This window comes from Loxodonta africana, chromosome 2, assembly GCF_030014295.1.
Source record: "Loxodonta africana isolate mLoxAfr1 chromosome 2, mLoxAfr1.hap2, whole genome shotgun sequence".
NCBI lineage: Eukaryota > Metazoa > Chordata > Mammalia > Proboscidea > Elephantidae > Loxodonta > Loxodonta africana.
The window spans coordinates 124,731,381-125,019,738 of record NC_087343.1 but is presented as its reverse complement, the minus strand read 5'-3'; the positions used below and the strand labels follow the sequence as shown (position 1 = coordinate 125,019,738).

Sequence of the window (288,358 nt, the reverse complement as noted above, 5' to 3'; positions counted from 1 at the left end):
AATGCAGAAAAGGCATCTGATAAAGTCTAACACCCATTCCTGATAAAAACTCTCAGTAAGGCAGGAATAGAAGGGAACTCCCTCAACATAACAAAGGGCATCTATACAAAACCAACAGCCAACATCATTCTCCACAAAGAGAGACTGAAAGCATTCCCCCCTGAGAACGGGAACAAGACAAAGGATGCCCTTTATCACCACTCCTATTTAACACTGTGCTGGAAGTCCATTCACTTATGGTCAGTTGATCTTTGACAAAGGACCAAAGTCTATTAAATGGGGAAAAGACAGTCTTTTTAACAAATGGTGCTGGCATAACTGGACGTTCATCTGTAAAACAATGAAACAGGACCCATACCACACACCATACACAAAAACTAATTCAAAAGAGATCAAAGACCTAAATGAGAAACCTAAAATGATAAAAATCACGGGATGAAAAATAGGGACAACACTAGGGGCCCTAATACATGGCATACTTACAATACATACCATAACTAACAATGCACAAACTCCAGAAGACAAACTAGATTACTGAGAACTAAAAATTAAACACTTATGTTCATCAAAAGACTTCACCAAAAGAGTAAAAATAGAACCTACAGACTGGGAAAAAAAAATTGGCTATGACATATCTGATAAGGGTCTAAGCTCTAAAATCTATAGAATGCTTCAATGCCTTAACAACAAAAAGACAACCCAATTAAAAAATCGGCAAAGGATATGAACAGACACTTCACCTAAGAAGACATTCAGGCTGCTAATAGACACATGAGGAAATGCTAAAGACCATTACAGAAATGCAAATTGAAACTACAATGAGATACCATCTCACCCTGACATTACTGACACTTATCAAAACAAACAAACAGAAAATAACAAATGTTGAAGAGGTTCCAGGGAGACTGGAACTCTTATGCACTGCTGGTGGGAATGTAAAATGGTACAACCACTGTGGAAAATGATTTGACACCTCCTTAAAAAGCTAGAAATAGAAATACCATACGATCCAGCAATCCCACTCCTAGGAATATATCCTAGAGAAGTAAGAGCCGTCACACAAATATACATATGCAAACCCATGTTCACTGCAGCATTATTCACAATAGCAGAAAGATGGAAAAGCCTAAGTGCCCACCAACAGATGAATGGATAAACAAATTATGGTACATACACACAATGGAATACTACACAACAATAAAGAACAATGACAAATCCGAGAAACATCTCACAACATGGCATTATGCTAAGTGAAGCAAGTCAATCACAACAGGACAAATATTGTAAGAGACCACTATTTGAAAAACCCAAGAAAAGGTTTACACTCAGAAAAAAACAATCTTTTATGGTTACGAGGGAGGGGACAGGTGGGAGGGTAAATCACTAACTAGATAGTAGACAAGCGTTAACTTTGTTAGAGGGGAAGACAACACACAATATAGGGGAAGTCAGCAGAACCTGATCAAGCCAAAGTCACAGAAGCTTCCTAAACACATCCAGAGACCTTGAGGGACTGAGTTATTGGGGCTGAGGGCTCAGGATCATGGTCTTGGGAGATATCTAGGTCAATTGGCATAATATAGTTCATATAGAAAATGTTGTACATCCTACTTTGGTGAGTAGCGTCTGGGGTCTTAAAAGCTTACCGGCGGCCATCTATTGTTCCCAGCACCTTCAGAGCAGAGGAGAATGAAGCAAACCAAAGACACAAGGAAAATATTAGTCCCAAGGACTAACAGACCTCATGAACCACAGCCTCCACCAGCCTGAGCCCACAAGAACTAGGTGGAGCCCAGCTACCACCTCCAACAGCACTGACAGGGGTCACAATAGAAGGTCCCAGGCAGAGTAGGGGAAAAATGTAGAACAAAATTCAAGTTTACAAAAAAAAACCAGACTTAATGGTCTGACAGAGACTGGAGGAACCTCCCTCCGACACTATGGCCCCCAGACACCCTGCTTACTCAGAACTGAAGCCACTCCCGAAGTCTGCCTTTCAGCCAAAGATTAAACAGGCCTATAAAACAAACAATAACATACCTGAGGAATGTTCAAATATATGAGACCAAATGGGCAACACTGGCCCAAAAGCAAAGACGAGAAGGCAGGAAGGGACAGGAAAACTCAATGAATGGACTCTGAGAACCCAGGGTGGAAAGGGTAAGGGGGAGAGTACTGACATATTCTGGAGATTGTAACTAATATTACAAAACAATTTGTGTATAAAAATTTTTTAATGAAAAACTAATTTGCATTGTAAACTTTCACCTAAAAGACAATAATTAAAAAAAAATCTGTATCTTGTCCTTGGTGGTCCTTGTTCCTATTAAAGTAACTTTTTATTTTACCAGAAATTGAGAGCCACAATGGAGGATTATTAAAATTTATGTCAAATGACATCTTAGTGTCTTGATCACCTGTATGTTCACTAGTTTCTGAAATTTCTGACATTTCCCTATCATTTTTTCTTCACACTTTGAAGAAAATTATTTAGTTAACTCTGAATTTTCTGGTCATTCTGCTCTACTAATGGCAACTTTAGAGATTTAATCATTTTCGGTAACTGGAAAAAAAGGTTTTCTTCCCAAACTTTTATCTGTCCCCTATAATACTTATCTATTCCTGCACGCATTTTTCTTCTTTCCTGAGCATTACACCACATGGGTTTTTAGATATCACATTTGCCTAAAATTTTTTAGTATAAATTTAAAATAGTTATTTTTAATTAATATGCTATCTAAATCATAATATGTAATAATGAATATTGAATTAATGTATATTAACTTAGTTAATATACATCATAATATGTAACAATCAAATAGGTGTACATAAAAACTTGTATAAAAATATAATACTCAATTACAAACAGCAGAAAATTACATACCAGATTTCCAGATAAATTTGGTGAAAAATTGGTGAAAAATAACTTTTATATACAGAAATGAATAACAGTAAACAACTTATCACTGTTTTAAGTGAATAAAGCATAAAAGTTTCTTGGTAATTTTATTATTTTTCTGGTTAAAACTAGTTTTTCTTTTCCAGCAAATGTTTGATCGAATTTCATTTGTGAAAAGTCAAATATATTAATAAAATTTTTATTACTGAAGCGCTCTTAAAAATATTTTTAAAATCACACAAACATATATTTGTAAATAAATAAATAAACCTCTCCTTTTTACGTTGCAGTTCTTTGGATTGCAGCTACAATAGAAAGGACTTGTCAACTTCCTCAAAGCTGAAAAAAGGTCATCAGAAGAAATTGCAAGTGAGGGTTTTTTTCATTTCGTTGCACCTGCTCCCTCCATTTGCAATGACATGCAAGGTTGTGCAAATGCAGGGTCAGATCCTGTATTTATTTAAAATTTTGGGATTCTGTTCATCGTAGATGTTTGCAGTAATTTTGATATTTTAAAACATTACATTAAAATATATTTTATCTTGATTACCAAAGTTTTTGGTACCCCTTTAAATTTTGTGCCCAAAGGGAGTATATCACTTACCTCACTCTAATCTCAGCCCTATGTGTATTTAAAAAAAATTGTATTCGGTTATTATATTTTGAATTTCATCAATTGAAAACTTGTAGAAATTTGTTTGGTGAGCCCTGGTGGCGCAGTGGTTAAGTACTCCTCTACTAACCAAAAGGCTGGCAGTGTGAATCCACCATGCGCTCTGTGGGAAAAAGATATGGCAGTCTGCTTCCATAAAGATCACAGCCTTGGAAACCCTATGAGACAGTTCTACTCTGTCTTATAGGGTCATTATAAGTCGGAATTGATTCAGTGTCAATGGGTTTTAGAAATTTGTTTTCTTCCTTGTTATATAAGTACCGTACACTATCCTCAATTTTTCCCTTGCTGACAAAACCTAAAATCTTTACTGTCTGGCTGTATATAGAAAAAGTTTGCCAACCCCTAGACTGTCTTTGTAAACTGAGGCCATCATTTTCTTCAATGCCACTGTCATGTTCTTGGTCCTCAAGGTACGAAATCTATTGTTTGTTCATTCATTCATTCATTCATCCTCTTTCTCCCTCTCCCCTTCTTGCCCCTCTTCTACCATGCCTTAATTACTATTGATTATAACTCTATCTCCCAATTCAGTTTCTTCTGTCCATCCCCAATGCCACCACCACTTTAACTGACACTACCTTATTCAGAACTTTACAAAATAAACCCTTTGTTTATACACCGAGCCTGGATATGGCTCTTGGCATCAATCTTAACAGTGTTTCTGTTAGCTTAGGCATAGGTCATCTTGGAGCTTATGGCTCCAACACCCATTGCTGCTAATAGCAGCTCAAAATGCACTTCTCAATGTGGTAGAAGATAACAGAGTCACCTGTGGGAAAGAACCATTCATGGTACAGCTTAAGATAAAAAGAATAGCCATGAAGAAAATTAAAAGAAAAAGAAATTACTGGGTTTCAGATAGAAAAGGCTTAGTTTACAGAAGATTCCACATCCTGGTCTATATGAAAAAAAGGAGCTGGATCATCATTCTCAGAGAAAAGGAACCACCTGCTATGTCACATTTAAGAAATCTGTGGGAATGTATTTTTGGTTGTCACAATGAGGGTCAGGGTAATGATGGCATTTAGTGAGTAGAAGCCAGAAATGTTAGAAGTCGTTCTCCATGTGGGACTGTCCTAAACAATAATTGTCTCCTGTCCCATACAACTTTCCAATAATCCACCAGACACTTGAAACTATGATTATCTGAGCCTATAACCTAATTTAGTTTTACTATAAAAACTGTCTTTTTTTCCCCCAAATTTTAATATACACTGAGTTTTCTAGAAATTCACCTACCATCTAAAACAAGGATAGAGTGTCTTTTGTCTTGTCTAGAACTTAAACAAGAGTTATCTACCAGTTTGGAAAATGACATCACTGACAGTAATTTTACTCACAGTATTTGACTCAATATTACTAGTCATTTTTGATTTTAGCATTCACATGATTCTATAAATAAATTCAAATATGACTACTTCATTAAGTCTGCTAGTATAGTTTTGTCTGAACATTTTTAAACTCATTAGTGTGGAAGTCAATGAATAGAACAAAAATATTAGAGCATAGTCAACGAAACTAAAAGTTGATTCTTTGAGAAGATTGGTAAAATCAATAAACCACTAGCCGGCTAAGTAAACACGAAAAAGAGCGAAAAGACACAAATTGCCACCATCAGAAATGAGAGAGCAGACATCACTAGATTCTACAGATATTAAACAAATAATATGAGAATATTATGAACAACTTTATGCCAATACATTTGACAAATGAAACAAATTCCTTGAAAAACACAAACTACCAAAGATCACTCAATAAGAAATAGGTAACTTGAATCCTGTATTTCTATTAAATCTATCAAATTTGTAGTTGAAAACCTTCCCACAAAGAAAATGCCAGATCCAGATAGCTCTGCTAGTGAATTCTATTAAACATTTAAAGAAAAAGTAATACCAATTCTAATGCAAATCATTCCAGAAAATTGAAGAGCAGGGAATTATTCCTAACTCATTCTATGAGGCCGTCATTACTCTGATATCAAAACCAGACAGACATCACACACAAAGAAAGCTACAGGCCAATCTCTCTCATGATCATAGATGAATAATATATTATGATCAAGTAAAGTTTTTCCTAGGAATGAAAGTTTAACATTAAAAAAATCAATCAACCCATACCTCATACCATACAAAAAACTAATTCAAAATAGATCAAAGATCTAAATGTTAAAGCTAAAACTATGAAGTTCTTGGAAGAAAACATAGGACCAAAATTACAGGACCTAGTTTAAAAAAAAAATAAATCATCAAACACAACTATTAATGCACAAACAGCAGAATTCAAATTAGATAACTGGGACCTTGTAAAAATTGAATACTTAAGCTCATCAAAAGACTTTTTCAAAAGAGTAAAAAGACAACCTACAGACTGGGAAAAAAATCTTTGGGAACAACATATCTGATAAGGGTTTAATCTCTAAAATATACAGAAAACTTCAAAAACTCAACAACAAAAAGACAAACAACCCAATTAAAAAATGAGCAAGGGACATGAACAGATAGTTCACCAAAGAGGACATTCAAGTGGCCAACAAACACATGAAAAGATGCTCATGATCATTAGTTATTAGAGAAATGCAAATCAAAGCTACAACGGGATACTATCTCACTCCTGCTAAAATGGCACTAATCAAAAAAAAAAAAAATGCTGGTGAGGATGTGGGGAATTTGGAATCCTTATCAACTGCTGATAAGATTGTAAAATGGTACAACCACTATGAAAAACGGTATTGCTCTTCCTAAAAAAACTAGAACTAGAACTACCTTATGGCCCAACATCCCATTTCTAAGTATATACTAAAAGACACAATCAGACATATGCACACCTATGTTCATACACCTATGTTCGTTGCAGCACGATGCACAATAGCAAAAAATGGAAATAACCCAAGTCAACGGATGAAAAGATAAACAAAATGTGATACGTACATACAGTGGAATAGTATGCAGCCACAAAGAATAATGATGAGTTCTCAAAATATAGTATAATGTGGATTAATCTGGAAGACATTATGTTGAGTTAAATCAGTCAATCACAAAAGGACAAATGCTGATCTCACTATTATAAAAAGACAAGAATAAGTATACATATTGAAACCAACGATCACTGGTGGTTACCAGGGATGGGGGGGAGGGAGAAGATCGCTGTCTAGATAGTAGACACTTGTTATTTCTGGTGATGAGAAATATAACACCAAAATTTGAGTGCACAGCTTGACCAAGGTAGATGACCAAGAAGTACACAAGAAAAAGCACGATTTTGGTAAATGCTATGACACACAACTGTGCGACAACAACTAAAAACAGAAGAGTGGTTACATGTGTATACACGCATGCATACAAGTGTATAGGTATGCATATGTGTGTATATATGTGGGCATATATAGATGGATCCATATGCAGGTCAGTGAAAGAGGAAGACCGTCAATGAGATGGATTGACACAGTGGCTGCAACAATGGGCTCAAGCATAACAATGATCATGAGGATGGTGCAGGACCAGGCAGTGTTTCATCCTGTTGTATATAGGGTTGCTATGAGTTGGCACCTAACATATATGTGTGTGTGTGTATACATACATATGTAAATGTATGCATCCATATATAGTCATATATACAATAAAGCATCCAAGGGGCACAAGCACAGATACTTCTTAGACTTAACCAAATACCTCATGGGATTGATTTACGGGGTCTGAAAGCTTAGGATTACAGTCTAGTGGAACAATTCAGTCAGCTGGCATAATGTAATATATAAAATAAAATTTTTCTATACCCTAGCTTGCTAAGTAGTATCTGGGGTCTTAAAATTTTGTGAACGGCCATCTAAGATAAAACTATCAGTCTCTATGCATCTAGAATAAAAGAGAAAGAAGGAAACCAAAGACTCAGAGAAGAAACTAGTCCACAGGACTAATAGTCTACATGAACCATGACCTCATCTACCTGGAAACCAGAAGAACTAGATGGTGCCTGGCTACCACTACTGACCATTCTGATAAGGAACACAATAAATGGATTCTGATAGACTGGAAGCAAAATATAGAACAGAACTCGAATTCTTAAAAAATCTAGACTTACTGGACCAGTTGAGACTAGCCCCCACCCCTCACCCCCAAGACTATTGCCCTGAGATATTCTTTAAACCTTGAACCAAAACTATTCCATGAGGTCATCTTTTAGCTAAATAACAGATTGGCTCATAAAATAAACAATATTATCCACGAGTACTGTGTTCCTTTAAAAAATCATCTATATGAGATGAAACAGCCAATATTTACTCAAAAGCAAAGATGAGAAGGCAAGAGGGCAGGGAAACTAGATTACTGGAAAATGAATGACCAGAACAGAAATAATGAGAAAGGTAACACACTGTGGAAAATGTAACCAATGTCACTGGACAACTTATGCAGAAATTGTTAAACAGGAAAATAATTTGCTGTGTAAACTTTCACTGAAAACACAATAAAACACTTTAATTATATATAAAAAATCAATCAATGTAATTCACCATATCAGCAAAGTGTATTTAAAAAACTATACCATCATCTCAATAGGTACAGAAAAAGCATTTGATAAAAACCAATAATTGTTCCTGATTAAAAATTCTCAGCAAACTTGGAATAGAAAATAACTTCCACAACTTGTTAAAGGACATCTACAAAAAAAAATCTATAGCTAACATCATACCTAATGGTGAGACCAATACTTCCTCTCTTACCACTTCTCTTCAGCACTGTAGTGCAGATTCTGATCAGTGGAACAAGGCAAGAAAAATAAACAAAAGGCATCAATATTGTAAAGGATGAAGTAAAACTGTCTTTTATCACAGATGACATGATTATATATGTAAAAAACTCTATGCAATACTTTTTTTTAAAGCTACTAACAACAACAAAATAAATAAAATAAAAATTTTTAAGCTACTTAAACCAATTAGTGGGTTTAGCAAGATTGGGAGCTACAAGAACAATACATAAAAATTGTATTTGTATATGCTAGCAACAATTGGAAACTGAAATTAAAAAAAAAAATGTAAACCAATATCAAGAATATAAGATACTTAGGAATAAATCAGAAAAAATATGCACAAGATCTGTTCAATAAAAGCCACAAAACACTGTTAAGAGAAATCAAAGACCTGAGCAAATAGACAAATATACTGTATTCATGGACCAGAAGATTGAATATTTTTAAAATGCCAATCCTCCCTCAAATTTATCTGTATATTCAAAATAATCCCAACCAAATCCCCAGCAAGATTTCTTAAAGAAATTGACAAGCTGATTCTAAAATCCATGTAAAACTGCAAAAGGACCTCATATAGCTAAATGAATTTTGAAAAATAAGAACAAAATTGGAAGACTTACACTACCAGATTTCAAGACTTATTATAAAGCTATAATAATTAAGATAGTGTGATATTGTGAAAGTATAGATACATAGATTGATGGAACACAACAGTCTAGAAATAGACCCACATATGTATGGTGAATTGATTTTCAACAAAGACAAATCTTCCCAAACAATGGAATATCAAATCTTCTGTGCAAATGCTGCTGGAACTATTTGCCAAAAATAAATAAACTTCAATGTGTACCTCAAATCATATATAAAAAGTAATTCAAAATGAATGCAGACCTAAATGTAAACTCTAAGACTATAATACATCTGGAAGAAAAAGTAAGAGAAAATCTTTGTGACCTAGGTTAAGGCTAATATTTCCTAGGTTCAACACAGAAAGTATGATGCATGAAAGAAAAAACTGATAAATTGGACTTCCTCAACAGTAAGAACTTCTGCTCTTCTAAAGACATTGTTAAGAGAATGAAAATAGAAGCTACAGACTAGGAGAAAATATTTGCAAACCGCGTATCTGATATTGGACTTTTACGCAGAACATATAAGAACTTTCAAAGCACCATAATGATAAACAAAGAACACTATTTTAATAGGCAAACATTTCAACAGACACTTCACCAAAGAAGTTTTATACATGCCAAACAAGCACACAAACAGGTATTCAACATCTCTAGTCATTAAGGAAATGAAAATGAGATAACCACTACACACCCATTTCAGTGTGTAGAACTAAAACCCTGACCATAACAACGGCTGGAATAGGGAAGAACTAGAACTCTCAGGTGGGAATATAAAATGGTGAAAGCCCTTGGAAAACAGTTTGGTAGTTTCTTAAAAAGTAAAGTACACACAGGAAACCTGGGGTGTAAAGGGAAAGGGGGAGAGTGTTGACACATTGCAGGGTTACAACAAATGTCACAAAAAAAAATTGTGTATAAATTTTTGAATGAGAAACTAATTTGTGCTGTAAGGTTTTACCTAAAACACAATAAAATTTAAAGAAAAAAAAAAAGTACACTTACCATATGACCCAGCCATTCCACTCCTGGGTAGTTACCGAAGAGAAATGAACATATATTCTTGTCTATACAAAAATTTGTACATGAATGTTCATAGCAGTTTATTTGTAATAGTGAAAAACTGGAAATCACCCAAGTATCCATCAGTGGGTAAATGGATGAACAAAATATGGTATATCCATACAATGGGATACTGGTGAGCAATAAATGAGAATAAACTATGGATGCATACAACATGAGTAAATCTCAAAATAATTTATGCTTAATGAAAGCCAGAATTTCATCTCTCCAAAGAATATATATACTGTATGAGTCCACTAACATAATATTCTAGAAAAGGCCTAACTTTCATGGCAGGAGGAAGATCAATGCTTACCAGGAATAGAGGAAAAATGACTACAAAGAAGCATGAAAGAACTTTTTGGGTGACGGAAATGCTGTGTATCTTGATTGTGGTGCTGGTTACATGAACGTATTTGTCAAATCTCATCAAACAGTATACTTAAACAAATTTTAATGTGAATTTATTTTATCCCTCAGTAAAGCAGATTTTAAAAACTGAACAGGATTGGAACAATAAGACTAAGTGTCTTAAATACCACAAATTGGGTGACTTTAAAGGACAGAAATTTATCGTTTCACAGTTCTGGAGACTCCAGGTCCAAATCAGGGAATCAACCATGTCCATTCCTTCTGAGTATTCTAAGAGAGGAATTGTCCCATGCCTCACTCCTAGCTTCTAGTGGTAGCCAGCAATCCCTGGCATTCTTGTACTGCTTGTAGATATATCTTCACAAGACAATTCCCTGCTTTGTGTCACTGTCTGTCTGTTCTCTTTTATAAGACACCACTCAGAAGAACTTAGAACCAACCCTACTCTAATATTACCTCATTAGCTGAGAATAAAAGAAAAACCCTGTTTCCAAGCGAGATCACTATCTTAGTTATCTAGTGCTGCCATAACAGAAATACCACAAGTGGATAGCTTTAACAAACAGAAATTTACTCTCTCCCAGTCTAGGTGGCTAGAAGTCCTAATTCAGGGTGTCAGCGCCAGAGGAAGGCTTTCTTTCTCTGCTGGTTTTCTGGGGGAAGGTCCTTGTCCATCAATCTTCCCCTGGTCTAGGTGCTTCTCAGCACAGGAACTCTGCATCCAAAGGACACACTCTGCTCCCAGTACTTCTTTCTTGGTGGCATGAGGTCTCTTTCTTCTCTCTTTTATATCTCAAAAGAGACTGACTCAAGATACAACCTAATCCTGTAGATTGAGTCATGCCTCATTAATATAACTAATCTCTAATCCTGCCTCATTAACATCACAGAGGTTAGGATTTGCAACATAGGATAATCACTTTAGATCACAAAATGATGGGCAACCACACAACACTGGGAATCATGGCCTAGCCAAGTTGATACACATTTTTGGGGGACACAATCCAATCCATGACACAGTCTTAGAAGATCTTAGAATCAGGCCACCATATTTTTAAACACTACATGAGAATAACAAAAGAAGAAGCCCTGTGAAGTACATATGAACCACTTGAACCATTTGAGTCACTTAAGGAAGGAAAACGCAGGTCAAAGGTTTTATATCCACACAGTCCCTGGGTGGTGCAAGTAGTTAAGTGTTTGGCTACTAACCAAAAGGTTGATGGTTTGAATCCACCCAGGCCTGGCAATCTACTTCCAAAACATCACACCCATTGAATACCCTAAAAAAAAAAAAAAAAAAAACTATATCCAGCAAAACTGACCTTCAAGTATAAAGGGCACAAACTATTGTCATCATACAAGAAATCACTCAGGGAACAATATTCCTATGAGCCCTTTCTGAGGACTCTACTAATAGAATGAGTTTCAGACAACCAAACTGACTAGAAACATCAACACAGGAACTGATGACAAACATTAAATACAGTCACTTACAGAACTAAGGCTAAATGGAGATTAAAAGGAAGAGAATATCGTATGTAATTGCTTATGAGATGCTCTTTTTGACAATGACTGCAATGCCATGCCTCTTCAAGTTATCGTTCCCAGCATAGTAGACCATATGACTGTCTGATTCAAAATGGCCCATACCTGTCTATTTCAGCTTACTTGTTTATGTGTTCCATTTCATTTTTGATGACTTCCAGTCTTCCTAGATTCATACTTCACACATTCCATGCTCCAATTATTAATGGATATTTGCAGCTGTTACTTCTCATTTTGAAAGCCCCCACATCTCTGTCAGTTTGTCCTACTGTGGTGGCTTGCATGTTGCTGTGATGCTGGAAGCTATGCTACCAGTATTTAAGTATCAGGCAGGGCCAGCCATGGTGGACAGGTTTCAGCTGAGCTTCCAGACTAAGACAGACTAGGAAGAAGGACCTGGCAGTCTACTTCTGAACAGCAGTGGAACATTGTTGGATATAGTGCTGGAAGATGAGCCCCTCAGGTTGGAAGGTACTTAAAAGATGTCTGGGGAAGAGCTGGGTCATCAAAGTCGGGTCAGGCTTAACGATGTGGATAGAGTCAAGCTTTTGGGACCTTCATTTGCTGATGTGGCACAGCTCAAAATGAGAAGAAACAGCTGCAAACATCCATTAATAATCGGAATGTAGAATGTACGAAGTATGAATCTGTATTTTGGGGTACACAATTTAATTCACAACAGCAGGATTCTTGGTGAAGGACAAAGGAAATAATTCTATTATACAAGAGGTAAAGTTAAAACACTGTAATTCTGAATTTAAATTGGATGTATTCATATGAGCACATGAGATATTCTACCTTAAGAAAAAAAAAATGTATGTATTTATTTCCTAGTTTTCTACTGAAAAGGTCTAGAAATCCAAAAGCAATGAAAATCTTTAGCACCCAGGTATGAATCTTGAAATAGCAACTCCCAGGATTTCTTAGAAAAATATCTGATTCAATGTTTGATACAGGAAATGTTGAAGAATTACGTGGAGCTTCTCGTTATACCAGATAACAAAGGAAGATATCAAAAACAAGGTTTGCTGTATCTGTATTTTATTTTACACAAAAAATTAATTAGAAAAACTCAATGGACGGGAGACTTCCACTTCTAACAAAAATGTAGTAGCTTATGGTAGACCAACTTTCATACCAAAAACAACCTGAAATGCTGGATAAAATTTCCTAAAAATCTGTCTGAAGGCATTAATGAACTACTGAAGCAAAAAGGACTTGATGATCAAGATCCTGGGAAAAAAATGTACAAGTGAAAAATACTGAATTGGCAAATGTTATCTATATTTTTACAACAATATTAAAAAAAAAAGAAAAGATACTGGGCAAAGATAAATCTCAGCGTTTGGTGAGGCAAAATTGTCAAGCCTCTTTTATCTTCAGAACACTTGCTCATTCTAGGCATGGGGCAACAGACTGAGGATATAGATAAAGGATCCAAGCAGTGGGCAACTACTAGGAGAAGGTAAACCAGTAGAGGTTTTGGCAGTCTCAAGGGGTATTGCAAAACAAAAATTAGACTGTTGGTTTGTCAAAATATTAAGAGGGAGGGGTAGAGAGCTTACCCCACAGTCAGCCTGTTTACCCATTAAGGTATTTGCTGAATTCTGAAACTGTGCAGAATGGAAGGCTAAGAAGCTACACAGAAAATTTCTAAACAGAAGAATGGATTTTTAGGCATATCAAGTTATTCAGGATACAAGAATTAAAGTTCAGAAACTGTCAAGGGGAATAACCTCAGTGACCACCCACGGCTCTAAATTAGAAAACCCCTGGAGGATGACATCCTGTGAGGGAAAGAGGAGGAGTAAACCAGAGGTAGAGCCTTACTAAAATCGAAACCCAGCCTCAAATTGGCTCAAACTCAGACTGAATTAAGGCAATCAACCCTCATCCTGCCTAGTAAAGGGTCAGCCCTTTGTGTGAGAGGATATCAACATCCAGAATCTCTACAATTTGTCATATACGATGCCCAGCATTCAATCAAAAATGACCAAGCAAGGTCAGAGAGTTAACCAAATGACTAGAAATCAAGAGCAAAAAAAAAAAGACAACAGAAACAAGCCCACAGAAAATCTAGACCCTGAAGTTATCAGATGAGAACTTTCAAATAACTGATTCATTAGTTCATTAAAAACGTGAAGAAAACAAAACATAAATTATCCAGAGAATTAGAATCCATAAAAAGAATTGAATGGATATTCTAAAGCTGAAAAACATAAGAACTGAAGTTAAGAACTCAACAATGGGTTTAGCAGCAGAAGAGATAAATGAATTCAAAGACAGATCAGTAGAAAATATCCAGTTTGAAGCACAAGGGGAAAAAAAGGATGGAAGACAAAAAAGAAATTAGGAGAAATATGGAACAGTGAAAAGCTCTAACATCCAGATTATTGGACTCCCCAGAAAATGAGAAAATAGAACAGAAGCAGAACTGAAAGACATAACGTCTTGAGACATTTTCAAAACCGATCAAAGACATCCACCCACAAATTCAAAAAGCTCTGTGAACCCCAAGTAGAAAAACAACAACAACAACAAAGCACGCTACTGAAAACCAAAGCAAAGAGAAATATCTTAGAAGCAGCCAGCAGGGAGGAGTTGGGGAGAGATTTTTTTCAAAAGAGCAACAAAGACAAGTTGACTTTTCAAAAGAAATGGTGCAATCCAGAAAACAATGGAATTACATCTTTAAAATGCTTAAAGAAAAACCCTTAGATACATTTAATAGTGGAAGACAGAATTAGTAAACTAGAAGACAGCTGTAAAAATTATCCAAAATTACAGCATAGATACCATATTTTCATAGAAATAATGTACACATTTTGTTTTTTGCAAAGCACACAACCACTTTGCACATTCTTCTCCTAAGCACTACGCATGTTGTATGTGTGTGTTCTCTGTACACAGGTGTGATATTTCTGAAAAAAATATGAAAGACAGGTTAGAGAAACACAGATGGAATGGTAAGGTCAAATTTACATTTAATTAGAGTTCCAGAAGGAACATAGAAAATACTGAAAAAGAAAACAGCTTCATAATTTTCCAAAACTGATGACACCATTGTACAGATTTAAGAAGCCCAATGAATCTCAAACCAAAAAAAAAAAAAAAAAAACTACCTATGTGCCAATAATTTTCCTGTTTTCTCAAACCAATTCTTCTATACTCTTCTGTTATGCTGGAGCTATGACTCTGCAAGCTGTATTTCCCAGATTCCCTTGTCAGTGGCTTCTTGTTAATGGGAGGCACTAAGGGGAGGTTAGGTGGCTATAAGTAGGGAGAGAAGTCTTCCAGCAGTTTCCCCAGACCCAGTGGATATTTAATTGAGAGACGATTCAATGTATTAAGCCACTGAAATCTAGAGGCTATTTATTGTTGTAGCATAAGCCTATCTTATCCTATTAAAAAATGCAAAAAAAAAAAAATATGCTGAGTGAAATTAGTCAGTTGCAAAAGAATATTATATGAGACCACTATTATAAGAACTCAAGAAAAGGTTTAAACACAGAGGAAAACATTCTTTGATGGTTACAAGGGTGGGGAGGGTGGGAGAGCAGTATTCACTAACTAGATAGTAGACAAGAATTATTTTAGGTGAAAGGAAGGACAACACACAATACTGGGGAAGTCAGCAGAACTGGACCAAGGCAAAAGCTAAGAAGTTTCCTGAATGCAACCAAAGGCTCCAACGGACAGAGTAGCAGGGGCAGGGGTCTCCGGGCCATGGTTTCAGGAGGCATTTAGGTCAACTGGCATAACAAAGTATATTTAGAAAATACTCTGCATCCTACTTTGTTGAGTGGCGTCTGGGGTCTTAATAGCTTGCCAGTGGCCATCTAAGAGGCATCAGTTGGTCCCAACCCACCTGGAGCAAAAGAAAATGAAGAACACCAAAGACACAAGGAAAATATTAGCTCAAGAGACAGAAAGGGCCACATAAACCAGAGACTCCATCAGCCTGAGACCAGAAGAACTAGATGGTGCCTGGCTACCAACGACCACCCTAACAGGGAACACAACAGAGGGTTCCTGATGGAATAGGAGAAAAGTGAGGTGAAGAACTCAAATTCTAGTAAAAAGACCAGACTTAATGGTCTGACTGAGACTACAGGGACCTCGGAAGACATGGCCGTCAGACTGTTAGCCCAGAACCGACACTCTTCGTGATTAGACAGGACTATAAGACATAAAATACCCATGAAGAGAGTGCTTCTTAGCTCAAGTAGATACATGAGACTAAGTGGGCAGCTGGTTGAACGGACAGGGGAAATCCGGGGTGGAAAGGCAGAGTGTGTGCCATATTACAGGAAGAACAAACAGGGTCACCTAACAACGTGTGTATAAATTTTTGTATGAGAAACTGACTTGAACTGTAAACATTCACTTACAGCACAATTTAAAAAAGATTACATAGGTTAAAAAAAAAATGATAAAAACTCAGACTGGGCTTACAGTGGTGGAAATACAAAGAGAATCAATACAATTTTTTTTTTTTTTAGGAAAGAAAATGTAAAAAAAAATATTTTTTAAGTGGACCTGTACACCTTATACCACATGCAAAAATAAAACCTAGGTGGATTAAAGATCTAAACGTAAAAGAGAAAACTATGAAGCTTACAGAAGAGAATAAAGGGGATATCTCATTATCTTGGTATACAGAAGAATTTCTTAAACAAGACATAAAAAACATAAATCAAAAAGAAAAAGCCTGATAAGTTTGACACCAAAATTAAAAATTTCTGATCATCAAAAGACACAGCTAGAGGCAGAGCCAAGATGGCGGAATAGACAGACTCTCCCGTCGAGCCCTCTTTACAACAAAGACCCGAAAAAACAAGTGAAACGAGTATATTTGTGACAAGCTGGGAGCCCTGAGCATCAAAGGCAAGCTTAGACAATGAACTGAGGGGCAGGGGAAGGAAGAGACTGTTCAGAAGCGGAGAGGAGTTACCAGACCTGAAACGCGGGGAGCCCTCAACCACCATTCCCAGAGCGACAGCAGCGGCAGTGGCCGGCTGGTCCTAGCGTTTGGCTGCAGTTTCCTCAGGGAGAAGCAGCCAGCCACACAGCCCACTCACACCTCTGGAACCTGAGCAGAAGGGCGCTCTCGGCAAAAGCTAAGTACTTGCGTATATTTTACCGCGCCCCCCTCCCACCCCCAAGCCAGCTTCAGCGGCTGAATCCCTGGGCCTGAGATAGACCCTGGTGAGCACCTGGAGCCGTCCTCCCAGCCTTGGGGAAGGAAAAAATTTGCAACTGGGGGGAAAAGATAATTTGCAAGCTCCATTAACTGGGGGAGCTCAGGACAGAAGCGGCTCCTGTCCAGGCATAAACCGTCCGTGAACCTTGAGTACCTTTCCCTTCTGCATGGACCTGTGTGGGCCTATTTTGGGAAAATAGGCCCTTGTTGGCAAACTCCAACCATTTCAGTGGTGAGGTGGAGAGGTGGGTGTTTGATGCTTGACATCGCTTTGCCTATTAAACAAGGTCCTCACCTACCCACAACAGGGACCTAAGGACTGGTGGCTCCACTTGGGTTGCCCAGCCACCCACAACAGGGGTCCAGGGATAACTGGTACCTCCCAATCCTTACAACAAAAACTTTGGATGCCCATGGTCCCTCTGCAGAGCCCACCCACTAGCATGCTCTAGGGAACAGAGATGCGTTTTCCTAGAGACACCTGGGGGTTGGTTCTCAGCCCCCTGCCTTGTCCACAGCATGACCCCCTGCTGCAATCAGATACTGGTACATATGCCAATCACCCCTGCCCGTCTAAGACTGTAGGACAGAGCCTGTACCACACACTTGATATCAAAACAATACCCACACACTTTTGATATCAGCTACCTGGAAACCTGAGCTGAATTCATACAAGAAAACTGAGTGGACTCCTAGACTGATATACCTGACGAATAGCTCTAGCCAGCTGGGGACAGGACACCAGAGCTCCAAAGGCAAAAATAATCAAACTGGTTCACTCAAGCAACCCATAGGGGTATACCAAAACAAAACAAAGCAAGCAGCTACGACACAGTAAGCAAGCATAAACTAATACAATAACTTAATAGATGGCTCGGAGACAACAGTCAATATCAAGTCACATAAACAAACAGGCCATGATCACCTCAATAGGCTCTCAAAACAAAGAATCCAGGGATCTTTTAGATGAAAGTGCATTCCTGGAATTACCAGATGCAGAATACAAAAGTTTAATATACAGGACCCTTCAAGACATCAGGAAAGAAATGAGGTGATATGCAGGACAAGCCAAGGAACACACAGGTAAAGCAACTGAAGAAATCAGAAAGATTATTCAGGAACATAATGAAAAGTTTAATAAGCTGGAAAAGTCCATAGACAGACAGCAATCAGAAATTCAGAAGATTAACAATAAAATTACAGAATTAGATAACTCAATAGAAAGCCAGAAGAGCTGAATTGAGGAAGTAGAAGCCAGAATTTCTGAACTCGAAGATAAATCAGTTGGCACTAATATATTTGAAGAAAAATCAGATAAAAGAATTTTAAAAAATGAAGAAACCTTAAGAATCATGTGGGACTCTATCAAGAGAAATAACCTACAAGTGATTGGAGTACCAGAACAGGGAGGGATATCAGAAAATACAGAGAAAATTGTTGAGGATTTGTTGGCAGAAAACTTCCCTGATATTGTGAAAGATGAGAAGATATCTATCCAAGATGCTCATCAAACCCCACATACGGTAGATCTTAAAAGAAAGTCACCAAGACATATTATAATCAAGCTTGCCAAAACCAAAGATAAAGAGACAATTATAAGAGCAGCGACGGATAAAAGAAAGTCACCTACAATGCAGAGCCAATAAGAATAAGCTCAGACTACTCGGCAGAAACCATGCAGGCAAGAAGGCAATGGGATGACATATTTAAAAAATTGAAGGAAAAAAATTGCCTGCCAAGAATCATATATCCATCAAAACTGTCTCTTAAACATGAAGATGAAATTAAGACATTTCCAGATAAACACAAGTTTAGGGAATTCATAAAAACCAGACCAAAACTATAAGAAATACTAAAGGGAGCTCTTTGGTTAGAAAATCAATATCAGGTATCGACCCAAGACTAGAACACTGGGCAGAGCAACCAGAAGCCAACCCAGACAGGGAAATCCAAAAAAAAAAAAAGAAGCCCAACACAAGGTAACAGTGATGTTATTATATAAAAGAAGACAACATTAAAATAATAAAGAGGGACTAGGAAATGTAATCATACACCTTCCATGTGGAGAGGAAGATACGGAGATGCAAAGAAATAAAAGTTAGTTATAAATTTAGAAAAATAGGGGTAAATAATAAGGTAACCACAAAGGACACAAACTACCCTACTCATCAAAATAAAATACAAGGGAAAAAAAACAGACTCAGCAGAAACAAAATCAACAGGAACAAACATGAGGAAAGGACAATATACAAAGAAAATCTACTCAGCACATAAAATCAAGTGGGAAAAAGAAGCTGTCAACACACAAAAAAAGACATCAAAATGATAGCACTAAATTCATACCTATCCATAATTACCCTGAATGTAAATGGACTAAATGCACCAATAAAGAGACAGAGAGTGGCAGAATGGATTAAAAAACAAGATCCATCTATATGCTGCCTACAAGAGACACACCTTAGACTTAGAGACACAAACAAACTAAAACTCAAACGATGGAAAAAAATATGTCAAGCTAACAACAATCAAAAAAAGAGCAGGAGTGGCAATATTAATTTCTGACAAAATAAATTTTAAAGTTAAATCCATCAGAAAGGATAAGGAAGGACACTATATAATGATTAAAGGGACAATACACCAAGAAGATATAACCATATTAAATATTAATGTACCCAATGACAGGGCTGCAAGATACATAAAACAAACTCTATCAGCATTGAAAAGTGAGATAAACAGCTTCACAATAATAGTAGGAGACTTCAACACTCCACTTTCGGTGAAGGACAGGATATCCAGAAAGAAGCTCAATAAAGACACGGAAGATCTAAATGCCACAATAAACCAACTTGACCTCGTAGACATATACAGAACACTCCACCCAACAGCAACCATCTATACTTTCTTTTCTAGTGCACATGGATCATTCTCTAGAATAGACCACATATTAGGTCATAAAGCAAGCCTTAGCAGAATCTAAAACACTGAAATATTACAAAGCATCCTCTCTGACCATAAGGCCATAAAAGTGGAAATCAATAACAGGAAAAGCAGGGAAACAAAATCAAACACTTGGAAACTGAACAATACCCTGCTCAAAAAAGACTGGATTATAGAAGACATTAAGGATGGAATAAAGAAATTCATAGAATCCAAAGAGAATGAAAACACTTCGTATCAGAGCCTTTGGGACACAGCAAAAGCAGTGCTCAGAGGCCAATTTATATCAATAAATGCACACATCCAAAAAGAAGAAAGGGCCAAAATCAAAGAACTATCCCTACAACTTGAACAAATAGAAAGAGAGCAACAAAAGAAACCCACAGGCACCAGAAGAAAACAAATAATAAAAATTAGAGCTGAACTAAACGAAATAGAAAACAGAAAAACAACTGAAAGAATTAACAAGACCAAAAGCTGGTTTTTTGAAAAACTCAACAAAATTGATAAACCATTGGCCAAACTGACAAAAGAAAACCAGGAGAGGAAGCAAATAACCCAAATAAGAAATGAGATAGGCAATATTACAAAAGACACAGCTAAAGTTTTTTAAAAACCACAAGACAGAAGGTACTTGCAAAACACACAGCCAACAAACAGCTTGTGTCCAAAATATATTTAAAATTTCTATGAATCAGTAAGCAAATTACTTGAATGAACACTTAAGAAGCCTAAAGACTAAGAAACATATGAAAAACTGTTCAATGTCATTAGTAATCATGTCGCAATACTACTATATGTGCACCAAGCTAGCTAAAATGCAAAAAGTATGACAATACCAGATACTGGAGATGGCTGGAGTAACAACAACTCTCATTTATTCTTGTTAATAAAGTGTATAACCACCTTGGAAGGCATTATATGGTAAAGCTGAAGATCCATTCCCACATATATACTACGGACTGCCAAAAGAACAAACGTGTCTTGGAAGAAGTATAACCAGAATGCTCCTTAGAAACAAGGATGGCGAGACTACGTCTCACATACTTTGAACATGTTATCAGGAGGGATCAGTTCCTGGAGAAGGACATCATGCTTGGTAAGGTAGAGGGTTAGCAAAAAAGAGGAAGACCCTCAACGAGATGTAGTGATGCAGTGGCTACAACAAAATGGGCTCAAGCATAATGATTGTGAGGATGGAGCAGACTGGGCAGTGTTTTGTTCTGTTGTACATAGGGTCCGAGTCAGAACTGACTCAACGGCACTTAACAACATATATACCCTACAAAATGTGTGCTTATGTGCACTATGAATCACATAAAAATGCAGTTATGGATTGTGTCCCCCAAAAATATGTGGTGTAAATCCTACCTTCTGTGCCTGTGATTATAAACCATTTGGGAATGGGTTGTCTTTGTTAGGTTAATGAGACAGGATTAATGTAGGGTGTGTCTTAAATCAATGTCTTTTGGGATATAAAGAGATGAAATAAGCAAGCAGAGGAACAGACATGGGAGAAGAGAGATGCTGAGCCACAAGAAGATTGCCCAGGAACAAAAGCTCGAGAAACATGGACCTTCCTCCAGAGCTGACAGACAGTGAGCCTTCCCAGAGTTCCCCTAGTGCACCCTGAATTCAGACTTCTGGCCTCCTAAACTGTGAGAAAATAAGTTTGTATGTTAAAGTCACCCACTTGTGGTATTTCTATTATAGCAGCACTAGATAACTAAGATAAATGTTAATCACAGCATAATCTGTAATATACGAAACCTAAAACCAATCCAAATTTCTAACAGTATATTTAGCTGTATTATGGTATAGTTCTAAATTATATAGCAACAAAAACAAACAACTATAAAAATGAAAATGAACTACAGCAAAAAGAAGCCAAACACCGAAAAATACATACTGACTCTATACATAAAAAGTTCAAAATCAGGACAACAAAATAACTACTTATTTAGGGATCTTTTTTACACAGATGGTAAAACTATAAAGAAAAGAAATTGTGTATCACAAATCACTAGGCAATGGTTACCACCAAGGTACTGGGGGTGGAAAGGAAACGTGATCCAGGAGGGGCTCCAAAGGGGCTCCTAAGGTACTGACTTGACGATGTTCTCTGCTTTAACCTGGGTGGAAGCAACGTGTGCTTGCACTCACGTTCTTATTTTTTACACTGCACCTCTGTGTATCATGAGCAATTGTGTATATATCTCACAATTTAAAAATAAGAAATTTCATGAGGTCTTAAAAGTTTGCAAGCGGCCATCCAAGGCATGCTAGTTGGTCTCTATTCACCTGCAGTAACAGAGGAAGGAAGACAGTCACGAACAGGAGGAGGATACAGAATGTGTGGCTAATTGCCTCCATGAACAACTGCCTCCTTAATCATGAGATCAAAAGAACTGAATGGTGCTTGGCTACCATTACTGAACATTTTGGTCAATGACTGTATAGAAGAATCCTAATCAAAAGGTGGGAAATGCAGAAAAGAATTTCAAATTCTCATGGACTCCAGACTTTCTGGAGCCATGGAGGCTGGATTAAGCCCTGAAACTACTGCCCTGAGGTAATCTTTAAACCTTAAACCAAAAACATCCCCTGTAAAGTCTTCTTAAAACCAAACAATAGTTCAGCTTACCTAGTAATAAATATCTGTCTTGAGCATTAAGCTCTTTTAAGAACTATCTAAACTAAAAGCCAAACCCATTGCCATCAAGTCAATTTGGACACATAGTGACCCCACAGGACAGAGGAGAACCATCCCACAGGGTTTCCAAGGCTGTAATCTTTATAGATGCAGACTGCCCCATTTTTCTCCTGCAGAGTGGCTGGCGGGTTCAAGCTGCTAACCTTTCAGTTAGCAGGCAAGCACAACTCAAAAGATTAGAGAGGAACCTTAGGGGCAGTGAGTTTGTGTTAGTGGGGGAGGAACAACGCCAAAAAGGAGGGTGAGAATGGTTTCACAATCCAAACAATGTAATCAATGTCACTGACTTGTACATGTGGAAATGGTTGAATTGGTGTATGTTTTGCTGTGTATAGTCTCAACAACAAAGCTAACTTTTTAAAAAAGAAATTTCAAATTATTACAGTATCCCAACAATGAACATATATGCTTTCTATGTTCTCTGGGACATAGGGCTATTTTCTTCACTTTCCAGAAAAGGACACTCAAGCTTAGAGGAAATAGAGAGTGTTGAATGAGGTCTAGAACCCAAAGTTCTTTTCCACTAAAGCATTCATTATTCAGGCTCTGCCTAAACAGAGGTGATGCACAGGAAATAAAGAACTTGGTAAAAGTTCCCCAGGCTTAAAAAAATACTCCAAATAAGGCTCTTTAAGGCTTTTGGCAGGGACATTTTATTTTTTGGTTAAAGCCACAATTGATAAAAATGTCATAAAGACAAACATGTAAACAAGGTATCAGAACTTTGGTACACTGAAATATCTCACAACTAAAACATCTGAGGTACGAAGGCACCTTGCTAGGTGCTGGACAGCCTGACTCTGCTGCAGCCACACTGACCTTGCCTTTGGGGACCAGAGATGGCACAGGCTGACCAGAGGGGATGGCTGGGTTGGCACAGACCCATGTCACCTGGATCCTCCCCAGTCCACTCTCCCTCTGTGCCAGACAAACATTTACTCCTCCAAAGACCCGCCTGACTGTGGCTGGAACATACAAAGGTATCTGTCGCGCTGAACTTGAAGACAACATGGGCTGTGGCGCCAGGAAGGGGAAGAGCAGAAAAGGATGTCAATCAACTTCTGTTGATCCACAAGGCCTCAAGAACTCCTGTCCTCGTTCATGGAACCACTTATTAGAAACTGTGAACAGAAAGAAGGTATGTTACAATCCTATTGGGGTCAGCCAAAATGATCACCCCTTCATGATGACCCCCATACTGAGCCCTGCAAATCAAACACGAGGAGAACATAGTCTTGGGCATCTACTTGCTCATCATCTGGTGGGCAAGACAGACACAAAAGCGGATAGTTGTACACAATTCTGCCAGTGACACTAGATACATGTGTACAGGCTGCCGTGGGGGCAGAGCAAAGGGGTATCTAACCATGTTAGGGAGAAGGAGAACCCAGGGCTAGGAGGTGAAGCTAAACCAAAGTTAATCTGGGGAGATGGCCATATCAAGATGGTTCCCACACCAAGGGGGTCCCAGGAAGTAAGAACGGATAAGAAAGACATTGATGTAGCAGCCACCAGGGATAGTGCCCAGGACCTCAAGGAGCTTGATACTGCTAAATGTGGCAGGTGGGAACTGAGAGGCAGGATATGAGGATGAGGAAGCCTTTTGGGACTATAGAGGGCTTGGAACATCAACATCAGGTGCTGCAGGCCAGCAGATCCCAATCTCCGTGCTGTGGGTACCAGAGTAGTAGAGCCGTCACCTAAGCATGTGTGTCTCAAAAATACATGAACTGCTATTTCATTCCTCGAACGCTTTCCTCGGACACTTTCATAATGAATAAAACCAAATATATTTTAATGCATTATTGAAGTCATGTTGTTAGTGCCGTCGAGTCAGTTCCAACTCAGAGCAACCCCGTGACAACAAAACGAAACACTGCCCTGTCATGTGCCATCCTCACAATCATTGCTATGTTTGAGCCCACTGTTGTAGCCGCTGTCTCAATCCATCTCATTGAGGGTCTTCCTCTCTTTTGCTGACCCTCTACTTTACCAAGCAGGATATCCTCCTCCAATGACTGGTCCCTCCTGATAACATTTCCAAAGTACATCAACGTCTCACCATTCTTGCTTCTAAGAACATTCTGGTTGCAATTCTTCCAAGACAAATTTGTTCATTCTTTTGGCAGTCTGTGGTATATTTGACATTCTTCGCCAACACCATAATTCAAAGATATCTATTCTTCTTCAGTCTTCTTTATTCACTGTCCACCTTTCCCATGGATACGAGGCAGCTGAAAATACTATGGCTTGGGTCAGATGCACCTTAGTCCTCAAAGTGACATCTTTATTTTTTAACGCTCTAAAGAAGTCTTTTGCAGCACATTTGCCCAACGCAATACATTGTTTGATTTCTTGACTGTTGCTTCCGTGGGCATCGATTGTGGATCCAAGTAAAAAATCCTTGACAACTTTGATCTTTTCTCCGTTTATCATGATGTCGCTTATTGGTCCAGTTGTGAGGACTTTTGTTTTCTTTATGTTGAGATACAATCCATACCGAAGGTTGTGGTCTTTGATCTTCATCAGTAAGTGCTTAAAGTCCTCTTCACTTTCAGCAAGGAAGGTTGTGTCACCTGCATACAGCGTGTTGTTAATGGGTCTTTCTCCAATCCTGATGCTGAGTTCTTCTTCATATACTCCAGTTTCATGGATTATTTGCCCAGCATACAGACTGAATTAAGTATGGTGAAAGGATACAACCTAGAAACACACATTTCCTGATTTTAAACCATGCAGTATCCCCTTGTTCTGCTTGAATGACTGCCTCTTGGTCTATATACAGGTTCCTCATGAGCACAATTAAGTGTTCTGGAATTCTCATTCTTCACAATGTCACCCATAATTTATTATGATCCACATTCAAATACCTTTGCCTAGTCAATAAAACACAGGTAAACATCTTTCTGGTATTCTCTGCTTTCAGCCAAGATCCATCTGGCATCAGCGATGATGTTCCTCGTTCCACATGGTCTTCTGAATTTGGCTTGAATTCCTGGCAATTTCCTGTCTATGTACTGCTGCAACCACTTTTGAATGATCTTCAGCAAAATTTTACTTGCATGTGGTATGCATAATATTGTTCAGTAATTTCCACACTCTGTTGGATCACCTTTGTTTGGTATGGGCACAAATATGGATTTCTTCCAGTCAGCTGATGTAGCTATCTTCCAAATTTCTTGGCATAGATGAGTGAGCACCTCAGGGCTACATCTGTTTGTTGAAACATCTCAATTGGTATTCCGTCAACCCCTGGAGCCTTGTTTTCCACCAATGCCTTCAATGCAGCTTAGACTTCTTCCTTCAATAACATCGTTTCTTGATCATATGCTACTTCCTGAAATGGCTGAACGTTGATCAATTCTTTTTGGTACAGTGACTCTGTGTCTTCCTTTCATCTTCTTTTGATGTTTTCTGTATCCTTCAATATTTTGACCATACAGTCCTTCAATATTGCAACTCAAGGCTTGAATTTTTCCTTCAGTTCTTTCAGCATGAGAAATGACAAGTGTGTTCTTCCCTTCTGGTTTTCTAACTTCAGGTCTTTGCACATTTCATCGTAATACTTTGTCTTCTTAAGCCATCCTTTGAAAATCTTCTATTCAGCTCATTTACTTCAACATTTCTTCCATTCGCTTTAGCTGCTCTACGTTCAAGAGTAAGTTTCGGAGTCTCTTCTGACATCCATTTTTTTTTTTTTTTTTTTAATAATAACTTTTATTAAGCTTCAAGTGAACGTTTACAAATCCAATCAGTCTGTCACATATAAGTTTACATACATCTCACTCCCTACTCCCACTTACTCTCCCCGTCTTGAGTCAGCCCTTTCAGTCTCTCCTTTCTTGACAATTTTGCCGGCTTCCCTCTCTCTCTATCCTCCCATCCCCCCTCCAGACAAGAGTTGCCAACACAATCTCAAGTGTCCACCTGATATAATTAGCTCACTCTTCATCAGCGTCTCTCTCCCACCCGCTGACCAGTCCCTTTCATTTCTGATGAGTTGTCTTCGGGGATGGTTCCTGTCCTGTGCCAACAGAAGGTCTGGGGAGCATGGCCGCCGGGATTCCTCCAGTCTCAGTCAGACCATTAAGTTTGGTCTTCTTATGAGAATTTGGGGTCTGCATCCCACTGATCTCCTGCTCCCTCAGGGGTCCTCTGCTGAGCTCCCTGTCAGGGCAGTCATCAATTGTGGCCGGGCACCAACTAGTTCTTCTGGTCTCAGGATGATGTAGGTCTCTGGTTCATGTGGCCCTTTCTGTCTCTTGGGCTCTTAGTTGTCATGTGGGCTTGGTGTTCTTCATTTTCCTTTGCTCCAGGTGGGTTGAGACGAATTGCTGCATCTTAGATGGCTGCTTGTTAGCATTTAAGACCCCAGACGCCACATTTCAAAGTGGGATGCAGAATGATTTCATAATAGAATTATTTTGCCAATTGACTTAGAAGTCCCCGCAAACCATGCTCCCCAGACCCCCGCGCTTGCTCCGCTGATCTTTGAAGCATTCATTTTATCCCGGAAACTTCTTTGCTTTTGGTCCAGTCCAATTGAGCTGACCTTCCATGTATTGAGTGTTGTCTTTCCCTTCACCTAAAGCAGTTCTTATCTACTGATTAATCAATAAAAAAAACCCTCTCCCACCCTTCCTCCCTCCCCCCCTCGTAACCACAAAAGTATGTGTTCTTTTCAGGTTTACTATTTCTCAAGATCTTATAATAGTGGTCTTATACAATATTTGTCCTTTTGCCTCTGACTAATTTCGCTCAGCATAATGCCTTCCAGGTTCCTCCATGTTATGAAATGTTTCAGAGATTCGTCACTGTTCTTTATCGATGCGTAGTATTCCATTGTGTGAATATACCACTATTTATTTAACCCTTCATCCGTTGATGGACACCTTGGTTGCTTCCAACTTTTTGCTATTGTAAACAGAGCTGCAATAAACATGGGTGTGCATATATCTGTTTGTATGAAGGCTCTTGTATCTCTAGGGTATATTCCTAGGAGTGGGATTTCTGGCTTGTATGGTAGTTCTATTTCTAACTGTTTAAGATAACGCCAGATAGATTTCCAAAGTGGTTGTACCATTTTACATTCCCACCAGCAGTGTGTGAGAGTTCCAATCTCTCCGCAGCCTCTCCAACATTTATTATTTTGTGTTTTTTGGATTAATGCCAGCCTTGCTGGTGTGAGATGGAATCTCATCGTAGTTTTAATTTGCATTTCTCTAATGGCTAATGATCGAGAGCATTTTCTCATGTATCTGTTGGCTGCCTGAATATCTTCTTTAGAGAAATGTGTGTTCATATCCTTTGCCCACTTCTTGATTGGGTTGTTTGTCTTTTTGTGGTTGAGTTTTGACAGAATCATGTAGATTTTAGAGATCAGGCGCTGGTCGGAGATGTCATAGCTGAAAATTCTTTCCCAATCTGTAGGTGGTCTTTTTACTCTTTTGGTGAAGTCTTTAGATGAGCATAGGTGTTTGATTTTTAGGAGCTCCCAGTTATCGGGTTTCTCTTCATCATTTTTGGTAATGTTTTGTATTCTGTTTATACCTTGTATTAGGGCTCCTAGGGTTGTCCCAATTTTTTCTTCCATGATCTTTATCGTTTTAGTCTTTATGTTTAGGTCTTTGATCCACTTGGAGTTAGTTTTTGTGCATGGTGTGAGGTATGGGTCCTGTTTCATTTTTTTGCAAATGGATATCCAGTTATGCCAGCACCATTTGTTAAAAAGGCTGTCTTTTCCCCAGTTAATTGACACTGGTCCTTTGTCAAATATCAGCTGCTCATACGTGGATGGATCTATGTCTGGGTTCTCAATTCTGTTCCATTGGTCTATGTGTCTGTTGTTGTACCAATACCAGGCTGTTTTGACTACTGTGGCTGTATAATAGGTTCTGAAGTCAGGTAAGGTGAGGCCTCCCACTTTCTTCTTCTTTTTCAGTAGTGCTTTGCTTATCCGGGGCTTCTTTCCCTTCCATATGAAATTGGTGATTTGTTTCTCTATCCCCTTAAAATATGACATTGGAATTTGGATCGGAAGTGCGTTAAATGTATAGATGGCTTTTGGTAGAATAGACATTTTTACTATGTTAAGTCTTCCTATCCATGAGCAAGGTATGTTTTTCCACTTAAGTATGTCCTTTTGAATTTCTTGTAGTAGAGCTTTGTAGTTTTCTTTGTATAGGTCTTTTACATCCTTGGTAAGATTTATTCCTAAGTATCTTATCTTCTTGGGGGCTACTGTGAATGGTATTGATTTGGTTATTTCCTCTTCGGTGTTCTTTTTGTTGATGTAGAGGAATCCAAGTGATTTTTGTATGTTTATTTTATACCCTGAGACTCTGCCAAACTCTTCTATTAGTTTCAGTAGTTTTCTGGAGGATTCCTTAGGGTTTTCTGTGTATATAATCATGTCATCTGCAAATAGTGATAACTTTACTTCTTCCTTGCCAATCCGGATACCTTTTATTTCTTTGTCTAGCCTGATTGCCCTGGCTAAGACTTCCAACACGATGTTGAATAAGAGTGGTGATAAAGGGCATCCTTGTCTGGTTCCCGTTCTCAAGGGAAATGCTTTCAGGTTCTCTCCATTTAGAGTGATATTGGCTGTTGGCTTTGCATAGATGCCCTTTATTATGTTGAGGAATTTTCCTTCAATTCCTATTTTGGTAAGAGTTTTTATCATGAATGGGTGTTGGACTTTGTCAAATGCCTTTTCTGCATCAATTGATAAGATCATGTGGTTTTTGTCTTTTGTTTTATTTATGTGATGGATTACATTAATGGTTTTTCTGATATTAAACCAGCCTTGCATACCTGGTATAAATCCCACTTGATCAGGGTGAATTATTTTTTTGATGTGTCGTTGGATTCTATTGGCTAGAATTTTGTTGAGGATTTTTGCATCAATGTTCATGAGGGATATAGGTCTATAATTTTCTTTTTTTGTAATGTCTTTACCTGGTTTTGGTATCAGGGAGATGGTGGCTTCATAGAATGAGTTGGGTAGTATTCCGTCATTTTCTATGCTTTGGAATACCTTTAGTAGTAGTGGTGTTAACTCTTCTCTGAAAATTTGGTAGAACTCTGCAGTGAAGCCGTCCGGGCCAGGACTTTTTTTTGTTGGGAGTTTTTTGATTACCGTTTCAATCTCTTTTTTTGTTATGGGTCTATTTAGTTGTTCTACTTCTGAATGTGTTAGTTTAGGTAGGTAGTGTTTTTCCAGGAATTCATCCATTTCTTCTAGGTTTTCAAATTTGTTAGAGTACAATTTTTCATAATAATCTGAAATGATTCTTTTAATTTCATTTGGTTCTGTTGTGATGTGGTCCTTCTCATTTCTTATTCGGGTTATTTGTTTCCTTTCCTGTATTTCTTTAGTCAGTCTAGCCAATGGTTTATCAATTTTGTTAATTTTTTCAAAGAACCAGCTTTTGGCTTTGTTAATTCTTTCGATTGTTTTTCTGTTCTCTAATTCATTTAGTTCAGCTCTAATTTTTATTATTTGTTTTCTTCTGGTGCCTGATGGATTCTTTTGTTGCTCACTTTCTATTTGTTCAAGTTGTAGGGACAGTTCTCTGATTTTGGCTCTTTCTTCTTTTTGTATGTGTGCATTTATTGATATAAATTGGCCTCTGAGCACTGCTTTTGCTGTGTCCCAGAGGTTTTGATAGGAAGTATTTTCATTCTCGTTGCTTTCTATGAATTTCCTTATTCCCTCCTTGATGTCTTCTATAACCCAGTCTTTTTTCAGGAGGGCATTGTTCATTTTCCAAGTATTTGATTTCTTTTCCCTAGTTTTTCTGTTATTGATCTCTAGTTTTATTGCCTTGTGGTCTGAGAAGATGCTTTGTAATATTTCGATGTTTTGGACTCTGCAAAGGTTTGTTTTATGACCTAATATGTGGTCTATTCTAGAGAATGTTCCATGTGCGCTGGAAAAAAAAGTATATTTTGCAGCAGTTGGGTGGAGAGTTCTGTATAAGTCAATGAGGTCAAGTTGGTTGATTGTTGTAATTAGATCTTCCGTGTCTCTGTTGAGCTTCTTACTGGATGTCCTGTCCTTCTCCGAAAGTGGTGTGTTGAAGTCTCCTACTATAAATGTGGAGGTATCTATCTCGCTTTTCAGTTCTGTTAAAATTTGATTTATGTATCTTGCAGCCCTGTCATTGGGTGCGTAAATATTTAATATGGTTATGTCTTCCTGATCAATTGTCCCTTTTATCATTATATAGTGTCCTTCTTTATCCTTTGTGGTGGATTTAAGTCTAAAGTCTATTTTGTCAGAAATTAATATTGCTACTCCTCTTCTTTTTTGCTTATTGTTTGCTTGATATACTTTTTTCCATCCTTTGAGTTTTAGTTTGTTTGTGTCTCTAAGTCTAAGGTGTGTCTCTTGTAGGCAGCATATAGATGGATCGTGTTTCTTTATCCAGTCTGTGACTCTCTGTCTCTTTATTGGTGCATTTAGTCCATTTACATTCAGGGTAATTATAGATAAATAAGTTTTTAGTGCTGTCATTTTGATGCCTTTTTATGTGTGTTGTTGACAATTTCATTTTTCCACACACTTTTTTGTGCTGAGGCGTTTTTCTTAGTAAATTGTGAGACCCTCATTTTCATAGTGTTTGACTTTATGTTAGTTGAGTCGTTACGTTTTTCTTGGTTTTTGTCTTGAGTTATAGAGTTGTTATGCCTTTTTGTGGTTACCTCATTATATACCCCTATTTTTCTAAGTAAAAACCTAACTTGTGTTGTTCTATATCGCCTTGTATCACTCTCCATATGGCAGTTCAATGCCTCCTGTATTTAGTCCCTCTTTTTGATTATTGTGATCTTTTACCTATTGACTTCCATGATTCCCTGTTATGTGTATTTTTTTTTTAATTAATCTTAATTTGTTTGTTTTTGTGATTTCCCTATTTGAGTTGATATCAGGACGTTCTGTTTTGTGACCTTGTGTTGTGCTGATATCTGATATTATTGGTTCTGTGACCAAACAATATCCTTTAGTATTTCTTGTAGCTTTGGTTTGGTTTTTGCAAATTCTCTAAACTTGTGTTTGTCTGTAAATATCTTAATTTCACCTTCATATTTCAGAGAGAGTTTTGCTGGATATATGATCCTTGGTTGGCAGTTTTTCTCCTTCAGTGTTCTGTATATGTCGTCCCACTCCCTTCTTGCCTGCATGGTTTCTGCTGAGTAGTCAGAACATATTCTTATTGATTCTCCCTTGAAGGAAACCTTTCTTTTCTCCCTGGCTGCTTTTAAAATTTTCTGTTTATCTTTGGTTTTGGTGAGTTTGATGATAATATGTCTTGGTGTTTTTCTTTTTGGATCAATCTTAAATGGGGTTCGATGAGCATCTTGGATAGATATCCTTTCGTCTTTCATGATGTCAGGGAAGTTTTCTGTCAGAAGTTCTTCAACTATTTTCTCTGTGTTTTCTGTCCCCCCTCCCTGTTCTGGGACTCCAATCACCCGCAGGTTATCCTTCTTGATAGAGTCCCACATAATTCTTAGGGTTTCTTCATTTTTTTTAATTCTTTTATCTGATTTTTTTCCAGCTATGTTGGTGTTGATTCCCTGGTCCTCCAGATGTCCCAGTCTGCATTCTAATTGCTCGAGTCTGCTCCTCTGACTTCCTAGTGTGTTGTCTAATTCTGTTATTTTATTGTTAATCTTTTGGATTTCTACATGTTGTCTCTCTATGGATTCTTGCAACTTATTAATTTTTCCAGTATGTTCTTAAATAATCTTTTTGAGTTCTTCAACAGTTTTATCAGTGTGTTCCTTGGCTTTTTCTGCAGATATCCTAATTTCATTTGTGATATCATTAAGCATTCTGTAAATTAGTTTTTTATATTCTGTATCTGATAATTCCAAAATTGTATCTTCATTTGGGAAAGATTTTGATTCTTTTGTTTGGGGGGTTGGAGAAGCTGTCATGGTCTGCTTCTTTAAGTGGTTTGATATGGATTGTTGTCTCCGAGCCATCACTGGGAAACTAGTTTTTCCAGAAAATCCGCTAAAAAAAAACTGCAGTCAGATCCCTATCAGAGTTCTCCCTCTGGCTCAGGCTATTCAGATGTTAATGAAGCCGCCTGGGGAGGGTGGGGGAGGGAACAGAGAGATAGGAGAGTAGCACCTCAGAATATAGCCAGAGTTGCTTGTCTTGCTTGGAATGACTGTTATATCTGAGATTCCCGCAGGCGCGTCGCCTATGTGTGCTGGCTGTGTGGAGATTGCCCCCAGGGGGTCTGGCCCGCTGGAGTCACGGTCAGATCCTCCGCTTCCAGCCCCACGCCCAGCGTCAAGGCTCCCCTACTGGGACGGTGCACTCTCAACTCCAAAATCAGTCGCTGCCTCCCGGGGACTTCTCGTCCCTCCAGCCGCGTGGCCGTGCCGCCCCCGTGAACCAGGTGGGCCCCCTCCCGGGGTTAGTTCAGATGGGTGGAGTAGCTCCCCGTGCTTGTGCCGCGACCAAGTGTCCCGGCTGGAACGCTGTTCTCCCCACTCCAATACCAGTCGCTGCCTCCCGGGGACTTCTCCTACCGGCTGCGTCCCATGCCGCCCACGCGACCCGGCTGGTCCCCTTCCCGGGGTTAGTTCAGGGGGTGGAGCAACTCTCCGTGTTTATGGCGTACCTGCGAGCAGTCCAAATCTCTGCGGGACGGTTCCCCGGCTCGGATGCTGCTCTTTCTGCTCCAAGATCAGTCACTGCCTCCCGGGGACTTCTCCTACCGGCTGCGTCCCACGCCGCCCGTGGAACCGGCTGGTCCCCCTCCCGGGGTTAGTTCAGGGGGATGGAGCAGGTCTCTGTGCTTGTGCCGTACCTGACTGGTACGCTGGCTCCAGGCTCTGGAAACTATCGCTGCTTCCCTGTATTAATTCGTTCTCCGTCTCTAAATCTGTGTTTGTTGTTCAGGGTTCGTAGATTGTTATGTATGTGATCGATTCACTTGTTTTTCCGTGTCTTTGTTGTAAGAGGGATCCGAGGTAACGTCTGCCTAGTCCGCCATCTTGGCTCCGCCTCCTGACATCCATTTTTGTCTTTTTTTCCTTTCTTGTCTTTTTAATAAACTTTGTCTTTCTTCATGTATGATATCCTTGGTATCATCCCACAGCTCTTCTGGTCTTCAGTCATTAGTGTTCAATGGATCAAATTTATTCTTGAGATGGTCTCTAAATTCAGGTGAGATATACTCAAGGTCATATTTTGGCTCTTCTGGACTTGTTCTAATTTTCTCCAGCTTCAACTTGAACTTGCATATGGGCAATTGATGGTCTGTTCCACAGTCAGACCCTGTCCTTGTTCTGACTGATGATATTGAGCTTTTCCATTATCTCTTTCTACAAGTGTAGTCGATTTGATTCCTGTGTATTCCATCCGGTAAGGTCCATGTTTATAGTCGCCGTTTATATTGTTGAAAAAGGTGTTTCCAATGAACAGGTCATTGGTCTTGCAAAATTCTATCATGTGATTTCCCATGTCATTTGTATCACCAAGGCCATATTTTCCAACTACTGATACTTCTTGTTTCCAACTTTTACATTCCAATCACCGGTAACCATCAATGCAGCTTGATTGCAGAAATTGGTAAAAATCTTCAATTGCTTCATCTCTGGCATTAGTGGTTGATACATAAATTTGAATAGTGATCTTAGTAACTGGTCTTCCTTGTAGTTGTTTGGATATTATAGTGTTATGGACAGCACTGTACTTGAGGACAGATCTTGACATGTTCTTTTTTGACGAATTTGATGCTATTCCTCTTCAATTTGTCATTCCCAGCATAGTATCCCATAAGATTGTCCAACTCAAAATGGCAAATACCAGTCCATTTCAGCTAATGCCTAGGGTATCAATCTTTATACATTCCATTTTATTTTTGACAACTTCCAATTTTCCTAGATCCATACTTCATACATTCTACATTCCAATTATTAATCGATCTTTGCAGCTGTTTCTTCTCATCTGAGTTGTGTTGCATCAGCAAATGAAGGTCCTGAAGGCTTTACTCCATCCACATCAGTAAGGTCAACTCTACTTTGAGGAGGCAACTCTTCCCCAGTTGTATTTTGAGTGCCTTCCAACTGGAGGAACTCATCTTCTGGCATCGTATCAGACAAGGTTCTCCTGCTGTTCATAAGGTTTTCACTGGCCAATTTTTTTTCATAACTAGACCACCAGGTCTGTCTTGGTCTGGAAGCTCCACTGAAACCTGTCCACCATGGATGACCCTGCTGGTATTTGAAATACCGGTAGCATAGCTTCCAGCATCGCAGCAACATGCAAGCCACCGCAGTACAACAAACTGACAGATGAATGGTAAACTGAAATCATAAAGCTTTCAAAATACAAATTAACATTTAATTTTTAAAAGTAATATACGTGCTTAGTTTAAAAAATCAAATTGTTCTACAAGGTTTATAAGGCAAACAGCAATCTCCTCCCTGACCCCTCCCCACCCCTAGTCCCCATTCCCAGGCAGAGACCACCAAGGCCAGCACCACCGGTAAGCTACTTACCCCACTTGCAGCCCACAAGCACCGGGCAGGCAGCATGCCTTGTTCGGTAGTCACCTTCCCCGCTCCGCAGGAGGTTGTACCAGAACACAGCTGTGCCCTAGGAAAGAAAAGCCTGTCAGACCACGTCCTCAGAGATTGGGCTTGAGGGAACAAGATGGGAAGGAGTCCCTAGACGGTACCACTGACAGAAACAAAGGGATTTATCCCCTTAAGACATATTCTCTGAACTCCAAGAAAGATGCCATGTGTGATAAGCATGGAATTTGGCTTTTTTTGCTCAATGTTCTGCCACACACACGTGGCTCAACATGGGCTCTGAGACTTGACCCCAAAGCACCACAGAGCCCTCTCCCTGAGCAGAAACAGCCTCAATTCCCTGTGTATGGGGGGACAGGGCTCTAGAATTTCAGTGGTAGAGGATCTTCCCAGACAGCACCTACCCTTCATGGTAGGTGGACATTTCCAAACCCACCTGCCCCTGAGGGAACATTCCTCCCCTGTCCCTTCTCTGCAGTTGGAAGCTGAGGCCACAAGGTCAGAGTCCAGGTGGGAAGGGGCTTAGGCCCATCACAGTGACAGTCAAGCAGGACAAGGACCAGGGTATGGGGAAGGTCTAAGCTCTGCTTCAACCTCTGACCTGTAAGGACCAGAACTTACCTTCTTAGGCCAAATTGCAGCACCCAGATCAGGGAAGACGGTGGCACCACCAGCTTCTACATCACTCATCTGGGAATATAAGACATAAAGCTTGGCCATTCTACCCAAGACACTCAGACGAAATGAGCCACAAATGACATGAAAAGGTGCACAGATCACCCTCCTCTCTGTCAAACAGCATAAATGGCACTGCTCAATGGTCAGCCCTTATGCCACAAAAGGCTCTTCCCATACCCTGCACCTCCTCATGCCCTGCTTAATCTGTGTAGCTCACAGGCACCCAAAAGTCAGTGTAAGAGACCCATATCCTGGCTGCCCTTGATGGGAACTATCTGAGTCTATACTCAGAAAAATGCCTGTCCCAATCCTTGCCCCTTGAGTCACCATCCAGCCTGGCCTTGCCTAAGCCACTGTGCCCAGTGAAGTGCCCTGACCAGGAGCCTCCTGCTGATTCCCTCACCAAATGTGGCCCTCACTGTGGGCTGTCTCCTTGGCTCTAGTAACCTGCTGCTCTAAACCACTTTCCAGCACAGCTGCCTTCCCAAGGGCCACCTGGGCAGGCAGATAGGGCACTGTATCTGCAGAGAATCTGCCTCTCCCACAGCGAGACAAACAAAAAAGAACTCAAGTCCTACACGCTCACAGAGCATGCCTCAACTCATGCCCAAAGCATCACTTCATTCTCATCTGGCTCTTACTTCAAGTTTTTTGCATATAATGTAATAGAATCTGGAGCTAAAAATTATTTCCACAGGACACATACCAGACAGATTGAAGGGCACTTGACGGACATATGCTAAATGAATAAGATGAACCCCCCTCCCCAGTGGTTTCCAATGGCCCTCGGGATTAAACCCAGACTCTTTTCTGGAACCCCAAGGCCCTGTCAGTCTCACCAGCCTCTCCCTCCAACCACTCTAGGCTCATTTGTGGCTTCTGAGCCATACCAGCCTTTCTCTAGTTTTTCAACATCCCAATATCCTTCGCTCTTCCAGCCCTCCACACATTCTCCCCTCTGCCAAAAACCATGTTCCACCAGCTAATTTCCATTTAACCGTCAAGTCTGAAATGACGTAGGCCTTTCCTGAACTCCAACACTGGGCTCCAAAAGCTCCTTATGCTACTTCTTCATGGCACTTATCAACATGGTAACTAAGTAATTATCTCTAGGGAGCCCTGGTGGCATAGTAGTTAACAGCCTGGCTGCTAACTAAAAAGTCAGCAGTTCGAATCCACCAGCCACTCCTTGGAAACCCAATGGGGCAGTTTTACTCTGTCCTATAGGGTCGCTATGAGTTGGAATCGACAACGGCAATGGGCAGAGTACAGGTTATGTTTAAAGTTTAAGTCCCCTGTATTAGACCTTAAGCTCCACAAGAGAGGCCACACATGTGCTCCCCAGCATGTTCAGAGCACATCCCAGCACTTAACAACCACACAATAAAAGCTTAAATGAAAAACCAAAGGAAGAAATGGACATGGGCTTCTTTCTCCAAATCACTTGACAGCCTCTATGCCTGTTTAGAGGTGACTCTCTCAGGAGAGAGGAGGGAAATTATTCCTCATGTGAAAGGCAAACCCAAGGCCCTCAGGATGGAGCAGAGGCAGCAGGTGGGAGGCAAACCACAGAGCCTTTGGGGAAACAAGGGCAGCTTTCATCTAAGAGCACCTCACAGCTATCTCCTCACTCTGCTGGCAAGCAGAGAGCCCTCCAGGGCACCCATACCAAAAATCCAGACTAGCACTGGACCCATCAAAAAAAGAGTCAGGGATGTGAGAAGGTTGCTGGTGTGGCACGGGGAAGGGAGCGCACAGATGGGAACAGAGACCAACTGTCTCTACTGCAGCCAAGAAGGATGGTGAGGCCCAGAAGGGCCAGCCCAGCCATTAGCCAGCAGCTGGGGTATCAGCCCAGATAGTGACAGAATATAAGACAGCACTTTGGACCCAAGGTCCTCTTAGGGCCCATACCCTGCACACATCATACTCACGTAGTTTAAGAATGTGGCCACACGATTCCCCGTCCCTAAACGCTTGAAAGCATCTTGCTCATGGCTCTATAAAATTAAGTGAGAGTGAACAGGTGGGCCTGGACCCAGTACTTACATAGTTAAGAAACGTCGCTAACCTATTCCCCTCCGTTTTGAGGCCGCTGTCAAAAGGTCGCTGCAACAGACAACAACTTTCACCCAAGTTTGCAACTGACTTCACCCACCACCCACAGGACCATGGCCAAAAGGGTCAGGGGGAGGTAATAAGTGTGTTTCATGAGTCAGCCTGGAACATGGGCCCAGGCTGCAAAGGAAACCCAGCCAGGTGGGGAGAGGGGAGGCAGGAACTCTTTTCACAAAGACCTAGTGAGGCCTTTTGCTTTACAGTCTGCACAAAGAGTGACACAGAGTTGAGGCAGGGGAAACACTCCCCACATCTACAGAGGAAACAGCCACTGAGCTCCTCAGGCCCCAAGGTTCCGGATTTGGGCTTCACCCGCAATAAGGGTTCTCCCCTGGTGAGGTAGGGGGCCTGATCTAGAGGCTGAAATATTCCTAGGAGCTCCAGTCTTCTCAAACCAGCTGGAGCAGAGACTTCCGAAAGCACCCATGATTTGGACCTTACCCTAGAGAAGTCAAAGTGTGGCTCGTACTGTCCTCCCATGCCATAATTAGCAACCTGGTGGGAAATAACTACAATTAGACCTTGTTAGCAGCAGGAACAGTCGTGAAGCAGCTCATCTCCCCAGGGATACCATTTTCCCATGCCTGCAAACAATGAGAACCCCCAAGAGCAGCCACTCTAAGGTGGAGGAGAGCCATGCCTTGCCAGCACAGGCACAGCAAATGTTGCAAACATGACTAGAGCTGTGTCCTAGAGCAAAGCTGCAGCACAAATGTGGATTCCCAAACAGAACAAGACAGGTGACCTGCAGATGGCCACTGTGGAGAAGCTCCCAGCCCTGCAGGAACACTCGGGCAGTATTGCAAGGGGCCCTTCATGAGGGAGGCCCTGGCTTGGGCCATTTGTTTGGGAGATAACGAGAACATGACCCAGAGGAAAGTCAACAACTAACTCGAGATACAGGTGCCTTTTTTTTTTTTTTTTTTTTTAAACATTAGCTTGGGAGCTGTTCGGTGCCTGGCACTGCTGCTGCCACTTCAGCCACTGTGCCCCAGGAGCTGTTCCTGGCTAGGCTGGGTGCAACAAAACCTACCCCACCCCCTTCCACAGTGGTCCACTGCATGGAGTACTTCTGTATCCAAGTACGGTAGAGGGACATGGGTGGCCGGGTGCATCCCAGCCTAAGCCCAGACCTCGAGTAAGACTTGGGCTACCTCAGCTTCAGGAATTACCAGGTATCATTAATTGGACTGGGAATTTTAAATGCCTTTGTGAACTGCTCACCACCCAGCACAACGTAAGCAGTAAATCACAACAGTTAGTGTAGCTTTAGTAGACAGAATGAGAGACAAGGCTCAAGCTGAAGTGCAGAATCTGATAAGGGAGCTGATGGATCAAGTGGCACCATCTGGCAGCAGTTGGCTACTGTGGCTTACTGAAATGCTAAAAATCTCTGTGGCTCGGCCATTAATCCTCAGAAAGTTGGTATTTTTTGTATATCCTTTTTGGAGATTCCAGCAGTCAGGTGAGAGATTTGACAATAATGGAGAATACGGTCACATGGGAGACAAAGGGAGGGTAGACTTTACAAGAGAGGAAATCCTGCTATTGGAGCACAAACAATATTTGCCAAGTGTGAGAAAGTACAAAATTGGGGCAGTGATTTCCAGTGTCTACAAAAGTAAAACACTCTGACATGAAAAATCAGTGGATGAAACACACTGTCATCTGCTGCTTCAGCCTCTAAGAGTCCCACACCTAAAATACCTGGAAAGCCGGTCAACAGGATGTCAGTTCAGCAAGCAGCCCTACTGCTGGAGATGCATCTAAGAACGGAGCACCATAGCAACCGGCCAAGTGATTTCATAAAAGCTTTTTACAAATGTTATTTTTTCCTTGGATCCATTCTAGTCGAGAACTTGGGGAAATTTTTAAACATAACCGTGATTAGCATGCCAATGGACTTAGGAAAATTCAATCCCTGCTTGTTGCTGGAGCTGCAGAGTGCGACTGCGTTTTTCCAAAACTTACACTTGTTGGCTGGTCTGCTTAAATGTTCGGATGCCAGGTAGTAAAACAACCCTGCATTGTTCATGCTGGTTCATTTTTCAACAGTTTCGGGAAACACATTTGATCATGGTGATGATGCCACTGTCTCTTCACTATTTAATACCGTCCCCAATAGTAAAAAAGTAACGGGAACATCTAGATTTGTAACAATCAGATTTATCACCAGGGTATAATCAAGTCCCCAGAACTCACACCTTCAATAACAAGTAATTACAACACATCCTAGTGAGAAAGTGTTCATTTGAATCTTTAGCCTTGTTATTACACCAGTCGAGAGCCAGTAACTTGGAAGGTACGGGCATTTATGACGCTGATGTGGAGGCCACACTGAAGGCAAGACAGAAGCTTAAAAATCACTTTCCTGGTGAGGCTGAGACATTATTGAGCCAGAGTCTTCAATCTTAGAGAATTCTGTCTAGAAAACTCTAGACACGTCCTCATCTAATTCACAGGAAGTCTGAATTGCCCTTTTTCTTCCAACTGGTCTGTAGCAAACACATCAACTACAGCTGGAAGGGTGTCAACAGGTAGAACCACCAGAAGCCTGTGGCATTCCCAAAGGGCCCTGGTGTGAAGGCTGTTGCTGGTGCCTAGGCATTTATGACACTGTAAGCAGTCCATGTGGAGTGAACACTTAGAGACAGGTGCTGAAATCCAAGTTCCTGTTCTCCAGATCATGCAACGTAAAAGCTTTTAACACTGCTGACTGGCATGAGAAATGCCAACACAGATCCTAGAGGAGGAATGCACACATAAATGTTGCCTCGGCCACCTAGCAGCTGTGGTTGCAACTCCCAGAACAGCCCTGACTCTAAGAGTCCCTCCGCTGAGAGCACTGGCATTCAAACCCAGTCAACTGCGCTACAACACAAAAGGCAGGCCCGATGAAGCCAGGGTTGCAGCAGAGAAGCTAGTCCACAGCACAAAACTGCTGTCTTCCACAGCTGAATGTGAGGCAGGGGTGCATCCAGGAGAGCAATAGGGGCACGAGTCCCGTCCACTCTTCTCAGACCCGTGGTCAAGGGTGTGGGATCAGTCAATCAAGGAGATTCATCCTGTCAAGGCTATGAGAGTCCTGAACACCAACTCCGACACGGAGGAAGCAGTGGCAGATGTCTTAAAAAAAATATCTGCTCCAAGGAGATATGAATCACAATAATGTCAACAGGGACACGTCTCTAGTGCATGCTGCGCTCCTACCGCTCTTGAAATGGTGGTTTTCTCGTATATGTGAAGACACGGTAGAAGTCTTCTATCAATACGCTTGTCTGCGGAACTTATTTAAACATTAGAGAATGCTAAGTTGAGTTGAACTGAAAAGATTATATGAACTTTTCAAAAGACCATTTGCAAGGTAATCAGCATATTTGTGAAAGCTCTGGCCAACTGTATACAAATTCATAAAGATGATCTTCAAAATTGGTTTTGTGGCCGCTCATGCAGCTGCTGAAAAAAGAACGAGTGCTGATTTGCTTGGCTGTGTCCAGGCAAAAGTTCAGAAAATTCAATGATCTTCATTTCAACATTCGATTGAGATCTATGATTGGTCAGGCCCAAATGCAAGCCTAAAGGTGAAGGCTGCTATCCTTAAATACACAGAAACTCTAGCCACACAGAAGGATCCAGGGGACTCTAGAGAGGTGCCAGTGAAATTCGCCTGGTGGTATCTCAGGTCATTGCTTTTACACAGAACTCAGAAGTTCAGCTGTTCAGAAGGGAGCAAAGTTAGGGAGGATTTGAACTCAATACCCTCGAGCATACACTGGGTGCTTTACCCAAAACTTTTCAGCATGGTGCTGCCATGTTTCTTCATAATCACACAAAGGCAGAAAGCCAGAGTTCACAGGGAGTACTTAAACCACAGCACTCTACCTTCACCACCAAACTGGTCCAGGCCTCTCACTTCTCCTAGTAACATATCACAGAACACTTTGTCTCCAAATGCATTTGACTGTGACTCAGAATCACAACCTCTGAAAATATTTATAGCTCTCTTAGAGGTGTCCCTGGAACAATTCAGGAGTTCAACTTCAGCAGTCAAGAAAACATGAATGAGCCCGCCATGCCCACCACTAGCATGGCACACAGGAGATGCTCAATCAATATTTATTGAATACCAACTGTCGAATGCCAGCAGGCATGCTTAATTCTGGCTTCCCAATGTGACACCACTCCATATTCATAGCATTGTGTAGTCATACAGGTTATTAGTCATTTTCCTCCCTGGGGAGCTTTGGAGGACATGCGACTCGCCCAGGGAGTGAAAAGGGGGTCCTGGTCCCTACTCTCCATACATGCTGGCTATACCCTCCCTTGGCTACACCAGTGATGCTAATGTGGCTCCCTGGGAGACCACCTAGACAGAAATACCCCCTTCCTAAGCCTACAGGCTACAAGGGACCAGCTGTACCTGCAACAATTCTGCAGTCTTTACTGTTAGCCCTGTGATGTGCTGCATGCGACGATTCACTTGTGCCACAACGGGGTCATCGTCCTCCTCTAGCCAGGAGCTGAGCCAAAAGAAAAGGGCAGAGAAAGGAAGGTGTGGAGGATAGGCTTAGGTCCTGTACTCTCTCCCCATTGTCAGGGCCAGCACTGACAGACAGCACAGGATGAGTGCTGCACAAGGGTGAAGAATGGCCAGTAGGCAGAACACGCCCAGCCACCCTCCCGCAGTAGAGACTGGGAGGCATTGAAGTTGCAGCTTGAGCCAGCTACCACCAGCCCCAAACACCACCACCATCTTTGCTTACCTTTTGGAAACCCTATAGCTGGCAACAGTGAGGACACCTGTCTTGGGATCTCTAACAGTGGCTCGTGCAAGCTGGAAGGCAGGAAAAGAATGCAGATTTATTCTTCTTTGCCTTGAGAACACCAGGACCAGATCTGCCAGCCAGACCAGTGGGGGAAGCAGCTTTGGATACAGTGGTTCTAACACAGGCCCCATGAGGCTGTAAGTCAGGCCAGGGCAGGGGTCTGAGGCCTCCACATTCCTGCTGTGTGTCAGACACTGGCTACCACCCTGCTTGTTCACTGCCCACTCCTGCTCCTACCCAGGTCCATGCTGCCTGCAGAATTATGCCTATGGAACATGCTTTGCACATCCACCCATCTGCCTGGACAACCTCATTCTCAACAGGCCCACATACCAGCCCTGCCTGAACTTGGCTGCTCCACCACATTCAGACTGTGCCGCCATCCCTGAGCCTATACACCCTGCATGTTCTCCGTACTTGGTCAAGTCCTACCATCCTTCTGAACCTTGGTGGCCTTCTCTGCCAAGAAGCCTACCCAGATTCTCCCAAACATTCTGCTGCTGCACTACCTCACACTGGGCTCCTGACAACTCCCCTTCCTGACACCCTCTTGGAGGCTATCACATCCTGCTTTATAAAGTTAGGCTGGATACTGTTCTCCCCTCTAAACACAAGGGGCCCTAAGGTATCTCTAAGCAGCTCAGGAGAAGGAAGACCCACATTCCAACCAAGTAGAAAGAGGGTAGGCAAATTGAGGGTGTGAATGGAGTTAATAGCTATACCTAATTTCCTTATTTATCAGCCAACCCCAAGTTCACTGTTAATTGCCACTGCTGCAAGGAGTAAAGACAGAAGGCACAGTTCTCATTCCCTTCGGAGCCTCATGAAATCAGATGATGGAATCAGGAAAGGACTCTATAAGTTGACATAAGCGAAATGCTGCCTGAAGTCGGCTGCTCTCACATACACACACCCTCACCTACCTCATTTCCCTCTAGTCTTTACAGACAGGCTTAGTGATACTCCCAGAGGAGCCTGCTGCCCAGAGCCAGCCAGGCCCGTGCTTCAGCTATGGACTACGCTAATGACCTCATGTGGGTGGGGCCATAGATCCAGTTACGCACCCTATCAGTATTTCTCCTTAATTCCATAACATTTCATGAGTGTTTACTCTGTGCCTGGCACTACGCTGGGTGACCAAACAGAAGTGGTCCCTGCCTTCATACACTCAGTCAAGCGGGGAAGGCAGAAAATTAGCCAGGTAATTGCAGCACAGCATGATCAGAGCAAAGATGGGGGTAAGCTTAATGTCCTGTGGGATCACAGCACAAAGAATCAAGAATGGCTTCCTATAAGAGGGGCTGAGACTTGAAAGATAAATAGGAGTTAGCCAGGTGGAGAAATGTTACAGGAAGAGGGAGCAGCAACACAGAGGCCCAGGGATGAAAACGGGTATGGCATTACAACTATGCATCAGAGCTTAGGGAAAGCTGCAAAGACAGAGAGGGGAGTGGTGGGGGGGAGCTCTAGTGTCTGGATGCAACCTTGAGGCCAACGAGGAAAAGGGAAGGCTTTATGTGGGGGAGGGCACTCACAATCTGAAAGTCCTAAGGATCACTGTGGACACTTCATGGGGAGCTGACTAAGAAGGGGCCAGAGTAGGAAAAAGGAGGCCAATGAGGAAGTCAAAGCAGAGATTAGGGCAACAGAGGATGGTGGCCTGGGTCAGGGGGTGGCAGGAGGGATGAAGAGGAGCAGATGGACTCGAGGCAGGTCAGGAGGTGAGATCAGCTACCGCAACACTGTGCTGCCGCAGCATGTTCTGGTGAGATGGTCAGTGCACCCAGGACAGACGGCTTCCCTGAGCTACTTTATCCATGGGCCCTTTCTGAGTGCCAGTTCATGGTGGTCCCTCCCTGATGACAACTGCAGCCCCAGCTCGGCCTCATCCAAACGCATGAGCTTCTACACTGGCCTGTCGCCCACAAGGAGGCTCTTGGCAACTGTGCTCTGCCCCTGGGGACTGACAGGGCTATTCTGAAAGCAGGTCGGGCACCCAGAGGCAGCTGCCAGGCATTCCCCACAGGCCAAGTTAAGCTCGTAAGTCCCACTTTAAAGCCAAAATAGCATCTGTCCCTCACAGGATCCAGAAGGTCAGCTTGTGACAGCCAACACGTTTGGCTCTTAAGATGGCCTCTGATCAAAGACAAGTTTTCCTAATATCTCTACACATGCACACACGCACACACACACACACCGCACCCACGCTCCCCACCGCACAAAAATGTTCTGTGTCTGGGGTTGAGGGGCAGGAAAGGAACCTCTCAGGAGATTCTGGCACAACAGTGCCTCCCTCACCTGGCAAATAGAAAGTAGTTTTCCTCCCAGGAGGGCTTTGGGAGACATGCGGGTGACAGAGTGGAAAGGAGGTCCTGATCCCCATTCTCCATGCACATGAGCTAGACCTTCCCTCAGCCCCACGAAGGATGCCAACAGCTAACTCTAAGCCCTAGCTCTCCTACAGCCTCGTGCCAAGGTTGTTCCAAGATGAGGTCCAGAAGCCAGCCCCATACCCGCCCAACCATGGTATGGGAACCTATTTCGGATCTCTCTGTGAGAAATGTTGGGCCCACCTTGGCCACTACAATCCTATTAGGAACAAAGCAGTACAGAATCCAGCTAAATCCTCCCGCCCAATCATCGGTGATGGGGAAGGGGGAAAGGGGACATGGCAGCAAGTAGCTCTCTTTGAAAGATGTTCGAATGGGAGAAATTCTTTTTGAACTAGAAACAGAAGAATAATTTTGTAACAGGATGATATATATACAAAACCAACATCCAACTTCATATCTAACAGTGAAATACCAGGGGAATTTCCAGGAAGTTCAAGAATAAGACAAGGATGCCTATTATAAACAGCTCTCAAAGTTCTAGGCAGTTCAATAAGACAAAACAAAAAAATTAATTGTAAGTATTGGGAAGGGGAAAACAAAATTTTCCTTATTTGCAAACAAAAATACTATCTGTAAAAAAGAGAATCAACTAAAAACCTAAAAAGGAATAAACGAGTTCAATAACTAGTGACCTGCCCAAGTCCTGGTTTCCTCATGTGTAAGATGCAAATAATGACAGGGCCTACTTAATACAGTTAACAGTTAATACACATGAAGGACTTAGAACACTGCCTGTCACACTCTAAGTTCTCAGTAAACACTACCTTATACTCTGAAATATATCAAATACTAAAAAGCAAGAGTTTAGCATATAATAGTAAACTAGAAGCACAAGGGGTTTGTGATCGGCTAACTTAAAGGCTGGTGGTTCGAACCCACCCAGTGGCTCCACAGAAGAAAGGCCTGGCAAACTATTTACATAAAGATTACAGCCAAGAAAACCCTATGGAGCAGTTCTACTCTGTAATACGTGGGGTTGCCATGAGTTGGGGGCCAACTTGATGGCAGCTAACAGCAACAATATTCTAGTAGAACCAGTTAAAATATAATGATGAAGAAATAAAGTACAATTACAGTAAGAGACTAAAGAAACTACCTAGAAATAAACTTTTAACAAGAAATGAGCAAAACTCAAATTTTAAAAAGATATGGATAAATGGAGAGATACAGCATGCTCCTGGATGAGAAGACCCAATACTGTAAAGATATACATTCTCCTCCAAGTTAATCTCTTCCTTTGCAATCTCAATCAGGAGCTCCAGGTGAAACTGACTTGTCTCACTGTGGGCCCACCCTGTTTGCCCTTCTGTCATCGTACCAGTTACTCTGGGCTGTCCACATCGGGTCCCTTCTCTTTCTTCCTCACTGGACCATGAACTCACAAACGCAGACTGCGTCTGAAGCATCTCAGTACCCCATGACAGATTCATGCTAGACACTGGCAAAGGCAGGCAGGGTGGGCAAATGAGCATCCCCGTGGTACCAGGGCTGAGAGAGAGGACGTGCCATTCAGCAACCTGAGAAGGACCTGCAGAGACACCTACTTTGGGCTTCGCAATCTGCTTGATCCTCTCGATTTCCTCATCAGACATGACATCGTAGTACCTGACGATGTGTGGGCTGTCCCACTCATCCTCCTCTTTGAAAGGGGCGATGAGCAGCTGTGGGGTCCTGTTGCCATGATGGTACCTACAGAAAAGCCTCTTCTGCCTCCGGGGTGTCTGGGGAGCACAGAGCGACAGGCACTGAGCTGAGTGATCCAGATCCCCAGCCCCAGCCTCCTCCAGCAGCAGACAATGGTCTCACCCGCTGTGTCCAGCAGCCGCCCCCACCACCACCCAGCCCTGCCCCAAAAGGGAACAAAAGCCCCTCAGTTTGACTGGCAAGAAATGTTACCTCGCAAACCATGCGATTTCTCTTCCCCCACAAGAATACCTCATGTCTACAAGCCCTGTGGCAAAGGCTAATTCCTGGGCCCTTTCATAGAGATTTAAAGGGCTGGGGCTGGTAGAAAAGCCTTTCCAGGTGGAGAAGCCACTGGGAGCCAGACAGACTCGGGCACGGAAAGGCCGAGAGCCTTCCCCACACCTCAGCCTCCCTGAGGAAGCTCTGGAATCCCAGGGCTCTCAGAGGCCAGTGATACCCTATACTAAGCTCTAACACAAGCTTTGTCTTTGCTATAGAGACTTTACTCTCTACTCATAACATGACTTCCTGCGGGCCCTGGGACACATCCACACCCATGGTTTTCTACTTCACAACAGGGAGTCAGGCAAAATCTGGGCATATTGGGGCGGGGAGTGGAGCTCAGTAATAACTAAGAGGACAGAAACTCTGCTGGCATCAGGGGAGACAGTCTCAGAGAACACCCACACTTCAGCCTCAGCAGATGCTACAAAGAATTGGGGGAGATGCTGAGAAAAGTACATTCAGACAAAGGAGCATCTCCCCAAATCTGCCTGCCCAGAACCAAAGTCCAGGCCCACAGCCTGGGCCCCCGGTTCACCTCACACATCTCACCAGTTTGACACCCTCCCCACGACAGAGGCTCTCGTAGACATCCCTCTCGGGCAGGTAGTCCACAGGCCTCTCGTAGATGCCTTCCCGGGTTGCCGGCTCAGCGTCCATCGTCTGGTTTGATAATGTTTTTTTTCTTTCTTCCTCCAACAAATGTTCAAAGTACCGCAGATTCCCTCCAGCTCGTTCATGGCTCGGGTCTAGAAAAAGCAAAGAACAAGAAAGAAAAGGAAACCACAAACATCTGTTAGGTCATTCAGAGAAATTATTCTGCAAGCGGTTTTCTCTCCCAGGAGCTCACTTGCACGCAGCATCCTGCCTTCCACAGCACTCTAACCACGGTTTGCTGGTCAGATCCAAAAAGCCACCAAAGGTTCTCCCCACCACGGTCAGAGATGACAGAGCAGCAAAAAAGGGGAGACGCTTAGCCAGCTACTGAGTACATGGGGGCTGTCCTCTCAGGCCTCTCCAGACATCCCAGGGACCCAGGTCCAGAGAAGCAGCCCAGAGTCCTGCTTCCCGCTCATGACATGCGTGTGTGTCAGTCACACCCGTTCCCTAGTATACGCACAATTGGTGGCCACATCAGATGCTAATCATAGCCAGAAGGCAGACTGAAATGCCAACAAAAAGAAGAGCCACACGATGCTGCGCTGCTTTGTCTTGTGGACCTCTCAACACCCAAAGCAGCAGGCTTGGCAGGGTTACTATCCCACTCTTCAGGTACGGAAATTAAGGCCCAAAGATGTCAAGACACTAAGGTTTTACAGAACAAGAATTCAGGCATTCTGACTCCCTGTCCAAGGCTCCAACTCACTTGACAGAATCTACAATGCCCTCCTCCTACATCAGTCTTCCGGGACACGCATATGCTAGCTGACATCAGACTCAGGACCCTGTGAAAAGTGGCAGCATAAAAAAGCCTTTGTCGGTCTGTGAAATTCCAGACTACGATGATCCCATGTACTAGTTAAAGGTGGAAAAGGTGGATTTTAAAGATGCAGTGCTATCTGCCTCCCTCAGTGCAACACCACAAGACACGTAAAGCACCAATGCCATGGCAGGTCCTCACAGACCTCAGGTCCCTAAATGATGGCTCGAGTCACTATTCACTAGCGACCGTGAAGTACAGCTTACCTCCTGAGTTGCCCTGACACAGTGAAGGCCCCACCCTGCATAGTGGCAGATGTACCTACCACAGCACCAGGCCCCTCTTAAAAAAGGGAGCATGTGGGGCCACAGGTGTCAGAGACCAGAGTGTACCGATCAGCAAGGGCTAAGGCCAGGACTGAGGTGGGCAAGGAGCTGGCTGGCAGTTGGACTGGGCCTAGAATCAGTAAGGCATTAGTCAGGTGACAGGTCAGACTAACACAGTCGCAGGAGAAGATCAGGCAGCAATCAGCAGAGCCCAGCTCCTCTGCCAGGTCCCCACCCCTGTCTTACCCTTCTGAATCTCCTTACCAAGGGAGAGCAGGCGGCGGGTGAGCTCCAGGGCCCGGTGCAGGTCACCCAACTGGAAGACAGTGTAGCTGAGGTAGTCCAGCACTTGAGTCTTGGGCGTGGTGGCCTCCTCCCCAGCATCCAGCTGCTTCAGCACTTGCTCCATCCACAGCACTGTATGATAATAGTCCCCTTCGTTGTAGGCCAAACGGCCCAGCCCAAAGCAATCATCCACGCTCAAGGTTGCCTGGTATTTGGTTCCTGTGGTACAGAGACAAACAGTCAGAACCTAAAGAGCCTCTGAGGGGGATTCCTCAATTGAGGAAAAGCCTGGGCCATTGGAGTGGGGCATCACCCCAGCAGAGCCACACCAGGGCTTCAGACTACACCCCCCAAAAGGGCAACTAATGCAGGGAGCACAGCCAGGCTGGCCCCGCCCATGTCTGGAGTTCACAGCCAATCTCCTAGCCTCAGTCACCCTGTCTCCCAAGTGGGAAGGGATCTTTGTTATGGGGGAGCCCAGCAAGCCCACCGAGAAGTAGTGCTGAGGAGAGTGTGAAAGTCCTGTAAGCACACAGAAGATGTGTGGTTGGAAGCTGGCCAGTGAGTCTGGGGGGCAGGAAAATGTTCTGATTGAACATGTAAAACAGAACATAGGTGGAAACTAAAGTCATGGATGAAGACAATCACTTCCAGAAGAATCTAAGAAAACAGCAGAGAAGGTGGTCAAGGCTATCCAGCACCCTAACCAAGAGGGGAGAAGAGATTAATTGGCAGCAGAGACTCACAAGAGCTTTGGCTCTTGAGGAACGGTGTTTGTAAGATGAGCGAGAACAGAGCCAATGTTGAGCTCAGAGGCAAGAGTCCAGAGAGCAGGAAACAGAACAAACAGGTGCAGAGAATGTAACTGAGGTGGGCACAGGACAGGGGGCAATGGGTTTGGGTATCAGCCTTGGACATGAAGAAACAGGAGGGAAGGGAATGAAGGAGGATCTGGACGCAGATCTCTGTGGTGCTGTGGGGGCAGAGCCTGACCAATAGCCCTGGCTTTCTCAGAGACGCAGGAGAGGGTCTCTGCTAAGCATAGGAGGGAAGCGGCCAGGCGGGGTTGGGAATGGGAGACTGGCACCGACTGCGAAGCAAAAGAGAGTTACCCAGAGGTGATAGTGCACCGGAGGGTAGAGATTACCAGTCTGTGGTGGCTCCAACCCTGTCCAGCCACCAACAAGACACACATAGGACAGGCATAGCCTAGATAAGTGGATAGCCTGGATAAGTTACCTGGAAGTTCCCCTCTGGAAATCTTGTCTGTGTCCAGTTTGTACGTGTCCTGAAGCCTCATCAGGGCCTTGGCAGCTCCTGTTTCATCCTCATCAGTGGGGAAGAACTGCCGCTGCACTGACAGGTTGGCAATAAAACCTTCCAAATGAAAGACCACACTTGATCCAGGGACAAATTCCACCAGGGACCAGAGAAACACCCATTAAAGAGATTCTGGCTAGTTGAATCCTCCCTCAAAGGCTGCTACCCCTTCTACCAGGAAGCCCTCCCTGATGGCTCCAGTCCATGGGGACCTCTCCTTAGTCCTCACTGTACCTACTGTCTGTGAAACTGAACAGAAATGGCCCCATACACTGGTTAACATTTGGGAGTCTTGGAGTCTTCACTCCAAAGCACTCAGTCAGACTCAGCAGACAGAGAATGGTCAGAAAGGGTAATTAAGAGGGACACAGGAGAGAACTTGGGAGGTTGGTTTATCGACTCCCCAGTGGAAAATGAATCACTTGGGAAACTTTGATCCCTGTTTACTGGGCTGTCCAGGTAACCACGGATTCCAGCCCACATCTCAGGGTGAAGAGCTCAAAGGACAGGGGAGGTCAACTCAGAGAGCCCAGCTATCCACTCACTACTGACCACTGGCCCTTAGCATCCAGAAAGGGGATGACAGTCCTGGGGGCACTTGGTACTGTCTCACCCCACCCCCAATTACCAGCTTAGGGACTATCTGGCCAGGCCGAGCACCAAGGTGTGTGAGCAACTCAGAGAGGCCACACTGGGCCGTGCTTTGCTCTCTATGGTATTCCTACTCCTCAGATCTACAACGAGCTTGGTGCAAGAGTTCCCCAAATGTGGTGCTCAAGACCATAGCCTGGAGCCTGGGAGAGGCGCTGCCCACAGAACTACTCCAAGGAGGCTGTTTTGGGACCCCAAGCCCTAGCTGTAAAGCAAGATATGTGCCTCCTATAAGCCTAGCACTCCAGGGAGGAGCCAGGCCCTGCCATGCTGACTCAGGGGCTTCGATTCTGCCTGTAGCTGAGAACTGGGAGGGGAACTCCTAGGCTGTTCCTTCCCTGAGTTCCTCCCAAAAGCAGCAGTACCCACTGCCACTCACTCGCATGACCTCAGGCTCAAACACTCACTTCTAGCTGTGCCTGGGGACCCAGGGACCAAGATGCAACCCTGTCTTCCTCATGGCTGCAATGCCAGGAACTCTAAGAGTTTAGAATCCAGGAAGAGAAAAACAACACGTTCCCAGAAACTACATTGCCAGCGTGGCCCCCTCATTTCATGGGCAAGAACTCTGAGAGAGATGAAAATATCCTACTGCTTGCTCTCTGGGCCTATCCTGCCTCCCTCCAGTAATTATAAGGGTTTCTAAAGGAACCGGATGTTGGTGGTGGGGGTTGGGAGTGTGGAGAGTAAGACTGGAGGGCAGAAGGTCATCTCAGACAGGCTTAGGGCTTAGTCTCCTACCGCAAAAGCAGAATAGACTGTTCTGAGCCACAGGCCCAGGCTGGGAGGCAGGGCTCTGGGAAAGGCAGCTGTGGCTTCTGGAGCAGTGAGCTCACTGGGCACATCTCCATAGCGGCTGAGTTCACCAGTCCCTCCCTGGAGGCACCTCTGTCCCCAGCCAAGCCCAGCCCAGTCTGGCCACAAGGACTGAAAGGCCTCAGCCACAGAGACAACTAGTCTGAAGTTAATCAGCACTCCCAGCTTGGGGAGGGTGTCTAGGGGAGGCCAGGGGCAGAGCCTGGGCCTGGGGTCGGGGGCCCACCATCACTTCCTGCTGAGAGGACAGTGTTAGACATGGGAAGTACTACCACAATAAAAGTGCCATGCACAGTTAAGAGCTTTAAAAAGTTCACACTCTCATCTGTAAGTAATACTACGCCTAGGAATTGTTCCTAAGAAAATAACCAGGAATGGGCATGCAAGATTGCTGATAATTTGGAAACAATCCCACATCCAATGACTTGACATGTTTTGTTTGTAAAAGGTATCAACGGGAATGAATTTAGATAAGGCCGGGCTCTGCAGCTTGCTTTGGCCCCGCAGCCAGTCCATTTTCCCTCATTTTTATTAACACTTTGGTCCCTGACAGCAAGTGAGCTTGCATCCCCTAGTATATACCAGACTCCATTTTTTAAAAAATGTATATGCATATGTCGAAAGACTGAGGTTCTAATAGTGCTTATCACTAGGTAATTGGATTAAGAATTGTAATTTATCACAAAAACACGTATTGTTGTGTGCTGTCGAGTCACTTAGCAGTTAAGCACTTAACCACTGTGCCACGAGATCTCCTTGGGGATGGAATAATGAGGAGTTATTGTTTAATGGGGGTCCCTGGGTGGCACAAATGGTTTGTGCTCAACTATTAACCCAAAAGTTGGCAGTTCGAACGCACCCAGCAGCACCACAGAAAAAAAGGCGATCTGCTTCTGTAAGATTAAAAACAAAAACAAAAAACAAACCTGTTGCCATCAAGTAGATTCCAGCTCATAGCAACCCTATAATTCATGGCAGAACTGCCCCATAGGGTTTCCAAGGCTGTAAATCTTTACAGAAGCAGACTGCCACAGGCTTCTCCCACGGAGAGGCTGGTAGGTTTGAACTGCTGGCCTTTCAGTTAGTAGCCAAGCACTTAACCACTGCACTGTCAGGCTTCGTTCTGTAAAGATTACAACCAAGAAAACCCTATGGAGCAGTACTACCCTGTTAATACATGGGGTTGCCTTGAGTCAGAACCAACTCAACAGCAGCAGGTTTTGGTTTCTTTATTGCTTAACGGGTATAGCATTGGATGTGGGACTATATTCATAAAAACCAAACAAATAAATAAACTAGGACAGCCAATTGCTAAGTCCCACAGAAAAAGGAGAGAGCCATGGGACTAGAAGGGTCCATGTTCACATACTACACATGTCCACCACACCAAGACCCAAGACAGGTGCAGGCATGCATACACCCAGGAGTAAGCACACAAACATACCAGCTCACCTAAACACCTGCTCACCGCTCCTCACCTGCTGCCGAGTCTTGCAGGACAAGGTCCTCCAGTGCAGGCCAGTCTGTGTTCAGCCGCTTCACCAGTTTGTAGGCATTTACAGGGTGAGCCAGGTAGCCCTCAGGGTCAGCTGCCGACTTGCTGGTCAGCGCTTCCATTTTGTTGGCCCAACTGTGGAACCAGAGGAAAAGGAAGATTAGCATGCCCACCCACACAGTTCTTAACCTGTGGTAATTTCCATGGTGAGATCCAGGGCCCTTTTCATCTACAGGTAATAATAAACACGGTAACTACCCACTGATACTTCAAGCCCTTTAATCTAGATAAGATGTGAGAGCCCAATGTAAGCAAAAAGGCTCTTAGAAAAGAAAAACAAAAACAGTGACTCCTTAACCCATGTACTACACTCTGGAGGACTGGCATGAAGTAACCCTCAATCCAGCCCTGCTTCTCTCTCTCAAGGGCTCCCTCTTATGGGCACCCTGGATGGGCTCCTGGGGGGGCAGAGGGGCTGACTCGAGGTAGATGTAAAACACCTCTTAATCTTGGAGAGCTTGGCTTCCTCCACAAGGATATACTCCTTCAGAGACTTCACCAGGTCTTTCTCTGCATAAATCAGGTCTGTCATGTGCCCTGCAAGAGAGAGAAGGGGCCAGTGAGAAACGGATGTCTGGCTGTTTCCTCGGGGCAGAGGACACCAACCAGGGGAGTGTCACTGTCTTGTGATGGTGGGGACCTAGAGTTACAGGGGCCCTAGGCACTCATAGGATCCTGGCCCCCAGTTTCAGGCAGAGAGGCAGAAGTGCCCAAAGGAGTGTCTGGGAGAAGTGCATTGGGCCGCAGAGTGTTCTCTGCTCAGAATCACTCTCTGATCCAGGAGAAGGGTGGTTAGAAAGGCCAGGCAGTCCAGGAGCAGCCTGCACTTCCCAGGGAGCAAGGCCCAATGCAGACAGCTGGCTCCCAGGACATCCAGCTCATCAGGACCTCAGAAGGAAAAACAGCAATTCTGCAAGCTCTGCTCTCCCTAGAACTGGTGGAAACCAGCAGATGAGGCCATCTTGCCCTGAGTGAGAACAGGTTTCTGGTAACGTTATCCCCTGGCATTTGAGCCAAGGGTAGCTCAGATAGGTGATAACCCTATTGGCCCATACCGATGGAGGTGAAGAATTCGGCCCCCACACAGCGCAGGACACCAAACCAGGCCATCAGCAGCATGGACACCTGGGGTCTCATGGTCACAGAGGTCAGTGTCTGTAAGGCATTTAGTAACATTCATTAGATCAACTAGAGAAAGAGCAACTTATGTGAAAAGACACATACACGTGTATAAATATACGCATCTATTCAAACATGCCAAAATCCTGGCCCAGCTCACAGAAGCTAAGGAGCATATTCAGGATCACCACTGGAAAGAGTGTGGGGTGTGGAACCAGTGACTTGTGCTCAATTTTGGCCCCTCCTCTGGCAGATGACCTGCCCTCAGGAGAGGTCCCACCCCTCTCAGTTCCACTTGAGAAGGCTAAGCCATGGCAGGAGTAGGGTCACTCTGGTTCTAACAGTCTGTCAGTTCCTGATTCTGACCCACCCATTCTCATTTCACCGACTGCTTGTCTGGTTCGATCCTTCCTTCCAACACATGTGCCGGGAGAGTGTCAGATGCCAGGGACCCAGATATAACACACAGCCCCTGCCCATGACAGTAAGGAGCTACAGTGACAGAAAGAGAACTTGACACAATGTGGTATATGACCCAGGGGACCCACCCCCAAGGTGAGGCATTCAGCAAATGGCCAGCCAGAAGAGGAATAAATCTGAGCCCTGCCAGTCTGCACCTGTCAACACAGGAGAACGGTCGGGGGGTGGGCAATCTCAGGCAGACACTGCTTTTTCTGTAGTGAGGCTCCTCTGCAGACACTGTCCTCCCTGGCCAGCCACAAATATTGACTAAAGGCACTCAGCTAGGCACTCAGGATACAAAGATGAATAAGCCACTGTCAGCCAAAACCTCAGCCTGGGCTGGACTGGTAACATGGGGAAGAGACCAGCTTCTGTCTTCTCGTCAACCTACAAAGAGCCAGAGACACTTTCCAGTGCAGCAGGCACAACCTGGGGCAAGCCCCACTGGCAACTGATCTGTACTCACAATGGAAACTTTAGACATCAGCTCCCAGCTCGGCCATGCAGCCCACAGCATGCCCAGGAGATAAGCTGGTCCCACCTGAGGTACCCGGCTAGAGGATCAGCACCCATCTGGGCCTGGTTCTGCCAGCCCTTCCTCTTCCCACTTCCATTTCAGCCAAACCCAGTGGAGTGTACAAATGGAAATGTACTAAAACAAAAGAAATACAGATGCTTCCCCCAAAATGTAAGCCTTATCTGAGCTGACTAACGCCCATCCATCAATTCTTTGCCTGCCACAGTCAATTAGACACACAGTCACACCCACCATTACTCACCTCATCCTTTCAGAAGAAATCCCAACCTGTTAACGGTTCCAGGTTAGGGTGAGAGAAGCCCAACCACAACTCCCACCCCTAGACAGGTGCCTATACCAATAAAACAAGGGAATAAGTGTTTGGCCCCATTAGTCTTGCCACTGCCAAAGGTCTGCAGAACTGGCAGCAAGCCTGTCACTACACTAGGAGTTGGGGGCACAGAGACACATAGGACAAGGCCTTTCAACCCAGAACCTGCTGCAGGGTAGGGAGTACTAGGCTAAGGGCTCTGTCATGTAGTTAGGAGTCAGAGAAAGGCAAGTAATTGAGGGAAGGTAAAATCTGGATGTTTTCCCTGTTCTAGCCACAGGCCTGCTCCCGGAAGCCTGACCATACCACCCTCTCAGCCCCAGGATTCTAGAAGGCCTCTGCTCTTGCTTACATAAGCCACTTCCACTTAAAGGGGTAGGTGTCTGTTCCTTGCACCTACATAGGCTTGAGCAGCTCAGGAGAGCATCTCCTGTATGTGTGTGTACGGAGGCGACAGGCAGAAAGAACCCAGGGCCAGAAGAAAGTATCTGTGAGTAGTGAGGGACCAGCCAGCTGTCCCTCAGAGATGGGGCAGTGGAAAAGCAGGCTCCAGGCAGGAGACCAGACTACACATGGTTGGGACTTGGGGGCCCTTGTTGTGTCACTAGTTGCAGTTACATACCTCTTCAGAGAGCAGGTAACAAATCCAGGGGAAGGAGAAGCCTCTCCATTCCTTTCAAATCACCCTGGTGATACGGTCCATGGTTTGTGGCTTACAGCACTCAGGAAAAAACAGCCAGGTTTCTTCATTACATGAATACCAGCTGTCAGTTCTCTGGAATGTGCTGTGTGGCTTAGACTGAGCCCATCCATGAATCCTGGCCTGGAGGCAGAGCCCCAAAGAATCACAGATGGGATTTTGAAAAATGATTTACCAAGAGCCTGAAAAGTCCTGCTCTGGCCAGGGAGAGGGGATGATGACTCTGTTGGCCCAGAGAGCTGGGCACCCCAGCAGCTCCCAGCCTGCTACAGCCACATTGCCACCCCAGGAAGGGGTACCCTGGAACCCTACCCCTTTGCTCCTGATCCTGGGCCCCTGGATACAAAAGGCATTGTACAGAAAAGCATCTAATCAGGGCTAGGTTGGGATGGGGCAGCATCCAGGGAGGACTATGCCCCACGGTGTGGGAAAGGCCAGGCACCTACATGCCCCCCATCCCATCTCATACGTAACACCCAGCGCTCACTTAGGACAGAGTAGGTAGAAGTATGTGTGCCTGCCCAAACCGAAAAAAAACAAACCCGTTGCCGTCAAGTCAATTCTGAATCATAGCAACCCTATAGGACAGCACAGAACTGCCCCACAGGGTTTCCAAGGAGCAGCCAAGCTCTTAACCACTGCACCACCAGCACTAGTGCTGCCAAAAGCCCTCCTGGCAACCCTCAGAAAGAAATGCTTCCTAGTACTTAGTCACAGATTTGTTTAAGACAGAAAAATATAAATTTTAGAAATTACACTTCTTCCACATAATGGATTGTTATGTCGCCATTATAAACGAATGATGCTCGTATACTGACACAGAGGGAAGATCCAAATACGCTGATAAGGGAGAAAAGCAGGCTCCTACACAATACGGGTCCTATGATTCCATTTTTGTAAGATAGTCATAAACCTAGTTGGACCTTGGTGAAGTGATTTTATTTTACCCTTTATTTGTATTTCCTAATCTTTAGAAAAAGGAATTATATACAAACATTGAAAATATTTTATGATATGCTTCAAATGAAAAGGAACCAAAGTAGGCCCTTCTCAAATGGACTCCAACAGGATGTGGCAGCCCCAGAGTTTGTACCCCCATAGGTAGGTCACCCAGAGTCTGCCAACACCCCAGCAGCAGTGATTCACCCACCAGACGACTGACCCTGTTTCTAAGTGCTGGGCAATTCCAAGACACATAACCAGAGGCCCCTCCAAGCCTGCTCTTTGGAAAGGATGTTTAAAAGCTGGCCAAATGGCCATGAAAAGATGTTTCCAGCTGCAAGCTATGTCCTTAGCTTCTCCCCTTACCTCACTGGGCAGGACCTTCTGCCAAGCTCCCAGCTGCAATCCAAACACAGCAGCTCGAGTTTTAACAATGTATTTAGCAGCCTAGAAACAGAACATGGGTTTGCTGAGAACAAACAGGTCTTGCTGGGCACTGAACAAGAGCCTGCCTGCCTTCTGTGAAGGGGCAAAACTTGCCTGAACAGGGCTCCCCCCAGTGGCCCTGACTCACAACGGTGCTGCCAATTCCAGAAGGCAGAGCAGAGGACCTTGCGTGCTCGGTGGACTTGACACAAGCCGCATCTGAAGGAGCTGTGCAGAGGTCCCAGGATGCCCGACCACCAAAGCACACAGATGTCCATCAGGCCCACAAGCCACAGGCACCAGCACCCCTGGAAAGGAGATAGGAGGCACTCTATTCTCCTCTCCTAAAGCCAAGCCTCAACCATTATCCTGGTCTAAGCCTCCCCTACCTCCCCCTGGCAGCCGCCTCGTCCCCACCTGCACTGGCTGTCCACATCTCATCCAGGACCACCCCCCACCTCTGCTGTACACAGTAGCCTGAGTGGGTTTACTGAAGCTCCTCATTTACTCCCTCTGCCCCCTGACCAGACACCCTCCAAAAGCTCTCCACGGCCCTCAGGATAAAGTCCAAATGCCTTAGCTCAAAGGACTTTTCTGACTCTGACTCTTTCAGCCCCATCTCATGACTCCAGGTTTCATACTTTAAACTACTATTTCATGCAGAAAATATTCTCCTTCGCCGAGAACCTACTGATGATGACTGGATGGTCATCTGTTTCTTTACACTTTCTCTATCAGGTACAGAAACACATTGATTTCCCCCTTTCCATCACAAAGTCTGCTGCTTCAGTAACCGGGCATTGAAGTAGAAGAGAGAGCTGATAAAACTGACATACAACGTCAAGCTGGGTTTGGTAGAGACTCAGCAAACTGGGTATGATTAGCTCACAAGAAGGGACTACACACAAACACAAAATTCATACACCACTGTATCAGATATTCCTTACCTACTGCCTCATACTGTTTTAGCCTCACCTGTATTTTTTTATCTCCCTCAGCCACCGGCTCTGCCTCAGGCCCATGCCAGAGTGCCTGGCTCCTCCCAGTACTTCCAGACTCAGATGAAGTGCTGCACTACACTACAGGGTGCAGCATCTGGCCCCTCCAGTGGCTACCAAAGGCTCTGGTGGTGCAACCAAGGAGTAAGGAGGCATTAACCCCTCTTGAGGCAACTCTGACCAATCAAGAACAGAAGACGAGAGGAGATAAACTCCTCCCTCTGGGCCTCCCCCATGACTAACTGTTCTGAGGTACTAAAATTTCAGTAGAACTCAGCCAGATAAGTCCTGAATAACTGAACAACTAGTATGACTCTGAGCAGCAGTGACCAGCGTGCTAAAGCACAGCCCTGTATTTGCTTCCCAGCCTTCCCTATCTCACTCTTCTTTTCCCTCACCCTTGCTGTCCTGCAGCTGCACCTTCCGACAAAGCATTAAACACACTCTGCCTCAAGCTCTGTTTTCTGAGAACCTAGGCTAAAAGAGCCACTATCTGTGTTTCCAAAAATCTTTCATATCTACCATCTAATCCTCACCAAAGCCTTATACATTAGATAATCACCTCCATTTCACAAATAAAATAGTTAACTGGGGCTGAGAGAGGGATTTCTCCACATGTGACATCCGAAATCAAATCAATGGTAGAACCAAGACTCAAACCTAGTAATGGGACTCCCAAAACATACTTTCTACTAGATATTGCTGCCACCCAATCCTACTCAATATCTGTTGCCTAACTGCACAAGGGCCTCCCAAATGGAGGAGCCGCACTTTGCCCTGGCCAAGGACTTTATCCTGGGTCACCCCACAGGTTTACAAAGCAGCTTCATGACATCCTTGCCTAAATCCCACCAGAGAAAGGACAGCAACATGGTTCCCTGAGTTCAGGTGAGCAGTCACTCCTGCCCCACACATCACAGCCCTCACAGATGACCAACCAGCTCAGCTGAGGACAAGGCAGTACAGTACAGTGGGCAGGCACACCTGCCCTGGGGTCAGACAGACACAGATTTAAATCCCCACTCTACCACCACTTCCTGGCTTTGTGACTTTGGACAGGTTGCAGGTCTCTCTGGACCTCAGTGTCCACATAATAGAGGTAAAATTAGGACCACACCTCATAGGGCTGTTGTAAGAACTGAATAAGCAGACACACATCAGTGGGCATCATCAGCACCAAGGGCACCAGAGGAACATCAGTGGACCTGAAGCAGACAGCTTCCAGCACAAGTCAGCCAATCCCTGGGAGAGGGGGAAGGCCTAGCCTAGAGAACAGTGATGACGCAAACAAGGCAAAAATTAGGCAAACCCCATGTCCCAGGAGTGCCAGAAGAGTTGTAACAGACTTAATTCAGGAGAGATTAGAGCCAAACGTAATGCGGCACAATGATCATCAAGGGACAGGCCCTGGAACTGGTCGATCACTGGCTCTAAAGCTCACCAAGGAAGGAAAGTTCTGCTGGCAAACAGCAGGGGACTGGGCCAATATGCCAGGATTTCATTTACTTTTGCGCCTTTGACCTGCTCGCTCCAAGCTGAGACAAGCACTAGGTTACAGGATCTCAGCCACACCCTGGCCCTCAAAAGCACCAGGTCTAGCAAGCACGCCCTGAATGGTCTAGAGCAGACACTGGTCTGGGACCAAGCTCCAGACAGATCCCATCTGAGCTGCAGAACCCATTATGCCAGCATAAAACCCCAGAGATTGCAGGGCCCACCAGCCCTCCCTACTCCAGGACAAGATGATGTTCCATCCTGGAACACTTCAAAGTCCAAATTGCTAGATTCAAGCAGCTCTTTCAAATTTTAACTCTTGCTCCAGCACTCTGTCTGGGCTTGCACGTGCCTGCATCACAGTATTTCCTGCCAACCTCCATCTGCGTAAAATTAAACTCTTGACAGATCCCAGAAGCCAGGGACACACCCAATAGCCCTCTGCACACTATCAGCCAGCGTGGCCACAAATCAGCCAAGGTCTTGCACTCTGCCTCAGACCCTCCCAAGGATGTAGGAGGGCAGAGCAAACAGTGAGGCTCTCTCAGGAAATAAGAAGACCCCAGATTCCCTGCCCCCACTCATTCCTCAGGGCTGCTCCCACACAGTCCCTCCCTCTGATGAGCACTCACTCACCCAGCCCCTCCCTTGCCAGCACTACGCAGCAACCTCAGAGAGCTTATGGGCTGGCTACCCACGGGCAAGAATAGCACCACCGCTGCCGCCGCTGTTTCTTTCTCTTCCTCCCTCATGTCTCGTCCTAGGTACACTCCAGGCAGAAGCCAGGCACACAGGAGGTCCTCAAGGAATGAACGGAGATCAGCTATGACCAAGCTAATTCAGTGGCAAAGCAAATGCTCTTCCAGGCAGTCAATTTCAAAGGCTGTCACAGGGCAGGAGGGCTTATCAGAAGCCACAGCCAATGCCTCAGCTCAGTCGTCACCATGTCTGCCTGCCAGGCTCTCCAAGAGCTAGGGTGGCAGCATCTCTGGGATGAGGCCCCAGCCAACTCGCTCCATCCTTGCTACGTGGCTTCCTTAGCTGGGCCACACAGTGGACAGGCTTGGCCATATGAGAACACAAAGACCCCGGAAGAAAAGAATTCAAAGCCCAAACATCTTGTGACTGGGGAGAAGTGAGCAGAGGCTGGCTGGACCCTGAGACTCAGAAACCGCAGTGAGAGACTGAACCCTGGACATTTCAGGGCAGTTGAAGTACAAGCCAAAGGAAATCCTGGGTCTTACAACAGAGAACTAAATCATGGAACCTATTGTCCCAGAGGAAACCCTGGTGGCATAGTGGTTAAGTACTATGGCTGCTAACCAAAAGGTCAGCAGTTCCAATCCGCCAGGCGCTCCTTGGAAACTCTACGGGCCAGTTCTACTCTGTCCTATAGGGTCACTATCAGTCAGAATCGACTCGACGGCACTGGGTTTGGTTTTTTTGGTTATTGTCCCAGATATGATACAGGCTGAGAACAAGCAGCAGCTTGTGAAAACATTTTGTAAAATCTTAGGTGGACAGTGGATCTCTGCAGAGTCTGGGACATTTAAGAATACCCTGAGCTACAAAGCGATGCCCCCCAACCCTGACTCTCAGGGCCAGGATCTCCTGCAAGAAGGCTGGGTCTGTTGGGTCCATGATGGCCTACACTGAGAAGCATAGGCCTTAGGTGTCACTCTACAGCAAAAGACACCAGCCTAAGTCCTGGGAGGGACCCCAGTGCTTTCCTACACCATATTAAAGGTGCTAGATCAGAACACAGAGGCCAGAGGCCCACCTCTGCTGCCCAGCAATGTCTGGGGCAGGAAGTGCCCTAATGCACTCAGGCTGCAAGGGCATGATCCACGTGCAGGGCACAGTGCCAGGCACTGTCCTCCCACTTCAGGTTCTTGCAGATAGGGTTCATGGGCAGCTTTCCCATAAAGTGCCCCTTCTCCATCACTTTGCTTCCACTAGAGTGCCACAAAGGATGATGCTGGCCCAGGTCTGCCCACACACAGGCTGTTCCTCTGTCCAGGTTACTTTTTCTCCAGCCTTCATCTGACCAACCCAATTCATGGGTCACCTCCTCCAGGAAGTCTTCTGGCTCGAGACACCCACCCATCCCTCTGCCAAGTATTTACAGTACCTACTCCATCCCGGCACAGCACTCACCACACTTTCCCCCTCTTCCAGTCTGTCTGCCTCACTGGGCTAGCTCCCTGCGGTGTCTGGCACACGGAAGGGTCCGTTTGTTGAATTAGTTAACTAATCACCACAAGTGTCCGCAGCTGCTGAGGAAAAACAACACAGGCTTCCACAGGGATGTCTACAGAGGAAAAAAGGCTTTCTGATATAATCAGCCAGTCTAATGGGCACCTAGCTGGGCCCTGCCGGGCCAACACCACAGACTCCCAGTCCTTTTTGGGATTGGACCCCACGAACACTACACGGCCCCTTAGGGCCAGGACGACGCCCCCCCCCCACCCCGCCCAATTCCAGCTGCGACAGCACTTGGGGGCCGGGCCACCCCTTCCCGGGTAACCTGACAGGGCAGGGCGGCCAAGTTCCCCGCCCAGCCAGACTCAGGCGCCAAGAAAACCGGCAGGAAGAGCGCCGCTGACCTCCCCACCCTGAGCTCGGAGAGGGGACACAGGCGGCCAGACAGGACCCCAGAGGGTGGTGGAAACAGGGCGAGGGCGTGGGGCTGCGGCCCGGACTACGCTGCGGACCGCGGCCAAGGCGCTCCCGGACGGCAGGAGGCGCGACCCCGGCCCTAACCCCAACTCTCTGCCTGGCACGGCAGCACGCAGCGCCCTCCGAACCGGCCTGCGCCCCAGCCCACAGCGGACCGGCGGGCAGGCGCTCACCTGGACGCGCGCCGCTCCCGGCGTTTCCAGAACCTCCCGCGGCACCGCCCGGCCGGCTCAGCACCTCCTCCCCCAGCGGCTCCGCCTCCTGCCGCGGTCCGGCTCCGCCCGCTTGAGCCGCCGCCACGTCCCCACCTCTCGTCCACCCCATGCCGGCCAGGCCCTTGGCTCCGTGCCCCGAGAGCCGCGGCCAGGGGTCGCCACCGCCGGCTCCCTCCGGGAGGCCCAGGCCGTCCGACTGCGCGAGAAGAGGGCAGCGGGCCTCGGGCCAGGCTGGAGCCGGCCGCCCGCGACCTTCATGCAGCCCGCCGCTCGCCGCACGTACGTCGCGCTCGCTTCGCCTCAGCCAGCTCCCACCTGTGAGAGTCAGCACGCCCAGCACGGATGCTGTAAGGGGAGCGTCCCCGCATGCTGGCGGGCTCCCAGTCCTCGCTAGTGCCCATTTTCTCAGTGGTCCTGCTCGGTCCTTGGGGCTTCTTGTGTCCCTCCCCCACCTCTGCCACGTTACAGGAGGCTGGGGTATCACGGGAGGGGCGAACAGACCAGGTACCTGAGGTCCACCCCCTAGAAACCAAGATTGGGAGGTCCACCTCCAGGGCTGAGCTCCCCGGGGTATTCAGACTGTCCACAACCCGTGGGTCAGGCACTCGTTCTGTGTGTTGGGGGTGTGTGTAGGAAGAGGGGTGGGCTTAATGATGAGAAGGGAACTACTCAAAGACTGGAGGGGTTGGGGTGCAACAGCCTGGGGCCATTGGAGTCAGCCCTGGGTCTGCCCAGACCTTTACAACACTGGCCAGCATCAGCCAGTCCAGCTTGGGAGAGAATGAAGGCAGAGATGCAGCAAACCTTAGCCTGAGCAGGATAAAGCCCTGGTGGCCGAGCATTTTCCCACGCCTGTTCTGTGAACCTTCCTTGTCATGAATGAGGGGAAACACAGTCTGAGAATCTCATCAGGGAGCAGAGCCCAGAGCAGGAGGTGCCCAGCTTCAACTCAGGCCAAGTGTGGATATTCCCTGTGGCACGCCCGCCAGATGGACAGCCCAGACCTGGGGAAGGCACAAACACACAAAGAAATGCGTAGGACACGTTTAAAAGTCCTAACTACTGTTCCGCCCTTTGTCAGCCACCAGCAGGAGCTCTAAAACCAACCAATACCTTTTTGCATCTGCTTTTTTTATTCCCCCTGTTATGCCACAGGGGCTTCCCACTATCTGCCTAGGTCCCCCCCACCCCATCCCTTTCCGCTTCTCAGGAGCTTGCCCTGTGGATCATCCCTTCTCTCTCCTGAATGTTTGACCTTGCCATTTTAACTAGTCTATAAATATGTTCAAGCCTCTACTATGGAAACAAAACCCTCATTCGACCTCACTAACTACTGTGGTGTCTCTCTTCTCCCCAAACACAGTAAAATTCCTTGAAAGAGCATTTGTCTTCACGTTTTCACCTCCTTCCCACCCCTCAGGCCCCTGCAGTTGACTTTTTGACCCCTCACGACACCAAACCAGGTTTCAACAAATTCTCTATGACCTCCCAAACCAAACCAACCCACTGCCATCCAGTTGATTCGGACTCATAGCGACCCCATAGGGTTTCCAAGGTTATAAATCTCTGTGGAAGCAGACTGCCACATCTTTCTCCCACAGAGCTGCTGCTGGTTTTGGACCACCAACCTTTCAGTTAGCAGTTGAGTGCCTTAACCACTATACCACCAGGGCTCCTCTATAACCTTCACATCTTTAAATTCAACAGCTATTGCCTTCCAAGGCCCCAGGAGCGCTTGACACCATTAGCCACTGTCTCCCTGGAACACTCATTACCTTTGGTTTCCCCCATCCTCTCTGGACACCTCTGGCCAGTCTCTTTCCCCAGCCCATCATCCTCTACCTGCTGGTCATTAAAGGCCAAGATTCCTCCAGGGTCAGGCCTGGGCTCTCTGCTTTCCTCTTCTCTTTCTATAATTTCTCCCTGTAAGCAAACAACTCACAAATTTCTCTTGCCACCCCCTGCCCTTATTCTTGAGCTTCAGGTTCATATAACTGACCCCTCAGTCTACCTCTCCACTTGAGTGTCCACGGCCACCACATCCTCAATATGTCCAATACTGAGTTCATGCCCTCCTGCCTCCTCATATTCCCTGCCTCAGTGAAAGGTACCTTCTATCAGTCACCTAATCAGAAACCTGAAGCCACACTCAGCACTTCCCTCTTCCCTGTCCCCAGACCTTACCCATCCATATCCCAAGTTTGTTCAGTTTTACCGCTTATATCTCTCTCTGATGCATCCATTTCCCTCCATCCTCTTTCACTTGGATGATACAGCAGTCTCCAGGATGGCTATCCCCTCTTGTTCCCTCCCATCTCTCTTCCACGCAGCAGCCACAGAATACACATCTAAACCCATCTGTCTCAGCTTAGTAAATCGTACGGCTCTTAGGAAGCATCCTAAATGCGGTCTATAAGGCCCCACGTGGTTTGGCCACTGCTCACTTCTCCAGCCATGCTGACCTTCCTCCATACCCTCTAACTGGCCACTCTCTCTGTCCACTCCACCTTGGAACATGCTGTTCTTTCTGTCTAGAAAACTCTCCCACCACCACCAATTAAATTCTTCAGATCCCTGCTGAGGGATCTTTCCTACTTTCCGGACCAAGTCAAAACTTGCTGTAACATCCTTTCATGTCCCCATATGCTTTGTAACACTTGCCACAGTTGATACAGTTGAATGTTTGATTAACGTCTGTCACTCCAGAAGGATGTGAACTATATGTGTCTTTGCCCCTCATCATATCCTCAGCCTCTATCACAAAACTGGGTACATGGTAAATGCTCAAGAAATATCGGCTGACTTATTTTTTATGAGGGAAAAGTGTTCCCTCAATACCTTGCCCCACTCTGTAGGTTTTTAATAGCCAAAGGCAAAAAGAAGGCCTCCATGGGGCCTTAGCATCCTGGTAATTCAGGACTCCTGCTGGGAATCAGAGGCCCTGACGGGGGCAGGACTGGCTGATGATCAGGTCTCCTTGGCAGGGCTTCGAACCCCAGTTCGTTCCGTTTGGAACTCCTGCTGAGAATTTGCATTCCACCCCAGATATACCGAACCAGCGTCTACAGTTTAACAAGATCCCCAGGTGATTCTTATGTGTAATAAATTTTGAGAACCACTGCTCTAGTAGTGGTTCTTATAACTGGTCCCTAACCAACAACATTAGCACACCTGGGAACTTGTTAGAAATGCAAATTCTCAGCAGGGTTTTGAGCCAGAACAAACGGGTTCAAAGTCCTGCTCCTTAGTCTCCACTGCCCCTTGCCTTGCGGCAGGTGTTTATTCATTTATTCATTCGTGTATTCTTGTTCCCCCACTTCCCCCCACCCAAAAGATGCTGTGTCTGACCTCAGCCTCTTCTGTGGAAGCCCCAGACCTCAGGAGCCTCAGACTCCATCCTGAGCTGCTCTGCTGACCACTGATATCCCCTCATGCCCTCCAGGGGCTGCTGGGCCTTGTAAATCCGAGGCTTTCAGCTCTGAATCTTCAGCCAGGCCCACTCCAGACCCATAGAGCCACAGCCCTTTCTTCATGACCACTTGATAGGTGAGCTCACCATCTCCCCACACCCCACCCAAACTGCTTTTACTCCAGTGTCTCCCATATCTCAGGAAAGGAAATCACCACCTCCCAGTCACTTCTCTTTTCTCCGCTGCACCCCTCCACCCCATTGGAGATCTTACCTCGAGGATCAATCTCAATCCGTTCACTCTTCTCCAACCCTGTTGCCACATCCAACATTCAGGCCACCACAATCTCTCACCTGGATGATCCATCCTGGTCCATTGCTTTGACTCTGGCCCCCTCTATCTTTTCCCCACTCTGCAGGCAGAGTAATATTTTAGCAATGTGATTTTGATCATGTCATTTCCACATACAGATCTGCTCAACAGTGTCCTACTGTCCCAAGGATAGACACCAGCCTCCATCATCTTGTCATGTGCAGCCTCAGACTCAACGCTCCAGCCACCCCAGGTGTTTTTCAGCTCCCAGGATGAACCACACAATAGATCTCACTTCTTGGCCTTTGAACAATGTCATTCATCCTACCTGTTAACACTCCTTTCTCAAAAGATTGTTCCCTCCAAAAGCTTTCCCTGGGTCTAGCCTGAGTTGGGTCCCTGCTGCAGGCCCCATAGCCTCTCATGGATGAGTCTTATCCATACTGCCTGGCACCATTCACTGACTTCCTCCTTCACCTCTGTGCCTTCCTGGGATGGGGACTGCCTCTGTCCTGCTCAACACTGTGTGTCTAACTCTAGCAGAGGGCCTGGCACACAGGGCCTAAATGGGAAGTGGGAGACAAGAATGCATAAATGAATCAGTGGACACCCCCTCTATTGTGACCTGTAGGAGAGCTCACTGAACCCAGTGTGCCTCACTCAATGAATCAACAGCCGTCTTGAACAGCCACACATCAGAGAGATCCACACCTCCACCCCCTCCCCATTTCAACATTTCAATCCATTGTATGAACAAAGTCATACCTCCCTTCTGGTAAGGTCTCTATTATGTTCACTCATAAATTCACTCAATAAATATTTGCTCCAGCTGAGGACAGGCTGGGGATCCAGGGACCATGAATATCAAAGGGGCCTCTGCCTAATGAGGAAAATGGGCAAGTGAACAGAGTTCTACACAGCAACCTCATCCACGGAGGAAAAGACCAAAACTTCCCAGCTAGTGAAGGCTTCTTTTCGGAGGTGCTGCCTGCCTAGTGCCAGTCTTAGGGACTCCTCAGGCTCAAGATCGCACATGGACTGTTACCTCTGACCTCAGTATGGCCAAATGAGGCTCCACATGATGTCTATGCACTCATCCAGGTATTTGTGTTCCCCCACTTCTTCTTTAGGCTCTGGATGGCTCTAAGGGACATCCCTGGCCCCCTGCAGCAGTCTGATCTTATCTGCCTGCCACCCCCATCCCAAGGACAGAACCTGGTTTTTCCCAGAAGGGACAGCAAAAAAAAAATCTGTGCTGGGTGAACAGGTAACTGAAGGGATGAGCAGGTGGGTGAAGTGCAGCCGCTCTCTCTAAACAGGGGTCTCTCAGTCTGCCCTGTAGCCCCCCACCTACCTGTGTTCCCTGCTCTAGTGTAAGGGGAACAAGTTCCACAGCTTGGCGTGAGGCCTCCTTGACTACTGATGACTCTTAGAGGCTCTGGCAACCACCACAGCAGCTGGCCAGGGTTTCTGAGCACCTGGTCTCTCTAGGGAATTCCTCAGAGCTGGGAGGGGCGAGATCAATCAATGCTGTGCAGAGGGTGTTGTATATGTTGACACTCATCTGTACCCTTTGGCACAGTTGGCATGCAGCTATCTGGGCCCGGAGACTAACCCCCCAAGTTCCTCCCCTTAGAGAGTGAGGAGAGACTGGGCGTGTCCCTATTTACCAGTCCTTTGATGCAAAGCTGGAGACAGGGCAGGAGGTGCAGTTTGAGTGGGGCCACCTAGTGGTGACCTGACTGCTTTGGAAACAGGACCTACCCAGCAGTCTGGTCTACAGCTGTGGGACTCTGGGGAAGGAAAGAGAATCTGGCAGAATCCCCAGGACCCTGCAGGGTCAGCCTTGGGCAGGACCAAGTGGATCCCCAGAGAGTGCACCCCCCAAAATCCTTGAGTCCATTTAGTGAATGCAAAAGATGAAGCAGGCCCCAGAAAATAGCTATAAGTCCTCTCCCCTGTGTACCCCAACAGCCAAGAGTAGCAGAGCCAGCACGGGCTGGGCTGTCACTACAGGGTGGAGGAAGGTGCCCCAGGGCCTTCAGGAGCTATAATTACCTAGGAGGTCCAGGATAGCCCCCCTCCCAATGGTGGGGACAGTGGGCTCAGACCTCAACTTCCCTCCTCGTCCCCACTTCTAGGCAGGATACTGCTAGGCTAATGCAAACACCCAGAGGGCAGGAGTTAGCTTGGCACTGTGCTTACAAATCCTGGTATTTTGATACATAGAGCGTAAAGCCTGCTTTTTAAAGTTATTTTAATTAAAGCACAGCAGCCCCCTGTCCCTCCTGCCTCAGCCCTGAGCCCAAAGTGGGGCTGGGTGGGCATCAGGGATGGGTGAGGGTGAAGTGAGGGTTAGGGATAGCTATTGAGCATCTGACTTGGCTATTGTTTAAAAGGCCGAAAGTTCAGCGGTTTTAACATTTTTTTCAGCCCTCTCCAAAATGTCAGGGAGCCAGCAGAGCAGAGATTAGGGGAGCAACAAGAGGTGAGTCTGGGAGGTACCAAGAGCAGATGGCAGGGGGCCTAATGGATCACAGAAAAAGGCTTGGACATCATGCTGAGGGCAGGGAGCAGCCACCCGGGTGAAAGCAGGGGAGGAGCCGGATGGGATTTAGGAAGAGCACCATGGCTGCCTGTCACAGAGGGCAGGGATTGGGGGTGGTTGGGGGGAGGTGTTGTTGCAGGGTCTAGGTGACAGCTGACGGTGACCTGGACTGAGGAATGGCTGTGTTTAGAGATAAGTGAATAGACTCAAGAATTAATAAAGAGGTGAAATAGGAGGAACTATCATTCATTCACTCAACAAACATTTATTGAATGTTCTGCCCTGTATTCTGGGCTACCTCTTCAGGAGGAGGCACTACCTGTCACCCAGAATTAGCCCTTATCAACCTTGGACACCTTAGCCCCGTCACCCCAGAGCAGACCTGCTAAAGGACATCAGTGACGACCCCCAGACAATGCCAGAACAAACCCATTGCTGTTGAGACAATTCTGACTCATGGTAAGTCCATATGTGTCAGAGTAAAACTGTGTTCCTTGGGGTTTTCAACAGCTGATTTTTCAGAAGTAGATCATCAGGCCTTTCTCCCAAGGCACCTGTGCAGCCAAGTGCATTAACCCCTTGCACCACCCAGGGAAGAATGCAAGAATGGGCAGAAAGAAATTGGCTACCCCAGAAAACATGCCAGCACCCCTCAAGGTTCAGACTGACCTGGAATCTTAATCACAACGTCTGGTTTCCTTAATTAGGAGGCTCCCTCCATTGTAAGGTAACCACCCATTTAATGATGGTCTTGGCGCTAACTTGCTCATGGAGCCACCCTTCCTCTCCCTGTGCCTCATTTCCCCCCTTTATTTTTAAGTAAATGCACTTTATCTTGCTACAGTGATACGTGTTTGTTAGGTACATCATATCGTTTTTGGAGTGAGATCGGTGTCAGTCCATCCTGAGTGACCCTAGCCCTATCAGGTTTTGTGAGTTTTATACTGCACAAGCCTGCGGCTCCATTAGTATCACAGACATCATATATTTGCATATTCACTACAACAACTTTTCAGTAGACAGAAATAAAGTGAATTGAAAATTGGATATTTTTCCAATGTGAACAAAATCACTATGTGGCCCATCAGTGGCCCTTCTGGCCCTGATGCTGATCTGCCTTCACATAGTCGCAGGAGCCTGAGTCACAGGTATGGCTCAGGGCCCCAGCCCCTGCCCTGGCACTGCCCAGCCCTCCTGTGGGTTCCCTCCAGCTCTCATCTGCCCTGCTGGTATCACCCTGGTTTGGGCTCTGACTCTCTCTCAGTCCCTTGAGTAGACTCCATCATCTGAACTAGCTGGTCAGCCCTGTCCTCTGCCCCGTAAGGCACTGCACTAGGAATTTGACTCAGGCACAGAGAGGCCAGGCACTTATCCCTCCAGAGGCCCTGACTATCTCATACCACATCAGGCACATTTCAATGCACCCACATCCCACATAAATGTATTTTTTAATTGTGCCCCCCAAAAATTTATACTGAAGTTCTAAGCCCTGGTAGGAGTCCCTGGGTGACACAAACAGTTAAGCCCCCCACTACTAACTGAAAGGTTGGTGGTTTGAACCCATTCAAGGTACCTAGGAAGAAAGGCCTGGTGATCTGCTTCCAAAGAATCACAGCTTTAAAAACCCTATGGAGTGCAGTTTGGCTCTGCACACATAGGCTGCCACGAAGGGAACTGACTCAAAGGCAACTGGTTAGCTGGTTAACCCCTGGTACCTGTGAATCTGACTTTGTTTGGAAACGAGTCTTTGAAGATATTATCAGGTAAATTCACATGAGATCATAGCAGAGTACGATGGGCCCTAATTCAATCTGAGTAGTGTCCTATACAAGTGAAGACAGTTATACTGTAGCTGTAAGCCAAGGAATGCCTGGGTCTACCAGAAGCTGAGAGAGACAAGAAAGGGCCTTCCCCTAGAGCCTCTGGAGAGAACATGGTTCTGCCAATACCCTGAAATTTGAACTACTAGCTCCCATCACCTGTCTGTCAGTTTGTCATAGTGTAGTCAATTGCGAGCTGCTATGATGCTGGAAGCTGTACCACCAGTATTTCACATACCAGCAGGGTCACTCATGCTAGACAGGTTTCAGTGGAGCATCCAGGCTAAGATTAGGAAGAAAGGCCTGGCAATCTACTTCTGAAAATTAGCCAATGAAAACCCCATGCATCACAACAGAATATTGTCCAATATAGTACTGAAAGATGAGCCCCTCAAGTTCGAAAGCACTCAAAATGCATAGTGGCCACAACAATGAATTCGAGCATACCAACAATTATGAAGATGGCCCAGGACCAGGAAACAGTTCGTTCTATTGTACATGGGGTCACCATGAGTTAGAGCCAACAAGTCTCCAGAACTGTGAGACAAATGTCATGGATTGAATTGTATCCCCCAAAAATATGTCAACTTGCCACCATGTAAATAAAACAAAAGACAAAAACCACATGATCTTATCAATTGATGCAGAAAAGGCATTTGACAAAGTCCAACACCCATTTATGATAAAAACTCTCAGCAAAATAGGAATTGAAGGAAAATTCCTCAACATAATAAAGGGCATCTATACAAAGCCAACAGCCAACATCACTCTTTCCCTTGAGAACGGGAACCAGACAAGGATGCCCTTTATCACCACTCTTATTCAACATTGTGCTAGAGGTCTTAGCCAGAGCAATAAGGCTAGACAAAGAAATAAAGGGCATCTGGATTGGCAAGGAGGAAGTAAGATTATCTCTATTTGCAGGTGACATGATCTTATACACAGAAAACCCTAAGGAATCCTCCAGAAAACTACTGAAACTAATAGAAGAGTTTGGCAGAGTCTCAGGTTATAAGATAAACATACAAAAATCACTTGGATTCCTCTACATCAACAAAAAGAACATCGAAGAGGAAATCACCAAATCAATACCATTCACAGTAGCCCCCAAGAAGATAAAATACTTAGGAATAAATCTTACCAAAGGTGTCAAAGACATATATAAAGAAAACTGCAAAGTACTACTACAAGAAACTAAAAAGGACCTACTGAAGTGGAAAAACATACCTTGCTCATGGATAGGAAGACTTAACATAGTAAAAATGTCTATTCTACCAAAAGCCATCTATACATACAATGCACTTCCGATCCAAATTCCAATGTCATTTTTTAATGTGATGGAGAAACAAATCACCAACTTCATATGGAAGGGAAAGAAGCCTCTGATAAGTAAAGCATTACTGAAAAAGAAGAAGAAAGTGGGAGGCCTCACTCTACCTGATTTTAGAACCTATTATACAGCCACAGTGGTCAAAACAGCCTGGTACTGGTACAACAACAGGCACATAGACCAATGGAACAGAATTGAGAACCCAGATATAAATCCATCCACATATGAGCAGCTGATATTTGACAAAGGCCCAGTGTCAGTTAATTGGGGAAAAGATAGTCTTTTTAACAAATGGTGCTGGCATAACTGGATATCCATTTGCAAAAAAATGAAACAGGACCCATACCTCACACCATGCACAAAAACTAACTCCAAGTGGATCAAAGACCTAAACATAAAGACTAAAACGATAAAGATCATGGAAGAAAAAATAGGGACAACCTTAGGAGCCCTAATACAAGGCATAAACAGAATACAAAACATTACCAAAAATGACAAAGAGAAACCAGGTAACTGGGAGCTCCTAAAAATCAAACACCTATGCTCATGTAAAGACTTCACCAAAAGAGTGAAAAGACCACCTACAGACTGGGAAAGAATTTTCAGCTATGACATCTCCGACCAGCGCCTGATCTCTAAAATCTATATGATTCTGTTAAAGCTCAACCACAAAAAGACAAACAACCCAATCAAGAAGTGGGCAAAGGATATGAACATGCACTTCACTAAAGAAGATATTCAGGCAGCTAACAGATACATGAGAAAATGCTCTCGATCACTAGCCATTAGAGAAATGCAAATTAAAACTATGATGAGATTCCATCTCACTTGAACAAGGCTGGCATTAATCCAAAAAACACAAAATAATAAATGTTGGAGAGGCTGCGGAGAGATTGGAACTCTTATACACTGCTGGTGGGAATGTCAAATGATACAACTACTTTGGAAATCTATCTGGCATTTTCTTAAAAAGTTAGAAATAGAACTACCATACAACCCAGAAATCCCAGTCCTCGGAATATATCCTAGAGAAATAAGGGCCTTCACACGAACAGGTGTATGCACACCCATGTTTATTGCAGCTCTGTTTACAATAGCAAAAAGCTGGAAGCAACCAAGGTGTCCATCAACGGATGAATGGTTAAATAAATTGTGGTATATTCACACAATGGAATACTATGCATCGATAAAGAACAGTGACAAATCTGTGAAACATTTCATGACATGGAGGAACCTGGAAGGCATTATGCTGAGCAAAATTAGTCAGAGGCAAAAGAACAAATATTGTATAAGACACCTATTATAAGATCTGGAGAAATAGTATAAACTGAGAAGAACACATACTTTTGTGGTTACGAGGTGGGGAGGGAGGGAGAGTGGGAGACGGTTATTTACTGATTAGTTAGTAGATAAGAACTACTTTAGGTGAAGGGAAGGACAATACTCAATACACAGAAGGTCAGCTCAACTGGACTGGACCAAAAGCCAAGAAGTTTCCAGGATAAACTGAATGCTTCAAAGGTCAGTGGAGCAAGGGCGGGGGTTTGGGGACTATGGCTTAAGGGGACTTCTAAGTCAATTGGCAAAATAATTCTATTATGAAAACATTCTGCATCCCACTTTGAAATGTGGCGTCTGGGGTCTTAAATGCTAACAAGTGGCCATCTAAGATGCATCAATTGGTCTCAACCCACCTGGATCAAAGGAGAATGAAGAACACCAAGGTCACACGATAACTATGAGCCCAAGAGACAGAAAGGGCCACAAGAACCAGAGACTTACATCATCCTGAGACCAGAAGAACTAGATGGTGCCCGGCCACAACCGATGACTGCCCTGACAGGAAGCACAACAGAGAACCCCTGAGGGAGCAGGAGAACAGTGGGATGCAGACCCCAAATTCTCATAAGAAGACCAGACTTAATGGTCTGACTGAGACTAGAGGAATCCCGGCGTTCATGGTCCCCAAACCTTCTGTTGGCCCAGGACAGGAACCATTCCCGAAGACAACTCATCAGACATGGAAGGGACTGGACAATGGGTAGGAGAGAGATGCTGATGAAGAGTGAGCTACTTGTATCAGGTGGACACTTGAGACTGTGTTGGCATCTCCTGTCTGGAGGGGATATAGGAGGGTAGAGAGGGTTAGAAACTGGCAAAATTGTCACAAAAGGAGAAACTGGAAGGGCTGACTCATTAGGGGCAGAGGAAGTAGGAGTACGGAGTAAGGTGTATATAAACTTATGTGACAGACTGACTTGATTTGTAAACGTTCATTTAAAGCTCAATAAAAATTATTTAAAAATATATATATATATGTCAACTTGATTAGGCCATGATTTTTTTTGTATTGTGTGGCTGTCCTCCATTTTGTGATTGTAATTTTGTGTTAAAGAGGATTAGGGTGATCCAATGTAAAGGAAGTTTCCCTGGGGTGTGACCTACACCACTTTTTATCTCTCAAGAGATTAAAAGGAAAGGGAAGCAAGCAGAGAGTAGGGGACCTCATACCACCAAGAAAGTAGTGCTGGGAGCAGCATGTGTCCTTTGGATTCAGGGTCCCTGCAAGAAGAAGCTCCTAGTCCGGGGGAAGATTGATGAGAAGGCCGACAGAGACAGAAAGCCTTCCTCTGGAGCTGACACCCTGAATTTGGACTTCTAGCCTACTTCACTCTGAGCAAACAAACTTCTCTTTGTTAAAGCCATCCACCTGTGATGTTTTCTGTTATAGCAGCACTAGATGGCTAAGACAATAAATTTCTGTTTTTATAAGCCACCCAGTTTGTGGTACTTTGTTACGGCAGCGTAGGAAACTAATACAACCATGTAAGAACATGACTGAGCTTCAATTGACTAGTTTCCATAATGTTACATATGCTATCATTAAAAAAAAAAAAAATGCTATCATTAAATATTCATATTTTCCTTTTTTGTAGTTTTTTATATTTTTCCATGTCTCAAACATCTGCATAAATTTGTGAGAAGCTTGATGATCCTTGAGCACTGTGCCTGTAGTCCCTGAAAGAAAGAACAACTTGGCCCCAGCTTCTGGTGTGAGGACCCCCACCCACCTAACAAACATACACACACGTGCACAGGCACGCACAGGTTTGTGAAGCTTGGCCTCTTACATGATGAAGTGGAGGGTGAGCAGAATCCAGATGTGCTCTGTCCTTGCCCTTCACCTTGGCCCTGACCCAGAACCTGTTGTTGACTTTGAATCAGCATCTGACCTTATCCCTTAGCCTGAAGTGGACAGTCGAGGGTTTGGAGTTCAGAAAATATCCACCTCCATCATCTGCAGGAATCAGAGCCTTAAGAAGAGTAGGGATGTCTTGGACAGGGCATTTCCCTAGCTGAAGAGTGAATGATCCAGGTAGTGGAGGTGGAGAGATGGCTTTCCCTCACTGGCTAGGCCATCAGACATTCTCATTGGCAACAGCAGTGCACCCTTACCCAAATCACCCCAAAACTCTAGGCCAGGCTGACCCCTGTACTCATCAAGACCTGAGATTTTCTCTGCATCCCCTTCCAGGGTACCAACAGCTGGCAGTGTCCCAGGGGAAAGATGTGTGGGACTTCGGTATCCCTTGGGGAGCCTCTTCTACAGATCCCACCCCATCAGAGAGCTGCAACTGCGAAAATGATCGTGGCCACCAGAGGGCGCATGGAGCCCACCATGGGATACCCAGCTACAGCAGCAGCTGCAACCTTGCTCAAAAAGCCCCTCAGGGCCTGATCTCTGCAGCACCCCTCCAACCTGGATGAGGTTTAGCTGGGACCCTAGAGCTGTTTAAGCATAAGCTACTGGGATGGGCAGATGGAGATGCTTTACAGGCCCTAGAGAATGACTCCAATGCTGGACATGTAGTGGTGGGGAGGGCAGGGAAGATGCAGAGAGGCCCCCAAGCCATTTACTCAGCCCTGTAGGTCACCAGGGTCCTTCACAAACAGGTAAGTTGACTTGCAGCCCTAGGGGAGCCTCTGACCGTAGGAGGCAGAAGCCCTAAAGAAAAATCAAGAAGTTGAAGTTGAGAGACGTTAGGTAAGAATGCGGGGAGCCCACTGACATGGTTCTGGATATACCCAGAATGTCCTCATTTTGTTGAGATGAGTCCCTTGAAGAAGGGGGCCAAGGGGCCAGGAACCCACCAAAAGACATGCGAAAACATGTACAAACCAGTTTTATTTAAAATAACTTAAAACTGGAAACAACCCAAATCTCCATCAACAGTAGAATGGATAAGTTGTGGCATATGTGGCATATTCGAACTGTGGAATACTAAACATCGATGAAAAAGAATGACTTACTACCACAAGCAGCAAGATAGACAAATGTCACAACCATGATGTTGAGTATAATTAGCAGACACAAGAGAGTATAAGCTGTATAATTCCATCTTTATGAAGTTCATATATATAAAGTATAATTCCATCTTTGTAAAGTTCAAAACCCAATAAAACTAGTCAAAGATAAAAGAATAAAGATTACCCCTGGGAGGATTTATTCACTATGAGAGGCAAAAGGGAGTCTTCTGGTATTCTATCTCGTGATCTGGGGTGTGGTTACATGTATTTGCATGTAATTCACAATGGAAAAACACATTGAGCTTTATATTAAGATGTATACTTTACTGTTTGCTAATTATATCTTAATAAATAAGCTTTAAAATAAGTGTGGACTTGTGAGTCTGTGACGACTCAAGCAGGAAATGGGCTCATATTCCCGCCCTGAGTTTATGAAGTGGGGCACACCAGTTACAGACCACACCCTAAACCCACTCACGTGTACCTTCTTCCGTTTTCACACCACCATGTGTTCCCAGAGCAAAACAGGGCTTTGGCCCAGGGTGACCCTGTGTCAGGCCTCTGAGACCTGGAACAATAAATCAGGAGGTCACTCACTTTTTAGACTCATATCATTACGGATCATTCCACATCCCACTGATCTCAAAGCGTTTCCTGGGGGTCGCCTCAGTGTTCTCTGTGACAGCCCCCTGTCTCTTGACCCATTCTGGCTGCCCTGCCCTGCCACTCACTGCTGCTTCTGCTGTCCGTGGCCCTGGGAGGTCTCTGCTTTGCTGGATGTGGCATCTGTGCTGGCCACCAGTGGAGACAGCTGCAGCTCACTATGGATACTCCCAGCCCAGCCCCAGTGGTGGGGGGGGTGCTCTGCTCTCTCTCTTAGGTACCTTCCTCCACCTCCCCACACAGAACAAGATCTAGAAAGGAGTGAGGCCCTGCCTGGCCACCACAGATCTCCATGTGAATTAGCCATACCCTCACCCCAGCCTTCCCTCATTCTGTCATTTTTGCTGGAATCCCACAATCCACCATTCTCCCAGACACTCCACTCTTCCCTGGCTGACTACCTGGACTCCATCTCCCCCCACTCCAGCAGTGAGATGAACTGTCTGTAGACTCCCTCAGTCCCTGGGGTTCACCGTCAGTTTGGCGCCTTGAGCTCTGTGGGGGACACTATAACGAGCTGTCAATTCAAATAGAAATTCGATTTTTATGGATTGAATTGTGTCCACCAAAAGATATGTTGAAGTCCTAACCCTGTACCTGTGAACGTGACCCTGTATGAAAAATGAAAACATCTTTGAAGATGTTATCAGTTAGGTTAACATGAGAGCGTAACGGAGTAAGGTGGGTCCTAATCCTGTGTGACTACTGCCCTTATAAAAGAGGAGAAGATAGAGACAGGGAGGCAGAGGAAGGGCGCCATGAGATGCTGCAGCTGAAAGGAATGCCTGGGGCTACCAGAATCTTGGAGAGAGACGTGGAACATTTTCTCTCAGCAAAGGAATCTCTCCGAAGGAATCAATACAGCCAATACTCTGATTTGGACTGCTAGCCTCCAGAACTGTGAGACAATAAATTTCTGTTCTTATAAACTACCCAATTTTTGGTATTTTGTTACGACAGCCCTAGGAAACTATTACACCAGTCGACCCAGAACCATTTATTAAAAAGCCTACTCTTACACCACTGAAGTGCCATGGTGCCTTTGTTGTAAATCACTTAGATGTATGTGAGTTTGTTGTGCCATTTCCTCCTCCATTAGCTTTTTAGCTACAATTCTCTTTATTTTCTTAGAAGTTTCCTTAGAGATCTCAATATGTAAACTTGACTTATTGGAGTCTATATTAAATTAGAACTTTCATAATCTCCTGAAAAGTGCAAGAAATTTATAATAGTTTGTCTTAGTCATCTAGTGCTGCTATAACAGAAATACCACAAGTGGATGGCTTTAACAAAGAGAAATTTATTCTCTCACTGTTTAGTAGGCTACAAGTCCAAATTCAGGGTGTCAGCTCTAGAGGAAGGCTTTCTCTCTCTGTCAGCTCTGGGGGAAGACCCTTGTCATCCATCTTTCCTTGGTCTAGGTGCAACTCAGTGCGGGAACCTTAGGTCCAAAGGATGCACTCTGCTCCCGGTGCTGCTTTCTTGGTGGTATGAGGTCCCCAACTCTCTGTTTGCTTTCCTTTCCTTTCATCTCTTGAGACATAAAAGGTGATGGAGGCCAAACCCCAGGGAAACTTCCTGTACATTGGATCAGGGAGGTGACCTGAGTAAGGATGGTGTTACAATCCCACCCCAATCCTCTCAACATAAAATTACAATCACAAAATGGAGGACAACAGAATAGTGGGAATCATGGGCTAACCAAGTTAATACACACGTTTTGGGGGGGATGTAATTCAATCCATCACACAGTTTAACTCCATTTAACCCCCTCCTCACCCTTTATGCCAGTGTCATCACAAATTTTAATTCTCTATATGTTATAATGGGCATTAAACTCCACAATGTGTTCCTACTATTATTTTAAACAGTCGCTATGCATTTATTTTTAACCACGTGTTTACCTTTTCTGATGTTATTCATTCCTTCCTACAATTCCATGCTCCCATATGGAATTATTTTTATGCATCCTGAGAAACTTCCTTTAGTATCTCTTATAGTGCCGTTCTGCTGGTGAAAACTTCAGCTTTGGTTTGTCAGAAATGTCTTTATTTTGCCTAAATTTTTTAAGGATATTTTCATTGGGTAAAGAAGTCTATGTTGGCGTTTTTTTTGGTTTTTCTGTAACTTCAAGATGTCATTCAATTGTCTACAAGTTTCCCTCAATTCTGCTGAGACATGACTTGTCAGTCTTACAGTGACCCCTTTGAAGGTTGTGGTTGTTGTTTTCAGGTACACAACAGAACCAAACACTGCCTGGTCCTGCACCATCCTCACAATCGTTGCTATTTTTGAGCCCATTGTTGCAGCCACTGTGTCAGTTCATCTCGTCGAGGGTCTTCCTCTTTTTCGATGATCCTCTACTTTACCAAGCATGATGTGTTTCTCCAGGGACTGGTCCCTCCTAATAACATGTCCAAAGTATGTGAGATGAAGTCTTGCCATCCTCATTTCCAAAAAGCATTTTGGCTGTACGTCTTACAAGACAGATTTGTTCATTCTGGCCAATTTTTTCAGAAGTAGACCGCTAGGTCCTTCTTCCTAGTCTGGAAGCTGTGCTGAAACCTGTCCACTACGGGTGGCCCTGCTGCTATTTGAAATACTGGTGGCACAGCTTTCTGCATTACAGCAACATGCAAGCCACCACTATATGACAGACAGATGCATGGGGACTTCGAAGGTAATATGCCCTTTTTTTCCCACCTCTGACTAGTTTTAGATTTTTTTTTTTCCACCAGTTTGACTATGTGGTTCCTATTTGTTATTCTTTTGTATTCATACTACTTGGATTTTTTTTTTTTTTTTTTCAGTTTTTGAATCTGTGGGTTGATGCCTTACTGGTTTTGGAAAATTCTTGGCCCTTATCTCTTCAAATATTGCCCCATTCTTTGTCTCATCTCCTTCTGGGACTCCAATTACACATGCATTCATCTGTTTGACTGTATTTCACATGTCTCTTATTCTCTTTTCCGTTTCTTCTTTCATTTCCTCTGTGTGTTTTAGTATGGATATTTTCTGGTTTATTTATCCTATTTTCTGCAATGTCCAGTCTGTTGTTCAGCCTATATAAGGAGTTCTTTAAATAAAAAAAGAAAACTTTTGTGTGTGTGGCAACGTACATATAAAGAAATATTTGCCATTTTAACCATGTCTAAGTGTACAATTCGGTAACATTAATTACATTCACATGTTGTGCAACCACCACTACTGTCCATTTCCAAAAGCTTTTCATGAGAAACTCAGTACTCCTTCAGGAATAACTCCTATTCCTTCCACCCCATTTCTACTGTAACCACTAACAAACTTTTGTCTGTATGCATTTGCCTACTGTAGATATTTCATGTAAGTAGAATTATACAGTATTTGTCCTTTTGTGACTGACTTATTTCATCCAGCATAATGTTTTCAAATTTCATCCATGTCATAGCATGTTTCAGAACTTTAGTCTTTTTATGGCTGAACAATATTTCTTTGACTGCATACACCACAGTTTGTTTATCCATTCATGTATTGGTGGACACATGGGTTATCTCCACCTTCTGGCTATTGTGAATAATGCTGCAATGAGCATTGGCATACCAGTATCTGTTTGAACCCCTGCTTTCATACCTTTTATAAAGCTATTATAAATATGTTTAAGATTTTTAAGTTAAAAGATGGACACAATAAATGACCAGATCAGGCATCTCAACCTTGAAATGGAAACTATAAAAAAAAAACTAATGAAAATTCTAGAACTGAAAAATACAATATATAAAACGAAAATTTTACTAGATGGGCTCAACAGCAGTGTGGACACTGATGAAGAAAAGACCAGTGAAGTTGAAGCCAAGTAAATGGAAACTGCCCAAATGGAAACCCAGAAAGAAAAAGGTCTGAAAAAAAAGGAAGCACTACACTGAAGTGAATTTGAGACAATTTCAGTCTAATATACATAAAATTAGAGTCCCAGAATGATAGGTGAAAAGGTGATTGGGGGAAGATATTTTCTGAAGAAATGATGACTGAAGTTTTATACTTTATTTAAAAAAAAAATTAAATCACTGCACCAAGAAACTTGAAAGCACATATAGGTACATCATAATCAAATATCTTAAAACCAATCAGAACATCTTAAAAACAAGGAAAGAACACAGACACATTAAGTATAGGGAACAATGATAAGAATTACTACTTCTCATCAGAAGTAATACAAACAAGGAAACAATGGAATTCTATATTAAATTTGCAAGAGAAAATAAAGCAAAATCAACCTAGGATTCTATATCCAGAGAAATTAGCTTCAAAAAAGGAATGAGAAATAAAGATACTTTCGATTAAAAAAAAAAAAAAAAAGCTGAAAGAATTCATCACCAGTAGACCTGCACCACCGGAAATCTTAAAGGAAGTTCTTAAGGCTGAAGGGAAATGGTACACAATGGAAATTCAGCTGTAAACAAAGGAACAAAAACTACCAGTAAATATGACAAGTTAAAAAATTTTTTCTTACTTATTAAATTATTTAAATAATCAACTGTTTAATGCAAAAATAATAATTATTATGGAGTTTATAACACATGTAGAAGCACAAAGGAAAAAAACCCATTGCTGTTGGGTTGATTCTGACTTATAGCAACCCTATAGGACAGAGTAGAACTGCCCCACAGGGTTATCAAGGCACGCCTGGTGGATTTGAATCACTCACCTCTTGGTTAGCAGCCATAGCTCTTAACCACTACACCCCAGGGTTTCCAAGGAAGGGAGAGGTAAATGGTAGAATATTCTTGTAAGATTTTTCTTACATTATATAAGAAGCTGTATTTATCTTTTTCCACTTGTCTTCATTTCCCTTTATATTATCTTCATTTTTTCTCATTATAAACACAATGCAAATTTACATAAAATTAAAACACTATAGAAATACATAACCTGGAAAATGGAAGTGCCCCAAAATACCATCCCCCGAAATTACTATCACCACTTTACAGTGTCATTGTTAGGTGCCATCCAGTTGGTTCTGACTCATAGTGACCCTACGTACAACAGAACGAAACACTGCCCAGTCCTGCGCCACCCTCACAATTGTTATGCTTAAGCCCATTGTTGCAGCCACTGTGTGAATTCATCTCTTTGAGGATCTTCCTCTTTTTCATTGACCCTCTACTTTATCGAGCATGATGTCCTTCTCCAGGGACTGATCACTATGTGAGACATAGTCTCTCCATCCTTGCTTCTAAGGAGCACTCTGGTTGTACTTCTTCCAAGACAGATTTGTTTGTTCTTTTGGCAGTCCATGGTATATTCAGTATTCTTCACCAACATCACAATTCAAAGGCGTCAATTCTTCTTCGGTCTTCCTTATTCATCATCCAGCTTTCACATGCATAGGAGGCGACTGAAAACACCATAGCTTGCATCAGGCACATTGTGGTCTTCAAGGTGACACCTTTGCTTTTCAACACTTTAAAGAGGCCTTTTGCAGTAGATTTGCCCAAAGCAATGCATCTTCTGATTTCTTGACTGCTGCTTTCATGGACCTTGACTGTGGATCCAAGTAAAATGAAATTCTTGATGAATTCAATTTTTTCTCCATTTATCATGATGTTGTTTATTGGTTCAGCTGTGAAGATTTTTGTTTTCTTTGTGTTGGGGTGTAATCCATACTGAAGGCTGTGGTCTTCGAACTTCATCAGTAAGGGCTTCAAGTCCTCTTCACTTTCAGCAAGCAAGGTTGTGTCACCTGCATAACACAGGCTGTTGAGTCTTCCTCCCATCCTGATGTCCCATTCTTCTTCATATAGTCCAGTTTCTCGGATTATTTGCTCAACATACAGATCAAATATGTATGGTGAAAGGATACAACCCTGACGCACGCCTTCCCTGATTTTAAACCATGCGCTATCCCCTCGTTCTGTTGGAACAACTGCCTCTTGATCTATGTACAGGTTCCTCATGAGCAGAATTAAGTGTTCTGGAATTCCCATTCTTCAAAATGTTATCCACAATTTGTTACGATCCACACGGTGGAAAGCTTTTGCATAGTCAAGAAACACAGATAAACATCTTTCCGGTATTCTCTACTTTCAGCCAGAATCTGTCTGACATCAGCAATTATATCCCTAGTTCTGCATCCTGTTCTGAATCCAGCTTGAATTTCTGGCAGTTCCCTGTCGATGTACTGCTGTAGCCACTTTTGAATGATCTTCAGCAAAATTTTACTTGTGTGTGATATTAATGATATTGTTTGATAATTTCCACATTTGGTGGGATTGCCTTTCTTGGAAATAGGTGTAAATATGGATCTCTTCCAGTCAGTTGGCCAGGTAGCTGTCTTCCAAATTTCTTGGCATAGACAAGTGAGGACTTCCAGCACTGCATCTATTTGTTGAAACATCTCAATTGGTATTCCGTAAACTCCTGGAGCCTTGTTTTTCGCCAATGCCTTCAGTGCAGCTTGGGCTTCTTCCTTCAGTACCATTGGTTCCTGCTCACATGGTACCTCCTGAAGTGATTGAATATCGACCAATTCTTTTTTGTGTAGTGATTCTGTGTGTTCTTTCCACCTTCTTTTGATGCTTCCTGAGCCGTTTAATATTTTCCCCGTAGAATCCTTTGATATTACAACTCGAGACTTGAATTTTTTCTTCAGTTCTTTCATCTTCAGAAATGTAGAGTGTGTTCTTCACTTTTGGTTTTCCATCTCCAAGTCTTTGCACGTGTCATTGTAACATTTAACTTTGTCTTCTCCAGCCGCCCTTTGAAATCTTCTGTTCAACTGTTTTACTTTATCATTTCTGCCTTTCGCTTTAGCTACTTGATGTTCAAGAGCAAATTTCAGAGTCTCTTCTGACATCCATTTTGGTCTTTTCTTTCCTTACTGTCTTTTTAATGATCTCTTGCTTTCTTAACGTATGAAGTTCTTGGTGTCATTCCACAATTCCTCTGGTCTTCAGTCATTGTTGTGTGCCACATGAAATCTATTCTTGAGATGGTCTCTAAATTCAGGGGGGATATACTCAAGGTCGTGCTTTGGCTCTCATGGACTTGTTCTAATTTTCTTCAGCTTCAACTTGTACTTGCATATGAGTAATTGATGGTCAGTTCCACAGTCAGTCCCTGGCCTTGTTCTGACTGATGACATTGGGTGTTTCCATTGTCTCTCCTCACAGATGTAGTCGATTTGATTTCTGTGTATTCCATTTTTTGAGGTCCATGTGTATAGTTGCCGTTCATGCTGGTGAAAAAAGGTATTTGCAATGAATAAGTTGCTGGTCTGGCAAAACTCTACTATGTGATCTCTGGCATCATTTCTATCACCAAGGCCATATTTTCCAACTACTGATCTTTCTTCCTTTCCAACTTTTGCATTCCAATCTTCAGTAATTATCAATGCACCCTGATTGCATGTTTGATCCATTTCAGACTGCAGAAGTTGGTAGAAATCTTCAGTTTCTTCATCTTTGGCCTCAGTGGTTGGTGAGTAAATATGAATGATAGTCATATTAACTGGCCTTTCTTCTGGCGTATGGACATTATCCTATCACTGATGGGATTATAGTTCAGAATAGATCTTGAAATGTTCTTTTTGACAATGAATCCAAAGCCATTCCTCTTCAAGTTGTTGCTCCCGGCATAGTACACTATACGATTGTCTGATTCAAAATGGCCAATAGCAGTCCATTTCAGCTCACTAATGCCTGGGATGTTGATGTTTATGTGTTCCTTTTCATTTTTGACGATTTCCAATTTTCCTAGATTCATACTTTATACATTCCAGGTTCTGATTATTAACGGATGTTTGCAGTTGTTTCTTCTCACTTTGAGTTGTGCCACATCAGCAAATGAAGGTCCCAAAAGCTTGACTCTGTTCACGTCATTAAGGCAGACTCTACTCTGAGGAGGCAGCTCTTCCCCAGTCATCTTTTGAGTGCCTTCCAACCTGTGGGGCTTATCTTTTGGCACTATCAAACAATGTTCTGCTACTATTCATAAGGTTTTCAGTGGCTAAATCTTTTCAGAAGTAGACTGCCAGGCCTTTCTTCCTAGTCTGTCTTAGTCTGGAAGCTCAGCTGAAACCTGCCTGCCATGGGTGACCCTGCTGGTATTTGAATACCAGTGGCATAGCTTTCAGCGTCTCAGCAACACACAAACCCCCACAGTACGACAAACTGACAGACATGTGGGGGTAGTTTGCAATATGTTTCTCCCATATTATCTGTATTTAACAGGAAAAAACATTTCAAGTATTTATCTTGATGAAAATGGGTTTCTCATCCTGAGATTATGAAAATGTTTATATTTTCTTCAAGCCCTTTTGTGAGCTTAAGTATATGAACAGTTTATGAAAACAATCACATTGGAAAAATTGAAACATACAGATCAAAATTTATTTGTAATTCATTTCATAGTATGAAGAAGTGCATAGCATATAGGATTAGAACCTTATTCTTTTCCATACAGATAATAAAGAATCCCAACATGACTTATTGAATAAACTACTCTTTCCCCACTGAATTAAGATATTTCCTTTATCACATGCTGTAGACTCTCTTTTATTTCATTGACATAGCTGTCATTTCCTATGCTGCTCTCACACTCTTTCAATTATTTTAGCTTTATCATATAATTTGATACCTATAGGGCAAATGGAAACCTGGTGACGTAGTGGGTAAGTGCTACAGCCGCTAACTAAAAGGTCGGCAGTTTGAATCCACCAGGTGCCCCTCGGAAACTCTATTTAGGCCACTGGTATCCTGGGGCAAAGTTTATAGGCCTTCAACTTGCCCTCAGTACATTTCTAGAAATTTTTCATCTTCTATTATCATTGTGAATGGTATTTTCATGACGTTTTCTAATTCATTATGACTTAACACTTTTGAAAGCTACTGAAATCTATATACTACGTATATGAATTATCTTATATGTGCTCCATCTTATTAGATTTCCCTACTAGTTATAACAGTTTTTCACTTGCTTCTCTTGGATTTTCTGAAACGACAATTATAACACCTGCAAGTCACGATCACTGACTCTATTATTTATTCCTTATTTATCCTTTTCATCTTATTATCCTAGCTAGGATCTCCAGGGCAAAACTGCACAATAGTAGTAAAATGGACATTGTTTGGATCCTGACATTAATGTGAATTTTTGGAGTGTTAAATCCAGTATTGATTTTTGGTTTCCAATATACGTTCTTTAAGATGTTAAGAACGTTTCCTTCTGTTCACGGTTTTACAACTTTTTACTGTGAATGGCTGATGAATTTTATCAAATGCCTTTTGATATGATCACAAGGTTCTCTTTTCTTTTAATCTAATATATTAATCGATAGATTTTGTAATGTTAAGCCAACCTGTGATCCTAGAAAAATCCCCAAGTTATTAACAGTGTTTTAACATTCTATGGAAGCCAATTTGCTATATTTATAAATTAGATGGGTCCCTCATTTTCCTTACAGGGGATGGGCTGTCTTGGAGCCCCGGTGGGTGCGGTGGTTAAGACCGTGGCTGTTAACTAAAAAAAAAAAAAAGTCAGCAGTTCGAATCCACCAGCCACTTCTTGGAAACCCTATGGGGCAGTTCTACTCTGTCCTATAGGGTGGCTATGAGTCAGAATCAAATCTACAGCAACAGGTTCGGATTTTGGGTTTTTGAGCTGTCTTGGTGTTAGGATAGTAAATCTTCCCAAGAAGATTATGGAAGCTCTCTATCTCTCTCTGGCTCTGGAGCACCATGGTTCTCTGAGGGAGAATGGTTGTGCTCCTTCTCTGAGCAACAATGGTTCATGCTTGAATGCTTGATGTCAGAACTCTTTGTGGTCAGCTTGTCTTAATCTTTGACACGGCTACTTTTCAGGACATGCTGACCCCAGAGTGCTTGGTTGAGCTCATCCCAACACTCAGTAAGTTCATCTCTGGCCCAGACTTGCCATTCTCCCATCCTCTTCCCTGAGGTGAGGCAGCTTCTTGTTTAACTCTCAGTACATGGAAGTTCTTGTTATCCCTTCTCTTGAAATCCTGGCTTCTCCTGAGGGAGAGGGTGTCCCCCACTACTCCTCAGTCAAGTCTACCCTTTCGCTATTATAGTGACCTCACAGGCAGCAAACAATCTGACCAGGCATCTCTTGGTAGGGGGTCAAGCCCCACGTATGCTCATGCTGTTGTGATGTGTGGGGATTTTGCCCCCACCAGACACTGAGGGCCCTGGCCCCCGTACTCCACTAGCGAGCCTGGGCCTGAACAGTTATGGATCTAGTCTTGGGAGTGGCAGTGGGAAAGGATTTTGAAGATTCTCTGTGGCCAGTGAAATAGCCACCCAGGATATGAGGCTGACTCATGGGCCCTGCTCTAGCCCATTTTCCTCATGGGCCTTGAACAGCCTCAACGCAATTTCACCCCCACAGGCCTGGATCTGGCCCTTCCTGCTCTAATCCCCGTGGCCCCCTGCACCTGGATTCCCAGACCCCTGGGCCAGCTGGCATCTGCTCTACTCCAGTGGCACAGCTCTGCCCTACTCTTCCAGTGACACGAGCTGCCAGGCTTACACCAGGCGGCCACAGCTGGGATGTCCCATGGACAGGCCCGGAAGTGAGGTCAGCCTGAACAGTCCTAGTCAGACTGTGACTCAACCATCAAGAAACACCACAGGCACCACCGGCAATGCTGGGCACCACTAGGCAGTGCTCTTCACCAAGCCCAATCAGTGACTAAAGGAGCTGACACTTTCAGGGGAGGAAACCAGCCATAGGGATCGACAAGATAGGATAGGGCTGGGGAGTAGGCTGGAGATAAGCTTACGCTAGCAGAACTCCTGAGGGAGCCTTCACTGCTTCCACCAGTCTACCCATGGCCCCCACAACTCCTCAGGAGCAGGTGACAAAGGACAAATCTATACTCATGAGAAGAGTGTGGGGTGGAGGGCAGAGGCAGTGGGGATCTACCTTGCAAAGAAAGGCCAGGAGACCTGGAATTTTAATCTTTAAAGTTATCTCCAAATGAGGCTACACACTTTGTATGTATGTGACAAACGTTTAATTGTTCACCTCTCGGACCTAAAACAACATCTCACACACAGGAGGTACTCAAAAATATCTGTTGAGTAAGTAATAGATACCACAGTCTTGAAACACTATTTTCACACTTCTTCCATTTTTATTTTGCTGGAAGCCTAGGAATATGGAAGTGGTCCTGGATGTCAGCTCCAGAGGTCAGGAAGAAGAAGAGGGTCCTCAGTCGGGAGACCAGGCTGCCCTGGCCAGGCCATGGCACAGTACGGGTGTCTGTGAATTGGGACAGGGCTAAAGCTGTGCTGTGAGTCCATCCAGTGGCCGGAGGTTGGTGGGCAAGGTAAGCCAGGCAGTGAGTCCCAAGCTTACAGATAAGTGGGAGTGTGTGTCTGAGGAGCCCCAGTACCTGGACTCCTGTGCTGCATCCTGTGCTTGTTTCCCTGTTGCCATATCTGTGCTTCTGGTAGGGCCTTGTCTGCATCTGAGAGCCATGCCTCTCTCTCCTGGGCTGAGAGGAGATGGGTCCTGGCCCCTGCCGGCATCTGAGCATGGTGATGGTCAGGCCAGGGCCAAGACTGCCCAGGGGACAGAATGAGCACACAGTCTAGTTACTCCCCGATCCCTCTGCTGCTCTGCCTGGAGGAACTGACTTCTAAATGGAGGCATCTTCTCCTCACAGGGACCAGTGTGGTTGGGCTGAAAGAAGCCTTCAGCTGTTGGGGGAAGCTGAAAACCTGAGATCCCCTGGGCTAGGACTCTATTCTGGGGGCTGCGGATAGAACTGAGGGATATAATGCTGGGGAAGGCTGGGGGACCTTGGGCAGGCCATCTGCACCTTCTGGTCTGGGCCTCCTCACATGAATAAGGGTGGGGGCTGCAAGAATGGGGATCTCCTTGAGGCAGGGGCAGGGCTATGGTGTCTTTCTAGCTGCTTGCACAACACTGCCACACAGGCCTCACCATCACCACTGACAGCCTGTTCTGTCACTTCCCTGCCTGTGCTGGGCTGAGCCAAGTCTCTAGCTTTCCCATAGTTTGCTGCCTCCCGCCTTGTGTGAGATGCCACTCCTCCCAACGCCCTCTGCTCCCTGGCCTCAGGGCCAAGCCTTCCTGGGCCCAGCTGGGTAAACCTGCCCCCCACCCCGCCACCTGGCAGCCCCTTTGTTGGGTTGAAACCCAGAGCAGACTGGTTTTCTCTGTGAAAACAGAGACAAAGCAGGTCTGACAAGGATGACGCTGGGATTGCAGGTATGACTGAGACATGTCTATACCCTGGAACAAGGAGCATGGCACAAAGTCTCCAACACAGGGGCTAAACCCCAGCTCCACCACTTGCTTGGGGCAGTCACTCACCTCTGAGGTTCGGTTTCCTGAAGAGAATTGGTTCTGTTTTTCTTCCAGGGAAGCCGGTTGTGTCAACCCTGGAATCTGGCTCAGTGCCAGCAACAAGACTCCAGTTGGCAGGATCAGTTTTGTCCCTGTTTGGACCTTCAGAGGCTGGCTCCCTCCAAAACCCCCAGCCTTTCAGCTTCCAGAGGAGGCATGGAAATTTGGAGATTCCCCATCGTACCCCCCTCCCTCCAAGTCTAGTCAGCCAGCTCTAGGCTGAGCACACAGCAGGCACAAGACTTTTTTTTTTTTTTTTTTAGAACTGGGAAACTCCCTTTGTCACAAACATACCCTCTCTTGTGTGTTTTGCTGCACCAAACCCAGCTAAAGACCAGCTCTGTTGCCTCCTTCACTGAGTCCCAAACTCCCAACATATGCTGTGCATCAGACCCCAACCCACCTCACAGGCTGTACCCTGCCTAGGGCCTTCCTTGGTTCCCTGTCACTGAAGGGTCAAATCCCAGGTCTACAGGAGGCCCACACAGCTCCTTCCTATCCAGCTCTGCCCTTCCACAGTCTGCTGTCCCCTCTATGCTACAGACTCACAGGCTCCTGACCTTGACCAGCAGGCCTCTTGGGAGAACATACTTCAGGGTGGCCAGAGGTCACATTGAGCAGGGGATTCCTCCAGTTTTTCTCCTCTGGCTGTCCTGAGGCAGCCCCTCTGGGGCCTCAGGGTTCTCAATGCTGTGTACTGGGCCTCCCTGAAAGAGTGGATGCCCTACCAAGGATTCAGATCCCTTTGAAATACAGGCTATTGGCTGGGGTTGGGGGGAAGCTTGAAAGAGGGGATATATTGGCCCAAGAAGCTGAGTCTGAATGAGGCAGACTCCATCCAGAGACATGTGGCCACTGGGCCAGGGCGGAGCTGGTCAAGGTCTGAGCTCTGTGGCCAGCCCCCATTCTCACAGGCAGGTACTCTGAGTGTGAGCTGCACCCTGCTCCCCAGCTCCACTCTACCCCTGGAACTGCTTCTAATTCTGGGCTGTCTCCTGAGCTGTTCCTACAGTCTTAGGTTGTTCCTGCCCCACCTCCATCCTCCCCCTCATCCCAAGGCTCAGCCCCAAAGGCATCTCCCAAGGGCATCAGCTCCTGCTGGAGCCTGCCAGCCCTCTGAGGAAAGAGCACTGCAGCTTCCCCTGAACTTGGACAGGAGACCCTGGACTGGCTGCACACAGAGAGCCTTGGGCCACTTGGGACTCCTATGAAAGACATAGGGCTGCTGGGTGTGGCCTCCAAGGCAGCAGGAGCAGAAGTTTTCACCCTTCTCCATCCCTTCACACCCTCCCTGTCTCCCTCTGGGCCATGGTTGAGGGGTGAGCTAATCATTCCCATAACAGTGATAATGTTGATAGTAGTAGTTGTTTTTGAGCACCTTGTGTGTGCCAGGCTATGTGATCGGTGCTGCGGAAACACAAATAAATAAGATCAACACAGCCCCTGCCCTTATGGATGCCTTTATCCTGGCCGTGGGCAGCCACAGGCCTTGGTATATGGAGAATACTTAGTACCCACTTGTTGAATGAAGAATGTATGAAATGAGCAGCACAGACGCCTGGTGGAGTGTGCAGTGAACACGTGAAGGCCGCTAGGGCAGAGGTGAGGCATGATCTGGTCACATTCCCCCACCCCACCTTGGAGAGGGCTCACAGACCCTATGGCTTGGTGCCCCAGCAAAATAGGGACCCAACAACACAGCAATCCTCCAAGACCCTCCAAGACAAGGTAGTAAGGGGGAAAAGGAAATTCTGAGGGCTTCCTGGAGGAAGTATTTGGGAGGAGTTAGAGAAGCTGTAACGTCTGCAGCTTGTATGACCTGCAGTCCAGAACCCAGGGTACTCATGAGTGGACTCACAGTGTGGCCCATTAGAAGGGGCTGTACCCAGCCCTCAGGAGCACAGCCTGGTCCAAGCCTCTGTCCTATGGGAGGTCCCAGGCAGGAGTGTATCTCTGATGTTCCTTCCAGTCAGGGATGTCGTCAAAGGCCCACAGTAGTGGGCAATGGGATAGACCCTGAACAGCCTACATTTCCCCAACTTGCCCCAGAAATTGCACAATGAAATGGGAGAGTTTATGTACCAGACTCTAGAAGGGTGGCTCCTTCCTCCGTCCCCATCTCCAGACCAGTGAGGGAAGCCTCCAGAGATGGTTTACAATGCCCAGAGGCTAAGGTGCCAGAAAAATCACATTCAGGAGGACTATTTCTGGAAGGGGGTGGCATGGTCCCCTTAGACAGAAGTAAACAGGAAGACAATGAAGGAGTTTTAGGATGGGAGGGGGATTTTGGCAGTCCCTGGAGGTGTGTAAGCTGGGAGAAGGAAGCAATGTCTGAGGGGGTGTTTCAGGAAACCACAGTGGGATGCCCTGGGTGGAGGTTTCCACAGATCCTTGAGGACCCCTCCTCCCCAGCAAATCTCTGCACCATTTACATCCACTATGACTCTTGGAGTCCAGATGGGGTCTCTGACCACTGGCCACACTGTGTACCCACCCCAGAAACAGCCAGTGATAAGTGATAGATGCCCACCACCACCCTCACCCAGTGGAGTCCAAATTCCCAGGAATTTCTGACCAAGTCTCCTCCTGGCCATTACACGTCTGTCCACATAGGGCCCAAGTCTGCACAAGGCTGCGCAAACCTCCTCCACCACACAATGCTGAGAACCCAATGGTCCATGTTCTGTGGACCTGGACACATACCCTCCACACACAACACTGACACACACACACTATTCACGTTGTTCCCCTCTCAGCAGCACCTTGTCTCCCAGAGAGGCACCCACATTCCACCCTGAACAGCCTCCTCTTTTCTAGTCCCACTGCCCTGGGTTTGTACCCCTCCAGGTGACCCTCAACCTTGGGGAATGTTAGAGACGCTTTGGACCCATCTTTCCCACAGCCTGTAAGCATCCCCAGGGCAGGGCCCTTACCAGAGCTTGGCCAAGGGGGCACATAGAGTTGTCAAGAATGTCGACTAAATTAGTGGCCTCCTCAGGGTGTGGAGAAGTAAACAGTGTCACTGTGATGTGGACACATGAGAGGTGTCCAGAAGACTCAGAGGGTGGTAGGCAGGGCCCTGGCCAACTTGTAGCATCTATCCAGGCTGTCCATCGACCTCTCTTGGGGGGCACTGATGTGAAAGTGAAGACCAAGAAAAGGGCTGCATGGGCTTCACTTCCCTCCACTCTGGCACAGCCACCGTAGCTGCTCCTTTCCCAAGAAGCCTGGGAAAACAAATCTCCTTGCAAAGGAGAGGGACGGGCTGTGAATGACTGGCCCAGGAGAAGGGAGTGGCCAGAGAAGACCTGAGTGTCCTGGGGAGATGAGGACATCTGGAAGTGCAAAGCACCATTTATTCTAGACTCAAGTCAGAGGTCACTCCCTCCAGGCAGCCTTTCTGGCCTCCCCAAACTAGGTTTGGTGTCTTTTTGTCCCCACCTCCATACTTGGCGCTGCTTGTGTTTCCCTGGGGGTCCGGGCCTGCTCGGGCCCAGGGCTCCGCGAACGGTGCGTGCAGTTCAGAGGGCTGCTCACAATGAGGGGTGGGGCCGCAGGTTTGCCCGCTGGGAGTTTGAGGAGGTTTGTAGCAAGGCGCGGCCCCATCCCCCATCTGAGCCACCGCCCCCATACCCCTCCCCGGGCTGGGGCGCCGCCCCATAGAAGCAACTTCAAAGAGCCTGTGCCTGAGCTTCAGCAGCCGGGGTCGGGTCCGCGGCCTGCAGAGCGCAGACCCGGGCCGATCCGGGACGTCTGGCTCTCCCAGCCCGGGGCTGAGAACTAGGTCGGGGTGCGGGGTTCCGGGCAGCCAGGGCTGAGGGGCGGTTCTCAGAGCCCCCCGAAGTGGGAGTGTCTGGCCAGGCCTTGGGGCCAATCCCGGCTCGCGGGGCGCGGGGGCGGGGGCCGGCCGGCGGAGGGGGGCTGGGGCTGGAGCGGGCGGGCCGGGGGCGGGGCGCGGCGTCCAGGCGGCGGCGGCGACGGCTCCTCAGTGTCCCGCTCGGGCTCCGGCTGCGGCTCCGGCCCGCGATGCCCCACTCCGTGACCCTGCGCGGGCCTTCGCCCTGGGGCTTCCGCCTGGTGGGCGGCCGGGACTTCAGCGCGCCTCTCACCATCTCGCGGGTGAGTCCGGCGGCTGCGGGGCGGCAGGGCGGTCTCAGGTCTGAGACCCGGTTCTCGCGGTCCGCCCGGGACCCGGATCCTCGACGTCCCTGAGGCTCGAAGACCAAGGGTTGGCTGGGGTGACCCACAATCTGTAGAGTCAGCTTCTAGGCGGGGCCGTGCCACCTCAGCCCCCTACTTCCCCCTCCCGCTGGGCCTGCCCGCCCTATCCCGTGGAGGATCCCCCCAGGAGTTCACCCACCAGCTTCCCATCCGGCCTTATTTTGGGGAAGTCGCTGTGGGCTAGGGAAGGATCCGCAGACATGGGCTAGGGTCTGGACAGATCTGCAGAGGCCCAGAAACCCTCTTCCCACCCACAGAACCCAGCCTGAGGATTTGGGGCAAAATGAGTGAGGGCTCCGTTCCCCCACTCGGGTCCTTGCCAGCAAAGCCGGGTCGCCATAGGGAGATCCAGATTTGAAAAGATAAAGATCCATCCACGTCCCCACTCTGGGCTTTGGTCAGCCTCCCACCCATGACCTCAGAAGCCTCAAGGGGAAGGGACCAGGAGGAACTTTTGGCTTCCTGGGGAAGACAAGACTTGCTTGTGAGATTTCAGGCCACCGCCCCACAGAATAGACAAGACCAGGGGGCACGATCCCTTCAAGGTTCCCAGAGCCATACCCTGCTCTAGGCTTGGGACAGAGGAGGAAGAATAGGAGGCACAGCCCCAGGTGGGGGTAGTGGAGCAGAGTCTGAGAAGGACAGAGGGGCAGAAGAGGGGACTCAAGTCCTGCCCAAAGGGGTGTCCAGTCTTGGAGAGATGGGATCCTGGCTCAGCTTCAGGGTCCCCTACTCACGAGGGCAGAAGAGGGCACTAGGGCTCTGACCTTGGGGGCCCCCCTTCTAGAGGACAGAAGAAAAAAGAACTCAGGCCCTGCCCTTGGGGGCTCCCAGTCTGGAGGGGCAGAGGAGGGGACCTGGGAGCATCCCTTGCCCCCACACAAGCTACTGTGGTCTTTAGGGGCCTGTGTTGGTAGCAAAGAACCACCTCCCCGACACCGCCCCCGCCTCCCGCCATGAGGGCCGGCAGAGCTGGCTGGCCTTTCAGACACTTCTATCGAGTTCTTGGGACATGGTGGGTGCCCGCTGGAGCATGGAATCATGGAATTCTGTTTCTGGGGGCTGGGGTGACAGGCAGGCCCAGCTGTCTTGGGAGGCTTCCCACATTTGCCCTTGACCCAAGACTTCTGAGTCCTCAGGGCCAGGGAGGTGGGTCTTCAGCACTTCAGGGAGCCTTTCATCTCCCACTTCCCTGAGGGAGCCTGCTGAGGGTGTGCATGTGCACGCCCACGAGCGGCTGTGTCTGCCTGTGTGTCAGGCAAGTGTATCTGCCTCGGTGGGCTGGTGGGGTGTTAGGCCGGCCGGCCGGCCAGGCACCATAGGCGTGAGGCCGCTGACAGGCTCGGTGGCAGCGGCTGATGGCCACAGGCGGCAGGGAGCAGAGACATCTGTTGCCCACGCGGCTGCCTGCCTGCCGAGGAAAGGCCTCCACACGTCACAGTGGCATCAGCAGTGGCCTTGTTTGGAGCTGATTGCAATGCAGGCCCCTGGCAGGGAGGCAGGCAGGCTGGGAGAGGGTTTGCTGGGAAGAGCCCCCCTTGTCCCCCAAAGTCACGCGGCAGCAGCTCAGGCCTGAGGAGACAGGATGGCTGAGCCTGGCTTTGGGTGGGATCTGAGGAGATTTACAGGACTGGGGAGGCACAGGCCACAGCTTGCCCAGCAGGTATCTCAAGGACAGATCTACAGGGACTGTCGGTATGTGGGGATTTCCTTACCAAGGGGACTTAAGACCCACTCCCGCCCATGTTTCCAGCGTCTCCCCTATCCAGGATAGCCACACTCAGACAGGGAGGAGGCTGGCTGCCTCGCAGGGTTGGGGGCTCTTAACATCAGTCCACAAAGCCTCAGGGAGCCCCAAGTACGTAGTCCAGGGCTTCTTACCCATTGACTTACTGTAATGATTGCTGGCCTTGGCCGAGTATCCACAGTGTGCCAGGCCCCACCCTAATGGGTGTTGGTTCCAGCCCCTCAAGCAACCATTCCCTAGAATGACCACTGCCATCTCAGGTAGTTTCACAACAGCCCTTGGAAGTAAGGGCTCCCTCTGGGCTTATATTACAGATGGGGAAACTGAGGCTCATAGAGGCTAAGTAATGTATCCAGAGCAGCAGACCCAGGGATAAGCCTGTGTGGAGCTTGCTGTGACTGTATGGAATGATATGGCATCTGACTCTGACAGTAGCTCCCAGCCCAGCACAGGATCTGAACTGAGCAGGTAGGGGCTGGGAATGCAGGTGAGGGCTCTGGCTCATGCCACAGCTGCCCAGCTGACCTTACTGCTCCTATCTCCCTTTCTTCTGTCTATACTGTACTCAGCAGCCAGAAGAATCTGCCTAAATTCAACTCTGGCTTGCATAGAACCCTCCATGGTTCCCAACCACTCAGAAGAAGTGCTGGCTTCTCGCTGGGCCTACAAGGCCTTGCAAAGTCTGGTCCCTGTCTCTTCTAGCACTTCGTCTCTTTCCCTCACTACATTTTAGCACAGGAACCTCCTTCTACTCTCCCTCCCAGATGAGCCGTTATACATGCTGGTCCTTCTACCAGGGACACTCTCTCCCCTCACTCCCTTTTTGCAGAGAAGCGCAGCGGCTAAGAGTACAGGATTTGGAATCAGTAGCCTTGGGTTAAAATTCTGACTCTGTCATTTATCAATTCAGTGTCCTTCTATACTTCCCAGGACCTCGGTTTTCTCATCTAGGAAGTGGGCTTGTCCTGAGGATAAATGAGACAATGTACATAAAGGCATCTGGGAGAGTCATGGTTTCCTGGCCTGGTGCCCTCTCTGACCAGAACTCCCCAAGCAGAGCTGGCAGAGTCCCAGCCACCCTTGCTTTTGAGAACTTCATCCGCCCACAGGGGCCTGAATACACCCCTTGTGTTGGCTGAGTCATCCTGCAGCTAGCCACCTCCTGAGGGGAAAGATTCTTCTCCCGTGTGGGGGACTGAGACAAGGCATTCCCTCCCCCAAGCTTCTCTATCTTCATCTGTAAAATGGGGATGAGAACAGCCCTTCCTTCATCAGATGGTTGAGAAGTTGCCATGAGTTAATTATGGGTAAAGTGCTGAGCCCAAGCCCTGGCACAAAACAAGTATCCATGAAGGAGAGGGGTCCTAGAGCAGGGCCTTGAGGAGAGGGTAGAATCGTGCCAAGTAGACACCTCCCTCAGGAGGGCAGTCCTATGCAGGTGCCCAAGCCCTATGAATGAACACTAATGTTGGGCTGGTTAGCTGAGGGTGCCCTACTCCAGAAGAGGAACATTCCTTGGGACGGCCTATTTCACGTCAGCCCGGGCAGTACCCACACCAGACCTCCAGCCAAGAAATTGCTACCACTTTCAACCTCAGCTTTGCCCACTCACTACTGGGAGCTGGCTTAGCTGAGCCTGGCCAAGCTTCCAGAAGCTGGCGGCTGTTGCGCCACAGCTGGGCACCAGCTTGAGAGACTGGGTAGGATGAGGGTACCTGAAGTCTATTTCTGGAGGCTGTTCTGGGGCCAGAGCCAGGGTAAGGATACCCTGTTACCTGGATTCCCCTGGGCTGCTTACTAAGATCATCTTGTGAGCCTGTCTCCAACCCTGTATGGTCCTTATCAGGATACCAATATTGTAAGAGACTCCAGAAGTAGTAGACACTGTTTGGTTCTTTGGGATCAATGGTGGCACTGGGGTGGTCCATGCAGCTGAGACAGTGCCCATCCTGCAGAGGAAGTGGAGTGCAGTTGGCAGCTGGGACTGGACGGCCCTAGACATGCCTGGGCAGGTACTGAGACAGCTGTAGAATGAGACAATAACAATGTAGGGGGTCACACGTGATAATGGGTGCACACAGGGTATGTGGGAGCCCAGAGGAGAGGTTCCCAGAGGAAGTGGTCTCTCTGCTTAGATCTGAAAGATGAGGGGTAGTAAGCTGGGAAGTAGGGGTCAGGAGTCAAAGGAAAGAGTACTCCAGGCAGAGGGAACAGAGGTGTGGAGGTGAGAGATATCTGGTGCCTGTGAGGACCCCACTGGCAGTCAAGGGTCTGGATAGAATGTGAGTAGATAGAGGTCAATGTGGGGAGTGGGGATGAGAGGTGAGGTCAAACGAGTAGGGAGGCAAGGTCACCAAGGGTTTGAATGTCAGGTCAGGGGGCTTTATGTAGTCTGCTGGGTGGGGCCATGCCTGTGCAGGGTATTTGTGACATGTCTACACTCTGTATGTATCTGTGAGTACATGTGTCCCTTGCATGTCCTTGGGCACATGTGCAAGTTGCAAGAGTGACATCTTGCTTGTCTCAGCCCAGATGAAGCCCTGCTCTTACCCCATGAGGCCCCCAGGGACTACAGTTGGGGGTGTTTAGGGCAGAGATTTCTTCTCCTGGGCACATGGGGACCTCACCCAGCCTCTTGTCCCATCCATCCATAGGTCCAGGCTGACAGCAAGGCCATGCTGGCCAGGTTCTAGTGCTGGAGGGAGTTTAGAGCAGAGCCTGTAGCAAGGCCATATAATCACTGTGCCCAGCCATCTGACTTGTCTGCCCACAGGTCCATGCTGGCAGCAAGGCTGCACTGGCTTCCCTGTGCCCCGGAGACCTGATCCAGGCCATCAATGGTGAGAGCACAGAGCTCATGACTCACCTGGAGGCGCAGAACCGCATCAAGGGCTGCCACGATCACCTCACACTCTCTGTGAGCAGGTATGCATGTGGCAGACTGGGCTGAGGTGATGGGGCACAGAGAGGTGTGAGTATGGGCAGCCAGCATCCTAGGTGAGTCTTTCTGCCTCAGCTCCCCAAAACCCCACCCAGGCACAGTCCTAGGGAGTGGTGCTTTTATGAGAGCCTGGTAGGCACTGGTCAGAGCTGAGCGGGGATTAAGAGGGGAAGAAGCCAAGAATTTATGGCAGAGAGCAGGCAGCCCAAAAAAACCAGGGCTGAAATAAGACTTGGGTAGCCTCTAGAGGGTTGATTTCAGTCCTTGACCCTGAGTGCTTTGACTGTTTCAGAGCACTTTCTTGTCCAGCACCTCATTTAACCATCTCACCAACTTAACAAGTTAAGACCTAATATAGTTCCCACTTTACAGACAAGATAGCTGAGGCTCAGAAAGGTTAGAGGGTGTTTGAAGTAGGGAAGCAGATTTGACCTCACGTCTCTCACTTCCAGAGTCTCCACTTCCTTTACCTGTCTGCTGACCACTCCTACCAGCCCCACAGCTGCCCCTGCCTTAGCTGTCCCCCTCACAGCCCAGGCCTCTGCCTTGTTTTAATCTGGATGTGGGACAAGCTTCCTGCCATGAACTACATAATTCTGTGTCCCCCATCATGAAGGGGAGGAAAAGGGGGAACCAAGCCCCACCATGCCCTACAGATGGTTTAGGATGAAGGGTCCACCTGGCTGTCCCCCTGCCTTGCTGAGGGCCTGAGCCTTTGGTCAGCTCTGACAGGCAGTTGGCCTGGTCATGGCTGAGTGTGATCTTCCCAGTCTGCTGTCCTCCCTGGATCCAGGAGAGTCAGGCATAACTGTTCAGCTCTGCTATATTTACTGTTGACAGAGACTTTCCAAGACCCCCTTATGGAAGTGTGTGGGCAAAGCCTCCAAAAACTACAACACTGCTAACCATGCTGTAGTGCTGGTGTGGTGGAGAGGGGTGATCCCTTGGCCTAGGGCCATTGAACATGGTTAGAAGACTTCTGAGGTAGCCCCTGTCTATGCCTGGCCCATGTCTGGGTTGGAGTCAGGACCCTTGGCTGTTCCCCTGAGGCTGTGTAGGCCCAGCTACAAGCCCAGGGCCTTGTACACTCCATCTGCCACATAGCAAGGAGCTCCCAGCCTGGGAGTTCAGCAGAGCTAGTCCTTAATCAGACTCTGTGGGACCTTAAGTACAATGGATAAACCCTGTGAGCCTGGGTTTCCTCTCCCATAAAATGGGATCACATTCCTCACCCTCTCCCAGACTGAGGTACAGGCTGGATGAGGGAAATGTCAGGTCAGCACTGCTCTGCCAGTGAATAGCCTCTGAGGCCGCCCTGCTTGGCTGGGTTCCTGGGCCCTGACTCACCTCCGGCTTTGGCTATATATGAGTGAACAAGGGGAGCCCTGGTGGTATGGGTAGGGGGATTCACCGGGGGCGTGAGTCAAGAGCCTGGAATAGAGGTTCCCAGAGGCAGTGATGTCAGGGGAGGGTGAGTGGGGTGGGGGCAGAGATCTCCCTTCCTTCCTTCCTTCCCTGGTCATTTGTTCCAAGCCAGTCATAGATGCAACCAGGGGTCTATGGAGCCTTGACTTGTTCTGCTCTGGGCATTTCAGCCCTAAAATGCAGCCGGGCCATGGAGCAGGTGAGAGAACATTCTCTATACTTGAGAACTGTGCTGTCCTCCAGCAAGTGATTTAATTTCTGAGCTCTTAATTTCCTCAACTCCAAAATGGGGACACTCTTAGGATCTGGGGATTGAGTATTTTGACATACCAGTCCTGCTCAATCAGGGTGAAAACCCAGGGCCCTCCCTTCCAGCCCCCTATTTCTATCCCTCACACGTACAGACTCTGGAGGGGGGGAAGACCTGGAGCCACCTTGACCCTCTGGGCCGACACTTCTCCTGGGTTCACAGTTGGGTGCCTTCCCACCCATGAGGCCTCTGATCCTGCTTACAATCCTGCCTGCCATGCCAAGACCTATGCCCTGGGCCCCAAAGGCCCTCCAACATGGACTCTGGAAGCCTGGTGTAGTGAGCTGGTTGGAGGGAGTTACTCTACCCTAACCCCTCAAGGTCCTACCTAGACCAGCATCCCTACCTGCCGTCTTGAGTACAGAGGTCTTTAGTCTCCCACAGAATAAAAAGTGAGCTGAAGCCCCAAGCTTCCCAGCTATGTCTAAAGCCCAAAGGCAGGCATTCAAAAATCTAATGTAACCCATACTTCCCGGGTATGTTTTATAGGTTCAGGACTTTCCTGACATCAGTTCCAAATGGGGCCTCTGATGGGTTTCCTGCCACTCATCACGTGTGGTCCAAGATGCCTTTGCACAGCCCACCCTTTGGCTGTCATTTTATTTAAAGATGTCAGAAGAAGCCACCTGCCCAGCCTGAAATGGAGGCCTGGTGGTCAAGGGGTGACACGTGAATAAGCCCTGCATTCCATTCTGATACCTTGTGCCACTTTCATGGCTCTGGGCACTTTGTGTCTTCTGACCCTTAGACTTCAGGCTTGTATGCTCCTTTGGGCAGAACTTCAGGGAAGTATAAGGGCAGATAGCCACACAAAATGCCCCAGGTTTGTCCCAGTGGTGTTTCGAGCGGATAGAGGACAGAGTTGGAGCTGTGAGTTAGGGCAGTCACTTGGGAGCTTGGTTGAGGAGACTGGAGTTGGAGGTGAGGGGAGTGGTATTGCCCTGGGCAGCAGGGCCTTGGTGCTGGGCCCACTGAAGGCTGTGGAGTAAAGAGGAAGTCTGCAGGGAGCTACAGAATGGGCAGAGATGAGGAAGTGCAGGGTGAGTGTGGAATACAGACAGATTGTTAAGAACCTCGGCTGAGTCAAGGCAGAGTTGAGTTGCTGGGGGAGTGGTAAGACCTGGAGAAACCCCAGGAGGCACATTGTTTTCCTTTGGTCTAGCCAGCCTCACTTCACACCCACCTGCCACTTCTGGGAGTGGTGACAGGTAAGAGCTGGACCCTGTGGACAGTCGGACAGTTGGGGCCAAGCACCCTCCTGGCCATCTTCTCACAGGGCTACTGAGTAGCAGGCCTGAGCTCCAGGCCTGTAGTCTCTGGCCCGCCTGCCCCACTTATGGCAGGTTTACGATGTTTTTCTCCCTCCTGAGTGGTGTTTGCCGTTTGGTTTCTATGGCGAAGCAGGAATTTCCTAATGGCCTGTTTCCCATCTGGGCTGGGCAGACATCAGTGATGACTCTGCTGTTAGCAGCAGGAGGGGAGGCACACCCCTCAGGGCCTTCTTTCCACCATCGCCTGGAGCTGATGGAGGTCTGACCCCCAGGCTCGCTCCTGAAGCTATGGGTAGCAGAAGGGTGGGCAGAAGGACTCCTAGCTGGCCCTCAGGGTGAAAAGTGCGGGGAGGCCTGGGCCACCTGGGCCACTCATCAATGTGTGAGGCCTGGCTCCCCCTGCTGTGAGCTGGCCTCTTTGAGCTGTGTGTCTGTAGGCCACAGAGAGGGTGGAAGAGTGGAGAAGCTGCAGGGCTTCTGCTGCAACCTCCCCAGGAACCAGACCAGAGAAGAATGGAGCAGCTGATGGGAAAGGGAGCACACAGCCTTGCCCCAGGAGGATGGCAGAAGTGTGTCTCCTTGCCACAGTGGCCACCATTGTGGTACAGGGGAAGGAGTCTGAGTGGTATCTTCCTCCCCGCAGGGTACCAGGCCTGGTCCTTGGTGGCTCTGATTCCCAGCCATAGTGGGTAGGGTAGGCAGACATATCTGACCATTCCAATTTCTGCCACAGGCCTGAGGGTAGGAGCTGGCCCAATGCCCCTGAGGACAGCAAGGCGCAGGCACACAGGATCCAGATCGACCCTGAGGCTCAGGTATGTACAGACACCACCTGGACTGGCCTGACCTGTCTCAGTATCAGCCCAGGGCAGAGGGACCAGGCCTAGTCCACAGGTTCACCTGCACTGGGTGTCCTCACTGTGGCTCTCAGATACCTGAGCAGAAGTCCTCTCTGGGCCATACCCATGCCTATGCCTCATCCCTTGCTCCCTAGGTGGTGGGCACCTGCTGGAGGCTCTCTCTGTACCCCAGGAAGTCCTGGATTCTGGGACAAAACTACCTATAATGGGCAGGGGTTGGACTAGGCCTTGGCTCAGGGTTTACCACCCACCCAGCTGGGGTCCACTCAGGTACCCAGTGATGTTAGACCTGGAAGAAGTCACTAGACTTGGGGAGGGTGGGGGCACCATCAGGTTGTGGGACACTCCTCTGTCTCATCCTAGCCTTGGACACCCAGTTGGTCTGAGAATAGCAAACTGCAGGCTGCAAGACTGACTTTAGAGTATAGGCACTGCCTTACCCCATCCCTGACCATCCTGTGCTTGAACCTAGCAGACCTTGGGCCACAGGCCTGTCTGCCCAGTCACCTCCCTGTGTATGGCAGGAGTTAAAGCTATGATCCTGCCCTCAAGAAGAGCAAGGTGGGCCGGCTGCTCCAGCACCTTGTTTTGCCATGGACATGAAGGGTAGCCAAGTTGGCAAGACTGAAGTGCCCAGAGCCAGCTTGACATCTCTGTGCAACAGAGCCTGGACAAGGTGGGGACTGGGCTGGTCTCTGGCAGAGCCAGAACCAGGAGGCCCAGTATGTGGGATCACGGCTTCCTGGGCCTGTTTGTGTCAACTCTTGCACCATGGGGGAAAAGAGACCAGAGCAGGGAAAGATTTTGCTGAACCAGAGGGAAGGATCTGCCCTGGCCTCACCCTCACCAACTACCTCAATCCCTGACATTTGTTCCCTGTGACATTTGTTGGCATCCCTGAGACCTGGTGCTTACCAGATGCCAGCAAGTACCGATTAGGCAGGCGAAAGGCACTTAGCAGTTTTGGGATGTAGGAAGCCAGGGGTTGAAGGAGCCCAGAGTAGGTACATGAGTTAGCCAAGTGGTCAGAGAGGGCTTCCTGGAGGAGGGGATATCCACACCAAAATCTGAAGGCCAAGGAAGAATAAGGTAGGCAGAGGGGCGTGGGAAGAAGAAGTGTGCTCAGAAAGCTTATACAAAGGCCCAGAGATGAGAGTGTACCACAGGTTCAGCGAACAGAAAAGTCCCGCTGGGTTAGAGGGCAGAGGCAACGGATGAGGTACTGGGTCAGGGCCACGGAGAGGCTCTCAGGCTTCATCTGGGGCCTCAGGTATTCTTGCAGAGATTCATGGCCACACCTGTATCTCAGAAACTTGCTGTGGTGGGCCCATGGATCTGAGACCCTGGGGGTGGTAGTAGTGGGCAGCTGTCAGCTTAAATAAACCAGCCAGGCCTGAATGGCCAGGCAGACGGGAGCAGCATGGTGAGGGCCCCAAGCTCATGCTTGAGGCCCAGCTTCCCTCACAGCCCGGCAGTGCCAGGATGGATAGGACAAGGGGGCTTGAGCTTTGGAATCTGAAGCTCAGCTCTGTTCAGTCTCCCAGGAGAGGCTCAGGACCAGTGACCTGGGGAGATGGGCACTTATCCTCGATGACTCCCTCCCAGACCAGAATGCCAGTGACTCAGGCTGGAGAGGGAGGGATTTTCCACAAGCAATAGGGCAGCCCCTCAGCCACTGCTCTCCTTTTGTGTACTAAAAGGTCATCGGCTCCATGGGTGGCGACAGAAACACTCTCACCCAGCCCCTGCAGGGCCATGTCCTTGTTAACAGACACAGGGCGCATTGTCCCCACGTTGCTCCCACCCTCTGCCTGCAGGGTGGGGTCAGGGGAATGGGCCCCAGCTGGAGCCATCAGAAGAGGAGGATAACACAGTTGGCCCTAGGATCAGTACAAGGTGCCCCTGGCACACACCCCCAAGTGAGATGGGACAGGGCCAACTGTGGCTTCAGGCTTATCTTCCCGGTAGGCTCACAGGACATTCTCCTTCTCTCAGGTCTCATGTGGGAGCACCCAAGAGGCACTTTGCCCAGCCCAGAGAGTAGTAAAGGTGGTAATAAGGAAAGGTTTCCTGGAGGGGGTGACTTTTAAGCTGAGACCCAGAGGATGCATAGAAGCAAGGCAGGTGGAGCAGGCAGCCCTTGCACACTTGACCTGTCCTCTCCAGACCAATAGAGAGCTAGAGGTGCCATTGGCTCATCTGGACCCAGCTTCCATTTCCATCCAAGCTGACTGTCCCAGATTCTGACTATAATCGTGTGGGGGCTGGTAAGCAGGCAGTTACCCCCATTCTGCTGACAAATCCACAGAGTTTTCAACAACCTAACCAGCAGCAGGGCTGATATTCTCAAGAGGAGGAGCACATGGTACCAGGTGCACCACGACCGGGGGGCGAGGGAGGGGTACAAATCCAGGCATCCCCATGACAGCCATTCACCCAACAGGCATTTGCTGTGCTCCAGGCACTATGCTCGGTGCTTTCATCCCCACAAGAACCTGTGATGTAGAGAGCATCACGTTCCTCATATCACAAATTAAGAAACGAAGGCTCAGAGAGATGAAGACTTGCCCTGTTAGTGAGTGATAGAGCTGGGACTCAAAGTTCAGACCTACAGAGGCCGCTGCATGGGTGGCCTTGGAAGGGCAGTGGCTGCAGTGACCCTGCAGTAGTCTCCCACACCTGGGTGGGGGTGAGGTGGGGGGCCTCCTTCCTCCAACTCCTCCTTCCCACTGAAGCCTCCTCCACTTAGGGCTCAGCCCCACCCCCACCAACCACAGCCCATCTGGTCTCCATTAGAGGCTTGCGGGGCCAGCCCTGCCTGCCTGCCTGCAGCGCAGACACATGTGTGAGTGAGAGTGCTCAGGTTTCTCCGGGGCTTTTGTTGGGCCTGGTGGGGGCAGGGGGGCCTTCCTGCTGCTGCTACTGCTGCTGCTGCTGCTGCTGCATGGATGAGGCCCACCTGGGTAGCAAGAGACCCCTTTGTTGAGGCAGAGGAAGCAGGGGTGCCACCCCCACCGGGCTGCTGATCCACCCACTCTCAAGCTTCTATTCATCTCAGAGCCAGGAGAAAGCAGAGGGCAGTCCGGCAGAGCCCCACAGCCCTGACTGCTCCTATGCTGTAGGTTGCCTGAGTCCAAGCAGGCTCTTTCCTGCTAGGGGAGGCATCTTCTCCCCACCTAGTCTTCCTGTCCACACTGTTGTACAGAGAGGAAATTTACATGTCACCTTCCAGGCTGAGGCTGAGACCCACTTTCATGGCCTGGTCTCTGGTATACCACCCTAAAGTCAGGCTGCTTCAGCCATCAGCCCAGTCCCAGCATGGAGGCCACCATGGTCATCCCCAGGGTGGCCAGTGCTGGCTCTGAGTATATATAACCATGTATGAGTGATTAAGTGTGTGTAGGTGGACTGGCTAGAGTATGTGTGTGGTCCTTGTACACATATGTCTGTAAATATACTTGTGAGAGCATGTATCCTGTGTTACATTGCTGTGGGCATCCTACATATGCCCGCAAGCTGGGGGCAGTGCAGCTTTGGACTCTGCAGGGACAAGATGCCCAGTCCCCACTCAGGCCCACACCCACAGAGATACTGCCCTCTTCTCAAGGGCTGAGGGGACATGTTCAGGGCACTCCTCCTCCAAATGTTTCAGCCATGGACCCCAAGCTGGCCATGGGATAGTGGAATAGGGAGCCTTGATCCCTGGCCCAGCCACTGTCTTTGTCTGCTATGCTCACCCATTGTGGCCCAAGAACCAGAAAATGGGGTAAAGGTACAGGCCTAGAGGGACTGGGACTTCACAACTGCATACCTGAACCTTAGCCTGACTCCAAAAAGGCCTTGGACACACAGTGATTGATGACCCTTCCTGGCTGCAGGACAAGAGTTACTTGTTCCTGTACCCAGCCGTGGCACAGCACCAGGGCCACTCCTGCTAAGAAGCCACTTACTTTGTGTCAGCCATGTTGTTGTTAGGTGCCATTGAGTCAGTTCCAACTCATAGCAACCGTTTGTACAACAGAATGAGATGTCCTGCACCATCCTCATAATTGTTGCCCTATTTGAGCCCATTGTTGCAGCCATGCTGGCCTTAAAAGGCATCTGCCCTAGCACCATCCCTCATGGGCACTGCTGGTCAAAACCACCATGGGGTTCACGAGCCAACGTTGAGCCTTGGGCACTCATGTTTTCATGTCTGACATCCAACGGGCATTTCTTGTTCCTGCAGGGACTGCACCAAGCCCGAGACTCAGCCTTCCTCCTAGACCCTTTCTGGCCAGGCACCATAGCCCACAGATGACAGAGCTGGGTGGAGAAGCCAGCAGACATCTGACAAGACCTAGTATAGCAGGCTGGGGGTGGAGTATACAAGGAATGGACAGATGTCTGGCCATTCATCCCTACCCTCAGAGTCTCCCAGTGCCTTGGATCTTTCTCTAACAGGATGGCAGCCCAACACCCAGCAGACGGTCTTCAGCCGCAGGGATTGGACCAGGAGATGGCAGGCCAAGCCTGGGATCTCCATATGGGCAACCACCTCGCCTCCCGGTCCCTCACAATGGCAGCAGCAGTGAGGCCACCTTGCCGACCCAGATGAGCACCCTGCATGTGTCTCCACCCCACAGGTAGTACAAAGCCATGGCCTTTGAAGCCACACCGAGACCCCATCTTAATCCCTGATCCTCCAATCTCACAAAGTCCCATCCTGACCCCAGACACTTGATCCTTGGGTATCACCTGGTTGCATTCGGACCCCTGAGGCCTCACCAGATTCCCTAGCTGGCAGTGAAGGCTGGAACTGCAACCCTACCCCTCCTCCACCTCTCTCCCACCCAGCATTGCTGACCTGGCCAGAGGCCTCCCTCGGAATCGTGATGGTGGAGTTGACCTGGGCTCAGATGTGTACAGGATGCTCCGGGAGCCTGCTGAGCCCACGGCCTCTGAACCCAAACAGTCGGGCTCCTTCCGATACCTGCAGGGCATGCTAGAGGCTGGCGAGGGTGGTAAGACTTCTGCCACCCTACCTCATTTGCCTTCCCACTCCCTGCAGTGTCTAGAGCCCCCACTTGCCGAACCCTTAGAGATCCCACATTCCGCCTTCTGGCCATCCGCCCCTCTGCCTCCGTGGCCCATTCCCACACTTTTCACTGCGCGGGCGCGTCCTGAGCACAACTCCAGCTCTGTTGCACCCTATACACAACGCCCTTCCCGGTCCATGTGTTGATAACCCTGGAAGAGCACCCAGCCCCACACTCTGCTGAAGTGGAGCTCTTTCCTCTTCTGACCTCCGCACTCGGCTCATGGCACCTGCGCTCGCGTTTTCAGGGGAACGGCCCGGGCCTGGCAGTCCCCGGAACCTCAAGCCCACAGCCAGCAAGCTGGGAGCCCCGCTGAGTGGTCTGCAGGGGCTGCCCGAGTGCACGCGCTGTGGACACGGCATCGTGTGAGTACCCGCCCCCGCCTACCCCACCCAGACTCCGCCACTTCCCCGACCCCATCCCCCCCGACCCCGCCCGCAGCCCTAAATGGGCGAGCGCCTGCGAATCCGTCAGCCGCCCGACGCTGTCCTCTTCCATTCCCCCCACAAGGGGCACCATCGTCAAGGCACGGGACAAGCTGTATCACCCTGAATGCTTCATGTGCAGCGACTGCGGCCTGAACCTCAAGCAGCGCGGCTACTTCTTTCTGGATGAACGGCTCTACTGTGAGGGCCACGCCAAGGCGCGAGTCAAGCCGCCAGAGGGCTACGACGTGGTGGCCGTGTACCCCAACGCCAAGGTGGAACTCGTCTGAGCTGCTTCCGGGGACCTCTCGAGGGACCTCCCGTCCTTGCTCCTGTTTCGTTTAATGTCCCTCCCAGCCGTGTAAATACGAGTTTGCCTCCTGCCTCTTCTAATAAACGCCCTCAGCTCAGCCTCCTGTTGCTGCTACCAGTGGAGGCCGTCGGCCTCGAACCTGTCAGTGCCCTGGCCTGCCTCCCTCCAGCGCAGGCCATGGCTCCCAAGTGCTACAACATCTGTTCGTTGTCTACTAGGTGTCAGGTACGTCCTAGGCACCGGGTGCAATAGTGGGCAAGACAGTACCATGCAGCACTGAAGTGCGGCACAGGGGTAGTGGGGTGGCAGACGGGAATCACGTAATCAAAAATGCCAAGAGGAAGCTCTATTAATATGAGGCGAGGCAAGGTCTGGAGTGCTTCGAGGCGACATTACCTGGTCTGATCTGGGCGGGGTCAGGGAAAGTGTAAGCCGAGAATGGATGTAGGAGAGAAGAGCTCTACTGGGCGAGGGACTGTTGAAAGGTATAGCAAAGGTGAGCGCAGCCTCGTCTGTTCATCAGCGCCAACAGGGGCTGCCCCAAACAGCTGCTGGAAGGATCCCCTCCGCGGGAGGATTGTGAGGCGAGGGGGGAGAAGGGGAGGGTAGATCACGGAACCTCTATGGGCGGTATCCACCACCGCGCTTGCTTGCTTCTAGGTTTGGCCCTCTAGCACACACACCTCTATTCTTCTCCCGGGCTCCTTTTTCTTTTGCCTTCCCCTCTTCCCCACCAGGGGGCGCGCTTAATTTTCCTAAAGAAAGCAAGAAAGGGAACAGGAGGAAGATTTTAGAAAAGAACTCTCACCCAGGGCTGCTCAAATGCTTTCATTTTCAAGATGCTTGTATCTCCGAGGAGACCTGGTGGTGTAGTGGTTAAGAGCTCGTCTGCTAACCCAAAGGTCGACAGTTTGAATCCACCAGCAGCACCTTGGAAACCCTGGGGGGTAGTTCTACTCTGTCCTATAGGGTTGCCTGACCCGTTGGCAATGGGTTTGGTTTTTGTTTGTTTTTTTTAATAATTTTTATTGTGCTTTAAGTGAAAGTTTACAAATCAAGTCAGTCTGTCACATATAAGCTTATATACACCTTACTCCATACTCCCACTTACTCTCCCCCTAATGAGTCAGCCCGCTCCCTCCTTCCAGTCTCTCCTTTCGTGACGATTTTGCCAGTTTCTAACCCTCTCTACCCTCCTATATCCCCTCCAGACAGGAGATGCCAACACAGTCTCAAGTGTCCACCTGATACAAGTAGCTCACTCTTCATCAGCATCTGTCCCCAACCCATTGTCCAGTCCCTTCCATGTCTGATGAGTTGTCCTCAGGAATGGTTCCTGTCCTGGGCCAACAGAAGGTTTGGGGACCATGACCGCCGGGATTCCTCTAGTCTCAGTCAGACCATTAAGTCTGGTCTTCTTATGAGAATTTGGGGTCTGCATCCCACTGTTCTCCTGCTCCCTCAGGGGTTCTCTGTTGTGCTCCCTGTCAGGGCAGTCATCGGTTGTGGCCGGGCACCATCTAGTTCTTCTGGTCTCAGGATGATGTAAGTCTCTGGTTCATGTGGCCCTTTCTGTCTCTTGGGCTCATAGTTATCGTGTGACCTTGGTGTTCTTCATTCTCCTTTGATCCAGGTGGGTTGAGACCAATTGATGCATCTTAGATGGCCACTTGTTAGCATTTAAGACCCCAGACGCCACATTTCAAAGTGGGATGCAGAATGTTTTCATAATAGAATTATTTTGCCAATTGACTTAGAAGTCCCCTTAAGCCATAGTCCCCAAACCCCCGCCCTTGCTCCGCTGACCTTTGAAGCATTCAGTTTATCCTGGAAACTTCTTTGCTTTTGGTCCAATCCAGTTGAGCTGACCTTCCGCGTATTGAGTATTGTCCTTCCCTTCACCTAAAGTAGTTCTTATCTACTAACTAATCAGTAGGTTTTTTTTGTTTTTGATTGTTTTTTATATCTCTGAAGCAGAGAAGTAAACTCCATCTCTCCACAGAGGGCCAGTGGTTACTGCCCGATGGGTCTGTGGTGGGCCTTTCTGGGCTCAGATGCACACACTGGGACAGACTTACACTTTTTAAAAATATAAATGGGGTTGGAGTTGGTAGGAGCCCTGATGGTTTAGTGGTTAAGAGTTCTTCAGCTAACCAAAAGATGGGCAGTTCAAATCCAATAGCTGCTCCTGGAAACTCTAGAGGGCAATCTGCTCTATTCTATAGGGTCACTATGAGTCAAAATTGACTCAACTTGTGGAGCTGGTAAATTGTGGCTGCGACCTGCTCTTCTCATCGGACGACTGGTCCTGGACTCAGAGTTCTGTGGATCTACCCTCTTGTTTGCTTGCTGAAGACAGGGAAGCAGCCTCCATTAATTTAGTCCTGGTTTATTTAGAGAGCCACAGTAAAGTACATTTGTGCTGTTTTCAATTTGGAGCTATCACAAACCACAAAAGACTTACCAGTTCACACTCCATCAGTACATGACAATACCCATTTCCTTGTGCTCTTGCCAATAAGAGAGGATCATCATTTTTGTTTTTTGTTTTTGCCTATTTGATGAGTAAACAATATGCAGTTTTCATTTGCATTTCTCTGATAACCAGTGATTGACATTCAGTCATTCAACAAACATTTATGCTGTGCTTGCTGGGTGCTTGGCACTAGGTGAACAGTGGGGAACAGAGTGGTCCTTGCCCTACAAGAGTTTTTCTTGTGTGAATTGTCATATGCTCACCCATTTTTCTGAGAGTTACTTAACTTTGTCTTAATGATTGGTAGGAACTCTTTATATTTTTGCAAGAACCTGTTACTAGGCTCTTTCCCAATGATCTATTTTCCTACTCCTGTGCCATCCCTGTTTTGCCTGCTACATCGCTTTTGTTTAAAACGCCAATATCTCCTTGTTCTTAGTTTACAAAGATCCCAAGGCTATCCTTGTACATTTCCCATTATCAGAAGCTTAGACTCAATATGTCAGACTTTGGAAGGAAAATACCCTCTTTGAACGCGGTGAATGTGACTGGAGTTGTCCTGTACCTAGGAGAGTAGAGTCCTTCCCTCCCGGAGAGTGCTGTGATCCGCACTTATTCTGCATCTGTTCAGGTGTCGTGTACGTCTTCTCCTAAAATTTTATCTCCTTTTTTTCTCATTGATCTTGCAGTCCTGGTTAGATTTGTTCCCTGGAATTTCTTCCAAAGGCTCCTCCCTCCGTCCTCCGCCCCCACGTGCTGAGTCGTGACTCACCAACTCCTCCCATAGGCGAAAGCAGTGAGCAGGTGCCCCAGAGAAGTGAAGGGAGGAGAGGGAGGCTGGAGCCCTGGGCTCCGTTCCTGCGCATGCCTTTGTCCCCTTCTGCTCCGCCAAGGGTCACACAGTTGAGCACGCAGCCCCTGCCTGGCCCAGACGGAGGGCGTCCGGTACTGGCGCCGCGCGTGCACGCGCGCGCGCTCTCTCACGCCTCCCTACCCCCTCCCCTCCTACCCCCCCACCCCCCGCCTCCGCTGCACCGGAGCAGGGTAGGGCTGTGGAAAAGTCCTCCCTGCCCTTCCCACGTCCGCTCCCCGGTAGACACGGTCCCCACCCCACCCGGTGTTAGTCTGGAGGGGGGATAATGGGCAGCCGGGGAAACCATTAGGCGCAGGAGTGAGTGGAAAATACCGAGAACCGCGGGCACAAGGTCCCCACCGCTCTTCCAGACTCACACCTGCGGAGACTGGCTTCCCACTCCCACCACCTTTGCAGATCCACCAGCCGCCTGCTCTCACTTTAATCACCCCCTCCCCCGCAGGGAGAGACGTAAATTGAGGGGTCCTTGTTAGGGTCACTATGAGTTGGAATCCACTCAGTGACAAACAGTGGAGCCATCCTGGCACTGGAGCTCTCCAAAAACCAACAGCTCCACCCCTGCAAGGCTGCAGCAAGCAAAGCAGCCCCTGCCTGGGCATCTTGCGGGTAGGGTAGGAGGTACAGAGACAGGAACTAAAGGAAGTGGCAGCCAGCCTAATGCCTCCTCTCCCTACTAAGAGGCCTTTGTCTGTGCCCAGTCCCCAGCCCACACCATCTGCCAGGGGCCTTTATTGGGCCCAAGTATGGCGGACCAGGAAAAAAATTGGGAGAGGGTTCCCATGACCCAGGGTCCCAGCGTTTCTTCAGGGGTTCCCAACTCAAAGTATCCCAGCCCACATGGCCTAGGGGGAACTGTCATTGTTGTCTCCACACCAGGTCCTCACCTCAGGGGCCTTCGCACCAGAGACTTGGACATCATCCTCTACACCCTTGCCCCAACCACCCCATCCTATCCATCACTGGGCTGGGGGTTCTGGCTCCTAAGCATTTCTGGGGGTCAATTTCAGGGCAGCTGGAGGAAGCTTTCATTCCCTTGCTTCAACCCCTCCATGGCCTCCAGGGCCCTCATCTCACATTCAAAGCCTCTCTGACTTTAGGTTGCTGACTTCTGGTTCTCTCTTCTGCTGCATCAGACAGTTCATCATTTTCTGAGCTTTCCTGTCTTTTCATACCCCTCAGACCTTCTCTCAAGCTTAAAATTCCATTTCTTCCTTCTCCATCCAGCATACTCCTACTCACTCTTCAATGCACACCTCCACTGCCCCTCCCCTAGATCAAAGCCTTGGCCCTCTCATCCCTAGACAGAGTCCGTTCCTACCCACATGTCCTTCACCCCACCACCTCCATCCCTGCCCAGTGCCTCTGGCACAACCTGGCCCAGACTTGCCTCCCTATCCTGTTCAGGACCCAGGCTGGGCACTGGGAGGTGCAGGGTCCATGGAGACACTCAGCAACTGATACCTGTCTGTGCATCACGGGTGTTCCTGCCTCCTACCACCTTCCTCCTCACTCCCATGCCAGGGTTCTGCAGACATCCTGCCTGAGCCCTCAAGGTGAGATGAGAACTTCAGGTCCACTCTCTCCCTCCTGCAACCTCAAACCTAACTCATTCATTCAACTACGTACTTACTAAGAACCTGCTTGTGCCGGACGGTATGATACCCACTAGGAAAACATTTTGAACAGACGTATGAAATAAGTACAGATTACAACCAATGCCATAAAGGAAATCAACAGGGTGTTACAACAAAGCATAAGAAATCCCTTTATATGTAAGGAATCTAGAATGACCTCGAGATAAGATGACATTTGAGGAGAGACCTGAGATGGTTAAGGAGCATCTGTGTAGGTATCCAGGAGAATTGCATTCCAGGCAGAGAAAACAGCAAATGCAAACATCCTGGAGGGCTGGGGAGGGAGAGGAGCCCTGTGCTTGGTGTGCTCCAACATCAGCAAAGAAGTAACCAGAATGATGTGAGTGAGGTGGCTAATAGCAGCAGAAGAGATCAGAGAGCCATGGGGGCAGGAAAGCTGATCATGCTGACCCTTGTAAAACACAGCAAGGACTTTGTCTTTTACTCTGAGATCAGAAGCCAGAGGAGTGGCATAATCTGGCTTGTGTTAACCAGGATCACTCAGGCTGCTGTATCGAAGACAGACTGCAAGGGGCAAAGGTTGATGCAGAGAAACCAGCTAGCAGGCATGACTGCATCCCTAAGTAATCCTTAACTAACCTACTTCCCTCTGCCTCCCCAGCTCCAGCCCCATCCAAGCCCCTACCACCTCCTGTCTTCGTGGTATAACAGCCTCCTCCCAGTCCTCTCTGTCTGCCTTCTGGCCCCTCAGTTGTTTTTCCACACAGCAGCAAATGGAGCTTCAGACCATGTCATTCCCTTCTATGAAAACTTCCATGCCTCCTCATGGCTCTTAGGATAAAGTCTAAACTCTAAACCCTAGCACACAAGGCCCCAGGAGATACAGCCCCTTCTGACCTCTGCTGACACCCCCTGTCTCAAGCCCCCATCACTCCAGTCATGCTAACTTGTTCCCGAGACTCTTGCAACCTTCTCAACCCTCCAAGGAGGTTGAAATGAAAACTGATCACATTCTTCTGGTTTTTTGTCAGACGAGCCTTACTGTTCCTTATCTTCCTCCCTAAGAACCAAAGAAGGGGGTGCAGGCAGAAGGAGCACAGATGCTGCTTCATGCTAGCCCTTCCTTACTGGCCAAGGGCCTAGCCTCTCTGGGGGAGCACCAGCCTGGCCCTGGCTCACAGCCTGTGCGCATCTGCAATGTGATGTCCAAGAACCTGGGCTGTGGACTGGGGAGGGCCCTCTTCCCTACCTGAGAGGGCTCTGTCCTCATCCTCCACCTCTGGGTCTCCATACCCAGCTTATCTGCACTCAAGTTGTGTCCCAGACATCTTATTTTTACCCAGGGTGACAGCTTCTTGTCCTTGGGCCCCAGGCCAACTCCTGACTTTCTCCTCACAACTCTGAGTAACTTCCTGGTTTAATATTTTCCCACGTAATAATCTGTTCTTCAAACAACATTCCTTCAGCATCTCTGAATGGAGGTGGAACCTCTGAAAAGGACTGAAGGAAGTAAAGGAATCTCTCTAACAAGCAAGAACTGTCCCCTTGTGCCCCTTCTACTACAAATGGGACTCTATTTGGGTCCCCACAGAAACCAGATCTCATCTTTGCTAGTGTCTGACATGGACCCATTTGTGGCTGTAAGGCAAAGGCTAGAAGATCTAGGAGAAGCTCCCAGAGGCCTCACCCATCCCTGCAGTTTCTGGGGTCTTAGTCATGTGGGCTCAGAAAACTGACCAGCCCAGTGATCAAGTCTGTCTCCACAAGTCAGAACCAATTAGCCAAGTTCAGAGGCTAGTCCAGCTGGTTCACTGACAATGACAGTAGTGAAAGGACACTCATGCTGCTCTCCAGGGTGTTCTTGGCCAGTGGGCATATTTTCACCGGAAGCTGGAACATAGCCACAGACTCACAGGAAGGGGAGTAAGTTTGGATAATAACTATAAAGGGAGCCAACATGTCCTAGGCCTTTGTCTCCAAGCCCGTAAGTAAACTCGTATTACTCATCTTTAATCCTCACACTAATCTAAAAGGAAGTATGGTTGTAATCCCCATGTTTTAATAGATGAGCATAGGACTTGCCAGGGTGGTGCACTGGCTAGCTAATCTTGATGGCAAGGGCAACCAGAGGCAACTGCAAGTGCCTGTCTTATCTGTAGAGTCCTGCCTGCCCTACCAATGGCCTGGTGACTCTACCAGGTCACTTCTGAAGGGCACCTGACTTCTCTTTGCTTGCCAAGGTAGCCAGAATGGCTCTGAGTGCAGGCTCAGACTCAGCCAACATACGACTGGACTCCCAGCCTTTAATGGGGGCATGGAATGTCTGAGTCAAGGTGCCCCTGAAGCTTTGGGTCTGAGTGCCCACAGCCAGTGATCACAAGCTATCACATGCGCAAACCCATCCCATGCCTGTTTGACTTGTTCCTGGGGTCAAGTCATGATCTTTCCTAAATGGACTGTCCCACAGCTCACCAGCTGTTCAATGGTTCCCGGAGCTACTGAGAGAGAGCCTGGGGGTGGCTACCCTGCTTCATTTCCCAGAGAGAGCTTCTAAGTAGGGGAAGTCTCTTATATCAGGTCCTCCTACATCAGGCTGTGCTTTCTCAGCCAGTGTCTCTGGCTATTCTTCTGCCTCTCCCAGAGGCACCAGCCTCCCTGAAGCTCTGGCCCAGCTCTTCTTTTTCCAGATGCTAATTCTCTAGAGTGGCTTGGGTTGCTTGGGCTACCCAATAGCTAGTTCCCTTCCAAACTGCTCTTGCCCTCCTTTTGTGGTCTCACCTTAGCCCCACGGATTTGGTCTGAGAGGACAGTGATTAGGAGCTATTCTGACCCAGCAAGGGGAGGTACCTACCCTAGAGCTTTGGTTTTAAGCAAGGAGTCCACTATGGTTTGTCTACTTCCCAGCACCCAGGAGCTGTCTCCACAGATATATGCTCATCCCTGCTAGATGTCCAGCTTTCCCATCAATTAATTCTATGAGCCTGCTTGAAACCAGGAACCCTGAATGGCCCTGCTCCCTAGTGACTTTGTCCATGCCCAGACCTCAGGAACCCTGCAGTCATGACCACTCCCAGATATAAATCTCCAGGCCACACCTCTGACTGTTTGCCCACTGTACAACTGCACTTGGATATCCCAAAGTTATCTCAAACTCGAAATGTCCAAAACTCACTTCATCATCTTCTGTCTACCCTAATTCTACTTCTGTGCCCCATCTCAGACAAAAACACTATCATCTACCCACTCATCACATCCACCAAATTAGGTACTATCTTCCCTGCCTCCTCCACCTCTCCCACCCTCACATCCACTTGGTTATCAAGACTTATCCTTGCCACCTCCTCAATGGCTCTAGAATCCATCTATTTCTTGGCCACCACCATTTTTTTTTTTACCATCTCCTGACTAGATGCCTATTATGGCCTCCTCCCTGGTGTCTCTGCTTCCACCGTAACTATCTCCCTTGCATTCTCAACTTGGCCACCAGAGGGGTTTTTCTGAAACACAAATTTCATCAGGCTATGCTCTCACTCCCACTGGGCTCAGGATTAAATCTAAACTCATTTAACAATTGAGAATTTTTAAGGTCAAGCATGGTCTAGCCTCTGCCAACCTTTCCAACCTCATGTCTCTGCCTTCCCCCACCAATAGGGTCTGAACCTGATTGTTTGGGTGCCAGGAGATGGCCCATGGCCCTGCCTGCTCCACATTATTGACTCAAGGCCCACTTTGCTAGGACCAGCAGAGGCAGGAGTTGAATCTATAGATGAGGCTTCCAAGGTCCTGCCTTCCTCATGTTCCTGGGCAGCATCCAATGAAGGTGAATCTTCCCTTGTCATCTGTGAGTAGGATGAGAGTATGGGACAACTCATGGTCATGACTTTAGATCTTTGGCTTGCTGTTTACTTCATCCACTGATGTGGCAACCAGCTTCTCAGAGGTATCATAACCTCAGCTGCACTGCTTACTTCTCACTTTCTGCTCCTGGGCTCCTCTGACTCTGTGGCATGGAACACCTACAAAAGCCTGCTCAGCACTCACACATGTGCAATCCGGAAGTTTGGGGAGTTAACACTCCATGGGGCAAACCTTAACCAATGGAAGCTAAAAATCTATAGATAAATGTCCCCTACTTCCGAACCTTAAGGCAATACTTCTGAGACACATTCTCCCAATTGCCCACAGCTATTTTTTTTTTTTTTATAAACAACCTGATGCTGCAACCTTATATTGGCTTTCCTTCCTTCCCTGTTTCGCTCACCCCAGTCCTTTACTGCTGTTCCCCTAGATCCATTCCCAAATAAACCATTTACAAGCCCTTAACTTGGGCTCTACTTTCAGGAAGGATTCTAGGCAATGACAGTTGGTATCTGGCTTGGCACTAGAAGGCAGACCTGCAAAGATGGGATTCTAGAGCTGAATTACTCACCTTTCAAACAGAGGTAACATTGCTGTTGGTGGGATAGTAATAACACTTGGCATGCAGTAGCATTACTTACCAAGATTCGTATCCATGGTGGATTAAAATGAGATGCTAATGGAAGGTGAAACACTGGCTCGTGTCAGTGGTTCTCAACTAAGGACAATTTTACTCCACAGGGGACACCTGGCTATGTCTGGAGACTTTTTTATTATCACAACTGTGGGAGACTACTACTGGAATCCAGTGGGTAGAGGCCAGAGATGCTGCTAAACATCCTAAAATGCATAGGATACCCCCACACAACAAGAATTTTCCAGCTCATGGGGCTGGAGACCATAGTCCCAGGGACATCTAGGTCGATTGGCACAACATAGTTTGTAAAAAAGAAATGCTCTGCATCCCAGTTTGGTGAGTAGCATTTGGGGTCTTAAAAGCTTGTGAGCAGTCGTTTAATATACATCTATTGGTCCCATCCTGTCTGGAGTAAAGTAGAATGAAGAAAACCAAAGACATAAGGAAAATATTAGCCCAAAGGACTAAAGAACCACATGAACCAGAGCCTCCACCAGCCTATGCCCAGAAGAACTAGACAGTGTTCCCCTACCACCAACGACTGCTCTGACAGGGATCACAACAGAGAGTTCTGGACAGAGGGGAAGAAAAATATATAACAAAATTCAAACTCATAAAAGAAGACCAAACGTACTGGTCTGACAGAATGGAGGAGCTACCAAGACTATGGCCCCTGGACACCGTGCAAACCCAGAACTGAAACCACTCCCAAAGCCCACTTCTCAGACAAAGATTAAACAGGCGTATAAAACAAACAATAAGACATGAGAAACATGCTTCTTAGTTCAGTCAAATAGGCAAACCCTGCCCAAAAGCAAGACGAGAAGGCAGGAAGGGACAGGAACTGCATGAACCGACACAGGGAACCCAGGGTGAAAAGGAGGAGTGTGCTGTCACATTGTGGAGATTGAAACCAATGTCACAAAACAATACATGTATAAATTTTTGAATGAGAAACTAACTTGAGCTGTAAAATTTCACCTAAAGCACAATAAAATAATTATCCAGCCCAAAAGTTCAGTATTGCCAAGGTTGAAAAACCCTAGTTATGGCCATCGGAACATATGAAAACCAAACAAAAACCCACTGCCGTCAAGTCGATTCCAACTTTATAGAACAGGGTAGAACTGCCCCATAGGGTTTCCAAGGAGCACCTGGGGGATTTGAACTGCTGAACTTTTGGTTAGCAGCCATAGCTCTTAACCACTATACCACCAGGGGAATATATGAGGACAGTAGTAATTATAAGGATGGTGGAGTTGGCCAGCTATTTTAATTGCTTTAGAAGTCTTGAAAAAAGAAAGTGACAGGATCAGGTCAGCCAGCTATTAACTCAAGGCAAACTGTGAAAGCCAGGAGGCCTCTATGGCAGCTTTTAAAGAGATCTTCATCTCCTGTAAAGAGCCCTGGTGGCACAGTGGTTGAAGCGCTCAGCTACCAACCAAAAGGTCAGTGGTTCAAACCTACCAGCTGCTCTGAGGAGAAAGATGTGGCAGTCTGCTTCAGCCTTGGAAACTATGGAGAAGTTCTACTGTGTCCTATAGGGTCAGAGAGTCAGAATTGACTCATCAGAATTGGGTTTTTTTCGTTATCATCTCCTGTATCCATGGGGCAGGTTGTGCTGGAAATTGAGCCCAGGATTTAATTGTAAGGGTAGGAGAAACACAAAAATGGCTTCATGCATAGCCTTAATAGGTGTCCTATGACAAAGTCATGGTTTTGAGAGGAAATGCATGGTACCTAAAACACAGAATGGGACATCTGAGTAGATTAATGTAAGAATTTTGAATTTTTGGGTTCCTTTAAACCTTCCAGGTCAGCAGAAGCAGCTCTCTCCCTCTTGCAATAAGAGAACAGCCTCCTCTTGCTTGGAATCCCTGCAAAGTCTCCTCCTGAGGCAAGTGGCCCCAAAGATAATGCTTATCCTCCTCAAGATCCTCCTCTCCCCCACCTCACTCCCCAGACCCATAACTAGGGCTAGGTCTCAGAACAGCCTGAATGAGGAAACACAGTCCACAAGGAAACAGCATATATATTGAAAAAATGATAGGACGTATGCTATGGCAGGAACAAGACTAACATTTGTGAGAATTTATTAATCTTGGAGTACTCTCTCATTCAAGTTTAACATTCTGTAAAGGATACATAAAACCATCTTCATATGCTGCTCAGATGGTTCTTTGAAACTGAAACACATTTATTGCCCACTGAAATGAGTTAGAGATGACAACACTGCCTTGCAGGGTATTGAAGGAGTCAGAAGGCCCGGGGAGCAGGGGTGATAATGTTATAATGCATTTATCATGCAAGACCAGAGAACCTCCCAACAGACTTCATTCCCAAGGAAAGTTCAGAGGACAATCACTTCACTAACGCAATGCAAAATGCAAAGGTGAGGGATCCCTAGTGTCAGTGGGGAGGGTAGGATTCTGGAATAGCAGAGGCTGGGTAGAAATATCTAACCAACAAAGCAGGGTGGATGTAATTACCCTAAGACCAAGTGACAGCCAGAGTGCTTTGACCATAGGGTCTGTGGTGATGGCTAATAGATCGTGTATTCCGAGGAGTAAAATAAACAGGCAGATTACTAAATTTTAGTTAACTTTTTAACAACCGCACCCCCAAAATCAAGAGCTTCGAAATCAAGAACAAAAGGCTAAAGATAGTTCCCACAATAGAAAATTGTATTTCCTCATAAATTTCCCAGATCTTGACTGAAGGAGAGGCCACATTTCCTTAAGGATAAATCCTTCAATGCTGGCAAAAGTATGTATGATAATTATTTCCCAATCCCTTCCCATAGGGGATCTGTGGTCTTTCACTAAGGTAACTCTGGCCTGGGGAAAGGGAAAGACCCTGACCTCTCAAGTGCTGTTGAGAGTATGAGCTGGTATCAATGCCAGGGAATGGGAAACACCTTCATGTCTTCCAGTTAGACTGAGGGCCAATGAAAGCCAAATGATAAATGGCATTCTTATGCAACCAGGTCCAATGGGTCTGAAGATCCACACTGTAGTATATTCCTGGTCCCTAAGTACATAACTAGGATAGATATACTTAGCAGCTGACAGGACCATAAAATTTACTTCCTATCCTATTAAGTAAGCCATTATGGTTAAAAAAAACCCAGTGCCGTTATGGTAGGAAGAGCCAAACGGAAGTTACTGGAGCTTCTCCTCACCCTTCTGGCTGATCTATTAAATCAGAAATGCTTTGAGGTATTGATTTATGTACACATCCTGGGAGGAATTATAGAAATTATTGCCAACATCAAAGTTTTTTTTTTTTTTCCTCAACACACTTTACTGAGAAGGATAGAAAACTGCTTTTATGTGGGAAGAATAGCAGTACATATTCACTCTTTTGTCCTGTGGGCTATATTAATTCTCCTGCTCTGTCGCCATACAGTCTTTAGTAATTTTGATTGTCTTGATATCCATAGATAGTCCACTGTATTCATGACACAAGGCCAATTTGACTGAATGAGAGGTAATAAGCAAGTACTCTAGGTGTCCTAGTAAAACACTGTATGCCAGAGGATGGGAGATAAAAAATGTGAGGATTCCTTCCATATTGGTGAAATTTTTTCTTACCTTCTTGTTATGGAACAAATGTATACAAAAGTAGGCAAACTAGTAAAATAAAGCCCTAAAACTACTATCATGGTCGATCTCATTTCATCTATATCCCTAATCACTTCCTTCATCCCATATTATTTTGAGATAAATTGGTGAAGTTATTAGAGATCTAGTAGTCTGGAGCATGCTAGGTCGTCCCCTGTAACATAAGAGCAAGTTATTGTACCTTGTACCCTCCACCACTATGAAAAAGATGTAGAGTGTGTAAAAATGGCGTGGAGGTGGCATTTGACCACCTCTAACTTCTTGAAGAGGAAGGAGAATTAAGATCAACAGCCCAAGGCTGATTTCTGTAAGGTGGAGGTCAGACATGCCTCCTCTCTCCACCATCTTCACCAATTCTGACACCAACCATCCCTCCCATGGCACTCCCTACTTCTCTGCTGGGTTCCATTTTCACTGTAATGGCCACACAGAACTCACAGACAATACTCATGACTATGGAGTTTATTAGGGAAGTAACAGGTTACAATTCAGGTTCAGGAACGCTCAGGATACAGTTCTTATCAGGACAGACTCTTCCCAGCTGTGCTCGCTGGCACACCTTTCTGGCCCTCAGCCTCTGCTCTGCTCGGGCAAGTGTTACAAAGCTCTTTTAGCTCTGCAGATTAGGGCCCTGAAGCACTCCACTTTGCCAGTAAGCCTCAGCCCAGAAGGCACTCAACTGTAGCTCTGCGGGTCAGCAAACCTAGCTCCACCAAGTACCTAGAGATACCCTACTTCACCAGCAAACCTCCTGCCTGAAGGCACTCAGCTTTCTTGCTCCATGGGCTGGGAAGCCCACTGAACCATCTCCTGCTGGTCTCTTCTGCTGCCATTTCTCTGTCACTGCTTCTCGCCACCTTCATTGTGACAGCTCTCTCTCTCTCTGTCTCAGTATCCTGGTTCCAGGAGTTTCTCGGTGCAGGGATCCTGGGTCCAAAGACATGCTCTGCTTTTGGCCTTTCCTCCTTGGTGGTGGGTGAGTTGCTCTGGAATTGGCTCTTTTTTAAGCCTAGCAGGATAGCAAAACTGACCAATTCCCTTGGTGGGCCACAATTACCTTATCTGCACAGTCCCACCCAATCACTTGCATGGGAGTTACAAGAGCATGGTGAGCAAGGCCACACAAATTTGATCCATCGCACTGCGGAGTGCTTGGGGAAAAAAACTGCTCTGACCCACTTACTGGGTGCGTTGGAAGACTCCCAGGTTTTAATGACACCCAGAGCAAGAGAGAACTCTACAGCATGTCCAAACACAGTACATATTTCTCTGCCATTTGGGGCATATGACCCAGCAGATTCAATGTTGCTAGGAGTCAGAATTGACTCGACAGCAATAGGGTTTTTTTTTTTTTTTTCAGTTTTGAGACCATTCATGGTGAATAAAGATACTGGGTAGAGTCTTTGATAAGCTCTAAGAGGAGAGTTTCAGTAGGCTTCTGGACTATGCCTTCTGCAGCAGAGAATTATTTGCCTTTTGAAAAGCAGCTACTTGGCACCAGTAGAAGCCAAGTGCCAGGCAACGGGGCATCAAAGGTCTAGGCAACCAGAGATGCCCAGTATGAGTTGGGTATTGTTTATGAGTTGGGTATTGTTAGGCAGCCCTATCAGCAATCCATCATACAATAGAAATGGTACATTCAGAATTGGGATCAAGCAGGTCCATAGGGCTCATATAAGTTAATAAACTTGTCCCAGATGCCTATGACACCTACCTTAGCTATACCAACACTCCTCCCTCAACTCAAACCTATGACACCATGGGATGGTTCTCTATAACCAACTAAAAAAAAAAAAAAAAACTAAAGGAGGAGAAAAATACTCAGGCCTGACAGACAAGTTAGCTTGATATGTTACTTAGGCAAAAAATGAATTGTTACTGCAACACAGCCCCACTTAAGGGTAGCCCTAAAGGACAGTAGTGAAGAGAAATCCTCCCAATGGGAAGAGCTATAAGCAGTGTACTTAAGTCATTCATCTTATATGGAGGCAGCTATGCCTCGAGGTATTGATTTATGTACACTCCCTGGGTAATGACAAACAGATTGGTACCTGTTCAGCCATCACACATGTGCAACCAGGAAGTGCAGGGGAGCTGACAAATGGAGACACAACTAGGAAATAAATGCCTCCTCATTTTATATAGTCCTTTAGAAGATTCCAGTGGGATCTAATCCCAGTCATCTATAGCAACAAGGGTGAGTCAAGTGAAATGAGTGAGGCACTTGCCTGGGGTGCAAACTTTAAAAGGGTGCCAAAAAATTCAGTTATAAAAGTAAATAATATTTAAAAAAATTAAAATTAATATAAAAATCCATGATGGACAAAACGTCAAAATTCTAAATAAAGACATTATCAGTACTGCTGATTTTTCCTTTGGCCTCAGGCTTCAATATGGAGTGCAGCGCTGTTATTGAACCTGGTCTTTGCCAATGACCAGCTCCATTATATGCTTTTGCATGTTACCTCTTTCACTGTTTACTTTCCCCAGTCCATCACTCCTATTCCCTGGGATCATTGCTCAGAATGAAATACCTCCAGATAAGTCCTTGCCTCAGACTTTGCTTATTTATTTGGCACGGGGGGATGAAACTCAAGCTAAGTAAAACAATGAACATGTATCATTCAAAAAAGAGCATTTTTTAAAGTAAAAGGAAGTGATATTAATAATTTTATGAGATTAATAGGCATAAACCAGGGCTATCCTGGCACACTGGAACATATGGTCTTATCACAGATGAGGAAACTGAGGCTCCAAGGGGCAGAAAGTCAGCCTAAGAGGAAGGGTCAGCCTGGAAGCTACACAGAATGAAGCAGAAATGTCCCTCAGCCTCTTAACCAGGACCTGCAGAAGCAATGTATATATACAAAATCTCCAAGGAGTTGGGCCCTTCAGCTTGGGGCTGGGATATGTCAGTCTCATTTGCCTCGTGAACACCAGGACTCAGGCCACAGTCCCAAGCTAGCTCACACAACAGCAGAGGTGTGGTCCCAGCTCTGGTTGCCCTCCTAGGTCTGGGCACCAAAGCGAGCCTCCTCTTCCTCCTTTTCTCCCTGTTTCTGAACCCAGGACAGGTCCTTCTGCAAACAAAAACAAACCAAACCAAACCCATTGCCACTGAGTCAATTGTGACTCATAGTGACCCTGTAGGACAGAGTAGAACTGCCCCATAGGGTTTCCAAGAAGTGGCTGGAGGACTCGAACAGCCAGCCTTTTAGCTAGCAGCCAAACGCTTAGCCACTGCGCCTACAAATTCAAAAAGGCTCTGGGCTCTGGCAGCTTGCTGGCGCTAAGAGCGAGGGGATCAAAATCAGAACCCAGGGCAGGTGACAAGAGCGACTCCATTACTGTGCCTTCCCAATGGTTCAGGCTCCGTGTTCACGACCGGTAGCTCCTGCCTTCCACCCCTCTTCGGCCCCGGGCCCATCTCTGACGCAGCGCGACCTTACTCGTCGCCTCCGGGCTCTGGGCCTGTTTCCCCCTTTTCAAGGTGAGGCTCCTGGCAGCTTCACTGGCGCTGCATCTGGTGACTGAATAGAGCCCTCCTAGAGCCGGCCGGGAGTGAGCTCCCTGTCCGCCTGTGTCGGCCATTTGCGCGGCGTACCAGAGGAGAGGGCGCCCTCCTGGCCCCATGCCGCCGGCAAAGATTTCTCGGGAGCACCGACTTCGCTGGCTCGCCCATCCGCACCCTGCGAGAAGCCGGCTGAGCTCAGACTCCGCACTGGAAGCAGCAGCGGAGAAACCGCTGGTCGGGTTGAGGCCTGGGGTAACGCTGTCACCAGGGGCCGACCGCTCATTGCTCTCCGGCCTCCATTCCTCCCTTTAGCCCTCCCTCTCCCGTGGGCTCCACACACCGACCCCCCGCCTGGGGATCGGCGCCCCGGGGTCCCCAGGGAGTGAAGAGGGTGCTCGGAAGCCGAGTTTGCTCCGGGATGAGCAGGTTGCCAGTCAGAGGCCGGGCCGGGAAGAGCCCATGCCGGGTCTACCGCAGGACCGGCGGGAGGGCGGAACCCGAGGCGGAGCCGGCCCCAGAGCTCCACCCCAACCGGCCCCCGGCCCCCTCCCCGCCCCTAGCGGGAGAAGGGGGTGCGGTCCGGAGTCTCCTCTGTGGCTTCTAGCTCTGTGCGGAGCTCCCAGGAACGTTCCAACTGCCGCAGCCTGTTTCTCGGAAACGTTCCCCAGCCGCGCGCCCCAGTTTCGCGCATCCTGCCAATCCCTCGGGAACGTTTTGTCACCCCCGGGGAAGGCCCCCGGCCGCGCGGCACTGTCCCTGGAACGCTCTTAAAGCCCCTTGTCACAAGCTGCAGACTAGCGGCGGGAAGCATGCGCGACTACGACGAGGTGACTGCCTTCCTGGGTGAGTGGGGGCCCTTCCAGCGCCTCATCTTCTTCCTGCTCAGCGCCAGCATCATCCCCAACGGCTTCAACGGTATGTCAGCCGTATTCCTGGTGGGGACCCCCGAGCACCGCTGCCGGGTACCGGACTCCGCGAACCTGAGCAGCGCGTGGCGCAACCACAGTATCCCGCTGCGCCTGCAGGACGGCCGGGAGGTGCCCCACAACTGCCGCCGCTACAGGCTCGCCACGCTTGCCAACTTCTCGGCGCTTGGGCTGGTGCCAGGACGCGACGTGAACCTGACGCAGCTGGAGCAGGAGAGCTGCCTGGACGGCTGGGAGTTCAGCCAGGACGTCTACCTGTCCACAATCGTGACCGAGGTGGGTGCCACCCTCACCCCCCGCAGGGACTGGAGAGTCCCTGGTGATGACTGAGTCAGGGCTCCCACCCCAAACCTGGCCAGCGCCGCAGAACAGGCGTGCAGCCCAAGAGAGCAGGACTCAGGTGAGGCTCATTCCTGGATCATTTCTGTCCAGTATAGAGAGGTTGGGGAGGGGAGAGTTGTCACCAACTGTCTTTTCCTTTCCAAGTTTCACAACAAATGAAGTTGTTTCCTAAGAGCCCTGATGCTGCTCTGGGGAAGCCCAGCCCCAGGCTGCCCACATGTGGTCCAGACTCACATTTCTGCCACGAGGTGGGGAAGGAGTCGTGGGGACACTGCTGTGCCCAGGTGCAGACAGAGAACGACCTTACTGCTGGGCAGGGGAGGGGCAGGTCTAGTCTGTTCCCTGGCCACAGACTTCTGTGGGCATCAAGGGGGTCTACTCTGCTGCTATACTCTTGCGGTGAGGCCTGGGGTTCTATCCAAGGGGCCTAATTTCTTCAGGAGCAAGCACAGGGGCTCCTGATGCTATCTTGGTGAAGTGAGCCAGAGGAGACATAACCATGGCCCCAAAGTGCTCATGGGGGTGGGGGTAGACTCCCAGAAATTCCTCAGAGTGTAGGGCCCAGTGGTGGTGGGTAGGGCCTCCAGCTTGTGCCACTAGCCCTTCAGCATCCTAAGTGGTTTGGTGGCGGGCATTCTGAGTTTCAGGAGTCAGGATGCACACATACTCCTCCCTCTGCATTTCCTCCTTCCAATCTGGCAAGGACCAGGGTGCACCCTCCTTCTGAGGAGGGCATCTGAAGAACTGGTTTTCTGCTGCTGTTCAAACAGGCATGATTTCCCTGCTTCTAGATCCCCCTTTCCTCTGTGTTCCTCCAAGAAAAACCTGAGGATGGCCTCTGCCAATCATTTATCCTCGTCCCTCAGTGCAATATGGCAATCATCAGACACTGTGTCTGGCTTTGTGCTGGGCACTGGGGTGTGGACATCTGGAGTGTAGGACCTACCCTCACAGCTCACATGCCCATGCCAGACACTGGCCATGTCATAGAGAGAGCCAGTATCCACCTGGTTAGGGATAAATTCTGAAGCCTGAATTCAAATCCTGACTGAACGTATTGCTTGCTGTGTGACCTGGAGCAAATAAATTACCCCGTTTGTGGGGATAACCGAGCGAGGAAACACTCCAAAAGAGGGTGATATACTTGAACTGAGTCTAAAAATACGAGAAGAACTTATTCAGGCAAAGAACATGGCAGATTCTAGAAACCGGAATTTCTGTAGATCAGAGTGGCTGGTGCTCAGGGCATAATGGATAAGGCTAGAAATGCCAGCCCCTTCCCCTCCTCCCAAATAAAAACTGCCACGGCAAACTGCTTTCTATAGGGTTTTTAAGGCTTTGACCTTTCAGAAGTAGATCGCCAGGACTTTCTTTTAAGGCACCTCCAGGTTGGTTTGAACTGCCAACCTTTTGATTAGTAGTTGAGTGCTTAACCAGTTGCACATCCCAGGGTCTCCATATGCCTATGAGGTACAGTTAGTAGTGAGCTTTGTAGGTATGTTGAGGAGCTGACTTTATTTCGAGGACGGTGAGGAAACAGTAAGGCTCTAAGCAAGGGGTAACATGGCCAGATTTTTATTTTTAGAAGGAGCTTGCTCCAGCTACTATGAGAAGCAAGAAGACTAGGAGGCTGTGGAAGTCACTTTGGCAAGAGACAGTGGTGGCCAGCTGGGGGAGGTGACTATGGAATCTGCAGGAACTGGGGGGAGTGGGCTCAGCCTATGGACTATCTCTGGATCTCTCCAGCATTGGCTCCAGACCTGCCTTGAGCCCTGAGGTGGCTATGCTTCTCTGGCTTTGGGCCCCTAGCAGAGCTCCTAGTGCTTGTCTACCCCCTGCCACAGCCTGGCCCAGCTCATCTCACCTCATTTTCTGAAATTTTTGTCAGTACCTAAGGTGGAAGCTGGGCACACTGGCTGCAGCCTTCCTTGACAGCTGGGCTGGTCTGCCTGCTTTCCCCGTCCTCATTCACCTCAGGGTGGGTAGCTGCTGGCCTCCAAGTCTGTAGCTACCCCAATTATGCCCTGCTCACAGAGCCCTGTGGGCACTTTTAGAGTTGCACGTCGTCACACACTCACATACATGCACCAGGATCTGCTTTTTTCATTTGCTTTGTTTCCCTTCCTTGCTTCCTTTTGTGTAAAATAAAAGGCAAATGGGCACCAGTGGTTGGGCTGAAAGAGAGGAGCAAGCACCAGGGTGAGTGCGATGGAGTGGCTTTTCCCAGAAGGGAGGTTGCACAAGTAGGAGTTCTGGAGTCAGACTGGCTGGAGGGCCATTCCTGACTCCACCACTCACCACCTGGCTACTTTTGGCAGGTTGCATCACTTTCCATATCAGCTGAATTGTTGGGAGGACTCAGTGAGATCATGCTCCATGCTATATCATCTTGTGGCCAGCAGAGTCTGACATCAGCAAATGGGCATCATAGGTGGGAGTGGTAAGGATAAGACCCCATCACCTTCCTTGCCTTCACCTCTGGGCACTGTTGGCATTGTGGGAGCTGATTATAATGTGTGATGAGCCTTGATGGAGACTGAGCCCCTGTCCCCATGGTGGCACCTCCAGGGGTCAGAGAGCAGGACATAGGTCAAAATCTGTGGTTACTTGGGCAGTGCCAGTTGGCAAAATGGCCCCAGGTCCCCAGTAGAATCAAGCCCAGGGACATTGAGCAGATTCTCTGCATCCTGGCTGGCATGGTACAGCTAGAGGGACTGTCTGAAAATTGTGTCTCTGCCTGGCACCCCTATGTCTTAGATTTCAACGGGCATACCCACTGGGACAGAAAAGCCCACCTGAACCAATCCCCTGGTCCCTCCAAAGAGAAGACAAGACTATTCAGGAAACCAAGGATGGCATGTCTACTCTAGAAATGCCTTTCATAGATGTCAGGAGGTAGGAATCTGATGTCTGAGTTGGGACTTGCACCTGTCTCTGTGTGTGTGTGTGTGTGTGCACGCGCACCTGTGTTTATGTGTAAGGTATTTTCTTCCTCAGGGGCTGTTGGTGAAATCCAATTTATTCATCTTGTGCAGTTACCAAGAATCAAGTTATTTTTGTAACTTTTTATTTTGAAATAATTTTTTTAATTTAATTTTATTGTTGTTGTTGAGAATATACACAGCAAAACATACACCAATTCAACAGTTTCTACGTGTACCATTTAGTGACACTGATTACATTCTTTGAGTTATGCAACCATTCTCACCCTCCTTTCTGAATTATTCTTCCCCCATTAATGTAAATGCACTGCCCCCTAAGGTTCCTACCTAATCTTTCAAGTTGTTGTCACTTTGATCCCATATACATAGTCCTTAGAAGAGCATAATGCTCAAGGCAGACTTTTTCTTACTGCTTAAACTATTGTTTGGTTTTAAGAAGACTTCAGGGGATATTTTGCTCTAAGGTTTAAAGATTATCTCAGGGCAATAGTTTCAGGGGTAGAATAATTTTTGATTTAGAGAAAAATGATTTAAAAAATAGTAGAGAGGTCACATATAGCCTTCACCCAGCTTCCCCTAATGTTAACAATTTACATAAGCATAATTCAGTTATCAAACTCAAGAAATTAACATTGGTTACAATACTATTAATTAAACTACAGACCACATTCAAATTTCACCAGTTTCTTCCCTAATGTCTTTTCTCTGTTTTAGGACTGAATCCAGTATCCCACATTGTATTTAGTCTTCATAGCTCCTTAGTCTCCTCTAATCTCTAAACTTTTACCCACTGGTTTTAGCACCCATGACAGTTCCTCAGTCTCTCCCCTTATCTTTTTTGACCTCAACATACTTTATGAGTATATTGGTTATTTTGTAGAATGTCTCCCAATTTGGGCTTATGTGACTTTTCTCACAGCTAGATTGTGCTTATGTACATTTTGGTAAGAATTCTACAGAATTTCTGTGTTCTCAGTCCATCATGTCATTATTATTGATGATGGTTTACTAGACCTTCACTGAAACAACTATTACTGGGTTACTGTGATGTTTGCCTAATGGTAATTTTACATTTCCCACATTTCTTCTACATTTACTAATTGGAATCTTTCTGTAAAGAAGAGCTTCCCCTTAACCCTCATTTACTTATTTATGTAACTATTAATTTGTATCATTACAGAATCATGCATATTTATTTTATTCCATGAGCTATAATCTAATACTAAAGCCCCCCCACCCCACAAAAACCACCGAAACCCACTATAGTTTGTTGTGCCAGTAGTTCCAGCTTGAACCAAGTTATTTTTCAGTTTAAGGGTAAAGAATGTAATCTAGGGTCTTAGTTATCTAGTGCTACTGTAACAGAAACACCACAGTGGATGGCTTTAACAAAGAGAAACTTATTCTCACAGTCTAGGAGGCTAGAAGTCGGAATTCAGGGAAGGCTTTCTCTCTCTGTAGGCTCTGGGGGAAGGTCCTTGTCATCAATCTACCCCTAGACTAGGAGCTTCTTAGACCAGAGACCCTAGGTCCAAAGGATGTGCTCTTTTCCTGGCACTACTTTCTTGGTGGTATGAGGTCACCCATGTCTTTCTCCTTGCTTCTCCCTTTTATATCTCAAAAGAGATTGGATTAAGGTACAACCCATTCTTGTAGATTGAGTCCTGCCTCATTAACATCATAGAGGTAGGATTTACAACACATAGGAAAATCACATCAGATGACAAAATGATGGACAATCACACAACGCTGGGAATCACGAACTAGCCAAGTTGACACATATTTTGGGAGAACACAATTCAATCCATGACAGGGTCCTGCATCTGTGTCTGGAATCAAGGCTGAAAGAGGCTAAGTTTGCCACTGAGGGGAAGAGTACAAGTCACATCTGAGGGCTAAGTTATCTCTGGGGTGGCATCTGGGCAGGAACAGGAACAGGAACTGGTAGAACTTTGCACAACGGATTGAGAATAAAGCTTCTGCTGGGGAAGGAAGGGACCCCAAGCATGCCAGAGAGTCTCTCTGATGATGGGTCCCTCAATGAAACTCCAGTCTCTGTGGACACAGATAAGGCTGCCCTTCATATATAACCCTTCAGTGCCATGGACCTCAGAGGGCAGAGGCCATATATGTGAGGAAGTTCAGAGGCCTCCTGCCTGAGGCTAAAGGAATAGGGAGGGCAGCCAACACCCTGATTTTGGGGGAGTGGGCAAGGTGCCCTAAGTTCATCAGAGGGGCCACAGGAGAGTAAGAGAAGTGAGCCTGGCTCCTGGCCAGTATCTAAGCATGGGCTAGCCTTTGCCTCAAACATGGCCTCTTTTCCCATGGAACACTAGTTGGTGGCCTTGACCCCCATCAGTCCGTGGGCTGGGAAAACTGAGGCAGTCACCTCTGAGCTAGGCACTGTTTCTCCTAGGCCTCATGCCTCAGAGGCCCTAAGCGAGTTTCATTTGTTAAAGACCAGGCTCTGTGGAAGGCTACCCATGGTCTGAGACAGGGCTGCTGCCCTACCATATATACTTCTATCTACTTTCTGCAGCTGCAGCATCCTCTAGGAGCCCATGGGTGAAGCTACTGGTGGCTGAGCTCTTAGGGTTGATAGCACCTCCAGTAAAGGCCTGGACCTCTGGAGGTACCAGCTTTGTGCCAACTTTCCTGAGACCTAGGGTCAGGGCATGGACAGCAACAGGATACACTGACTCTCTGCCGACAGGCTAAAGGCGGGCCAGGTATGTGGAGAAATGTGGGGGCCTCATCCCCTGCTAAAAGGGTGTTTCTGGTAGGCACTGAGAGCAACAAGTGAGGGAATGATGAATCCCATTGAACCTGGCATCTGGCTAGCCATGACTTGGGACCCGATACAACAGTTCACAGGGATGTCCCTCCTCCCTCTGAGGACTAGGTGGGCACTGGCAAAGGAGAAGGCCTCAAGCAGTAGGCAGGTCTGGGCTCTTTTCTTCCTGTCAGGCCTGCAGGCTGCCCTGAAACACTGGCTGGTATGGGGACTGGCAGATTGGCTGTCAGGACAGCCTCAGTATTAACCAAGTTATTCAGCCAAGTCCACACTCAGACCTGTCCTCTGACAGACTCCAAAGGAGATGAGTGTGGGAGCCTCTGCTTCAAGCTGACACCAGTGAGACTTTCATTTTGTCAGTGCTTCAGAAAGAAGATCTTGGCAGAGACCAGATAGAGACTGGGTGTCACCTAGCTCTGGCCTGAATGTGCTTCCCTGTTTGTTTATCGGCAGCCTCACCCCAAACAGTTTGCCTGTTGCCTATTAGCTGTGTTCCTCTGACAATGGCCACCATGATCTCAGAATGTTCCTTTGTCCTGCACCTGCACCTCCTGCCAAGTTTCTGGGTAAACAGACTTTGTCCGCCCCTCCTGGTGGGTAGAAGAACCCTTGGAGTACTAGAGGTAAGGTGGTGTGTTGACAATAGCAAGGGTTTGGTAGAACTGGTCAGAGGAGATGCAGGCGTCTCGGGCCTCTGGAAGGACTGTAATTTCTCCCTTGCGACAGGCCAAATTCCATTTACATTAAAGGCTAATGGAAGTCTGCCTCATTAGCTAAAGCTCTGGTGCAATTTTAAGCATATCCGTGGAGCCGAAAAGAAGACAGGATTCCCATTTGGAGCAGAGACCGTGTGGAGAGAAAGGAGGCTTTTGGGAAAAGGCTGGTTTGACCCACAGGCTCTAGCAAGAGGCACATACAGCCCAAAGGTGGCGACTCCTGCTCAGTATTTGTAGGCCTGGGGGGAAGGTTCATAGGTGGTGCCTTCCAGAGCTTCCCCTCAGTACTAGGTGGCTAGCACAGACCCCAACCCATTTGCTTATGTCCGCAGAGTGAAGCCTGGAAGAACTGTGGTGGATCCAATACCAGGGTGCAAGGTGGAGAGCCAGGTCCCTGATTTCCCCTTCCACAGGGCTCCTGCTCCCACCTCCACTCAAACTCCTTGGGTCTTTTGCTTCATTTCAACCTCTGTTGGTCACAGAACTCTTCATTAGGGCCTCACTGTCTATGGTTGTCTTTTCTTTACCTCTAATCTAAGAAAGATTCTGAGAATATTTTAAGGTTTAACAGCCTTGTGGCTCAGTTATTTATAGGCGGAAATAAGAGTGTTGTTATTGGTGGTGGTGGTAGCTGCTGTCAAGTTGACTCTGACTCATGGTGACCTCATGTACAACATAACAAATTGTTGCCAGGTCCTACATCATTCTCACAATTGCCAGCATGTTTGAGTCCACTGTTGTGGCTATTGTGTTGGTCCATCTCGCCCAGGGTTTCCTATGCCCTCGCTGGCCCTCTTCTTCACCAAACATAACGTCCTCCTCCAATGATATGATCCCTCTTGATGTGCCCAAAGCAAGTTGGACAATGTTCTGTTATGATCCATAAGGTTTCCATTGACTAATTTTCAGAAGTAGATCACCAGGCCTTTTTTCTTAGTTTGTCTTAGTTCGGATGCTCTGCTGAAACCTGTCCACCATGAGTGACCCTGCTGGTATTTGATATACTGGTTGCATAGCCTCCAGCATCAGAGCCACCACAGTATGACAAATTGACAGTTGGTGGGAAAATATGAATAGTAGTCAAAAAGATAACCCACAGAATGGGAGAAAATATATGCAAATCATGTATTTGTACCCAGAATATAAAAATAACTCTTACAACTCAACTGTAAAAAGACAAATAATCCAATTTTTAAAATGGGTAAAAACATTTGCCCATTTTGGAGAACAGACATCTCAGATGCAAGATTACTGCTTATTTCTAAAAATCTTTTTTTTTTTCCCAGTCATGTTTAAGAATAACCTGCTTTGCTTATTTATCCATGCATGGTTTTTTTGGGGGGGGGTTTGGGTTCTACTGAGAGTGGTGTATTGACGTCTCCTACTATTACTGTGGAACTGTCCACTTCTGTTTTCAGTGCAGTTAAGAGTTTGTTTTATGTATTTTGCAGCCCTGTCACTGGGTGCATAGATGTTCATTATGGTTAAGTTTTCATGATGGATCATACCTTTAATCATTATGTAGTGCCCTTTTTTGTCTTTTATGGTGGATTTGATTTTAAAGTCTATCTTATCTGAGATTAGTATTGCCACTCCTGCTCTTTTTTGGTAGTTATCTGCTTGATATTTTTTATCCATCTTTTAATTTTTAATAAATTTACATCTTTGTTTCTAAGGTGTGTCTCTTGTAGATAGCATATTGATGGATCCTGTTTTTTTATCCATTCTGTCGCTCTGCATCTCTTTATGGGTGCATTTAGGCCATTTACATTCAGCGTAATTATTGATAGATGTGAGTTTATTACTGTCATTTTGTAGTGCTTCTTTTTTTTGGGGGGGTGCTAATGTTTTCTTTGTTCCTCTTACTCTCCTGTGCTCAGTTCCTTTTGTTTGTGGATTTCTTTTTCATGTCTTTTGTTTTTGTAGATTTTGATTTTATTGACTTTATGTTTTTCTTCTTTATTTGGATGAGTAGGTTTGTTAACTTTCTTTGTGGTTACCTTGAAATTTATCCTTATCTTCCTAGGTTTGTACCAGTCTATTGTTACTTGGTACCACCTTGCTTTCCTCTCCATTAGAAAGTTCTATACCTATACCGTTTATTCCCTCTTTTATTGTTCTGATGTTGTTGTCATTTACAGATTAACCTCCCTGGTTCCCTGTTGCAATTCTTTTGGTTCTGGATAGTCCTTGAGAGTTCATTTCCTACGTTGGCATCTGGCTGGTACAATCTTGAGTCCTAGATTCAGGCTGTGGTCTGATGTTGTTTGTTCTCAGACCAAAGGACTCCCTTTAATAATTCTTGTAAGTTTGTTTGGTTTTTACATATTCCCTTAATTTCTGTTTATCTGAAAATGTCCTAATTTTTTATTTGAGTGAAAGTTTTGGAGGATATATTATTCTTGGTTGGCAGTTTTTTCTTTCGGGGTTTTATATCTGTCATCCCATTGCCTTCTTGCCTGCGTGGTTTCTGTCAAATAATCAGAGCTTAGTCTTATTGTTTCTCCTCTTTATGTGACTTTTTGTTTTCCTCAAGCTGCTCACAGTATTTTTTCTTTTTTTTTGGTTTTAGCAAGTGTGATTATGATATGTCTTGGTGTTTTTCTTTTGGGGTCTATCCTATATGGGGTTCGTTGGCCTTCTTGGATGGTCAGCTTTTCATCATTCCTGATATTAGGGAAGCTTTCTGTCACCAATTCTTCAGTGATCTTCTCTGTGTTTTCTGTTTTCTCTGCCTGTTCTGCAACTCTGATCACTCACAAATTTTTGCTTTTGCTTGGATCCCACATAATTCTCAGGATTTCTTCATTCTTTTTTCTGATTTTTCCTCAAACAGAATTGTATCCAAGTGTTTGTCTTCAATTTCACTGATTCTACCTTCTATCATTTCAAACCTGGTCCTCAGCTGTTCTATGACACTATTTCTGAAATCTTGTTGTTTATCTTTTAGATTTCTAGTTGTTGTTTTTGTATGATTTCTAGTTGTGAGTTTATTTTGGCATTTTGTTCCTGTGTTACTTTCCTGAACTGTTCCATTTTTTTGTCTGTATTTTCCATGAATTTGCCTGCCGTTTCCATAAATATGTCTATTTTTTTCCTCATTTTTGTCTGCTTTTTGCTTCAACTCTTGGAATGCTCTGCATATTAAAGATCTGAATTCCTTCTCAGGTAGTTCTAGTGCCTTTTCTTCTACCAGAAAGTCACCTGGTATTTTATTTTGGATGCCTACTGGAACCATCCTGCCTTTTTTTTTTTTTTTTTTTTTTTAATGTTTTGATATTGTCTGCTGTCTTTGGGACATTCAGTAGTTATTTTCTTCATTTCTTGATTGTAGATTTGTTAGTTTTGTCCTGCATTTTTGTTTTATTTGGTTATGTCTGAGCAGGCGGGCTGTGCATTCTTTGTTGTTTGCTCATCTGTAGTCACAACACTTTTTACCTCGTTGTCCAATGGGCAGAGCCAGTCAATCAGCTATGGTGAGGAAGGGCAGGTCCGGCTGAGGGGAAGGGCTGGGATGGGTTGTTTGTGGCACATACTAAGGCCAACAGGGCAGGCCAGGAATCAGTACTGGACAGGTTCCAGTAGGCCATGCCTGTGCTGCTCAGGGGTGTGATGTTCAGTGCATGGTGCAGGTGGGCAGGAAAGAAAGGGGAGGTTGTGATGTGTGGAGCTAATAGGGGTATGGGAAAAAAGGAGAGAGGAGACAGAAACAGGAGCTAAAAACAAACAAGCAAAGAAAAAAGAAAAAAAGTGTAAAGGGAGCTTGCCACTGGAGTGGAGAGAAAAGAAACTAAGAAATGGAGAAAAGGAAGAAGAAAAAAGAACTAGATAAAAATTTGGAAAACAAAAAAAGAAAAGAAAAATCCCCAGGAGTCCCAGAGTCCCACTGGTGGGGCTGCTAAGACCAGGAAGTGGCTCCCAGGTTGCACGGTATAGCCTGGCTAGAGGCGGTATAGATGTCATAGATGTCACACAGCACCAGGTATTCAGGAGATAGGAAAAGAAGGTAAGTGTAGAGAGATGAGAACTGAGAAATGAGGAAAGACAGAAAGGGAAAAAGAGAGAGAAAAGAAAGAAAAAAAGAAATGCCCCCAGGGATCCCACCTATGTGGTTGCGCAGACTGGGGGAGTGCCTCCTGAGCTGTGCAGTGCAGCCCAGCTAGAAGGGGCTCTCAAGCCGTGAAAAAAAAGAGAAGAAAACAAACAAACAGAACAAAGCAAAACAAGGCAAAAAAAAAAAGCCCCAGGGGCCCCACTAGTTTGGTGTCAGGGGCCAGGGGAGTGCTTCCCCAGTTGGGCATGGCTTCACAGCCTTTCAAGAAGAAGCAAAGATGGCACACACAGCCAGGTGTTCCAGAGAAAGGAGGGGGAGATGGTAGGAGGCACAGAAGAAGTCAAAAGAGACAAAAAGAACCCACACCAGCTCAGGAGCCCAGCCAGTGTAGGGCAGGGTGAATGCAAGCAGCCTGAGGCCAAAGCTGTTGCCTCCTAGTCAAGAGACTGTGGCTGGTGGGAAGCAGAGGCGGCCAAAGGAGGGAGGAAGAAGAGGGGGCTAGGAAAGCATATATCACTCCTTACTGGGTGCTCTGTCTCCTGCTGGGAACTTCCTGAAGCTGCTTTCCTGTAGTCCCTGTCCGCTGATCTCTGTCGTGGGTGGGGGAAATCCACCGAGCATGGATCCTGCACTTCCTGGCTGGTGCAGCCACCACAGCCAGCCAGGAAGCTCGAAGGTAGAGCAGTGGGGAGAGAATGGGTGGTGGGAAAGCCTGTATCACTGGTTACTGGGTGCTGTGTCTCCGCTGGGAGTTCCGCGAAGCTGCTTTCCCAGGACCCCTGTTTGTGGATCCCCAACAGGAGTCCAAGATGGCGGATCCATGCTGCATTAGTGATGGAGCCCTCTGCATGTATCTCTCCTCTCTCTTTGTCCTCTGTAAATTTCTTATTTCATTTAGTGCTTGGCTGAGTTCTTTATCTCTTCATTTGACACTTCAGGTTCCAGGAATGATGTTTGTCTGTTTTCCTCAGTTTTTCCGGTCTTTGCTGTAGAGGGATGGTGTAGGACTTCTGGCTATGGTGCCATGTTTGCCGGAAGTCCTCTATTCATGCTGTTCTAAGTCATGGTTTGCTTAGACAGAGGCATGAGGTTAGTAGAAAAAGGAAACTACAATTTAATGAGGCCTAAATGTGTCAGGAAACCCTGGTGGTGTAGTGGTTGAGTGCTAAGGCTGCTAACCAAGAGGTCGGCAGTTGGAATCAGCCAGGAGCTCCTTGGAAACTGTATCTGGCAGTTCTACTCAGTCCTATAGGGTCGCTATGAGTCAGTATCGGCTGGACGGCAGTGGGTTTGGTTTTTTTTTTTTAATAATATGTCAGATACTGCATCATACATTTCACTTACATTTCCTGTCCAATGCTCACAACAACCCCAAACCAAACCCAGTGCCGTCGAGTCGATTCCAACTCATAGCGACCCTACAGGACAGAGTACAACTGCCCCATAGAGTTTCCAAGGAGCGCCTGGTGGATTCAAACTGCCATCCCTTTGGTTAGCAGCTGTAGCACTTAACCACTATTCCACCAGGGTTTCCACAACAACCCCAGGAGGTGGTTATTCTTTGAAGGTGAAGAAGCAGGCTGATAGAGGTGAATGAGTGGTCCAAGGTCACATAGCCAGAAGTGGCGGAACCCAAGAAAGCCATGCACTTTTCTCAACGCTACGGTGCCTTCCAGAAATCTCAGTTCTGTGTCAGAGGGTATAGCCCTTTATTGCTTTGGTAAAGGCTAAAGCTGCTATGCTTTGCCTACTTGGAGCTCAGGGTTGAGGATGATTTTCAAAAAAACATTGTGCAATACTCCCCAACCCCAGAACCACACATTTCTCAAATCATTTTCCATTCCTCTTAATTGTTCAGCATTTGTTTATCATCAAGCTTGGTCCTGTGCAAGTATTAGTAATCTAAAATATGGTTGTACCAATGGGTTCAGGTTTTAGAACTCTGTCCTTCTGGTGGAGGAATATAAGGAAGGGGTGCCCTTTCCTCTCTAGTCAGAGAGCAGGGGTGCAGTGATCCAGAGTGGAGCCTGTCCCACTCAGGTCTGCTGAGCTCAGCATGCACATGAGTACACCTGGCCTGTCCCAAAAAGTATACTTGACCTTGAGCTCTGTAAGGCCAGGGACCATGTCTATCTCATGCCCCACACAGAGCCTGGCCTGGAGCAGGTGCTCAATGACAGTGAAATAAATGATTAAGCAATTCCTTTCACCAATCCACCAGAACTTGGGCTGGTCACTTCTTGCTCTGTGCCTTTGTTTCCTCATTTGTAAAATAGGAAGGAAAACAGTTCCTATCTCACGTGGAAACTTTGAGATCCCATGAGATAATGGTAGGTGCCCAGTGAGCACTCCATATACTGTAGTTGCTATTTATAAGTGGAAATATGAGTAGAAGAACTAAATAGCCAAAAAGATAACCTACAGAACAGGAGAAAGATATTTGCAAATCATACATCTGATAAGGAACTTGTATATATAAAGAACTTTTTATATATAGAACTTGTACATAAAGTACTCTTACAACCATAAAAAGACAAATAACCCAATTAAATTTTGGAGGCATGAGAGTCATATCCTTCTATGCTGAGAGTGACTTCCTGTCCCTTATTACCTTGTGACCTGAATTTTTTTCTTAAAATAAAGAAGGACCTCTATGGTTGGCTACACAGAGCTCACTCTGTTCTTTGGGGGAATCTTGGTCTGAGACCCTGAGGATGGGGTGGAAACAGTCACCCTGGGAGGACACAGCCAGCACCCCCACCCTGCACGGCTTGGGCTAATTTGTTCCCACGTTCTATTCTCTCCTTCCAGGGGAAGGAGTCTATGTTTTGGAAGTGTTACTGTTCTTGGCCTGAAAATCCTACCTAAAGCCTAACCCTACCTGAAAAACCTAGAGTAATGCCAGCTAGCTTCTCATCAGGATGTCTGCCATTAACCTCTGAGCTGGCCGTGTGTGTGTATGTTTGTATGTGCATGTGAGTAAACAAATGTGCAGGGACCCACAGGGACAGCTCTGTCCCATCAAGGAAAAGACTGTCTCCACTAAGCCTATTGCTAGCCACAGGAAGTTCCTTGTCCCTGGCTAGTGGGACCCCAAGACATACTCCTCAAACCCTAAGTAGGTAGGGTCAGGCCTCCCCAAGAATAGCCCTTTGGAGGAAAGGGCCATTCTTCAAATTGACAGCTGACTTACTGAACTCCAGCCCCATGAGCCCCAGTGGAACTTTGTCTGCCAATCCTGTGTTCAATTACTAGGCCCTTCCCAGATTTCCAAAGACTTTTTGGGCATGGTAACTTCCCAAGGGAGGCCCAGCTCTGGAGCCAACTATGGACAGTCATGAGGTCCGGCTGCTCTTTGCTGATGGATATAAGCAGGGGCTTCAAAGGCAGATGGCACCCTGCACGGGCCTGGAGCAAATGATCCTTGTGCATATGGCCCCTCCTGTGCTGCATGATGCTGACAGGGCTTCTTGGTCCCCTTCCCCGTGGAGGAAGTGGAACCCAAGCTGTGGCTGCACAGTCTCCAAAGAGGGAAAGGGTAGGCCTCAGCTATAGGGAGTGGCCCTCACCCCACCCTTCCCAGTGCCCCAGTTCAGCACTCCTGCCTCTGCTCCATTCTCCAAAGACACCAAGCCTGACCCACTACCAGAGCTGGCCTCATGGGTATGCAACCTGCACAGCTGCACAAGGCCACACACTTGGCTTAATACTCTGCTAATGAGATCTTGGAATTCTTTTGAAGAAAGGTCTTGCATTTTCATTTTGCACTAGGCCTGCAGATTAGGTAGCCAGTCCTGCCTACTACCTTTGTTCACTTGCAATACCTGGTTCCACATCTGGCAGCCTTCCTCTTCTTTTTCAGCTACTCTAAATCTTATCTATCTCCCCTAAGGCAAAGCTCTGACAAAGATACTGAATCAAAAAGCCACAAAAAAGGGGAGCACATTATCTTTGGATGAGTTTTCTGCTCTACTGCAGATGGAATGATAATGATGGTTGTCAATGGACATGTTAATGACTCTACCAAACTTGAGATTTTCTCAGCTCTGTTCAAGGCTAAATGCTGTGGTGGAGGCCTTCTTATCTCTAGAGTAGCAGTTGCCATCCAGTCAACTCTCACTCATGGTGACCCCATGTCCTGGGGTAATTACCTTCTGGTCTCACATTTTTTGAAGAAGTTGTTGTCAGGCGCCATCAAGTTGGCTCAGACTCATAGTGACCCTGTGTACAAGAGAATGAAACACTGCCCGTTCCTGTGCCATCCTCACAATTTTTGCTATGCTTAAGCCCATCAGTGAAGCCACTGTGTCAATCCATCTAGTTGAAGGTCTTCCTCTTTTTCAGTGGTCCTTTACTTTACCAAGCATGACGTCCTTCTCCAGGGACTAGTCTCTCCTGATAACATGTCCAAAGTACATGAGACAAAGTCTTGTCATCCTCACTTCTAAGGAGCATTCTGGCTGTATTTCTTCTAAGACAGATTTGTTTTTTCTTCTGCCAGTTCATGGTATATTCCATATTCTTTGCCAACATTATAATTCAAATGCATCATCAATTCTTTGGTTTTCCTTATTCATTTTCCAGCTTTTGCATGCATATGAGGTGATTGAAATGTGAAGAAAAAGTGAAGGAATGGTATTCAACAATCTCATTTTTTGTTCTGCTTTTTGAGTTGATGTCCAAAGCAAGACATGGGTACAATGTTGGGTTCTGAGGCCTGATTTCTGAGGTATAACCACTTACTTGCTGTGACTTCAGTCAAATCCCAGCCTTGCAGCCTCAATTTACTCTTTTGCAAAATGGGTCTCATTCTACATCATGAGACTTCAGACCTCAAACACCTGTCTCTCTGGGTGTCAGAGGTAGATGCCAAGCTCTTTTCTGTAGCTTCAGTCAGTTATTTTTGGAGGTGGGTAGCCATTAATTCAGGCACTTGTCCTGTCTACCCGCTTCTGATCTGAGCACATGAATTTGGCCTTACAGTTTTGGAGGGTTCATGCCCCTTTCCCCCTGAAGTCCATTCAGTGACTCCAGGTGAGGCAGCCCTACTCTGGGTTCTGGATATAGCCTCAGATTTATTCTTGGATTGTGCTTGATAAGTAGAGAGCCGAGCTCCTGTCCTGACCTCCCTTGAGATCTTGCTGAATTGGCTTAAGAGTTGAGAACTGAAACTATGGTTGAACCCCTCATTTTATGGATCCATGGGCAGAGGCTTGTTAGGGCTTCGATAGCCCATGGGCCCTGGGGACACACTTCTGGGAAGCCTGGGTGGGAAGGAGGGTGCAGGGCTGTGTTTTGGCATGTTGCCTGTGGCCAACATTGTGGGCACTGTGAGATGCTGCCTCATGAATCTGGCTATTGTCTCTAGGGCAGGGGTGTTCTCAATGACATTATCCTCAATGTCACTGAGTGACCTCTTTGTAGAGGGATCTGGGAGAGACTTCTTTCAGGTCTCGGTGCTCAGAAAAACTGTTTCTGCAGAATAGTAGCTTATCACTATGGGGCACTGTCTTAGTTACCTAGTGCTGCATAACACAAATACCACAAGTGGGTGTCTTTAGAACAGAAATTTATTTTCTCACATTTCAGGAAGCTAGAAGTCTGAATTCAGGGTGTGGCTCTAGGAGGAGGTCCTTCCTTGTCCATTTCAGCTTCTAGAATTTGCCAGCAATCCTTGCAGATGCTTCTGACTCTGTCATCTGTCTCCCTCTTCTCCCTGTGTGTGTGTCTGAGTCCATTCCGCTCCTTTTATAACTCAGAAGTGATTAAATTTAGAACCCACTTTACTCGGGTATGGCCTAATTAATGTAACAAAGAAAACTATTGCCAAACAGGGTCATATTTATAGGTATGTATTTTTAGTTGTTGTTAGAGGCCATCAAGTCAGTTTTGACTGATAGCAACCCTGTGTACAACAGAACAAAACACTGCCCCATCCTGTGCCATCCTCACAATTGTTACTATGTTTGAGCCCATCGCTGAAGCTGCTGTGTCAATCCATCTCGTTGAGGGTCTTCCTCTTTTTCACTGACCCTCTACTTTACCAACCATGATGTCCTTCTCCAGGGACTAGTCCCTCCTGATAACATGTCCAAAGTACATGAGACGAAGTCTCGCCATCCTTACTTCTAACGAGCATTCTGGCTGTACTTCTTCCAAGACAGATTTGTTCGTTCTTCTGGCAGTTCATGGTACATTCGATATTCTTTGCCAACACCGTAATTCAAAGGCACCAATTCTTCGGTCTTCCTTATTCATTGTCCCGCTTTCACATGCATATGAGACAACTGAAATATCATGGCTTAGGTCAGGCACACCTTAGTCCTCAAAGTGACATCTTTGCTTTTCAAAACTTTAAAGAGGTCTTTTGCAGCAGATTTGCTCAATGCAATATGTCATTTGATTTTTTGACTGCTCCTTTCCTGGGTGTTGATTGTGAATCCAAGTAAAATGAAATCCTTGACAATTTCAATATTTTCCGTTTATCATGATGGGAAGGCTGGGTGGGAAGGAGGGTACAGGAGGGGGAGATAGGAGCCCCAGGCTAGACCGTGATATGAGTGGACCAGGGAACACAGGGTTCTCTGAAGAGTCTGCTCAGAAAATATAACTACAGACTCCCTGGGGCCACTTGCAGTTTTCAACAAGGTAGAGGAAATTTTTACCCCTGGACCAGGTGACCGGACTCTTTACCCTGCCTCCTGGGCTTTTCAAACACCTTCCCTCCATGCTGGGATGACTTCTGAGGCACTCTAATGCCACTTCCTTGCCTCATACTGCTTTGCTCATACTGAGGGGTCACCAGCCTCAGCTCGCTTCTTGCTCTGTTATGTAAACAGACCAAAAAGCAACACCCTCCCTTTTCAGGAGAGGAAGCTGAGTCTCAGGGAGGGCAGTGGCTTTCCCCAGGCTACTCGCCTCAGTAGACCCCGAAGTCAAACTCAGGGCTGCAAGGCCTCTGCCCCTTGCACAAAGGTGACAGCCTGGCACAAGCTGACATTCCCTGGGACCTGGGCTGGGGCTGGGGCCTGCTGGAGGGCTGGGCTCACCACTTCTTGTTGCCTTCCTTGGCAGTGGAATCTGGTGTGTGAGGATGACTGGAAGACGCCCCTCACCACCTCCCTGTTCTTCGTAGGCGTGCTCTTTGGCTCCTTTGTGTCCGGGCAGCTGTCAGACAGGTAAGGTGGCTTGGAGGGAGGATAGATGGGATCAAGCCCCTTGTCATTTCCCTGCCTGTCTTAGGGTTGGGCTGAATTCAGGGCATTTCCACCTAGGGAAAAGGAGGACCCTCAGGGTACAGGGGCAGTTATGGGAGGAGCCGCAAAGTCTCTTGTTCACCTGCCCTCGGCCCACTTTTCCTGGACCTACTTTTGTTCAGTTCTCGCAGCCTTGTACTCCCAGGGCTTTGGCCAGAGGTAGTGAAAGGTAGTGCCCTCACCAGAAAGTGGAGTCTTTATACCCCCAAAACCTTCGAAAAACACTCAGCTGCCATCACTACTGCCCTCCCCCCTCCCCCACCCCAATTCTCTGAGTACGAAAGGACCAAGGACCCCAGGGTTCTCTGGAGCACTCTGCTCAGAAGATATAACCACAGACGCCCCTGGGACCACTTGCGCATTCAACACCTGATCTGCTTACACCTCTAACTCTCTGAGAATTGGTGGGGGGGAGGAGGTGACATGTAACCTGTGCACAAACGGCTCATCAGCCAGAGTTAGGGCCAGACAGAGAGTACAAACCATGTGCCCACTGTTGCTGTGAGTCTGGCCCCTGGCTGGACACAAGGGCCAAAGAGCTGACTCAGGCTGGTTCTGAGTCTCTTGGAGCTCAAAGTCTGGAGGCAACAGCATCATGGCACTGCACCGGGAGAAGGGCTCCACTGGCTCCTTGAATGTTCTGTGGTGACAATACTAGGTAGGAATGGCTTCTGTCACACAGGGATTCTCCCTGCAACCTCCTGAGAGGCCAGGAAAGAGGGGCTGCTAAATGGCGGTGCTGGGCAAGTGACTGCCCTTCCCCCCAGCTACAAAGTCCGATGCAACCCAACCCCAGCAGCCTGATAAGTGAGTTTGGAAAATGGAGCAGGAAGCTGTTCTGCTCACATCTGGGCTCCGTTCTACCCATTGGCCACCACCAGAATATTAAATTAACACTTAAATCAACTCCACGGTAACTAGTAGACATTGTTGAAAGCTGCATCTTCTCCTAAAAAAAAAAAAAGCATGGTCCAAAATGTTGGTTGCGTATTAGAATCATCTGGAAAATTTTCTAAACTTCTAATGTCCAAACTGCATCCCAGACAAATAAGATGCTCTGGAAACAGGATGTTAAAGTTTTCCGGGTGATTCCAAGTGCAGTTAAGGTAGAAAGGCACTTCCATAGAGGGACTCTTGGTTCTGGATTTGTAGAATTCCCATGTTGCTGATGTAAGAAGCATCTATAGTCTGTACAGTACCCACTTTCCAGAAATGTGGTGGCAGCTTCTACCTGTGACTTGTTCTGAAGGGTAGTTTCCACGTGATCCTCCCATAAGCTGCTAAATGCTTTTGCTGTATGGAGCCTCCATAGGAGACATAGCATCTTCTGGGCGATGAATGTCTGAGGCCTCACCAAGGAGGAAGCTAAAAGGATGTGACAAAGAGAAAAGTCTCTCAGGGCCCTGAAAAAACAAGTGTGCAGGGATGCCTGGCTCAGGCATTGCCACAACCTACACGTGTCATATTTCATGTTATGCTGTGTTCTATAGGTTTGGCAGGAAGTGCATCCTCTTCACAACCATGGCTGTGCAGACTGGCTTCAGCTTCCTGCAGATTTTCTCCACTAGTTGGGAGATGTTCACTGTATTATTTCTCATCGTGGGCATGGGCCAGATCTCCAACTATGTGGTGGCCTTCATACTAGGTAGGAATGGCTTCTGATACACCTAGATCCTCCCTCTGAACCTCTGTGAGGCCAGGGAAGAGGGGCCACTAGGCAGAGCACAGGAAATGCTCTTATTCAGCACAGAAGGAAGGACCTCAAACCCATACACTTGGCTTCTAAACTTGACCAGGCTCACATGTATGTGTGTTGGGGAGGAGGCTGTGTTGATAAGTTCTTTGATACAGTCACAGGCTGGGCAGGCACTCACGGAGAGCCAGCTATTTGATATGTGGGCCCTTACATGTGGTGGTGAGTAAGAGCTAAAGTTGGTAGAAACCAGCCACACAATAACTGAGACACATTCACAGGAGCACAAGGCTTGGAAGCACAGAGGAGGGGATTTTAGAGGAGGGACACCCTAGAGACATCTTTGATCTGAGCTGTGAAGGCTGGAGGCTTCTGCCTGGTGGGCGAGGGCAGAAGGGTGTAGCTGGTATGGCTGGTACACAGGCTGAGGAGGCCTGTGCCAGATAGGAGGGATTGAGTGCTAGCCCACCACCATTGGGCACATTTGGTCTCACCCTGAGTCACAGGCCACTCCCCAGCATATCAGCTATATGCAAGACAAGCCTCACTGCATCGATATTAGTCCTATCTCCTAGCAGCAGCCTCGTTTCTGGAATATTAGGCTGCATGAGAGGAGCTTACAAGCTAAAAGGCCATGAGGAGGCCCCCAGGACCCTCATCAGCTTTTCCTGGGAGGCAGTGAAGTGGGCCCCAGGCAGTTTGATCAGAGTCATTACAGGAGTGAGAGAATCCCCAGCATGCTCTCTGAGCCCCTATATGAGCAGCTGAGAGAAGTGAGCATGCCCCCCCCCCATTATGAGGGGTACCTCTGGGACAAAAGACACCAATTCCCGTAAACTCTAGGGTGATAACACATCCTGACTCGCTCAGCACTGTCCCAGCTTATGCCTGTTGCCACAGTGTAATTGTTAATAGGGCCCCATTAGTGAAATTCTAATGATTCTTCCTGTCTCAAAAGTCTGCAACTAGTTCGATGACTCTGATCACTTACAAGAATCTGGATGACTTTGGAGATTCTGTGTTCTCTTAGTTGAAGATGGATACCCCCTTGGTCAGGTCCCTAAGATGGGATTGTTGAAATTCCACTCCTTGAATCATTTGTGAGAGCCCCTTGCCATGGGCCCAGACTCAGAGTCTGCAGAGGGGAGGGAGAGGAGAAGGTGGAGGAGCATGTTGAAGCCCCATGGTCCCAGCAGATAGCATACTCTTCAGCAGGTCCCAGCAGAAGGGGGGCCCCTCTTCTCCCTGCAGAAGGAAGGAGGGGAGCAAGAAGATGTTCTTAAAGAAGGTCATCTGTGTAGAGGACAGGGAACTTCAGGCCAGTGGTACTGGAAGTTGGAGGTTGAGAAACTTAGGACAGAAATTTTAATCTCCCGATGGCCCCAAGAACAGAGGACCCTTGGGCACAGAGAAGCCTATTTTTCTTAAGTACTAAATCTTCCAGAATCCATCTGCCTTGTGGTGAACCCCCATTCCTGAAAAGCACAGTGTGTAACTCCGCTTGGGCCAGACACATACCAGAAAGGCCTCCCCAGAACAGGAGATGCTGCCCGAGGCCAGTAGGCCCATATCCCAGGAGGGCCAAAAGGACTGTCTGTAATGAAAGGGCAGGGAGTCATGTTGAAGCCACAGAAGCCCTATTATTGGGACTGGGAGCAAGGTGGAGTCTATGCCAGGTGGTGGCGCCTCCTCCCCCACTCCCCGCCCCACGTTCTGCTGAGTGGCCACATTGAGACCTGCCTTTCTGGTGGCACAGGGTGCACCTGGGGCCATGGAGCCTCCCCTGTGTGAGTGGGTGAGGCAGGGAGAGCCCTCCCCAGGCCTCCTGCAGGAAAGGCCTGCCCTGCTGGCTCTGACACTGCCCATCTACACCCCATCCTGCTCCCCATGCAGCTTGTTGACCCATGGTCAAGGCTGAAAAGGGTAAGAGGGCTGAGTGGAAGGTGAGATATTTAAGAGCAGTCATAGCCTAGATGTGCCAAGCTTGCTATCAGCCTGGACCCAGGCCTGTTGCGGTAGTGCACTCTGGGAGCCTCCCATTAAAAAAAAACCCGGCTATAAAGTTTTACTCCACTGTGCTCGGTAGAAAATTGCTGACTTTTGTGTCCTGGTATGAGACTTTGTGTTGGGTTCTCAGGTCTCAAAGTTCAGATTAAGAGTGTCCCTGAAAACCAGCATGCCCCCTGTGGGCAGCCATGCTCCCCATCAGTGAGATGTTAAAGGACACAAGGTGTAGGGGTAAGGTAGCCCTTAGCCTTCCGGCAGTGCAGCAACGCCCTCTGGTGTTGTTGGGTGGGAATAGCTGAATTCCGGGTTTTATTTGACCAAAATAAACCCAAGCTGGGGTCTGAGCTGAGTTCTCTCTGGCCTTTCCTTTTTTTTTTTTTTAATTAAATATGTAATTTATTTCAAATATGAAAGTGTAGAAGTGGATTATAAAACATGAAGTAAAAACATAATAAAATGTAAATGATAAACACATTACCATGAAATGACTATTAATACACTGATGTTTTTAAGATGTCACTTTTGGCAAATATTTGTACTGATTTAATTTTCAATTTTAAAATTAAATTTTCTTACTTTTTATGTAATTCTAGTTTTTTAGTAATATTTCACTGTATTAACTTTATCTGGCCTTTCACTTTTACCCTTGGCTCTAGGGAAGGGCTGGCAAGACTCTGCAATGATAATCTCCAGGTTTAGGAGTCTTCAGGAAGCTGAATTACTGCCACTCTCAAAGCACTGCGGAAATAGGTCCTGTCCTTGCTCTGCCCTTTAAAAATTAATAAGAGCCTACCAAATCCATATGAGATTAAAAAGGGAAGGGAGTAACAGTGCTACCCAAAGAAACATAGAGGAAGTATACCTGAAGTGGTAAGGCTGGCATAATCTCAAGCATTTCCTTATGACAGAAGGATGCTGATTTAGGAGGAAATGACCACTCAAGACCAAGGACACCGACCCTACTGACACTCCCGCTCCCGCTTACAATCTCCTACTGTTTCTCAGAAATAACACCCTCTGCCTGTCCACAGCCTGCTGGGTAAAATGCCAGCAGCATCCTCTTTTATTCCCTGGAACTAGCTGCTTGCATTTATTCCGCACCACGAGTTAACTGCACCCTGTCTTGACAGGTTAATTAATTCAGTATTTTCCCAGTATTCCTAACATTGACCCCCATAAGACATTTGTTTCAGCACTTTAAACTATTTAAAGCTTTGGTTCCTTTGATGTCTAGATGTGTTCCTCTTTTTGATAGGTAACTTATGGCATCTTACTTTATTACTTTTGCAACCAGGAAGCTCAGGTAAACTTAACATTCAACTACACCAATTATGTAACATTTATCAGCCACATATTTTTAAAAATATTTTAAAATTGAGATATAATTCACATACCATAATATTCACCCTTTTAAAGTATACAATTCAGTGGTTCTAAGTATACCCACAAAGCTGTTAAACCATCAACTCTACTTCCAGAACATTTTAATCACCCCCAAAAAGAAACCCATTAGCTGTCACTCCCCATTTCCCCCCTTCCCGGCCCTGACATCCATTAATCCACTGCCCGTCTCCATGGACTTGCCTGTTCTGAACATTTCTTACAAATGAAGTCAGACCGTATGTGGCCTTTTGTGACTGGCTTCCTTCGCTTATCATAATGTTTTCAAGATTCATCCATGTTGTAGCATGAATCAGTATTTCATGCCTTCTTATAGCTGAATAGTATTCTATTGTGTGGATACACCACACTTTGTTCATCCATTCATCACCTGATGAACATCTGGGTTGTTTCTACCTTTGGGCTGTTGTGATACAGTGACTTTTGACAAATAATGCTGCCATGAACATTCATGTACAAGTTTGTTTCCATTTCTCTTAGGTATGTACCTAGGAGTGGAATTGCTGAGTCATATGGTAACTCTATGTTTGGCCTTTTGGGGGACTGCCCGACTATTTTCCAAAGCAATTAGCTGCGTATTTTTTATCTCTTTCCTAAGGCATGACTTTTTATCTTTCTTGATATTTTACTTTAACATTGGTATAATTTTTATTGTATCCACATTATAGACCACAGTTTATATATGTTATCTCAGACCTCACCATACTAACTCCATGCAGTAGAATTCATTTTGCAGAAGAAACTGGCTTTAAAAAAAAAAAAAATTAAACTTCCTCAAAGTGCCTGTGGTAGCAAGTTAGCGTCCAGGAGCCCAAGTGCTCTCTGCTTGCCTGATGGAGAGCGCTCCCAAATTCTCACTTCTGAAAGAGGGATATGGCCTTGCCCATTTCCAGCACATGTCTCTGTTAGAATCTCAGTTCAAGGATGGCTTTACTGGAACAAAGGCTTTGCCTCCAGGGAGTTTTTTCCTCATGGATCCTACCTAGTATCTGTAGATCAAACAGATCAGGCTTGAATTCTGACTGCCCTGCTTATTACATATACGTGGTCCTAGGCAATTTACTTTAACTTTTTAAATCTTAGCTGATTGAGTGTAAAAAAGGAGTAATAAAAGTTCTTATATAATTGTTGTGAACAGTCAAAGAGATAATGTACAAAAACTGCCCAGAACCTGGCTTAAAGTGCCTACTCAAAAATTTGCTAGCTGTGAAGATGATGATGATGATGTTTCCAGAAGGGTAATTGTCTAAAAGAGTGCAGGAAGTAGTGCTAACAAGGAACTATTTAGGTTCATGCTATCCATGCTGTTCCCCAGGAAGGCAGAGAGAAAGAGCCACAAGGCTTCTGTCCCCCATGGGTACTCTGAAGTTCTAACAACTCTGTTCTGGCTCAAGGCGGAAGCTTAGAGAGGGAGTTTCCTAAGAACCCAGTTGTGTAACTTGTCTGTCTTCTATTATCAAGGAGGCATAAGGAGGCACCCTTGGTCTCACAATTCTTCTCAAGGTCCACAAGGACCACTTAGTCCTACGCACTTTCTCTGTTTCACAATCAGACCCTCTGCTGCTTCACTTCTGAGTCTCTGCTTGGGAACAAATTACCCCCTCTTCATTTCCATGTCATGGTAATCACAGCTGAAGGGTTTAGAAACCAGGGCATGGTGATGACATGTATGGTATGAAGTAGTATGGAGGTCATTAGTGAGGTAAGAATCCAAAAAAAAAAAAAAAAAAAAAACCCAAACCTGGAGCCATCAAGCCAATGCTGGCTTATAGTGACCCTACAGAAAGAGTAGAACTGCACCCATAGGGTTTGGGTTTAATCTTTAAGGAAATTGGAGCCCTGGTAGTGCAGTGGTTAAGAGCTATGGCTGCTAACCAAGTGTTGGCAGTTTGAATCTGCCAACCACTCCTTCGAAACCCTATGGGGCAGTTCTACTGTATCCTATATGGTCGCTATGAGTCAAAATCGACTCGATGGCAACAGGTTTGATTTTTGTTAGGTTTAATCTTTAAGGAAGCAGACTGCCACATCTTTCTCCAGTGGAGTTGCTGGTGGGTTTGAACCACGACCTTTTCATAAGTAGCCAAGTGCTTTAACCACTCCATCAGATTAGGAAATCATACTCACGATCTTCCTTAAAGAATTCAGGCCCTGTCCTTAGAAATAAGTTCACAGGGTGAGAAACACACCCTGGCGATTAGGGCTATTGTGTGTAATAGGATTCAGGAGGCACACAGTACTGGAATCTGTCAGTCTGGCTTCTAGAAAGTGCTTCTCAAGAGGGAATCGCTGAGGTGGGTCTCTCAGTTAGGATGAGTGAGGGAGAAGTGGGGTAAGGATAGGAATAGGCAGGTGGAATGGGAAACCCCTGAAGCAGCAATTTTGATGGTTCTCTGGAATTAACCCTTAGACTCTTGGCCTGTGTCCAGGATACCAGCATGCTCAGAGCATATAAATAAGATCAACTAAAATCTCTCTTGAAAGCCAAGCCTAAATGACCTTTGAACTATCTGTTTTGTATTTTCTGGGCTACTGCTTCTCTGAATTGGTAGGCAGATCCCAAACAAAAGGCAGGACTGTTACCACTACTGGATCTCTGCCCCTAGGGCAGAGGCCCAAGAATGGACCTTGTGGAAAAGTCCTGAAGCTCTGTGACAACAGAAGGAACTTGTTCTTGGACTCTCCCATCTCAAGGCAAGAGCTCCAAGGGGCAGACAACCTCTCTGGAAGAACTGGTGCCAAGTGCTACTGTGGAGCTGAACAAAGCAGGCTAGAGTCACCTACATTTCCTTCCCCTAAACTGTGCCCGACACCAATGAACGGCTTTGTGGTGTTCTGGGAAAGATCTGTGGAGTTCCCGGGAGTGCAGGGCGAATGGCGGCTCCAGGGTGCTGCCTGCTGGGACAACAGCTCCTTCTTTTCTTTCCTTGGTCTGAATGTATAGTGTGCCTGGGGGCTGGTATCTGGACACAATGTGGCTGTGGAGGGATTCAGCCCTGGGTGCTAGGAGCCTGCTCTGTGCACCCCTAGAAAGAGTTGAATCCTATTTATCATTCTGCAGGGCTCAAGGATGGATAACAATGTCTCACAAACCTTGAACTCTCCCGTTTCCTGATGGGCCAATGTCTATTTACAGCTGAGAATTGTGGGAAAAGCAAAATGCACTGTGACCCCACGCAGCCCCTCACAACAGCCACTGCTGATCTCCTCTAACACCCTTTCTGCTCCTCAGGCTGGGGCTCTGATTTTGGAAATGTGACATTCTCAGAAGAGATTACCCTTTGGTGCCGAGCAGGATATTTCTATGACATGGGGTGTCATCTTAAAAACAAATATATGACTCCTTTAAAATCTCATAAAATCTCCTCCTTCTATAAGGAAAAATTACTTCCCACCTTCCTCCCCACTAACCACTCCTATTCTGAGTCATGAGGCAAATGTCTCTTCTTTTTCCTAAGTGGTTATAAACTCTGTCAGGTAATAATGTAAAAAGCAAATATTGAAGTGAGTTAAAATGCTAATACTCCTCCCTTGTTTTGAACAGGAACAGAAATTCTTGGCAAATCAGTTCGTATTATATTCTCTACGTTAGGAGTGTGCACATTTTTTGCAGTTGGCTATATGTTGCTGCCACTGTTTGCTTACTTCATCAGAGACTGGCGGATGCTGCTGCTGGCGCTGACGGTGCCCGGGGTGCTGTGCGTCCCGCTGTGGTGGTGAGTGCGACTCCATCCCAGACAGGCCTCTTCTGCGGGCCAGCATGCCTGGAACCAAGAGCCTGGTTGCTGACCCCACCATAGGCTTCTGCGATCTCCACTGGGACTTGCTGAGGCCAGGGGCCTTGAAGCCAGAGAGTTTTTGCCTTGTTCAGGGAGGGCCTATGCACTGGGATTGGATTCTACATTATCCTACAACGCACTGTTCTCAGGAAATCCAATTCCCTCCAAATCCCCTCGCTTTTTTCTGTTGCTGGTTTTTGTTGCTGTTTTTTGTGGAGATGGTATTGTTGGAGTTTGTTGTTTTTAACTTTACCCTCTGCTCTTTTGACACGTCTCTCTCTAGAACATCTTTTTCTCCTTATGGATTCAGCTAACATAATTTCCTCAAGCTTTCCAATCACGTGATGATTAGCATCAAAGATGTGCCTGTTTATCTGTTTTATCTTGAAGAGTCAGAGAAATACTTTTGTTTAATGAGTTGTTAGAGAAACATTCTCTTCTCTTCCCCTACAGCCCCCAACTCAATTTTGGCATGTCAGTTATGGGAATAGCATTAAAGTTTGGAGATGCTGGTCCCAGTCTTATCTAATATGATTATCTGGGAGATCTCAGGTAAGAGAACAGATTAAGAATAATGGAAAAAGGTTCTAGCCATACCCCTCCTGCCTTTTGGGGGATTTCCCTTACCTTTGTTTTTTTGTTTTTTTTTTTTATAAGTAAGCAAGAGAAAAGGGGGATTCTTCCATTGGTGAGTCTGGCTTAATATTATTATTATTCGTTTGGCTTCATTACGTCAAAATCAAATCTTCCAGCAGTTCAGCTTTACTAAACTGCTTGCTCTCTACCTGCTTACACATAATGAAAGCTTCTTTGATCATGTTTTTAGAACACAGTTTAGACTAAACCTCTGGGTTGCCCCATCCTTTAGCTACATCCTGCCTGGAAATTGCCTAGAAAGCCCATTATCTTGCTGCAGTTGTTACGCAGCTGTAGAATTTGACAAGTAGCCCAAATTGGCCTTGTTTGACCAGATGGCTCAGGCTGGCCCACTCCAAGCTACTGCTTTTTTTTATGACTGCTATGGTTTACCAGTGTAAATTCCTGGCATGAGGTATACAGGGGCTGGAGTAGGGAGAGCACATTTCTTTTTTCTTACTTCCCTGGAATTTGAGAGATAGTGTGTTAAAGATTAGACATTATTCTGACTTCGATGTTTCTTCTGGAACCAAGTCTGAGGGTCAGGAAAGCTTTGCTAAATACTCAAGTACAAGGCAGGCTATCATCTGCACGGCCCCACATCCAAACAAAACGTCCTAGATTTATGAAAGCAAAGCAATTTCATGGAATCGGAATCATCATCATCATCATCACACCCTCTCTCCATAGCCCCCTTGTCAGTCAAATTAGGTGGAAAAGATGGTGACCAGAGGTTCTCTCAAGACACAAGACAAAATTATTCAGAAGTTAGTTTCTGCCTCTGCAGATGAATGATTTTAATAATCTATGTTCCCTGGCTCTAGCTGTCATTTTGGCCAAAGAGACCAGTATTTTTAAAATGTGTTATAACCAACCATACTATAATAGACGGAAAGACAGACAGATACATATATACATTGATAGATATCTGACTGACTTTTCAGACATTAACAGGAATTTTGATTTCGAGGGCTTGGATCTTTGCCTCAGGACCATATATCACAGCAAGAAACAATTCTGAGAGGTCAGCTTCTCTGAATTTCCAGCAAAGAAGGTCCATCCCACTAGGCACTGCCTTGCTCCTGCCCTAAGGAGAGTTCTTTCTTTTGTTCCCCACAACTCCTGGCTGGAGGCACACTGCACCAGGGACAGGACAGCTCCAGGACAGGACTGCTCCAGGGACAGGACTGCACCAGGGACAGTATTGCTCCAGGGACACCAACAGAGGGCAGCCCAGCACCAGCACTAACAAGCCAGGGGCTTGTCCTGAAAGTTTAACAAAAACAGTCTTACCATTTTCCCTCTACAAACAAAGCAGCTTTCTTCTAAACATCTTGCAATTTTAACAAAAACAGTCTTAGGGTTTTCCTCTATAAACAAAGTAACTTTCTTCTAAACATCTCACCTTTGAAAGTGAGACTTCCTGAATCAATCAATGCCCATCCATCCAGGTAGGCTGGGATGGCATGGTGGACACTTAGAGTTGCTGTCCTCTCTGCTGCTTGCTCAGCAACTTTCCAGCTACAGCCCACCCCATTTAATTTGAATTAAATCCACAGAGTGACTATAGTGTGCAACCTTATTTACAATACCATTAACTTCTAAAATGATCGACTAGTCTTGAGACTTTGTGCACCCCAAAATCACAACAATTCAAAAGTAGAGATCCCGGCAGCCCTGCATAGAATGGGCTGGAAGTGGGAGGGAAACTACCCAGAATCATTACAGGTGATTGGGAATTTTTTATGTTCCAAGTTCCTTTAAAAGTCTGGCAGTAAGTGACCACAGGTGTGAATGGAGAATATGTGTAAGGGGTGGAGGCAGGGGTGGGGAAGGAAGCCATAGATGCAACATGGGGGAAGCGTTGCATTGTCTAGTTGACTTAACAAACATATTTCTTAGGGTATCTGAGACAAATGATGGGCCACAGAGCCTACAAAAAGAAAGGTAGGATATTTCTAATCATAACCTGGTTGGGGAAAGATACTGCTCAGAAACAGAAGCTTCCATGAAAGATACAGTGGCCTAATTCTGCACTGGTACAGTAGCCACTGGTCACATGTTTCTATTTAAAATTAATTAACATTAAATAAATTTTAAAATCCATTCTTCAGTCACACTAGCCACATATCAAATGCTCAATAGACACATGTGGTTAGTGGCTATTGTATTGGACAGCAAAGATATAGAACGCTGCAGAAAGCTCTGTTGGACGGTGCAGCTCTGATTACTGAAGGTTAGTGACCTAACATCACAGTTCCTACAGGGACCAACTAAGGGCACATTCCAAACAAATGTAAGCTGGGGCTCATTTTTCAACTTATGTGCTAGTAAGCTGGGAACAATAGCTCAGAGTTGGCCATCTCGGCCATTTGATATATTGTGTTGCTCTGAGCTAATTCCTACTGAGACTTTGGGTAGGCCTGTTGATTACAATACAGGAGGCCCCTCGTTCTGCTACATGTATTTATTTTCTAGGATAACTAAATACTGGCACACAGATAAAGAAAACAACAGCTGGCAGGAGAATGGCTAAGATTCTGAGAAACAAAAATTAGGAAAGAATAAAAGACAATATTTGCAATTGAGTTTGAGTATCAGTGGATTGATTGTTCTTTTAAAAAAAAAGTTTCTAGACACTAAAAACAAAAGAGAACATTGGCTTGTCTCTCACGAAATGGTTTTGGTGCTTACTGAACTGGGAATCCACTGAAGCTGTGGGCACCTCACAGGAGGGTATGAGGGCACTCACCGTCCCTTCTGCCTACAGCAGAATCTTGAGGAGCACAGATGCCCTGACCAACCTTTATCCAATAAACTGGCAAACATCATCAGCTGGGGCATCAGGAATTCTCCTAGACTAGACATTCTGAAAATACATTTTCTTCTCTGGGGGAACCTACGTTTTAGTAGCCTGTGTTTCCCTTTTGAGCCACAATGGCTATCGAGTTTCAGATGGCCTTTTCCAGGTGCCCTGGCTTAAAATGCCCACAGTTAATATCACCCCTTATGGTCTAGTCTGGCCTCAAGTACAACTGACGATCAGTCTTGAGATTTGATCAGGAGTTTGAGACTTGAAGGTGTTTTTACTTATTTATGAGGACTCGCTCCCAATTTTCGTAAAAAACAAAGAAAAATCTCACGAATTAGAATTTTACAAAATTCAAGCTATTTGGGGGGCAACTTACAATTAATAGTATCAAACAATGCTATTGTGAAAAATTATGGACTATTGAAAATTAATTCTAGGTTTATTCCTGAATCTCCCCGGTGGCTGATATCCCAGGGAAGATTTAAAGAAGCTGAAGATATCATCAAAAAAGCTGCAGAAATGAACAGCATTACTACCCCAGAAATGATATTTGATCCTGTGGAGGTAAGAATTTGCAGGTGTTGCCTCTTGAAATCAGGTATGCATCCTTGATTTTAAAAGATTGTCTCTTTTCTTTCCTTCTTTCTTTTTTTACTTATTTTACATGAAGGTTTACAGAACAAACTAGTTTCTCATCAAGCAGTTACTACACACACTTTTCTATGACGTTGGTTAACAACCCCACGACATGTCAACACTCTCCCGTCTCAATGCTGGGTTCCCTATTACCAGCTTTCCTGTCCCCTCCTACTTTCCAGTCCCTGCCCTAGGGTTGGTCTGCCCGTTTAGTCTTGTTTTGTTCCATGGGCCTGTTCAATCTTTGGCTGAAGGGTAAACCTCAGGAGTGACTTCATTATTGAGCTGAAAGGGTGTCCAGGGGCCATACTCTCAGGGTTTCTCCAGTCTCTGTCAGGCCAGCAAGTCTGATGTTTCTTTTTGAGTTACAATTTAGTTCTACATTTCTTTTCAGCTCCGTATAGGACCCTCTATTGTGATCCCTGTCAGAGCAGTCAGTGGTGGTAGCCAGGCACCATCTCATTGCATTGGACTCAGCCTGGTGAAGGCCATGGTAGATGTGGTCCATTAGTCCTTTGAACTAATCTTTCTCTTTTATCTTTAGTTTTCTTCATTCCTCCTTGCCCCCAAAGGGGTGAGACCAGTGGAGTAGCCTAGATGGCTGCTCACAGGCTTTTAAGACCCCAGATGCTACTCACCAAAGTAGAATGTAGAACATATTCTTTATAAATTATGTTATGCCAATTGAACTAGATGTTTCCTGAGACCATGGTCCCCACAGCCCTCAGCCCAGCAATTCAGTCCCTCAGGGAGTCTGGATGTGTCTATGGAGTTACCACGACCTTGCCTTGTACAGGTTGTGCTGGCTTTCCCAATAGTGTGTACTGTCTTACTCTTCACCAAAGTTTCCACATATCTCTTAAGTGTTTTCCATCCCCACCCCTCCCCGCCCTCATAACCATTAAAGATTGTTTCTTTTTGTACGTAAACCTTTTCATGGGTTTTTACAGTAGTGGTCTCATACAATATTTGTCCTTTCGTGATTGACTTATTTCAGTCAGCATAATGTCCTCTAGATTCATCCCTGTTATTAGATGCTTCATAGATTCATCGTTGCTCTTTATAGTTGTATAATACTCTATTGTGTGTATGTACCACAGTTTATCCATTCATCTGTTGATGGGCATCTAGGTTGTTTCCATTTTTTGCTATCGTGAACAATGCTGCAATGAACTTGGGTGTGCATATGTGATGACTCTTATTTCTCTAAGCTATATTCCTAAGAGTGCGATTGCTGGATCATATGGTATTTCTATTTCTAGCTTTCTAAGGAAGCACCACATCGTCTTCCAAAATGGTTGTATCATTTTGCATTCCCACCAGCATAAGAGTTCCGATCTCCCCACACTCTCTCCAACATTTGTTATTTCCTGTGTTTTTAATTAATAGCAGTAATGCCAGGTGAGATGGTATCTTATTGTGGTTTTGATTTGCAATCTCTAATGGCTAGAGATCGTGAGCATTTCCTCATGTGTCTGTTGGCTGCTTGAATGTCTTCTTTGGTGAAGTGTCTGTTCATTTCCTTTGCCCATTTCTTAATTGGATTCTTTGTCTTTTTGTTATAGAAGTGTTGGATTTTCTTGTAATTTTAGAGATTAGACCTTTGTCAGATTTGTAATAGCCAAAATTTTTTCCCCAGTCTGTAGGTTCTCTTTTTCCTCTTTTGGTGAAGTCTTTTGATGAGCATAAGTTTTTAATTTTTAGAAGATCCCAGTTATCTATCTTATCCTCTGGAGCTTCTGTGTTGTTGGCTGTTGTTTTATCCTATTAATGCTGTGTATTAGAGCATTTTTTTTTTTTATTAGAGCATCTAGTGTTGATCCTATTTTTTCTTCTATGAACTTCATAGTTTTGGGCTTTATATTTAAGTTTTAGATTCATTTTGAGTTAGTTTTTGTATATGGTGTGAAGTATGGGTCCTGTTTCATTTTTTTTTTTTTTGCAGATGGACATTCAGTTTTGCCAGCACCATTTGTTAAAAAGACTGTCTTTTCCCCATTTGATGGACTTTGAGCCTTTGTTGAAGATCAGGTGACCGTAGGTGGACGGATTTACATCTGGGTTCTCAATTCTGTTCCATTGGTCAATGTATCTGTTGTACTAGTTGGTTTGACTACCGTAGCTGTATAGTAGGTTCTAAGGTCAGGTAGTGTGAGTCCTCCTACTTTATTCTTCTTCTTCAATAGTGCTGTCTTAGTCAACTAGTGCTGCTATAACAGAAATAACACAAGTGGATGGCTTTAACATAGAGAAGTTTATTTCCTCACAGTAAAGTAGGCTAAAAGTCCAAATTCAAGGCATCAGCTCCAAGGGAAGGCTTTCTCTCTTTGTTGGCCTTCTTATCAATCTACCCCCAGGTCCAAAGGACTTGCTCTGCTCCCGGCACTGCTTTCTTGGTGGTATGAGGTCCCCCTGTCTCTCTGCTCGCTTCTTCCTTTTATATCTCAAGAGATTGCCTCAAGACACAATCCAGTCTTGTAGATTAAGTCCTGCCTCACTGACACAACTGCCGCCCATCCTCCCTCATTAACATCATAGAGGCAGGATTTACAACAAAGAGGAAAATCACACAATACTGGGAATCATGGCCCAGCCAAATTGATGACACACATTTTTGGGGGGATGTAATTCAATCCATACAAGTGCTTTACTTATTGGGGGATTTTTCCCTTTCCATATAAAGTTAATGATAAGTTTTTCCATCTCTTTAAAAAATGTTATTGGTATTTGGATTGGGATTGCATTGTATTTGTAAATCCCTTTGGGTAGAATTGTCATTTGCACAATGTTGAGTCTACCTATCCATGAGCATGGTATGTTTTTCTATTTACGTAGACCTCTTTTGGTTTCTCGCAGTAGTGTTTTGTAGTTTTCTTTGTATAGGTCTTTTACATCCCTGGTTAGATTTATTCCCAAGTATTTTATTTTCTTATGGGCTATTGTAAACAGTATTGTTTTCCTGATTTCCTTTTCATCGTTCTCTTTACTGGTGCATAGGAATCCAACTGACTTTTGTATGTTTATCTTGTATCCTGCTATTCTGATGACTCTTTCTATTAGTTCCAGTAGTTTTATTGTCAAGTCTTTTGGGTTTCCTATGTATAGTATATCATCCACAAACAGGGACAGTTTAACCCCTTCATTACCAATTTGGATGCGCTTTATTTCTGCTTGTTGCCTTATTGCTCTAGCTAGGAGCTCCAACACAATGTTAAGTAGGAGTGGTGATAAAGGGCATCCTTGTCTTGTTCCTGTTCTCAGGGGGAATGTTTTCAGCCTCTCTCCATTAAGAATGACGTTGGCTATTGGTTTTGCATATATGCTCTTTATTATGTCGAGAAATTTTCCTTGTGTACCCATTTTATTGCGAGTTTTTATCAGGAATGGTTGTTGGACTTTGTCAAAAGCCTTTTCCGCATCAATTGAGATGATCATGTGAGTCTTTCCTTTCCTTTTATTTATGTGGTATATTACATTGATTGATTTTCTAATGTTGAATCATCCTTGCATACCTGGAATGGATCCTACTCGGTCGTGGCGTAATTTTTTTTGATATGCTGCTGAATTCTATTGGCTAGAATTTTATTGAGAATTTTTGCATCTACATTCATGACACATATTGGTCTGTAATTTTCTTTTTTTGTGGTGTCTTTGCCTGGTTTTGGTATACAGGGATATGCTGGCTTCATGGAATGAATTCAGAAGTATAGTTTCCTTTTCTATGTTCAGAAATGGTTTGAGTAGCACTGGTGTAAGCTCTTCTCTGAATGTTTGGTAGAATTCTTTTTTTTGTTGGGAGTTTTTTTTTAATGACCTTTTCAATCTCTTCTCCTATTATGGGTCTGTTTAGATTTTCAACATCATTTTGTGTTAGTTTGGGTAGGTAGTGTGTTTCTAGAAATGTGTCCATTTCCTCTAGGTTTTCAAATTTGTTGGAGTATAGTTTTTCATAATACTCTGTTATGATCCTTTTTATTTCAGTTGGGTCTGTTGTAATGTCCCCCATTTCATTTCTTATTTGGGTTATTTGTGTCCTCTCTTGTTTTTCTTTTGCAAATTTGGCCAGTGGTTTGTCAATTTTGTTGATCCTTCAACGAACCAACTTTTGGTTTTGTGGATTCTTTCTATTGTTTTTCTATTTCATTTATTTCTGCTCTGATCTTTATAATTTTCCTTTTTTCTGGTGGCTGTGGGCTTCTTTTGCTATTCTCTTTTTATTTGTTCAAGTTGTGTAGCTAATGTTCTGATTTTGTCCCTTTCTTCTTTTTTGGTGTGTGCATCTATTGGTATAAGTTGATCTCTGAGCACTGCCTTTGCTGTGTCCCAAAAGTTTTGGAATGATGCCTTTTCATCCTCCTTTGATTCTAGGAATTTTTTTATTCCATCTCTGATTTCTGCTCTTACCCAGTGGTTTTTAAGCAGGGTGTTATTCAGTTTCCATGTAATTGATTTTTTTTCCCCTTATTCTTCCTGTTGTTAATTTCTACTTTTATGGCATTGTGATCAGAGAATATACTTTGTATTATCTCAATGTTTTGGATTTTGTTGAGGGTTGCTCTTTGGCCTAAGATGTGGTCTATTCTGGAGAATGTTCCATATGCATTGGAAAAGAATGTGTACTTTGCAGCTGTTGGGTGGAGTGTTCTGTATATGTCTATGAGGTCAAGTTGGCTGATAGTGCCCTTTAGCTCTTCTGTATCTTTGTTGAGTTTCTTTCTAGATGTTCTGTCCTTTACTGAGAGTGGTGTGTTGAAGTCTTTTACTATTATTGTGGAACTGTCAATTTCTCTTTTCAGTGCTGTTAGAGTTTGTTTTATGTATTTTGGAGCCCTGTCATTGGGTGCATAGATGTTTATTATGCTTAAGTCTTCATGATGGATCATCCTTTTAATCATTACATAGTGACCTTCTTTGTCTTTTATGGTGGATTTTGTTTTAAAGTCTATTTTATCTGAGATTAGTATTGCCACTCCTTTTCTTTTTTGGTAGTAATTTGCTTGATATATATTTTTTCCATCCTCTGATTTTTAATAAATTTACATCTTTGTTTCTAAGGTGTGTCTCTTGTAGACAGCATATTGATGGGTCCTGCTTTTTTATCCATTCTGTCACTCTGTGGCTTTCTATGGCTGCATTTAGGTCATTTATATTTGGTGTAATTATTGATGGGTGTGAGTTTATTGCTGTCATTTTGTAGTACTTTTTTTGTGATGCTAACATTTTCTTTGTTCCTCTTACTCTCCTGTGCTGAGTTCCTTTTGTTTGTGGATTTCTTTTGTTTTTATTGAGACTTTATGTTTTTCTTCTTTATTTGGATGAGTAGGCTTGTTAACTTTCTTTGTGGTTACCTTGAAATTTACCCTTATCTTCCTAGGCTTGAATCAGTCTATTATTAGTTGGTATCGCTTTGCCTTCCTCTCCATTAGGAAGTTCTGTACCTACACTGTTTATTCCCTCTTTGTTGTCTAGTTCCCTGTTGCAGTTGTTTTGGTTTTGGATAGTCCTTGAGAGTTCATTTCTTATGTTGGCATCTGGCTAGTACAATCTTGTGTCCTAGATCCAGGCTGTGGTCTGATGTTGTTTGTCCTCAGACTGAAGGTCTCCCTTTATAATTCTTGTAAGTTTGTTTGGTTTTTACATATTCCCTTAATTTCTGTTTATCTGGAAATGTCCTAATTTCACCATCATATTTGAACGGAAGTTTTGCAGGATATATTATCCTTGGTTGGCAATTTTTTTCTTTCAAGGTTTTATATATGTCATCCCATTGCCTTCTTGCCTGCATGGTTTCTGCCGAATAACCAGAGCTTTGTCTTATTGTTTCTCCTCTTTATGTGACTTTTTATTTTTCTCAAGCTGCTCACAGGATTTTTTTCTTTGTCTTTGGTTTTAGAGAGTGTGATTATGATATGTCTTGGTGTTTTTCTTTTGGAATTTATTCTATGTGGGGTTTGCTGAGCTTCTTGGATGGTCAGCTTTTCATCTTTCATGATATTAGGGAAGTTTTCTGTCAGCATCTCTTCAATGATCCTCTCTGTGTTTTCCGCTTTCACTCCCCATTCTGGAATTCAGATCACTTGCAAATTTTTTCTTTTTATTGTATCCCACATAATTTCCAGAGTTTCCTCATTTTTCTTTGTTCTTTTTTTTTATTTTTCCTCAAACAGAAACGTATCCGAGTGTTTGTCTTCAATTTCACTGATCCTGTCTTCCATCGTTTCAGACCTGGTCCTCAGCCGTTCTATGACACTGTGCATTTCTGAAATCTTGTTTATCTTTTAGAATTCTAATTGTTATTTTTGTACAATTTCTAGTTGTGAATTTATTTTGGCATTTTTTTCCTATATTATTTCCCTGAATTCTTCCATTTTTTTGTCTGTATTTTCCATGAATTTGTCTGTCTTTTCCATAAATTTGTTTTTTTTTTCTTCATTTTTGTTTCAACTCTTGGATTGTTCTGAATATTAGAGATTTGAATTCCCTTTCAGGTAGTTGTAGTGCCCTTTGTTCTACTGGAAAATCATCTAGTATTTTATTTTGGATGCCTACTGGAACCATCCTCTCCTTCCTTTTTTTTTTTTTTTTTTAATGTTTTGATATTGTCTGCTGTCTTTGGGACATTCAGTAGTTATTTTCTTCATTTCTTGATTGTAGGTTTGTTTGTTTCATGCAGCTGGTGGGAAGCAGAGGAGGCCGAAGGGGGGAGGGAAGAAGAGTGGGGTTAGAAAAGCGTGTATCACTCATTACTGGGTGCTCTGTCCCTGGCTGGGAGCTTCATGAAGCTGCTTTCCCATACTCCTTGTCCGCCGATCTGCGATGTGGGTGGGGTGAATCTAAGCAGCACAGATGCTGCACTTCCCAGCCAGCTGAGCCACTGCAACCAGCTACGAAGCTCTCGGAGGTAGAGGAGCAGGGAGAGGAAGGGGGATAGGAAAGCGTGTATCGCTGGTGCTCTGTCTCCAGCTGGGAGCTCCGTGAAGCTGCTTTCCTGTGCTCCCTGTCCACCGATCCCCGACAGGAGTCCAAGATGACAAATCCGTGTGGTGTTAACTGATAAGGGACCTCCACACGTATTTCTCTTCCCTCTCTGTTCTGTTAGTTTCTTATTCCATTCAGTGTTTGGATGAGTTCTTTATCTCTTCATTTGACACTTTGGGTTCCAGGAATGATGTCTGTCTCTGTTTTACTTAGTTTTTCGGGTCTTTGCTGTGGAGGGATGGTGTGGGTGCTTCTGTTTATGGCACCATGTTGGCTGGAAGTCACATTCTTGATTTTTATGAAATTTAATTTAATTGAATATTTATTGAGTGTCCATTATGCATCAGGCAGTGCACTAAGTCTTAAGGCCACAATGATGACTAAGTTCTGAGATAAAATTCACCTTAAAGGGCTGTGCACAAATTACTGTTTTTGTCAGGTGCCGTCGAGTCGGTTCTGACTCACAGCGACCCTGTGTACAACAGAACGAAACACTGCCCAGTTCTATCCCATCCTCACAATCATTGTTATGCTTAAGCCCATTGTTGCAGCCAATGTGTCAATCCATGTCACTGAGGGTCTTCCTCTTTTTCACTGACCCTCTACTTTTTTTTTTTCTACTTTACTAAGCATGATGTCCTTCTCCAGGGAGTGGTCCCTCCTGATAACATGTCCAAAGTACATATGACGAAGTCTCGTTATCCTTACTCCTAAGGAGCATTCTGGCTGTACTTCTTCCAAGTTAGATTTGTTTGTTCTTTTGGCATTCCAAGGTATAGTCAATATTCTTTGCCAACACCGTGATTCAAATGTGGCAATTCTTCGGTCTTCTTTATTCATTGTCCAGCTTTCGCATGCATATGAGGCAATTGAAAATATCATGGCTTGGGGCAGGTGCACCTTAGTTTTTGACATCTTTACTTTTTAACACTTTAAAGAGGTCTTTTGCAGCAGATTTATCCAATGCAATGCGTCAATTGATTTCCTGACTGCTGCTGCCATGGGCATTGATTGTGGATCCAAGTAAAATGAAATCCTTGACAACTTCATTCTTTTCTCCGTTTATCATGTTGTTGCTTGTTAGTCCAGCTGTGAGGATATTTGTTTTCTTTGTGTTGAAGTGTAATCCATACTGAAAGCTGTAGTCTTTGATCTTCATCAGTAAGTGCTTCAAGTCCTCTTCACTTTCAGCAAGCAAGATTGTGTCATCTGCACATCTCAGGTTGTTAATGAATCTTCCTCAAATCCTGATGCCCTGTACTTATTCATACAGTCCAAGTTTTCCGATTATCTGATCAGCATACAGACTGAAAAAGTATGATGAAAGGATACAATCCTGATGCCACCTTTCCTGATTTTAAACCAGGCAGTATCCCCTTGTTTTGTTGGAACAACTGCCCCTTGGTCTATGTACAGATTCCACATGAGCACTATTAAGTGTTCTGGAGTTCCGATTCTTGGCAATGTTATCCATAATTTGTTCTGATTCACACAGTCAAATGCCTTTGCATAGTCAACAAAACACAGGTAAACATCTTTCTGGTATTCTCTGCTTTCAGCCAAGATCAATCTGACATCAGTAATGATATCCCTCCTTCCATGTCCTTTTCTGAATCTGGGTTGAATTTCTGGCAGCTCCCGGTTGGTTTACTGCTGCAGCCACTTTAGAATGATTTTCAGCAAAATTTTATTTGTGCATGATATTAATGATATTGTTCGATAATTTCCACATTCAGCTGGATTAACTTTCTTGAGAATAGCCATAAATATGAATTTCTTCTTGTCAGTTGGCTAGGTAGCTGTTTTCCAAATTACTTGGCATAGATGAGTAAGTGCTTCCAGCAATGCATCCATTTTGCTGAAACGTCTGCATTGGTATTCTGTCAGTTCCTGGAGCCTTGTTTTTTGCCAATGCCTTCAGCACAGCTTGGACTTCTTCCTTCAGTACCACTGGTTCTTGATCATATGCTACCTCCTGAAATGGCTGAACATCAAGTACTTCTTTTTGGTACAGTGACTCTGTGTATTCCTTCCATCTTATTTTGATGCTTCCTGCTTCATTCGATTTTTTTTTTGCCCGTAGAATCCTTCAGTATTGAAACTTGAGGCTTGAATTATTCTTCAGTTCTTTCAGCTTGAGAAATGCCAAGCCTGTTCTTCCCTTTCAGTTTTCTAACTCTAGGTCTTTGAACATTTCCCTGTAATACTTTGCTTTGTCTTCCTGAGCTGTCCTTTGAAATCATCTGTTCAGCTCTTTTACTTCATCATTTCTTCCATTTGCTTTAGCTGCTCTATGTTCAAAATTAAGTTTCAGAGTCTCTTCTAACATTCATTTCAGTCTTTTTTTCTTTCCTGTCTTTTTAAAGTCCGTTTGCTTTCTTCATGCATGATGTCCTTGATGTCATCCCATAACTTGTCTGGTCTTCAGTCACTGGTATACAATGCACCAAATCTATTCCTGAGATGGTCTCTAAATTCAGGTGTGATATAGTTTGGCTCTCACGGACTTGTTTTAATTTTCTTCAGCTTTGGCTTGAACTTGCATATGGACAATTGATGGTCTGTTCTGAAGTCAGCCCCGGTCTATTTCTCACGGATGATTTTGAGGTTCTCCATTATCTCTTTCCACAGATATAGTCAATTTGATCCCTCTGTGTTCCATCCGGCCTGATCCACGTGTATAGTCACTTTTTATGTTGTTGAAAAAAAATATTTCTAATGAATAAGTAGTTGCTCTTGAAAATTCTATCATGTGATCTCCAGCATCATTTCTATCACCAAGACCATATTTTCCAACAACTAATCTTTCTTCTTTGTTTCCAACTTTTGCGTTCTAATCACCAGTAATTATCAATGCATCTTAATTGCATGTTTGATCAACTTCAGACTTTGGAAGTTGGTAAAAATCTTCAGTTTCTTCATCTTTGGCATTAGTGGTTGGTGCATAAATTTGAATAATAGTCCCATTAACTGGTCTTCCTTGTAGGCATATGGATATTATCCTATCACTGAAAGTATTGTACTTCAGGATAGATCTTGAAATGTTCTTTTTGACAATGGATGTGATGTCGTTTCTCTTCGATTTGTCATTACCAGCATAGCAGACCATATGACTGTCTGATTCAAAACGGCCAGCACCAGGGCATTTCAGCTCACTCATGCCTAGGATATCAATCTTCAAGTGTTCCATTTCATTTTTGACAACTTCCAGTTTTCTAAATTCATACTTCATACATTCCATGTTCTGAATAGCAGTGGATGTTTGCAGCTGTTTATTCTTGTCTTTAGTCATGCCACAAATTAAGTGCAATAATATATGTTAGAAACCCTGGTTGCTTAGTGATTAAGAGCTCAGGTTGCTAACCAAAAGGTCAACAGTTTGAATCCACCAACTACTCCTTGGAAACCCTATGGGGCAGTTCTACTCTGTCCTATAGGGTTGCTATAAGTCAGAATGGACTCGATGACAACAGGTTTTTTTTTTTTTTTTTTTTAATATATATGTAAACTGCTTAGCATATATAGTGTCATTAAATATTCATTGCCTTTATTTTGTACATTTACCTCCAATTTTTTATTGATTGCTCAATACCATTGACGTAGCTAGATACAAATAATTTTTAGATGTCCAGATCAAGTAGGAAAAATATGTTTGAGAGCTATTCCACCCACGGGTTCCTCACTGAACCCTGAGTCTCATGGAAGCCTGCTGAGGAAGCTATGTATGTCTTTAGCCTTGCTATGTGTCATTTGTAGATCTTTAAGGCTTAAGATCACAGACTTGAGGGGTCACCTCTTTTGAACAGTGGACACAGGGAAAGGCTGATATTCTAGGAAGCAACCACACTTCCTGACAGTCATGAGGACATGCAGTATGCCAGGCCCTGTGCTGGCTCCTAGGGGAAACAAGAAAGATAAGAGAGAGTTCTTGCCCTCCAGGAGCATCGAATGTAACCAAGAGGGGCAAGAGAATTAGATGAAAAGAGAAATGATAGCATAAGAGAGTCAATGCCATGTATTGAAGGAGTGGACACTGCCTAGTGGTACAGAGAAAGAGAGAGCAAGGTAGCCAGGTGCTGTCTGGACAAGTCCAAACCAGAGAGGATGATCGGCTTCACTTAGGCAAACGGTGAGGATTGGGTAGGAGAAAAAGTAGACTGCTCAGGACATCCCAAGAAGACAAGTGTGGCTGCAGCCGGGATATGGAGGGCATGCCAGTGCTCCGTCCCTGGGGCTTCCTCCATCCCTGCCTTTTGCACCTTTTCTAGATACAGTGCCCTGGCTATGGCTGCAGGCTGAATTACTGTGACCATGAACCCAAGTTCTCAGAGGGCTGCCAGGCCAAAATATCTCTGAGGTCTTTGCTCTTCAAGTCAAGAATTCTATTCCCAGCCTTAATCAATTTAAGTGGCTACAAAAAGAATATTGGGAGAGTCTGAAACATATTGTGCTGAGTGTTTCTGGGTATTTATTGGCTATGTGGCCTGATTCCTATTTTGAGAAACTTACAGTCTAGTTGTAGAACCCAGACTTATGTGGATGAAAGCAATCATAAGAGATATATAATTGATGAATAAGAGTAAAGTCCAGTGTCAAAACATATGCTTCTGGCAGCACCTTGCTTCTTCCTGCCATGATCATCTCACCTGCTCACCTCCCAGGTTGGAGGCTCTGTACCAGCAAATGTAGCCTGCTCAGAATGATAATGAGGAGCCTACCAGATCCAGGCACGGTGTTCAGCTCACTTAGTAATCATGCACTAACTACTATTAGCCCTGTTTTTTAGGAGAGAAAAAGTACAGAACAGAGAAGTTAAGTAACTGTCCCAAGGCCACACAGCTATTAAGCTGGGATTTGGAACCTAGGTCTCTCTGGCTCTAACGTACATGTTTTTAACAACGATAATTTATTTACCTTTTTTTTGTGTGTGTGTGGTAAAAATGTATGTAACAAAACATTTGCCAATTCTACAATTTTTACATGTATAATTCAGTGACATTGACTACACTCATCCTGTTGTGCAACCATCAGTACTATCCTTTTCCAAATATTTCCAGTAACAGAAACTCAGTGCCCCCTAAGCAATGACTCCCACCTTCTTCCTCCCTCCCACTCAGGTAACCACTAATTAACCTTTGGTTTCTATATCTTTGCCTATGTCATATAAGTGGGATTATAGAGTGTTTGTCCATTTGTGAACAACCATGCTTTTTTACCCATGTCCCAGTTTAGGGACAGTTGCATTAACTTTGACAGGAAAAAATATAGAGTAGTATCCTCTCGGAAAGTGATCTTGGACTTCTCTGGCTTCAATCTGCAATGGTGCCTGGTCCAAAGATTTGGTGGCTCCATACAAGCCAGGGACAATCACTTGATACAAGAATAGTCCAAACCTGGTTGCTTATCACAGTCACCTAGGGAACTTTAAAAACACAGATTCCCAGTTTCCCCAGTCCCATGAAAGATTCAGATTAAGAAGGCCCAGGGCAGGGCCTGACAATCTGAATTTTAATAAGGGCCCTGGGGAAGCACTAAATGTTAGCATAGGCTTGCTCTGTACATCCTGACTGTGTATGGCCACTGCTCTCAGAGCCCTCCAGGAGGACTTCTAGTTTTCCCATTGTCTACACACAGGCTTTGCTTTGTTGTAATAATAGGGTTATATTGCTGGGGACATGGTAGTACAATGGTCAAGCACTCAGCTGCTAACGGAAGGGTCAGCAGTTCGAACCTATCAGCCACTCCAAGGGGGGAAAAACCTGGTGATCTGTTCCCATAAAGATTACAGCCTGGGAAGCTGTACTCTGTCCTATAAGGTCGCTATGAGTCAGAATCAACTCGACAACACACCACCACAACACTCCCAAAAGTGCAAGAGAGAAAGGCAGCATGGCTGTGAGATGTGTGAGCAGTTATCTAATTAGTCCTGGGAAGAAGGATGGTAATGTTTGGGAAGCATCTGCTGCAAAGGTCTGACACTCTCACTTCCTTCCTAATAAAAACTCCTTCCATGATCTCTTACTGCATAACTACCATAGGGCTACAAAGTCCTTGTTCTTTCTCCCCAAAGGGATTTCCCACCTCACAGCCTTATAATTTGTGTGTGTGTGTGTGCGCTTTAAATTTTACAGAGCAAATTAGTTTCTCATTCAGAAATTTATACACAAATTGTTTCTTGACACTGGTTGCAATTCCCACAGTATGTCAGTAGCCTTATAATTTTTATTTCAGTTTCAATTCTAATAAGCTTGGTTATCGAGATTCCTAACTCATGGCAAATTAACATCGGCAAACTAAAAGTAGAGAAGCCCATTGGCAGCAGTAAGAAATTGCCACCAACCACTGAAGACTAGCAACTTTTCCTCTACAGTGAAGTAATAATAGCTAAAATTTATTGGGTATTTACCATGGTTCAAATACTATGCTAATCTTTATATATAAATGATCTCATTTAATCTTCTCAACTCCCAATTATTATACCCATATTATAGAAAAAGTAAGCTGAGGCTCAGAGAGGGTAAATAATAACTTGCCCAAGGTCTCCTGGTTAACCTGAGCCTGTTCTGATACTAAGAGATAACAGCAACAACAAAAGTATAAAAAGTAGATAGGACCTCAAGGCAGTTTGGGGCTATATGGTCCCACCACACTAATAGGCCCTAAGTACCTCAGTGTGAGAAAAGCCATCCAGAGTGATGATCATGAGTCAGGAAAAGCCCATGTTAACAATTGGGCTTTGTATAAGGAGATGGTGCAGTTGATGATACGTATTTAAAAGATTTCTGTATAAAATGGACTAAAAACATTTTAAAGTATTAGAATAAGCATTACATAGGTAGATGCCCTTGTTATTGTTATGTGCCATCGAGTTGATTCTGACTCAGAGTAGAACTGCCCCATAGGATTTCTTAGGTTTTTTTTTTTTTAATCTTTGAGGGAGCAGATAGCCAGGTCTTTTCTCCTGTGGCGTAATGGTTAAGCACTCGGCTCCTAACTGAAAGGTGGGTGGTAGATGCCTTTATTCCCCCCAATTTCGGAATTCTAATCTTATCCAAGGCAAAGCAAGTGTTATATGCATACATTTTCTCGTTCACTGCCTCTTAATCTCATGGCTGTTCCCATTATTTAGCTACAGGAGCTAAAGCCTCTGAAGCAGCAGAAAGTTTTCATTCTGGACCTGTTCAGTACTCGGAATATTGCCATAATAACCATTATGTCTTTGTTGCTATGGTAAGTAACAAGCGATCTGAAAATGCATACATACAGCACAGAAGTATACAACTGATTTTCTTCTTTAATTCAGAGGAAACGTTTGAGCAAGGACTGAGTTACCCTGGGACAAAGTAAAAATTATAGAATTCTAAGTTATTTGCCACCTTCCATCTGTCAGTTGGAGCCCTGGTAGTGCATTGGTAAAGCACTCAGCTGCAAACCAAAAGGTCTGCAGTTCGAACCCACCAGCTGCTCCGTGGGAGAAAGATATGGCAGTCTGCTTTTCTGTAAAGAGTTACATCCTTGAAAACCCTATGGGAGCAGTTTTACTGTGTCTTACAGGGTCGCTATGAGTTGAAATCGACTCTATGGCAATGGGTTTAGGGTTTGGATCTGTCAGTTTGTTGTACTGTGGTAGTTTGCATGTTGCTATGTGGGGCAGTGGTTAAAGTGATTGACTGCTAACCAAAAGGTCAGTGGTTTGAAACCACCACCAGCTCCGTGGGAGAAAGATGTAGCAGTCTGTTTCTGTAGAGATTTACAGCCTTGGAAATCCTATGGGGTCACTATGAGTTGGCATTGACTTAATGGCAGTGGATTTGGGTTTTTTTTTTTTTTTTATGGTGCCAGAAGCCATGCCACTGGTTTTTTAAATACCAGCAGGGTCACCCATGGTGGACAGGTTTCAGTGGAGCACCCAGACTAAGATTAGGAAGAAAGGCCTGGCAATCTACTTCTGAAAATTAGCCAATGAGAACCTATGGATCATGACAAAATATTGTCCAGTATAGTGCTGGAAGATGAGCTCCCTAGGTTGGAAGGCATTCAAAACGCACAGTGGCCACAGAAATGGGCTTGAGCATACCAACGATCATGAACGGGCGCAGGCCTGGGTGACTTTTGTTCTGTTGTACACGGAGTCTTCATGATTCAGAGCCAACTCAAAAGCATCTAACAACAACAAGAAAGTTGTTGGAAATTTCCTCGATTCAATTCATGGAACTGGATACTTAAAAAAATCACAGGGAACTGTATTTAAGTAGGCAGTACTGTGGCCCAGAGGGAAAGGATTCCCTCCGTCCTAAAATTACAGAATTAGATGGCTAATGATGTCCCTGGTGCTTGCAGCACAGATGCTAATTCACATTCTGCCTCCTGAAGCTGCGCTGGCAACTGAACAGTGAGATTAAAATCACCTGCATCCCCACTGCCTAGATTTGGGTCTCCACAGCTTTTTACACTTGCTAACACCAAACTGGAGCCCAGGTAGCACAGTGTTTAGGAGCTCAGCAGGTAACCCAAAGGACGGCAGTTCAAATCCACCAGCCGCTCCTTGGAAACCCTATGCGGCCATTCTACTTTGTCCTGTAGGGTCACTCTGAGTCGGAATCGACACGACAGCAATGGGTTTTTTGGTTAATATCAAACTAACTAGTTCTTTAAAGGCAGAGAATAATGAATTAACTTTGTAGACCAGATTTAATAATGTATCTGCCAAGAAATGAGGTAAAGGGGAAAAAAAGAGCTGGTCTACCCATGACAAAGGCACACACACACACACACACACACAAAATAAAGATGAGAATCAGAACTAGTTGATTCAAGCTGCAGCTAGCCTATTTGAAGGGCTGTCCTGTTTTGCAGTTAGAAGAAATCAATGACAGAATCCGGCTTATGCCTCTGAATTAATCAAGTGTGTCCTAGGCACATGGCCTTCCTCACTGTGCACCTCCTTAATTCTTACATATCAGCATATCTCTCTTGTGGAAATTTATCTTGAGTAATGGTGCTACTGAGCCAGTATTAAACTAGTCACTGGTTTTACCTGCCTGCGCTTATCATCAAACGTGAAAGCATTAAGATCCCCACAGCTGTGCACTTTAATTTTTTGCCTTGTTTTGTTTGGGGTTAGCTCTTGTGCTATCCAACCTAGTATAACCCATTGCTGTTGAGTGAATTCCAACTCATAGTGGCCCTATAGGACAGAGTAGAACTGCCCCATAGGGTTTCCAAGGAGCGCCTGGTGGATTCAAACTTCTGATTTTTGGTTAGCAGCCAAACTCTTAAACGCTACACCACCTAGTATAGTGTATATAAAAAAGGACCCAGCTGTGTTTCTAACAACAGTTTTCAGACATTCTCTGCCCTTCAGTCATGTTAGTAATAAGCAAACTTGTACACATAGTGCATAGTGCTGTTATTTTCCCAGAGAAGCTTCTGGGTGGGAGTTGACCGTAATGACAGGATATACAGTTTGCACTGATGCTTTGAAGCATTATGGACTGTCCTTCTTTTCTCTAAAGTGAGCTTCATTAAATCAGAATTTACTGCAAGTAGATCCCACAGTATTACAGATGTATCTGATTTTGGGTAAGGTTGAAATCTCAGTTTTATGTTCACTGATGTGACTGACATCCTTTCTTCAAATAATATCTCTAGGGAAGTGAGATTGTACAAACCGTTCAGGAAATACTGAAATTTAAAATCATCTAGCCCTAGGAGAGGCATTGTTGAATATTGGTATATCTAGGCTAGTGCTGTCCAATAGAACTTTCTGCCACGATGGAATATGTTTTATATCTGCACCATCCAATATGTAACCACTAGCCACATAGAGCCCTGGTGGCACAGTGGTTAAGAGCTCGACTGCTAACCAAAATGTCAGCAGCTCGAATCCACCAGGTGTCCTTGGAAACCTTGTGGGGGCACTTCTACACTGTCCTACAGGGTCACTATGAGTCGGAATCGACTCAACAGCAACGGGTTTGGTTTTTTTGGTTTAGCCACGTGTGGCTGCTAAGCATTTGACATGTGGCTAGTGCAACTGAGGAACTCAATTTTTATCTTGTTTTAATTTTATTTAAATTTAAATAGTTACATGTGGCTAGTGGCCACATATAGGACAGCAAGATCTAGACAATTTCTTCACCACCATGAAATTGTACAATGATTCAAGCTATCTTTTGTAATTTTACCTTTTTTTTTTGTCTTTTAGGATGCTGACTTCTGTGGGTTACTTTGCTCTGTCTCTCAACACTCCTAATTTACATGGAGATGCCTATCTGAATTGTTTCCTCTCTGCCTTGATTGAAATTCCTGCTTACATTACAGCGTGGCTGCTACTGCGAACCCTGCCCAGGCGTTACATCATAGCTGGGGTATTATTCATGGGAGGAGGTGTGCTTCTTTTAATTCAAGTAGTTCCTGCAGGTAAGAAGTTAACCAATAGTAACAGCTTTTCACACACACAAAAAAGAGCCACAAAAAGCCACTTACTCTTCACTGCTTCCTGTTTATGCAGCCTTTTATCATAAATCATTCATAGATTAGACAAGAGAGAATAGACTATGTAGTCTCCAGGCCTCAAAAACAGCTCTCCTCAAAAGAAGGGTCAGCTTTGGGGAATCTGAAATCACTAACTAAAGAGGAAGCAGAACTCTCCCAGTCATCTCCTTGGTGGGAGGACTCACCTAAACCCTCAAGCCTCCTTCTCAGAGTCACACTTATGATTCCGAATTTCTTGGTACTTACCAATCTTTTGTCTGAGTTGTACATTCAGTTGTTAATGTTGGTAGTACATGGTAGTTCCAATGTTAATTGCAATGATTTTATGGTCTGTAATAAATGGTGGCACAGTGGTTAAGAGCTCCAGCAACTAACCAAAAGGTCGGCAGTTCGAATCCACCAGCCGCTCCTTGGAAACCCTATGGGGCAGTTCTACTCTGTCCTATACGATCGCTATGAGTCGGAATCGACTCGACGGCAATGGGTTTGGCTTTGTTGGGTTTTTTAAATCTATAAATAGTTAGATATCACAAAATGTTGTTAATGTATTATTGATACACCCAAAAACAAAAAACCAAACCCAGTGCCATCGAGTCGATTCCGACTCATAGCGACCCTATAGGACAGAGTAGAACTGCCCTATAGAGTTTCCAAGGAGCACCTGGCAGATTCGAACTGCTGACCCTTTGGTTAGCAGCCATAGCACTTAACCACTACGCCACCAGGTTTCCCTATTGATACATAGAAATATATATTTCTTAATAAGACAATGATAGAAAGGATTGGTCCTTCTCTTTATTTTTTAAATTTATTGTGGTAAAATATATATAACAAAACACTTGCCATTTTGACTTTTTTACATGTATAGTTCAGTGGCATTAATTATGTTCATCATGTAGTGCAACCATCACCCTATCCTTTCCAAATTTTCCCATCCCCCTTAACAAAAGCTCAGTGCCCTAAGGAAGGGCCCCCTCCCTACCACTCCTAAAAGCCACTAATAAACTTTGGACTTTATGCATTTGCCTATTCTAGATATTTCATGTAAGTGAAATCATATAATACATGTCCTTTTGTTGCTCACTTATTTCACTCAGCATAATGATTTCAAGGTTCATCCATATTGTAGCATGTGACAGGGCTTCATTTCCTTTATGGCCGAGTAATATTCCATTCTATATACTACATTTGGTTTATCCATTCATCTGTTGATAGATGCTTGGGTTGCTTCCACCTTTTGGGTGTTGTGAATAGTGCAGTAATGAACACTGGTACACATATATGTGCTCGTGTTCCTGCTTCCAATTCTTTCAGGCATATACTTAGTAGAGGAGTTGCTAGATCATATGGCAATTCTATGTTTAACTTTTGAGGAATCTCCAAACAGTTTTCCACAGAGGCTGTACCATTTTACAGTCCCATCAACAATGGATGAGGGGTTCAATTTCTTCACATGCTCACCCACATCTTTTTCCTTTTTTTATCATAGCCATCTTTGTGGGGGAGAAGTGATATCTCATTGTGGTTTTGATTTGTATTTCCCTAATGACTAGTTATGTTGAGCATCTTTTCATGTGCTTGTTGGCTATTTGTATTTCTTCTTTGGTGAAATGTTTATTCAACTCCTTTGCCTATTTTTAAATTGCTTGTTTATAACCATGTTTAAATGTACAATTCAGTGGCATTGATTACATTCACCATGTTGTGCAACGATCACCACTATCCATTGTCAAATGTTTTTCATCATCCTAAACAAAAACTCAGTACCCCTTAGGCAATAACTTCCCATTTCCCCCTCCTGCTGGCCCCTGGTAAATACTAATAAACTTTTGTCTGTATGCATTTGCCTATTCCAGATACTTCATTTAAGAGGAATTATACAATATTTGTCCTTTGATGTCAGACTAATATCACTCAGCATGTTTTTAGGATTCATCCATGTTCTAGCATGCATCAGAATTTCATTTCTCCTTAAGATTGAATAATATTCCATTTTATGTATGTCTTAGTCATCTAGTGCTGCTCTAACAGAAATGCCACCAGTGGATGGCTTTAACAAACAGGAGTTTATTCTCTCACAGTCCAGTAGGCTAAAAGTCTGAATTCATGGCGCAAGCTCCAGGGGAAGGCTTCCTTTTTCTGTTGGCTCTGGTGGAAAATCCTTGTCATCAATCCCTCCCTGGCCTAGGAGCTTCTCGGTGCAGGGATCCCGGGTCCAAGGGACACACTCCGCTCCTGGCACTCCTTTCTTGGTGGTATGAGGTCCCCATGTCTCTCTGCTTGCTTCTCTCTTTTATATCTCAAAAGAGATTGACTTAAAACACAGTCTAATCCTGTAGATTGAGTCCTGCCTCGTTAACGTAACTGCCACAAATCCTATCTCATTAACATCATAGAGGCAGGATTTATAACACGTAGGAAAACCACATCAGGTGACAAAATGATGGACAATCACACAATACTGGCAATCATGGACTAGCCAAGTTCACATACATTTTTGTGGGGGTACACAATTCAATCCATAACAATGTATATACCACGTTTTTAATCTATTCATACGTTGGACAGTTGGGTTTTTCCACCTTTGGCTACTGTGAATAATGCTTTTGTGTTCAAGAATCTGCTTGAGTCCCCGTTTTAAATTCTTTTGGGTGTGTACCTGGGGGTGGTATTGCCAGGTCATATTGGTCCATCTCTTTGGAGATTAAGCTTAACTACATTAAATGCTGACAACTTACCATGAAACCATTGTACCAAATAAAAGAAAAATAGACAAAGGTCAATGAACACATAAATGATCTAGAATAAGAGTAGAGCAAAGTACGAAGCCACCCCTCGCTTGCCATCCTTGTCCGTGTCCACTCATTACAACACTTAAAGAGAAAGTGTTGTTTTGGGAATATTCTTATGTTAATAAAAACATTCTCCAACAAATAAAAAGGACAATAAAAAAATCTGGGTTAAGAAAGTATCACTTCTAAAATGCACCTCTGTTTATATTTTCCAGATTACTATGTCTTGTCCATTGGCCTGGCGATGCTGGGAAAATATGGGATCACCTCTGCTTTTTCCATGCTGTATGTCTTTACTGCAGAGCTCTACCCCACTCTGGTCAGGAACATGGCGGTGGGAATCACATCCATGGCCTCCAGAGTAGGTAGCATCGTTGCTCCCTACTTCGTTTACCTCGGTGAGATGCATCTTACCAGTTTGTTCTTTCTTTAAATTTGTTTAAACATAAAAGTAATTGATATTCATTATGAAAAATTCACACAGCACAGAAACTAGTGGAAAAAATACAAGTTTCTCTCTTACAAGGTTAACAATCAGCAAAAAGTAAATCCTCACTTTTTGCTTCTCTGTTCAGGTCTGACACCAACCCATACAACACTTCATCCTCTGACCCTAACCATCTGGAGCTAGGTCAGACCTCACAAGTTAAATAACACAATACTCCAGACTGCCAAGTAGGCCAAGACTTCAGATGCCAGCTACAAGCTTGGGTGTACCCTGACACCCACCCTTTTTTTGTGTGTGTGCTTTAGGTGAAAGTTTACAGAGCATATCAGTTTCTCATTAAACGGTTAATACACACATTTTGTTACATTGGTTGCCAATTCTGCAATGTGTTAACACTCGCATTCTCCACCCCAGTTTCCCTGTTCCTGTTCGTCCAGTTTTGCTGTCCCTTCTTGCCTTCTTATCTTTGCTTTTGGGCTGGTGTGCCCACTAGTCTCATATACATGATTGAACTACGAAGCACATTCCTCATTTGCATTATTGTTGGCCCCATAGTCCTGTCTAATCATTGACTGAAGGGTGAACCTCAGAAGTGACTTCAGTAATGAGTTAATAGGAAGTCCAGGGACCATACTTTGACTTTTCTCCAGTCTCTTGCAGACCAGCAAGCCTGGCCTATTGTGTGTGTGTGTGTGTGAATCTGAATTTTGTTCTACATTTTTCTCCCACTCTGTCTGGGACCCTCTATTGTGATCCCTGCTGGAGTAGTTGGTGGTAGTAACTGGGCACCATCTAGTTGTTCTGGACTTAATCTGGTGGAGGCTGTGGTAGTTGTGGTCCATTAGTCCTTTGGACTAATCTTTCCCTTGTGTCTTTGGTTTTCTTTATTCTCCTTTGCTCCAGCCAGGATGGGACCACTAGGTGTATCTTAGATGGCCACTTACAGGCTTTTAAGACTTCAGACACTACTCATAACAGTCAGATGTAGAACATTTTCTTTATAGACTATGTTATGCCAATTGAGCTAGATGTCCCCTGAGATCATTGTCCCCAGCCCTCAGCCCACTAGCTCAGTCCCTCAGGGTGTGTGGATGTGTCTTTGAAGCTTTTATGACTTTGCCCTGGTTAAGTTGTGCTGACTTCCCCAGTATTCTGTACTGTCTGACCCTTCACCAAAGTTACCACTTATCTACTATCTAGTTAGTGATTTTCCCTCCCCACTCCTCCCCTCTTTTGCAACCATCAAGATTGTTTCTATGTGGAGACACTTTCATGTGTTTTTATAATAGTGGCCTCATACAGTATTTGTCCTTTTATGATTGACTTATTTACTCCATATATTGCCCTCCAGATTCATCCATGTTGTGAGATGTTTCATAGATTCATCATTGTTCTTTACTGTTGCATAGTATTCCATTGTGTCTATATACCATAGTTTGTTTATCCATTCATCTGTTGATGGGCACTTAGGTTGTTTCTATCTTTTTGCTATTGTGAATAATACTGCAATGAACATGGGTGTGCATATTTCTATTCATGTGGTGGCTCTTATTTCTCTAGGATATATTCCTAGAAGTAGGCTTGCTGGACTGTATGGGATTTCTATTTCTAGCTTTTTAAGGAAGCACCATATCATTTACCAAAATGGTTGTACCATTTTGCATTCCCACAAGAAGTGCATAAGAGTCTCCCTGCAGCCTCTCCAACATTTGTTATTTTCTGTTTTTTTAATTTGTGCCAGTAATTTCGGGGTGAGATGGTATCTCATTGTAGTTTTGATTTGTATTTCTCTAATGGCTAGTGATTATGAGCATTTCCTCACGTGTCTACTAGCTACCTGAATGTCTTTTTGATGAAGTGTCTGTTCATATCCTTTGCCCATTTTTAATTGGATTCTTTGTCTTTTTATTGTAGAGGTGTTGGATTTTCCTACAGATTTTAGAGATTAGACCTTTGTTGATATGTCATAGCCAAATTTTTTTTCGTAGTCTGTAGATTCTGTTTTTACTCTTTTGGTTGAGGTCTTTTGATGAGCGTGTTTAATTTTTGGAAGTCCTCATTTATCTAGCTTATCTTCTGGTGTTTGTGTATTGTTAATTATGGCTTGCATCCTGTTTATGCTGTATATTAGCGCTCTTAGTGCTGACCCTATTTTTTCTTCCATGATCTTTATAATTTTTGGTTTTATAATTAGGTCTTTGATTCATTTTGAATAAGTTTTTGTGTATGGTGTGAGGTATAGATCCTGTTTCATTTTTTTACAGATGGACATTCAGTTTTGCCAGCACCATTTGTTAAAAAGACTATTTTCACCGTTTAATGAACTTTGGGACTTCGTCAAAGATCAGGTGGCTGTAGGTAGATGGATTATACTTCTGGGTTCTTGAGTCTGTTCCATTGGTCAATATGTCTATCATTGTACCAGTATCAGACTGTTTTGACTACTGTAGCTGTCTGGTAGGGTCTGAGGTCAGCTAGTGTGAGGCCTCCTACTTTGTTCTTTTTCTTCAATAATGCTTTACCTAACTGGGGCCTCTACACTTTCCACATAAAGTTAATGATTAGTTTTTCCATCTCATTAAAGAATGCTGTTGGTATCTGGATCAAGATTGCTTTGTACTTGTAGACTGCTTTGGGCAGAATTGACATTTTCACAATGTTGAGTCTACCTATCCATGAGCATGGTATGTCTTTCCATTTATGTAGGTCTCTTTTGGTTTCTTGCAGTAGTGTTTTGTAGTTTCCTTTGTATACGTCTTTTATGTCCTGGTTAGATTTATTCCTAAGTATTTTGTTTTTTTTAGGGGCTATTATAAATGGTCTTGCTTTCCTGATTTCCTTTTCAAAGGTCTCTTTATTGGCGTATGGGAGTCCAATTGATTTTTGTATGTTTATCTTGTATCCTGCAACTCCACTGAATCTATCAGTTCCAGTAGTTTCCTTGTGGAGTCTTTAGGGTTCTCTACGTATAGTATCATATTATCCGTGAATAGGGATAATTTTACTTCTTCCTTATCAATTTGGACGCGTTTTATTTTTCTTGCCTTATTGCTCTAGCTAGGACTTCCAGCACAATGTTAAATAGCAGTGACACTCACACTTATGACCTGCTGACCACAAGTTCAGGGTTTCCTGCTACCCCTTTAAGATGCCAGCTTCAAGCTCAGAAGTTTTTAGCCCCCACCCCACCCCTCACTTCTGACATTGCTGGCTCCCACTACTCCCTTGTTTCAATAATTCACTGGAATGAGTCACAAAAATCATGGAAAGTTTTATACTTATGACTACTGTTTCATTGTAGGAAAAAGGATAAAAATAAAGAGATGTATAGGGTGAGGTCTGGAAGGGTTCCCAATGCGGAGCTTCCATGTCCCAAAAAGGAACACACTACTCTCTCATATGCAACAATTTTTTCACTAACCAGGAAGTTCATGGAGCTTCAATGTCCAGAGCCTTTATTGGGGGTCTCATTATATAATGCAAACTACAGCTCCCCCCCCGCCCCCGCTGAGACCAGTCAATATCATGGAGTGACCATGAGGTGGTCTTTCTGACCTGGCCAGCCCCATCCCAGAATCACCTTATCACCTCACTTAACCCATTAGTTAGGTGTGGTCTGGAGTTCTTATCAAAGACACTTAAATTCCAAAGTTTTTTTTTTTTTTTTTTAGAGATTATGTCTCAGGAACTGAGGGCAAAGACCAAATTCTTTGGGTGAAGTTAATGTAAACCCCGAATCTCTTCTCTCCCCAGCTTCCCAAATTACAGTACCTAGAGGTAACCAGTATTAACTGTTTGGTGGGTAGGTCTTCAGACATTTTGTTTTGCACAAGTATGTGTGTGTACGTGTATGTGGATATATATACACACACACATATAAAACACACAAACAAAATTATATTACACATACAGTTTTGCAACTGCTTTTTTTTAACTTAGCATTGTATCAGAATATCTTTCCATAAATAGAATATCTTTCTATATATAGCTCTTCTACCTTTTTTTTCTTTAAGTAGCTACATAATGTTCCAATGTTGTATATACAAAATTTATTTAATCAGGGTCCAGTGGATGGACATTTAGGCTGTTTGAATGTTTTTGCTATTACAAATAGCACTACAATGAACATTCTGTTACTGTGCCTTTGTGCATTCATTTAGATATGTCTTGATTCATGAATAGATAAAGTTAAATTGCTGGAACAAAGAATACCTTTAAAAAATTTTATCAATATTGCCAAATTGACCTCTAAATATTGTAGCAATTTACAGTCCAACTATCAATTTAGGAGAGTACCTGCTTTTCCATTATCCTCACTTACAATGGGGATTATCTAATTTTTTAATCACTGATAATTATGAAAAATGGATATCAATGTTGCCTTCATTTCCATTTCTTTAACAAATTATAAATGAGGTCAAGCATTTTTTCCATATGTTTACTAGCCATTCTATTTATTTTTCAGTGAGCTGACTATTCACGTATTTTGTCCATTTTTAATCGTTTATTCATCTTTTTCTTTTTTGTTTGGGGAGCTCTTTGTACTTGAAGGAAATTAGCCCTATAAATGTATATATTATAGAGTCCCTGGGTGATACAAATGGGTACCCGCTCAACTACAAGCCAAAAGAATGGAGGTTCGAACCCACCTAGAGGTGCCTGGCAATCTGCTTCCAAAAGGTCAAAGCCTTAAAAACCCTATGGAGCAGTTCTACTCTGCACACATGGGGTCACCATGAGTCAGAACTGACTCAACGACAACTAACTACAACAACAAATATATATCGTAAATACTTTTTCTAGTTTATCAGTTGTATTTTAGCTTTGATATTTTTTGAAATACAGAAAATTCTGGTTTTATGTAATAGAATGTATCAGTCTAGAGTACCAGATTGATTACTGACTGCATACAGTGTGCCAACACACATACAGAAGAGAGGTTTCAGTGGGATATTCAAGGTAGGATCTGGCACTCCAAGCCTAGTTCTCATTAAGGATTCTACTAAGGGATGCAGACTTACCTCCTTATCCTTCCTAGTCATCCGTTGGTTAACTATTGGTACAAGCACACACACACACATCCCCAAATACACATATTAATTCTCACAAAGGGTGCACTTTAAATCCTTACAGAAAAACAGAAACATTTTCCTAACTTAAACTTACCCTGCCCAGCTGCCCTGGACCACACCTGAGATAAACCCATTGCCACTGAGTCAATTCCAACTCATAGCAACCCAATAGTACAGAGTAGAACTGTCGCATAGGGTTTCCAAAGAGCTGCTAGTGGATTTGAACTGCTAACCTTTTGGTTAGCAGCCTGAGTGCTTAACCACTATGCCACCAGGGCTCCAAACCTGAGAAGGTACATTATTATATAGAGTGGTATTACTTCCCCGTCGTTCTTCCCTCTGCTTTCAAACCATGCTCAGATGGTCCAGTGGTGGACCATAAGAAACATAAAAAATGAAATCCAAGACAGAGCTTTCTATTCCATGACAGTTAATTCTGTTAGCTAGCCACAGAGATGCTTCAAGATCAATGCTTTTCTTTATGTTTTGGGTCAGACCAAATTCTTGGATGTGGTGTTTCTCTGTAATCTCTGTATGCAGGAGGGAAGGAAGATGAGGTCTATTATTCTCCTGTCTGAGTATCCCAGATAAAGAAGAAGAAAAAAAAAAACCAAAACAAAAACCCAGTGCTGTCTCTAATTACAAACAAAAGCAAGACATATAAATGTTCTTTTCCTACAGTAATATTTTTAAATAAAATCTTAACTTCAAAAACAAAACGAAACGAATCCAGGCACAGTGCTTTCACAGAATATGTGCCTGACATATATGGATTTAAATTGAATTGAAAATATTAATTAGTATAACTTTTTTTTTAGCATTTCATGGCTCTGTGGACCTAGCTCTCCACTGAAGCCCACTGGTTTAGGTAAAAGCAAAGGTCACACCAGCCTTTTTATGGCCAGAACTTATCCTTGCAATATCTTGGTAAACCTCTGTCGCCCTGATGTCGTCCCACCCCCCAACTCCAATTTCCTCCACCTTATGAGGGAACTTTGGTAGGCAAAAACTTCTATCAAAGGAACACTGTCACACATGATTAAGTAGTAGCTTAGAGAGTACCCGTTGACAGGAGGGCACTTAAAATAATACAACATCAAGTAGGTAAATGATTATAGACATGCAGAGTCAATGGCATCGGTCAAGAAGAAACTGTGATATTTTGCTTACTTTTTTGTCTTCTGAAAATGTCCAGATTTAAAACTATTCTCAAATACTATTTGACACCTTTACAAAATAATTCTCAAGAGCATCCAGAGAATCCCTGTTTTGTGTTTCATGCTCTAATTGATGCTCTTATGTCCCATGCTTTCCAGGTGCTTATAATAGAATTCTGCCCTATATCGTCATGGGCAGTCTGACTGTCCTGATTGGAATCATAACCCTTTTCTTCCCTGAAAGTTTTGGGACAACTCTACCAGAGACCTTTGAGCAGATGCAGAAAGTGAAAGGGTAAGTGGAACTTGAAAAAAATGATACCAAAATTCCTCTGAAAGAATAAATACACAAAAATGCAAAGGAAGTTCTGAAAAAGAAGAATAATAAGGAGAAACTAACTCAATCAGGTAATGAAAACAGTGTGTTAATGGTATAGGAAGAGAAGTCAATGGAATAGAGTTCAGAATTAAACTCAAGAAACGCGAGAATTTGGTAGATGAAAAAAGTGACAATTCAAAATCAGTGAGGGAAAAGATAGATTATTCAATAAAAGGTATTAGAACATTCAGCTATCCATTTTCAGGAAAAAGGTTAGATTCTACTTCAAAGTACATCAAGATAGAATCCAGAGAGATAATAAAAAAAAAAGGCTTAAAAAATAAAATAATAAATGTACCAGAAGAAAACAAATATTTTTATGATCTTAGAGAAGATCTTTCTGGCATAAAAGGAAAAGCAAAGAGCAATAAAGGAAGAGATTGATATATCTGATAATATAATTTTTAAAATTGTTGGTAATGGCAAAAAAGAAACCAAAAATAATGACAAAAGTCAACAAGCCAGAGAAAAACACAGGATAGATTTAGGGCTAATACACAAAAAACTCTTTGCAATCAGCGAGGAAAAGGCAAACAACTCAGCAGAAAAATTGGCAAAGGACAGGCAATTTATAGAAGAATAAATATAAGTGGCCAAAACACACATTAAAAAAAAACCTGTCCACTTAATAAAGAAATACAAAATAAAAGTTTCTATCTTTTTTTTTTGGCCTGTGATATTGGTAAAGATTTAAAAGATTAGTGGTATGGTAGAAATTTAGGTTCTAAAATGAAACTGCCTGGCTTCAAACCCCAAATCCACTGCATAAACTTGGACAAATTACTTCATTTTCTCTAAGCCTCAGTATTCCCTTCTGTTACATGGGAATATCTCATAAACTATTTTGAGTTTATATAAAGTGTTTTTAGTGCCTGGCCATGATAAAGATTAGCCTATATGTGAATAGATTCTGAGCCCTGATAGAACATATACGGTAAAAGGTGCCCATTTTTGATATGCTGTTTTCTTTTTAGTTATATAACTGCTTCACTATCAACTTTAATTTGCAAAGAACTTCATGCTTATCTTTTGATCTATTCTGGGAAACTGTAAAAAGAGTTTAAATTCTGAGCTTTGTTTATGTTTAATTTTAAAAAATGGCTCTAAAATTCAGAATCATAAAATATTAGTTCTAGACTCATGAGGTTCTTCTTAGAATTAATTACTTGTTCACTGACTGGAGAAATGTTGTTCAGTGTCAGATTGGCATTTTGAGAAGAATCTTGAATGTTTCATTTTCTTTAGCAGCTATTTTATTTTCAGGTTCAGATCCAGGAAAAAAACAAGCGAGTCAATGGAGACAGAAGAAAATTCCAAGGTTCAAATAACTGCATTCTAATAAAATATCTACTCCATCTGGTGAACTGGGAAAGAAATACATAAGACTCTGTGAATAAACGAAAGCCTTTCCTGCTGAAATGGGTGGATTATAATGACTACCACTAAAAAAGTACCCTACTATTGATATATACTTGTCATATAGTAAATTTTAGACCACTCTTCCAGATAATCCCCTTGCTTTTAAAAACAAACCATTTCCAGAGGATGGAAACCATTTCCTTACTAATTAATTTGATAAACTGGGTTTGTAAGATTTTTTTTTTTAATATGTTAGTCAAGGACTGGTAAAATCCATATAAATATTAATACTCATTTCCAAGCATACAAGTACTATTTAAATAAAAATAATTTTATTATACTAACAACCTGAGGTGACAACGACTTGCATGCATGTAAGTGAAGCAGCATATTCAAAAGTATAGTAGCTTTTAAAGGGAATGCTTACTTACTGCAAAAACCCAGTTATTATATGCAGTATTCCTAGGCAGAAAATTTTGTACACTCCTTTGAGATAACTGATGGCAGATAATAATAGGTTTTACAAGTAACATGCAGCAAGAGATCAAGTAGCCTGGGTCATGGGGCTCATCAAAGGGACCCAAAGCTACAATTTCAGCAGCTATACCTCATAGCCTATTGAATGGTCCACATTTGTAGTGTTCTTTGTGAGCAAATGAGCTCACATAAAACTGACTTAAGAAATACTTTTCTGGTAAACAGTCAGGAAAAGCACACCAACCAGCTGGATTGGTACAGAGATGGTTTGTATGCCCCACAGCCAAGAGGGGCCAGCACCAAGGAAGACTGTCAAAGCCAACAATCTGGAAAGCCTATTAAAACACAGCTCTTTCCGTGAATACATACCTTCCTAAGCGTGGTATTCACCTGTATCCTCTCCAGCCAGGTGTGCACCATGTCTGCAGTGGCTGAACCTCAGTTCCACAAATGAGCAGTGTAAGAAAGAAAGCCACTAATGGGATAACCTCTTACCATAAGCTCAAAAAATAAATGTCAGCTGTCCATCTCACCATGTGTTAGGCATGCTGAGACGGGAACATAGCAAGAAGCTCCTCCTGGAGACTTGGGGCAGCATGCCTTCATTGTAAGTGGCTTCCCTGAGAGCAACACTGTGACACATGTCCAGTGCTATAGGGCACTGGGAGAAATAGGCAAGCACTGGTTGTTTATATGCTGCTTGGTGGCATCATCTCCTAAAAATAATTACCTTCAAAAGCAAATTTTCATTAACTGTTTTTCAAAGGAACCTTTGATGTAACATCTTGATAAACTGTTATGAGTATTTCAAGACCCTTATCTTGAACTTTTCTGGTTAACTCAGTTTTTCTCTGATTGTCCTATTTTTAATACATATTTTATATGTGAAGCACTGAAACACTGATCCTACTTTGTGAATTTTATTTTAAAACCCAGTAGAATATCTCAGAATGGTTTATGCTTTCTCATTGGACATGCAGGTACACAGCCTCAGTACTTTTCTCGCTTCTGTTGGAGCCTGTCTGGATTGTCTTTCTCTCTATCCCACCTGGCACTAGGCTGCCTGTCCCGCAGCAGGCAGGTCACGCTGCCTCCAAGACACTCTCCTCGAAGTTCCCACTAGCAGCGACCATTCACTCCACAGTGCTTTTGTCCTGCTTCTCACCACCGCTCAGTTGGGGGCTTGTCTGCTTGCCCCTCTATATAAAAGCCTCTGGAGGCCAGGCTCATTTTGCTTATCTTTTTATCCCTCCCAGCTTTCCCCCACCCCTCCTAGTGCTACTTAGCATAGTGCTTTCTTTTGTTTAATAAGTATTTGATAAATATTTATTTTAATTAAAGTGCCTATAACTCTAAAAAAAAAACCAAAACTCTAGCTTGGTGAAAATGTTATATTTGATACTTAGAAATTCGAATTTATAAATGCCTAAATATTAAATGCTCTTAAAACTTTTTCTAAATATAGAAAGTAAGGAGGTATTATTTAACTTTTTTTTTTTTTTTGCCATTTGTATGGGTGTTCTATAATTTGTAATAGTAAAAGACGACTTTTTAAAACCTGTTTGTGAAAAGGCAGCAAAACACAACTGATTATATCTTTGGTAGATCAAAGACCAAGTAGATCAATGCATGCCAAAAAGGTGCTTGATGACATTCAACATGTATTCCTGATTTTTTTTAATGCTCTTAAAATTAGCTTTAAAAAGGAAACTTCCTGAACTTGCTTTTGAGGTATTGATTCAGACCAATAGCCAACATCACACCGTACATTAGATGCGTTCTCATTAACAGAAATTTTACAGATACATGTTTTACCACTTTTTAAAACACCATAATTTGGGATGTTCTCAGTTTACAGGAACTTTACCCGAAGAATTCGGTCTTTGCTCTTGGTTCCTGAGACATAATCCTTAAAAAACTGTGGAATTTAAGTGTCTTCAAGAAGGACTCCAGACCACACCTAACTAACAGGTTAGGTGAGGTGATGACGTGACTCTGGGCTGGCCAGGTCAGAAAAACCCACTTCGTGATTACTTTGTGATATCGACTGACCTCAGGAGAGAAGAGTTGGGGCTTACGTTACATAAAGAACCAAATCCAAACCCACTGCAGTCAATTCCAACTCGTGGTGACCCCAGGTGTTACAAAGCAGAACTGCTCCATAGAGTTTTTTGGCTGTAATCTCTATGGAAGCAGATCACCAGGACTTTCTTCTGTGGTACTGCTGGGTGGGTTCGAACTGCCAACCTTTAGGTTAATAAAAACCCAAAAACCAAACCCATTGCTGTCGAGTCAATTCTGACTCATAGCGACCCTACAGGACAGAGAAATGCCCCATAGGGTTTCCAAGGAGCTCATGGTGATTCAAACTACCGGCCTTTTTGTTAGCAGCCAAGGTCTTAACCACTATGCCACTAGGGCTCCTTGAGTACAAACCATTTGCAGCACCTAGACACATTATAATAGCTCTAGACACTGAACCTCCATGGTGTCTCAGTCATGTAGTGCTGCTGTAACAGAAATACAACAAGTGGATAACTTTAACAAAGAGAAACTTATTCTTTCACAGTCTGGTAAGGCTACAAGTTCAAATCAGGGTGCCAGCTCCAGGGGAAGACTCTCTTTGTTGGCTCTGGAGGAAGGTACTTATCATCCATCTTCCCTTGGTCTGGGAGCATCTCAGCACAGGAATCTCAGGTCCAAAGGACACACTCTGCTCCCGGTGCTGCTTTCTTGGTGGTATGAGTTACCCCGTCTCTCTGCTGGGCTCTCTCTTTTATATCTCAAAAGAGATTGGCTTAAGACACTATCTAATCTTGTAGATCTCATCAATATAACTACTACTAATCCATCTAATTATATCATAGTGATAGGATTGACAACACGTAGGGAAATCACATCAGATGCCAAAATGGTAGACAATCATACAACACTGGGAATCATGACCTAGCCAAGTTGACAGATATTTTGGGGGGATACAATTCAATCCATGACACATGGGCTTCCTGGTTGGTGAAAGACATCTATGCATGTGGGAGGGTAGCGCCGTCTGGGGCACGGAAGCTTCATATTGGGAACCCTCCCAGACCTCATCCTATGCATCTCTTCATTTATATGCTTTTTGCTACCTTAACCCTTTTCTACCTGACAGTACCTATAGCAATTATTTTTTCAGCCTCTAGAGTTTATTGGGATGCTGGTCTACCATTAACAGTGCATGCTGCCACAAGGCAGGGGTCGTTTTGACTGTTTGAAACAGAAGAAACAGGCATGTGCTGCAAATTACTGTTTTTACATGGTATTGTATAAGGTATCTGAATTTTTGGTAGGAAAAATAGAAATTTTGAAAATGGTACACATGTGTACCAACAGACCCTGGTGGGGGCTGTGGGGTATAATTAGTGATACTTCATATGTACCACTTAACACTTAGTGTAGGCTTGTGGAGGGGGTAGGAAAAAAAAATCTATACTACCTACCTAAAATTCAGACACAATCAATGATTCAGCATGCTTCTGCTAATGAAAACCCATGGTATCAACAAAAAATTCAAAGCAGAAAATAATTGGGTCACCAGAGGGATAAAGCTGTAATCGTAAGTATAGTACTTGCTTTGAATTCTGTGTGTCATTCCAGCGAGTTATCTGACCCAAAGGAGTAGTGGGAGCCAGCAGGTTAGAAGTGAAGGGGCCCCGAGCTAGTGGGTGGCATCCTGAAGGGGTAGAGGAAAACCCCGAATTTGTAGCCAGGAGGTCAGGAGTGAGGGTGTTACGTAGACTCCCAAATTTGTGGCTGGCATCTGCTTGTTATTTGGCAGTCTGAAGGACAGTGTCCATTAAACTTGTGAGATCTGACCTAGGTCCAGGTGGCTAGGGTCAGAGAAAGAAGTGCTGCAGGGGCACCTGGTGTCAGAACTGAACAGAGAAGTGAAAAATAGGAATTTGATTTATGTTATTATCTTTGTACTATCATAGTATATACCATAGAGAAGTAAAGCTATTAAAAAGTAAATAAAACTATCAATATTAGAAGACGCACATAATGATATTCCATTTTTTAAATCCAAGAGAACTAATTTAAAAAATCAGACTTTCTAAGGGATTCAGTTAAGTGGAGGCATATAAAAAATATCCACAAAGCAGCACCTTCTGTGTATATTAGAAATAACCTGCTAGAAATATACTGGGAAAATATTCCACTCATCTAACAGTAGTAAAACTTAACATACCTAGAAATAATCATAATAAGCAATGTATGAAATCTGTATGAATAAATTATTGTATTTCATTGAGATTTGAATAAAGACAGAACATTTTCCTAAACGAGAAGACTAAATGTTAAATTAATTTACTACCTTAATGGATTTAAAATTAAAATTTCAAGTAGATATTTTAGGAACACAAAAATAATTCTAAAGGGCATTTGAAAGAACAAATAAGCAATATTGTCTAAGAAATTTTTGAAAAAGAAGAGTGATAAGGGGAAATATTCCCTGACAAGTATCAAAACACAAATAAAGATTAATCCATGAAATAGGACAGGGAGCCCAGAAACAGACCCAAGGGTTTATAAAAATTTAAAATATGATAAAGGTGAATTATAAATCACCAGGAAAAAGATAAATTATTCAAAACTGGTTCTGGGACAATTGATAAACTGGTTAAAAAAAATTAAAAACTGAAAAAAAAAAAAAAAAAACAGCACCTCACCATAATTCACATAGCAAATTAGTTCTTGATGGATTTAAGAGTCAAATGTAAACAAATACATACATAAATAGAAAATAAAAGTGATTATTTAATATCTGGATGGATAGGGACTAGGGATAACGTAAATATATTTTACTATAAACTTTAAAAATTCCATATACCATGAAATCTTAAAAGTAATACAAGTTGTAAAATATTAAAAAAAAAAATTAGACAAAGAGTCACCATCCTTACTAAATATGCATCAATTTAAACATACCCACTAATACTCCAGTTAAAGCAATATAGTAAAAAGGTTAAGTGCACAGCCTTTGGTGACAAGAGTTTCTGGACCTGGTGCTGGATCTATCACTTACCAGCTGTGAGATCTTGAGGAAGTTAAAGTCTTTCCAAGCTTCAGCTTCTTCATTTGTAAAAGGGGGACAATAACAGTTCCATGGGGTGTTGTAGGAGTTATAGGGGACAATGCACATATTTAGCACCATGCCTGGCTCAGATGTTTCCTCTATATCTCACCTCACTCATGTCTTGCTCCTCTTCTTGCCCAGTTTAACCTTCATGGTTAGTCATTATAATCAACTTTCTTGCCCTTCCCTAATTCACGTCAGTCTCTTGGAGGAACAACAATGCTGGTTAAATCCAATGCCCCTCTTATTCCTATCTGCACCTGCACAGCTAAATGTAACTGGAAAAAAGATGCAAACATGCTAACTGGGTTCACTTTAAATTAATCACCAGTAATCTCAAGAGGAAGGATCCCCGGTGGCACAGTGGTTAAGCGTTCTGCTGCTAACCAAAAGGTCAGTGGTTTGAACCCACCAACTACTCTGTGCAAGAAATATGTGGCAGTCTGCCTCTAAATCCACCAGCTGCTCCTCAGAAGAAAGACGTGGCAGTCTGCTTCCATAAAGATTAAAAAAAAAAAAACCCAGTGCCGTCGAGTCGTTTCCGACTCATAGCGACCCTATAGGACAGAGTAAGATTACAGCCTTGGAAACCCAGCTCTACTCTGTCCTATAGAAAAAAAAAAAATTCCTATAGGGTCACCGTAAATTGGAATTGGCTCAATGGCAATGGGTCTGATTTGGTTTGGCTTAATCTCAAGAGGACTCTTATTGCTGACTGACAATCATGCTCCATTCCTTATCCTCAATGACCTTCTCTCTTCAGAGCTCCAGCATCTCCTCCCCCATCCTCACCCTCAGCTGTGCCTTGCTTCCTACTTCACCTAGAAAATAGATGCAATAGAATGTCCACAAGCTCTTACCACCATAATCCACCAATCTAAATACATATGTTCCCACACACACTGTCTTCACTCCTGTTACTTGAGATCAACTCTCCTGGTCCTAGAGCACTCCAGCTTCTCTACTTATGCACTTGGTGCCCTATCCCTCCCTTGCCTACAGGAGGACATTGCTCCAGCAATTCTCCTGATTCCCTCCCCAATCATCAATCCTTTCCCTCTCTGCTCAGTCTTTCTCATTCAGCATGCAAACATGGTATTATTTCTCCAATGCTGAAAAAAATCTGTCTTGATTGACCTCACTTCTGCCTTTGGCCACTGCCTCCATTCTCTCCATCCCTTTACAGCAAAACTCTTTAAAAGATTGCTGTATACTTGCTACTTCCATTTTTTCCTTTCCATTTTCTCTTGAACTCCCTACAATTCAGTTTTAGCTCCTACCTCTCCAACAGAACAGCAGTTATCAAGGTTCTTGAAGACCTCCATGTTTCTGAATTCAATAGTCAATTCATAGTCTTCATCTTACCTGAACTCCGAATGGCATATGACAAATTGATTTTTCCTTCTTCCTTTTAACACTTTAGAATACTACACTTGGCTGGCATTGCTTTTACCTTGATGGCTGCTTCTTAACAATCTCCTTTGCCGGTTCTTCCTCATTTCCCCTCCTGCTTCCCACTGAAGTGCTCTTAACATAGTCTTTCATTCTCTTTCCTTCTTGTAAATGATTAAAAACTCCTTTGATTATCTCATCCAGTCTTGTGATTTTAAATACCATCTCCACATTGGCACAGACCATCAATTGCTCATATGCAAGTTCAAGTTGAAACTGAAGAAAATTAGAACAAGTCCACTAGAGCCAAAGTATGACGTTGAGTATATCCCACTTGAATTTAGAGACCATCGCAAGAACAGATATGATGTGTTGAACACTAATGATCAAAGACCAGATTAGTTGTGGAATGACATCAAACATTGAGAAAGCAAGAGGTCATTAAAAAGGCAGGAAAGAAAGAAAAGACCAAAATGGATGTCAGAAGAGACTCTGAAACTTGCTTTTGAACATCAAGTAGCTAAAGCAAAAGGAAGAAATGATGAAGTAAAAGAACTGAACAGAAGATTTCAAAGGGCAGCTTGAGAAGACAAAGTCAGCACTATAATGACATGTGCAAAGAGCTGGAGACATAAAACCAAAGAGAAGAACACACTTGGCATTTCTCAGCCTAAAAGAACTGAGAAAAAAATTCAAGCCTTGAGTTGCAATAGTGAAGGATTCTATGGGGAAAATATTAAATGATGCAGGAAGCATCAAAACAAGACGGAAGGAATACACACAGTCATTATACCAAAAAGAACTGGTCGACGTCCAACCATTTCAAGAAGTAGTATATAACTGGGAACCGACAGTACTGAAGGAAGAAGTCCAAACTGCACTGAAGTCACTGGCGAAAAACAAGGCTCCAGGAATTGATGGAATATCAATTGAGATGTTTCAACAAACGGATGCAGCACTGGAAGTGCTCACTGGTCTATGCCAAGAAATTTGGAAGACAGCCACCTGGCCAACCGACTTGAAGAGATCCATATTTATGCCTATTCCCAAGAAGGTGATCCAACTGAATGAGGAAATTATCAAACAATATCGTTAATATCACATGCAAGTAAAATTTTGCTGAAGATCATTCAAAAGTGGCTGCAGCAGTATATCGACCAGGAACTGCCCAAAATTCAGGCTGAATTCAGAAGAGGATGTGGAGTCAGGGATATCATTGCTGTTGTCAGATGGTTTTGGACGAAGGCAGAGAATACCAGAAAGATGTTTACCTGTGCTTTATTGACTACGCAAAGGCATTCGACTGTGTGGATCATAACAAATTATGGATAACATTGCAAAGAATGGGAATTCCAGAACACTTGACTGTACTCATGAGGAACCTGTACATAGATCAACAATAGGCAGTTGTTTGAACAGAACGAGGGGATACTGTATGGTTTAATGTCAGGAAAAGTGTGCATCAGGGTCACATCTTTCACCATACCTATTCAATCTGTATGTTGAGCAAATTATCCGAGAAGCTGGACTATATAAAGAACAGGGCATCAGGATTGGTAGAAGACTGATTAACAACTTGTGTTATGCAGATGACACAACCTTGCTTGCCGAAAGTGAAGAGGACTTGATCAAAGACCATAGCCTTCGTTATGGATTGCACCTCAACATAACAACAACAACAAAAAAATCCTCACAACTGGACCAGTAAGCAATATCATGATAAATGGAGAAAAGATTGAACTTGTCGAGGACTTCATTTTACTCGGATCCACAATCAACACCCACGGAAGCAGCAGTCAAGAAATCAAAAGACGCACTGCATTGGGCAAATGTGCTGCAAAAGACCTCTTTGAAGTGTTGAAAAGCAAAGGTGTCATCTTGAAGGCTAAGGTGTGCCTGACTCAAGCCACAGTATTTTCAATTCCATCATATGCATGGGAAAGCTAGACAATGAATAAGAAAGACAGTAGAAGAACTGACACCTTTGAATTGAGGTGTTGGTGAAGAATATTGAATATACCTTGAACCACCAAAAGAATCAACACATCTATCTTGAAAGAATTACAACCAGAATGCTCCTTAGAAGCAAGGACGGTGAGACTACATCTTAAATACTTTGGACATGTTGTCAGGAGAGATCAGTCCCTGGAGAACTGGTAAAGTACAAGGTCAATGAAAAAGAGGAAAACCCTCAACAAGATGGACTGGCACAGTGGCTGCAACAGTGGGCTCAAGGATAACAATTGTGGGCATGGCACAGGACCAAGAAGCGTTTCGTTTTGTTGTGCATAGATTGCCTGAATCAGAATCGACTCAACCACACCTAACAACAACCACCACCACATTGGCAACCACCAAATATATATATAAAGCAGAACTCCAGACTCACATATCAACTGCCTACTCAACATCCTTGCTTGGATGTCTAATAAAAAACCAAAAAACCCACTGCCATCAATTCCGACTCATAGCAACCCTACGGATGTCTAACAGGGCCCTCAAATTTAACATGTCCAAATTTAACATAAGCTTCTAATTTTCTCCCAGATCTGCCCCTTCTCAAGTCCTCACTTCTCAGTAAATGGTAACTCCATTTTTCCATTTGCTCTTTCATATCCCCCATCTGATCTGTCAATAAAGTCTTTTGGCCATAATTTCAACATATCTAGAATCTAGTTTCTCCTGGATTCCGTTAGCTTCCTAACTGGTCTCTTACTGGATTCTGTCCCTCACCCCAATCTATTCTCAGCACAGCAGACAGAATGATCTAAATTATATCATGTGACTTTTTTTGCATAAAACCTTTCGATGGCTTCCCACTTCAGTCAGATTATTAAAAAGTCAAGGTCCTAACAATGGCCGCCTAAAATCAAGGGAGTAGAGTTGCTGTCCCAGTGGGCCTGGAAGGTGGAGCTAAAGCCCCAGGCTGGAGGGGCCTCCACTCCAAATCTGGACTGTGTGGTCAATACCTAGAGTCTAAAGGTCAAGGCCATTGTGTAAATGGTCTCAGAAAACAGAGGATTATTTGCAAAGCCTTGAGGGCTAATGTAATGTGTTCTGCTGACTTGCTTGGTGCCTGTTATTCTTTCTTTTCCTCCAATTTTTCCCATTTGTTTTGTTTTTTTAATGGAAATGTCTAACTTGTGCCTGTTCTGCCACTGTACCTTTGGAAGCAGATAACTCGTATTCCAGATTTCACGGATGAAGAGGAATTTTTGGATTTTGGACTTGGAGTCAGTTTAAGACTTTTGCTATGATATGATGGGGTGAATGTGTCTTACATGTAGCAAGGACATGAATTTTGGGGGGCCAAAGGGTGGAGCGTAATAGATTGAACTGTGTCCCCCCAAAGCATGTATCAACTTGGTTAGGCCATGTGTGATTATCCTCTATTTTGTGACTGTAATTTTATGTTAAAGATTGGGGTGGGATTGTAGCACCCTTACTAAGGTCACATGACTGATCCAATATAAAGGGAGTTTCCCTGCGGTGTGGCTGCACTATGTTTTATCTTATAAGAGATAAAAGGAAAGGGAAGCAAGCAGAGAGTGGGAGAGCTCATAACACCAAGAAAATTGTACTGGGAGCACCCAGAGTCCCTGTGTGGAAAAGATCCTTGTTGGGGGAAGATGAATGAGAAGTCCGACAGAGAGAAAAAGCCTTCCCCTGGAGCTGACACCCTGAATTTGGACTTTTAGCCTACTTTACTGTGAAGAAATAAATTTCTCTTTGTTAAAGCCATCCACTTGTGGTATTGCTGTTCTAGCAGCACTAGATGACTAAGACACGTAGAAACCACCAAAATATCCATCAACAGATGAATGGATAAACAAAATGTGGTATATATGTAGAATGGAATATTACTTAGCCACAAAGAGAAATGAAGTTGTGATGCATGCCACAACATGGGTGAACCCTGAAAATATTATGTTGAGCATAACAAGTCTGTCCCAAAATAACAAGTACTGTATGACTCACTTATATGAAATAAGCAAATACATAAAAATCAAAAATTATTAATGCTTATCAGGTGTGGGAATGAAGCAGAAAGAGGGAGTTGTTGCTTAGGGGGCATTGAGTTTATGTTAATGGTGGTGTAATAATTTTGAAAAGGATAGCGTTAATTGTGGTACAACATGAATAATGTAATCAATGTCACTGATTACATATAGAAATTATGAGTTGGTGAGTATTTTGTTGTGTATATTTTTACCACAATAATAATAAAAAAAGAGTTTAAAAAAAGTGTGCAGAAAGTAAAAAAAAAAACAAAAAAGGCATGGAAAAAACACTGGAAGGAAATATGTCAAACTATTAACAGTAGGTATATTTGGATGGTGGGATTATAGATGACTTCTGTTGACTTCTGTTTTAGTTTCTTTTCTGTGATTTTCCATACTTTACAAATAACATATATTACTCTTATAATCATAAGGAAGTTAAAAAAATTAAAGAAGTTAAAAAATAAAAGCTTTTATTGAGTGTTAACTAAGTACCAAGGCTTGGGAAGCAAGGACTAAAAACATGAAGAATGCAAAATTCTTTCCCTCTGTGGGCTCAGTTCGGCCGGATTATAAACTCCTGCTGTTTGTGGCCTCAGCAACTGGTTCAGTGCCCCCACCTGGGGCTGAGCTCTGTGGAGCTGAAACCCAGGTCAAAGTCATTTTCTCCCATCCAGACCTGGGTGTTTTTACACGTCTGCTGTCACTCTGCCTGAACAGCAGTCACCTCTACCCTACTTTAAGCGAAGCTCATGCTAAGGCAGAAATTACCTTATCACCTATATTATATTTAACAGACAACTGAATGGATTGTAAAAATTGCAAGGATTTGAACTACAACCCTCCCACAGCCTTCCCTGCTACTATGTCCTCGGAAACACCCATTCCATTGTACATAAATAAAAACAACCCTCCTCTTTCTGGTGTATCCCTGATCGTTCTCTCCACCTCTTCAAATTGACAGAGACCTGGCTTCCCTCTGAAGACTCCGCTTTCTCTTGTGGTCTTCTTCCTCAAGTGGAAGCTACTCGTTTTCCAGTCCCATGAACTTCAGCGTGGCAAGGTCTCAGCCCTTTCTTGTTCCTCACTGTGATTTCCAAACCATAACCCCTTCACTCTCATATATAGAAAATGCCTCTGTTGAGGTTTGGACTGTGCCCTTCTAGTTGCTGTTACCATGAATCTGTCCAGTTGTTTATCCACAGTCTGTGAGTTTTCTAGCACCCAGCCTGAGGTACTGGGGACTTCTGTGCTCGGGAGGATGAGTAATCCTACACCTCAGCCTCACAGTGCTTGAACTTTACCTCACTCTACTTTAACCCCCCACTGCCAAGCACACACTTTGGACCCTGTCAGCAGTCTGAATAGCTCCACCTCACTCTAGGACCTCTTGTCTTGGTCCCAACCCTTCATCTCTGACCTGGCATCATTTCCTTTTCCTTCCAGTTCACACCTCATGATCACCTCGATTCGCTTACACTCTTGCCACTTCCTGGTCCTTTTGTTTACAAAACCTAAGTCCAAGCAAGAAAGTAGCCTGGGTGGCACAGTGGTTAAGCATTCACTGCTAACAGAAATGTTGGCACTTTGAACCCAGCCAGTGGCTCAGCAGGAGAAAGACTTGGCAATCTGCTTCCGTAAAGATTACAGCCTAGGAAACGCTATGGGGCAGTTCTTCTCTGTCCTATAGAGTCCTCTGAGTCAGAATCCACTAGACGGCACACAACAACAACAAAGCCCAAAATAAACCAAACCATTTTACTCCCCACTCCTAATCCAGGCTGCTGAATTAAGATGATGGATTGGAGGAATGTCTTACAAGAGATGGAAGAGTGACAAGTGAGTTGAGAGTCTAGCTGTGACTGAAAATGTGAATTTGTAGAGATGTCAATTCACATGGTTATGTGGTTTTCTCTAGTGTGTGTGTGGGAGGGGGAGTGAAATGCGCAAATGGTTGAATTTGGGGCTTTGCACTACAGGTGAACAGTATGAAAAAACAATGAACAGAGAGGATCTGAACGAAGCAAAGTACCATAGTATCCAGACTGGAGAAAAAAGGAGGGGCGTAAAAGCATGGTCCAGTATGCTGTGCCCACAGACCTTCTTTTCCTTCATTTGGAGTGTTGGAAATTCTGGCACAGTGCAAAGAACCAGAGTGTCAAAAGCAGAAGTGACTGCAGGTTGGCCCCTCTAAGGTGGCAGAATGACTGTGGTGGCGAGAAAACCTAAGGAGACTGAGAGCAGCCAGTTGGTAAGGGCCAAGGACTAGATTTCATTTTTCAGGATAATAAAATGTAACATTCATACTTAAGAATGTAGCCTTGGAGGCAGACAGATCACAGCTCTAATTTGCACCTGCCACATACTAACTAAAGCAACTGGGCAAATTACTTACCTTCAGTTTCTTTGCAAAATGAAGATAACAAGACTACCTATCTCATAGACCATCGTGAGGATCAAATAAGGTCATGTGTGTAAAGGGATGGGTGGAGCCCTGGTAGCGCAGTGGTTAAGAGGTCAGGGTGCTAACCAAAACGGTCAGCAGTTTGAATCCACCAGCCACTCCTTAGAAACCCTATGGGGCAGTTCTACCCTGCCCTACAGGGTTGCTATGAAATGGCAATGGGTTGGTTTTTATGTAAAAGGATTAGCAAAGTGCCTGGTGTGTAATTAATGCTCCATGTTACTTCCATAGTACAACAAATTTGGACTATTGTTTCTTTTATTACTGTACTGTAATAATAAAGTAGCAGAGCTGATCAATACTTGCCCAACCAAAAAACCAAACCCGTTTCTGTCAACTTCATTCCAACTCTTGGCGACCCCATGTGTGTCAGAGTAGAATTGTGCTCCACAGGGTCTTCAATGGCTGATTTTTTGGAAAGCTCAACAGGACTTTTTTCCAAGATGTTTCTGGGTAGACTCAAACCTGCAGCTTTTTGGTTAGCAGCCAAGCACGTTAACTGTACCACCCAGGGACTCCGATACTTGTCCAGGGCTTTCTAATTTTCACCCTAACCTGGCATCTAGCCCAGAAGAACACATTAAGATAAACAATAACTTACATTATCCCAATTTAACTCAGTCAAAACCTCACCTCTTCCTATGGAATCTTACTGTAAGATGACTGTTTCTCAGAGGGAGGCCTATGCGTTCCTATGTATCTTCTTTCTTAGGTGATCTTGTCCAGACCCATGGCTTTAAATAAATGTGGAAAACCCTCTCATTTATATCTCATCCTGACCTGTTCTATGACCTTCAGACTCATATATCCAACTATCTATTTGACAGTATACTTGCATATCTAACAGACATCCCAAACCTATATTCAAAATAAAACTCTTAATTTCTGGACCCCTTACCCCCATCCCACCCAACCTCCCCATTTCAAATACTGGCACTATAAGCCATGAAGTTGCTTAGGCCAAAAGTCCAGAAGTCACCCTTTATTTTCATTCCTTATCCCCATAGCCAACAGAAAGTCTTGTCGCCTTTTGCTTCCAAAATGTATTTGGAATTCAATCCATGTTTCTCTTTTATAGCTACCATTCTGGTTCAGGCCAGTAGGAAGTGATAGCTTCCTAATCGGTCAATCTGTTTTCACTCTTGTCCTCGACAGTCTCTTCTACACACAGCAGACACAATGCCCCTTTTATGACAAAAATAAGACGTTAGCCTTTCTCTTCTTAAAAATATCGTGATAGTTTCTCCTTGCAACTAGAATAAAATTCAAACTCCTTACCACTGTTTACAAGGCTGTAGATTATCTGGCCTCCACATAATCCGGTCCCTGCCAACATCTCTGACCTATGTTCCATCACTAATCACTTTGATCACTATGTTCCAGTCACACTGGAGCTCAAATACCTGGGGTGCATGGCCTTACTTCACAGCCTTTGCACTTTCTGCTCTTCTGCTTGGTACACTCTCTTCCCAGATCTTCAAATGATAGGTTCCTTCTCATCTTTTACATCTCAGCTCAGACAGCACCTTCTCATAAAAGTATTCACTTATCATTCAATCTAAAGTAGCCACCACTGACTATTGCTCTTTATACCATCATCCTTTTATTTTCTTCTTGGCACTTAACACTATTTGAAATTCATAAGTATTTTTACAAGTTTATTGTCTGCCTCTCCAGCCCAACTAAAATATGAGCTCCATGAGAATAGGTACCTTGACTCTTTCATCAATTCCCAGCACCCAGAACAGTGTTTGACACATAACGGCATATTCAGTATTTGACGAAGAAATAAATTAATGACTTGCTATGTTATGTACCCTCAATGAGATGGACTGACAGTAGCTACAACAATGAGCTCAAATATGATTGTGAGGATGGTGCAGGACTGGGCAGTGTTTCGGTCTGCTGTACTTAGGGTCGCTATGAGTCAGAACTGACTTGACAGCACCTATCAATAACAACCTTATGTAAGGCTTTTGGGAAAACTCATACTCCTAACATTAGCGCTCACCAATGCCTTTTCCATCTATTCTGGAATGTGATAACCCATCTTTAAAATGTAAGCAGCATACTCACATCTCATTTTCTGCAGGTATCCCCTGAAGGGAATGACTTTCTGTTCCTACTGCCACTAATGGGATAGCCCCATTGCCACTAATTAAACAATTTGCAATATATAATTATTCATATGGAATTTTAAAACTGTCCTGTATCTCTTGAAACCAAACTGTGGTTTTCACATTGGAAATTACACTCATCTAGAGACAAAGTCTGGACATCTAAGTCCTTAAAAATTGTTCAAAGTATTTGACTGTATCATTTTTCTAGTCAGCTCAATGTTTCAAGACCCATTCTCTTCATGGTTAGTTACCTATCTGTCCAGCCCAAAATGGACTGGAGTGAAAATTCAGGATCAAAATAACAGTACAAGTGTGATTTCTCTGGCCCTTCTACTGCACCTAGGAGTCCCCGGGTGGTGCAAAAGTTTAATACAGTCAGCTGCTAACCTAAATGTTGGAGGTTCAAGTCTACCCAGGGGGCCTTGGAAGAAAGCCCTAGTGATCCAGTTCCAAAAAATCAGCCATTGACGACTTCCGGCCAACATGGCACCATAGCAGAAGCTCCATGCCGTCCCTCCACAGTAAAGACCCGAAAAACTAAGTAAAACAGAGACAAACGTCAGTCTTGGAACCCAAAGTGTCAAATTAAGAGAACGAGAACTCTGCCAAGCACCGAATGAAATAAGAAACTGGCAGAGAACAGAGAGTGTGGAGAGATACGTGCAGAGGTCCCCTATCAGCTAACGCAGCATGGATTCACCATCTTGGACTCCTGCCAGAGACAGGCAGACAGGGAGCATGGGAAAGCAGCTTCATGGAGCTCCCTGCAGGAGAGAGAGCACCCAGTAACCAGAGATACACGTTTTCCCACCCACGCCCCACCCTCTCCCTGCTACTCTGCCTCTTCGCCTCATGGCTGGCTGTGGTGGGCTGGCTGGCTGGGAAGTGCATTTGCGCCATCCACATCAGAGATCAGCAGACAGGGAGTAGGCAAAAGCAGCTCCATGAAGCTCCCAGCAAGAGACATAACACCCAGTAACCAGCAATATACACTTTCCTAACCCCTATTTTCTCCCTCCTCCCTTGGCCTTCTCTGCTTCCTGTTGGCCAGTCTCTTGGCCCGAAGGTAACTGTTTCGTGCCCGGGCTGCTTGGATTCACCCCATCCACACTGGCTGGCTACTTGAATGCCATATTTTTGTTGTTGGTGTTGCTTTTTTCCGCTTCTTTTGTTTTCTTCTGTGCCTCCCACCACCTCCCCCTCCTTCCTCTTGAACACCTGGCTCTGTGCACCATCTTTGCTTCTTCTTGAAAGGCTGTGAAGTGCTGTTAGTCTGGGGAACCACTCCCCCAAGCCCACAACACCATGCTGATAGGACACCTGAGGCTTTTTTTTCTTTTGCTTTGCTTTGTTCTGTTTTATTTGCTTTCTTTTTCTTTTCATGGCTTGGGAGGCCCTTCTAGCTGGGCTGTACTGCACAGCTTAGGAGCCACTTCCCTAATCTGCACAGCTGTGTAGATGGGATCTTTGGGAGCATTTCTTTATTCTTCTCTCTCTCTCTTTTTTCCTCTCCATCTCTCTTTATTTCTCGGTTCTCGTCTCTCTATATTTACCTTCTTTTCCTGTCTCCTGAATACCTAGCACTGTAACATCTATAAAAACATCTATACTCCTCTAAAAAAGAAAAACCAAACCCAGTGCCATCGAGTCGATTCCAACTCATAGCGACCCTATAGGACAGAGTAGAACTGCCTCATAGAGTTTCCAAGAAGCACCTGGCAGATTTGAACTGCCGACCCTTTGGTTAGCAGCTGTAGCACTTAATCACTACGCCACCAGGGTTCCCCCTAGCCAGGCCATATTGTGCAGCCTGGGAGCCATTGCCCTGGTTTTTTGCAACCACACCAGTCGGAGCCCTGGGGCATTTTCTTTTCTTTCTCTTTTTTCTTCCAAATTTTTATCTAGTTATTCCCCCCTGCCCCATTTTTCCCCATTTCTTGGCTTCGCATCTCTCCACTCCAATGGCAAGCTCCCTTAGCACTCTTTTTCTTTGTTTGTTTTGGCTCCTGCTTCTCTCTTCTCTTTCCTACACCTGTATTAACTCCACACAACAAAACCTCCCCCCCTCCTTTCTGCCTACCTGCACTGTGCGTGGGACATCACACGCCCCAAGCAGCACAAGCACAGCCTACCAGAACCTGCCCAGCACTGATTCCAGTCTACCCTGTTGGCCCTAGTATGTGCCACAAACAACCCATCCCAGCCCCACCCCTTCAGCTGGACCTGCCCTGCTGCACCATAGCTGACTGACTGGCACTGCCCATTGGACAAGGAGGTAAAAAGTATTGTGACCACAGATGAGTAAACAACAAAGAATGTGCAGCCCGTCTGCTCAGACATAACCAAATAAAACAGAAAAGCAGGACAAATCAAACAGACTGACAATCAATAAATGAAGAAATTAAATACTGAATGTCCCGAAGAGAGCAGACAATACCAAAACATAAAAAAAAAAAAGGAGAGGATGGTTCCAGTAGGCATCCAAAATAAAACACCATATAACTTCCTAACAGAAGAAAAGACACAAGAACTACCTGATAGGGAATTCAGATCTCTAATGTACAGAGCTATCCAAGAGTTGGAACAAAAAGCAGACAAAAATGAGGGAAAAGGGGCAAATTCATGGAAAAGGCAAACAAATTCATGGAAAATACAAACCAACAAATGGAAGAATTCAGGAAAATAACACAGGTACAAAATGTCAAAATGAATTCACAACTAAAAATCATACAAAAACAACAATTAGAAATCCAAAAGATAAACAAGATTTCAGAAGTGGACAGTGTCCTACATAGAAGAGCTAAAGAGCAGGTTTGAAACAATGGAAGACAGGACCAGCAAAATAGAAGAAAAGCACTTGGATACAACTCTGTTTGAGGAAAAATCAGAAAAAAAGAATGAAGAAAAATGAAGAAACCCTGAGAATTATGTGGGAAACAATCAAAATTAAAAATTCACAAGTGATCTTTGTTTCAGAATAGGGAGAGAAAATGGAAAACACAGAGAGGATCATTGAAGAGTTGCTGACAGAAAACTTCCATAATATCATGAAAGGTGAAAAGTTGACCATCCAAGAAGCTCAACGAACCCCATACAGGATAGGCCCCAAAAGAAAATCATCAAGGCATATCATAATCACACTTGCTAAAACCAAAGACAAAGAAAAAATCCTGAGAGCAGCTCAAGAAAAACAAAAAGTCACATATGAAGGAGAAATAATAAGACTAAACTCTGATTATCTGGCAGAAACCATGCAGGCAAGAAAGCAATGGGATGATATATATAAAACATTGGAAGAAAAATATTGCCAACCAAGAATAATATATCCTACAAAATTCTCTTTCAAATCTGATGGTGAAATTAGGACATTTCCAGATAAACAGAAATTAAGGGAATATGTAAAAAACAAACCACACTTACAAGAACTGTTAAAGGGAGCCCTTTAGTCTGAGAACAAATAACATCAGATAACAGCCTGAATCTAGGATTCAAGATTGTACCAACCAGATACCAACCTAGGAAATGAACTCTCAAGGACAATCCAAAACCAAAAGAATTGCAACAGGGAACTAGAGAGGTTAATCTGTAAATGAAAACAACATCAGAACAATAAAAGAGGGAATAAATGGTATAGGTATACAACTTTCTAATGGAGAGGAAGGCAAGGCGATACCAAGTAATAATAATAAAAAAAAGATATGGGTAAATTTCAAGGTAACCACAAAGAAAGTTAACCTACTCATCAAAATAAAGAAGAAAGTCTCAATAAAAACAAAAGAAATGAAAAAGAAATCCAGAAACAAAACGAACTCAGCACAGGAGAGTAAGAGGAACAAAGAAAATGTCAGCAGCACAAAAAGAACACTACAAAATGACAGCAATAAACTTACACTTATCAATAATTACACTGCATGTAAATGGCCTAAATGCACCCATAAAGAGACAGAGAGTAACAGAATGAATTAAAAAAACAGGATCCATCAATAATGCTCTCCACAAGAGACACACCTTAGAAACAAAGGTGTAACTTTATTAAAAGGCAAAGGATGGAAAGAAATGTATCAAGCAAATAACTACCAAAAAAGAGGAGTGGCAATACTAATCTCAAATAAAATAGACTTTGAAACAAAATCCACCATAAAAGACAAAAAAGGGCACTATATAATTATTAAAGGAACAATCCATCAGGAAGACTTAACCATAATAAACATCTACGTACCCAAAGACAGGGCTCCAAAGTACATAAAACAAACTCTACAGTGCTGAAAAGAGAAATTGACAGTTCCACAATAATAGTAGGAAACTTCAACACACCACTCTCGGTAAATGACAAAACATCTAGAAAGAAACTAAACAAAGATACAGAAGAGCTAAAGGGTCAAATCAGTCAACTTGTCCTAATAGACATACACAAAACACTCCACCCAACAGCTGTAAAGTACACATTCTTTTCCAACGCACATGGCACGTTCTCCAGAATAGACCACGTCTTAGGCCACAGAGCAACCCTCAACCAAATCCAAAACATTGAGATAATACAAAGTATCTTCTCTGACCACATTGCCATCAAAGTACAAATTAACAACAGGAAGAATAAGAAAAAAAAATCAATTACATGGAAACTGAATAATGCCCTCCTTAAAAACCACTGGGTAAGAGAAGAAATCAGAGACAGAATAAAAAAAATTCCTACAATGAAAACACATCATACCAAAACCTTTGGGACACAGCAGAGGCAGTGCTCAGAGGTCAGTTTATAGCAATAGATGTACACATAAAAAAGAAAGGGTCAAAATCAAAACATTAGCTATACAATTTGAACAGACAGAAAGAACAGCAAAAGAAGCACATAGCCACCAGAAGAAAGGAAATAATAAAGATCAGAACAGAAATAAATGAAATAGAGAATAGAAAAACAATAGAAAGAATTAACAAAGCCAAAAGTTGGTTCCTTGGAAGGATCAACAAAATCAACAAACCACTGGAAAACTGATGAAAGAAAAACACAAGAGAACGCAAATAACCCAAATAAGAAATGAAATGAGGGACATTACAACAGATCCAATAGAAATAAAAAGGATCGTAACAGAGTATTATGAAAAACTATACTGCAAAAATTTGAAAACCTAAATCAACAAATTTCTAGAAACACACTACCTACCCAAACTAACAAAAATAATGTTGAAAATCTGAACAGATCTAGAACAAGAGATTGAAAAGATTAAAAAAAAAAAAAAAACTCCCAACAAAAAAAAACCTGGGTACAGATGGCTTCACTGGAGAACTCTAGCAAATATTCAGAGAACAGCTTACACCAATACTATTCAAACTATTTCAGAACATAGAAAAGGAAACGATAATGCCGAATTCGTTCTATGAAGCCAGCATAACCCTGATACCAAAACCAGGCAAAGACACCACAAAAAATGAAAATTACAGGCCAATATCTCTCCTGAATGTAGATGAAAAAACTCGACAAAATTCTAGCCAATAGTATTTAGTATTATCAAAAAAATAATGCACCACAACCAAGTAGGATTCATATCAGGTATGCAAGGCTGGTTCAACATTAGAAAACCAATCAATGTAATCCGCCACATAAATAAAAGGAATGAAAAGAATCGCATTCAACAAAGTCCAACACCCATTCCTGAAAAAACTATTAATAAAATAGGCATAGAAGGGAAAATTCTCAACATAATAAAGGGCATCTATGCAATACCAATGGCCAACATCATTCTTAATGCAGACAGACTGAAAACATTCCCCTTGAGAACAGAAACAAGACAAGGATGCCTTTTATCACCAATCCTATTTAACATTGTGCTGGAAGTTCTAGCTGGAGCAATAAGGCAAGAAAAAGAAATAAAGGGCATTCAAACTGGTAATGAAGAGGTTAAACTGTCCCTATTTGTGGATGGTATGACGCTATACATAGAAAACACAAAAGACTCCACAACACAACTATCAGAGTTAATAGAAAGATTCAGCAGACATCAGGATACAAGATGTTGTCGAGTCGGTTTTGACTCATAGTGACCCCATGCACAACAGAATGAAACACTGCCCAGTCTTGAGCCATCCTCACAATCATTGTTATGCTTGAGCTCATTGTTGCAGCCACTGTGTAAATCCACCTTGTTGAGGGTCTACCTCTTTTCCGCTGAGCCTGTACTCTGCCAAGCATGATGTCCTTCTCCAGGACTCATCCCTCCTGACAACATGTCCAAAGTATGTAAGACACAGTGTCGCCATCCTTGCTTCTAAGGAGCATTCTGGTCACACTTCCTCCAAGACAGATTTGTTCGTTCTTTTGGCAGTCCATGGTAAATTCAATATTCTTCACCAACACCACAATTCAAAGGCGTCAATTCTTCTTCAGTCTTCCTTATTCATTGTCCAGCTTTCACATGCATATGATGCGATTGAAAATACCATGGCTTGGGTCAGGTGCACCTTAGTCTTCAAGGTGACATCTTTGCTCTTCAACACTTTAAAGAGGTCCTTTGCAGCAGATTTACCCAATGCAATGCATCTTTTGATTTCCGGACTGCTGCTTCCATGGCTGTTGATTGTGGATCCAAGTCAAATGAAATCCTTGACAACTTCAATCTTTTCTCCATTTATCATGATGTTGCTCATTGGTCCAGTTGTGAGGATTTTTGTTTTCTTTATGTTGAGGTGCAATCCATACTGGAGGCTGTGGTCTTTGATCTTCATTAGTAAGTGCTTCAAGTCCTCTTCACTTTCAGCAAGCAAGGTTGTGTCATCTGCATAACGCAGGTTGTTAATGAGTCTTCCTCCAATCCTGATGCCCCGTACTTCTTCATATAGTCCAGCTTCTCAGATTATTTGCTCAGCATACAGACTGAATAGGTATGGTGAAAGAATACAACCCTGCCGCATACCTTTCCTGACTTCAAATGAATCAGTATCCCCTTGTTCTGTCCGAACAACCGTCTCTTGATGTATGTAAAGGTTCCTCATGAGCACAATTAAGTGTTTTGGAATTCCCATTCTTTGCAATGTTATCCATAGTTTGTTATGATCCACACAGTCGAATGCCTTTGCATAGTCAATAAAACACAGGTAAATATCCTTCTGGTATTCTCTGCTTTCATACTAAAATCAGTTGGATTCCTTTACACCAATAAAGAGAATTATGAAAAGGAAATCAGGAAAACAATACCATTTATAATAGCCCTAAAAAAATAGAATACTTAGGAATAAATATAACCAGGGATGTAAAGGATTTATACAAAGAAAACTACAAAACACTACTGCAAGAAACCAAAAAAGATCTAAATAAAAAGAAAAACATACCATGCTTATGGATAGGTAGACTCATCAACACTGTGAAAATGACAATTCTACCCAAAGCAATTTACAAATACAATGCAATCCTGATCCAAATACCAACAACATTCTTTAAAGAGATGGAAAAACTTACCATTAACTTTATATGGAAAGGGAAGAAGCCCTGAATAAGTAAAGCACTACTGAAGAAGAAGAATAAAGTAGGAGGACTCACACTACCTGACCTTAGAACCTACAACACAGCTATGGTAGTCAAAACAGCCTGCTACTGGTACATTGACCAATGGAACAGAATTGAGAATCCAGATGGAAGTCCATCCACCTATGGTCACCTGATCTTCAACAAAGGCCCAAAGTCCATCAAATGGGGAAAAGACAGTACAGTCTTTTTTTAAAAAACGGCGCTGGCAAACCTGGATGTCCATCAGCAAAAAATTGAAACAGGACCCATACCTCACACCATATACAAAAACTAACTCAAAATGGATCAAAGACCTAAATACAAAGCCAAAACCATGAAGTTACTAGGAAAAAAAATAGGATCAATGCTAGAAGCCCTAATATATGGCATTTACAGGATACAAACCACAATCAACAACACAAAAACTCCAGAAGATAAGCTAGATAAATGGGATCTTTTAAAAAATTAAACACTTATGCTCATCAAAAGACTTCACCAAAAGAGTAAAAAGAGAACCTACAGGCTTGGGGGGGTGGGGGGGGGCGGGAATTGGCTATCACACATCAGACAAAAGTCTAATCTCTAAAATTACAAGAAAATCCAACCCCTCTACAACAAAAAGAAAAATAATCCAATTAAAAAATGGGCAAAGAAAATGAACAGACACTTCACCAAAGAAGACTTTCAAGTGGGCAACAGACACATGAGGAAATGCTCACAATCACTAGTCATTGGAGAAGTGCAAATCAAAATCCCAAAGAGATACCATTTCACCCTCGCGTTATTGGCATGAATCAAAAAAACAGGAAATAACAATTATTGGAGAGGGTGCGAGGAGATTGGAACTCTTATGCTCTGCTGATGGAAATGCAAAAGGATACAACCATTTTTGGAAAATGATACGACGCTTCCTTAGAAAGCTAGAAATAGAAATACCATATGATCCAGCAATCCCACTCCTAGGAATATATCCTAGAGAAATAAGAGTCATCACATGTATAGACATATGCAAACCCATGAAGCATTGTTCACAATAGCTAAAAGATGGAATCAACCTAGACACCCATCAAATGATGAATGGATAAAGGAACTGTACACACACACAATGGAGTATTACACAATGATAAAGAACAATGATGAACCTGTGAAGCTTCTCATATCGCGGATGAGTCTGTAGGACATTATGCTGCATGAAATAAGTCAATCACAAAAGGACAAATGTCATATGAGACTATTACTGCAAAAACTCATGAAAAGGTTTATGCACAAAAAGGAACAATCTTCAATGGTTACGAGGGGGGGGGCGGAAATGGAAAAACACTAAATAGACAATAGGTAAGTGGTAACTTTGGTGAAGGGTAAGATATTACATATTATTGAGGAAGCCAGCACAACTTGTACCAGGCAAGATCATGGAAGCTCCATAGACACATTCAAACACCTTGAGGGACCAAATTGCTGGGCTGAGGGCTGTGGGGACCATGGTCTCAGGGAACACATGACTCGATTGGCATAACATAGTTTATAAAGAAAATGTTTTACATTCTACTGTGGTGAATAGCATCTGGGGTCTTAAAAACGTGTGAGTGGCCATCTAGGTTCCTCCACTGGTCTCACCCCTTTGGGAACAAGGAATAATGAAGAAAACTAAAGATACAAGGGAAAGATTAGTTCAAAGAACAAATGAACCACATCTACCATGGCCTCCACCAGTCTGAGTCCAGTACAACTAGATGGTGCCCGGCTACCACCACTGACTGCTCTGACAAGGATCACAATAGAGGGTCCCAGACAGACCTGGATAAAAATGTAGAACAAAATTTTAACCCAAAAACAAAGACCAGACTTGCTGGCCTGACAGAAACTGGAGAAACCCTGAGAGTATGGCCCTCAGACACCCTTTTGGCTCAGTAATGAAGTCACTCCTGAGGTTCACCCTTCAGCCAAAGATTGGACAGGCACCTAAAACAAAATGAGACTAAAGGTGCACACCAGTCCAGAGGCAAGGACTAGAAGGCAGGAGGGAACAGGAAAGCTGGTAACAGGGAACCCAAGGTTGAGGAGGAAGAGTGTTGACAGGTCGTGGGGTTTTTAACCAGTGTCAGAACCCAATATGTATACTATTTTATGAGAAACTAGTTTGTTCTGTAAACCTTCATCTAAAGTACAATAAAAAAAAGAAACAATTACAAATTAAAAAAAAAATTAGTCATTGAAAACCCTGTGAAGCAAATGGGGTCACCATGAGTTGGAATCGATGGCAACTGGCTTGGGTTTTTTTGCTTTCTATTGTGCAACCCTAAGCTCCTTCAAAGTCTAACCTTCAACCACATTCAGGCCATTATGTGCTCTAATTTATTGAGATATGTCTTCAATGAAGGGCCTGGAGAACAGCACAAAAGTGCTGCATATCCACTGATGACTGAAGTCCTGCCATGCCAGGCTGGGCTGCAGCTTCCTTGTGCCCCCATCATCAGTATACGTCAGGGTGATGACAAGCCACTTGGGATGTTGTCTGATGAAATGGATAGACTCCTGTTCCACCACTTTTGGGGCATGCTCTGATGTTCTGGGCCAAGACAAATAATGCCTCACAGAGATTTTAGCAAAAATAGCTATTTCTGATTTTACTCAAGGTCTCTTTTCTGTAAAACTCATATACCAATCTGTGGAATCAAGAGCAGAGGCTGGTAGTCAGAAAGAAGACAGTCTACACTTTGATGCTGAAGGTGTAATATTCGACCACACCTGGACCCTCTACTCTCTTTTCTGAAAAAAGGAGTTCCTTCTCAGGAGTTTTCCCTTCCTCAGGCAAGTAACTGCTGGTTGCTCCAGCCCAAAGGACCCCCAGACATGTCCAAATCCATGGAGAACACATAGTTCTCAAGGTGCCTCTTTAGGGTCAATAACTGAAATAAAGTTAACACTCATACCTAGTATTGTTTTACACTTAATGTGTGTTAGGCACTGAGCTGAGCATTTTATATTCATTAATTTATGAGTAGGGACTACTATCATTCCAGGAAACCAAGTTTGAAAAGCTTTAAAAACTTGCCCAAACCACTCTTATTCAACATTGTGCTGGAAATCCTAGCTACAACAATAAGGCAAGAAATAAAGGGCATCCAAATTGGTAAAGAAGAGGTAAAACTATCCCTATTCACAGATGATATGATCTTATACACAGAAAATTCCAAAGGATCCACAAGAAAGCTACTGGAACGAATAGAAGACTTCAGCAAAGTAGTGGGACACTAAATTAACATACAAAAATCAGTTGGATTCTTCTACACCAACAAAGAGAACTTCAAAAAAGTAAGTCATCAAATCAACACCATTCACAATAGCCCTAAGAAGATTAAGTACTTAGGAATAAATACAACCAAGGACATAAAAGAACAATACAATGAAAATTATAAAACACTACTTCAAGAAACCAAAAGAGACCTACATAAGTGGAAAAACATACCACACTCATGGATAGGAAGACTCAACATTATGAAAATGTCACTTCTACCCAAAGTAATCTATAGATACAATGCAGACCTGATCCAAGTTCCAACAGCATTCTTTAATGAGATGGAGAAACAAATCACCAATTTCATATGGAAAGGGAAGAGGCCCAGGAAATATAAAGCACTACTGAAGAAGAACAAAGTGGGAGGCCTCACATTACCAGATTTTAGAACCTATTATACACTCACCATTGTCTGATATAGTGCTGGAAGATGAGCTCCCCAGGTTGGAAGGCACTCAAAAGATGACTGGGGAAGAGCTGCCTCCTTGAAGTAAAGTCGACCTTAATGACGTGGATGGAGTAAAGCTTCTGGGACCTTCATTTGCTGATGTGGCACGACTCAAAATGAGAAGAAACAGCTGCAAACATCCATTAATAATCAGAACCTGGAATGTACAAGGTATGAATCTAGGAAAATTGGAAATCATCAAAAATGAAATGGAAAGCATAAACATCGATATCCTAGGCATTAATGAGCTGCAATGGACTGGTATTGGCCATTTTGAATCGGACAATCATATAGTCTACTATGCTGGGAATGACAACTTGAAGAGGAATGGTGTTGCATTCATCGTCAAAAAGAACGTTTCAAAATCTATCCTGAAGTACAACACTGTCAGTGATAGGATAATATCCATATGCCTACAAGGAAGACCAGTTAATACAACTATTATTCAAATTTATGCACCAACCACTAGGGCCAAAGATGAAGAAATAGAAGATTTTTATCAGCTGCTGCAGTCTGAAATTGATTGAACATGCAATCAAGATGCATTGATAATTACTGGTGATTGGAATGCAAAAGTTTGAAACAAAGAAGAAGGATCAGTAGTTGGAAAATACGGCCTTGGTGATAGAAGCAATGCCGGAGATCAAATGATAGAATTTTGCAAGACCAACGACTTCTTCATTGCAAATACCTTCTTTCACCAACATAAACAGCGACTATACACGTGGACCTCACCAGATGGAACAGACAGAAATCAAATTGACTACATCTGTGGAAAGAGACAATGGAAAAGCTCAATATCGTCAGTCAGAACAGGGCCAGGGGCTGACTGTGGAACAGACCATCAATTGCTCATATGCAAGTTCAAGCTGAAACTGAAGAAAATCTGAACAAGTCCACGAGAGCCAAAATTATGACCTTGAGTATATTCCACCTGAATTTAGAGACCATCTGAAGAACAGATTTGACGCACTGAACACTAGTGACCGAAGACCAGACGAGTTGTGGAATGACATCAAGGACATCATCCATGCAGAAAGCAAGAGGTCACTGAAAAGACAGGAAAGAAAGAAAAGACCAACATGGATGTCAGAGGAGACTCTGAAACTTGCTCTTGAGCATCGAGCAGCTAAAGCAAAAGGAAGGATTGATGAAGTAAAAGAGCTGAACAGAAGATTCAAAGGGCCTCTCGAGAAGACAAAGTAAAGTATTATAACAACGTGTGCATAGAGCTGGAGATGGAAAATCAAAAGGGAAGAACACACTCGGCATTTCTCAAGCTGAAACAATTGAAGAAAAATTCAAGCCTCGAGTTGCAATAGTGAAGGATTCCGTGGGGAAAATATTAAATGATGCAGGAAGCATCAAAAGAAGATGGAAGGAATACACAGAGTCGTTATACCAAAAAGAATAGTCGATATTCAACCATTTCAAGAGGTGGCATATGATCAGGAACCGATGGTACTGAAGAAAGAAGTCCAAGCTGCTCTGAAGGCATTGGAGAAAAACAAGGCTCCAGGAATTGATGGAATATCAATTGAGATGTTTCAACAAACAGATGCAGCGCTGAAGGTGCTCAATCGTCTATGCCAAGAAATATGGAAGACAGCTTCCTGGCCAACTGACTGGAAGAGATCCATATTCATGCCTATTCCCAAGAAAGGTGATCCAACCGAATGTGGAAATTATAGAACAATATTGTTAATATCACACACAAGCAAAATTTTGCTGAAGATCATTCAAAAATGGCTGCAGCATTATATCGACAGGGAACTGCCAGAAATTCAGGCCGATTTCAGAAGAGGATGTGGAACTAGGGATATCATTGCTGATGTCAGATGGATCCTGGCTGAAAGCAGAGAATACCAGAAGGACGTTTACCTGTGTTTTATTGACTATGCAAAGGCTTTCAACTGTGTGGATCATAACAAACTATGGATAACACTGTGAAGAATGGGAATTCCAGAACACTTAATTGTGCCCATGAGGAACCTTTACATGGATCAAGAGGCAGTTGTTCGGACAGAACAAGGGGATGCTGATGGGTTTAAAGTCAGGAAAGGTGTGCGTCAGGGTTGTGTTCTTTTACCATACCTATTTAATCTGTATGCTGAACAAATAATCCGAGAAGCTGGACTCTATGAAGAAGAATGGGGCATCAGTATTGGAGGAAGACTCATTAACAACCTGCGTTATGCAGATGACACAACCTTGCTTGCTGAAGGTGAAGAGGACTTGAAGCACTTACTAATGAAGATCAAAGACCACAGCCTTCCATGTGGATTACACCTCAACATAAAGAAAACAAAAATCCTTGCAACTGGACCAATGAGCAACATCATAATAAATGGAGAAAAGATTGAAGTTGTCAAGGATTTCATTTGACTTGGATCCACAATCAACAGCCATGGAAGCAGCCATCAAGAAATCAAAAGACGCACTGGGTAAATCTGCTGCAAAGGACCTCTTTAAAGTGTTGAAGAGCAAAGATGCCACCCTGAGGACTAAGGTGTACCTGACCCAAGCCATGGTATTTTCAATCACATCATATGCACGTGAAAGCTGGACATTGAATAAGGAAGACCAAAGAAGAGTTGACGCCTTTGAATTGTGGTGTTGGCGAAGAATATTGAATATACCATGGACTGCCAAAAGAACGAACAAATCTGTCTTGGAAGAAGTGCGGCCAGAATGCTCCTTAGAAACAAGGATGGCAAGACTGTGTCTTACATACTTTGGACATGTTGTCAGGAGGGATGAGTCCTGGAGAAGGACATCATGCTTGGCAGAGTACAGGCTCAGTGGAAAAGAGGAAGACCCTCAACGAGGTGGATTGACACGGTGGCTGCAACAGTGAGCTTAAGCATAACGATGATTGTGAGGATGGCGCAGGACCGGGCAGTGTTTCATTCTGTTGTGCATAGGGTCGGTATGAGTCGGAACCAACTCGATGGCACCTAACAAGAACAACAACATTATACACTCACCATAGTCAAAACATCCTGGTACTGGTACAACAACAGACATCTAGACAATGGAACAGAATTGAGAACCCAGATGTAGATCCATCCATGAAGAGCTGATACTTGGCAAAGGCCCAAGGTCCATTAAATGGGTAAAAGACAGTCTTTTTAACAAATAGTGCTGGCATAACTGGATGTCCATCTGTAAAAAAATGAAAAAAGATCCATACCTCACACCATACACAAAAACTAACTCAAAATGGATCAAAGACTTAAATATAAAATCTAAAATGATGAAGATCATGGAAGAAAAAATAGGGACAATGCTAGGGGCCCTAATACATGGCATAAATAGGATACAAACCATAACTAACAATGAACAAACACCAGACAAGAAACAAGAAAATTGGGAGCTCCTGAAAATTAAACACTTAGCTCATCGAAAGACTTTGCCAAAAGAGTAAAAAGAAAACCTACAGACTGGGGAAAAAGTTTGGCTATGACATATCTGACAAGGGTCTAATCTCTAAAATCTACAAGATACTGTAATACCTCAACAATAAAAAGACAAATAACCCAATCAAAAAATGGGCAAAGGATATGAACAGGCACTTCACCACAGAAGACAGTTCAGAAGGCAGTCTTGGACGGTACAGATCCCTGACGGTCTCCTTGTTTGGTCAACCAATAAAGCTGCTTTTCGTTCTCCCCAAGTTGGTCTCCATCTTTTTGGCCTTGAACAGAGTTGTGCCAAGCAGAACCTGGTGTTCCCAGCAACATTTTCTGGCGAGCCAGCCAGGTGTCATCTCTCTGTGTTGGAGGTGGACCAGATGGATGACCCAACCAAAAGTCCAGTGCACACCAGGAGATTTCTCCAGGGGACCAACAGCAGGTCCTCGAGGCCAATACCTCCTCAACCCGATGGTGACTCCTCTAGGGGAGACAAAATTCAGCTGGTTATTCCCTGGGAAGGAGGACATTTATTCCTCGATATGCTCATCTTCAAGACCCTGGATCAACACCTGAGGTCCCTCTGCATTCCATCCAGCCCAGTGACCAGGTCCTGATCAAAACCTGGAAGTCTGACATCCTATAGGAAACGCAGACTGGACCGTTTGAAGTTCTTCTCATCACCCCTACTGCAGTTAAGGTCAGGGGATTAAGTGCCTGGATTCATCATACCAGAACGAAGTCTGCCACCAGACGTTGAGAGTCAAACTTCCCAAAACCAAGAAAATTGGACTTGTGACCCCCAGAAGACCTTAAGTGTATGTTCCATAGGGATCCCTAGTATGTCAGTAAGTGCCGCCATGGTCATTACAAGACCTAAAGTACCTGTTTAAGAGACCGAGTTTTCAACCCACAGAATATGGATTTATTCTTCAATGTTTGCATTCTGTTAACTGTGATTTTTTTTTTCCCTTCATGTTCATATTTCACCTGTTTTAAGATAGTAGGCCTCTTAAGTTAGACCCTGCTTCATGAAAATATGAAGCCAAGGTACTTCCCCTTCATTCTTCTGCCAACTCTGCCCCTCAAATGGTGTTGACAGAGAGTGCTTTTGTCAAATTAGCCCCATCAGGAACAGGTGTGCTTTGGGCTCCTCCAGCCTATGTATTTCTGTGTGGAAGTACAAGGCATCCAGAATTCCTAACCCCAAACCCAACTCCCAAACCCTATGCCTGGGCAATCCAATGTTGGATAGCTAAAAAACTCTTTTGGTATTTTCCTCTTTTCTTGCAGTAGGACTAACTGTACTCTTTCTTGTCTGCAGGTTTGGACCCTGCCTCCTAAGCCTCCTAGCCAAATTATCTTAGGCTGGAAGCTATCCAACAGTTCCAAGAGGGAGAATCCTAAACTTTTAGAGCCGCCCCATGCTGGCTCACCATCCCTTTTCAGCAGGAAGCAGTTTAAAGAGTCATCACCCTGTCTCCCCTTTCCTGCAGCTCATTGTCTTGCTACTAACCAATAACATGTTAGTGTGAAAAGAAAAAGGAGAGCATAAGGCAGGGCTGGAGCCATAAAGCCATTTTTCTTAGCCTCAAGACAGCCCCTCACCCCGCCCATTTCCTAGAGTTTTTTCTTTTCCTCCACAGAACCTCCTTAAAGAGAAACAGCCACCAGCTAGCTGGAATCAGCTGAAACAGGTCCTGCCCTCCATCCCGGTATTCCAGATGACCTTTAGCTCATTAACTGCTTCATGCAAGGTAAAGTCTCTGCCCCTGGGTAGGGAGCTGACATGCTAATGAACAAAAATGACTAATTTCCTCTTGCAAGGGGAATCGAACCCAGGGCCTTAGAAAATGCTTACTCATTCTAAAACATTCCACGCCTGTGTGCATGCCATTTTGGATTCTGAAACCGATCCTTCCTATATAAATCAGCCTGACAAGCGGCCTGCGAGGCAGTCTTGGATGGCACAGAGCCCCAGCTGTTTCTTGCTTCGTCAACCAATAAAGTTGCCTTTTGTTCTCCCCACCCCACACGCCTCCCCCTCCAAAAAAGAAAGGACAGTTCAGGTGGCTAACAGACAAATGAAGAAATGCTTGAGATCATTAGCCATTAGAGAAATGCAAATCAAAACTACACAGAGATACCATCTCACCCCGACAATACTGGCATTAATCCAAAAAAACACAAACTAACAAATGCTGGAGATATTGAGGGGAGACTGGAACTCTTATGCACTGCTGCTGGGAATATAAAGCAGTACAACCACTTGGAAAACGATACAGCACTTCTTTAAAAAGCCAGAAATAGAAATACCATACGATCCAGCAATCTCATTCCTAGGAATATACCCTAGAAAAATAACAGCCATTACACAAATACACATATGCACATCCATGCTCATCGCAGCACTATTCACAACAGCAAAAAAAAAAGAAAAAAAAGAAACAACCTAAATGCCCATCAACAAATGAATGAATAAACAAATCACGGTACATACACACGATGGAATATTATGCAACGACAAAGAACAATGATGAATTTGTGAAACATCTCACAATGTGGATGAATCTGGAGGGCATTATGCTGAGTGAAATAAGTCAGTCATATAAGGGCAAATATTGTATGAGGCCACTATTATAAGAACTCAAGAAAAGGTTTACACACAGAAAAAGACATTCTTTGATGGTGGGGGAGGAAGGACTACTAACTAGATAGTGGACAAGTGTCAACTTCGGTGAAGGGAAGAACAACACACAATTTAGGGGAAGTGAGCACAACTGGACCAAAGAAAAAGCACAGAAGTTTCCTAGAACATCCAAACAGTTTGAGGGACTGAGTAGCTGGGGCTCAGGGCTGGGGACCATAGTCTCAGGGGACATTTAGGTCAACTGGCATAACTTAGTTCATAAAGAAAATGTTCTACATCCCACTTTGGTGAGTAGCATCTGGGGTCTGAAAAGCTTTTGAGCAGCCAACTAAAGTACATCTATTGATCCCATCCCAACCGGAGCAAAGGAGAATGAAGAAAAAGAAAGGCACAAGGAAAATATTAGCCCAAAAGACTAAAGGACCACATGAACCAGAGACTCCACCAGCCTGAGACCAGAAGAACTAGATGGTGCCTGGCTATCACCACCAACCGCTCTTACAGGGATCACAACAGAAAGTCCCAGAAAGAGTGGGAGAAAAATGTAGAACAGGATCCAAATTCACACAAAAAAGACCAGACTTACTGGTCTGACAGAGACTGGAGGAACTCCCAAGACTATGGCCTCCAGGCATTCTGCTAACCCAGAACTGAAACCATTCCTGAAGCCCACTTTTCAGACAAAGATTAGTCAGGTCTATAAAACAAAAAATGACACACATGAGGAAGTGCTTCTTAGTTCAATCAAATATACAAGACCAAACGGGCAATTCCTGTTCAAAAGCAAGAAGAGAAGGCAGGAAGGGACTGGACTTGGGTGAATGGACACAGCGAACCCAGAGTGGAAAGGGGGAGAGTGCTGTCACAATTGTGGGGACTGCAATCAATGCCACAAAGCTGTACGTGTATACATTTTTTGAATGAGAAATTAACCTGAGTTGTAAACTTCCACCTAAAGCACAATAAAATTAAAAAAAAAAAAAGAAAGAAAACTTGCCCAAGGTCACAAGCTAGGAATTAAAGTTAGGAACTGAATACTGGTCTTTCTACTCTAAGCAGAGGCTCTGCTCTTAACCAATACACCGTATCGTCTCTTAACATGGAAATAATTAGAAGGTTTAGTTGTCTGTAACGTTCTATGGCATGGAAGGTAAAACAAATCAAGGAGCTATATATGTTTATTCTTCTAGATTGGAATGGAACATATTGTTCAATTCAAATAATCTATGTAACATTATGCTGAGTGGTTACTGAGGGGTGGTTACTGGGGGGTGGGTATGGAAAGGCATGCCTGGGTGGCACAAAGCACTTGGCTGCTAACGGAAAAGTTGGAGGTTCAAGTCCACCCAGAGGTGCCATTGAAAACATACACATAAGGTTGCCATGAGTTGGAACTGACTCAATTGGCAACTGGCTTTTATTTTTTTGGAGGTGGGAGGAGAAACGAGCAGTCATTGCTTAGGGGGCACTGAGTTTCTGTTAATGGTGGTAGAATAATTTGTAAACAGTGGCGATGGTTACACAATATGAACGTAATCAATGTCGTGGAACTATACATGGTAAAAAAAAAATGTTGAATTGGCAAATATTTTGTTATGCTTATTTTTACCACAATAAAGCAATTTTTAAAAACCCATGAATTACTGATGATGGAAAAATTGCATGAAGGGTAGGGTTGCACAGCTAATTAATGTAATTGCTGTCAATAAGTTGTATACCTATAAAAAGTTGAATTGGCAAAGGTTGTGTGATAGATATATTTACAACAATAACAACAACAAAAAGAGCACCTGCCGAGGCTGTTTATGTACAACCAAACACCTCATGGGATTTGGTTTCTTGGTTTGGAGATTTGTTGTTGTTAGGTGCCATCGAGTCGGTTCTTGGTTTGGAGGTTTGTTGTTGTTAGGTGCCATCGAGTTGGTTCCGACTCATAGCGACTCTGTGTACAACAAAACGAAACATTGCCCAGCCCTGTGCATTGTTGTAGCCACTGTGTCAATCCATTTTCTTGAGGGTCTTCCTCTTTTTCACTGGTCCTCTACTTTACCAAGCATGATGTCCTTCTCCAGGGACTGGTTCCTCCTGATAACACGTCCAAAGTATGTGAGACGCAGTCTCACCATCCTTGCTTCTAAGGAGCATTCCGGCTGTACCTCCTCCAAGACAGATCAGTTCGTTCTTTTGGCAGTCCATGGTATATTCAATATTCCTTGCCAACACAGAACTCAAAGGCGTCAACTCTTCATCGGTCTTCCTTAATCATCGTCCAGCTTTCATATGTATATGACAGTCTACTGAAAACACCATGGCTTGGGTCAGGCACATCTTAGTCTTCAAGGTGACACCTTTGCTTTTCAACACTTCAAAGAGGTCTTTTGCAACAGATTTGCCCAATGCAATTTGTCTTTTGATTTCTCGACTACTGCTTCCAAAGGTTTTGATTGTTGCTTCAAGTAAAATGAAATCATTGATAACTTAAATCTTTTCCTTGTTTATCATGATGTTGCTTATTGGTCCAGTTGTGAGGATTTTCATTTTCTTTATGTTGAGGTGTAATCCATACTGAAGGCTGTGGTCTTTGATCTTCATCAGTAAGTGTTTCAAGTCCTCTTCACTTTGAGAAAGCAAGGTTGTGTCACCTGCATAACACAGGTCGTTAATGAGTCTTCCTCCCATACTGATGTCCTGTTCTTCTTCATGTAGTCCAGCTTCTTGGATTATTTGTTCAGCATACAGACTAAGTATGGAGAATGGATACAACCTTGACGCACACCTTTCCTGGCTTTAAACCTTGTGGTATCCCCTTGCTCTGTTCGAACGACTGCCTCTTGATCTATGTGCAGGTTCCTCATGAGCACCGCCATAGATTGAATTATGTCCCACCAAAAATGTGTTTATCAATTTGGCTGGGCTGTGATTTCCAGCATTGTGTGGTTGTCCTCCATTTTGTGATTGTAATTTTATGTTAAAAAGGATTAGCGTGGGATTATAACACCCTTACCCAGGTCACATTCCTGATCCAGTGTAAGGGGAGTTTCCCTGGGGTGTGGCCTGCACGACCTTTTATCTCCCAAGAGATAAAAAAGGAAAGCAAAGCAAGGAGAGAATTGAGGACCTCATACTACCAAGAAAGGAGCACCAGGAGCAGAGTGCATCCTTTGGACCTGAGGTTCCTGCCTTGAGATGCTCCCAGACCAAGGGAAGACTGATGCATCACAAGGTCCTTCCTTCAGAGCCAGCAGAGAGAGAAAGCCTTCCCCCTGGGGCCAGCTCCCTGAATTTGGACTTCTAGCCTACTGGACTGTGAAAGAATAAATTTCTCTTTGTTAAAGCCATACACTTGTGGTATTTCTGTTATAGCAGCACTAGATGACTAAAACAACCACATCTAAGTGTTCCAGAATTTCCATTCTTTGCAATTTTATCCATAATTTGTTCTAATCCACAGAGTCAAACGCCTTTGCATAGTCAATAAAACACAGGTAAAGATCTTTCTGGTATTATCTGCTTTTAGCTAGGATCCATCTGACATCAGCAATGATATCCCTGGTTCCATGTCCTCTTCTAAATTCAGCTTGAATTTCTGGCAGTTCCCTGTCAATATACTGCTGCAGCCACCTTTGAATGATCTTCAGCAAAATTTTACTTGCACGTGATATTAATGATATTGTTCAATAATTTCCATATTTGGTTGCATCACGTTTCCTGGGAATAGGCATAAATACGGATCTCTTCCAATCGGTCGGCCATGTAGCTGTCTTCCTAATTTCTTGGTATAGACGAGTAAGCACATCCAGTGCTGCATCCGTTTGTTGAAACATCTCAATTGGTGTTCCGTCAATTCCTGGAGTCTTGTTTTTTTTTCAGTTGTGCTTTAAGTGAAAGTTTACAGTTCAAGTCAGTTTTTCATCAAAAACTCATACACACATTGTTATGTGACCCTAATTGCTCTCCCTACAATGTGACAGCACACTTCTCTCCACCCTGTATTTCCTGTATCCATTCAATGAGCTCCTATCCCCTTCTGCCTTCTCATCTCACCTCTGGACAGGAGCTGCCCATTTAGTCTCATTTGCCTACTTGAGCCAAGAAGCACACTCTTCACCAGTATCATTTTATGTGTTGTAGTCCAGTCTAATCTTTGAAGAGCTGGCTTCAGGAATGGTTTTAGTTCTGGGCTAGCAGAGAGTTCAGGGGCCTTGTCTTCTGTGGTGACTCCAGTCTTAGTCAGACCATCAAGCCTGGTCTTTTTACTAGAATTTGAGTTCTGCACCCCACTTTTCTCCTGCTCCATCAGGGACTTTCTGTTGTGCTCCCTGTCAGGGCCATCTTTGGTAGTAGCCAGGCACCATCCAGTTCTTCTGGTCTCAGGCCAATGAAGTCTCTGATTCATGTGGCCCTTTCTGTCTCTTGGGCTCATATTTTCCTTGTGTCTTTGGAGTTCTTCACTCTCCTTTGTGGAGACTTGTTTTTTGACAACGCCTTCAGTGCAGCTTGGACTTCTTCCTTTAGATCTGATCATATGGTACCTCCTGAAATGGTTGAATGTTAACCAATTCTTTTTGGTATTGTGACTCTGTATTCCTTCAATCTTCTTTTGATGTTTCTTGATTTGTTCAGTATTTTGCCCATAGAATCTTTCAATATTGCAACTTGAGGCTTGAATTTTTTCTTCAGTTCTTTCAGCTTGAAAAATGCCAAGCGTATTCTTCCCTTTTGCTTTTCCAACTCCAGGTCTTTGCAATTTCAATATAATACTTTATATTGTCTTCTTGAACTGCCGTTTGAAATCTACTGTTCAGCTCTTTTACTTCATCATTTATGGCAAATGATTTGTTTTCCCCTGAATGATCTCCAAGTTCTTTGGTAACATACTGAATTGTTTTCAAAGCCTATCAAGAGGATCTTCTGATGCCCACTTGATATCTCCCTCATGTTAAAATAAGACTTTTTGACCTGTTTCTTCAGGACACAGACCAGCATTTTCTTCATTGTAAGTCTTCATTTGTTTTGAAATATGAAAACAATATTTTAGAATTGATTCAAGAAACAGGCTTATTTTTAAGAAGCTTGTTTTTCCTTTTCAGTTAGTCCTAGAAAAGGACTGTTACTGAAGATAAGATGTTTAAAAAGGATTAAGTACATTTCTGAGTGCATCCATCTTCAGGAAACAGGAATACTGAACAGTAACATTTTTTCTCATTTTTAAAAAATCTATTATACTTTATGAAAATGTTTATATTTCCTTGTGTAAAACCTACTGACAAAGTTGGTTCCCCCTTCTGTATTTTTATTTTCAATTTATAGTTACTATTAAATACTGCTTATACAACAGATCACTTTCTAAAAATGCACACCTAGTTTCTTTTCCCTATCACTAAGCCACTTCTAGGAGTCCTGCAAGCAGAACGGTTAAGTGCTCAGCTGCTATCTGAAAGGTCGGCCCTTCAAACCCACCCGGCAGTTCCACAGGTGAAAAGACTTGCGATCTGCTCCCGTAAAGACTGGACTTGATGGTACACAACAACAATCAGCCACTATTACTTTATAACCATTATTATATACTATAATGCACAGAGTAGAACTGCCCGATAGAGTTTCCAAGGAGCGCCTGGTGGATTCGAACTGCCGACCTCTTGGTTAGCAGCCATAGCACTTAACCACTACGCCACCAGGAGCAGCAGCCCAAATTCTGACAAGACTTAGAACTGTGCTGTCCAATAAAAAGAGTCCTTGGGTGGTGCAAATGACTAATGCTGTTGGCTGCTAACTGAAAGGCTGGAGGTTAAAGTCCACTCAGAGGCATCTCAGAAGAAAGGCCTGGTGAACTGGTAAACTGGTCCAATAAAATAGCCAAATGCGACTACTTATCACTTGAAATGCAGCTAATCCAAATTGAAACCTGCTGTAAAATACACATTAGATTCTTACATTTACTATGGAAAAAAAAAAGAATATATCTCAGTAATTTCTATATGGATTACATGTTGAAATGATAATGTTCTGAATATACTGGATTAAATAAATATATTATTAAAATTAATTTCACCCATTTCTTTTTACCTTTTTAATGTGGAGGGTTGCCAGATAAAATAGAGGACAACCAGGTACCTTCAAATTTCAGATGTCTCTACATGGGACATAAAACCAAAACTCAAACCCACTGCCTTTGAGTGGATTTCCACTCATAGTGATCCCATAGGGTTTCCAAGGCTGTAAATGTCTGCAGAAGCAGATTGCCACATCTTTCTCACACTTACACTAAAAAATTATTTGGTGTTTATCTGGAATTCAAATTTAGCTGGGTACTCTATTTTTCTATTTGCTAAATCTGGCAACTTTATTAATACGGTTACTAGAAAATTTTAAACTATTCTATCGGACAGAGCTGCCTTAGAATCCCCTACTTGCTTCACCCCCCCCCCACCCCCCCATTGCCAGTCAACTCCTGAGTAACTGCTGTGCAGAAGTAACTAATCTGAGGCAAGCATTTAATCTCAGGGTGAATTCAGTTATCTTGAAGTCAAATTTCTACATTTGCTTGAACATGTTAAACCAAAAACGAAATAAACCCATTGCTGTCTAGCCGACTGCGATTCACAGCGACCCTATAGTACAGAGTAGAACTGCCCTATAGGGTTTCCAAGGAGCGGCTGGCGGATTCCAACTCTAGACCTTTTGGTTAGCACCCAAACTCTTAACCACTGAGCCACCAGGGTTAACAAAAAAACAAAATATGGAAAGGACATTTGGCCTAGAATCCAAAACCATTGTTTGCAGCCTCTCTACTGGGGTAGTTAACAGTACCAGTTTCAAATAATCTGTCATTAATGAAAGAATGCGCGTATCAAGGGCACCTAACCAGCAATGAGACATGGACCACCCCTATTTCCCCTATACCAAACCAAACCCATTGCCATCAGTTTGACTCATAGTGACCTTATAGGACACAGTGGAACTGCTCCATAGAGTTTCCAAAGGTGTAAATCTTTATAGAAACAGATTGTCACATCTTTCTCCTGCAGAGCAGCTGGTGGGTTCGAACCGCTGACCTTTCGGTTAGCAGCCGAGTGCTTTAACCACTGCGCCACAAAAAGAGCGGCTGTGACTGCCCTTTCCCGTTTTAATAAAAATAGGTTGGGAGAATTTTTTTAAGACCTGAGGCTCGCTGTCCCGCTAACGCACCCGCCCCCAGCGAGCCTGGCCTCCAATGCGGAGACCACAAACCTCGCCGTCTACCTAAACCGAACCTGGACTACTGCTGCTATACTCTGCGGGCTTGGTCTGCCTACCCCAGCCCCGGCCCCTGGACAGCGGCCCCGCCCAAGCCTCAGGTGCACCCTGCGGCCCTGCCAGCCCAACCGCCACCATGCCGGCCCTGCCCCGGCTCCGCCCCGGCTCCGCCCCCACGCGCGCCGCAATGCCGGCCGGCGGGGCGGGCCTTGCAGCCCAAACCAAGACCCCGCCCCGGCCTCGCGCTCTATGTAAAGCCAGCCCGCGGGGGCGGGGGCCGCGGCGGCGGCGGGAGATCGTGAACCTACTTCATCCGCGGACCGGCTCCGAGTCGGTCGCTCAGTCTGTCCAGTGGTGGCCTGCCCGCGCGCACGCGCACGCGCACACGCGTACACGCCCTTTGCGCCCCGCCTCCGCGCGCCCCGGTGAACCGCGACCCCAGGCCAAGCGGCGCCGGCCGCTGAGGGAAGCATGAGGGACTACGACGAGGTGACTGCCTTCCTGGGCGAGTGGGGGCCCTTCCAGCGCCTCATCTTCTTCCTGCTCAGCGCCAGCATCATCCCCAACGGTTTCAACGGCCTTTCGGCGGTGTTCCTGATAGGAACCCCCGAGCACCACTGCCGGGTACCGGGCTCCGCGAACCTGAGCAGCGCGTGGCGCAACCACAGTATCCCGCTGCGCCTGCAGGACGGCCGGGAGGTGCCCCACAACTGCCGCCGCTACAGGCTCGCCACGCTTGCCAACTTCTCGGCGCTTGGGCTGGTGCCAGGACGCGACGTGAACCTGACGCAGCTGGAGCAGGAGAGCTGCCTGGACGGCTGGGAGTTCAGCCAGGACGTCTACCTGTCCACAATCGTGACCGAGGTGGGTACACTCGCGGTCTTTGAACCCACGACCCTGCCCCATGTGCTCGCTGGACGCTGTCACTTTTTTTTTCCCACACACTACTCCCTGGTGATGGGCATCCTCCAACTAGCTGTCTTAGGAACAGTTTGTAAAGTGACCTTCAGCCGCAGCGTGTCAGCGTGTCCGTCACAGCAGGAGTGTCAGGCTGGCCACCCATCCTAATGGCCACCCATCCTGATGCCACCTTAGACAGGGAGCCGGGAAGGCTCTGGTCACCCCTAAGAGATGCTCCACAGGCGCCTAAGGCCCTGAGTAGTCAGGGACTTCCTCTAGATGAAGGTGGATCAGAACCAGGACTTGGGCCAAGGGGCTGTCACCGGTTTTCCTCCAGCCTCTTGTAACCTGTCTAGAGGGAGGGGAAATACTCCCTTCTCTTTCCTCAACTTTTTAAGTTAAAGAAAGCATGTGTATAAAACTGTCTCCTCCTTTTTCCAGTTACTTTTTCCCCTACCTGACCTTATCCCAAAATGGCAGTCTGGCCATGTCCCTTAAGGAATTGTTTAATTTTTGCTCATGGTCAATTATCAGACTTTTAAGGCCCATGCATCTGAAGATCTCTTCTGGGCGATCTGTTGACCTGAAGTGTTTCCTAGGGTATTCTGAAGCAAAGTCATTTATCAGATTTTGTTAAAGCATACTGCCTTAGGTCATGAGAAAGTGGGAGAAAACCTTTCTCATTTCCCAGCCTCTTGGACTTTCCTTTTGGGTAGCTTTGTCTGTCCACAGGGGAACCTGCAGTCAGTAGAGCTGGATGTGTGACATGTTGCTCCCGGATGCGTGTGGATGTGCTTTGTGTCTTACTCTGACACTCGCACTCTGTCTCCCTGGAGTCTCAGCAGAACTGAGCAAGCATCACAGTGAAAAGAATCCCCCCTTGATACCCACCAAGGTACCTGGGCCCACTTGAGTGTCAAGCCCCAGCCTGCTTGGTAACTGGCACACTGTCCTGAAAGCGCCCACTGGCCAGGAGGACTAGTAGACAGTCACAGGACTCTGTGGTACGTACCAAGATAGGAAAAACATGGGAGTCTGTGGAGTACATGGGAGGGCCACCTCTCCAGCTTTCCGGACTAGGGAAGGCTTCCTGAAGGAGGAAGCCTCTCAGTGAGTCTGGGATGCTCCTATGGCAGAATACTAAGGTGAAGGCCCAGGGGTAATGCAAAGTCTGGAACCACAAGAAACTCAGCATAGCAGAAGGGCAGGGTTCACAGGGAGGAGGCTAAAGGGCAGGGAGTCACAGGTCTTGTATGTCATCAAACCATGCTGGAAGCACATACTTAGGTTCCCTTCTGGAGCTTCAAAGAGGTTCCCACATGGAGGCCCTGGGTATGTTGCTTCTGGGAGCCACCACCCCTCAAAAGAGTCTGAGAGCTCCCCCTAGAGACTCACTTGTCTGTGCAAATGTGTGTGTCTTTGTGTGTGTTTTCTATGTTTGGACGTTTGTCCCATAACTTGTGCCCACTTAACTCCATCTCCATGTAGTAGGAGTGTGATTTGAGCCCCACTGCAATTTCATAGTTAGTGACATCATTCCAGCATTCTGAGGCATCATCACTTGACAGAAGAGGGGGAAATCATCAGTTAGGTTTGAGGCCGGAGCAATAAGTGGCGGTAACAGACTGTGTGCGTGGCCCAAGAGTCTATGGAGAATCAGAACTTGCAACTGATGCAAAACCCTGGGTCCTAGCCTCACAAGTGAGCCTGTTATCCTTCTGGAAGCCAGTGAGAGCACTAATAGCAGAAGCTGTCCCAGGGGTTGCAGGCAGAGGCCAAGAGGGGAAACTAAACTCCATGACATGGGTGTCCCTACAAATTCTGCTTTGGCAGCCCAAGGAAAGGGGAGGCCGTGAAGTCAGGAGAAGCTCTTGGTATCTCTTTGGATTACTTCAATCCCTGAAGGTCCTTTGGCTTAGTCTAGTCATTCGCTCCCGCTTTTCTGGCCCCATCCTGCCTTCTACGGAGAGTGGTGGTGGCATTGAGCTTCCAAAAGCTGGCTGTGCCAGAGGAGTTCCTGAGCTACGTTGATGCCAATGTCAATCTTTAGTTTTTCATATATGGCCATTTATTTAGCTGCCTCAGCAGTTTCATAAGACCTGTTTGCCTTTTCACCTACTTAAAGTTGTCAGTCTTTGCAGGGAGGCAAGATTAATCCTTTATTTAGCCCTTGGTTTCCCATGCAGGAATGCCTGACCTCAGGCTGTTCCTTCCTTTCAGGTGAACAGTCACTGTTAGAAACTGTTGCATCAACGTTCTAATTGGCTGTTTTCTGAGGCCCATTTTCTTTCAACCCAGACCTGGCCTACTGACTAGTCCTGTGCCTGCTAAATGTCCTTAAGCCTGCCCTCTGCCCTAAATCATACATAGATGTATTTGTAAGTACCGTGGTAAAACCAAAAACCAAACCTAGTGCTGTCAAGTTGATTCTGACTCATAGCGACCCTATATACCTATTCATGTTTTTCAACAGAAGACTAAAATCTTAGATCTCCTGTTCAATATTTTTTTCTTTGTTTTAGTTGAAGCATGTATATGTAATACTTAAATCTGAGGTAGATATACATCTTTGCATCTCTCACAATTCCTGCCACAATGCTGGATACAGAGGGGGAACTCAGGAAAACTTCACTCAGTGAATTAATGAATACTTTAAGAAATCTTAAAGTTTGAGAAAATCAAGAAAAGGAAAACAAAACCAAACCCAGTGCTGTCGAGTCAATTCCGACTTATAGCAACCCTATAGGACAGAGTAGAACTGCCTTATAGAGTTTCCAAGGAGCGCCTGGTGGATTCAAACTGCCCACCCTTTGATTAGCAGCTGTAGCAAAGAAGGACAGTGTAATTCATAGAAGGAAAAGCTAGGGTTGGCTGAAAAGAATTGAATGAAATATTTTAAAAGAAATGTAATCTGCTGTCCCATTGACAGAAACCCTGGTGGCGTAGTGGCTAAGAGCTATGGCTGCTAACCAAAAGGTCGGCAGTTTGAATCTACCAGGCGCTCCCTGGAAACCGTATGGGGCAGTTCTACTCTGTCCTATAGGGTTTCTATGAGTCGGAATCAGCTCAGTGGCAGTCTGTTTGGTTTTTTGGTTTGATCCCACTGACTGGGGCTTGGCCCTGTGGATCTGGAGCAAGGTGTTGGGACAGATAGAAAGAAGGAGACACTGTGAGGTAAAAGAGGTTTGTGCTCCACGTTTCAGGCATAGTTTGGTGGTCCACTTATTTCTAGGCTGGCCTGGCCGCCACCTCTAGCTCCTCCGCTGTCCCTGGCACTCTGAGGAATCAGCCATCCTACCCTGTAGTGCTTCTCCAACCCCTGAGTGCTTCTCCGCCAGACCAGGACTACCTCCTCCTATGGGAACCTGGGTGATTTTTTTATCTCACCATATCCCAGCACAGCCTTCAACTAGAAAGGTTCCATAGAAACTTCTAACTCTTCTAGCAACCATGACTTGGGGTTCCTTCTGCTAAGAGCTGGCAGCCTCTGCATCCCTTTATTCCCTACCTATCTCTGGTTACAGGAAGCCCCCAGCCCCAGTCCTTGACAGGACTCTGATCCCTCCCTGTTGTCCTAGGGAGCCTCTTTCTCTGCACCATCAGCCTTGTCTTGTACATAGACAGTCCTGGGAGAATGGGAGAGCCCCCACTGTTATCCTCAAGTCTGCCTGAAGGAAAAGCCATAGCCACGTGGGAGGCAGGGACAGGGCTAACTCTGGGGTAGAGAGACCAGAGAGACCTGGAGCTTGTGCCTCATGGCTATGCCTTTGCTGACTTCTTCTGTCACTCAAGGGAAGTGCATATTCTCATCCCTGCCTTCACAGCTGCATGACAAGCTAGAGAAGCCACTTGCTGGGCCCCTAAGGTCCCCTGTGCATGCACAGTCATAGCAGACCCATCTGGTCATGAGTGGTCAGATTGAGCCCCTCTCTAGCTAGCCTGGAACTGACACCCTGGGTCACAAGTCTAATAGCTGACACAGGGCAAAGAGTAGAAGAGAAAATAAAATAATTTATTCTAGAAAATGAAGTCGAAGGTTCCTCTAGGCTTTGGTCAATCAAGCCCAAGGACCAAGTCCAAAGGATAGTATGGTGTTGAAGATTGGCAGCACTTTCATCCATCCATTTACTAATTCACCTATGTACCAAACATATACTGAGTCTGTCCTCTGTACAGTGCACTGCAGGCATTGTAGGGGATATAGGGGCAAACACCTCTTCTTGCCCTGACGGCCTTGGGGTAAGGATCCAGTAGGGCCACCATTAATTGCTGCAGGAGGCAGGACAAAGTGTGCGTAGGAATACATGGCATTCAGTAACATGCAGTGCTAACCAGTGTGTTTGACCCTTGTAAAGGTTAGGCATGGGTCCCATCAGGGAAGAACCTCTGCCCTGTGGGGACTGACTCTATGTCTGTTCCCTTCCAGCCAATTCAAAGGTAAGAACGTTTAGTCCCAGGGTCCCATCTCCATTTCTCAGAACTAAGATGCAGCACCAGTTATGTACTGTGTGCAACAGGCACATTTCTGTCTTTTAAATATTTTAACATCTTTATTAAGCTATGATTGACATAAAATAAACTGTACATATTTAAAGTACACAATTTGAAAAGCTTTGACATATATATACACCATGAAACAATCGCCACTTGAGAGGCATGTTTCTGACCGGGAAGGATGGCAAGGCCAGGTCCCTTGTCAGAGTTGCTCCCAGAGTTTTTAGGTTGGGCCTGCTTTCACAGCAGAAGTCCCTGGGTGGCGCTAGTAGTTAAGCATTCAGCTACTAACTAAAAGGTTGGCAGTTAAAAAACTTCGGAATAAAGGCCTGACAATCTTCTTCCAAAAGATCACCCAAAAACCCATTGCTGTTCAGTTGATTCCAAAAGACCATAGCCTATGGAATGCTGTTCTATTCTGAAACATGTGGGGTCACCATTAGTTGGCATTGACTCAGCAGCAGCTGGTTTGGTTTGGTTTGGTTTGTGGCTTTCACAGCTTACCCAGCTGGGGGGTAGCAATGCTAGACTCCTGATCTGAACTTGTGACCCCACACATTCACTTTCAACATGGGTACCTGTTGTCAGCCAGTACAGCCCATCCCACCTACCAAGTGGGCTCATTGATGAGCTGCTTTTGTCATGACTGGGAAACCAGGAAGTCAGTAGCAACACTAGATATTTTTATAAACATACTAAGCAGGGGGTACTTATCCTGGACCCTGTGGGCTTCCCATCCCACCCCTCAGGAGGATTCAGGCCAAGTCCTGGAGCCCACTGCAATCCATCTGGTGGTCAACAGGTGAGAGGATGGGTTGACTAGGTTGGGAGCCATTCCATGCCTGCCCTTGTATTGATTTTTGAGGCCTCTCATTTTTCCTGACGCCACTTACTGGCTCCTGTGTTTGGTAGGAAGGAAGTACTAAGTGCATGTTTGCTTTTGGAGGGCCCAAAGTCAGGTCCTGAGAGTGGTCAAAGATTTTCAGTGGTGGATGGAGGGCACAGTTCCTCCTGGCCTCTTCACACTTGTCCAGAGTAGGGACAGGCTGGACCGAGTGGAGGAGGTAAGGTTGCAGGAGCCTGAGAGGTGTTCTGGGAACCTATCCTGAAATGAGCACTGCAGTCACCCTGTCCACCACAGAGCGTGGCCTGACATGGTTTCAGGTAGCACCTGGCTGTGGATTCCCTAGAAGCCTGTTGTTGGGGATCTGAGCTGGGGTAGGGATGGGAGACTACATCCTCAGAACTCACTGCAGAAACCGTTTTGGATTTCTAGTTCGCTGTGATAGCCCTTATGACATACCTATTGAGAAACAGCTGCTGACCCATGATTCATTTTTTTCATCTTCGTTGCAACAAAAGTAATGCATGCTAGCTGTGAAATAGATCCCATCATATTTATTAAAGCATGGCAATATCCATAATCTGGCCTAACACTCACAGGCCAGCACATTGGGATGTAGTGAGGGAAGAGATCCCATCATTGGATTCTTCCTTTGGATTTGGGGGTTGGATACTCCCAATTCCTCTCTGGGGTGGGGATTGCCACCCCACTCTCAGCCTTTCCCTGGGCATGCTTATTCTAGAGGGGAGAGCCAGCACAGTCTGAGTGATCCTTATCTTCAGCTGTGAGGTTCTTCACTCCCAGCAGCCTCCTCCCCCCTTCCTCCCCCTCCCCTATAGGAGGTAGCTGTGTGTGCACACTGCCACAGCAGGGCACTCGAGTAGACCTGTTTTTCCCTCCATCACTGGCCCAGAAGAGATGGCTTTATTCCAGGAGGCGCACACTCCTCCTGCCTTGTTTGGTTACTGGAAAGGCAGCTGGCTCTGTGAAGGGCAGGCCAGCAATCAGGCACCAGGCAGGCAGGGGTCTGAATTCCCTGGAGGGTGGTTGTTCATGTGAGAAGCCTGTAGAGCTTTTTAGTTACTACAAGCACCATCTCTCTGTTCTGAGAAGTGTTTTTCTGGGAACTACCAAGTTTCCTGTTTTGGCTTTTCTTCCTTTTGTTTCCTTCTGAGGTTGGGCCAGCCTAATGTCTGAGTGTCCCACTGCTTTTCCTGTAGGCCCATCCCAGGCCCACAGACTTCTTTTCCTGTTCATGGTAACTGAATATGGACCCACATGTTGGGTGCTGGGAAACTAGAGCACTGCTGCCTGTACTGTTCCCTAATCCTTGTTTTACAAATGGGAATCAGGGTATTGAGGGGGAAAAATACACTTTGAGGTTGAACAACCAGTTAACAGTAGAATGGAAGCCAGAATGCAGTTTCCTGACTCCTAGCTCAGAGTGCTCTGCCATGATTGGGCCCAAGTGCTGTTGGTGTGTAGAGTCGAGGATTCCAACTCAAAATGTCACCAGAAGGTCTCAGGGACCATAGGCCCAGGGTGGGGACCTGAACAGAGCTGAAGGAACAGGTCCGGATGGTGCCTGCTGGCCCCAGCCTCCTTGCTGGATGCCTTGACTCTTACAGGCCCAGAGCCCACTCCAGAGTCACTCCTGTGCCATTCATGCCATGGCCTGAACCCCACTGAGCAAGGGAGCCCTGCGTCAGCCATACTGCTGACCTCTGCCCAGATTCTTAGAAGCAAGCATGGGAGACCTTGCCTTTTCCTAAGGGTTGGCATGTGGACAGAGTGCTTGCTCCCTGCCTGTCCCCTCTGCTTCAAATTGGAAGCAAGACATTGGGGCTGCAAGCTATGAAAAACCGGATGGCGGAGCCCACTCTCCCTTCAAGAGGGAACCTGCTCTTTACCCTGCTACCCAGGGGAGCCATCACCTAAGGGAATTGACATACCATGCCCTAATGTAAACAGAGCATGTAGGGATGCAGGATATTCTCATTTAATTTTCCAAGAAGTCTTAGAATTAAAACAATTAAAAAAAGAAGTGAGTGATACATCCCTTTGCTCTTACAGTGGAACCTGGTGTGTGAGGACGACTGGAAGGCCCCGCTCACAATCTCCTTGTTTTTCGTGGGTGTGCTGGTGGGCTCCTTCATTTCGGGGCAGCTCTCAGACAGGTAAGGTGTCTGTCTTCTGCAGCTGCAGGGGACCCCAGCACTGAGCAAGGAGCATGTGCCCTTGCCTTCAGTTCGTAGTGTTCTCTCAGCCTAGGAGCTTGCATTTTAAAAGAAGGGGGAAGCTGTCTTTAATATAGACTCCATACGAAGTAAAAGAGCCAGTAACCCCCCACTCCCTAATCCTTATTGAGTAAAGAAACCTGAGCCATCCAAGCCAAGTGTGTCCGTGATCCAGGTGACCAGGTTATATGCTGTGATTCACTTCTGCACTGCCTGACTGGCCTTCCCTGGTGAACGTGAGTTTTTCATATCCTCAAGTGTGGGAGAGGTTGATACCACATACATGCATGTGCACTGTATTGTAGATCTTCAGGTGATAACCAGAGATGGCAGCCTCTCCATTTCCAAGAAGAACAGCAGTCTTTCTGCAACCTGCAAGGAGATCTCACCACCTAGTAGTGGAGCACTGGGCAGAACTCTGATCTCCCTTAGCTGAGAAGCCTGTGGTTATGGCATTTACTTTCTGACAAGGAAGATGAGTCCTGTTTTGACCCATTTCTCATAAGTGGGTTACTTGTTCAAATCCAAGGCTTTTAGTTCAAGGTCCAGTAATGGTTTAGGGAGTCCATAAAACCTTGAAATTATACGCACAATTTTAGAGATTGTATGTATGAGCATTTTTCTGGAGAAACTCCATAGCTTTCATGAAGTTCTCAAAAGGGTCCATTATGTTGTGTCTACCTAATCCAAAGCTTCGAGGTCTTTTGGAAAAGCCTGAGACGAGAAGAGAGGTTTTCAGGAAGGTCCTTGGTTCCCATATGCGAACACCCACAGAATCAGTGGTCACCAGTGGAGAGGAGTCCCAGCATCCTCCCAGCTGGTTGGGACTTCTGCCTGGGGTCTCTAATAGAGGAGTGCAGAGCGAGAATACCATCCTACCTTAGGAACAAAACCACAAACTCAGGGTGATATTTTGTTGTATTTACATCTATGGATTGTTGTCTCTATCTGAGAAGTCTTTCCTCATGAGAAATTTAAATATGCATATTTCTCACTAGATTTGTCTTTTCCAGAGTGTCATCTACCAATTTAAAAAAGGGAAAAATTCCTCCAGTCACCAGTAAACAAAAGAGTTAAGCAGGCCATGATTATTGACTGATGATTCTAACTGAGCCTGAGATACTTGTCTTTTTGGGGGAAAAGACCTATACTTCCCCAGATCCTTAATCTAGCAACAAGCATTAATCATTTGCATTTTTTAATAAACATCTAGCACTTAATTTGTGTCAGATACTGTTATTAGCACTATATAAATAAAAACGCATTTAATCTTCATAACCTATCAGGTAGGAACTATTATATACCCAGTTTACAGATGGGGAAGATGAACACCAGAGAGATTAAATACCTTGCCCATGGTCATACAGCTAGCAAGCAAGGTTTGGATTTGGACCAAACCTTTTCTTGATCCAAAGCCCCTAATTTTTTTTTTTTTAATACTTCAGATGAAGGTTTACAGAGCAAACTAGTTTCTCATTAAGCCATCAATACACATACTGTTTTGTGACATTGGTTACCAACCTCACAACATGTCAACACTTTCCCCTTCTCGACCTTGGGTTCCCCCGTTACCAGCTTTCCTGTCTCTTCCTGTCATTTTGTCCTTGCCCCCGGGCTGGTGTGCCTGTTTAGTCTCATTTTCTTTATGCGCATGTCTAATCTTTGGCTGAAGGGTAAACCTCAGAAGTGACTTCATTACTGAGTAGAAGGGTGTCCGAGGGCCATGTTTGGGGTTTCTCCAGTCTCTCTCAGACCACTAAGTCTGGACTTTTTTGTGTGTGTGTGAGTTAGAATTTTGTTCTACATTTTTCTCCAGCTCTGTCCAAGACCCTCTATTGTGATCTCTCTATCAGAGCAGTCGATGATGGTAGCTGGGCACCATCTAGTTTTGCTGGACTCAGTCTGGTAGAAGCTGTGGTAGTTGTGGTCCATTAATCCTTCTGTCCCTTATATCTTTGGTTTTCTTCATTCTCCCTTGCTCCAGACAGGGTGAGACCAGTGGAATATCTTAGATGGCTGCTCACAAGCTTTTAAGACCCCAGACACTACTCACGAAAGCCCCTAATCTTAACTACTCTTCTATTTTATGTGGACTACTGTTCTAGGTCCCTACTCTACTAGAACATTTCTCTAGCAAGGCAGAATGTATTAAACAACTAATTAAGTATTTGTTATCCTTCAGTGTAGTAAGTGACAGAGAAGTACAAAGTATTGAGAGAATGTCTAACAGAGGAGGACAGGGAAGGTGTCCTTGAAACAGTGAAACATGAGCTGATGATAGATGAGTAGAAATCAACCAGCTAAAGGGGTGGTGAGGGGCAAGAACATTCTGGGCACAGAGAACAGCATGTGTTAAAGCCTAGACTCAAGAAGGGGCGTAGTACACTTTAGGAATTGGAAAAAAGTCCATTGCGTTAGGGGTATGGAGAGTGGTGTAGAGAAGAAGACAGTGAGTTCAGCAGAGGCAAGAGCGGAAAAGCAGACAGGGCTTAGTAGGTCACGGTAAGGAGTTTGGGTTTAATCATAGAGCAATAGGGAACTACTGAGAATTTTTTAAAGCAGGAGGATGACATAATCAGAATTGAATTCTTTAATTATTTGGCTACCTCAGGGAGAAAAGATTGAAGGGAAGCAATAGTAGGTATGGAGAGACCAGTTAAGAGGCCATCACAATAGTTTACACAAGAAATGATGGTGGCTTGGTGTTACAGATTGAATTGTGTCCCCCCAAAATGTGTGTAAATTTGGCTAGTCCATGATTCCCAGTATTGTGTGATTGTCTACCATTTTGTCATCTGATGTGATTTTCCTGTGTGTTGTAGATCCTACCTCTATGATGTTAATGAGGGAGGACTCAGTCAACAAGATTAGGTTTTGTCTTAAGTTAATCTCTTTTGAGATATAAAAGAGAGGAACAAGCAGAGAGACGGGGACCTCATACCACCAAGAAAGCAGTGCCAAGAGCAGAGCACATCCTTTGAACCCAAGGTTCCTGCCTTGAGAAGCTCATAGATCAGTGATAACAAGGACATTTCCCCAGAGCTGACAAAGAGAGAAAGCCTTCCCTTGGAGCTGGCACCATGATTTCTGGACTTCTAGCCCCCTAGACTGGGAGAGAATAAATTTCTCTTTGTTAAAGCCATCTACTTGTGGTATTTCTATTATAGCAGCACTAGATGACTAAGACACTTGGTCTAGAATGATGGTGGTAGAAATGGAGAGAAGTGGTAGTAAGTAAACTCAACTGAACTTGGTAGTGGATTGAATGTGGTAAGGGAAGGGAGAAAGATTTCTGTATGACCAGGTAGATAATGATGGCCTTCTCTAAGATAGAGGATACTAGAAGGACCAGGTCTGTGGGAGATGATGTTGAGCTCAATTTGAACATACTGAATTTGAGGTGACATGAGTGAGAATCAACTCGGCAGCAACGGTTTTTTTGTTTGTTTTTCTTTTTTTAATGAGTATGGTGCTCCAGGAAAGGTTTAGGCTGGAGAAACACATTTGGGAATTGTCAGCACATAGAACCCTCACTAAAGCCCTGAATGTAGATAAGGTTGCCTAGGAAGAGAGTGTGGCTGATAGTGACCCTATAGGACAGAGTATAACTGACCCTTAGAGTTTCCAAGGAGCACCTGGTGGATTCAAACTGCCAACCTTATGGTTAGCAGCCATCACTCTTAACCACTACGCCGCCAGGGTTTCCAGTATGAGTCGCAATCGACTCGATGGCAATGCGTGAGGTGGTGGTGAGGAAAAAAATGTGGAGCAAGAAGAGAGGGGGCCCAGGCTGAGGTCAGGCTCTCCAAGTGGGGATGGTGGCAGCTGAAGCTCAAAGGAATTACCTCCATGTGGAAAACAAGGAGAGGTAACCCAAGTTCAGCATCGAAACTCAATGCATTTTCCTATGTCAGCTGTGTCACAGGCTAGCCTTAGAACTTGATTACCATGTAACACCGTAATTATTTGAGCAAAGTATTTGAGATCCAAAAGGTCTGCTCCCAAGGTAACAGTGGAAACAAAATTCATGAAGACATTGAGGACTACCTTAGTATTCAGAAGGGCTAATACAGTGTCTTTCAAACCTTTTTATTAAGATTTTGGCAGCAGAACCCCTTCTTTTAAGTAGGATCACTTAAGTATAGTAAATGAAATAGCTAAAAGTATAGCTGCTCTGGCTGCAGCGCCTGCCTTCAGCTCCCACCCCTGCCCCTTGAGCTTGTCTGCACAAGCCCATGGGGGGCTAAGGGCTCTGTGGGATGGACACTTCTGATCTCATTACTTCTGAGTAAGCCAGTTCTAAAACCTAAGCCAAACAAATTACCTAACAGCAGGATTCATGCCTTCAACTTGTCGTCTAGGAGATCAACAAAAGCTTTTATATAGGGCAAAGGTTTAGCCTTCTTTCTGGCATATTAACAAGCCTAATATTTGAGAGCAGTTGAAATATTTCTGGGTTGTCAAAGTCTTTTATCTGACATAATCTAATCATCTTTCTGTGCATGAATTTTGAGAGAGGCACAACCCTGGAAAGAAGTAGACTGATAATTTCTGTTAGGTTTTTGTGGGTATGTGTGTGCTTGCCATTTTGTTGATAGACTTTAATAAAAAGTAAGCCCTTCTGGCCCCAAACCCAAACTGCTAGGACTGGAGCTAAATAAGGGTTCCCTGGGCCTCTGTCTCCTCTACCATCCCTAGGAGCTCTTGGGAAGGGAAAGCGGAGATAGAGGCTACACTTCTCTGCCTTGTAATTAGGGACTACTTCTTGGTTGGCATATAGGGCACTCTTGTTACTGAACAGTACAGGGAGAGGTGGAGTCTCCTTCACCAGGATTTCACTGAGGCTGGATAATTCTTGTTGTGGGGGCCATCCTGGGCATTGAAGCATGTTTAGCAGCATCTCTGGCCTCTATCCACTAGAGGCCAGCAGCAATCTCCCCTGCAGTTGTGACAACCAAAAATGTCCCTAGACTGGGGGCAAAGTAGGCCCCTCCCTGGTTGAGAACCACTACTCTAAACAAGCCGAGAGGATATTATCTTTGGAGAGCTTCATTGAGCACCTCGGGCCCAGTTTTCCAATGCCAAGGAGAAGGCCAATTTCTCAGCTGAAAAATGAAGAAGTTAATTTGATCAGACGGATGGCTTCTACACTTTTTTTTTTTTTAATAATTGTTATTGAGCTTTAAGTGAACGTTTACAAATCAAGTCAGTCTGTCACATATAAGCTTATATACACCTTACTCCATACTCCCACTTACTCTCCCCCTAATGAGTCAGCCCGCTCCCTCCTTCCAGTCTCTCCTTCCGTGACAATTTTGCCAGTTTCTAACCCTCTCTACCCTCCTATCTCCCCTCCAGACAGGAGATGCCAACACAGTCTCAAGTGTCCACCTGATACAAGTAGCTCACTCTTCGTCAGCATCTCTCTCCAACCCATTGTCCAGTCCCTTCCATGTCTGATGAGTTGTCTTCAGGAATGGTTCCTGTCCTGGGCCAACAGAAGGTTTGGGGACCATGACCGCCGGGATTCCTCTAGTCTCAGTCAGACCATTAAGTCTGGTCTTTTTATGAGAATTTAGGGTCTGCATCCCACTGTTCTCCTGCTACCTCAGGGGTTCTCTGTTGTGCTCCCTGTCAGGGCAGTCATTGGTTGTGGCTGGGCACCATCTAGTTCTTCTGGTCTCAGGATGATGTAAGTCTCTAGTTCATGTGGCCCTTTCTGTCTCTTGGGCTCATAGTTATCATGTGACCTTGGTGTTCTTCATTCTCCTTTGATCCAGGTGGGTTGAGACCAATTGATGCATCTTAGATGGCCGCTTGTTAGCATTTAAGACCCCAGACAACACATTTCAAAGTGGGCTGCAGAATGTTTTCATAATAGAATTATTTTGCCAATTGACTTAGAAGTCCCCTTAAGCCATAGTCCCCAAACCCCCACCCTTGCTCTGCTGACCTTTGAAGCATTCAGTTTGTCCCGGAAACTTCTTTGCTTTTGGTCCAGTCCAGTTGAGCTGACCTTCCGTGTATTGAGTATTGTCCTTCCCTTCACCTAAAGTAGTTCTTATCTACTAACTAATCAGTAAATAACCCTCTCCCACCCTCTCTCTCTCCCCACTTCGTAACCACAAAAGTACGTGTTCTTCTCAGTTTATACTATTTCTCAAGATCTTATAATAGTGGTCTTATACAATATTTGACCTTTTGCCTCTGACTAATTTCGCTCAGCATAATGCCTTCCAGGTTCCTCCATGTCATGAAATGTTTCACAGATTTGTCACTGTTCTTTATCGATGCTTAGTATTCCATTGTGTGAATATACCACAATTTATTTAACCATTCATCCGTTGATGGACACCTTGGTTGCTTCCAGCTTTTTGCTATTGTAAACAGAGCTGCAATAAACATGGGTGTGCATATATCTGTTCTTGTGAAGGCTCTTATTTCTCTAGGGTATATTCCGAGGAGTGGGATTTCTGGGTTGTATGGTAGTTCTATTTCTAACTTTTTAAGAAAACGCCAGATAGACTTCCAAAGTGGTTCTACCATTTGACATTCCCACCAGCAGTGTATAAGAGTTCCAATCTCTCCACAGCCTCTCCAACATTTATTATTTTGTGTTTTTTGGATTAATGCCAGCCTTGTTGGAGTGAGATGGAATCTCATCATAGTTTTAATTTGCATTTCTCTAATGGCTAATGATCGAGAGCATTTTCTCATGTATTTATTAGCTGCCTGAATATCTTCTTTAGTGAAGTGCATGTTCATATCCTTTGCCCACTTCTTGATTGGGTTGTTTGTCTTTTTGTGGTTGAGTTTTAACAGAATCATATAGATTTTAGAGATCAGGCGCTGGTCGGAGATGTCATAGCTGAAAATTCTTTCCCAGTCTGTAGGTGGTCTTTTTACTCTTTTGGTGAAGTCTTTAGATGAGCATAGGTGTTTGATTTTTAGGAGCTCCCAGTTATCTGGTTTCTCTTCGTCATTTTTGGTAATGTTTTATATTCTGTTTATGCCTTGTATTAGGGCTCCTAAGGTTGTCCCTATTTTTTCTTCCATGATCTTTATCGTTTTAGTCTTTATGTTTAGGTCTTTGATCCACTTGGAGTTAGTTTTTGTGCATGGTGTGAGGTATGGGTCTTGTTTCACTTTTTTGCAAATGGATATCCAGTTATGCTAGCACCATTTGTTAAAAAGACTATCTTCCCCAATTAACTGACACTGGGCCTTTGTCAAATATCAGCTGCTCATATGTGGATGGATTTATATCTGGGTTCTCAATTCTGTTCCATTGGTCTATGTGCCTGTCGTTGTACCAGTACCAGGCTGTTTTGACTACTGTGGCTGTATAATAGGTTCTGAAATCAGGTAGAGTGAGGCCTCCCACTTTCTTCTTCTTTTTCAGTAATGCTTTACTTATCCGAGGCTTCTTTCCCTTCCATATGAAGTTGGTGATTTGTTTCTCCATCACATTAAAAAATGACATTGGAATTTGGATCGGAAATGCATTGTATGTATAGATGGCTTTTGGTAGAATAGACATTTTTACTATGTTAAGTCTTCCTATCCATGAGCAAGGTATGTTTTTCCACTTCAGTAGGTCCTTTTTAGTTTCTTGCAGTAGTACTTTGTAGTTTTCTTTGTATAGGTCTTTTACATCTTTGGTAAGATTTATTCCTAAGTATTTTATCTTCTTGGGGGCTACTGTGAATGGTAGTGATTTGGTGATTTCCTCTTCGATGTTCTTTTTATTGATGTAGAGGAATCCAAGTGATTTTTGTATGTTTATCTTATAACCTGAGACTCTGCCAAACTCTTGATTAGTTTCAGCAGTTTTCTGGAGGATTCGTTGGGGTTTTCTGTGTATAAGATCATGTCATCTGCAAACAGAGATAATTTTACTTCCTCCTTGCCAATCTGGATGCCCTTTATTTCTTTGTCTAGCCTAATTGCTCTGGCTAGGACCTCTAGCACAATGTTGAATAAGAGCAGTGATAAAGGGCGTCCTTGTCTGGTTCCCGTTCTCAAGGGAAATGCTTTCAGGCTCTCCAATTAGAGTGATGTTGGCTGTTGGCTTTGTATAGATGCCCTTTATTATGTTGAGGAATTTTCCTTCAGTTCCTATTTTGCTGAGAGTTTTTATCATAAATGGGTGTTGGAGTTTGTCAAATGCCTTTTCTGCATCAATTGATAAGATCATGTGGTTTTTGTCTTTTGTTTTATTTATATGGTGGATTACATTAATGGTTTTTCTAATATTAAACCAGCCTTGCATACCCGGTATAAATCCCACTTGGTCGTGTGGATTATTTGTTTGGTGTGTTGTTGAATTCTATTGGCTAGAATTTTGTTGAGGATTTTTGCATCTATGTTCATGAGGGATATAGGTCTGTAATTTTCTTTTTTTGTGATGTCTTTACCTGGTTTTGGTATCAGGGATATGGTGGCTTCATAGAATGAATTAGGTAGTATTCCGTCATTTTCTATGCTTTGAAATACCTTTAGTAGTAGTGGTGTTAACTCTTCTCTGAAAGTTTGGTAGAACTCTGCAGTAAAGCCGTCTGGGCCAGGGCTTTTTTTTGTTGGGAGTTTTTTGATTATCGTTTCAAGGCTTCTACACTTTTTTAATGGTGACTGTCATGAATTGAATTGTATTCCCCCAAAAATGTGTGTCAACTTGGCTAAGCCATGATTCCCAGTATTGCGTGATTATCTACCATTTTGTCATCTGATGGGATTTTCCTATGTGTTGTAAATCCTACCTCTATGATTTTAAGGAGGCAGGATTAGAGGCAGTTATGTTAATGAGGTAGGACTCAGTCAATAAGACTAGGTTGTGTATTGAATCAATCTCTTGAGATATAAAAGAGAGAAGCCAGCATAGAGACTGAGGGACCTCGTACCACCAAGAAAGTAGTGCCAGGAACTGAGCACATCCTTTGGACCCTGGGTCCCTGCGCTGAGAATCTCCTAGATCAGGGGAAAATTGATGATACCTTCCCCCAGAGTCTGCAGAGAAAAAGCCTTCCCCTGGAGCTGGTATCTTGAATTCAGACTTCCAGCCTCCTAGACTGTGAGAGAATAAATCTCTATTTGTTAAAGCCATCTACTTGTGGTTTTTCTGTTATAGCAGCACTAGATAACTAAGACAGTGACCTTGGGAAACAAAACGTATACAATAGATAAAAGCTGGAGCTCCCCTGGTTAATATGGGAAAGGGCCCAGAGTTCCCACTCAGTCTTCCCCTTTGCTTCGAGAAGCCTCTCCACTTCAGAGCTCAGTTTGAAAGCCACTGCTCTGTATGATTCTTGCCCCTTCCAGTGCCGAGAAAAGGCCTGGCCCAGGAAGTTGAGACCACAGCTACCACTCTTGTTTGTGAAAGGCTAATAAATGGGGCAGCACAGTCAAGTTTGGGCTGGATTTTTTTCTGCTTCTGAGGTACTGTACTGAAAAGCTAAGCGTACTAGAGAAAGTGAAATCTGTCCCAGCGTGTTCCTTCTCAGCACTGGACTCACACACAGGCATTTATTTGGGAGACTTGGCCACACAGGAGCCTACTGGTATTGACCTTGGCTTTGAAAAGGTATGCTAAGCAGAAGGAGTGGTTCATGGGATGGGCTCTTATTCTCAGATGGTATCCAAGCAGGTGATATAGCACACCCTCAGCCCTGCCTCAGAGCTGCCCCAGAGGAAGGCTAGGCTGCAGGAGGGAGCCTACGCTATCAGAAAGGGCTTGGAAACGATACCCTGAGCCCTCTACTGAGTGCCCTTTACAGAGTGCCCTTTACAGAGGCTGGCCCTGCAGGTGTCAGGTTCCTTGGCATAGCTCACCCCTCTACTCTTGTCCCCGCTTGTAGGCACGGGCACACAGTCAGGCCCAACCCTGCCAGTGGCTCCTGCCAGCCACTTTTATTGTCCCAGACATCTGAGCTTAGGAGATCTTCTGAGGTACCTGGCATGGTCTGGGCATGAACACGGTCCCAGACTTAACACAGAACAGCAAGCAGTACATATTTTTGCTTTCTCCCCTCTGTCGCTTTCATGGGCACAGTCAGAGGGAACTCTGCAAACTCGGCTGTGAGAGCTGGCTCGATCTTCCAGTCTCCTGTGAGGGTCTTTCTGAAGCGTGGCACTGTGGCTGTGCTCTGTAGCCAATGAGACTGTCCCACTGCTCTCAGGAGCTTGGGGCGGTTAGAGCAGCCCTTCTGTAGTAAAGGCTGCCAGGTTCCTGTGCTAGATGGAGGATCGGGATTGGGCCTGCACATCTAGGGCAGGGCCACAGGCTCTAAGAAGGGAGACTGTCCGCAGCCTCCATGCCATCCAACCATGTAAGCCAGAGATCTGGGAATCTTTTCAACCCCTCCTCTCCCTCATCCCCTACCCAGTGTAACTGAATTTATCTCCTAAATATCTTTTACATCTTTCTGCTTCTTTCTATCCTCACTGCCATCCCTAGCTCAAGCTGTTATGCTCCTTGACCAGGAAGATTGCTACAGCTTCTTCCCTGGTCTCTCTGTATCCTGTCTAGGCCCTTTTCACTCTCCATACTGTAGCCAGAGTAATCTTTTCCAAATGCAAATCAATTCATCTTCCTGCTTAAATAGTTTCCTGTTGATTTAGGACAGATCACAAACCCTTGAACATGGCTGCAGGTCTTTTATAGTTTGGTTCTTTCTCACCTCTCCAGGCTTGTATTACAGAGCTGGCACCAGGCACACTGGCCTCTCGTGTCCATCACACCCCCTCCAGCCACAGTTTCCTGTGTTCTTCCCATGGTTTGAAACGCTCCCCCCCCCACCCCTCCCCTCCACCCCACACCCCGAGTCTTCCTTGACCATACAGACTAAATCAGTGTCCTTGGTTTACGTTATCCTGGTTCCTTGTGCCTTTTCTTCATAGCACCTGTTAGAAGACCAAATGATTAATGGTACTCTTGCCCACTATACTGTGGATGCCATTGAAAGCTTGGCTCCTGTCTCCTAGCCTCCTCTTTTCAACATCTACTTTTCGTTTGAGCCTAATCTCAGTGTCCCATCGTTAGAAAAACTTTCGTGACTGCCTATTTCCCCAACCCCTACCTCCAGCCTAGGATAGATTCCTTTGTTGTGTCTCTTGTGGACCTGGATACCTTTCCTTCAGTGCATTTGTCTCTGTGTAATTATATATTCAGTAGTGCGGTTGTTTGGTTGATTCAGTTAATGTCTCTCTCAACAACTAGGGAACAGACTAGACTGCCTTGAGGACAGCGATAGCATCTGTTTTTATTCAGCTATCCTCCCAGTGCCTAGTACATAATAGATGCTCAATAAACATTCATTGAATGAAGATGAATGTTGGCCAACCTCAAGCTGAATCTACTACTTCCTACTAGGTGGGCAGATTCCTCCCTGTTTTTGCCACTCTTAAAAACAAAACAAATCAACGTTTTTTATTGTAAAATGGACAGACATCCAGAAAATCACACAGAACAAAAATGTATGGCTTAATGAATTACTCCAAAGCAAAAAACCTTGTAATCAGCACAAAGTCAAGAGATAGAACTTTGCTGGCCGCCAAGAAGCCATGTCCATGTGCCCCATCCCAATTGCAAGGCCTTCCCTCCCTCATTAAGTCTTACTCTTATAATAATCACTTCCTTAAGGGTTTTTTATAGTTTTATCACCCAAATATGCAGCCTTAGGCACAAGTTTATTCTTGCCCACTTAAAAAAATTTGACATGCCTTTCTGTCTAATTCAATCTATGGATTCTCTCTCCATCCCTTTCTTTGCCTTACAGGTTTACCTGTTGAGGAACCCTAGGCCGTTTCACCTAGAGTTTCCTAGTCCGGATTTTGCTGATTGCACCCTCATGGTACAGTTCAGCATATTCCTCTATCTCTGTATTTCTTGCAAATTTCAGCTGGATCCAGGGGCTCCATCAGGTTCAGGTTCAATCCCTTTGGCAAGACTATAGGAGACAGAGAATGGTTGTTTCTTTTTATGATATTAGCATCTTTTTATGATGTGTAATGCCTACATCGGAAACCCTGGTGGCGTAGTGGTTAAGTGCTACGGCTGCTTACCAAGAGGTCAGCAGTTCAAATCTTCCAGGTGCTCCTTGGAAGCTGTACGGGGCAGTTCTACTCTGTCCTATAGGGTCGCTATGAGTCAGAATCGACTCGACGGCAGTGGGTGGGTAATGCCTACATCAGTTCATTCAGTGGAGATTGTAAAATGGTGGTATTCTAACCTGTTACTTCTTTTCAGCTAATAGTTGGAATGCTTTTATGAAGTGACACTTCCCCTCATGTAGTATTGGTTACTGTTCACCTAGTTGACCTAGAGGAGTCAGGACAGATGCTCCTTTCCCTTTATTTGCCAGTTTTCATGATAATTGTCTCTCCATCATCCTCCAATGTTGACCTCTTTTCTTTTTTTAATATCATTATGAATACATGGATTTAAGCATATTGATGTGTTTCAGTCCATTACAATCATTATTATAATTGTGGCACCAAGTTTTAGACAACCCAGGTGTCTAGGCTGCATGTTTGTCCTGGGGAGCAGGGAAGGGAAGTGATAGCACAGAGACTGGGATACTGGGCCGTCCCTGGCACCAGATAACCTGGCAGCACTCTCCCTGATGGATCTGGGGAGAGTCCCTCTTTGTGAAGCTCATTCCTGTTGCTTCTTCCCAACTGATTATCTTTCACTCTTCTTTCCTTCCCAGGTTCGGTCGGAAGAATGTGCTGTTTGTGACCATGGGCATGCAGACAGGCTTCAGCTTCCTGCAGGTCTTCTCGACGAACTTTGAGATGTTTACTGTGCTATTTATCATTGTAGGCATGGGCCAGATCTCCAACTACGTGGCAGCCTTTGTCCTGGGTATGGCCATCAAGTTAGAGTTGAGTACTTGATCCTGTGTTTCACCATCATCACATTAACCACTTTCTCTAGCAGCACTGAGGTGGATCCAACTTATAGGCAGGGAAACTGAGTCAGGCCAGTGACCAACTTCGGGTCCCCAGCAGCACAATAGCCTGACTTCTAATCCAGTTCTTCTCTGGCCTCTGCAGTATGGCACCTTGGTCTTGTTGGCACTTAATGGCCATTTTACTAGGATTCACCAAAGATCAGAGCCCTGGTGGCCCAGTGGTTAAGAGCTCAGCTGCTAACCAAAAGGTCGACAGTTCAAATCTACCAGCTGCTCCTTGGAAACCTTATGGGACAGTTTTACTCTGTCTTACAGAGTTGCTCTGAGCCGGAATTGACTCAACAGTAGTGGGTTTGGCTTTTTTTTTTGGTTCACCAAAGATCATCCATGGAAAGTCTGCCACTGCCCAGGGCGGAGGTAGCTAAGGAAAGAAGGAGGCATGACTTGAGGAGTAAGGTCCACGATTGACAGTCTCACCAAGGAAGAAAACTGCCTCCTCTGAAAAACATTGTGGTCAGTCAGAGTCTACTGACAAGAATCAGTTGGTAGTAATGGGCTTTAGTTACCTTCAGGGCTTTAATTCAGAGTACGTGCTGCACGGCTTTGGCTCATACATACCAGCCTGTTCTCACTGAAAAGTTGCCAGTGCCCCTGTTTGGAGGATTCTGACTCTAGCTTATTTGTCTTTGAATTCCTTGAGTTGTATTGTTGAAAGGATTATTTTTTTCTCCTCACATTTAATAAAATACTTTTTCCTTAAAGGATAAAAGTCAGCATGTGCAGCCTCAGTGCTGACTTCACCTTCAATGAATTCCTCAGGTGGCGTCTTTAGCATGTGGTGTAGGAAAGTGGTGACATTTTCATCAGCAATCTGTCACTGAGGGGCCCGAGAGGTCACAACGAGGTGCCCCCAGGAGATGGTCAGACTGGACTGGGTTCAGAATACCATCCCCTCCTCAGGGTTTGGGAACTTAGACATAGTTCTGGCTGCTTTCTTGTCATGCTCAAAATAAAACCATAGAAGACTAATAAGGAAATAAACCAAATTAAAAAACTAACATGACTCCTCCCTTGTTTTGAACAGGAACAGAAATTCTTGGCAAGTCAGCTCGTATTATATTCTCCACGTTAGGAGTGTGCATATTTTATTCATTTGGCTACATGTTGCTGCCACTGTTTGCTTACTTCATCAGAGGCTGGAGGATGCTGCTGCTGGCGCTGACGGCGCCAGGGGTGCTGTGTGTGGTGCTCTGGTGGTGAGTGTGGCCCTGTGCCCAGGCTTGTTCTGTCTGTCTTCACTAGGGGGCAGCAGCAACTCACAAATCCCTATTTGGGCCCACAGGGACAGGAAGTATAGATTATTTCTACGTTGTTTCAGACTGTTTTCTCCATGCTCAAAAAAAAAAAAAAAAAATCCCCAAATATCAGCAGACTTTTTCTCAGCCCTGTGCTGGGTTGATCTGAGGGCAGGGAGAGTGAGAAGATGTATCCAAGGAATGATGGGAACCAGCATGACCTACAGGAACTTATCAAATCCCAGGGCCAGAGAGCTTAGGCCCTCATTCTGCCTGCGAGTTGCCGAGGCCTCATGCCACAGGCACTGAGGAAGAGGGGGAAGGTGAGAGCCCTTAGGGTGGCTGCATGAAGGAAGCCACACTCCATCTGAGCCTCTAAGATAGAGGAGTTGGACAGGCAGAGAGGAGGCCATTCCATAGCAAGAGAGGGAACACAAGCAGAGGGGCTGAGGTGGAAATTGCCCCTTGCAGGTGGGGAAGCTGAACTCACTGGCTACATGGAGCTGAGAGCATTCAGGACATAGTGGGAGAGCAGACAGAACACAGCATGAATCCTGGTCATGACAGAAGGGCAGGGGTTACAAAGTCACAGTGAGGTAGAAAATAAGACCCACTTAGATGCCTTGATAAGCATGCTATTCCAGGTAAAGAGTCCGAAAAGTCTTTTGAATGGATCAGGTGTGGGGGGTGAGGAGAAACTAGAGGCTCAGAGTTAGTGCAGAAGCTGCTGTGGTTGCTGGGGGCAGGGAGGATAGTACAGTAGGGCACGGGGCGGGGCTGGGCTGGGCTGAGACATCAATAGAAGCCAGGCTTTAGAAGTCCATCTTGCTCTTGTCTCCTTACAGCCCAGCAGGTGGCGCCACCGCTCTTAGGAAATGGAGGTGGCTGGCCGGTGTAGGGATTCCGTTATGGTGTGCAGGCCTCTCCAAAGCTTGTGCACTGTCAGTATACTCAAGAGCTCACGCTTCAGGTCGTGACTGGGCATGATGCGGACCATCTCTTCACTTCTGCCTTATAAACACCAGACATTCCACAAACCTAGCTCTGGTTCTGAAACCTCATTTCTCACCTCCATTTAAGCCATACCTGGTCTATTGGTAAGCCACTGGGCAAGGAGGCCTCAGTGAGATTGCTCCTTGTGCTTCCAGGTTCATCCCTGAGTCTCCCCGATGGCTCATATCTCAGGGACGATTTAAAGAGGCAGAGGCGATCATCTGCAAAGCAGCCAAAATCAATGGGATCGTTGTGCCCTCAACTGTCTTTGACCCTACTGAGGTAAGCACCACGTGGGAGATGGTGGCAGGGCCACACTGGCCATAGTCTGACAGCAGCCCACACTGCCCTGAAGCCTTCCCTTTACACAGGAGCCCCAGCTGTCCCCAAGGCAGGACCTGATAGAATTAGGAGTTGAGGAGAAGGTACCAACTGCCTAACTCTTTTCACCTTTCCCATGGGTTTTAGGTTTTCATACTTTACTTCCTTTCTCTCTAGGCAATCATATATTTTGGGCATTCCTTTCAGTAATAAACACCCTTTATGAGTAATAATAGGTCTTTCAAGAAGCCTGCATTTTAGAAATCATTGTTTCTTATGCCTTAGGTGGTTTGTCATCTTAAAAAAAATAATCCAGTGAAGCATGATAGATTTGGAGCTAGAACTGTTCAGTCTCTTTCCACCTACCAGTGGTTTGTTCCATAGCATCTTGGAGCCAGGCCCTTTTTGCTATCTACTCCTTCCCCTTCCCCCCATTCCCTAACCCCCCAGCCCCTCCCCCTGCCTTTCTCCCCCCTCCTGCAAACCCTGCTGTCACACACCATGAGTAATTTCTTGGCTCTGCCTGATTCCTGATTCTTGTTTCTCCTTCCTGTTTCCTCTCCCTCCTCTACTCTTTCTGTAGCAGGCAGTGTTACTTAGTCTCGTGACTACAAGAAGAGGTTAGAAGCTGAAAATGCTGGTTGGTGTGGTTCTAGAATGTTTCTGAGCTGACTGGGAAGATCAGGAAGCAGAACTGGTTCCAGGGACTGAATGCGGGAATAGCTACCAGCAGTCATGCCTACGTGTGAGCAGCAGGAATGTCAGAGATGCTCAAGATTAGAGATGCAGACTGGGACTTGGAAAAGAGAGACCAGCTACTGTAGGCAGCAAAGAGGCTGATGGTTACAGACAGCCTGGCTGGCGTCACAGTTAAGTGGTGGCCCGGCAACAGCTTCTACTTAGCATGTACTGGAAAGGGCTCTGGTCCATAGAGGTCGGGGCGGGGGTAGGGCAGAGAGGTCTTTGGCTGCTTTTAAGTGAGGGGTCAATCTAGGTGAACCCATAGCCCCACTGGCATCTTTGAGGAAATGAGGCTATTTCAGGGGATCCTTTAAGTCAGAAAGATGACCTTTTGTTGAACTGCTAACTCGGGAAAAACAAGCTCCAAGGCTGGGTTTCCTTAAGAAAGCAACATCAGTGTGTTTAGACGTGTGGTTTATTAATGGCCTTGGCTGTGCTGAATTTCATAGGAAGTTACTCTGGGTGAAGCTCAGGTCAGTTTTCCTGTTTTTCTATCTGACGTTTTTTTCCCTGAAGTAGACAAGTGACTACATGGCATGAGAGCTCAAAACATTAATTCTTTTTAAATATCAGATCAATAAAATACACAGCCAACTTCTATCTCTGACCCAGAGGGCAGAGAGCCAGCCCCAGGAAGGAATGCTTGGAGGCCTCCCTGGAATGTGGTCACTGAGAGAACGAGGGTGGTGGATGAGGGAGCTAGAGCCGCAGCTTGGACTCTGCCTTCACTGTGTCCCCCAGGGGACTGGTCTCCTGCTTTTCCTCCTTGTTATTGACAAGGTCTAGGGAAACCTTTAGCAGCCCAAGATGCAGTCAGTATACTTACTGTTCTTCACTTCAAGGAAGAAACATGAAACATTCCCCAACTCTGAGGCATAGAAAGCGAAGATGCCAAGGTTTTGGGTATGTTATTATATGCTCTGAGTCTCCAGCCTTCTCTCCCTCCCATCCCCTTGCCATGTCTTTCCTGCAGCTACAAGACCTAAGTTCCCAGAAGCAACAGTCACACAACATTCTGGATCTGCTCCGAACCCAGAATATCCGAATGGTCACCATCATGTCTATAATTCTGTGGTGCGTAAGTGAGACCTGCCTGAGGCTTCTGGACAAACCTTCTTGTTTGTTCACAGACATGTCTCAGATCAAAATTGAAAGCCTGTGTCATCAGAAAGTGAAAGAGGTGTGCCTTGCTGTGGGAGAGATGGGCATGCCACAATTTTTAATTCAATGGAATCTTGGAAAATGAAAACTGTTGTGGCGGCTTCTTGGGGGAAATACAGGATTTTGGGAGATCACTCTAGGTCTGAGGCAAATCCTTGCTCATTTTGGGTCCTTGCTTAGTTGTTCCTGTCCCCTGCCCCCTCCTAGCCAGTCACCAGCAGTGGCTGAGGAAGACAGCTGGGGCTTTTAAGAAGAATCTGAGTGTGAAGACACCATTTTCTCCAGATTACAGAGGCTGCTAGGTACTTACTGGAAACATGGAAGCAGGACTGACCTTTTGTCCACTGGGATGTTCTAAGACCGTCCTAGAGGCAGGGGCATAGCTAGCTGCCCTCATCAGATTCCTTCTAATAAGACATTTCACCGAGTGTCAGGAAGGGCCAGAGGGAGGGAACACATCCAAGCGCCTGGACAGCTTTTGTTTAGTGGCCAGATACTTGGGATTACAGGAAAGGACCTGAGGGTGGCTAGGTAAGCGGTGGTGAGATGGAAGAGGAGACCGAACTTCATCTCAGAGTCCTTACTGCTAATTTCACCCAGCTTGGTGGCAGCCAGCAGTTTTGCATACTGGGATAACTATGAGTCACCTGTTGCCAAGGAACAGCCCGGGATCCTTTAGGGCAGTGATTGCCTTTCCCCACCCCCCAGTTGGCCTCAAGACAGGACTGGCATTCACCCTGTACCACAGATTTGCCAGCCTTCATTGAGTCACCCTTTGTGGTTCACTCAGGCTGTCTTGCAGGCTCTGGATTTCTCAGCCACTCATGCACATTCTTTTTATTCTGATTGCATGAGCTGCAGTTTCAACCTGCAGATGAATTAAAAACACTCAGTCTAATCCACAAAGACCTGGTTTGCCAAAATATGTCAACAGAGTACCTGTTGAGGACATGGCCCAGGCCAGGGACAGTGGGGGCCATGCAGATGAGAGAAGACATGGACACACCACTGGGAGGTCCTTTTCTTCTCCACAAGTATGATGGGCTGGGGGTCATCAGCTGCCTCAGACCAGCCTCTTCCTGGCTGGTTGCCATAGATGGTTTGCCAAGTATTCTTCTCCAAATGTTTGACCTAATGTTTGTCCCTTATCTCTGCAGTCCTATCACACCCCACTTGATATCTGTTCTCTTACCCATTCCCTAGTTGCTTCTTTAATTGCTGGATTTGGGGAGGTTCAGAGAGTGGGAAGCAGGCTTCTGTAAGTGCCCCAGCTTAGGATTTTTAAAGCCAAAAAGCAAGTTAGAATTAAAAAAAAAAAAAAAATGCATTAAATCTATCTGAAGTCTATAGGGCTTTTTGCTGCAATACTTTCTGCATGGGATGCTCTGAAAGTACATTGGTACACTGGTGCCCCTTGGGCCACGGACGTTCTGTTCTAAGAAGTAAGACTCACAGTTAGATCTACTGCAACCCTCCTATTCCTTGTTTAAAGAGAATTTTTGAATTTCCTTAAATTATTGTATTTAAAAAGTTGTTTAGATTGCAAGGAAGTGGATACTGCTTCTCCAGCTTTCTTCTGTGCTGTTTCAGGATGACCATATCAGTGGGTTATTTCGGGCTTTCCCTTGATACGCCTAACTTGCATGGAGACATCTACATGAACTGCTTCCTTTCGGGGGTGGTTGAAGTCCCGGCATACAGCGTATCCTGGGTACTGCTGCAGTATCTGCCCCGGCGTTACTCCATGGCCACCGCCCTCTTCCTGGGCGGCAGTGTTCTTCTCTTCCTGCAGCTGGTGCCGCCAGGTAGGGACCCTGTGCATCTGTGGTCTTGGGCCCTCACTAAGTCATTCAGTCTCTACCAGGCTGTCTTCCCCAATTAATAAATAAAAAACATGCTCACCACAGCTCACCTGCATACATGCATTCTTGACCTAAAAATCCAGAGAAATTACCTCCTGAGACCAGAATATTCTATAATCTAGGCCTTGAGGGAGAGGGGGAGAGGAAGGAACCATTTGGGGTTGTCGGTTAATTTCACTCTGTACACTGTGTTCATATTTGGTTTCCTCTTCCCTGGCCTTGTATTAGTCAACAAATCATTATGCAGTGCCTGCTATGGGCCAGGCACTGTGCTTGGTGCTAATGGTATAGAAGTAAACAAGTCAGGCAAAATCCCTGCCCTCATTGGAGCCACATTCTATTTGATAAGACAGACAACAAACAAGTAAACAGCTAAATCTGCTTAATATAGTTTACAAGAGTAGACAAGGACAACATCTCTAAAGAGGGGACAGTTGAGCAGAGACTTAGATGAAGTGAAGTGATAGAGAAAGCCATGAAAAAGTCTAGGAGAAGAATATTTCAGGAAGAATAAACAGCAAAGGCAAAGACCCTGAGGCAGGAATGAGCCTGGCATGTTTGAGGAGAAAGAAGGAACCAGTAAGAGATGAAAAAAGGGAGCGGGGCTAGGGCCAGGTCACAAATAGGGAGGGTCTCATAGGCCATTAGCCGGATTTTATATTTATAACCGTCTGGGTTCCCCACAGATGGGTGGGAGGGAAATTCATAGAACAGTTCGTGAACCCTTGTATGTCCATCATTGTACCCCAAGTTCTCATTGTTCTCATGGATTTGGGGGCCTCTGGTGATCATTTTTGGGCCCCTTAGGCTGGGAACACTGCTGCCCAGGAACAGCCCCCAGTGTGGCATGGCAGAAGGAGCCCAGGAACATATGTAGAAGTTCACACCTGAGCTCACACAGGCCTGTCTTCTCATTGGCACAGTGAGAATGATGGATTGGACGATCGTCCTGAGGTTCTGATGGTCTATGAAGTTTTTGGGGTCTGAGTAGAATGGAAGCATGAAATGAATTACACTTGAACTCCCCGTTCACCTAAAGTCGTTGGTTGATTCCACAGTGCCTGCAGCATGAGGTTCTGGGGTGATGGCTAACTCCCCACCAGATGTGCCTTTAATGACTGGACTAGAAAGCAGGTTTATGTGGGCTTTTGAGGGAATCACTCTATTGGTCCTTAGGCTGAGGAAAATAGTATGTTCTTATACCACTTCAGGTCCCCAGCCTCCTTTCAGTAACCAACTTGGAGGGAAATCTTTGCTATAGCCCCTTATCCCACAATAGGAAGTTATAGAAACTGCCTCCCCTCAAAAAGGGAGAAAGTATGTTTGTTTCAGGCGAAAACAGAAATGGAACTCTGACTAACAGGGTATAGTGGGTTGATGCCTGCTCCTACTTTCTTCCCTTTGCCTCTCCAGACTTGTACTATTTGACTACAGTCCTGGTGATGGTCGGCAAGTTTGGAATCACTGCTGCCTTCTCCCTGGTCTACGTGTACACTGCTGAGCTGTACCCCACGGTGGTCAGAAACATGGGTGTGGGAGTCAGCTCCACAGCATCCCGCCTGGGCAGTATCCTGTCTCCCTATTTTGTTTACCTGGGTAAGTCCTATGGGCAAAGATGTGTCCTGGGCCTGGGCACATAGGAGCGACGGGTAGAAGCACTGTCTGACTTTAATGTGAGCTAGAGATAGCTTGCTAACAGGAAAACAAGCACACATAGCAAATGGGATTCATCTAACACTGGATCTACACCCAGAGAGGCGTTCTAGTCCAGGTGCACTGTGGGGAAGGTACTCATGAGTGGAAAACAAAGTGTAGACTGGCTAGAAGTTGTTGAGAAAATTAGAGGTATTTGTTTCTGTTTTAGCCATCCCAGGCCTTCCATCAGAGAGTACTTATCCTAAGAAACTGCAGAGTGGTTTAGGAAGCCATTGTACTTAGTTGGAGAAATTTATTCTTGGAATAAGAGTTTAAAAGGAGAATGATGGGGAGAAAGGTCTATTTAAGAGGTTGATAAACTGAGAATTGCTATGACTCGGAGCACTTCACACAGTGGGCTTATGTGGTGTAAAGAGTTTCCTTGTGCCATTTTATATGACAGAGCACCAGTTTTCTCCTCAAGATTATTTTCTCATGGCAGCTCCTGTTTCCCTGTACATCTCTGGGGAGGGGTGGCACCTACTCTGAGAGTACCCAGAGCGCTTTGTGAACATAATATGCTCCACAGAACTGACAAGCAGAAACATCTTCCAGTATAGCCTGAAGGCAAATCAGACGGGGTTGTGACATACCTGGAGAGGTGGAGGAGTTATTCCTGTCCCTGGATGAGTACTACCTCATGTTCCTTGGAAGTGGGAATAGTAATCACTGTGGCTCAGCTCCTCTCCCCTCTGCACTCCCCCAACTCTGCACCCTGTCCCCCCCCCCCCCCCGCCCCCACACCATGGAGGCACTGCTGGGCTTCTGGGCATGTTTTTGCCAACTCGGTTGTGAAGCCTGTCCTGGTGCCAGATTCCAGTCTGGCCGCTCAGCCTGTGGCAGGTACTGAGGCCAGGAAGGCAGGTGATCTCCATTATAGGATCTCAGGAGTATAAAGGGATGGAGGGAAGCCCAGTTAACTGCAACTCCGAGCTCAGGCCTCTGTCTGCTTTACCATAGGTGCCTACGACCGCTTCCTGCCTTACATTCTCATGGGAAGTCTGACCATCCTGACAGCCATCCTCACCTTGTTCCTCCCAGAGAGCTTCAACATCCCCCTCCCAGACACCATTGACCAGATGTTAAGGGTCAAAGGGTAAGAAGGCCTCCTTCCTCACAGTATTCACATACTGGGTCCAGGCTTAGCCAGGTCTTAGGAGCCCCTCACAGGAGAGACGCCCACAGACACTGTGGACTAGTTTATCCATCAGAAAGTTATAAATGGCAAGGTGCTTACAGCCTTTCCTCTCCGTTCTGATCCTGTGTGGACATGTCACCATTTACATCACAGCAAAAGCAGCTCTGGGATAGTGTAAAGACCAGGAGAAGCCTTTCAGAATCTGCTGTATGATTTTTTGCCCTTGGTGAAAATATCTTCAGTTTTTTTTTTAAAGACCTGGTAGGTGTCTTAAAATTTGTAACTAACATTTGTTTTGCTTGTTTTTATAGAATAAAATACAGGCAAAGTCCAAGCCACACAAGGGTGTTAAAGGATGAAGAAGAAAGCCCTGCCATCCTTAAAAGCACAGCCTTCTAATACAACCTCCAGTAAGTCAGAACTTGAAGAGGAAATAGGCTTCTGTCAGAAAATGCTTGTGCAGACACTGAGCCCTGCAGTGACGAAGGTCTTTCTGTTTATTCTATTGACCCTGTTTCTGACTTGCTCATGTTTGGGTGCCCAGACTCAGAGGCTGTGTGTGGTCTTAGAGTACTGTCTTCCCTCCAGGGACACCGTGGCTATGGACAGACAACTTTAGCTAAGTCCCACCTATTATGATGATAGACTTAGTACTTCCTGAGACGTTAACTATTCACTAGGGCCAGTGGGATTTGAAAAGATAGGCGAGGCATCTGCTAAATTTTGCATTTTAATTTCAGACTGCCCAAAAAGGCCCCTGATAAAACTGGATGTTCAAGTCCCCCCCACCTTTTCCCTTCCCCTTTCCCTCTAATGGTTCACTTTAAAGGACAAGAAATAATTTCATAGGGAGGTTGATTTCTCGTGTTTGCTTGGTTCCAAAAGACATTAACTGAGTGTTGCCTCCCCAGAGCAAGAGAGCACAGGCTCTGGGGAAACTTAAAAGTGTTTAAGATGGAGTGGACTGAGCAGAAGCAGGCTGTGTGGGCAAATGCCTTGATTTGCAAGCCCTTGGACCACTCAGTATGACTACTGGCTAGACCTGTTTACATCTGATCAAAGCACTAGGCTTGTCCAGGCCCATAAGAAATGCATCATTGAATCCACTATTCTTGTTTTCCACTACTGTGTAAATCACACCTCGTAGCTACTTTGACTTAGTATGTCTGGTTTGAAGAAGTATATCCATGAGAAAAAAAGACATGCAAACTTGTCTCTTCTCTCAAAACTGCAATGTGGATTTTGTTTTATTGTGTTTTGTTTGTGATTATTGTTGTGGCTTTTTCTCCTTATTTGCCCTTCAGAATGGACTTGAGAAAGGCTGGTTCCTTATCCTCCTGGTTTGTGTCTTTTTTTTTTTTTTAACCCAGAATCCGACAATGGCCTGCAGTTGCCACTTGTACATGCAAATCTTTGGCCTCACCAGCCTTGGCCACTAGCACTTCTCTGAGTGCCAAAAATGATGTCATTGTGTGTGTTCCTTTTATGATACCTAATCATGGGAAAAATTACAAAGAAGAAACTTAAATTGTGTCCACAATCCTTCAGAGATGCTCACCTCATCCATGTAACATTATTGGGAAATAGTTTGTGTTCACCATAATTGTCTTTTTTCTGATTGTGGTATTCCTGAAGCACATGCTTTACCTGGTTAAAAACCATATTTTTGCGAAAGCTACTTAAGTGCTTTGGGAAATGAAAAAGTTTTAACAAGTAAAATGATTTTTTAAATAACAGCAGCTGCCTACAACTTTCATTTCCATAATTTAGTGAGCCTGTGTCAACACCACCACCTGACTTTTCTCTGTCAGCTTGGGCTAGTTCTAGCAATGGTTTGAGATTAGCCTCTAAAGCTAAGATTTAATCCCTGTGCATTAGAAATCTTTACTCCACTAATTGACTATGGATTGAACCACTTTTCTTTCAAAGTATCAGGGTTCCCCTGAAAGCAGAGCCTGAGACCAGAACTTCTGTGGAGTTAGGTAGTTTATTTTGGCAACAAGAGTCCAGGGAGCTGGGGTAAAGGACAGGGAGTAGAATAGGAAAGGAGGTAGAGCCAATACAAGGAAAGCCAGCGCCAAAGGTAGTGGTGCTCCATCCAGCGAGATTTCTGAAGAGCCTTATGAAATGATTCTCAAAACTATCTGCACCGTGAATAAAAGGGGGAGCATTTATCTGTCAGTCCCCACCCATCAAGGGTGCCCCACTGGTGTTGTCTACGCATCTATGAATCTCAAATAGGTTTCAGATAATCCCTTAGATAGAAAGCAAAAGGTAATACATTGCAGACTCAAGATGATAGCAGGTATTGTCTGTCACCCCCACATGTCTGTTGGTTTGTCATACTGTGGGGGGTCGTGTGTTGCTGCAATGCTGGAAGCTATGCCGCCAGTATTCAGATACCAGCAGGGTCACCCATGGAGGACAGGTTTCAGCTGAGATTCTAGACTAAGACAGACTAGGAAGAAGGACCCGGCAGTCTACTTCTGAAAGGCATCAGCCAGTGAAAACCTTGTGAATAGCAGCAGAATGAAAAGAATTAGTTGATGTTCAACCATTTCAAGAGGTGGCATATGATCAGGAACCAATGGTACTGAAGGAAGAAGTCCAAGCTGCTCTGAAGGCATTGGAGAAAAACAAGGTTCCAGGAATTGATGGTGTATCAATTGAGATGTTTCAACAAACAGATGCAGTGCTGAAGGTGCTCACTCGTCTATGCCAAAAAATATGGAAGACAGCTTCCTGGCCAACTGACTGGAAGAGATCCATATTCATGCCTATTCCCAAGAAAGGTGATCCAACTGAATGTGGAAATTATAGAACAATATCATTAATATCACACGCAAGCAAAATTTTGCTGAAGATCATTCAAAAACGGCTGCCGCAGTGTATTGACAGGGAACTGCCAGAAATTCAGGGTGGTTTCAGAAGAGGACATGGAACCAGGGATATCATTGCTGATGTCAGATGGATCCTGGCTGAAAGCAGAGAATACCAGAAGGATGTCTACCTGTGTTTTATTGACTATGCAAAGGCATTCAACTGTGTGGTTCATAACAAATTATGGATAACATTGCAAAGAATGGGAATTCCAGAACACTTAATTGTGCTCATGAGGAACCTTTACATAGATCAAGAAGTGGCTGTTCAGACAGAACAAGGGGATACTGATGGGTTTAAAGTCAGGAAAGGTGTGTGTCAGGGTTGTATTCTTTTACCATACCTATTCAATCTGTATGCTGAGCAAATAATCTGAAAAGCTGGACTCTATGAAGAAGAACAGGCATCAGGATTGGAGGAAGACTCATTAACAACCTGTGTTATGCAGATGACACAACCTTGCTTGCTGAAAGTGAAGAAGACTTGAAGCACTTACTAATGAAGATCAGCGACCACACCCTTCAGTATGGATTGTACCTCAACATAAACAAAACAAAAATCCTCACAACTGGACCAACGAGCAACATAATGATAAACGGAGAAAAGATTGAAGTTGTCAAGGATTTCATTTGACTTGGACCCACAATCAACAGCCATGGAAGCAGCAGTCAAGAAATCAAAAGACACATTGCATTGGGTAAACCTGCTGCAAAGGACCTCTTTAAAGTGTTGAAGACCAAAGACGTCACCTTGAAGACTAAGATGTGCCTGACCCAAAAAAAAGCCATGGTATTTTCAATCACATCATATACATGTGAAAGCTGGACAATGAATAAGGAAGACAGAACAAGAATTGACACCTTTGAATTGTGTTGGCAAAGAATATTGAATATAGCATGGACTGCCAAAAGAAGGAACAAATCTGTCTTACAAGTACAACCAGAATGCTCCTTAGAAGCAAAGATGGTGACACTGCATCTTACATACTTTGGACATGTTGTCAGAAGGGATCAGGCCCTAGAGAAGGACATCATCTTGGCAGAATACAGGGTCAGCAGAAAAGAGGAAGACCCTCAACGAAGTGGATTGACACAGCGGCTGCAAAAATGAGCTCAAGCATAACAACAATTGTAAGGATGGCTCAGGACCAGGCAGTGTTTCGTTCTGTTGTGCACGGGGTCACTATGAGTCGGAACCGACTCGACGGTACCTAACAACAACAACAACATTGTCTGTCAGGCTGCACCTCAGTGAAGCTGGTCAAAACTTATGTGAACTGGTCACTGCAGCAGTGGCTGGAGTAAGTGGTGGGGCTGAGAGGATTTGGCATGTTGCATAAGAGGTATCTGAGATAAATGTGTTATATGTATGTGTGTGTGTATATATATATAAATCTGTATCAGAGGTCTGTATCTGAGAGATATATATGTATCTGAGACATATATGTGTATCTGATATACAAATTTTATATCAGATAAGGTTTGGGCTACATGTTCTCAGGCTCATATGGAACACTCACCAAGAAAGACCACATTCTGGGCCATAAAATATACCTTAATAAATTTCAAAGAATGGAAATCATACAAAATATACTCTCAGACCACAATGGAATTAAACTAGAACTCAATAACAGGAAGATACTTTTAAAAATCCAAAAATATCTGTAAATTAAACAACATACTTCTAAGTAACACATGGGTCAGAGAAGAGATCTTGAGAAATTTTAAAATATTTCTAAATAAAGGAAAATACAACTTATCAAATTTTGTGGGATGCAGCAAAAGCAATGCTTAGAGAAAAATATATAGCCTTGAATGAATATATTAGAAAACAAAAAAGATCTAAAATCAATACACTGAGTTTCCACATTAGGAAACTTGAAAAGGAAGAGCAAATTAAATCTAAAGCAGAAGAAAAGAAATAATATACTTAGAGCACAGAAATCAATGAAATTGAAAACAGGAAATAAATAATGAAAATCACCAAAACCAAAAGCTAGTTCTTTAAAAGATTAATAAATTGATAAGCTTCTAGCCAGGCTAACCAAGAAAATAAGAAAAAATACAATTTACTAATATCAGAAAGGAAGGTGGGTCCATCACATTTGATACCATGGCCATTAAAAGGATAATAAAGTAATATTATGAGCTGCTCTGTTCCCACAAATTTGATAACTTCGATGAAATGGACGAATTTCTTGAAAGACACAATCTACCAAAACTCACACAAAGAGAAACAGATAACCCAAAAAGGCCTATATCTATTAAAGAGGTTGATGCAACAATTAATAACCTTGCAAAACAGAAACCACCAGGCCCAGATGGCTTCAGTAATGCTACCAAACATTTAAAGAAAAAATTATACCAATTCTCTACCCTCTTTTTCCAGAAGGTAGAAGAGAGGACGCACTTCCTTACTCATTCTATGAGTCCCGCATTACCGTTATACCAAAACCAGACAGACGTTACTAGGAAGAAAAACTACAGACCAATATCTCCCATGAACACTGATATAAAAATCCTCAATAAAATATTAGCAAATCTAATTATATACCACAAACAAGTGAGATTTATTCCAGGCCGTTTGAACATTTGAAAATTAATTAGTGTAATTCATCACATTAACAAGCTAAAGAAGAAAAATCATATGATCATATCGATATATCAGAAAAAGCATTTAACAAAATCTGATACCCATTCATAATAAAAACTCAGTAAACTGGGAATAGAGGGGGACTTCCTCCACTTGATATAGAACATCCTACAAAACATCTACAGATAACATAATACTTAATGGTGAGAAACTAGATGCTTTTCCTGAAAGACTGAGAAGACCAGGATGCCCTGCCTTATGACTCCTATTTAACATTGTAGTGGAAGTCCTAGCTAATGCAATTAAGACAAAAAAAAAAAAAAAAAAATCCACAGATTGGGAAGGAAGAAAGAAAACTGTCTTTGTTTGTAGATGATATATGATTGTCTATGTAGAAAAATTCCAAAGAATCAGGGACAACACCAAAAAAAAAAAAAGAACTGGAATAAGCAATTATAGCAAGATTGCAGGGTATAAGGTTAATATACAAAAGTCAATTGCTTTCCTATATTCTAGCAATGAACAGTTGAAATTTGGAAGTTGAAACACAACACCATTTACATTAGCACCAAAAAGAAAAAGAAATACTTAGATATAATTCTTACAAAATATGTACAGGATCTATATGAGGAAAACTATAAAACTCTGAAGAAAACCATCAAAGAAGAACTAAATAAATTGAGAGATATTCCATGTCCATGGATAGGAAGACTCAATATTGTCAGTTCTTCCCAACTTTAGCTATAGATTAAATGCAATTCAAATCAAAATCCAGCAGGTTATTTTGTGAATGTTGACCAACTGTTCCTAAAGTTTATACGGAAAGATAAAAGACCCAGAATAGTCAACACAGTACTGATGAAAAACAAAATCAGAGGACTGACACTACTCAACTTCACGACTTAATTATAAACCTACAGTGATCAAGACAGTGTGATGTTCATGCAAGAATAAATAAATAGAGCAGTGGAACAGAATAGAGAGCCCAGAAATAGATCTATACAAACATAGTCAACTGATCTTTGACGAAGTGGCAAAGACAATTCAATGGCAAAAGGACAGTCTTTTCAACAAATGATGCTGGAACAACTGGGCATACACATGCAAAAAAAAAAAAAAAAAACTAGACACAGACCTTAAACACCTTTAACAGAAATTAACTGAATATGGATCACAGACCTAAATCTTCAACACAAAACTCTGCAACTTCTAGAAGACAGTATAGGAGAAAATCTAGGTGACCTTGGGTTTGGCAGAGTTTTTACATCCAACATTGAAAGCATGACCCGTAAAAGGAAAATTTGATAAGTTGGACCTCATTAAAATTAAACACTTTTTCTTCAAAAAAATATTTAAGAGAATGAAAACACAAGTCACAGACTGAGAAAATATTTGCAAAACATGTCTGATTAAAGAGTTGTATCCAAAATATGCAAAGAACTCTTAAAGCTCAACAATAAGAAAACAACCCAGTTATAAAATGGGCAAAAGATCTGAACAGACACTTCACCAAATAAACTATACAGATGGCAAATAAGAATATGAAAAGATCTTCAAAATCATATGTCGTTAGGGAATTGAAAACTAAAACAATGAGATACCGATACACATCTATAAAAACAGCTAAAATCTAACACAAATGCTGACAAGGGTGTGGAGTAATAGGAACTCTCATTCATTGATGGGAGGAATGCAAAATAGTACAGCCACTTTGGAAGACAGTTTGACAGTTTTTTACAAAGCTAAACGTAGGCTTACCATATAATCCAGAAAAGAGATGAAAATGTGTATCCTCACAAAAACCCACGCGGGAAAGTTTGTAGCAGTTTTATTCATCATTGGAAGCAACCAAGACATAAATAAGTAAATGGATACAGAAAATATGGTACATCCATACACTGGAGTATTATCCAGCGATTAGAAGAATTTAGCTATCAAGCTATGAAAAGACATGGAAGAACCTTAAATGCATACTGTTAAAGATTCCAGTGTGAAAAAAAACACATACTGTATGATTCCAATTATATGACATTCTGGAAAAGTCAAAACTATAAAGACAGTAAAAAGATCGGGGTCCACGGAGTGGGGGGTGAATATGTTAAGTATAGGGCATTTCAGGGGCAGTGGTACTATAATGGTGGACACATGACATGCATTTGTCAAAAGTCATAGAACTGTACAACACAAAGAGTGAATCCCATTGTAAACTATGGACTTTCGTTAATAATAATATATTGTGATGGTTAAGGTTGTGTGTCAACTTGGCTGGGCCATGATTCTCGGTGGTTTGGCAGTTGTATGATGTTGTCACTTCCGTGTTGAGATTTGATATAATGTGATCACCCGCATGATGAATCTGCTGTAAGTAGCTAATCAGTTGAAAGGGAGTTTCCATGGGCATGTGGTCTGCATCAAATATAAGTAGACATTCTGAATTACGTAGCTGGCTCCTGTTCGTCTGACCTCCAGTTCTTGAGACTTCAGCTAGCAACTTACCTGTGGTCTTGCCTGCTGATCTTGGAATTTGTCAATCTTCACAACCTGTGAGCAACAGCCCTGCTCCCTGACCTGCCTATCTTGGGTTCGCCAGCCCCTGTGGCTACAAGAATCAGGAGAAGCCTCCAGCCTAACCCCTAGACTTGGGACATTCCAGGCTGTACAACCACATGAGCCATTTCCTTGATATAAATCTCTCTCTATATATATTTATACACTTTACTGGTTTTGCTTCTCTAGAGAACCCACCCTAAGACATTTGGTACTGAGAGTGGTTCTAGAGAAACAAAATAGTAAGGATGAGTTTTCTCAATTGTTTCTCAAGTCTGGTTACTCTTAAATATGTTGATGACTCTGCTTCCAGTAGTGAAGAGGGCACTGCTAATTCATGGCATGAGATGGCAATACAAATACATGAAATATTACCACCAATAGATCAGGTTAGTAAAAGGCGAGGCTCTGGGTGATTGCATGTGTGATACCTTTCTACAGTTTTGTCATAATAAGAATTATAAGTAAGCTCGCTGGTTGGTCCTACTTTGGCTAAACAGACTGGTGAAAGAGTCAGAGGTCAAATGTTGCATAAACAACCTCAAAGTTTCCACTTGTGCCTTGAAAGAAAGCCTTATTTCTTATAGTAACAGAGCTAATATTGCTGAAAACCAAACCCAGAGTCTTATTGTAAGAGTGGCTGAATTATAACACTACCTCAATTGTCAACCTCAAGAGGTGTCTGAAGTTAAAGCAAGGTCGATTGGGAAGAAATGGGACCCCAAAACTTGGGATGGGGACATACGGGCAGATAATCAGAAAGCTGGAGACACTGAGCCCCTAAATTCCATTGAATCACTTCTGCCAGCAGAACCAGCCCTCTCCCATCTGAAGAAATGACTCCATCTTTGTCTGCTAAACCACCTACCCCAGTAAAACCATTAGCCCTTCTACCCCCATCTAATGAGATTAACCCAAACCAAAAAAACCCATTGCTGTCGAGTCAATTCTGACTCATAGTGACCCTATAGGACAGAGTAGAACTACCCCATCCGGTTTCCAAGGCGTGCCTGGTGGATTTGAACTGCTGACCTTTTGGTTAGCAGACATAGCTCTTAACCACTACACCACAAAGGTTTCTGAGATTAACCCAGCTGGATTAATCTCAGCTGCATCTAAAAAGCCTTTGAGTCATTGCCTGGGGCATTGCCTGAGGCAGGTGCTTTACAAGACAATGCTGAATGTTCTCAAAACACTTCCCCACTGATTTTTGTTCTAGACCTATAACTAGACTCAAATCCCAGCAAGCCCCAAAAGGCGAAGTACAAAGTGTGATCTGAGAGGAGGTATGCTACCTTCCAAAAGAACTACTTGACTTTTCTAATATGTACACCCAGAAATCTGGGGAATTTGTGTGGGAATGGCTATTAAGGGTGTGGGATAATGGTGCAAGGAGCATACAGATGGTTCAGTCTGAGTTTATTGATATGAATCCACTAATCGCAGATTCTTCATTCACTCTTAAAGCTTGAGAAGTTAGGAAAGGATCTAATAGTTTATTTGGTTGGATCGCTGAAGTGTGGATTATGTGGTGGCTTACAGTAAATCAAGTTGAAGTACCAGACCTGCCTTGGTATACTGTAGAAGAAGGTATCCAAAGGCTTAGGGAAATTGGCATGCTAGAGTGGATTTATCAGGTTAGACCTACAGACCCACACATGGAGTGCCCAGAGGTCATACCTTTTACCACAACTGTGAGGAACAAATTTGTGAAGGGAGCCCCAGCATCCTTGAAGACTGCCGTGATTGGTATTGTATGTAAGTAAGATTTGACAGTGGGAACTATTCCAACTGAATTAGGACACCTAACTACAATGGGGTTGATTGGAACCTTTGTTGGTAGAGGCCAAGTGGCAGCACTCAGTCAACAAAGAAGACAGGCATAATTACTGTAATGGACAGCACAGTCAAAGCAGTAATCAGAATCGTTTGACTTGTATGGACTGATGGCACTGGCTACTTAGTCATGGTGTCCCTAGGAGTGAAACAGGAAATCTACTAAATATTTACTTGATCTGTACAAGTGGAAGAATTCTAGGTCAAGTGAACAGCAGTCTAACCTGAATCGTGACTGTTCATTGGGGAAAAGGAAATAATCAGACTTTTCAGGGATTACTGGATACTGACTCTGAAATGACACTAATTCCAGGAGACCCAGAACATCACTGTGGCCCACCAGTCAGAGTGGGGGCATATGGAGGTCAGGTTATTAACGAAGTCTTAGCTCATGTCGGTATCATAGTAGGGCCGATGGGTCCCCGAATCTGGCTTGTAGTGATTTCCCCAGCTCAGGAATGTATAACTGGAATAGATATACTCAGCAACTGGTAGAACCCCCACATTGGATCCCTGACAAGTGCAGTAAGGGCTATTATGGTAGGAAAAGCCAAGTGGAAGCCATTAGAACTACCCCTACCCAGGAAAATGGTAAACCAAAAGCAATACCACATTCCTGATGGCATTGTGGAGATTACTGCCACCATCAAGGACTTGGAGAATGCAGGGGTAGTAAGTCCTACCACATCCCCATTCAACTTGCCTTTTTGGCCTCTGCAAAAAACAGATGGATCTTGGAGAATGACGGTGGATTATTGAAAACCAGGTGGTGACTTCAGTTGCAGCTGCTGTTACAGATGTAGTTTCATTGCTTGAGCAAATTAATACATTTCCTGGTACCTGATATGCCGCTATTGATCTGGCCAATGCTAATGCTTTTTCTCCATACCTGTTTCAAAGGACGGTCAGAAACAGTTTGCCTTTAGCTGGCAAGGCCAGCAATACACCTTCAGTTGCCTACCTCAGAGCTACATCAACTCTCCAGCCCTATGTCATAATTTAGTCTGCAGGAACTTTGATCGCCTTTCCCTTCCACAAGATGCCACACTGGTTGTCATGGATTGAATTGTGTCCCAAAAAATATCTGTCAACTTGGCTGGGTCATGATTCCCTTGTATAATTGTATGATCATCTACCATTTTATCTTCTGATGTGATTTCCCTATATGTTATAAATCCTATCACTATAATATAATAAGATGGATTAGCGACAGTTATATTGTTGAGGTCTACAAGATTAGATAGTGTCTTAAGCCAGTCTCTTTTGAGATATAGAGGAGAGAGAGGATAGGCGGGCAGAGAGACATGGGAACCTGTACCACCAAGAAACCCATGCCGGGAGCAGAGCATGTCCTTTCAACCTGAGGTTCCTGCACTGAGATGCTCCCAGACCAAGGGAAGACTGATGACAAAGACCATCCTCCAGAATCGTTGGAGAGAGGGGGCCTTCCCCTAGAGCTGACACCTTATATTTGGACTTGTAGTCTACTACACTGTGAGAGAAGAGATTTCTCTTTGTTGGGGCCATACACTTTGGTATTTCTGTTGTAGCAGCACTGGATGACTAAGACTCTGGTCCGTTACATTGATGACATTATGCTGATTGAACCTAGTAAAGAAGAAGTGCCAGTGACTCTGGACTTACCAGTAAAACATTTGCATGCTAGAGGGTGGGAAGTTAATCCCACAAAAATTCAGGCACCTTCTGTCTCAGTGAAATTTCTAGGGGCCCAGTGGTGTGGGGCATGTTGAGATCATTCCTTCTAAAGTAAAGGATAAGTTATTGCATCTGTCTCGTCCCACAACCAAAAAGGAGGCATGATACTTAGTGGGCCTCTTTGGGTTTTGGAGGCAACATTTCTTCATTTGGGTGTGCTACTCCACCTATTTATCAAGTGACTCAAAAAGCTACTAGTTTTGAGTGGGGCCCAGAACAAGAGAAGGCTCTGCAACAGGTTGAGGCTGCCATGCAAGCCGCTCTGCCCCTTGAGCCATATGATCCGGCTGATCCAATGGTGCTTGAAGCATAAGTGGCAGATAGAGGTGCTGTTTGGAGTCTTTGGCAGGCCCCTACTGGTGAATCACAGCACAAACCCTTAGGATTTTGAAGCAAAGCCCTGCCCTTCTCTGTAGATAACTACTCTCTTTTTGAGAAACAGCTTTTGGCTTGTTACTGGGCCTTAGTAGAAACTGAACACTTAACCATGGGCCACCAAGTCACCATGCAGCCTGAGCTGCCCATCATGAACTGGGTGTTGTCTGACCCACAGAGTCATAAAGTTGGATGTGTACAGCAGCACCCCATCATTAAATGGAAGTGGTATATGAGAGATCAGGCCCAGGCAGGACCTGAAGGCAGTTGCATGTGGAAGTGGCCCAAATGCGCATAGTCTCCACTCCTGTCACATTACCTTCCATCTCCCAGTCTGCACCAATGGTGGCTTCATGGGAAGTTCCTTATGATCAGTTGACTCAGGAAGAGAAAACTCATGCCTGGTTTACAGATGGTTCTTTCCCATATGCAGGCACCACTTGAAAGTGGACAGCAGCAGCACTACAGCCCCTTTCTGGAACCTCCCTGAAGGACAGTGATGAAGGGAAATCTTTCCAATGGACAGAACTTCAAGCAGTGCACTTGGTTGTTCACTTTGCTTGGAAGGAGAAATGGCCGGATGTGCGATTATATACTGTTTCATGGGCTGTGGCCAATGGTTTGGCTGGATGGAAGGAACATGATTGGAAAATTGGAGACAGGGAGGGTATGGGGAAGAGGTATGTGGATAGATGTCTCTGAATGGGCCAAAGAAGTGAAGATATTTGTATCTCATGTGAATGCTCACCAGAGGTTGACCTCAGCAGAGAATGATTTTAACAATCAAGTAGATAGGATGATGCGTTCTATGGAAACCAGTCATCCTCTTTTCCCAGCTACTCTCATCATTGCTTAATGGACTCATGAACAAAGTGGCCATGGTGGCACAGACAGAGGTTATGCATGGGCTCAGCAACATGGAGTTCCACTCACCAAGGCCGACTTGGCTACAGTCACTGCCGAGTGTCCCGCGTGCCAGTAGTAGAGACCAACACTGATTCTCCAATATGGTACCATCCCTGGAAGTGATCAGCCAGCAACCTGCTAGCAAGCTGATTACATTGGACCACTTCCATCATGGAAAGGGCAGCATTTTTTTCTTACACGAATAGACACTGACTCTGGGCATGGATTTGCCTTCCCTGAACACAGTGTTTCTGCCAAAACTACCGTTCGTGGACTTACAGAATGCCTTATCCACCATCAGGGTATCCCACACAGCATCGCCTTGGATCAAGGGACTCACTTCACAGCAAATGAAGTGTGGCAGTGGGACCATGCTAATGGAATTCATTGGTCTCACCATGTTCCCCATCATCCTGAAGTAGGTGGCTTGATAGAACAATGGAATGGCCTTCTAAAGACACAAATACGGCACCAGCTAGGTGGCAATACCTTGCAGGGTTGGGGCAGTGTTCTCCAGGAGGCCGTATGCTCTAAACCAGTGTCCAGTATATGGTGCTGTTTCTGCCATATACAAGATTCATGGATCCAGGAATCAAGGGGTAGAAATGGCAGTGGCACCACTCACCATTACCCCTAGTGATGCGCTTGCAGAGTTTTTGCTTCCCAAATCCCCGCCCTTATGTTCTGCAGGTCTAGAGGTCTTAATTCCAAAGGGAGGAAAGCTTCCACCTGGAGACACATCACTAATTCCATTGAAATGGAAGCTAAGAATGCCACCTGGCCACTTTGGGCTCCCTATGCCTCTGGATCAAGAGGCAAAGAAGGGAGTTACTATACTGGCTGATGTGATTAATCCTGATTACCAAGAGGAAATTGGATTGATACAACATCGTAGAGGTAAAGAAGAGTATGTCTGGAGTGCAGGAGATCCCTTAGGGCGTCTCTTAGTACTAGCATGCCTTGTGATTAAAGTAGGTGGAAAACTATAGCAACCCAATTCCCACATGAGTACTAATGGCCTAGGCCCTTCAGGAATGAAGGTTTGGGTCACCCCACCAGGCAAAGAGCCGTGACCAGCTGAGGTGCTTGCTGAGGGCAAAGGGAACAAGGAATGGGTAGTGGAAGGAGGTAGTTCTAAATATCAGTTATGACCACATGACCAGTTGCAGAAACAAAGACTGTAATTGTTACGAGTATTTCTGCTTTTCAAGTGTGCATCAAATATTTTTGTTTTCTTCACTTTATAAAATATAAGAAGTAAACGGGGCTTGTGCATTTTCAGTTGTTTGTGTGTTCATTGTATCATGTTAGGTGAAGTATTACTTTATAATTGTCTTTATTCAGAGATTATATATGGTTTAAGGAGATGTGTACATGTGCCCAGTTGACAAGGGTTGGGCTGTGATGGTTAAGATTGTGTGTTAACTTGGCTGAGCCATGATTCTCAGTGGTTTGGCAGTTGTATGATGTTGTGATCACTTCCATGTTGAGATTTGATATAACGTGATCACCCCCATGATGGGATCTGCTGTGAGTAGCCAGTCAGTTAAAAGGGAGTTTCCTTGGGCCTGTGGCCTGCATCGGTGGGCTTTTGCTCACTCTGAATTATGTAGCTGGCTCCTGTTCATCTGAACTCTGGTTTTGAGACTTGAGCTAGCAGCTTACCTGTGGTCTTGCCTGTGCCAGTCTTGGATTTGTCAATCTTCACAGCCTGTGAGCAACAGCCCTGCTCTCTAATCTGCCTATCTTGGGTTCACTAGCCCCTGTGGCTATGTGGATAAGGAGACGCCTCCAGCCTGAGCCTTGGACTTCGGATGTTCCATTCTCTACAACCACATGAGCGATTTCTTTGATATAAATTTCTCTCTCTATGTATTTATATACTTTACTGGTTATGCTTATCTGAAATACCCAGCCTAAGACATGTATCAATATTCGTTCATCAATTTAAACAAATGTACCACCCTATTTCAAGATTGAGTCGGAATCGACTCGACGACACTGGGCAATGGGATTTCAAGATATTAATGATAGAAACTGTGTGCAGAGGGGAGAGGGAGTAGATTGGAATTCCCTGTACTTCCTGTGCAACTTTTTTGTAAACCTAAAACTGCTCTAAAAAATAAAGTATTAAAAAAAAAAACCCGGTAATAAATGGCATCTATAAACATTTAAGAAAGGAATTAAATACTAATACATGCTACATCATGGAAAACCTTGAAAACATATTGAGTGAAAGAAGCCAGACACGAAAGGCCACATATGGTATGATTTCATTTATATGAAAAGTCCAGAACAGGTAAATCCATAAAGACCAAAATTAGAAGTGGTTGCCTGGGGATTGTGGGAGAGGGGCAAGTGTGGAGAATTGGGAGGTAAAGGGTTTCTTTTGGGGTGATGGAAAAGTTCTGGAATTAGTGGTGATGGTTGCACAACGGAAACCCTGGTGGCGTAGTAGTTAAGTGCTACAACTGCTAACCAATGGGACAGCAGTTCGAATCTGCCAGGCACTCCTTGGAAACTCTATGGGGCAGTTCTACTCTGTCCTATAGGGTCGCTATGAGTCGGAATCGACTTGACGGCACTGGGTTTTTGGTTTGGTTCCACAACATTGTGAATGTACTAAAAGTCACTGAATTGTACACTTTAAAGTATTTAAACGGTGAATTTTAAGAAGAATTCTAACCAAAATAAGTGAGGGTCCATGAACATTATATGAATTGGGAAAATAGCCCCAAGTGAGAGTGTTTCCCACAGGAATTGTCTATAATCACCCTGAGCCCCCACATGTAAGACATTAAAGAAAATCTCAGGCGAAAGAACAGAGCCCAATATTTCTGTCTCTGCACAGTGTTTTGCTGAGCCTCCCTAATTCCCTCAGGCTATGGAAAAATGGATAGAATACAAAATACTTATTCTGTATAGCTGACACCTTGTTGTTGTTGTTAGGTACCGTCAAGTCGGTTCCAACTCATAGTGACCCTATGCACAACACTACCCGGTCCTGCGCCATCCTTACAATCGTTGTTATGCTTGACCTCATTGTTGCAGCCACCGTGTAAATTCACCTCGTTGAGGGTCTTCCTCTTTTCCGCTGACCCCATACTCTGCCAAGCATGATGTCCTTCTCCAGGGACTGATCCCTCCTGACAACATGTCCAAAGTATGTAAGACTCAGTCTTGCCATACTTGCCTTTAAGTAGCATTCTGGCCGCACTTCTTCCAAGACAGATTTGTTCATTCTTTTGGCAGTCCATGGTATATTCAATATTCTTCGCCAACACCACAATTCAAAGGCATCAACTCTTCTTCAGTCTTCTTTATTCATTGTCTAGCTTTCACATGCATATGATGTGATTGAAAATACCACGGCTTGGGTCAGGTGCACCTTAGTCTTCAGGGTGACATCTTTGCTCTTCAACACTTTGAAGAGGTTCTTTGCAGCAGATTTGTCCAATGCAATGCGTCTTTTGATTTCTTGACTGCTGCTTCCATGGCTGTTGATTGTGGATCCAAGTCGAATGAAATCCTTGACAACTTGAATCTTTTCTCCGTTTATCATGATGTTGCTCATTGGTCCAGTTGTGAGGATTTTTGTTTTCTTTATCTTGAGGTGTAATCCATACTGAAGGCCGTGGTCTTTGATCTTCATTAGTAAGTGCTTCAAGTCCTCTTCACTTTCAGCAAGGAAGGTTGTGTCATCTGCATAACGCAGGTTGTTAATCAGTCTTTCTCCAATCCTGATGCCCCGTTCTTCTTCATAGAGTCCAGCTTCTCGGATTATTTGTTCAGCATACAGAATAAATAGGTATGGTGAAAGGATACAACCCTGACGCACACCTTTCCTGACTTTAAACCCATCAGTATCCACTTGTTCTGTCTGAACAACTGCCTCTTGATCTATGTAAAGGTTCCTCATGAGCACAATTAAGTGTTCTGGAATTCCCATTCTTCTCAATGTCATCCATAGTTTGTTATGATCCACACAGTTGAATGCCTTTGCATGGTCAATAAAACACAGGTAAACATCTTTCTGGTATTCTCTGCTTTCAGCCAGGATCCATCTGACATCAGCAGTGATATCCCTGGTTCCACGTCCTCTTCTGAAACTGGCCTGAATTTCTGGCAGTTCCCAGTCAATACACTGCGGCAGCCATTTTTGAATGATCTTCAGCAAAATTTTGCTTGCATGCGATATTAATGATATTGTTCTATAATTTCCACATTCGGTTGGATCACCTTTCTTGGGAATAGGCATGAATATGGATCTCTTCCAGTCAGTTGGCCAGGAAGCTGTCTTCCATATTTTTTGGCATAGACGAGTGAGCACCTTCAGCACTGCATCTGTTTGTTGAAACATCTCAATTGATATTTCGTCAATTCCTGGAACGTTGTTTTTCTCCAATGCCTTCAGAGCAGCTTGGACTTCTTCCTTCAGTACCATTGGTTCCTGATCATATGCCACCTCTTGAAATGGTTGAATATTGACTAATTCTTTTTGGTATAATGACTGTGTATTCCCTCCATCTTCTTCTGATGCTTCCTGGGTCGTTTAATATTTTCCCCATGGAATCCTTCACTATTGCAACTTGAGGCTTGAATTTTTTCTTCAGTTCTTTCAGCTTGAGAAACGCTGAGCATGTTCTTCCCTTTTGGTTTTCCATCTCCAGCTCTTTGCACATGTCATTATAATACTTTACTTTGTCTTCTCGAGAGGCCCTTTGAAATCTTCTGTTCAGTTCTTTTACTTCACCAATTCTTCCTTTTGCTTTAGCTGCTCGACGCTCAAGAGCAAGTTTCAGAGTCTCCTCTGACATCCATCTTGGTCTTTTCTTTCTTTCCTGTCTTTTCAGTGACCTCTTGCTTTCTTCATGGATGATGTCCTTGATGTCATTCCACAACTCGTCTGGTCTTCGGTCACTAGTGCTCAATGCGTCAAATCTCTTCTTCAGATGGTCTCTAAATTCAGGTGAGATATACTCAAAGTCATATTTTGGCTCCCATGGACTTGCTCTGATTTTCTTCAGTTTCAGCTTGATGAGCAATTGATGGTCTGTTCCACAGCTGGCCCCTGGCCTTGTTCTGACTGATGATATTGAGCTTTTCCATTGTCTCTTTCCACAGATGTAGTTCATTTGATTTCTGTGTGTTCCATCTGGCGAGGTCCATGTGTATAGTCGCCGTTTATGTTGGTGAAAGAAGGTATTTGCAATGAAGAAGTCGTTGGTCTTGCAAAATTCTATCATTCGATCTCCGGCATTGTTTCTATCACCAAGGCCATATTTTCCAACTACTGATCCGTCTTCTTCATTTCCAACTTTCGGATTCCAATTGCCAGTAATTATCAATGCATCTTGATTGCACGTTCGATCAATTTCAGACTGCAGCAGCTGATAAAAATCTTCTGTTTCTTCACCTTTGGCCCTAGTGGTTGGTGCGTAAATTTGAATAATAGTTGTATTAACTGGTCTTCCTCATAGGTGTGTGGATATTATCCTGTCACTGATAGCGTTGTACTTCAGGATAGATCTTGAAACGTTCTTTTTGACAATGAATGCAACACCATTCCTCTTTGAGTTGTCATTCCCAGCATAGTAGACTGTATGATTGTCCAATTCAAAATGGCCAATACCAGTCCATTTCAGCTCACTAACGCCTAGGATATCGATGTTTATGCGTTCCATTTCATTTTTGTTGATTTCCAATTTTCCTAGATTCATACTTCATACATTCTGGGTTCCGATTATTAATGGATGTTTGCAGCTGTTTCTTCTCATTTTGAGTTGTGCTACATCTGCAAATGAAGGTCCCGAAAGCTTTACTCCATCCATATCATTAAGGTCGCCTCTACTTTGAGGAGGCAGCTCTTCCCCAGTCATCTTTTGCGTGCCTTCCAACCTGGGGACTCATCTTCCAGCACTATATCAGACAATGTTCCGCTGCTATTCATAAGGTTTTCACTGGCTAATGCTTTCAGAAGTAGACTGCTGGGTCCTTCTTCCTAGTCTGTCTTAGTCTGGAAGCTCAGCTGAAACCTGTCCTCCATGGGTGACCCTGCTGGTATCTGAATACCGGTGGCATAGCTTCCAGCGTCACAGCAACACACAAGCCCCCACAGTATGACAAACTGACAGACACGTGGGGGGTTGACACCTTAGCAAAAGAAAAAATAAACCAGCCTCTCACATAGTGGACAGATAAGCAAGAATTCCCCCACTTTATATCAGAGCAAATGAAATATGTGGACAAAGCTTCCTCCACACAAACATGGGCAAGATGAAGACATGACTCAGCAAATATACTACAGTACACAATAAATAAGCACACAAACAGCATAGAAAAGGCAGCCAGTCTCAAAAAAGGAAAGTAAATAGTTCTACTTACTATATAAAACAATAAGAAAATGCATGAACTAAAAGGGAGATTGTAAACGTAAGGAAAGGAATTGATGGAATCAGCTCATTACAGAACTAACAAATAAGAAACAACAACAAAAAACACTCTGAAAATCATCCTACTGACGGTGTAACTCATAGTGGATGCAAGTGAAGCCCCCCAAAAGTAAAACAATTAGAAAAAAAAAAATAGATAAGCAAGGCAATGATCCAGTAAAAGATTTTATCTCCCTAAAGTAGAGAATACAGTATCACAGATATACTACAAGGGAATTTCCCTGAAATGAGGAAAAAAAGAAATTGCTAGCCTAATGAGTATGCCATGTTCCAATATAATTTGACATGGGATCTTCAATACCAAATAACATTCTAATTAAGCTATCAAAACTTTGATAATGAAAGAGTTCTTAAGCCATCTATCTTAGTTATCTAGTGCTGCTATAATAGAAATACCACAAGTGGATGGCTTTAACAAACAGAAGTTTATTTCCTCACAGTAAAGTAGGCTAAAAGTCCAAATTCAGGGCGTCAGCTCCGAGGGAAGGCTTTCTCTCTCGGTTGGCCCTGGAGGAAGGTCCTTCTCATCACTCTTCCCCTGAACTAGGAGCTTCTCCACACAGGAACCCCAGGTCCAAAGGATGCTGCGGTCCCAGCACTGCTTTCTTGGTGGTATGAAGTCCCCTGTCTCTCTGGTCACTTCTCTCTTTTATATCCCAAAAGAAAATGGCTCAAGATACAATCCAATCCCGTAGATTGAGTCCTGCCTCATCAACACAACCACCACCCATCCTGCCTCAGTAACGTCATAGAGGCAGAATTTAAAACACAGGAAAATCATATCAGATGACAAAATGGTAGACAGTCACATAATACTGGGAATCATGGGCCAGCCAAATTGATACACACACTTTTGGGGACACAATGCAATCCATGACACCATCCCAGGCAGAAAAAGCAAACGGCAACAAAGAGGAAAAGAATCAGGTTGCCCTTAGATGTCTCCACACTATCATTCAAGACCAGAAAACAATGGTTTTAATTTTTACGAACTGTTCAAGGGCAATAAATATTCTTAAACATTAAGTAACTCAAGGAATAAGGCATCCGTGAACCTCCCTGAAAAAAAATTGTTTGCAAATGAAATCAAGTTGATTAAGGAACTCATATAAGAAAGAGCTAATTTAGCTATTATAAAAATACTTTCTCCAAATATATAAAAACTAACAACCCCAATAGAAAATTGGGCAAGAGATATAAATAGGACACAGAAATTGAAGTACAGATGACTCTTAAACATATGAGAAAATTGTCTGTCTCCTAATAAGAGAAATGTAAATGAAAACTACACTGAGATAACATTTTTCTCCTAGCCAACCATCCTTCTATCTGTATAAATGTACAGAAAGATGCCTCGAATAATGTTTTCCTAATGTTAATAGTAATAATTTCTGGACAGTAAAATTTGGGGAAGCTTTTAAAGCATTCATCATTGTACTTTATAGTGTTTGAATTGTTCACAATAACCATGTTTCAGTTTCAAAGTGATTTTTTGGTCAAAAAATAAAACTGTAAGTAAAATGACTAGTAGTTAATTTCTGAGAACAAAGAAATTATTTTCTCCTGTGTACTTTTCAGTATTTTTAAATTCCTCCAATCTGTTCTCAAACCTTCACATATTTTAATGCATTTCAACTCCTGATATGACACAGTTCCAGTTTTCTGTTTCTCCTTGACACCCTTGCCTCCATCTTTCTACCTATTTTCAAGGTTTACCTCAAGCACATTTCTTCCTAGGAGCACAGCTTAGTGACTAAGTACCCAGATCTGAAGTAGTTAGGGTACAGTCTAAAAGTAGGCTTCTTTACTTACTAGTTCTATAGCCTTGGACAAGGCACTTAACTCTTCTGAGCCTCAGTTTCCTCATCTGTAAAATCCATTATCTATCTCACTGGTTTTTTGTAAGCATTGAATTAGACCATACATGTAAAGGGTTTAGCAGTGCTAAATGTATGTAGATAATAATATTGCTATTCTTTTTCCTCTTCCTGGCCTCCCTAATGTAATTATTGACTCTACTAATAATTTAGTACTTAACATATTCTGTCTGGCTCTATGAGAGAAATTGTAACTACCTTTGTGGGAGAAGATAGGTCTTATTATGACCCCCAAGGTATTTAAATAGTATACTCACTTTACATTTGTTTTTTGTTTTTTAATTTAACAAATACTTTCACTATTTAATCCTTTAATGGGAGACACAGCCCTCAGGAAAACATACTTCATGAAGCTTACACTTAACTTCTTTCTCTTTTTTCAGTCCCAGCAGACTAATGGCATCTGGGCTTCTGAAAAGCTGGTAACAAAACATGTAAACTTACCTACTGATCAGCCTCCAGATGAGATGGGCATGGGCTATCTGGGATCTGCGGTTAGTGAAGGAAACGTTTTGTTTGACCTGTGAGAGAACACAATGTTCAAATACTCATATAAGAGTCATGATTTGTGTTCAAGCCTGCTTCAGTAGGATGAACCAGTGTTGGACCCTGACAGCTCTGCCCTCTCACCAGCAATTCACTCAGGCTGTGGTGACTGAGATTTCAATGACAGAGCCATCCCATGCCACCCAGATCTCCAAGGCACCTTTGCTCAGAAAGGCAGAAGTCAGAATAAGAGTGTCTCTTGGAGTGCTAGCTTCTTTTTACCACAGAATGACAGAGATTTCCATCTGTGCTGCCACACATGTAAGTCCTTTCCTTAATGAACACTTATAAAAGGCTACTCCCTTTTCTCAGAAAAACTAGGGCCCCTTGAAGCAAAATTATTTATGTTTTGATTGTTCAAGGTGCCCTGGTGGTGCAGTGGTTAAGCACTTGACTGCTAACCAAAAGGTCGGCAGCTTGAACCCACCAGCCGCTCCGTGGGAGAAAGATGTGGCAGTCTGCTTTTCTATAAAGAGTTACAGCCTTGGAAACCCTATGTGGCAATTCTACTCTGTCCTATAGGGAAACTTTGAGTTGTAGTTGACTCGATGGCAACAGGTGATTGTTCAGGAACAAATGCTCACTCCCTTTCTACTTTTTGACTGTTGACTCCTCTTCAAGGAAGTTAAGGGATATTTTACTATTGGTAGGGTGTATCTTCCTAGAGAGAACAAGCATTTTAAAAACAAGACCAGATCCTAACTCACATAGGAGACATGGTTAATAGCTTAGTACCAAAGCACAAGCATATCTTATGAGTGGGAAAGTGGACATGGAGGTCCCCTGCCCACCTGACACCTCACCCAACATGTACAGAATTGAACTTCTGATCTTCACCTCCCAAACTCAGTCCTCCTCCAAGGGTCTCCATCCCAATGAAGGGCAATCATTGCACTAGTGTGGATCCTCCTAGGGTGAACACCATGATGGAATTTAATATGCAAGAGTTTGGTGGAGAGGGGAGTCTGTGAAAGATAAAGAGGAGAGGGAGCAGGAGTAGCAGAGAGACCGTGATGCAGGTCTGACATCTGTGAAAGAGGAGTGGGAAGAAAGGAGGACAGGAAGAGCTTCAGACAGCAAAGCAGTTCTGAGAAAGTGTTGGCCAGGCTAACGGGAATCCCTAAAGTACAGATTGCCTGTTAGAGGAGTCCCACCTTGGGCAGAAATGACCAGGCTCTGGTGCCCCCACTATGCTCATTCATTGGCTAGGAGCAGCCCAAGGAGTGTGATCACTGCAGGGAACCTGATGGCGCACCAGCTGGAGGCTGTCTGCTAACTATGTGCCTTGTAGCAGACTCTTCTGAAGGGGGATCTGAGTGTCTGAATACCTGGTGATGGTTGCCATAGTCACTCATTTAGTTATGCAGTCTGGGAGTCATCCTTGATATCTCCCCCCTCACTTCTAAGATCTAATCTATCACTAAATTTCTGACAGTTTAATCTCCTGAATCTCTCACATCTCTGCATTTCTGTCTGTCTCCTCCTTTACCACCACCGCTATCATCTTGTTCACAACTGGTCACCATCTTTCAATCCACTCACCACCAGCAGCCAGAGCAATCTTCCAAAACATAAAGTTAGATCATATAACCCCCTGCTTAAAAACCACCAATGCTCATAGGATAAAGACCAAAGTCCTTAGCATGGCTTTTAAGGCCCTACCTGTTCTGGCCTCTGCCTACCCCTCAGCCTCCTGTGGATTTGGGTTCTTTTTATTCTCGGCTTCATTCACCCTTTTGGGAATCAGATAAGGGTTCAAATCTAACCTCCTTCCATTTCCTCAGATGTTGTAAGTTCTTTCTGCATCAGGACCTTTGCATATGCTGTCCCTTCACCAACTATCTCTTCTTCAGCCCCATGCCCCTTTACCTAGTTAACTAATCTTCATTACTTAGCTCCCAGCTCAAACATCACTTCTGGTGGCAAAGCCAACATGGCATCCTAGACAGATGCATCATGGCGTCTACAGCAAAGACCCAAAAAACCAATACAGACATCAATCCTGGAACCCTAAACATCAAATGAAGGGATAAAGACCTAGATCAAACACCAAAAGGACAAAGAAACCGAAGAAAAACAGAGAACAAGGAGCGATATGGAGTGGAGGTCTCCTGCCAACTAACACAGCACAGTATCACCATCTTGGAGCACAGCCAGTAACGACCCTGGACAGGGAGTACAGGAAGGCAAATTCACAAAGCTCCCAGCAGGGCACAGAGCACCCAGTAACCAGAGAAACTTGCTTTCTCACCCCTCACCCTTCTGCCCACTATGCCACCTCCACTCCTTTCCAATGGGCCACACTCCACCACCTTGGCTAGAGAGCAACCATCTCACTGCCGGCCCAGGTCTGCCCTGCCCCCACCTGCCACTCTGGCCATGCCATTTTTCCCCCTTTTCTTTCTCCCCCCGACCTAGCCCCGTACACCACCTCTACCCTTTCCCACCATGCTTTGCCACACCAGCTGGGTAGAGAGCTACCAGCCCAGCCACCCCTGCCCCCACCTGCTGGCTCCCACCATGCCTTTTTTTCCTTTTCTTCCATTTCTTTTTCCCTCCTACCTAGCCCTGTATGCCACCTCTACCTCTTCCCACTGGGCCTCACTGCATGGCTGTGAGTAGAGAGCTACTGGCCTGCCACTGCCCTGGGTCCCACCCACCCCCACCTGCCAGTTCCCACCACACTGTTTTTTATTTTTATTCCCCCTTTTTCCTTTTCTTTTTCACTCCCACCTAGCCATGTAACCCTCTACACGTCCCTGCTAGACTACACCACACCACGGTAGTTAAAGGGACATGGGGTTGAAGAAAAGATAGTTGGTGTAGGGAACAAACATAGCCAAAGGTCCTGATGCAGGAAAGAACTCAGAGCATTTGAGGAAATGAAAGCAGGTTAGATATAACTCTTATTTGTCTGATGCCCAAAAGGGTGAATGATGCAGAGAATAAAAAGAACCCAAGTCCACAGGTCCTGCTGCCACCCCAGGTCCTCCCCGCCCCCACTCGCCGGCCCCTGCCACACCGTTTTCTTCCTTTTTCCCTCCCACCTAGCCCTGTACACCACTTCTGCCCCTTCCTGCTGAGCCATGCCACACCACTGCAGCTAGAGAGCAACCGACCCACTGCTTTCTACCTCCCGTTAAGCCCTGTAAGCCACCTCCCACCCTTCCCACTGGCCCCCAGATCTGACCCACCACCAACAGCTGGCTACCCTTTTTTTTCTTTCTCTTTTCTTTTTTCCCTCCACCTAGCCCTGTACACCCCCTTCCTGCAGGCCCTCACCGTGTACCATGGCTAGAGCATTCCTGGATCAGGCCTACCACTGCAGTGGGCCCACACAGCCTCACCCCACCCACCACTCAATCAGCTGCTGAACAGAGGGAAGCAAACCCGTACCACTCCCTATCTGACACCTCCACCTACCTGGTGAGGGGCTGTGAACACTCCCACACTGCTGGAACATCAGGAGGCAGGCGGCACAGTCCCAATCCACCTTCAGCCACCTCGCCAAACCAGTGAACAGCAAAGCAGGCTCACCCTGCCTGCTGCTGGCCTGCCCACCAGCATAAGGTGGTGAGAGCTACCATACCACAGACAAGCAAGCAGCAAAGCATGTCTAGCCCATATCAAAACTAAACAAAGAAGCAGGATGAAACAAATGAACATACAATAAACAAGAAAGTAATACCTTACAGAAGGGGACAGGAACTGGCTGGACACAGGGAATACAGGGTAGAGAGAAGAAGTGTGCTGTCACATTGGGGAGAGCAGCTGGGGTTATATAGCAAGGTGTATATAAGTTTTTTGTATGAGAGACTGACTTGAATTGTAAACTTTCACTTAAAATGCAATAAAAAAAATCAACCACTGAAAACCCTATGGAGCATGGTTCCACTAAAACAAAAAACTTTAATGTCTAGGAGACAGCAGACAACATCAAAACATATAAAAAAGCAGGACAAGATGGCTCCAGCAAGTGACCAACAGAAAAGAATCAGATGACCTTCCAGTAGAAGAAAAGGCAGTGGAACTACCTGATATGGAATTCAAAAGATTAAAATTTAGCACTCTCCAAGAAATTAAGAGATCAAAACCAAGGAAAAAATAGAAGAAATCATCAAAAACATAGCCAAAATCAAGGAAAACACCGACAAAGCAATAGAAGAATGCAGGAAAATAATACAAGAACAAAATGTCAAAATAAATAATTAGAAACCCAAAAAGATAAACAGCAAAATTTCATAAATGTACCATTCAATAGAAGGTTTTAGGAGCAAATTTCATACAATGGAAGACAAATCCATGGTCACCATTTCGTTTGAGAAAAAAATCAGATAAAGGAATGAAGAAAACCAAAGAATTAATGTGGGACACAATCAAGAGCAAAAATGTACAGTGAAAGAAAATGAAAAACACAGAGAAGATTGTTGAAGATTTGCTGGTAGAAAATTTCCCTAATATAATGAAAGACAAAAATCTGATCAACCAAGAAGCTCAGTGAACCCCATATAGGATAGAACACCCAAAGATGGTCACCAAGACATATAATCACACTTGTCAAAACCAAAGACAAAGAATCCTGAGTGCAGCGTGAAAAAAAAAAACAAAAAGTCACTTACAAAGGGGAAACAATAAGACTAAGCTCTGATTAGTTGGCAGAAACTGTGCAGGCAAGAAGGCAATCAGATGACATATATAAAACCTTGAAAGGAAAAAACTGTCAACCAAGAATAATATATCCTGCAAAATTCTTTCTCAAATACAATGGTGAAATTAGGACATTTCCAAATAAACAGAAATTAAGAGAATTCATAAGAATCAAACCAAACTTACAAGAAGTATTAAAGGGAGTCCTTCAGTTAGAAAACCAACAACATCAAGACAATGCTAAGACATAGAACAGCATCAGCCAGAAGCCAACCTAGGTAAAGAACTCTGAATAATAAAACAAAGTTAAAAGAATTAAAATGGAAACAGTGACATAAAAATGTAAATAATAACATCAAAACAATAAAAGAGGTAATAGACAGTGTAGGTATAGAACTTTCAAATGGAGAGAAAGTCAAGGTGATATCAAGTAATAAAAGACTAGTTCAAACTTAGGTAGATAAGAGTAAATTTTAAGGCAACCGCAAAGAAAGTTAACAAGCCCGCACATCAGGATAAAAAAGTAAAACATAAAGTCTCGGTAAATACAAAATCTGTAATAACCAGAGAAAAGAAAAGAAAATTTACAAATAAAAGGAACTCAGCACAGGAAAGTGAGAGGAACAAAGAACACATGAGCACTACCACAAAAAACACAACAATAAGACAGCAATAAACTCATACCTATCAATAATCACACTAAATGTAAATGGCTAAAATGCACCTGTAAAGAGACAGAGAGTGGCAGAATGGATAAAGAAGCATGATCCATCAATATGCTGTCTACAAGAGACACACCTCAGACACAAAAACATAAATATATTGAAAATCAAAGCATGTAAAAATATATATCAAGCAAACAGTAACGAAAAAAGGGCAGGAGTGACAATACTAATCTAAGGTAAAATAGACTTTATGGTAAAATCAACCATAAAGGACAAGGAAGGACATCATATAATGATTAAAGGGACAATCCACCAAGAAGACAAAACCTTAATAAATATCTACGCACCCAATGACAGGTCTCCAAAATACATTAATCAAATGCTAACAGCACTGAAAAAAGGAATTGAGAGTTCCACAATAATAGTTGGAGACTTCAACACACCACTCTCAGTAATGGACAGAACATGTAGAAAAAAAACTCAACAAAGATACAGAAGATCTAAAAGCCAAAATCAACCAACTTTAACAAATAGATATACATAGAATACTACACCCAACAGTAGCAAAGTATAGATTCTTTTCCAATGCACATGGAATGTTTTCCAAAATAGACCACATCTTAGGCCACAAAGCAACCATCAATAAAATCCAAAATATGAAAATAATAGAAAGCAACTTCTCTGATCAAAACACCATAAAAGTAGAAGTGAATAACATAAAGACTGTCTTAGTTATCTAGTGCTGCTGTAACAGAAATACCACAAGTGGATGGTTTTAACAAAGACAAATTTATTTCTTCACAGTAAAGTAGGCTCAAAGTCCAAATTCAAGGTGCCAGCTCCAGGGGAAGGCTTTCTCTCTCGGTCAGCCTTCTCATCAGTTTTCCTCTGGACTAGAAGCTTCTCTGCAAGAGATTGCCTCAAGACACAGTCCAATCTTGTAGATTGAGTCCAGCCTCACTAACACAACTGCTGTCCATCCTCGTCACTAACATAATAGAGGCAGGATTTATAACATGTAGGAAAGTCACACAATACTGGGAATTATGGCCCAGCCAAGCTGATACACATATTTTTTTTGAGATATAATTCAACCCATGACATTCTACCCTTTGGCCCCCCAAAAATCACATCCCTGCAACATGCAAAACATATTCACCCTATCATATCATAGCGAAAGTCTTAACTCCAACTCCAAAATTCAAAAATTCCTCTTCAATCTGTGAAATCTAGAATACAAGTTATCTGCTCCTAAGGGTGCAATGGCAGAACAGGCACAAGCTAGACATTTCCATTACAAATGGGAAAAACTAGGGGAAAAGAAGGGATAACAGGCACCAAGAAAGTCTGCAGAACACATTATATTAGCCCTCAAGGCTTTCAAAATAATCCTCTGTTCTCTGAGACAATTTACACAAATGGCCCTGTCCTCTAGACTCTAGGTATTGGCCACCCTCTCCAGATTCTGAGTGGAGGCCCCTCGGCCCTGGGCTCAACTCCGCCTTCCAGGCCCACTTGGATGGCAACTCTGCTTTAGGCGCACCATTCTCCTAGTCATTGTTGATTGGAGACTCCACACTTAGAAACACCAGAGGCCATGGCTCCACCCTTTGAAACCCCTGAGGCCATGGCCATACCTTTTGAGACTGAGGCATCTCGGCTTCTTGTGGTCTTTGTCTCTTTAGCTTCTGTTTCCAGGTTTTTGGTGCCTTGGCTCCTCAGGCCTCACACCCGCATCTGCCCTGCTGGGGCAAGTGTTCCAAAGCTCTGTAGCTCCACCAATAAGTGCTTGAAGGCAGCCCATCTGCCAGGAAGCCTCCTGTGCACAGGCACTCAGTTCTTTCACTCTGTGGGTCAGCTCCAGTGCTGTCGGGCACTGGTCTCCTGGTTTTGCTGCTGCTGGTTCTCTGTCACTGCTGCTTCTCTGCCACTGCAGGTTCTCTGCTGCTGCTGGCCCTCTGCCATGCTGTTCCTCTAGCCATTCACAGTTTCAAAACCATTTCCACGTTTTAGGTATCTGTTAGAGCTGCACCCTACTCTCTTAGTACCAAATTCTATCTTCGTTATCTAGTGCTGCTATAACAAACACCACAGGTGGATGATTTTAACTAAGAGAAATTTATTTCTTCACAGTTCTGTTGCCGTCAAGTTGATTCCGACTCACGACGACCCTATAGGACAGAGTAGAACTGCCCCATAGAGTTTCCAAGGAAGGCCTGGTAGATTCAAACTGATGACCTTTTGGTTGGCAGCTGCAGCTCTTAACCACTACTCCACCAGGGTTTCCTTCTTCACTGTAAAGCATGCTAAAAGTCTAAATTCAAGATGTCAGCTCCAGGGGAAGGCTTTCTCTCTCTGTTGGCCTTTTCATCGATCTTCCTCTGAACTAGGAGCTTCTCTGCACAGGAACCCTGGGTCCAAAGGACACGCTCTGCTCCTGGCACTGCTTTCCTGGTGGTATGAGATCCCCCTGTCTCTTTGCTCACTTCTTTCTTTTATATCTCAAGAGATTGCCTCAAGACACAATCCAATCTCGTAGATTGAGTCCTGCACCACTAACACAACTACCGCCCATCCTTCCTCATTAACATCATAGAGGTAGGATTTACAACACGTAGGAAAGTCACACAATACCAGGAATTATGGCCCAGCCAAATTAATACACATATTTTGGGGGGGACATAATTCAATTCATGACAAGGACAAAGGAAAAAAAATTAAATACATGGAAACTGGATAACACCTTGCTTAAAAACAACTGGGTAATAGAAGAAATCAAAAAGGGAATAATAAAATTTCTAGAATCAAATGAGAATGAAAACATCATACCAAAATATTTGAGACACAGCAAAGGCAGTTCTGACAGGTCAATTTATACCAATAGACCCACACATCAAAAAAAGAATGGGCGAAAATCAGAATGTTAGCACTACAACTCGAACAAATACAAAGAGAACAGCCAAAGAAGCCCACAACCACCAGAAGAAAGGAAATAATAAAGATTAGAGCAAAAATAAATGAAGTAGAGGACAGAAAAATAATAGAATCAACAAGACCAAAAGTTGGTTCTTCGAGAAGATTAACAAAATATGCCATTGGCCAAAGTGGCAAAAGAAAAACAGAAGAACCAAATAACCCAAATAATAAATGAGATGGGGGACATTACAAGAGACCCAACTAAAATAAAAAGGATCATATCCAAAAACTATGAAAAATTATACTCCAACAAATTTGAAAGCCTAGAGAAAGTAGATTTCTAGAAACATATTACCTACCTAAACTAACACAAGCTGAGATAGAAAACATGAACAGACCCATAATAAGAGAAGAAATTGAAAAGGTAATTAAAACAAAACTCCCAACAAAAAAAGAAACCCTGGCCCAGATGGCTTCACTGGAGAATTCTACCAAACATTCAGAGAAGAGCTCACACCAGTACTACTCAGACTATTTCAGAGCATAGAAAAGGAAGGAATACTCCCGAATTCATACTATGAAGCCAGCATAACCCTGATACCAAAGCCAGGCAAAGACACCACAAAAAAAAAAAAAATTACAGACCAATATCTCTCATGAATATAGATGCAAAAATTCTCAACAAATTTATACCCAATAGAATTCAGCATCATATCAAAATAATAATAATACACCATGACCAAATGGGATTCATACCAGGTAAGCAAGGATGGTTCAACATTAGAAAATCAATCAGTGTAATCCACCACATAAATAGAAAAAAAGAAAAGAATCATGATCATCTCAATCGATGTAGAAAAGGCATTTGGTAAATCCCAACACCCATTCCTGATTTAAAAAAACTCTCAATGAAATAGGAATAGAAGAGAAACCCCTCAACATAATAAAGGGGATCTATTTTTTTTTTTATACAAAACCAGGAGCCCCAGTGATGCAGTGGTTAAGAGTTACAGCTGCTAATCAAAAGGTCAGCAGTTCGAATCCGTCAGTGGCTCCTTGGAAACTCTGTTGGGGCAGTTCTACTCTGACCGATAGCATTGTTAAGAGTCAGAATTGCCTCAAGGGCACTGGGTTTGGTTTTTGGCTTTTTTTTTTAATACAAAACCAAGAGCAAACATCATTCTCAACAGAGAGAGACTGAAAACATTTCCCCTGAGAACGGGAACAAGACAAGAATGCCCTTGATCGCCACTCCTATTTTAGCATTGTGCTGAAAGCCCTAGCTAGAGCAATAATGCAAGAAAAGGAAATAAAGGGCATCCAAATAGGAAAGGAAGAAGTAAAACTATCTCTATTTGCAGATGATATGATACTATACATAAAGCCCAAACCCAGTGCCGTTGAGTTGATTCCGACTCATAGCTACCCTATAGGACAAAGTAGAACTGCCCCATAGAGTTTCCAAGGAGTGCCTGGTGGATTCAAACTGATACTATACAT

The 288,358-nt window shown here is 44.3% G+C and overlaps 4 protein-coding genes and 2 pseudogenes across 14 annotated transcripts; 5 read left to right on the top strand and 1 right to left on the bottom strand.

The window, feature by feature from the left end:
* Positions 1 to 23,414: 23,414 nt before the first annotated feature.
* On the bottom strand, positions 23,415 to 63,627 carry P4HA2 (prolyl 4-hydroxylase subunit alpha 2). 7 transcript variants are annotated; one of them, XM_010590097.2, is made up of 15 exons: positions 63,550 to 63,627; positions 54,764 to 54,863; positions 54,149 to 54,245; positions 53,632 to 53,783; positions 50,606 to 50,743; positions 49,346 to 49,585; positions 47,888 to 48,084; positions 46,912 to 47,088; positions 42,912 to 42,982; positions 42,569 to 42,668; positions 38,590 to 38,643; positions 37,965 to 38,030; positions 35,974 to 36,042; positions 35,317 to 35,413; positions 23,415 to 23,906 (listed from the first exon to the last, which is right to left on the bottom strand). In XM_010590097.2, the coding sequence occupies exons 2-15, from the start codon at positions 54,843 to 54,845 to the stop codon at positions 23,836 to 23,838; spliced, it is 1,611 nt and encodes a 536-aa protein (XP_010588399.1). In that variant the 5' UTR covers positions 54,846 to 54,863; positions 63,550 to 63,627; the 3' UTR covers positions 23,415 to 23,835. The 7 variants fall into 7 exon arrangements, with proteins under 7 accessions (XP_010588399.1, XP_010588390.1, XP_010588384.1 ...); XM_010590088.3 differs by lacking the exon at positions 63,550 to 63,627 and adding an exon at positions 62,855 to 63,063; XM_010590082.3 differs by lacking the exon at positions 63,550 to 63,627 and adding an exon at positions 59,181 to 59,327.
* On the top strand, positions 39,816 to 40,723 carry LOC135228471 (CLIP-associating protein 2-like; annotated as a pseudogene).
* LOC135228469 (CLIP-associating protein 2-like) lies at positions 40,759 to 42,370 on the top strand (annotated as a pseudogene).
* A 30,714-nt stretch (positions 63,628 to 94,341) lies between the features above and the next one.
* Positions 94,342 to 109,042, top strand: PDLIM4 (PDZ and LIM domain 4). 2 transcript variants are annotated; one of them, XM_003404452.4, is made up of 7 exons: positions 94,342 to 94,473; positions 99,096 to 99,247; positions 103,003 to 103,084; positions 107,573 to 107,754; positions 107,966 to 108,132; positions 108,455 to 108,572; positions 108,718 to 109,042. In XM_003404452.4, the coding sequence occupies exons 1-7, from the start codon at positions 94,381 to 94,383 to the stop codon at positions 108,920 to 108,922; spliced, it is 999 nt and encodes a 332-aa protein (XP_003404500.2). In that variant the 5' UTR covers positions 94,342 to 94,380; the 3' UTR covers positions 108,923 to 109,042. The 2 variants fall into 2 exon arrangements, with proteins under 2 accessions (XP_003404500.2, XP_064131372.1); XM_064275302.1 differs by lacking the exon at positions 108,455 to 108,572 and having other exon boundaries at positions 108,718 to 108,895.
* A 17,054-nt stretch (positions 109,043 to 126,096) lies between these two features.
* On the top strand, positions 126,097 to 191,353 carry SLC22A4 (solute carrier family 22 member 4). Of its 4 annotated transcripts, none has more exons than XM_010590062.3 (10): positions 126,097 to 126,724; positions 144,371 to 144,474; positions 146,043 to 146,197; positions 153,198 to 153,369; positions 157,318 to 157,444; positions 171,624 to 171,724; positions 174,702 to 174,916; positions 177,999 to 178,181; positions 184,620 to 184,755; positions 186,103 to 191,350. In XM_010590062.3, the coding sequence occupies exons 1-10, from the start codon at positions 126,332 to 126,334 to the stop codon at positions 186,176 to 186,178; spliced, it is 1,662 nt and encodes a 553-aa protein (XP_010588364.1). In that variant the 5' UTR covers positions 126,097 to 126,331; the 3' UTR covers positions 186,179 to 191,350. The 4 variants fall into 4 exon arrangements, with proteins under 4 accessions (XP_010588364.1, XP_064131348.1, XP_064131345.1 ...); XM_064275275.1 differs by lacking the exon at positions 126,097 to 126,724 and adding an exon at positions 126,733 to 126,848 and having other exon boundaries at positions 186,103 to 191,353; XM_064275268.1 differs by lacking the exon at positions 126,097 to 126,724 and adding an exon at positions 130,497 to 133,149 and having other exon boundaries at positions 186,103 to 191,353.
* Positions 191,354 to 226,585: 35,232 nt separating this feature from the next.
* On the top strand, positions 226,586 to 262,815 carry SLC22A5 (solute carrier family 22 member 5). The gene is made up of 10 exons (XM_064275251.1): positions 226,586 to 227,175; positions 234,623 to 234,726; positions 247,494 to 247,648; positions 248,782 to 248,953; positions 250,141 to 250,267; positions 252,021 to 252,121; positions 253,799 to 254,013; positions 255,484 to 255,666; positions 256,726 to 256,861; positions 257,215 to 262,815. The coding sequence occupies exons 1-10, from the start codon at positions 226,783 to 226,785 to the stop codon at positions 257,300 to 257,302; spliced, it is 1,674 nt and encodes a 557-aa protein (XP_064131321.1). The 5' UTR covers positions 226,586 to 226,782; the 3' UTR covers positions 257,303 to 262,815.
* The last annotated feature ends 25,543 nt before the right edge of the window (positions 262,816 to 288,358 follow it).

What these genes read in the sequence shown, in the direction of transcription:
- SLC22A5 (XM_064275251.1), top strand. Translation starts at nt 226,783, where the DNA reads ATGAGGGACTACGACGAGGTGACTGCCTTCCTGGGCGAGTGGGGGCCC. An exon ending in TGTCCACAATCGTGACCGAG is followed by an intron (nt 227,176 to 234,622) that starts GTGGGTACACTC and finishes TTGCTCTTACAG; the next exon opens with TGGAACCTGGTGTGTGAGGA. An exon ending in CGTGGCAGCCTTTGTCCTGG is followed by an intron (nt 247,649 to 248,781) that starts GTATGGCCATCA and finishes TGTTTTGAACAG; the next exon opens with GAACAGAAATTCTTGGCAAG.
- SLC22A4 (XM_010590062.3), top strand. Translation starts at nt 126,332, where the DNA reads ATGCGCGACTACGACGAGGTGACTGCCTTCCTGGGTGAGTGGGGGCCC. An exon ending in AATTCAAGTAGTTCCTGCAG is followed by an intron (nt 174,917 to 177,998) that starts GTAAGAAGTTAA and finishes TATATTTTCCAG; the next exon opens with ATTACTATGTCTTGTCCATT. An exon ending in CAGATGCAGAAAGTGAAAGG is followed by an intron (nt 184,756 to 186,102) that starts GTAAGTGGAACT and finishes TTTTATTTTCAG; the next exon opens with GTTCAGATCCAGGAAAAAAA.
- PDLIM4 (XM_003404452.4), top strand. Translation starts at nt 94,381, where the DNA reads ATGCCCCACTCCGTGACCCTGCGCGGGCCTTCGCCCTGGGGCTTCCGC. An exon ending in CTCACACTCTCTGTGAGCAG is followed by an intron (nt 99,248 to 103,002) that starts GTATGCATGTGG and finishes TTTCTGCCACAG; the next exon opens with GCCTGAGGGTAGGAGCTGGC. An exon ending in CATGTGTCTCCACCCCACAG is followed by an intron (nt 107,755 to 107,965) that starts GTAGTACAAAGC and finishes TCTCCCACCCAG; the next exon opens with CATTGCTGACCTGGCCAGAG.
- P4HA2 (XM_010590097.2), bottom strand. Translation starts at nt 54,845, where the DNA reads ATGAGACCCCAGGTGTCCATGCTGCTGATGGCCTGGTTTGGTGTCCTG. An exon ending in TTCCAGAGGGGAACTTCCAG is followed by an intron (nt 49,586 to 50,605) that starts GTAACTTATCCA and finishes TCTGTACCACAG; the next exon opens with GAACCAAATACCAGGCAACC. An exon ending in CACACTTTGACTTCTCTAGG is followed by an intron (nt 38,031 to 38,589) that starts GTAAGGTCCAAA and finishes TTAATTTTATAG; the next exon opens with AGCCATGAGCAAGATGCTTT.